The 287,486-nt window shown below is 44.2% G+C and overlaps 6 protein-coding genes, 1 long non-coding RNA gene and 1 pseudogene across 18 annotated transcripts; 2 read left to right on the forward strand and 6 right to left on the reverse strand.

Annotated features, from left to right (window-relative positions):
- Window positions 1-13,799: 13,799 nt before the first annotated feature.
- On the forward strand, window positions 13,800-31,491 carry Otub2 (OTU deubiquitinase, ubiquitin aldehyde binding 2). 2 transcript variants are annotated; one of them, XM_021649444.2, is made up of 6 exons: window positions 13,800-13,999; window positions 25,328-25,423; window positions 26,053-26,171; window positions 27,868-27,952; window positions 28,338-28,532; window positions 29,280-31,491. In XM_021649444.2, exons 1-6 carry the CDS (start codon window positions 13,997-13,999, stop codon window positions 29,484-29,486), a joined length of 705 nt encoding a protein of 234 aa, XP_021505119.1. In that variant the 5' UTR covers window positions 13,800-13,996; the 3' UTR covers window positions 29,487-31,491. The 2 variants fall into 2 exon arrangements, with proteins under 2 accessions (XP_021505119.1, XP_021505118.1); XM_021649443.2 differs by lacking the exon at window positions 13,800-13,999 and adding an exon at window positions 18,464-18,775.
- A 1,639-nt stretch (window positions 31,492-33,130) lies between these two features.
- Ddx24 (DEAD-box helicase 24) lies at window positions 33,131-50,047 on the reverse strand. 3 transcript variants are annotated; one of them, XM_021649438.2, is made up of 9 exons: window positions 49,925-50,047; window positions 47,855-48,583; window positions 44,760-45,275; window positions 43,861-44,014; window positions 43,059-43,574; window positions 41,933-42,008; window positions 36,307-36,495; window positions 35,075-35,204; window positions 33,131-33,654 (listed from the first exon to the last, which is right to left on the reverse strand). In XM_021649438.2, exons 1-9 carry the CDS (start codon window positions 49,959-49,961, stop codon window positions 33,389-33,391), a joined length of 2,613 nt encoding a protein of 870 aa, XP_021505113.1. In that variant the 5' UTR covers window positions 49,962-50,047; the 3' UTR covers window positions 33,131-33,388. The 3 variants fall into 3 exon arrangements, with proteins under 3 accessions (XP_021505113.1, XP_021505115.1, XP_021505114.1); XM_021649440.2 differs by having other exon boundaries at window positions 49,938-50,007; XM_021649439.2 differs by having other exon boundaries at window positions 49,852-49,986.
- A 12,192-nt stretch (window positions 50,048-62,239) lies between these two features.
- Window positions 62,240-63,824, reverse strand: LOC110555943 (interferon alpha-inducible protein 27-like protein 2). Of its 2 annotated transcripts, XM_021649442.2 has the most exons (4): window positions 63,686-63,824; window positions 63,557-63,574; window positions 62,903-63,064; window positions 62,240-62,461 (listed from the first exon to the last, which is right to left on the reverse strand). In XM_021649442.2, the coding sequence occupies exons 1-4, from the start codon at window positions 63,690-63,692 to the stop codon at window positions 62,388-62,390; spliced, it is 261 nt and encodes an 86-aa protein (XP_021505117.1). In that variant the 5' UTR covers window positions 63,693-63,824; the 3' UTR covers window positions 62,240-62,387. The 2 variants fall into 2 exon arrangements, with proteins under 2 accessions (XP_021505117.1, XP_060244078.1); XM_060388095.1 differs by lacking the exon at window positions 63,557-63,574 and having other exon boundaries at window positions 63,686-63,806.
- Window positions 63,825-64,361: 537 nt separating this feature from the next.
- LOC132655294 (uncharacterized) lies at window positions 64,362-113,000 on the reverse strand. Its single transcript, XR_009593069.1, has 3 exons — window positions 112,353-113,000; window positions 65,770-65,931; window positions 64,362-64,822 (listed from the first exon to the last, which is right to left on the reverse strand). It is a non-coding gene; the product is annotated as an uncharacterized LOC132655294 (long non-coding RNA).
- Window positions 112,057-211,160, forward strand: Ppp4r4 (protein phosphatase 4 regulatory subunit 4). Of its 7 annotated transcripts, none has more exons than XM_021649446.2 (25): window positions 112,078-112,386; window positions 113,735-113,808; window positions 144,762-144,864; window positions 163,683-163,830; window positions 164,258-164,331; window positions 166,415-166,521; window positions 169,249-169,356; window positions 172,966-173,087; window positions 174,553-174,675; window positions 175,865-176,034; window positions 176,354-176,473; window positions 179,533-179,610; window positions 180,319-180,402; window positions 181,701-181,883; window positions 191,923-192,028; window positions 193,380-193,527; window positions 196,107-196,251; window positions 197,093-197,134; window positions 197,221-197,298; window positions 200,035-200,104; window positions 201,076-201,162; window positions 202,042-202,135; window positions 203,733-203,803; window positions 206,875-207,022; window positions 209,492-211,160. In XM_021649446.2, exons 1-25 carry the CDS (start codon window positions 112,264-112,266, stop codon window positions 209,514-209,516), a joined length of 2,631 nt encoding a protein of 876 aa, XP_021505121.1. In that variant the 5' UTR covers window positions 112,078-112,263; the 3' UTR covers window positions 209,517-211,160. The 7 variants fall into 7 exon arrangements, with proteins under 7 accessions (XP_021505124.1, XP_060244080.1, XP_021505121.1 ...); XM_060388096.1 differs by having other exon boundaries at window positions 197,224-197,298; XM_060388097.1 differs by lacking the exon at window positions 201,076-201,162 and having other exon boundaries at window positions 112,076-112,386.
- A 2,069-nt stretch (window positions 211,161-213,229) lies between these two features.
- Serpina10 (serpin family A member 10) lies at window positions 213,230-222,548 on the reverse strand. 2 transcript variants are annotated; one of them, XM_060388101.1, is made up of 5 exons: window positions 222,437-222,548; window positions 219,504-220,245; window positions 217,866-218,139; window positions 214,674-214,824; window positions 213,230-213,583 (listed from the first exon to the last, which is right to left on the reverse strand). In XM_060388101.1, exons 2-5 carry the CDS (start codon window positions 220,204-220,206, stop codon window positions 213,392-213,394), a joined length of 1,320 nt encoding a protein of 439 aa, XP_060244084.1. In that variant the 5' UTR covers window positions 220,207-220,245; window positions 222,437-222,548; the 3' UTR covers window positions 213,230-213,391. The 2 variants fall into 2 exon arrangements, with proteins under 2 accessions (XP_060244084.1, XP_021505105.2); XM_021649430.2 differs by lacking the exon at window positions 222,437-222,548 and adding an exon at window positions 221,278-221,531.
- Window positions 222,549-236,908: 14,360 nt separating this feature from the next.
- Window positions 236,909-247,783, reverse strand: Serpina6 (serpin family A member 6). Its single transcript, XM_060388114.1, has 5 exons — window positions 247,631-247,783; window positions 243,148-243,776; window positions 241,297-241,567; window positions 238,825-238,969; window positions 236,909-237,293 (listed from the first exon to the last, which is right to left on the reverse strand). Exons 2-5 carry the CDS (start codon window positions 243,755-243,757, stop codon window positions 237,108-237,110), a joined length of 1,212 nt encoding a protein of 403 aa, XP_060244097.1. The 5' UTR covers window positions 243,758-243,776; window positions 247,631-247,783; the 3' UTR covers window positions 236,909-237,107.
- An 8,815-nt stretch (window positions 247,784-256,598) lies between these two features.
- On the reverse strand, window positions 256,599-265,447 carry LOC110541311 (plasma serine protease inhibitor-like; annotated as a pseudogene).
- Window positions 265,448-287,486: the final 22,039 nt, after the last annotated feature.

The raw sequence follows: 287,486 nt of genomic DNA on the forward strand, positions 1-287,486 counted from the left end.
TATATATTATTTTCTTAAGCCACAGGGTAGACCCATGGCACATTTTGTGATATCTCCCTTAGTTCCTCTGCCTGCTTCTTGGGGCCTGCCCTGGATCTCTGTGGTTTTTCAGCTGGCTTGTTAGCTTGATGGCTTCTCCCTTAGCACCTTTCATCCCATCTCTCTGTTTCTAGCAGTCCTGTCCCTTTCTGCTGCCGCTGATGCCCTCAGCTCCAGCCACCAGCTTCTCCAGTTCAAGCTGCCCACCCCTCACTGATCTTCCCTCCCAGATTCCGCGGAGGCTCCCATGAGCTGGGCCTTTGTCTTGCTCTTCCCGTTGCTGGAACGCCCTTCTTATGCCACTTCTTGCTCATTCCTGTCCTTTAGAGAGGACCTCAGACCCTGCAATGCTGAGGCCTCTACTGCCCCTCCACACAGCTCACCCACAGGCAAGCACTGAGCCATCTCAGGGCAACCCTAGCCCTTAAGGGGTCTGTCTTCCACTGACCAATTTCCTCTCTCATCCCAGCTATGGAACAGGGAGTGTGTCTGTCTGAGCACCCAGCTGCTCAGCTCTGAGTGGATACATAAATGCTGATGCTACCATGATAACTATAGAGGGAAAGGACCCAGGCGCCTGGGTTAGGCTGCCTGGTGGCAATATCTTGCAACCTCTGGCAGGGTCTTGGGCTCTTAATTTCTCTTTCTATGCAGCAAGGAGGTAAAAGATATATGGAAAGGGGAAGGGTAACCAAACACACACACACACACACACACACACCCTGCATACATACATACATACATAGCTATACAAATAAATGTACATAAAATACATATTTATATCATTATTTCTTTTTTAAGATTTATTTTTATTCTGTGTGTTTGGGTATTTTGCCTGCATATACAGATACATGCACCAGGTGCATGCCTGGTGCAATGGATCCCCCAGAGCTGGAGTTAGACAGTTCTGAGTTGCCATGTGGATGCTGGAAATTGAACCTCGGGTCCTTTAGAAGAGCAGCTAGTGCTCTTGATCACTGAGCTATCTCCCCAGATCCTATACCATTATTGCAACATCATCAAAAATAAGAATTGTTACTGTGATGGTTAGCTGTCACTGTCAACCTGACAGAACCCAGAATTCATTCTGTAAGAGAGCTTCAGTCGATGACCTGTCTAGATCAGGTTGACTTGTAGACATCTCTATGGGGGGATTGTCTTGATTGCTTTCATTGATTGAGAAGACCCAGCCCACTGTGGGGGGCATCATTCCCTAGGCAGGAAGTTCTGAACTATAAGAGTGGAGAAAGCTAGCTGAATTCAAGTGAGTAGGCAAAGAAGGAGCCATGCCTGTGTCTGATTCTCTGCTCTTGACTGATATGCTGTGACTGTTTTAAGTTCCTCTTGCCTCAACTTTGTCACATGATGGGCTGTAACCTGTTTCTGTTTTTGTTTTTGGCCATATTGTTTTATCACAACAACAGAGACAAAACTAGAACACGTATAACATTTACTCTATGCAAGTTAGGCTTTCTCAAATCTCCTCACAAGCTCTGAGGCACAGAGAAGATAAGGACCTTGCCAAAGGTCAGCCAATCAGGCTGGCAGTGGTGGGCTGGGGCTTGGACCCCCATCTGATTTCATACCACCATGTTTATGCTACACTGAAGGTTCTGAGGTGGGGAAAGGGACTCTGGAAGCCCAGCTCCTTCCTGGAGGTGATAAGGTATCACAGGTGATCTCAAGTACAGCTCAACAGCAGAATGGCACTGGCAGGCAGAGAGGGTCGGATGGAGTGCTACAGCCTTGTGTAAGAGTCTCATGGTGGCAAGCTGGCCTCGAGTGCTGAGCCAAGGTCACGTGTTTCCTTCTGTCTCCTTGCAGCAGAGACAGCACCTGCTGAACCTGCTCTCTCAAACAGGACATTCCCACATCCTTCTTTCTGCTGATTCTGCTCAGGCATCTTCTGCTCCCATGGCATCATGTTCCCAACGTGTCCTCAGCCATCAACTGGCATTTCCTGTGCCCAGACTTCTGTTGAGAATGCAGGAGGTGGACGGCACGGGGCAGAGAGCCATTGGCTCTGCCCCACTGTTTTGGAGTAGACATGATCTGACTGTCTAGCTCCACTCAGCTTCATAGGGATGCTTTGTCAGCATAGCCACTGAATGGGGCATCAACCCATCTGGTTTGGCTCCATCTCCACAGGTTGTCGAGGTGGGAAAGAATCCGAAGCAGCCCTGGTGGATCCCATGGTGGAGCACTATGGGCCATAGTGGAGCAACTGCTTCATAGCTACCCAGATGCCCAGCAGCACCAGGAGCTCTTCTCTCAGATGGAACAAGTCATTCTCCAGAGACTGGAGTCTCCAGCAGAGGGCCAAATCCCTGTTGTGCCTGTAATTGATATCCAAAACCTGGACCACTACCCTTGGGCTAGCGAATTGTAAACCCCTTTTCTCTGAAGCTGGGGAGACTCTGGGTAAGGGAGACACCTTGCAGGTTTCACTTCAAGCCCAGTCTCTGACTGTCTGTGTGGCTAATTTGTACCCTCTCTAAGCCTCAGTTTCTCCGTGTGTCAAATGGGGACAACAGACACTATAGGAACGAGGGATCTTGAGAAATGCCCCCAAAGAGCAACTGCCTATAAAGAGTTAAAAAAAAATACGGCTTCTCCAGTTTCTCCTTTATGGTTATCTCATAGTAAGGAGAATTACTGCCAGAGTGAGGAGGTGACAAGTGGGAGAAAGTGCCCCGTTACACTTCCACCAAGAAGAAAGGTTTGCTAATTGGTTGGTTCAAGACCAGGACAACAGTAGGATATTTGCAGAGCCTCTGCCCCCTAGTGGCAGTGATTTGGAACTGTGCCACCTGATAGCTTTTCTTTGGAGAGCCATCCTGTGTCCACACTTGGGCACTTCCCACAGTCAGGATTATATTTGTCTTTACCTAAAGTTTGGTTGTTTAGTCTCTGATAGCTTCTCCCCACTCTTGACGGGTGATTTAAGAACACTACGTGAAAGTATGACTTGTTAGCAAGTTGTAAGGAGCATCTCAGCCATGCTATTCTCATTTGCAAGTTCACATCAGGGAACTGAGTTGTCTGCTCTGTGTCCTAATTTATCTCCCAGTTACCCAAGCCCTGGGCAGTCCTGAGGCTGTAACTCTGATCCTGTCCTGCATCTCCCGGGCTCTTGAGTATCCACTCACTCAGACCATAGTGGTATGGAGCTCCTGGGGGCAGGATCAGGCTGGGCAGATGCCCTAGAGAGTCTTCTGAGCCAGGATGACACCACCCCTCCCACCCCAAGGCCTGAATATCTTATTGTGCCAGCTGCAGAAAAGATGCCATGGCGAGAGGTGGCAGAGACAGCTATTGAAGGCCAGTGTCCCTTTCCAGAAGGGATATTTGATATCCCTTTGATATCAAATCCAGCTTTGATATTTAATACATAACCATATGCTAGAAACTACAATGTGAGTCCAATCAGCTTGGCAATGAACATTACCCCAATAAACCATCAGACAAACAGACAGATACATACTCACAGAGAGAGGAGAGAGAGAGAGAGAGAGAGAGAGAGAGAGAGAGAGAGAGAGAGAGAGAGAGGCAGGCAGACAGAAAGAGACAGACCTAGAGAGAAACCTAAAGACATAGATATATACATACAGAGGCAAGCACACATATAAACATAAACACACAGACATAGACTTAATCAGACAGACAGACACACATACAGATGGGAGACACATTCATGCCTTCTTGTTGGCCATCTGCTTTCACAGGAATCCTCTGGGATGGGCAGATGTTGGTCTTCAGATGGGTAAACTGAGGCCAGCTCAGCTAATGCCTATAGCTGGGACCTGCCGGCCCCATTCTAAAGCCTGACACTTCATTAAGTCTTTACTCAAACCTGGGTAACATTTGTGGCAGGCGCAGTCTTTGTCACTGTGCCCTACATGACCTGGCTGTGCTAAGCACGGAGATAAAATCCAAGGCCTGGAATTTTGGCATTGCAAAGGCCCCTCCCGGCCTGAGGAGTGTACTCTGGCTGGCCCCTCTGGAGCTGGGGTTCCTCACACGTGATCCACAGACTCCCACCCCCACCCCCAATCTCTGCCTTCCAGCTCCAAGGCCAGTGAGGAGGGCTGGTGGAACCACAGCACAGGGTTCAGTCTACACCAAGGTGCAGCCCCCGAGCAAGGGAAGGCTCTTTCCATTCCAGGGCGGTCATGGCCCTTGGGGATCTAGGCTTAAAAGACACTAGGATGGAAGTCCAGTCCGGAGGCTGCTGATTTCCAAACAAGCGGCAGAGAGGGGAGCTGGATGCCTGATGAGAGAGCCTCTGCAGGTGAGAGGCAGAACCTCTCACCCTGTGTTTTAAGACAGGGGCTCAGCATGTAAACCAGAATGGCCTTGGATTCACAAACCTCCTGCCTTGCTGACTGAGTGCTGGGCTGACCGAAACAGACCACCACATCAGCTGTACGTCCTTTTCTCAAAGCTGAGAGGCAAAGCTGTGGCAGCTGGCCATGACCTGGGAGGGCTGAAGTTCCAGGCCCCAGAGTACCAGGATGAGGTCCGCTGAGTTCCTCAAACCCATCCAGGCCTGCACGCATTCTTACAGGGAAGATCTGCCCATCTGAGAGTCTTCGCCCAGGCCCTCTTCTCGCGGCATGGTTAGGTCATGTAGTGGGAAGAACCTCCCACAGGCTCTCAGAGTGGAAGACTGATTCGGAGGTAGCTCTAGGCCTAGGACACTCTGCCTAATGTGATATGGGTCATGGCAGGGGGTTTAGAGAGAAGGATTGGGCCTTGTCCTCCCACAGAACCTGCTGCTTAGCTCTGAGCAACTGCCCATCAACAATATGGCTCAGCAGTGTTGCTCCTCAGCTGACGGCTTGAGTGTGGGCAAGTGAGAGTGTGGGCCTCTTCTCCATGCTCTACCTGATCAGGCAAGGACTGACAGATGCCCACACAGCACAGCTTCCCATGCAGATGCTGAGGCAGCGGAATCTAAGGTCTCTTTGCTAGTTTTATGTCAACCCGACCAGGCTCAACTCATCTGAGAACAGGGGAGCATAATTGAGAAAATGCCTAGGACTGAGCTGTAGCCTAGCTTGTAGAACATTTTCTTATCTAGTGATTGAGGTGGCAGGGCCTAGCCCATTGTGGGTGGGGCCATCTCTGGGCTGATAGTCCTGGGTTCTATAAGCAAGCAGGCTGTGCAAGCCATGGGGAGCAAGTCAATAATCAGCAGCCTCCATGGCGTCTGCATCAGCTCCTGCCTCCAGGTTCTTGCTCTGCATGCGTTCCTGCCCACACTGCTTTTGATGATGAACTGTTCGATGGAACTGAGTGAAATAGACCCTCTCCTCCCAACTTGCTTCTGGTCATGGCACTTCATCACAGCAATAGTAACCCTGACTGAGACCGTCTCCGTCTGTCTCTTTAACAAACCCAAGCGCACGTGACTGTACTAGAGTTGGACGCTCTGCGACTGGAGGAAACTTGACTCCCTCTAGGGCTCAACCAAGTACCCTGGGTTGCCTAGTCTCACTGTCCCCCCCCAACACACACACACATACACAAACACTGAGATACTGTCGCTAGAGCAATGAACAAAGTTGTCGGGCTGGCTTCAACCAACGGCAGAGCTTGGATTCATTTTTAAAGCCTTTTGAGATATAATTCTTACACCTTAAAAATGTACCCCCCCCCCCTTAAGTATACCCTTAACACCTCTAGTGTAGTTGAAATTGCACTATTTAATTTGAGAACATTCCATCACCTCTGAAAGATGTGCATTGAATTAACCTTCTGTTATCCCAGTCTCTGGATGCTGGTTTTTGAGTTGTTTGACTTTTCTTGCACCAAAGCCACACCGACTTGATCGCTGTCACCCTGTAGTGAATTAGGTTGTGAAGCGCTTGGCTCCTCTAGCAGGACAAGTCTGGTGTCAAGAGTTGGTCATAGGTGCAGTGTGATCCAGCACTCAGCAGCACTCCGAAAGGACTCTTTTTGTCTTCCATCTTTAGCACAGGCTCACCTCAGTTAATGCAGGCTCAGTGGAAGCCTTCAAGCCTAGAACCCTGAACTCCTCTGTGCAGAGGGGACAGCCTATCTCCAGTGCCCAGTAGCAAAAGTAGCAGTGAATAAGACTTGCCTGCTGAATAAGGTCTTCTTAGAGGTTGCTCTATGGTTTGGCTCAGGGACAGCCATCCCTGCCGAAGCACATGTAATTGTCAGCCCCTGGGATTTCACAAACCCTGCACATTATAACCAGAATGGTGTAATTTCTGAGTAAGATGTAAGTGTCTAAATGGCTGCTGTGTGTCCATTTTATCGTCCTTCTGGCATAAGGGAAGAAAGAGCATGGTGGAGTCAGGAGTGTCAAGCATCTCCCATAATGCTCCACAGAGACTGCAGGTCTCTATCAGTCAAACAAACACTAATCCATCCAGTCACCCAAATGCACAAAACATTGTGCTAGGTGTAGCTTGGAGATGGGGCAAGAGATACGAATGCCCCTCAGACAGGGGAGCTCAGTGTGTTCAGGTTTGGCTTTTTGAAAGAAGCAATGGGAAGAGAGAAGCAATCACATTCAGACCACACAAGAGTCTAGATCCTGCTCATCTCCTTCTGCAGGCTGTGCAACTTCTGACAAGATACTTACTTAAACCTCCCCTCACCCAGCCTCTGTCTGCTCACTTGCCTGGGGGTACTGATGCCCTGTCCTTTGCAGATAGCCCCTTTGTTGCTGCTGTGGACCCCACTTCCCAGCATCCAGTCCTCAGATGTATACTGGCCTATGTCCCAGGCATCATGATGAGCCCCCTCATTCTGCCTCCTTTTCTCTCTATTGTTCCCCTGAGGAGGAGGAGAGGGGAGGAGGAGGAAGAGGGCAAGGATGACATCACATGAAGCTTTGGGGGAGTGGGGCAATGAGAGAGCAGGCAGGTAGGGTGGGAGATGCTGTTACACACATTGGTGGATTGTTGGGAATGCCTGGGGTAGGCTGGGAGAGAACTGGTGGTAGTTGGTGGCATCAGCAAGGGCAGGACCTTTCTATTTGCACGGCCTGTCTCCTCTGGGCCTCAGGACTACCTTTCTTACTGCAACTGTGGCCTCCCGACACAATGTGCTCCAGACAGTTTGTCCATTAGGGATAGCAGAGTCACAGGGAATATGAAGGAGTCTCCAGATTCGTGGGGGCTTGCATGATCCACAGCAGCCAGGGAGCTAACTGGGGACTCGTAGGTGCTCGACGTCCCCAGAAGCGGCCCACTCTGAATGTCTTCCCACGGCTTGGAACCTGCCAACCCTCAGAAGACCTGGCAGAACCAGGCCCCCGTCTGAGCTGGTTTTCCTGTCCTAAAGTTGGGCGGGAGGTGGGACAGGGAAGAGATGAATCAGCCACATACTCCTTCAGGGTAGGAGATGTCTCCAGGAAGCCCCGGGTGGCTGTGAGCACTCTGGCTGGGATGTGCACTCCACAGGCCTGTTGGTGGGTGGGGATGGTAAAGAGCAGCTGGTGAGCTAGCTGCCAGCCGTGGAGAGCTGCGCACGGTGGTGGGCGGTGAATGGCGGTGGGCTGTCACCAGTGGGTAGCAGGCTCCCACAGAGGGAGTTCTGTGGCAGGCGAGGCTGGGAAGGCTGGGTCAGGGGAGAGGGCGGCTGTGTGCATCAGTCAAGAAGGAAAGGGAACGGTGGAGGAGGCTGAGTGTCAAAGCAAGGAGGCGGCCATCGTCTTGGGGAGAGCTAAAGAAGAGGGGCCAAGACACCAGGGCAGATACAGGGGGAGGCTAAACGGCCAAGATCATCACGGCTGCCTGAGAAGAGGGTGAACTGCTATCAAGAACCCCAGTTCCAGGCTACAGGCAAGATTTAGACTTGGGGCCAAGGAATGCAGTGAGAAATGTTAAGTCACCTTCCTTGTTTCTTGACAAAATACTAACAAGAGCAGCTTATGGCAGGTTGGGTCTGTGTGGGCTTGCTGCTGGACTATAGGTCCTCATGGAAGTGTGGGACAGGAGGTCTCCATGTGTCCGGAAGCACAGAGGCAGATGCCGGTGCTTAGCTCACGCTCCTCTGCTTTCCATTTTTCATTCAGTCTAGGACCCCAAACTCACAAAAATAAATAAAATGAAATTGGCATGGATGGTTCATAGTCAAGCAAATCACAAAAAATAATTAAGTCTGGTCTACAAACGTGCCAAAGGTTTCAAGCATATAATTTTTGTCCATCAAAAAGGACAGACAAATTAAGCTACTGGGTGAAGGCTTCTGAGATAAGCTCTCTGACCAGTGCCTTCGTTTACATAAATTCTCTGGAATGCAATTTGATGGGGGGGGGGAGGGTTAGTGCTAGGTAGCTAGTCAGATATCAGCAGACTAGAAGGTTGTTGAGTGTGGACACCTCCCCATCCCTCATAGCACTTTGTAAAACCAGGAATAAAAGCTGTAGAGTCTCAAAGACCAGCAGGGTGGCTCAGCAGGTAGGGGTGCTGTGGTGGCTAATCTTGGTTGTCAACTTGACACAGCTGGAAAGGAGGAGCCCTGCAAATGAAGACTTGCCTCTATCAGATTGGTCCGTGGGCTTGTCTCTGGGGCATCTTCTGGATTGTTAATTGAGGTAGGAGGGCCCAGCCCACTGTGGGCGGTACAGTCAGGGCTGGGTAAGAAAGCCTGGGAGGAAACTGGTGAGCAGAGTTCCGTTGTTAGTCTCTGCTTCAGTGCCTGCCCTGACTTCTCTCAGTAATGGACTGTGACATGGAAGTGTAAGCCAAATAAACTATTCCTCCCCCAAGTTGCCTTTGGTCACGGTGTTAATCATTGCATCAGAACGCAAACTAGAACAGGTACTTGCTATCCTCACAGTGGCTGAAGACAACTGACTCTTGTATGTTGTCCCCTGACCTCACATGTGTGCCGTGATACACACACATGCTCCCACCTAAATAAAAGGTAATTAAAAAAAAAAAAAGTGGAACCTGAGTGGTGTCTAACTCTGGATGGAGACACAGCATTCTAAACAGCCTGTAAAAACCGTAAGATTACTGTCTACCCACAGGCTTTCTGATAAAAACAGACAGCTGTCCCCTCCACCTTTTAAAGTTAATCCAAATGGTCCTGTCAATCACCTGGACAGGAAACCCCTTCTCTCAGGAAACTGTGTGTCCCATAGAGTTTAGAAAACAGTTGTGGAACCTGCTTAAACATGCAATTTGGCACAATGGTCTCTGGCCATTGCCCTCTCTCATTCTTAAGGGTGCCCACTGAAGTTTGTAATAAACTCATCTCTCTTCTACCTATGATCTTGGGTTAAACATTTTCCAAAATGCATCTGCTATCTTTTCTCCTTCAGTTACGACCTCAAACAGAGCATGCGTAGGAATGAGCTCCTTAGGGGCTCACCCTCTCCTCAGGTTCTTCCGTTTGAGGATGGCATTGCTTCAGATGTAACTCCTGTGCTCTGTGAACCTGCTACAGGCAATGCATCTTTCTGTGTGTTGTTAGTTTTCGGCATGCTTTCCGCTTTGCCTGCACCAAGCCCCTGTGCTGGGTTACAATTAAACCCACCTCACACGATAGATTGAATTATTGGCTCCAGGTTGCGATCCTGCTGTGGCCATGTGAAAATCCATGCTTTGGCCAGAACTCCCTGGTTAGGTAGTCTGTATTTCCAACTCAGAATTTGGGTTGACAACGTGACTTCTAATGTGACGTCTTCCAATAAGATGCTAGTGGATTCTGATTCTAGCAGAGAAAGGTCAAGGGGTTCTAGATCTTTCCCAGCTTAGCAACAACCCCGGAATCTAGACCTCAACACATTTTCCGGCTCATGGTGGGAGAAAGTGTTGACACTGGGCCACAAGGCCTAAAGCTCACATGGGTCTTGTGCTTTATCATGGCGGTTCACCAGCAGATGGCAAGGAGGGGAGTTTTTGGTCAGCCAAGAAACACACAGGTGTGCTGTGATACACGCCTGTAATCCCAGCTTTCAGGGAGGCAGAGGCAGGCAGATCGCTGTGAGTTCAAAGCCAGCCTGGACTACAAATCAAGTTCAAGACAGCCAAGGCTACACAGAGAAACCCTGGGTCGGAAAACAAAAACAAAGACAAAAATAAAAACAAAGCACACAGAGAGCTGAGTGTGGTGGCACACATCTTTAATCCCAACGCTCAGGAGGCAGAGGCAGGCAGATCTCGGAGTTCGAGGACAGTCTGGTCTACAGAGTGAGATCCAGGACAGCAAGGGCTGTACAACACTGTGCAAACAAAACAAAACAAAGCAACAACAACAACAACAAAAAACCAAAAAAAAAAAAAAAAAAAAACACAAGAAGGGAAGGAAGAAAGGAGGAAGGAAGGAAAGAAAGAAGAAAAAAGAGGAAGGTGTGTCCTAGGTGCCCATATTTTTCTTGTTAGTTCTGACACACCAACAGCCCTCATTTGGGCACACCACGTAGCCCTCTTTGGGGTGTCACTGCTATGGGTCGATCCCCATGGCTGGTGGAGGCCAGCGTGTGTCAGGCCTCACTGTCTTTTGTGTTACGTTTACACACACTGGAATGAGTAAGATGTGGGCCTGAGGGCCATCACGCCAAGCCCACACTTCCCAAATGCTTTCACAACCCAGCCACTTACATACGAGAAACTGGGCTCAGAGAGGTCTGACCTGTTCGGGCAGCAATGCCTAGAGAAAAGCGTCATGAGAGTGCCTGATGCCACTGGCTACTTGGATAATCACCGTGTCCTCCTGTGCCCCCAGTCACAGCAGCAGGACGTGTCACCATAGAGAGGGTCGGGTCCTAGAAGTTCAGAGGACCTCATGGTCCCCAGTGTAATCCAGGAAGGCTTCATGGAGCAGCCAAGACTGTGAAGGATGGTAGCTTTGGATAGCAAAGCCTGTAGCAAGGTGCTTAGGTGAGCAAGTAAGGGGAAGGTTGAACCCTTAATTTTCTTCAGGGGAAGCTAGGTTTACAAGGAAAGAAAGACAGGCAGACAAGGTAGACAAGGGAAGAAAGAGAGGTAGACAGAGAGTGGAGGAGGATCCTGGAAAAACTGTCTGTCTTAACTAGCTTAAGAAAAACAGCTGAAGAGATCCAGTCACCTTGGCAGCACTGCTCGCCTCACAGGCTACACCCGAGGTCCAGGGTCTTCACTGGACACCTCACTCTTCTGTCACCCTGTGAGGCTGCAGATGCTCACAGCTCCTACAGCTGCAATCCTTGGCTTCCCCAGAGAGTCACCTGAATTCCAGATGAACGATGCAGGAAGGGAGGACCATTTGTCCACGCAGAAGGGCTGTCCTAGAAGGACCATCCAAACGGCTTTTGAGCTGATTGGAGGTTTCCACAGCTTTTTCTTCCCTAATCATCTTCCCAGAGTTCAGGAAGAAGCTGAAGAGTACAAAGGGAAGGCCTCCACCCCACCCCCACTACCCTGTGGGAAACAAGCTTCCCCTCCACCATCAGCCATTTCACTGGGAGGGACTGTTTATAGAACTCCATTATTAAGTATTTATATATTTTAAAACCGTTTTCTTTTGAGACAGGGTCTCATGTTTCCCAGGTTCCGATGATAACCTTCAACTTCTGGTCTACCTGCTTTTTCGTCTGCAGTTCTGGGTTTACAGCCCCTCTATGTGGTGCCAGGATCAAACCAGGACGTCAGGAGCTAGGCAAGTACCCCATTGACTCAGCTAAATCTCCAGCCCCTTAACTTCTCTTAACCGCTCAGGGTATCTGTCCCTCTAACTGGGTGAGAAATGAAAGAACCACAGAGAACCTAGGAGTTGCCTGAGGCCACACAAGTGGAGAATGACAGAGCCCAAGCCAAGGAGCCAGGGTTCCTTGTGGACTTCAGCCCATTACTCTTTCCTTAGACCAAGGCTGGCTTTGCGGTTGCCGAGATCTGGGGATGGGGTGCAGACCAGCTCAGGGGTTTCTAGAAGCCTCAGCTGGCTGAGAGTCCTCACCATGCCCCACACCACACCCATAGGGCCACACCTGGCTCCGTCATTCTTCCACCAAGGGGTGCAAAGCTCAGCCAGGAACAAGCACAGAACGAAGAGTTGGAAAGTTGGGTATCCTGGCTGGGCGCTGTGACGCACACTTGTAATCTCAGCAATCTGGTGGTAGAGCCAAGAGAGGTTGAGAGCACTCACTCACTGCTCTTCCTGGGAACCCACGCTCCATTCATTCCCCTTATGAGGCAAGCTTCTCAACTCTGTAACTCAAGCTCCAGGGCACCCAGCACACCCTCTGGCCTCCACAGGTGCCTACACTCACAAGGACATACCCAGATGCAGACACCCACACCCACACAAGTGTTGCTAAAATTCCTCTCCTGGGGTTTAGCCCTCCCCCCAAGGTCTCGATGACAAATCAAGGCACAATTCCACAAAAGTTTACTCTGGGTAACCAGTGAGTTTACTGGGCTTTCTTACAGAGCATAGATGAGGGATAATTACAGGGTATGGGTGCCCCTCCCCCAACTGGCACCCAGAAAGCCTTACCCAGAAGTAGTAAAGGGTCCCCTGGAGTCACATAGGTGGAAGGAGGACTTCCCACACACACTTCAGCATCTCCAGCCTATATACACTCTAGTCCCAGGCCACGCGCAGCATTTAGAGACAGCAGGAGCATCAAAAACATACGGTTTTGAGACAGGGTTTCTCTGTATAATCCTAGCTGTCCAGGAACTCTGTAGATCAGGCTGGACTCAAACTCAGAAGTCAGCCTGCCTCTGCCTCCCAAATGCTGGGATTAAAGGCATGTGCTACCACACCCAGATAATAAAAATAAACCTTAAAAAATAAGGTGGAAAGAAATAGAGGAAGAGTTCTAAGTTACACACACACACACACACACACACACACACACACACACGAAAAATGCACTATGCATGCAGCATGCACCACACCAAATGCACCAACCATCCTAGCTTTGCACGGCAGCACGTTGCGGTGTGTCCATTGTTTCCTTCTGTGGGACTGACCGGAGCTACCACTCAACTTGGCTATCCAGTATTCTGAGGGTGTGAGACCCACCTGACATTAACTCAGGAGAAGAGCAAAACAGTTTCTAACTTCACACCACAATGAAGTAGAACCATGTTAAGTATCAGGACCTGCTAAAATAGTCGTGTGCCCGCGTACAGGAGCACCCTTCTCCTGTACACAACACCCACAGTAGCTCTTCCAGGGGTCATGGGGTTGGCAAGCGAACCTTGAAATAATAAATATTTCTTGTTTGATGTCCATTAATAACGAGCTTGTACACAGGGTGACTCACCTACACCTCGTTCGGTATGATGTCGTCAACACAACCCTAGCTCCTCAGAGCCACACTCAACCATCCTAAACATTCACTCATTCAACAAATATTACCTGGACGCCTGTCAACCCACTGATTCATGAGTTAGAAAGAGGAGAAATATGATTTGGTAGCCAGACAGGAGCAGGCAGGTAACTTAGTATCACCAGACGCGCGTTTCCTAGACACCTGTCCTCTGATCTTGAGAGAACTATACTAATATGAACTCGTTGATTAATTAATGAGAGCCGTCTAATCTTCCAGAGGACTTCAATTTGCAGTTTTAGTTAGAAGTCCTTCTGACTTTGCAAACCAGGACCCGCTTTCCGGATTGGCGAACTCCTTTGCTAGTTAAAAGCACTCTGTGTCTTTAAAGGGGGGGCGGCCTCCTGTCAAACGGGCCCCAAAGTATAGGCTGAAGGCGCGTAGAGTCCCACCCACTTTCTGTGACGTCCCGCGTCCTGGCTTCTGATTGCCGGCTTCAGACGTCAATCGCGGGGCGTGCGTCTTGCTGGGACACAGTGGAGGTCTGAGCTCAGGTCTGAGGGGCGGTCGGGTGTATTCTGCGCTCGCCCCACACCCGCGAGGCCCGCGCCGCCCGCGCCGCCCGACCCAACGGTGGAGCCGCCCAGCGCCTCCCCTAGCACCCGCTCGCTCCTCGCTGGGGCGGGACGTGGCCCGACGGCTCCGGTCACTATGGTCAGTGGTAGCGGGACGGGGAGGGGGCGCCGTCAGGGCGCATGTGCATGCGCGCGGTCGGGCGCGAGGCTTAGTCCTTTCCACCCTCGGGATGTTGAGCTCTGGGGTCTGCCGCGCTGTCCCTTCGGGGACCTGCAGCCAGGAGATCTAGCCTGGTCTGAGCCCTGGTGCTTCGTGCCCACTCTAGGTGGCCCCCAGGCACCTCCTCGAAGTCTCCAGGCATGTTCCTAGCCGGGGCGGGTTGGGGCATCTCTGGCGTTGTGGTCTCCACTCTTTGTTAAGTAGCACTCCAATGGACAGCTAGCAGCCCACCCATCGCGGACTTAGCCACTACAGAACGACTCTGCCCAATAAACCATCCCCAGGGACAAGCGATCTGGCCGCCGGGCAAGCCTTAGGGCCACCTGGGCGTAAGCTCGATCTCCTGATGGCAACAGGTCTGTGGAGTCAGGACCCATGAAGGGGCGGCCCCGAGTCGTGAGGAATGAGGAGTACAGGCAAAAAGATCTAAAAGAACCTCCCATCTTTGACCCTAGGCTGGCCAAACTTGCTCAAACCCATGGCTTGGGCAGGTGGGGAAACTGAGGCCAGACAGAGCAGAAGCCCATGGGGATCCTGATGGTGCGACAGCTAGGGCTTGAACACAAGCCTCTGGCCCAGTGTCCTTTGTTGCATCAACCCACCCTCCAGGTTGCCATGGGGTCAGGCAAGAGGGAATTGATTATGGCAGCGCCCTATACTTTTCAACTTTCAGCAAAGGTCTCCAGGGAGCCTGACCATCCATCATTAGTGCTTTCTGGTTGGCTTCGGATCACTTAGCTCTGGATTCAACTGCTCTTTTGGTTTTGTTTGGGAATGCTGGGTTTTGAACCCTGGTTTTCATGCATGCTAGACAATGCTCAACTTATGAACTACACCCCACTCCCTCATTTCTAGTCAGAGCTGTCCCAGTGGCTGTTGTGAGGAGTGTGTGTGTGTGTGTGTGTGTGTGTGTGTGTGTGTGTGCATGCTGTTCAACTAGGGCCTTTGAAATCCCGAAACTGGGTAGTGCAGGCGCCTGGTTCTTTGTGCTTGGCCCTCCTCCCACATGTGGGATGCTAGGGTCTCAGTCAAGCCTGTGCTGAGTATGGATGGGCAGCCTGAGCATCTTACAAGCCATCCTCCTGCTGGGGTGTAACCAGAAATGGGGCGAGCGACCGGAAGCATCAGTTTCCTGCTTGTTCTCGGGACCCACGGGTTCACCTGCTCTGCTGCTCTTGGAAAGTGGCCCAGGTATTTCTGCCTCCCCTGCCAGGGAATAGAGCTATTGAAATGACGGTTTTAGCCATGTAGAAGTTGGAGGCCATGTGGCTTCTGGCTACAGCACACACCAGGGCAGTAGGGGCTGGGACCTCAGCTTCTCTTCCTTACTGGGTAGCTAGGTCTGCCCTGAACCCAGGAGACCAGCAGCTGGGACCCAAAGCAACTCCCCTCTGGGGAGTTTGGGTGCCTTGGAGAGAGAGATAATAGTTAAAACTCACCAAATAGGACATCTGTCTAGAGACTGTTTACATGGCACTTATTTATTATACACCTACTGTGTTTCAGGCACCGTGTTAACTCCTGGGGTCCATGGCTGATTTACTTTACTGCTTTTAAATGTTGGTTGAGGCTTCATGGTGTATGGGTATAGATGGTAGATAGAGGAGCCTGTTGTCTTGGGAATGACAGCAACTTTCTCTATTTCCATGTCACGGGTCCCAGGTAGAGGACATGAAGTCCTCAGAAGTCAGCTGCAAATAGCTCACCCTCACTATGAGCGCTTTTGCTCTTGGGGGTAAGAGAGAACATTGAGTACAGGCAGCCAAAGCACATGGTCCTGTCTGCCTTCTCTCATGCATTGAATGCATTAAGCAAGCCAACGCTGGCACCCTTAGCCTATACTGGGGCAGTGACAAGAAAGACACAACACCTGCCCTCTCCTGGAGTTCTTGCCTGTGAGCCAGGTCACGGCCACTGAATTACTGACATGGCCTGAGTGTCCGACAGGGGCCTTGGGAGCATGGCACATTCCACCAGTGGGAAAGAGCCAGGTGCTGGAGGTTGTATAGGAGTATTCAGGAAGGACTGGGGAAAGAGTGCATTCCAGGGAGCAGGGAGATTGTCTTGGGGCGTGGTCAAGAGCGGGCATCCTGGGAAGAGGAAGCAGCCAGTGTAGACACAGGGAAGCTGGAAGAGCCCAGGGTAGTGAATCTGGGAAACTGGATGGGATCTGGGTGTCCTGTGCAGGGCATTGTATGCTGGACTGTGGCGTTTGGGTTGCCTGCACCTGAGGGAGCTGCAACATTTTGATGAATGTGGAATGGTTGCTGACTCTCTTTGATGCTGGGTTGTGGGTGGCCAGCTGGAGTGAGAGGCAGGCTTGCTCATTCAGCATGTTTGCCAGGGATGCTGCATCAAAGCCCTTCTGTGGGAGAGATCCATAGGGACTCATTTTCTGATGAGTCTGGAGGCTGAAGTCCCCGGTGAAGGTGCAGGGAGGGCCACACTCCCTCTGAAGGTGTCTGGGGAATGTTCTAGCCCTAGCTTCCCCAAGCTTCCAGCAGGAGCTTGACTTGTGACATTGGAACTCATCTGCAGATAGCTCTCTCCCATGCGTCTAGACGGTTTTAATAAGAAAACCGGTCATGGGACTGGCGACCTACCCTGTTCTACTGTGACATCATCTTAACTAATTGTATCAGTGATGACCCTGTTCCAAAATAAAGCTGCATGCTGAGGCTTGGAGCTCCGGCTTCAGTGGTTCAGTTCCGAGCGCTCGGATGCATTTTTAGAGTATGTTCCAACATGTCTGAAAGTGGAGATTCAGCAGTGACAGAGTTGGCATTTGGGCGGAGGGAGACGGTACAAGCCAGCCAGTGAACCCACCTGACAGCTCTGTCCTGAACAAGCAAGATAAGGCGATAGGGTGGTGAGGGAAAGGCAGGGAGGTTTCTCTGCTGAGGCGGTATCTCCCAGGTCATGTAAAGAGGCAGAAGAGCATTGAGACAGAAAAAACAAAAGGTGCAAAGACCCTGAGCTAGAGGTTTCAGACTGCCACAACAGTGTCATAGACCGGGTGACTTATAACGAGCAGACATTTATTGGCTTCTGGTCCTGCAGGTGGCTGGCAAGTTCATCATCAAGGCGCTGGCCTCTGGTGGGGGCCCACATATCTTCTCCCTGTGTCATAGTATGGAAGGAGGGCAGAGTGGACTAAAGAAAACCCTTCTCCCTGATGGCTGCATGAATGGTTTCATGAGAGGGGACTTCTCAGACCTAGTGACCTCTGAAACACTCACACTGGCAGCTAAATTACAAGTTGGTTTGGAGAGGACATTTAACCTTTGGCTTTCTACTCACCCCCTACACACACACACACACACACACACACACACACACACACACCTGTTCTTTTCACACACAAGGTGCACCCATGATATCTCAGCAGCTCCTAGTCTGACCTTATTACTTATCCTCAACTCACATGTCCAGAGTCCAGGGCCGAGGCATAGGTGAGCCAGGCAGAGGTGAGGCCCAGGCCAGTCTCCTGCCGGCTCCCGCCAGCCGAGGGCCTGTGAGGTCTGCACATTACCTCTCACCCAAATGTGATTGTGGACAGGCTGAGACAGACCTTCCCGTCCCCAGAGTGGGAAGTCGGCCAGAAACAAAGAGTAAGTCGTCCTGTGTGAGTCCCGCACCCAGTTCAGCAAAGCTCATTTTTGACTCTGCGCTGCCTCCATGCCACCAGGGTGGAACTTCCCACCTGGAATTTGCTGGGCTCAGCTGAGGCAGCTGCTCACAACAGCCACGTTACATTCCCATGGCCTTCTCTGCCCATGGGCATTATCCTAGTGGGGACTCTGACTGGTTACTCTGGGACCCCTACACTGTGCATCCCATCCCACGGCTCTGTCATTCTGCAGGCCTCAGGGCCAGCCCATGTGGACACTTCCCTGGGGCCACAGCTTTGGCCACTAGAATAGCAGTGTTCCCTGTGCCCTGTCACAGCTTGTCATCCAGGTGGCATGCTGTCCTGAAATGTGGGGACACTTGAGAGGCTCCCTGGAAATGTGCCCTCTGCGCATAGCCAGCCTCTATCTTTGCCATGTTTTCGGGGGGGGATGTATCTTGCCCCCTGTCTCCCTGAGTGACACCTAGCTCCCTTCTGTACTATCATCTCCAGCGGGTGGCCAGGCGCTGGGCCACACCCTTGGTCTACAGATGCCATTTCGTTCTTTTACATAGTCAGGCTGTGAGTTTTCCAAGATCATCATCCTCTTTGCTTATAAATACCATCTTTCCATCATTTCTCTCCCCTCACGTGTTTTTGTAGATGAAGTTACAGGAAGCCACACCACAGCCTGAATGATGCCGCCTTCTGCCACCCTGTGTCCTTCGTAGTTCATTGTTCATAAGTTCTGTTTTCCCATTTAGCTCTGGGGCAAGGATACCCTGCAGCCAAGTCCTTTGCCACTTGAGGAGATGGCCCTTCCCTGCAACAGACTCCAGTATTTCATTCCTCACTTCCATCTGAGGCTACATCCTCACAGCCTTCGCTGTGCCAGCTCTTGCCAGCACGCTCACACAAAATCCTCTGGGAAGACTCCTACTTTACCTTCTGCTCTCCATCTTGTCTTACCCGCACCAAAATCGCCCTTCATGGTCTGTTCACAACTGCGAAGGATTCTCCAGCATTCACCTGGGAAGTGTCCCAGCCATACCCCCTCCCCAGCCCCGAAGCCTTCATGTCTTCAGGTATTTGTTATGGTAACTCCTGCCCCTGGCTCCTGGTTGTGTCTTAGCCTGGTCTTGTTGCTGTAATAGCTTATCACTGGGTAATTATACCAAACAGAGCTTTATCAGGCTCAGAGCTTGAGGTGCCAGCATTGGGCCAGGGACTTGTTGCTTTCTTACCATGAGGGAAGGCATTGCTTGGCAGAAGGGGGGTAGAGAAACTAAGTCAATACTGGATATGGTCCATGATTGTGATGCTGGTCCAGTCATGAAGACAGAATGCTGCCTTGAGACGCTGTTACATTGGCAGTTAGCCTCATGCAGCATGGAGGGGACACACATCTGAGCCCAGCAGATGGCACTGAGGAAAGGCCTGCCTGCCAGCCAAAGCAGCCTACACTGACTGCTCATTGAGAATCGGGGGCTGTCAGACCCAGGAACTTAGTGGGGCAGGGTGAGACAGTGGAAGAGGGCTCCTGGATTTGGGTGTACTCTGGCTGGTGGAAGGGTATCCTAGGAGCTAGACTGGGGACATATGAGGCAACAGAACAAGTAGGGGTAAATGAATTCGATGGTGCTACTTAGATGTTTGGAGTCCTAGGGAGAGGTGAGGCAGGACCTAAGAGCAGGTGGTCACTGAAAGATGTCACGTATGTTTACGCTATCTGAGGGAGGCAGAGCCCAGCTGCAGGAGCTCTGAAAATAGGCAGCAACTAAGATAAGAGGTCTGGGCCCCATAGAGAAGGGTCATGTAGGAAGCTGAGTAATTGTCAACAAAAATTAGAGTATCCTGTTCCCCAGCACCTATGAATACATTACCCACAGGGCAAGAGAGGTTCCAGATTGTGACTTCATGAAGGGGCTGAATTGAGAGCTTACCTGTAGTTATCATGGAAGGTGCAGTGAGGTCATGACGGTCCTTACAAGAGGGAGGAGGTGAAGGTAGGAGGACCATGGAAAGAAAGGTTCCAAGGTGAGAGAAAGGAGCATCCATCACGGGAGCCAGAGAGCCTTTAACATGTATTCGTTTGTGTATAGAGGGGTTTAGTGCAAACATGCCATAGAGTACGTGTGAAGGTCAGAGGACAACTTGCAGGAGTCAGTTCTCTCCTTCTATCACATAGATCCAAAGGATCCAGGCAGCGCCTCCGGGCAGCCATTAGGAATACAGGAAAGCTGCCTGCAGAGCGGCAGAGTCCAGAAGCCCCCAGAAAGCACAGCCTATCCATAGCTTGACTTTAGAGGAGACCAGCCAGACATCTGACTTCCAGTGGCAAAAAGGTCAAGTGGTGATGTTCTGTGACAACGCAGTCAGGTGTTGGAGTAGGAATGGGTCTCCCTGCACCTGTGGTTTCAGTGATCTTTGGCTTAATCCACCTCATCAATAATGGACTTTTGAACACTCCGCGTGTGTATTCATATATATCCATATATGAATATGTATTTGAATATATATGAATATTCACACATATGAACATATACATAATTTATATGTGAATATATATATATATATATAAAGAAAGACTTTTGGGCATATGTGTGCGGTGTTTCCCTATGTGTTCATGATGGAAGACTGGAGGATTTTACCAACCTGTGCTCATGTGTGGCAGCCTGAGATCATCAGGTGCTTTCCTCTCCTTTTTATTTTATTTCACTTTTGTTTTTTTGAGACAGGGTTTCTCTGTATAGTCTTGGCTGTCCTGGACTTGCTTTGTAGACCAGGCTGGCCTCAAACTCACAAAGATCTACCTGCTTCTGCCTCCCCAGAGGTTATAGGTAAATGCCACTGAGCCTGGCTTCTTTTTATTTTTTTTTAAGTGCATGTATGTATTGTGTGCGTATGAACATGCTTCATGCATGTGTGGGCACAGGTGTATGTGGACTGGCATGCACATATGTGCTCCTGCATTTGGATGTGGGAAGTTGGCTCAGGGTGTTTTCAGTTGCTGTTTCTTTAGGCAGTGTCTCATGCTAAGCCTAGAGTTGTCTAGCTAGCCAGCTTGCTCCAGGGATCCTGTCTCTGCCTCTTGAGTGCTGAGATTACGGGTAGCTGCCACACTGCCCAAATTTTAAGGGCGTTCTGGGTATCTGAACTACAGTCCTCACTCTTGGGTAGCAAGCCCTTTGTTGACTGAGCCATCTCCACAACCCCTCTAGATTTGAGGGCTTCACTGAACCTGAAGCCCCCTGACTGGCTAGATTGGCTAGTCATCAAGCTCTGGAGATCTGACTGCCTCTGCGTCCCCCTCTTGATGCTGAGGTCATAGGTGCATGGCTTTTTACATGGGTGCTGGCTTACAAAACTCCTTATGCTTAAGCAGTGAATTCATTACGCACTCAGCCAACTTACACTCCTTCTAGTGACTGTGGGTAAGTCAGCAGGTAGGGCCAAGGGTTCAAGCCTGGGTAGCACCTGGCAAGGACTTGAGCCTTCCTAGAGGGGAGGTTGAGGTTTTGAACCTGTGGCTGCTAAGTGAGGTTGGAGTTTCCAGCATTCCCGGGTGCCTTGAGGTCAGGCTGTGTGGTGAGTGGTGGCTTTGGGGTCTGCTTGGTGATTCAACCCTGCCCAAGCTGCCCAGAAGAAGATGACCTGCCTGCTGGACTTGCTGGCCCTGCTGGGTGATGCTGAGCTTGGGTTGTGGGCATGCTCAGATACACAGACAGAATGGCTGGCAAGGTGGTTTGTAGGTAGAGGTGTGAGCGGAGGCTTCCCCTCCAGTGCTAAAACTGTTGCCAAGCCCAGCTTAACTAATTAGCATCTGTTTGAAAACCAGTAATTAAAGAGCCCATGTCTTTCCTGTGGCCTGGTTAGGTCTGACAGGACAGTCGGGTGTGACCTGCATGTTTTCCTTTTCTCCATAACAACCTAGAAGTCTTCAGCCGGGGTTTTTTCAAAGCAAACACCAATTAACTTCAGCCAACATCAAAACCCTGAGTTTGAGGCTGGTCTCACCAGGAATGCTGGTGGGTTTGGGTAGGGACTTGGGTCATTCTGAAGGTGTTTTAGGGTCTTGAAGTGCCAAGGTGAAAACCTGATTATCACTAGGGGACATATACACTTTGGGGACACTAGATGCCAATCTAAGGCCCATCTACCTTCCTTCCTCCCTCCCTCTTCCCCACCCCGTTCCCTGGAGACAGTCTTGTAGTATAGCCTATGCTAGCCTCAGTTTCACCATCTCCCTGTCTCAGTCACCTGGATGCTAGGATTACAGGCATTTGTCACCATACCTAGCCAGGGCTGATTCTTAAATAGTATCCAGTAAAGGGAAAAAAAAAATGATACCATAATATCTGTATTATAATATCTGTGTAAATTTAAAACATATAACAACTCCATTTTTTGTATTGACAAATACATCTCATCTGTAGTCTGATTCATAAAGACAGCAGAAAGTAGAGGGGTGGTTCCCAAAGATTGGGGGGTACTTAAGGCAGCAGAGCTGTGTGCATAAAAATGGCTAAAATGTTTCATGTCGTGTACATTTTATTGCCATATTCTTTAAAAACACACACATTTCAAAAGACATACCAAACTGGCCTTAGGAGGTTGGGGAATGAGTGAGGGGCAGGGGGTTGGTGGAAACAATAGAGATTAGGAACAAATGAGATAAACTGGGGAAAATCTTTGAGACTGATCTCTGAGACTGTGCAGCTCAAGAGTGCACAGCTGCTGCTCAATTTCTTGTTATTAGGGTGACTGCTTCAAGAAGGCATCAGTGAGCTTGGGCAGATACAGGCCCCAGGAAGCCTTCCCTGGTGTAGGCTCCCTCTTTGTGAGGGTGAACGGAGTTTCCTCTTCCCCTCCTCACTGCTGCCTTCTCAGAAATTGCCAAGGAGATATGGCTGGCTTGGGCATCCTTCTGTGACCCTTATGCCCCTGACATACTCATTCCTGGGCTTTGTTTGGAGACGGAATTGAATGCAAATCCATTAAATACAGTTGGGGCATTGTGCTCTATAGGCCTGTGGTTCAGAAAGGCCCACACACCATTTAAAGTACGCCATCTGTAAAAATAATTCTGTAAATGGTCAGGAAGCAGGTAGCAAGACAGGAATGAGTTAACCATGGAACAAGGAGTGTGGTTGAGCACAACTTGTGGTGACTTGCCAAGCAAAGGGGCCCGTGGGTTACCCTGCCGTGCACATAAGGTGTGGAGAAGGCTGTTCAGAATGATACCTCTCCACGGGGATTTGTATCCTCCACACAGTGTAAGCAGAACTAACTGCACACTAGCAACTGTATGCCATGTAAATGATGTCATTCTTCTGTGATTTACAACTATATAGTTATATCTATCATTATTAATATATATTAAATATATTGTTATACATAGCTATGTATGTTTTTATATATTATATATTTAAATCTGCTACAAGTATATGTTATATTTATATGTGTGTTTGTGTATACATTATATACATACATACCCAGGAAGTCAAACAAAGCTGGCTTGGCCTAAGGTTCTTTAAATCGGCAAATGGAATGCAGCCATTTCATGCTGCAAGCCAGAGGTCTGTGGACCTTTGAAAGGGAGACTTGGAAGTGGGAAGGAAGAACATAAGGAAGAAGCTGGTATCTTCTGGCATGGGTGGAAGGCTCAAAGAAGGTGGAGGGACTGTCTTTCTCCTCTGGTGGCAGGCTTTCCTTTCCTTTCCTTTTTTTTTTTTTTTTTTTGTTTTTCTTCCTGTCTTTTGTTTGCTAGGGATGAACCCAGGGCTTTGCTCATGCCAGACAAGTGCTCCCACTTCTGAGCTGCACCCTTAACCTGCTGTTACCTTTCCATGTCTGTGCCTGGTGTTACCTAGGAACTGTCCCTTAATGCCCTGCAGTAAGCATCACACAGTGGCCAGGCTCTTGGACACACTGAACTCCCATCAGGAACTGGGGTTGTGGGACAGTGTCTCTGGGGGTGCTGCAGAAGTGAGGTTGGACCCAGCCCCTGGACAAGGAGCCCTGGACAGGACACTCCTCTGTGGTCTGGCAGATGAGTCCTCTGAGAGCTCTGGAGTCTGGGCTGTGCCTACCTAGCAGTTTGGTGTGTTTGAACTTCACACTGACCTGCATTAATTACTTCCTAGCTCAAACAACCTGACCTTGGCAGTACCACGGGTGTAATAATGGCTACCTCACAAGGGTGTTGTGATAATGAGGGATAGATGAGCCTCTCTTCCAGTAATGGCACCAGTCACTACTTCACACATCATCAAACCATCCTCCCTATGTCGGCTTTCAACCTGTGGTCACAGGACGGCTGTTGTAAAGTAGATATTGCATCAGTATCTCTGCTCTTTTTATCCCAGCCCAAAAGCTTTCCCAGAAGCCCCAGTGGACTTTTTTATGGGCCTAGACTATGCTGATTTGAATAGATGACCTTGTCAGCTTGTCCCAAGGATCCCCTGTACCAACTCCCTAAGAGCTGGGGTCGCAGGCAGGCTGCCCATCAGCTTGCATGTGGAGTCTGGGGATATGAACTCTGGTCCTCACACTTTCAAGGCAAGTGCTTTATCTACTGAGCCATGTTATCAGCCACAGGACCCTTATTTTAAGCTGGAAACTCTTCCTTGGATCACTTAAAGAATTCTAATGTACGTGTATGTGTGTGTGTGCTTGCACACATGCACAAATACACACACCACTGACACAAGTCAGAGGACAACTTGTGAGAACTGGCTCTCCCCTTCCACCATGCAGGATCCTGCAATCAGCCTCAGGTGGTCAGGCTTGCCGGCAATCTGAGCCACCATCTCACCAGCCCAGCAATTTTTCTTTTACTCTCTAGAGAGCACCATTCCTGGGTGGCTGGTGGCAGAGAGTGCATGGCCAGCGTCTGAGCCCCCAACCCTGTGCACTCTCACCCCAAGGCTAGTGAAAAAGCACAGGTGGGGAGGTGGCTGCTAATCCATGGTGTCCTCAGCTGCTTGCTGAGTGAGTCCTTCCAAGGCTGGGAGGCCTTGGCTCTGCAGAGGCATGTGCTCAGGCTTGGTTCTGGCCTTGACTCAGAGCTGGTAACACCAGTAGGCAGTATGGGAAGGTGTCCCCGGGGCCCCAGCACACATCCTCCAGTCCTGCACAGGGTCACCTCACAGTTAACCTGTACCCTGTGGTATTACTGGTTATTGTGTAGGGGTGGGAATACCCCTGAATTGCCAGCATGTGATGACACCAAGCTTGACATGAGATGCGAGTTCAGGAACCTGGGCAAAGCAGGGAGGGTAAACTAAAGAAAGGATGAGCGAGTGGGTGAATGAAACCAGTGAGGTGGGAGCATACTCCAGCAGGGAGATTAAGTTGGAGGTATTTAATATTATGAGTCTGTTAGCAAGTTATGAGGTCAGTTCTTTATAACCAGGATATTTCATGATGGTGCCAGTCCTGGTTGTCCCAGCCCTGGGGCCAGGACACTCTAGGGAGGGGAGGGGTCCCAAGGATGCTGGTCACATGCTCAGGCAGCCCTTCTGAGGGAAGAGAGTATGTTCCGGGTTGTGTAGCTGGTTGCTCAGAGACCATCAGCTCTGTGAGCCCCGTGGGCGTCTTTGAAGCCAGCTCAGTGTTCCTTCATTCTCTTTCAGAGTGAAACATCTTTCAACCTAATATCAGAAAAATGTGACATCCTATCCATTCTTCGGGATCATCCTGAAAACAGGATTTACCAGAGGAAAATCCAGGTGGGGCAGAGGTTAGAGAGAACAAAAGCCTAAACTAAGGGGGCTAAGGTAGGGAGTAAAGAAGGGGTCAGCTTTTAGCAAGTATGGAGTTTGGGCCAGGTTCCTGGGTAAACTGAAACACACTTAGACCACTGGGTATTTGCCTCAGAAAGAGATCCTTTCCATGTGGGAACACCATACATTTTAAAGCTAAGCACCATTCTAAGTGCTGACTTTATTGACTTGAGTCCTTATGATTCTGCGTGGCATGGCACTCCTCATACCACTGAGAAACGTTTCTAGGACTGCCGAGGCTCCTTAGCGTTCTACAGCTGCCACACACCCCCTCAACTGCCAGCTTCCTTCAGGAAGCCTTCCCTGACTGACTTTTCCCTACTGTGTGGAGGTCTCTGACCCAGGGTGCCAAAGCTCCTGTCCTCATACTGTCACCATCATCTAACTCTGTCACCTCCCCTGACTGAAGGCCGTCTAGTGCCAGGGGCTGACACCCTCTGATATCTCAGTAGATTTGTCTATCTGTGAGATGGATGAGGATGGGGACACTGAAGGAGCTATGGCCCAGGCCAGTGGCTGACCAACACCAATGCCATTGCTGCTGCTGAGATCCACATATCTGCCTTTCCCCTTAGGAACTCAGCAAAAGATTCACCTCGATCCGAAAGACCAAAGGAGATGGGAACTGCTTCTACAGGGCCTTGGGCTATGCCTACCTGGAGTCTTTGCTGGGCAAGAGCAGAGAGATCGTCAAGTGAGTGAGACCTGTGTAGACCCCTCTGCTGCTCTGTGCTGGGTCTGCCCTAGGCCAGGCTTGTACCAGGGGGCTGAGGGCTCCCTGGTACAAGCCTGGCATGCCTGGAAACTTGGCTGCCCACTCTGACAGTGTTGACAGCAGCCCAGAGCCTGAGGAAGGTGTGAGTAATCTGCCTAATGCTTTGTAACCTGAGGCTGAGGAAGGCATGGCTCACCAATATTGAGTGGGCACTTGGCACTGACCGCAAAAAGGAAAATAGATGTGGAGGCACACAGCGAGACCTTTTTCACACACCAACACAGGAAGAGGAGGAGGGGGAGGATGGTGAAGGAGCAGAGAGGAAAAAGAGAAAGGTGGATGAGGAGGAGGAGGAAGTTTGTCCCTGCTGGCCTTGGTCATGCATGTTCATGTGTGTATGTGTCAGTAAGGGGACACTGTGGCGTGGGCACAGAGGCCAGAAGTTAAGTTTTAGGAGTCTTCTCTTTCTTTCCACTATGTGGAGGAGCAGCCACTTTAACCAAGGCATCTTGCTGGCCCATGACCCGACAGTGGGTACAACCCAGTGCCAGGCTGGTCTTGTGGTTAATGAAGAGCTACTTTATACGATGGCCGGGACAGGCACCTTGCCATGCCCAGGAGGGCCCGTGGCTGGAGACAGGAAGGGGCTATGCATGGGAGTTGGAGCACAAACCAGAGGATATATATTAACAGCCATGGGGCTAGAGTTGGCAGGGAGGCTTGATCTGATAGGTGAGCAAGCTGGCATTAGGACTGGTTTCCAGCTACCCCACACAAACAACTAGAGCAGAGATCTGAGAGACAGAAACACACTGGGGTCCATGGCGCTCACATTTCACTTCTGTAATACTCCCTTGCCACCTAGAAGCATAATTTTGTACTAAATAGTAACTGAGCTCTAAGTATGTCTGTTTGTTTGCCTGCACGTATGTAATGTGCCCCACATGTCCTCAGTGCAGAACACGTCAGAAGAGGGCACTGGCATCAAACCTGGACCCTCTGCAAGAACAAGGGTTTCTTACAGTGAGCCCTCTCTCCAGCCCCATTCTTGGTTTTCAGTGTGCTCTATTTCCTTGCACCTTTACACCATTTGGGTTTTAGTAAGGGATGTTAATTCCCTGATGGTGAAATTTGCTTTGTTATTGTAAAGGTGGCCAGAAACTGGCCCAAGAGGGATACCCCAGGGGCCTCATGGGTACTGCCCAGGTAAAGTACAAATGGGCATTGCCTGACAGTGTAACCCTGGGCTAAGGATGAGGGAGACACATCCTTGTGAGGAACACAGTGTCAAGGGCAGAGGCCAGTAAATGTGTGACATGGGAGGACTGTTGTTGCTCGCTCTGGAGGCCCCTATGAGGGAGAGGGAGAAAGGGGAAAGAGCTGGACATGATCAGGGCACATGATGGATGACAAGTGAGACCAAAGGAATAGGAAGGAAGCCTTTGAAAGGAACCGTCATATCTGGGGAGTATGTTGTTGATGGCCTCAGTTTTTGCATCTGAGAAATGGAGCCATTTACATCAGGGAAGGCAGCAGAGCAGCGTGGTGTACATGTGGAAGTGCCTTAAAACATCACAAGATGCTTGTGTGAGGCTGCTGTGGACTGGACAGTTGCCTATCACAGTTGCCCGTGTTTCCCTGTGTCCATCAGGTAAACACTAGATCTCCTCCCCAGGTTCAAAGAGCGTGTGCTACAGACCCCAAATGACCTCCTGGCTGCCGGCTTTGAGGAACACAAGTTCAGAAACTTCTTTAACGCTGTAAGTTCACCTGAGCCTCACTGGCTGAGGACAGGCCTTCCACATGGGCAGAGCAGACAGGAGCAGACAGGCTAGAGGCCCACAGCCCACAGCCCACCCATAGCCCTGCAGTTGTATTCTCAGTCCTCCTGCCTGGGGCTGGGACAGGGCAGGGTCATTTTCTATTTGTGGTGATGTGTGGGCACAGGGGACCTCAGTTCGGAGGACTGTCAGCCTCCTGCCATTCTGACTGTATGGTAGGAGGAAACTCAGTGCCAGGCCTAGATGTGTCTCTGGACTTCAACACTAGAACTTGCAATCAGCGTGAACTCTGAGGGGGTCCCTTGCAGTGGGGGTAGGGGCAGGTGCTGGCTGGGTCCACCCTGATGGTGGTGTCGGTTTGAAGTTTTACAGTGTGGTAGAGCTTGTAGAGAAGGACAGCTCAGTATCCAGCCTGCTGAAGGTATTCAATGACCAGAGCTCCTCGGACCGAATCGTGCAGTTCTTGCGCCTGCTCACGTCAGCCTTCATCAGGAACCGAGCTGACTTCTTCCGACATTTCATTGATGAGGAGATGGACATCAAAGACTTCTGCACTCATGTAAGGTCCCTGGGGTCCTTCTTGGGGATGCAGCTCCCAGCCTGGGCTTTGCTTGTCTCTCTCTCACACACTCCAGGACCACCGTTTCTGCCCAGAGGAATACCCTTGCAATGCCGACTAGCAAGGTTAGCCTGCTGGAGACATCTTCCTTGAGTGGCCTGAGCTCTTGAGCAAGCCGCCTGTATTCCCAGGGACTGCTAGGCTGATACACTGCAGAGGGGCAGCACCCGTCACATCTGCCCTAAGATGGGCGCATTTCTGATATGTTTATCTGAAGGAGTGGCCCACGTGTAAAGAAAAGCACAATTTTCCTATGGCTCTTGGGACTTTTTGTTTTAGTCAGGATGTGCTGGGCCCTAACGTTAAGTGGCAGTTAAAAAAGGCACAAGGGCAGCTGCCCTCTGTGGAGTACATGCCTCTCAGTTGTCTCCGCAGCATCAGGACGCACCCCAGGCTCTGGCCTCTGCAAGCTTATAGATACTTGGAAGCCTTTGATGACAAGGTCTTTTTAGTTCTAAGTTTTTGATGGCAGACTGAAAGATTCCTCCCCTTCTGCACATTGCTTCAAGGGTCTGGAATAAAAATGGCTTAGGTTTATTTTCTACAACCCGGTAGTCTCTGGCTGTGTTGCTTCCATGACAGGTGGGTATCAATTCTGGCACACAGCACAGGTGACCACGATCCTAAGGAACAGGGGGCCTTCCTCTCCCTCGCCTCCCTCCTAAGTCTTTCATTTTGGCTTTTCAGGAAGTGGAGCCCATGGCCATGGAGTGTGACCACGTCCAGATCACAGCCCTGTCGCAGGCACTGAACATTGCTCTGCAGGTGGAGTACGTGGATGAGATGGACACTGCTCTGAACCACCACGTGTTCCCTGAGGCTGCCATCCCTTCCGTTTATCTGCTCTATAAAACATCCCACTACAACATCCTTTATGCAGCTGAAAAACACTGATTAATTTTAGGTCATGCCGGAGCCTGTCATCTAAATGGACTGCATTCTGAATGGAACATTCTGCCTTGGCAATTTTTTAAGTGATTTAGACAACTAGAAAACATATAGCCTTTTGGGTAAAGCCACTGAACTGAGACCCGTGCCCACTATGGACTGTGATGACTTAATAGGAATTTTAGTATTTATTTTGATAGATGATCTAATGCCTGCTAACTCTGGACCAGAAAGCCAGGAACTCTATCTCTGTACCTGTTTATTCAAGAACCTCGTTGGACCTATTTATTTATCTGGAAGAGGTTCCTGACAGTGTTGACATGCTGCTGTGTGAAAATGGGGATATCTGGTTTGTCCTCACCAAGGGCAGTGGCCCTCATAGGGAAGAAAAGCCCAGGCCAGCTGTCATATTCAGGTGACTTACCAGACTGATGAAGAGTCCAGCCCGGCTATGGGTGGATAATGGTAGATAACTGTCTGAGTGTGAGGAGCTGGTATGTAGTTTCATTCATGATGGCTATACTTTCCCACCCACTTAAGGATAAAACAAAAACAAAGACTTTTATACCAAAGTCCAGAAAAGGACTTTAGCCTTCAGCATGAAGCTCAGGTTGTGAGGTCCCTCTACCTCTCAGGACCAGAACTCCTGACTTTGGAGGACAAGGCCTTTCAGGGTTCTGCTGTTAACCCCATCTGGATACGGCTTGACAGATACTAGGGCCTGTACCTGAGTCAGTGTGTTCATGACTGGGACCAAGGAGCTGCAGCTGTCCATCATTCCCAGTGAATTTTGTAAGTGGGGTCTAGGTAGTCAGCTGGGTAGGGTGTGTGCAGCACGAAAGCCAGAAGAGCCGAGCACAGGTGTTGCAAGGCTCTTTGGTTTTTCCCAGCCCAGCTTCATAGGCAGTTAGGCAGGAAAGACAAGACAAGCCATAGAAGTTGGCAGCAGGGGCATTTCCAGTGCTGGCCACAGCCTCCTCGTCTGCATTCACCCCTTAATGGCCCCTTACCTTGCCGCCTCAAGCCCTTCAGGCATCCACCGAGGATACCAGTAGGAAAACCAGCCTCTGGCTGGGCTGAGGCACTTGCTAACCACGCCCTCCTCTGTAGGACAACCATGGAACTACCCACTGCCCTTCCTTGGTTGCAGGGCTCCCCTCATGTTTCACTCTGCAGGGATTAGACTGTTGGTGCTTCTGGGAGGGTCTGCTGACAGCCTGCACAAAGGACTGGGAGCAGGACCCTAAGTCTTACACAATTCAGATTTGTAGCTTTCTTTTGTTTAGTATAAGTCAAAAGCACTGAGATGTGTGGGCAGTGTGGGACCTGAGGCCTGAGTTTCCCACATTGCTCTGTGCCAACATTTATATCCAAGGGCTCCTGCTAAGTGAGTCTGTCACTGGCACAGGACTGTAAATCTGGACTTCATCTTTTGATGTGTTCAGCATCCCACCCTCACCTGGATAAGAGCTTTGGGGTCTATGACAAGTACCCCAGAAAGAGTGGACATCTATTTCCATGACTATCTTCAGCCAGACTATTCTCCATTACCAGATTTAATGGTATGAGCAAAGGATGCCTGACTGATGGATGGTCTGGGCTGCTTCAAGGAATTTAAATGGATCTAGGAATTTAAATGGCTCTTTCTAGACAACACACTGAAAGCACAGTGCTTGTGCATTCCTCACTTTCCCAGCGGGAACAACTAGTGAGGATAACAGCAGTGTACCTGCTCTGCCTGTCTTCCTACAACAGATGAAGCTGTGCTGGGGCCAGCCGCCCAAGTTTAGTAACTCTGAGCTTTGGAAGCAGAGAAGCATGCCACCTCAGAAGTGAATTGCTTCCCCAAAGTATGAGCCACAGGGGAACAATGGAACAGGTCTAAGAGCCAAGTATACAGCTAGCCTGGGAAAGGGGAGGATGCTGGGGGCTCAGTGAGTGTCCAAGGCCAAGCTATACAGCTTCTCTCATGTGAAAACATCTTCCTAGCATTAAAAGTTTCTAAAAACAACTTTCAGTCTGGCTTCTTAACATTGGGTACTGGTTACGTATCGAAGGCCATCTTCCCACAGGTCACGCATGAGTGAGCTACACTAGAAGGGATGCCCCCCTCACTTAAAAGCAGATGCAGGAAGCTGTGCACACTTGACCAAAGCCTTATCACACTAGGTGGGCACAGATGGGCTCTGAACACTGACCCCATCTTAGCACTTATCAACTCTTATCAACTCCACTGACATTTCACAGCATCATTTGGAAAGTGGAGGCCACCTGGGTGCTCTCTTGATGTTTGCTTTGTCCTCTCAGCCAGGTCAGTGTAGACACTGGGGTCATGGGAAAAACTCCAAAATAGAACTCACCTAGAAGGAAGATGCCCCAAATTACCCCCACATCTCATCTGGCTGTTGGGTGGCACTAGGTAAATCTTAACCACTAAATGTCTACTTCCTTTTTTATTATTTTTGTAGTCAAAAAGTGTTAAGATACACCATGACCTCATAGAAAACCAAATGAGACTTTACATCAATAAAAGTATCTACTAGCTAGGAGTGGTAGTACAGCCCTATAATCCTAGCTTGTGAGGATATTGAGGCAAGAGGATTCCCATTTCAAAGCCTGAGTAGACAATGCGACCATTCAAACTAAAAAGGGTCAGCAGAGGGCGCAATGGGTATAAGCACCTGCCACCCAAGATCCCCAGAACCATGAAAAACCAATTATCTCCATGTGTGAGCAGGCCCCACCCTCCACCACATATTTAAGTTAAAAGAGGGGGAGGGGAGGGAGCGGAGTTGGGTTGGGGATACAGGTAACCCAGTGGTAGAGTACCTGACTAGCACGTGAGCTACAGGGGGCTAAAAACTATCTTAATGCCAGGCATTCAGTCAACAGTGACACCAGAATCCAAGTCCCATGGCAACCTCTCAACCTTGCTGAGAGTTGAGGGAGGCCATGTTTCTTGGATACTAGGGTATTTGGGCATGCCTGTGTACTCTATTCAATCCCGAAGAGCTCAAATCAAACATCTGAAGCATGCCTGCAAGCATCTGTCTCAAGAGTCCAGGCTGAGCTGTACTCCTCCAGATTGAGTGCAAGTTAACAGACTGAACCTGAGCCAGGCACCAAGGGTCACTGTCCCTGCACTGTATTTACATTAGGCCCCAATGCAAGACTGGAGGCCTACACTCCCGAAGCTCTGCACTGGCCAGCACCGTGAGGCAGGTAGCTCAGAGCACTGAGATTTCCACACAAGAGTACCGTTCCTCAGAGAACACAGCAGTACCCCATGATGGACCCAGGGCAGTTCACACTGAGAAGTCTGCTTTACAAGAGCTAGGACAACTGATAGCGCAGGGAGCAGCGCTCTTGACCCTGCAGCTTTGTGAGCTGAGAGCAGTCCAAGGACAGCAAGCTCTTCCCTGTCCACCTTCCAGGGCGGCTTAGATAAGGCAGTAGATGGTAGTGTGACAGACCAAAGGTGTACTGTACTGCTGTGGAGAAGGACAAGAATGTGCTGAAGACCTGGCAGTACTGTGACACAGGGACTCGTGGCTAGAGGCCTATGACACCATTTCCCTTATCAAGGAAACAGCTCAGAGAACCAAAGGAATCTCAAAGTTAATGATAAAACACACTGCAACGCCCTCGGACTGAGTCTCCAGCTCCCACTTGTTTTTAATTTGGAAACCGAGGCGTACACAAGCAGCCTGCATACAGTGGATACAGACACAAAGCTGCTGGTTACCACATTTACTCCACAACACGTGTGTGCATGAGGTCTTTGCTGCTAAATGACAGAAGAGTGGGAGGTTTTCCCAAGTGGATGGTGGAGTGAAAGCAAGGACAGGGAGGCTTTCACAGACAACTGGAGGACAACACTGAACAGTCACCACACTGACCCAGGGCAGTTAGCTTGTGCTTGGACTTGCCTGTGGTGGTGCCCGAAGCTCTTTTGGCTTCTTCTTCTTCCTCCTCTTCTGTCTGGAGAGGCAGTTCAGCGCAGACTCATTCCTGGGGGCCACCACAGGCTGAGGTGGCCTGCCAGACTGTGTGGGGTACCTGGTCTTCTGGTTCTCTTGGAAGAGTGGCTGGGAGAGCAGATGGCGTAGCTCCTGCTTCAAAATCTTCATCTGCTTCTGTCGCCGACGTTCTTCTTGCTGGTCAGCTTTTCCTCCTTAGGACACACAAGTGTAAGATCATGTTTTTGCACAAGCATTTTCTTAGAGTAATACAAGGTGCGGGGGCTTGACAGTTCAGAATTTTGAAGAACTTATGTTTAGGAGGGACACAGTGGACCACTGTCCTTCATTTTTCAAGAAACCAGTAAACACAGAAACTCATTACACAGATAAGGCAACTCAGGCCTAGAGTCATGCAACTGACACAGAGCAAACTGTCAGACTAGAACTCACATCTGACTGAAGTCTGTTGTTCTACCTCTGTAGTCACATGCTGCCTCCTGGGGTGTGGCAACCACAAATTCCTCAGGAGAAAGTGAGAATTCTCTGCAGCCTGACTCTCCAGGACCTCCCCAAGCAATGCTGTGACCCATTGCAGAGGTGGGCACAACCCAAGTCTACACCTAGGCCTGACCTCAGTAAGGAAAGGTAGAAAGCTCACATCTCTGTTGGGGCCCCAGACCTGAGCTACAAGGAGGAACACACTGTTGGTAAACTCCTGGCTCCCACACTGAGCTGCAAGTCTGCCTCTGAACTTGCTTGCTGGGTACTGAGCAGCTGACACCTCAGCTGAACTGCACTGCTGTCACAGGCCCCAAAGGTAGTTCTCAGCTTCTCTGTGCAGGGCCATACAGCTTCATCCCTGGTCCCTTCCTTGGTTTCCAGCCCACAGACAAAAGAGGGCTTTAGGCAATGCCTGTTGGTAGAGCTATTCTGATGTACAAATTTCTTCTGTGAGCCTTTTTTTTTTTTCTTTCTTTTCGGTTTTTCGAGACAGGGTTTCTTTGTATAGCCCTGGCTGTTCTGGAACTTAACCTGTAGAACAGGCTGACCTCAATCTCACAGAGATCCACCTGCCTCTGCCTCCCAAGTGCTAGGATTAAAGGCGTGCGCCACCACTGCACAGCTCTCTGTGAGCCTTTATCCCTCACGTAAAAGAACAATAGTTCCCTCTCCATTTATGCTAAGAAACTGGAGAAGTGACATGAGACATGGAGGTGCCGTGCTGCCCTGGAAGGCAGGAGCAGCACTAACTACTATGATAAACACCAACTTAGTGGTTGTTCATATGCTCCCTGTTTTTCCAGCCTAGGTGTATCAGCTTAGCCTCCTTTACTCAACCTTAAGCTGGGAGATAGGGAGTTCGTTACCTGTCTTATAGATGAAGAGAACGGTATAGCAGAAAGGCTAATAATCACACAGTAAAAGAACAGGCTGCAGTAACAAGGACATCCTGCTTGTGATCTGTTCCCACTCATGGACTCCAAGGGCTGGCTCTATGAGGCAGTCAGACAAGAAAGGCCCAAGGTACCTAGCCCATACAGGATGAGCAGCCTGGAGACAAGAGGGCACCAACCAGATGGCTAAAGGGAAAGCGAACACCGAACGCAGGCTTCCCACCCTGCCCAGGCACACCTTTGTACATCTCTTCTTCTAGCTCAATCTCGAGGGCTGCCGCTGCCTGCTCCATCCAGGAGTTGTGCAGACAAGCCTGGAAGTTCCGGTACTCAGCTTTTTCAATCTGCCGGGCTAGACGGATCCGTTCCTGAGGGGACAGTAACACAAAGCGCTTACCTGATGGAGGGTCTGGGACTCTCAGCAAGCAAAGCTTCACTGAAGCTGTTCCTAAACTGCACTGAGATGAATGGCCAATGAAAGACACTGCAAATCCTATGGAAATCTTGGCCCCGGTTCCTGCTGAAAGCCCAGGTGACCCCCAAACACAATCACAGAAGCCTGCCCGTACCTCCTTAGAGGACTATCCCAGGCTGCCCTGAGTGAACTTGTTTCCCCAGCTGACACACCTGCCTTCCTCAATTCTCTTTCTCATGTGTCTTGAGGTAAGACTGCAGTGACATAATGCCCCTCATCCTGACATGCAGAGAGCATGTGCAGTGGAAATAAGGATGTGTGAAACTGGGGTGGCTCCCAGTGTCCTTACCAGGAATTCTCTGTGATCTCATCTTCCACCAGTGCCATCTAAATGCTCACACAGCTAACTTTCATGCACGAATGGCCATAGGCCCTCCAACTGCCCCTTGTTTTCACTCCCTCAATGCCTGCAACTCCATCTCCTCTTCACCCTTATCTCTGGAGTGGGATAAAGCCTTTGCTCTCCATTATCATAAGCACATGCCTGTTAAGCCTGTGCTCCATGGAAACCTCATTGTGCTGTGGACTTGGCCTATACACACACTGGTGAGTCTCTTGGGAAAACTGCCTCGTATTAGCCCCTGATGCACGGTGGCCCAGGGCACACAGCAATCAGAGTGAATGCTCCTGAGTTACTATAAGCTCAGAAAGCAAGTCTTACTGTCTCTGTTTCAGGAGTACACCACACCTTCAGCCTTTACCTTGCTGTTCACAGCTCTCTGACAAATGTCTATATGCCTGTGCTCACTGAACTGTCTGGCTGGAGCAGAAGAAGGTACAGTTCAGGACCAATAGCAAAGTGAATAAGGGACAAAATACACTTCTCTAGTCACTACCTTTTCTGCTTTTCTCCCAGGTCTGACACTTCCACCCTTTTTACAAAAGCCACCATCTAGCCATCAACAGAACCATTTCTCCATTCCCTAGGATAGGGCTTCTGGTCTCAGAGTAAGATGCTCTGTGAGAGGCAGTATACTGGAGCATAACTTTTTTACCTTGACTACATCCATGTACTTTGCCTGCACCGGGAACAGTGGGATGTCCTCGTCTTTCTTGAGAGTTTTGTAAATCTTCTTGAAGTTGATCACATCCTCAGGCCCAATCAGCATCAAGCTGAGGCCTTCACTGGTAGCACGAGCAGTCCGACCACTTCGGTGGATATAAATCTCTGAAGTGCGGGGCACCTGCCAAAGCAGCAACGAGGATCGACATACAGACACTGCCCAAAATTGTTCTTTCCTAAGGGCCACACTCCTAACTGGCTCTGTTCTTTGCAGGACAAAGACCTCTCTAGGTCTCCAGCTTAGGCTACGTCCTGACACAGACTGCCCTAAGTTGACATCCCATTCACTATGCAGGCTCTGCTCTCCCAGAGCCTCCACACTGGTCTAGCTCTTCACAATCAATCTGGTTTGTCTGGATTTTTCTCATCTTCTCCACTCCCACACTCCTTTGATCAACAGCATCTACTTGAGTCTCAGCTTGGAAACTCCAGATTCTTCAGCTCTGATAGGTAACTGATGATAGTACATTTATGACCAACAGTTACTAAGTGACTGCTTTAGGCCAAGCAACTGCAAAACACTTTGTACATGCAGGTTTGAATGAGATGGTCCCACTAAGTGTCAGGCATTTGAAGACTTGGTCCCCAATTGGCAGCTGTTTTTTGAGGCCCGAGAGGCATCACCTCACTGGAGGAAGTATGTCACTGGTGGCAGGCTTTGAGGTTTCAAAAGTTGGGCACCATTTCTAGCGCACACTCTGCTTCATATTTGCAGTTGAGCTCTAAGCTGTTGCGCCACCCACTTTCCACCTGTCAGCTCTATTCCTTCATCAAGGACTCTTAACCCTCTGGAACCATGGGCCAAATAAACCTTTTCTTCTGTAAGCTGCCTTGGTCATACTGTTTTATCACAGCAACAGAAATGTAAAGAAGACAATATTATTCAGTCATATGAAATACTTATTTGTTATGGACGTTTTTGGTTTATGATATGTAAACATGTTTTTGTTTTGATCCCAGGTGTAGGATATGGGACTGATTCAGACTGTCCACAGCAGCAACCTATTTGCCTGAGGCTCTGAGAGGGGCCCTTTGCCAGTTGCAGATAGTTTAAATTTGAGGACTCTGGAGAGGAAATAAAAGCCAGAGCCCAGCGTGTTGGGGGACTCTGAGAAAGAAGGCTGCTAGTATTCCCTGTCCCGTGCTGTCCCTGGTTGCTGTTGACACAGTTGGATGAAAAGAAGTTGGAGATCTCCTGAAACGAAGGTTGGACTTGCCCCAAGGAACCCAATGGCCCTTAGCAGAAGGAAGTATCTAAGAAAAACTACACCTCTTGGCCCCACTAACATTTCTTCTTTCCTACCTGGTGGTGGAGTGTTGGAAGGGATTGGGGTGGAGAAGGAAAGAAGAGGCATTAAGAAATCAAAATAAAATAGTATAAAAAGTAACAAAAACACTTCATCACTGTCCACATAATATAAACTAGGAAGCTAAAATACAGAGAGGTCCACCTACTCTTCCACTGGGTTATCTAAAAAAATGTGCAAGCCAGGATTCAAAGACCATGTTAACCCCAGCTACAATAGGTTTGTTGTCCACAAACAGCATGGCATGGATATTGGCACCCCTGCTTCCTGTAGCAGCCACCACTAATGAAGTGCTCTGGGCTCAGTATCACTATGAACCGTTGACCATGATTCTAGAAATGAGAGTTGCCATTCTTCATCTTATAGAATGAAGAGCCAGCTTCTCACTGTGATACTCTAGGCCTTCAGCCACCGGCTCCCAATTATCTGCTGGCCTCAGCAACTGCTCACCTACCAACAAAGTCCTCGTCTTCACTCCAGGCTAAGTGACCCTGTGTTAGCTTTTTTCTTAATTTGATACAAGTTAGAGTCATCTGGGAAGAAGGAGCCTCAACTACAAAAGTACTGCAATCAGATTAACTGGCCTATATGGCATTTTCTTGATTAATGATTGATGTGAGAGGGCCAGCCCACTGTGGTTAATGGCACCCTGGACAGGTAGTCCTGGGTTGTAGTAAGTAAGCAAACCAAGCAAGCCATGAGGAGCAAGCCAGTAAGCAGCATTTCTCCATGGCTGCAGCTCCTGTTCCTGCCTCTAGGTTCTTGCCCCGACTTCCCTTCATGTTAGGCTGTAAGGTGAAACAAACCCTTTCCTTCCCAAGTTGCTTTTTGGTCCTGGTGTTTACCACAGCAGCAAAACCCTGAGGCATACCCTGAGCACACCTCCTCCTACACATTCCTTATACCCCTCTGCATATCCCAACCTCTCCATCCTGGAACGCCAGCATCGTCTAGAAAGCGCTTGGCATCCTTTCAAACTGTATTACATGTGATAATTTTCTAATATTTCCTGCCTTGTGTTCTAGTGGTGGCCATATCTCATTTCTTCTCTATGGGATGTAGTACTTCTTAGGGGCTGGGACTATATTATGTGGTCATGGTAGCTTCTAAAACAGACCCAGTCCCTCTGTTCTCGAGAGGCACTAATCTGAAATCTGTACCCTCAAAGGTTTTTAAAAGCAAAAGAACTAAAAATGAAAAATCAAAAAGCATCCTAACAGATTCTAGGCTTTCCACACTTAGACTGTGTAGGTGCTTCAGTAGCTACTCAACTCAGTTCTCATAATAACCCTAAGGGGCAGGCGTGACTGTTGCTTCCTGCTTACAGACAATAGCACTGGTGTCAGAGTACTGTGAGTACTGTGGAGAGCCACAGATGGAGCCAGAAGCATCAGAAGCTCCTTCCCAGGAATGAGGTGACCTATACCCCTACCTGCTGCCTTAACTGGCTGTCAGAACATGTATTATCAGGATGTGGAGGGGCCTTTGTGTTTTAAACCACATCTGGCTTAAATAAGCTTCTGATAAGAGTCCCAGTATCCTTACGAATGCTTACGAGGATGCAAAGCAGATGTAAATTAAATATAAAACATACCTGACATGGCCTGAGTGGAGGAGGACTCTCAGCCGCCCAAAGCTATCAACCCTGAAGCATCAGAGTAGTGTTAAACTCCTGGCAGAAGGATCTGGAGCTCATGCTCTCTACTACAACCAACTACATGGTGCTGTTTGCTCTTCCCAATTGATCCGGAATATGCAGTCAGTGTTTCCGATTTGGCTGCCCACGCTCTTACATCTTACATATGTGTCTTACTAACCCAGAGACACCTATCCTGTCATTCACAAAATGAGAAAATTGAGGGACCGAGGCTGAACAACTTGTTGAAGGTCACACAGCTGGGATTTAGCCAAGGGAGGTCTTTTCTACAGCACTCTTGCACTGCACACCAGACTAACACTTAACACACTGCAGTGAGGGGGCCCCTTGAAATCACCAAACAACCCAGGGCTATTGCCAAGGTTAACCGTTGCTCTCCACAACTGATGGTAAAGCCACACTGCTGAAGACATGTACACAACTCACTGGACACGGGGAAGTTGAGCCTACCTAGAACCTACTAGAACTACTAGAACCCCCATGGACTAGTGTCTATGTGAACTAGTGTTCATAGTACTACAGAGTACCCAACACGTTACCAGAAGAGAAAGGTAAACAGCAACCCGGCTACAAACTCTCCAACCTACAATGACGACCTGCCTGTGTAATACGCTGGTGCAATAGTGACAAAGCAAGGAACTAATATTCGATTAGAATTAAGACCGATACCATGAGATGGAACCCACGCCTGACACTGCTTGAGTGGCCAAGAAACTGAAATAAGATATGCCACAGACCTAGGGAAAAACAAATACTACTGTTCTGTTAAAGAAACGCAGCAATTAAACAACTCCTAACAATGTTCTGCTATGCTCATAGATCACGGCTCAGCCATTAAAAAAAAGTGAGGGGCTGGAGAGATGGCTCAGCTCAGAGGTTAAGAGCACTGTCTGTTCTTCCAAAGGTCCTGGGTTCAATTCCCAGCAACCACAAGCTGGCTCACAACCATCTATAACAAGATATGGTGCCCTCTTCTGGTGTACATGCAGGCAGAATACCATATAAATAATCAATCAATCAATCTTTAAAAAAAAAAAAAAGCTTTCTCCTGAAGTAGATGGCAACAAATGCAGAGACCCACACCTGGACAATGTATAGTGAGAGGCCCTGGAACATTCATACTTAAGTGGATGTCTCCATCAAACTCCTCCTCTCAGAGCTCAGGGAACTTTGTGGAAGAAGAAAAGTAAAAGATTGTATAAGCCAGTAGGGATGGAAGACACTAAGGAATGAGGCCTAGACACAGGACTGACACACATATGAACTCACAACGACAGAAGCAGCATGGATAGGGCCTGCAAAGATCTAAGCCAGATGGGGTCCAGGGGAGAAGGAGGGTGAACACAAGGCCCCATCCTTAACCCAGAAGCTATCTCTAACTCACAGCCCCTGGCAAAGAAAAAATAAGTTTTCTCCAAGTCTCACTGGGTATTCAAACCACACTTCAGGGCAAACCCAAGGCCCAGCAGTAGATGGCCAAAACAAATGGACGCAATGGTAGTTTTGGCATGGTATTTTTATAATGCTTTGCACAAGCTTTTTATTTTCCCTTTTTACAGGTCTTTGTTTATGTACTGTGGTTGCTGATTTTGCACTTTTATGGGATTTTGTATGGGGGAATATGTGTGCCTCTGCATCTGTATGCATTCTTGTGTTTTATCTTTGACTCTTTTTTTCTGTTTGTTATAGTTCTATTCTGATTTGTTTTGTTGTAGTTGCTTATATTGTAATGAGAGAAATAGAAAGGGTATAGATGTAGGTGGGCTGGAAGATGGGGAGGATCTGGGATGACCTAGGGAAGGGGAACTGTGATCAGAATATACTGTACAAAAAAAAAAAATCTATTTTCAATAAAAATTTACAAAAATAAAGCTGGGAGCAGTGGTGCACGCCTGTAACCCTAGCACTTGGGGAGGCAGAGGCAGGCAGTTTGAGGCCAGCCTGGTCTACAAAGTGAGTCCAAGATAGCCAAGGCTACACAGAGAAATCCTGTCTCAAAGACAACAAACAAATCTAAAAACAAAAACCATGTTGCTGTGGTCTGTCCCCACCAAAACTCATGCTGAAGCTAAATTCTTCTATGTAACAAGTGCAGCAATGCTGAGAAGGACCTAGGAGAGGTGTGGATGAGCTAGAAACAGGAATGGGGCGAGTTCTCCTGTCCAGGGCGGGAGTACATGGAGTGTTGCACACCAGGGCTATCTCCCTCATGTGTGCTGCCTGCTTGCCCTTCCACATCAAGGATCCCACCCGAAGCTGGGCACATGTTGGTGCCATGCCCTGGGGACTTTTCAGGCCCCAGAATCAATAGGCACACCTTCTTACAAATTACCATATCTTAGGAATTTGGTTGTAGTAACAGAAAGCAGAGCAAGATTAAACTGTAATCCGTTGATATCAAGTAGCCTGAAAACACTCCCTAAGTGTTTCAAAGGCTGGAAGAGTGGGCACTAGATGCTAATGTCAACATGTTACAGGAGCCTGAGGAGCAATATCCTCTCTCTGCTTCAACCTTTGCTTTAACACATCCCCATACATTGCAGGGGGCAGTGCTGTGGGCAAGGACAGGGAAGCTTTAATGCTAAGAGCCATACCTGGTAGTGGATGACATGCTGAACTTTAGGAACATCCAGACCTCGAGCTGCTACATCTGTTGCCAAGAGAACACAGCTGTGATGGAAACAAAGCACATCCATAATTAAAAATAACAGCAATTACTAGTCAGCCCTACAAGGTAATGCTAGTAATGCCCTTTTATAACTAAGAACCTAAGGCTGAGAGATTCGTTTTCCACAGTGCGCACTTGTCTGTTCTGTTGTGGAATCAGGATCCCAAGCCTGGGTCTGTCTCAAGCACACATTGTATTCTGTCAGTGAATTAAGTGAAGCCACATATATTCTGGGTCGCTGTCCTTACCTCCTAGTACCATCTCACTTAACCTCCTCCATTCTGAGAGACTCCCTCACTCTTCCTTAGACAAGACAACCTGTATCCACTCCCTGCATCAGAGTTAGTTCATAGGCAGATGGACAAACATGAGGTGTGGCGTGGACTCTGGGGTCTCACAGACCCATCTGAGACCCAGCCCTGTCATTTCCACATTGTGAAAAATTGGGTAAGCTGATAAACTTTCCTAGATGTCACTCTTATCATCTACAAAGTGAGAAGAGCAATGATACTAAGCAGTAACAGGTGCACTGTGGTTATAAAGGGTCACACTGGGCAGCACTGCCGACACTTTCCCTATATTGTTCCCAACCACTTCATTCTTCTCGTAATCCCATCAGCACCTATTACGCTAAGTATGAGATAATGAAGCGTAGAGACACCGACTAACGTGATCAGCAAGGAAGCAAAGGGTTAGGATTTGCTCTCAGATACTTTGGTTCTAGAGTCTGTGATCTCAATCACAATTTACTCTGCTGCTTCTCAAGGATGTTTGAAGTAACTGGATGGCCAGGACTTCATTTGCTGTCCAATTACTGGAAGTCAAAATAGAACATTAATAGCAAACAAACACAATGAATAAGCAACCTTGCCAAATACAGAAATAAAATCAAGGTAAAGAAAAAAAAAAAAAAAGAAGGAAAGGAGAGCTACCCTGTCTTGTGCTAAAGCACCTATAACTGAGGATGGGGTCCCTAGTTCCCTGCCACCCTGGCCCCTGAGTACAGTGGCTCATGGTTCAAAGCCAGGCCTCTGGAGACAGACTTAACTTACTCCTCCAGACGAGCAAACTGCTCCAGGTTTCTGAGCCTTTGCTTCTGGTGCATGCAGGCATGGAGAGTCAGTGGCATGATATCCAGGACCTTGAGGAGTCCAGAGAGGCGTTTAATGCAGGAGATGCTGTTGGCAAACACCAGGCTACGACCTGGGTACTGCATGAGGAAGTAGTAGAGATACAAGTCTTTCTCATCGGTCTCACAGTGGATCTTGGTCTCCGTCAGTGTCTCCACTGTACCCTCATTCCTTGTGAGGTCAATGACTTTTGGCTTGCCCCGCATGCCAATCTTCTGCATGAGAAGGTCAAGTTTGGTGGTTTTATCCATTTTCTTCACATGCTTCTTATGAAGGAGTCGAGCTGGAACTTGGTGTACCAGCGTTAGCGTGGCAGAAAAAACAAGAGTTTGTCGATTGGGGTTATACTGGGAGTCATTTAGCAGCTCTAGCAGCTGGGAGAGTTCGGCAAAATGGCCTTTCTCGACCATCCGATCAGCCTCATCTATCACCAGGCACCTGCAGACCCAATTAGGCCCACATCAATGGTTAGTGCAACTTCAGGGAAGAGAAAGTTCTACAGAATATCCCACTCCCACCCCAGTCGCATACTCTCATCCACTTGTACATGCAGGCACCTTACCATCAGCACGAGGGTATCCATTCACTTTTCTCATGCACGCTTCATGTCTGAGGATATGGCCTAGATGGCCACTGTTCAGTGATAGTGAGAGAGCACCATCCAACTATCTCAGGCTCACTTCAGAGAGGGTTAAGAGTGAAAGGGGAAGGGACTGTCTTTCACCTGAGCTGCCGGAGGTTGCTCAAATGAGGATGTTTTTCTTTAACCAGCTCCCAAAGCCGACCAGGGGTGGCGATCACAATCTCGGGGTGGCGGTTCAGCATCCTTTGCTGTTTCTGTGTGGACATGCCACCAACTAAAATCGCTGTTTTAATCCCTACAGGGCAGAAAACCACAGTGTTAACAACAATGTTAGTCCATCTGGCTGCTCGTCCTATGGAGCAGCACATGGTCACTATCACGGCCTTCTATGCCAAAGGAGAACTAAAAAAGTTGGCCTGGCCTGACTCCTAGAGGGCTTACCAAGTATTCTGTATTTTGTCTACTTTGCCATTCCTTCTATTCTCCCCCTTCTAACCACAAGAAAGGCTGGATTTGAACCTGGTCAAATTCTCTCCCCTCTAACCACAAGGAAGGCTGGATTTGAACCCGGTCACCCTTACTTCCACAGCTCTGAACATAAGCAGTGATGCTCTACAGTGCTGGGAAGGATGGTGTTGTCTTCTCTTTCAGAGAGAGCTGCTCTGGGCCAAGGGATAGGAGTGAACACACAGGGTAAGGTAATACAGCCGAGGCACTCAGGAAGCGCCTTGCATGAGAGGACGAACTCAGAGGAGAAAGGTGACTTTTGTTAGGATAAACACCACACTGAAAACCCTTCCCAAAAGGAACAGAATTAAGCTCTTATCTCAAGGCAGAGTTCAGCATAGTTCTTAAAAAGTCAGGCTCCCCTTGATCTGGTCCCCTTGAGAGAATTGGAACAACTGTCAGTTGATTTCTAAAGGACTTGATTTTTCAGCAGATGAAAGTTCCACTAGAGGACAGGAGCCACAACTCTCACTGTAGTCTCCTGGCATTTAGAGCCCCATTTAGAAACATTTACTAAGTGGAACTAAGCTCACCTGTAAACTTGGCCACAGCATCAATGTGTTGTCTGACCTGGACAGCCAGCTCTCGAGTGGGAGTCAGGACCAGTCCCAGCAGAGGGCGCCTTGGGGGTACTTTATAGGCAGCAATTTGGTCACAGGATTCCAGTTTTAACTTCCCAGCCTGCTCTTCATCCAGCTTTTCTCTGTCCTCATTTTGCTTGGGGACAAGCTTTTCCTCAACCAAGGAAGAAGGTCCTTCACCAGCATCATCATCACGGAAGAGCTGAGCTGAGGTAGAGGCACCAGGCTGGGGTTTGGCCTGGGCTCCAGCTTCACTGGGCTGTGCTTCATTCTCAATTCCGGCCCCCTCAGGTAACACTGCAGACTCAGCGCCATCCTTGCAAGGTGATCCGAGATCGGCTGCAGCTCCTAACCTGGTCTCCCTTGTTGGCACGCCAGTGCTAATAGGGATGGGTGGAGCCTTCATCTTATGCCACTGCAGCACTGCATGAATCATCGGGATGGCAAAAGCAAGGGTTTTCCCGCTTCCTTAGAATAAAGCACAAACACCATGATTCTATGATCACATGTCATCGTTCACAGTTCCTGCCCTTGCATAGAAATAAGGAAACCTGAAAGAGCCATGTGCCATCCTGACCAGACTAAAGCACCAGCGTCCTACACAGGTTCCTCCAGCGCATGCACTGGGTACCTGAGATAAAACAAGGAAAGGTTCAGTATGCTGGCATTAGACCAGAAGTCACCAATGGCAAAGAACAAACACCCAACTGACAAGTAAGAATACCCCAGGCAAAATCAATAGGTGGTCTCTGGAAGAAAACAAAGTCCTGCGAAGAACTTTGATAGTCCAGTGAGATGGTTCAATTTTGGATAAAGGAACTTGCCACTAAGTTCACTAAGTTTAAGGAAGACCTGAGGTCAATACCAAGATCCACAAGGTGGGAGGAATGAACCTACCTATTCCCACTAGCTGTCCTCTGGCCTCTATACACAGGCCTTGGCTTGTACATACCTGTATATAAATGCACACACATACATAAATGTTTTTAAAAATTTGAAAAAAGGAAGAAAAACTTTTATGAATAGTTTTCAAAGCAAATGACCAATTCTAAGTAAAAAATAACCACACCAAAGAAGCAAAACATTAGAAGCAAAAGCTTAAAAAAATAAATAAATAAAACTCAAAAACTTAAGAAAAACAGACTTTTTATCAAAAACAATGAAAACCAAAAGACATCATAGAACCATCTATATTTGACAGTCTCAGCAAAATAAAACTGACAATTCAGGACTACCCAGAAAAAAAAAAAATCTTTTAAAACAAATACAAAACAAAGGCTGCTTTAGTCTTACAAAAGCTAAGCTGAATCCCTGCAGATCTGCTGTAAAGAATGCTAACCAAAGCCTTGCAGAAGAAAGTGTGGTAGCTTATGAAAATCTCCATCTACACAAAGAACAAAGTGCAGCAGAAATTACAGAAACAGAAAGAAATGGTTTTAAGCCTCTTTTAAAAAAATAACCACTTACAGCAAAACAGTAAAAGCATATTTCAGAGTTTCTAAAACAGAAATAAAACTACACACACACACACACACACAAAGTACAAAGGAGAGGGAGGTGGAGGTAAGCCCTTGAGAAGTTCTTATGCCACACATGAGGCACTGTATCACTTGAAGGCAAGCTATGATAAATATATGTGTACATCTTGTGACGTAGTCTGTGAACCCTAAAGCCAACACTAGAAGACACCACAAAAGCCTGTAGCTAGTAACAGGAGAGGAGACAGACAAAGCTGTGACTGTGTACTGAGTCTCAGTCCCTGAAATGGAACCCTTGCCACTTCTTGAAAGGAGCATCTTTTGTTACGGTATTTATTCTTCACCTCCATTCCTGGTCTAAGACATGAGGCTCAAAAACCTCAGGAGTAACAAGAGTCTTGTTACAAGATGACTGTGAGCTAAAGACTTCAGAATGGAAGCTGGTGGCAACAAGGCAGGAACTTCCTGACCCACCAGAGAGAGGAACTGAAGATTGAGTTCAGTCTCCAATAACCATTAGCCATGCCCATATCCTGAGGAGGGTACCAGGAGCTTCTTAATTTGAAGCCAAACAAATCAGGACTAGGGGCTGCTCAGTTAAAAAACAAAAAGTTATCAACTACTCACAGGAATGCACATAAAACAGAAGAGCAATGGCTGTCTTAAGGAAAAACTATGTGAAAGTATGGAAAAGAACAGACAATACCAAAATCAAAATAAAGCCAGAATGAATACCTGTAGTCATAATATATAAAATATTTATGTCTTATCCAACAGTCAGTCAGTTACATGAAACAAAAAACTAGATAGAATTTTGAGTGAAAAACTATCACTCAGGGAAAAGTGAACAAAAGAAAATAACACTAATATTTTAAAAATTGTATTTGTATTTAAAAGCCTTCCTAGAAAGAGCAAGCCCAGATGAATTTAAACAATTATTTAAGGGAAAAACACCGATATTTTAAACTACTTCAGATAATTGAAAAGAGAACACTTCAGAAGTTCTTGAACTTCTGAACACTGTTCACTGTTACTGTTAACTCCAATACCAGACATTACAAGAAACGACAGATGAATACTCTAATTTCATATTCACACTTGACCAAATCCAATAATATAAAAACACACTGTGATCAAGCTCACTATTTCTCAGAAAATGTTTGGTTTTCACTTCTGAAAAATCAATGTAATGTGCCTTTATCAATGGACTAAAACCAAAAACCTACATATCTATATACAAGAACATTTGTAAAAAAATCTAACATGTAGTTTTGACTTTCGAACTCCTCAGTGGAGCTTTAAGAGAACAGTTTCAACCCGACAAAGAGCAGCAATGCAGATGGTAAGTAGTGCTGTCACCTCCATTTCACATGGGACCTACAGACATAAAGCAAAGGTACCACAGTCATGTGGGTAGATTTCAGGACAGAGCAGATGGCTTCAGCACCTTCACTCAACATGGCTTTTGAATGAATGTGGTCACAATCTCAACAATCCCTCCTTCCACTCTTCCAGCCTATGTGCAACTAAAGACACTCTCCTGCCTGGGACAGAAAGAACAGCCCTTACCTGTCTCAGCGGCTCCAAGAATGTCCAGTTTGTCACGGATGGCAGGGGCCAGAGTGAGAGCTTGGATTGGGGTAGGTGCAGAGAAGCCTAGAAAGCTGAGTGCTCGGAGAACGGCCTTGGGCACAAACAGATCTCTCCAGGCTGACACATCTGCCTTCTGGTCCTGCACTTCAGGCATCCATGTCTTTGCTTTCTTGGGCAATTTAGGGGCAGTGCTCTGGGAAGTGTCTAGTTTTTTTTTCCCTTTGTTTTTCTTCTTTTTGGGAACAGCCTGGGCCAGGTTTTCCGATGCTGCTCCTGCTACCTTTTGATTAGAACAAACAGTGGCATCTTCCTGAGTCTCTGGCTCAGAATCTTTGACTTCAAATCCATCCTGTGCAGTATTTCCTTCGGCAACCAGTACTGCATCTTTGAGATTCTTCAACTTGATCTTTTTCTTTGGCAAACTGGACTCTCCTTCCTCCTCCTCTTCTTCTGAAACAGCTTGGGCCTTTCTCTTTTTGGGCTCCTCATTTGAGAAGAAACCAGAGGGATTCTTGGCAGGGGAAACTAAACGGTAATCTGTCAGTTCCTCAAAGCACACCAAGTCATCCATCTGTCCATCTGCAAACAGATTTGGGTCGATTGTCACCTGCTTCCATTTTCCTACAACTTTGATGCCCTTTGTATGAAATCTGGCACGGCTTGCTGGCTTTGGCCTTGATTTTGTCTCCTTCAACTTCATGGTTGCTGAAAAAAAAGGTCTTCTAGGTTAGTGACATAGGTTTTAAGGCAACACACTCTGTCCAACAAACCTAAAACATACAAGACCCCGCAAACAATTGAGGACATAAAGATAATTTAACACACAGAGAGATCTTCCCAGCCAGAAAATAAAATACACCCACAGAATCGGTAGTTTGGCTTGGAGCAGAGAGAACACAAGCAATGGAGTAAAGATACACGAGCTAATTCTGGTTAGAATCCCAGCTCCAACCCTTAATTTGTATGCAACCTTCAACAATACTGCCTACTCCTCTCAGAATTTAGTGTTTCCGATAATAGCTAATTGATAATATCTAATTTTATGCTGTACACAAATAATTAAATTTACCAAAAGATAGAATGATGCTTGACCTACATAAGTCAATTTGAAAATGGGAGTACAAATCAGAGTGTTTTTTTTCGTTTCTGTGTTTAGAGAATAGAGTGAGCTTTATTACAAGTGCACTGAGCTCTCTTCCCTATTAGAACAAGGCAAATGTCATTTCCATCATTCTGGCCTTGGCCAGAAAGGTTAAATCCCGTACAGCTCTCTACATTTCAAGTAACCTAGAACTACAGATGTAGCTCAGAGTGTTTCCCTAACATGAACGAATCGTAGGTTCCACCCCAGCCCTGTGTAAAACCATATGTAGTGAATATCCAGCCCACTACATATGGTTTTACATATGGATATAGGAAGATGGGGAGCTCAAAGTCATCCCTCGCTACGAGAAACCCAAGTCGGGAGGTGGGGAGCCTTATGCACGACTCATATGAGTGGGAGTGGCTCCGCACTGCTCTCTTTAAATGAGAAAAAACAGACCCTGTGGAAAGCATAAGGCAAGGCTCGATTCAAATCTGGATCCTGCACTTGCCAGCTCTGAGTCTTTGGTGAACATCTCTGTGCCTCAATCCGGCAATTTGAGGATAATAAGATTTATCTCACTGGGTCGTCATGTGAAGACGAAACGGTGACGCATGTCAAAAGCCGCTTAGCATGGCGCCTGTGTAGGGGCACGTTGTCTCGCAGGCAAGGCTCGCCCAGCGCGCCCAGGCATCGGCTGCCCGACGATGCCACCGCACCTCAGTCCCACCATGAAAAGGGGGAAGAGAACAAAAACAGCGCTAAAAATGGGACGCGGGGAGATGCCTGCAGCGGCTGCAAGTCCTTCGGGCAGTAGGGCCGCACGAGCCCTTCAAGGGAGGTTGCTGGGCTTTGATGCCCCAAGCAAGAGCTCTCGGGCGTGAGCTACCTGGGAACTTGGGCTGTCGGGACACCCGGAGCCCCTCCGCAGCCGGCGACGGCCCGCTGCGCTCGGCACTCACCAACAGAACTCACCGCCGCCGTCCCCTCAAACACCATACAGCCTGCGCCAGCCCAACCCGGAACTGCAGCAGCGTCTGAAACTGCAATTCCGGGGCGGGGCTTTCACGCACGCCTGCGTGCTGCAGAAGGAAGTTCCGCCTCCGTACGGAAGTGGCTGTCTGATTGGCACTGCCTCAGGACTTGGGCCCTGTCGGACTGCGGTAAGATAGGTTCCCGCGCCGTTTGTGCTTGTGAATATCTTGGGCGGTGTTTCGGAGCTTTCCCGCTGACCCTAGGGAGCGCAAGAGTCCGCCTAATCTTGATCTAGTTTGTGTGCAGTAGCTTGTCGCACGTTATTGGATAACTGAATAAGCTGCACCCTTGAAACACAGTCTTACCGAATTTACAAACCTGCTAAGCCTGAATTAAAGTGCTATGTTTGCTAGTGGCTCCCTAATGCGCAGGGCTGGTCAAATAAAGCTGTCTGTCTCAAGCGCAAGTTTTGGATCCGGACAAAATAGGCTTTAACATTAATCAGACAAGTTTCTTTAGGATACATAGAAATAAGAAAACAGAATAAGGGGACCTCCTCGCTTTTCCCCTGCGCGGGGCGGAGCTCCGGGCCCCTGGGCTCATACCCGCAGGTCTTTCGCACCTGGAGCACGCGTGGCTGTGGCACCAGTGGTCGCTTTGAAGGAGGGCGTGGTGCTGGCCCAGTACATATTCACCTTGAAGAGATAGATGGGCTGCAAGACCAAGATCTTTGGGATGATGGCAGGATTTCAGAAAAGCTCAGTTCTTATGATGAGCCTGAACCTAACAGACTCCGTTTTGTCACTGGCCTCCATCTTATGTGACCTAAAACTTAACACAGCTTCAGAAAAACGTGTTTATAATTGTAGAAACCCACAACATTTCTGAGAATGACCACAAAATGTGCCAACCCCGAAACCGGCCGATCAGAAAACATGTCAAAACGACCTTTGCCTTTGTGGTTACTAAAACAATTTATGTTGCCATTATGGCTACCAAAATAGTTATTCCAGATGTATACAGCTTGCCTTCAACCAATCACTATGTAATAAGCTTGCTCTTGCAAAATGTCACCCAGTCATGTAACTGCCAAGTCTAGAAGCCCCTTCCCCTTGCTAAAAACCCTATAAAAGCTAGCCTCTAACTGCTGTGACAGTTCAAGCTGGGAGCCCGAGCTTAAACCCAAATAAAGGTTCTTTGCTTTTGCATACAATTTCTGCATCGTGTGACCTTGGCAAAACACGTATCAAGAACCCCAGAAGAGTAGAAATTATCTGTGTTCTCATTAAAGGAGGAACTGCCAAACTTCAGATAATAACAGACCTTGATATGACATTAAGCACGTTTTCCTACAATGGGAAAAGATGCCCAACATGTCATAATATCATTGACAACTGTAAGCTTGTTACAGATGAATGAGAAAGAAAGTTGATGTAGTTAAAGGGGCAGTATTACCCTATTGAAGTTGATCCTGCTCTCACTGTAGAAGAGAAGTTCCCTTACATATTTGAGTGGTATACTAAATCATATGGTTTGCTTGTTGAACAAGGCATACTGAAAGCCAAGCTTAAAGAGCTTGTGGCAGACTCGGATGTCATGCACAAGGAAGGATATGGGAATTTCTTTGGTAAACTTCAACATCATAGTATTCCTGTGTTCCTATTTTTGGCTGGTATTGGTATTGTGCGTAAATTGGGCAGTGGTGGCACATGCCTTTAATCCCAGCACTTGGAAGGCAGAGGCAGGTAGATCTCTGTGAGTTCAGGCCAGCCTGGTCTACAAAGTGAGTCCAGGTCAGCCAAGGCTACACAGAGAAACCCTGTCTCAAAAAGCCAAAAACAAACAAACAAACAAAAAACAAGCAAAACAAATCACAAAACAAAACAAAAAACCCAATACATGCATTTTGGGCTGGAGAGGTTAAGAGCAGTGGTTTCTCTTCCAAAGATCCTGAGTTCAACTTCCAGCAACCATATGGTGGCTCATAACCATCTATAATGAGACCAGGTACCCTCTTCTGTATATATAATAAATAAATAAATATTTTTTAAAAGTTATCCATCAGTCTGGAGTCCATCATTCAAACACCAAAGCAGTGTCTAACTTCATGGATTTTGGTGAAAATGGAGTACTGAAAGGACTCAAAGGAGAACTGATTCATGTATTCAATGAACATGATGGTGCCTTGAAAAATACAAACTATTGCTGAAAGTCAACAGCAACACCGTTCTGCTGGGAGATTCCCAAGGAGACCTAAGGACTGTAGATGGCATAGCCAACATTGACCACATTCTGAAAACTGGTTATCTGAATGACGATGGAGTAGAAGAGCTTTTAGAGGAATCTGTGGACTCTTGTGATACTGTTTCAGTAAAAGAAGAATCATTGGCAGTTGTTGGCTACACTTTACAGAAGACATTATAAACATGCCTTTGTGAGAAAACTTCTCCCACAGGTGCAACTGCAAGAACCACTGTCCATCTTGAGGAAAGACTCTTATTTATAACACATCCTTGTTCTAGGCATTTTCTCCTTTCCCTAACTGATTGATCTTCAGAGGGATTGAACCTATTAACTGCAGCCCCCTTTTCCTGCTTCCATCATTATACTCACCAGATTTCTTTTAAGCAACTAAAAAAATGGTCTTAAGGCTAAAATTGGAAAAATGACTCCCTTTTCCAAAGAGAATTTTGTAGTTTGGTGTTCTGCAGTTTCTGGGGCATTTTCCCAGGTGTGTAGAATCTCAGAGGTTACTCTAGGTGAATAGTGTTTCGGATTTTAACCACTGCTAGCTTTGTTATTTGGGTGGAGTGCAATAATACCATCTCCTGAAATTGCGTTTTATTTCATTATTTTGTCTAGAAAAATATTTGCCAGAAATTGCGGCACTTTATAACTGAAAGGCTGTTGGTGTCCACATCACTAACATTGCAAGTATTCTGTGTGAAACACTGAAAATAAACCTGAAGTGGAAAGCTTTAAAAAAAGAAAAGAAAGAAAAAGAAGAAAAGAAGACAGAATAGGAGTTGGGCAGTAATGGCACATGCCTTTAGTCCCAGTATTGGGGAGACAGAGGCAGGAGGATCTCTGAGTTCGAGATCAGCTCTGGTCTACAGAGCGAGTTCCAGATCAGGTGGGGCTACACTGAGGAAAAAAAAAGAAAAGGGGAAACAGAACAGGATCTGAGACAGCAAAACTAGCCCTGAACTGCTGACTGCTTTGTAAAACTGCTTGGCCTTCCTATTTTTAAAAAGTTCATATCTTTTCCTTGGGAAGTGACCATCATCAATATCCACTTAGACAGTAATTTCTGTTTGTTAAAGATATGAATGTCCTGACAAGAAATCTTCAAATCTCAGCTTTTGTAAAATTTGCTTAAGTCCAGAAAAATCTCCTTTGGGGCAGGATGAAAAGAACAACCTAAGATGGTCACAAGATTAATGACAATGCCTAACCCTCTATAAACCATGAGTTAATTGTGATCTAGCCTGGGCATTTTAAAGCAATAGCTAAAGGCTACAGATGCATACTAGATAAAAAGTTTTTCTTTTATATCTCAGTGCTGAGAATTTCTCTCTGGGGAAGACTGAAGTCCCCAGTCTGAAACAATAAAGCAGAGAAACTAGTTCCCATAGTATATATTGTGACCCTTTGCATTATGGCCATCGAAATTGGAAAGGATAGTAGGCAAAAAATCTGTCTTTCAGCTCATCTTTATATAGATGTTAGGTTATATAGATGTTAGGTCTCAGATGAGGACAAGCAGCTGTGTTGCTCATTTAATGCATCAAAAGAAACCTGGCTGCCAGGTTTTCCCTGCATCCCTCAGTCAGTCCTTACTGATTACAGGGTTACAGGGTATAGCTAGCATACCCTGCCCTCTACCCTGACCTCTCCAGCTCAGGGGCTGGGCTGCCTTTTTCTGTATAATCCAGCCATTTTGGTTACCTGGTCTCTTTTGGCTACTCTCTTGTCTAGTCTTGGCCCAGGCTGTCCCTCTTGGTGGGTGACTCCTCTCCATTCTCCCTCCTCCAGCTCCTTCTCACATGGTCTAGGTCAGTCTGGTGATGTTCACTCTAGACAATCCCAGATATCCCTGCCTCTAGTTATGCTCTCCCTTTTATCAACAGTAAATCTTCTCCACCATACCTAGGAGCGGTCATGCCCCTTCCTTTCAATTTCTTTCTTTCTCTCTTTCTTTCTTTCTCTCTTTCTTTCTTTCTTTCTTTCTTTCTTTCTTTCTTTCTTTCTTTCTTTCTTTCTTCATTAATCTGGTTTGGAAACTAAGGACCAATTGTGTCCTTTCATTTTTATTTATTTCTTTTTTCTTTTTTCCTTCATTCAATAGGGAGAGGAAATAAAAGCAATCCGTCCTTCCAAAATTTAGGTCTGTCCCTCTGGCCAGGTAGCCAGCCTGGTCTCTGAAATTCTGCTTTTCCCTCACTGTCTAACCTCCATGTTGCAGGGGAGAACTCCCAAACACCAAGGCCATGAAGCTGACATTCCTGATAAGCCATAAGTTGGATTGCATCTAGATTGAAGGTTGACTCAGAACAAACAACCTGCCGGTGGTGTGTATACGCGAAGGTTCGGTTTCCAGGACCTACACAGCAACTCTTAGCCATCCATAACTCCAGTCCGGAAGATCTGATGTTCTCTTCTGGTCTCTGTGGGCATTGCAACAATGTGGTGCATACATACATGCAGCCAGAATAGCCATACAACATGAAAGAAAGAGAGAGAGAGAACGAAAGAAATACACATCTGAAAGGGATTAATAAATCAAGAAATAAAGAATTCAAAAGCTCAATAGCAAAAGGATAAGTTTACCAAATGGGCAATAAACCTAAATAAGCATTTCTCAAAAGGTACAAGAAAAAGAAATGATCAAAGCACCACTACTCGTTAAGATAATGCAAAATAAAGGCATAGGTAGACATGGCCTCCCTTCAGTAAGAAGGCTGGCCAGTGCTGACAGACACAAGTGTTAGCAAGGAGGCTGTTGGGAAAGGGAAGGAAGCCTGGCACAGTGTTGTGGGAATGTAAGTTAGTTCAGCCATTATGGAAGTTCCTGAAGAATTAGAACTAGAACAAACAAACATCTGCTCGAAAATTTCATGACATCCAAGGCAAGTGAAGTCTGTCAGAGACACCCACATTCCTACATGTATCAACACTGCACAACAGCCAAGAAATGGAAACAACCATCAGAAAGGCAGAAAAAAAAAAGGATTTGGAATGTTTTTCCGTAAAGAAATAACTGTTTGAGGTGATGGGCGTGTATAGCCAGTGTAAACATTACGCGGTCTACATAAGTATCACCACGCTGCTTGGTATAGTATAGATGTGTACAATTTGGGGCTTGGTGTGCCCACTAAAATAAATTCAATCTTTTGCGTTTTTATGTGTATTTTTGTGGGTATGTGGGTAGGTACACGTGTGTATGTGCATACGGAGGCCTGAGGTTGACAGGTCTCTCCGGTGATTATTTTATTTAATTCTTTGTGGCAGGGTTTCTCAATTAACACTGGGGCTGGCTGGTACAGGCTAGCATAGTTAGTTAGCTTTCTCTGAGATCTCCTGTCTCCCTCTCAGGGCTGGAGTTAGAGGTGGGCTACATACCCACACAGTACTTTCATAGGTTCTGTGGATCTGAACTCTAGGTCCATTATGCTTGTACAGAAAGCACTTTACCACTGATTTCTCTGCTCAGTCTCATAGATTTAAAGTTTCAGAAAGAAAGGCTATTTACAGAATTGGTGACAGGTGCATTGGCACACACCTGTAACCCTAGCACTGGGAAGGTAAAGGCAGAAGGAACAGGAATTCAAGGTCACATAGACTAAGTTCCAGGCCAGCCTGTGCTACCCTAGACCCTTTCTCACAAAGACAAAAACAAAACTAAAAATACCCCAACCCCAAAACAACAACCAAAGTGGGAAGTTTTGGTAAAGGACAACCAAATGGAAGCTGTTTAGAGTGACAGAAGCTAGCCATGGGAGGTTTACAGCAGAAGTCAAAGTGTGGTGGGAATTTTGGTTTCTTTTAAACCCTAGTTGTGTTATGTGAATGTATTTTTGCTTTAATCCCATGTGTGGGATATGGGGCTGCTTTAGATTGTCCACAACAGCTGATAGCTTTGATTTGCCTCGTGCTCTTGGAGTGGTGTGATTTTTATCAGCTACAGATAGTTTACAGATAGTTTTGAATTCTGGGGACTCTTGAGTGGGTATAAATTCAAGAGCCCTGAGAGGGTTTCTGGTGGCTGTTGCTCTCTATGCTGCTGCTGTTTGTCATGTAGTTGTGAGTAAAGACACAAGAAGAAGAAATTGGATATTGCCCATAGGGACTCAACGCCCCTAAACATCAGGAAATAGTCTAAAAAGGTGTAAGCCTCCTTTCCCCTCTAACCTTCTTTCTTTCCTACCTAGTGTTGGGGGTTGGAGGGGATTAGGGTGGAATAAGGTTGGAAAGGTGGTAGATGTAAGAACTCAGTAATATAGCCAAAATAATAATAATAATAATAATAATAATAAGTACACCTACAGCAGAGAATGATTTTTGCCAAAGTCTTCAACTTGTTTTGAAATGTCTTTAAATTGAACGTAGCAAAGCACTCTCTGTGCTCACAGCCCCTGGCAGATGGTGCTGTCTGTTCCCTACAGCTTGATTAGATATGGAAAACCCCAAATCTATCAGATAAAAAACTCAGCTTCAACCAGAAGGAGCACTTTTAAAAGAGTCTTTTAATTTTTTAATTTATTTTTATTTTATGTGTGCGTGCCCCACGTGTATGCCTTGTTTCCAAAGAAAGCCAGAAGATGGCATCTGTCGGTACTGGGAATTGAACCCGAGTCCTCTAGAAGAGTAGCCAGTGCTCCAAACTGCTGAGTCATCTCTGGGACCTTTTTAAAGACTCAATGAAAGCCTTTGAGACACTTAGCATCCTTCATGGTTCAAGTGTTCTGTGTTTCAGCATATTCTGGAAACAGCATCTGCAAGAAAACTATAGGGGTTAAGAAGGGTGGGCCCTGCCGCTTTAATATTTTGTATTAGAAAAACACATGTGAAGCCAGGCATGGTGGTACATAACTTTAATTCCAGCACTCAAGAGGCAGAGGCAGATAGATCTCTGAGTTTGAAGTCAGAGATCTGTAGGTCTGCAGAGAGAAGAGAGGGAGAGAGAGTTCCAGGGTAGCAAGGCCTACACAGAGAAACCTAGTCTCAAAAAACCAAAACAAAAAAGAAAAACACATTTGTGCTCAAAATTGTAAGAGACAAACTGTATGTATGTTACTATTAGTTTGACCTGTACACTCTGTTAATGTTTTCTTTGTCTTGTGTTAACCTCTCCCAGCCCTGATGGCCCCTGAGGAGTACAAAGCTGACACTACTAGACACTAATGAACTTAGCATTTTAAAGTCTGAGCCCAGACATCCATGGAATGGGGTAAGACTACAAGGGATAATGACAGAGACACAAACATTGGACATCACAAGTCTCAGACTATGGCTGGCCATCTGACCAAAGAGACCAAGACTGAACCCCAAAATAACTGACTGCCTTGTACTATCCCCTCCTGGACCACAAACACTCTTTCCCACCTCCCCATCCCTGTAAAACTACACTGGCTGCTTCTGGCTGGAGATAAGATGTAAGAGATGTAAGACAGAAAGGTGTGTGTGTGTGGACAAGTACACACACACACAAGCTCACGCATGTGTGCATGTGAGCAACGAGGGTAACGTCTTCCTTGTTGGGCAGGGTCTCACTTAACATAGAGCTCATTAGTCTGGCTAACCAGCTTACTCTGGGGACCCCTGATAGATGCCTCCAAAGTGTTGGGACTGCAGCAAGAGGCTGCCACACCTGCCTGATTTTATGTGAGTTCAGGGTTCCAACTCCAGTGCTTATACTTGCACTGCTAGCTCTTTAACCACTGGGGCAACTCCCCAGCCCCAGGTTTTTGCTGTTACATATTTGATTTTGTTAAAAAAAAAAATGTTAACCTGCTAGAGGCTGGAGAGATGGCTCAGCAGTTAAGAGTACTGGCTTGTTAAGGTTATTTTTACAAAGCTGTGTCTCTCAGTTTCTTTTTAACCCAGCTGTCACACAAATAGTTGGGACTATTATTTGTTTAATAATAAGCTTCAGAACACAACAACTGAGCAGTTATTACTCTATTCTTAACCCTCTAAGCCAATTTGGCTTCCTCTCAGCGTACATCCCAGACACATTTGCAGTTTGTAGCTCTCCTGATCCAGTTCCTTCTCCTAATGTCCCCAGATCCCTTCCTATGGCTGAATCCCCTACTTCCTCCTCTAATTCTTCCTCTCCTGTCTGGCAGAAAGTCCAGCCCTATTCTCTCTCTTGCTTAGCAATTGGCTGTAAACTGCTTTATTGGTATATCAGGGGACAATTGGAGAGCAGTGTTTACACAACATTGAGGCAGGAGATTCTCAGAATGAGGGCTGCAACCAGATAAGGGGGTACAGAAATCAGCATTTGAATTACACAATCATCTTATACCTACAGTGTGGTGTGTAATGTGTGATCTTTTTTTTGAGTGTGTGTGTGTATACCAGCAAAGGCCAGTAGAGGGCACTGGATCTACTGGAGCTGGAGTTACAGGAGGTTGTGACCTTCCCCCAACACACCTGACCCCCTCATATGGGTGCCGGGAACCAGACTGGTCCTCTGAAAGAAAGAGTGTGTGCTATTAACCACTGGGCCATGTCTTCAGCCCATGATTTTTTACAAGTCATTATTCCTTGGTTTTCTAGCAGCTCATAAGCCAATGTAATATGTCATAGTCAGAGTTCTGTTGCTGTGAAGAGACACCATGACCCCAACAACTCATGTAAAGAAAACCATTTCACTTACAGTTCAGAGGTTTAATCCATTATCGTCATTGCAGGAAACATGGCAGGATGCAGGCAGGCATGGTCCTGGAGAAGGAGCTGAGGGTTCTACAACCACATTGCAAGCAGGAGGAAGAGAGTGAACACTGGGTCTGGAGCAAAGAAAGCTACAAAGTGCAAGTGTGGCTGGGATGTAAGCTGGGAGGAAACCAGATTAGCGTAGAGGGTTAAGAATAGAGTAATAACTGCTCAGTTATTGTGTTCTGAAGCTTACTTTAAAACAGATATAAAAGAGTCCCAATTATTTGTGTGACAGCTGGGTTAAGAGAGAAACTGAGAGAGACACGACTTCGTAAAAATAACTTTAACAAGCCAGCACTTTTAACTGCTAAGCCATCTCTCCAGCCTCTAGCAGGTTAACTTTTTTTTTTTTTAAATCTAATCCACAACAAAAACTTGGGGCTGGGGAGTTCCTCAGTGGTTAAAGAGCTAACAGTGCAAGTGTAAGTACTGGAGTTGTTAGAACAATAATATGCCTTCTCTGTGAGAATTCACTACACACACTTGAGAGTAGAAAAGAAAAGGTGGGCTGGAGAGTTGGCTCAGTGGTTAAAAGCACTTCCTGTTGCATAGGACCCACTCCGATGCTCGACACTTCCTCTGGCACCGAGCACAAATGTGGAGCACAGATAGACATCCAGAGCAAACACTCTAAAAACAAACACTCTAAAAAAATAAAGTAACAATAGGGTCTGGCTAATGTACAAAGAGACACCGGGCACAAATAGAAGATGTTACTAACTTATTTACACTGAAGGCTTAGCATTCTGTCATCCTTCAGTCTCTCTCCATCCCAGCTCCAGGGTACACTTTGAACAATGTAAACAGAGACAAGAGACTGAACGTGGGGCAGCTTGAGCAGATGGGAGATTTATGCAGCAAATATAGTGCCAGAATTCCTTTTTAATTACATCAGTGTTGTTCTTTTTTGAATGTCTGCTACCCAGGTTATCTTGCCCACCTGTAGAATTAAGCCTTTCCTGCTCAGGGTTCAGGGGACCTCAGGGCAGATCAGGTTGTAACCTTTCCATGCCCCCTCCCCCAGCTGCTTACAAGCCTGTCCTTTGATTGATGTGTGGATGGAACTAATGACTCATGTGAGTCAGGGTTGTCTCCCGTTGTTATGGTAATGAGCCTAATTGGGAATCAGTCTTGGTGAACAATAGCAGAAACTTTCTCAGCAACCCTAAACTGCAATTATGGTACAGATTTTTTTTTTCTTTTCTTTTCTTTCTTTTTTTTTTTTTTTTTTTTGACAGTGTATAACACGCCTGGTTATACACTGCTTACCTTCCAGTCATATTGGAGGGCGTGCTCCTTTAGCACTTTGTGCAACTCAGTATTTCTTAAGCAAGGTTATTAGTAAATCTTAATAGCATCCATTTTATTACTTCAAATTTCTCTCACATCACTGTCATTGGTGGGGGAAAAAAAAACTCTGGCCAAGATACACTATTTTACAATACATTGCAAACCCAGCAACACTGGAGCCCTCAGTCATAGAATAATAAAGACATTGTTTCCAACTCAGAACTGACCAGGAGCGATCTGGGAAAACGAAACCTATCTCATTGGCTGCTTTTCCTGGAGAGAGGAGAGGAAAATGAAACCTACCCCATTGGTTCCCTTCCTTCACTGGGTGTGTCTTCAACCAGAGTGGATTTTTTGGGCCCGGAAGAGCAGGAAACCTCTCTTTCCAGCGTCTTCAGGAAATCTTAACTGAGCAAGGCCAGGAAAGAGACAGCTCCTTCTTGACGGCCTAGCCTTACTTAGGTGGTGAAGGTCCTCAGAGGCTGAGGGGAGGGCAGTATACAGTCCCTCTCTGGCTCTCCTTTACTTCTCATAAAGGCACCCATCATCAAAGCTGTGTGCCTAGAAGGGAGGGACCGAGGTCCCCACTTGTCTCCCTAGGCTAGAGGGTAGGTGAAGTGAGCTGTAAATGTTCGGAGAACCAGCCAGAATCTGCCATTATTGTAAGCAGCTGTGCCTGGCTGGCTTAGAGCCCAATAATATGAATGAGTCCCAGTGATTGGAGATGGCTCAAAGGGTTTACAAAACCGACTTGTAGGAGAAAAAAAAAATGCAGAACAAAAGATTGACCTGAGTGAGACAATAAAAGAGATCCCAGAAGGGGAAGTCTGAGACACTGGGAAAGGAAGAGGGTAGAAGGATGTCCTGTCCTATGTAAATGATTGCAAATTGGGGGAGGGTCCTAACCTAGGTGTTGGGACCCTAGAAGAGTCCAGTGGCCCTATCTGTCCAAAAGACTTGATCCTGTTTCTATCAGTTGGCCACTGCAGCTATGCTAATAAAAGATGACAAAGTGACTTTGGTTCAGGAGCTATTCCTAACCACCACATACTCTGTTGAAGCCCTTTTGAGGTGGGGTTGTGGAGGGTGCTAGGGAACTGGATGTCCAATGCCTGAATAATATATTATCAAGCATTTCTCCATATCGGGTTCTATGAAGCTTGAGCTAGCAATCCAGGCAACCTGCTGCCAGACAGTAACCCAACAGAACCTCTCCTTGATTGCCTGGAAGTGACTGATGCAGTCTAACCCAGAAGATCTGACCTAACAGATGCCCACACGCAACCTTATCCCACTCTGTGTGCTCCCCCAATAGACTTCTGCATGCCTTTCCATGTCCCATCCATTTGCCCCTCTTCCAGGAAGGCTTCCAGATCTTTCACATGAGATCAGCTCCCTACCCCTCTGTGTTCCATGAATATGCCTGCTACCTGTTACTGCAGTGAACACTGTCTTGTGTCCCAATTGTTTCATAAATGCCAGGATCCTCCTGCCTCGGAGACCTCTGGGTGTCAGTGTGGGCTCTGTCCAGCACTGCATTATGCACTACGTGGGCATTGCGTGAGGGTGTGTGGTCAGGGTCCCGGAACATAAGACAGGAATTTTAGCCTCCTTTTCAATGCTACAGATGTTATAAATGGTGGTGACCAGTTTTTTATTCCACCTCCTTCCTGAGGTACCAGCACTTTAGCTTACCCAGAGGCATTCCTGGTGGTTTCCTGTCTCAGCCTCTTAGCAGTACGGTGGGTAGCTATAGGTTGCTAGCCCTGGATATCCAGAACCATTGATGAGGAAGGACCCACAGCTCTGGGATCAGTGGTTTGGCTAGCTCTCACCTTTGCCTTGTGACAGAAACCTTTGTCAGTCCAACTTAAAGGTCCCCCAAAGCCTCCATGTCACACAGACTGTTGCCACTAAGGCACGGACTACCTCAAGTGTTCTGCCTACTGACTGTGTGCTGGCCAGCCTGTCACCTCCCTCTGATCTCCAGTCTGAGGCTGGCTGGGGAAACCTGAAGATCTGAAATGCTCAGTCCACAACTCCATTCAAAGAGCCACCACAATCGAAGATAGGCATGCCAGCAGATAACCTTTATTTTTTTTTTTTCTCTTTCTCTGACTCCAGTGAGGGTTCTTTTTTTTTGGGGGGGGTTCGTCTTGGTAGATTATCTCCTGGATAGACTTTGGGTTCCACTCGTAGAGGTGTCATCTCCCAAGTTCAAAACAAGGCTCCTAAGATTGCCCCAGCAGTGCCCAGGATGATGCTGGATGATGTAGAGAGTCCAGCGGCCCCTGGGAAGGAGACAGTGCAGTGACAGGGAATGGCCGGAGGCTTAGAGATGGCCCCTTCCCTTTTGTCTGAACCCAGGGCCCCTGCTTTAGACAGAGATATTCAAAGTGAACTAGAAGGAGAAGACAGATCTGGGCAAACTGAGATACGGGAAGGAGAGCTATCCAGAGAGGAATGTCCTCTCTACATAGCAGGACAGAGGGGGACATGCTGGAGGACACCCAGGGCCTGGATAGCATGCATCTTGGACCAGGGCTCCTCATACTTCTGCCATCCAGCACCCCCCACCCCTGCACTATACCCCAACCTTGCTGAGGATGAACCAGAAAGTAGGGGCAGAGCTAGAAGACACATGTCATAGTAGAAGGTGGGACTGTGAAGAGAGGAAGGGAGATACCTTCCTTGGCTTGGTCTTCAGTCCTCTTGCCTGGTCTGACACTTACCCACTGATTGGAGTGTAGCTACCAGGCTTCCTGCTGCAACACCACCTCCATTGGCGATTGCTGATGCAGACATCATCTTGGCTGCTATGGATGAGGCCGCAATTCCTGCCCCAGTGAAGCCCATGGCACTCAGGGTTACAGGTGCAGCTGTCAAGGCCAAAGCTGTGGGGAGAGGAACTGTGTGGGGGTGGGCTCAGGGAAAAGACCCACCCAGGAATCTCTTTAATGTTTCTGAGGTCCTTCTATTCTGGGTAGCATTGAAAGTGGTCCCAAGGCAAAGAAGGCTAGGGAAGGGAGCCAGGTGGAGGCAAAGAGGACAGTGAAGAGACAGAGCTATAGGCTTGCCAGGCTGTATGACACTCGAGACGTCATCACCCTTCACTGGGGTTTGGGTTTGTGAGGGGTAAAATTAACCACTGTGGTTTTTCAGCAACTGCCCCTCCCCCTTTCAACCAATTCTCTACTTGCTGCTCATCATGCCTCAAAAAGCAGCTGAGCAGGAAACTATAAGTTCATCCCTGGTGCAGTGAGCACAGCTTTGGTCCCTGTTCTTCACCCAGGCTGCTCCAGAATGCAGTGGAAGGCATGTGCCGGAGCAGCTCCCACCTCAGAGCACAAAGACCCTCTGCCTCACCGCAGGCACAAGAAACAAACCTCCTCCTATCACAGCGCCTAGGGAGAGATGGTTTGGTAGAGAAGGTTAGTTGTTGGATGGCAGCGAGTTCTTGGCGGGTTTGGGTCAGGGAGCCCAGTTTCCAACCCACCCCCAAGGGGGCTACTAACCCAACATGGTGGGGTGTCCTGGTAGCAGGAAAGCTTAAGCAGCGACTTGAATCCGAGGAGAGATTTGCTCAGGGACTGGTAGCTGGGTAGCTTAGGCAGCGACTTAAAGCTGAGGAGAGACTCTTGCTAGGGAACCAATAGGAGGTAATGGCCCTCCCCCTGCAGTGAGTCAGCCTCCTATTGGAGGTTGGAAAGCTAAGGGAAATTAGACACCCACTCTCCACCCATCTGCTTACTGTCTGGACTGTTGCCACACACACACACACACCACATGAGATGGGGGGAGGGAGGCGAGAGGAAAGAAGACACTGGGAGAGAGGAAGGAAGAGAAGGAAGAGGAGGAGGAGAAAGCCATTTTGCTGCTAAATCTCAACTGAAAGGAACAACACACACATACAAACACAAACTCAGCAAGAATGTGGACACAACAATCACTATTTTCACCTGAAAGAGGATGAGTAGAGCCATGGCTGGATGACCAGATAAGGTTATCCAAAATATCTTATTCCCACACAGTAACAGTTTTGATGAGGATTTTGTAGTAGTGGAATAATGAAAATCATAAATCAATGTACTATAAATATGTGTGTGTGTGTATATATATACACACATAAGTGTATGTACATATGTGTGTGTACACACATATGTATATATAAAACAGTAAGTAGGAGGGTTAAAGCCAAGGGGGGAGTTTCTGCCACAGGTCTGTGGTGCTAACTAATGGCATTCTTCTTTTGGTTGGTAGGAGCCAGGTGTTTGCATATTCCAAAGGATTTGCCTAATGGCAGCAAACATGTTATGTTGGGTATAGATAGGGACAATAAAATGGCTATTACAAGGGCTAAAGACATCCCAAGAGAATTTGGCTCTGGACTTGCAGCATTTGAAATCCTTCACAACCATGGAGGTTCTGAGTTAATCATCCTTACCAAGGGCTCAGTCAAAGGTACAGTTCCTTTCCTGGAACTCTGGTCCACGAAAATGCATCTAGTTTCATCACTGTCCTGCAGAGGGCACGCCTGGGAGCATTTCCTCCCATCTCTGGTCCTCCAAGAATGTGCAGCCTGCAGTGCGCATGCTGCTTTGCATGCAGCTCCTTTTACTGAACTGGCTGTTTGGATCTGTGGGGGTCATCTCCTGGGCACCACGTTTACAGAGGCAAAATTTAGATGAGGCGTCACTTCTAGTACAAGCTCCTATTACTTTGGATGAAATTTAGTTACTTAATCAAACACTGGCTCAGGTCTAGGAACCCCCATCACTTAACTTCTCTTCTCCCCTAAATTGTTTCATTTTCACTTCAGTCCCATCCTCCCACCCCCAACCCAATCCCCACCCCTACCACCAATTCCCATTCAGTCTCTACACATGTGCCCTTCCAGAATGCCCGTGCTTACCATCTTAAACTCTGCCCCGTGGACATGTTCTAGCTCACCATCCCCAGCCTCTCCTTTGAGGATGTGAATTTTTAAAAAAGAATTTATTTAAATTTTATTTTATGTGCATTAGTGTGAAGGTGTCAGATCCCTTGGAATTGAAATTACAGACAGTTGTGAACTGCCACGTGGGTGCTGGGATGAAGGAGTCTGGTAATTGGAATTCTGCCTCCTGGCCTTGGCAGATGCCGGTCTTATCTAAAGTTCCATTTCTCAGAGACTGTTCTTGGTGGTCTCTGCAAGCAAGATGTTCTGAGCCTGGGAACTAGAGAGCAAGCTCCATGCAACCCTGGGAACCAGATAGCAAACTTTGTGTAACCTTGAGTGAATTCTTGGATGCCTTGGCAGGTGGCCCAGATGTGTTGTTGCCATGAGAAAATTTGCTTGTTACCCTTTACTTTATAAGTGTTGTTTGCATGTTCAGTAAACTGAGACCTTGATCAGAAGCCTGTCTTGGTCTCCATTCTTCATGTCTCTGTCCCCCATTTCCACTCCCTCTTTCAGGTAGACTCTGTTTGACTAGCCCATGGGATGGGTCACTGGGAAGTGAACCCAGGTCCTTTGGAAGAGCAGACAGTGCTCTTAACCACTGAGCCATCTCTCCAGCACTCGAGGGTGTAAGTTCTAATGCTGGCTTTTATAAGTTACCTAGGCTGAAATGCTGGCATTATGGTGCACCAGTAGTTTCTGGCTATGCATTCCTATAGGCGAGTCTGCATCTAAGTGCCCTTGTTCTCCAGAAACAGTGGTAGATTTCTGTCATAGTCAGGGTTCTTGTTGCCAGGATGAAACAGGATGACGAAGAGCAACCTAGGGAGGAAAGGGTTTGTTTTGCTTATAGTTTCCACATCACAGTTTATCATCAAAGGAAGTCAGGACAGGAACTCAAGCTGGTCAGGAACCTCATGGGAGAAGCTGATGCAAAGGCCATGGATGCAAAGGATGCTTACTGGCTTGCTCTTCTTCATTGTAGACTGCCGGGAGCCAAGGCTATTTACTGAAGACAAAGTCAATTAGTGAGCCAAAGCTATCTAGTGGAGACAAAGCTATTTACTGAAGCCAACGCCAAGTAGTAAGCAAAGGTCATTTAGTGGTGACCTGAAGCTATTTAATGAAAGAATTACCTAGGACCCTAAACCATGGGTGATAGATTTGTGAGGACAGTTAGTTAGTTTCCGTCTGTTAGTTTTAGAGCATCCGAGAGATATCTTAAGAAAACATCCTTACGGTATCTTGCAGGTGCAATATTTAACCCATGAAAGCACTCTTCGTATCTCCTGCAGCAGTAAATTAGCCTTCCCCCTTTCCTGCCTTCTCCCTATATAAGTTGGGTAAAAATTTCTAATAAACGAGGCCTTGATCAGACAAACAGACTTGGCTCCATTCTTCGAGTCTCTTGTTCCCTTCCCCCTCATTCCTTCCACCCTCCTTTCTTTAGGAACCTGTTGAAGTCCCTTGGGCTGGGGCAGTCGACCCACAGTAGAGGGATGTGGGTGCTGGGAACTGAAGTCAGGTCTCGTGCAAGAAGGAGGACCCTGATATGTGCTTTTAACCACTGAGCCCTTTCTCCAGCCCATCAGTAGTCTGTTTTCTACTGAAATGGCTTTCCTTGTGGGCTGGAGCAGTGGTCAGTGCTCCAAAAACTTGCTCCGAACCTAGGGGCTCCCAGCTGGATTCCCAGCACCCGTGGCAGGCAGCGCACAACTGCCCGGGACTCTTACTTCAAGGGATCTTACAACCACATTTGTCTTCTTCGGACACTGGCACGTACGTGGCACATTTACATGTACCTGGAAGTAAAACTTTAAATAAAAACAAGTATTTTTCTATGTTAGCCATATATTAATGGGTATCAGACATGCACCTGGTACACAGATATGCATGCAGGTAAAATATCCATAAAAGAAAATTTAAAGTATAAAATTTTAATTTCTATTTAATTTCTAAAAGAAAGTTTAAATTAAAAAACTGAAAGTATGATTTAATCTAATTCATGTCATATGGCTTTCCTGGAACACATGAAATACTTATCTATCAACCCCAAATAGACTCTGATCTGACAGGCCAAAGGCAGAGTCCATTCACTTCAGCTTGGTGAAAAGTTCAGTTTACTGATGCATGGCAATTCACAAAAGGATGCACCGAGGAAAAGGCCCACTCCCAGGCGATGTTCTGTCTCATAGATCCTTTAGCACAGCTAGTATTATACACAGCTGGGGCAGGAGTGGGCACAGTTGGCTGCTGGAATCAAAGGTTTACTTACCGAGGCAAACCCTTCAGTCAGTGTCGGCCCTCCTGTCCAGCTCCTACAAACCCCATTCCCTGGTCACTGGCCCTCTCCCTCCAGGTTCTTCTACGGTTCCCTGCATCCCACACCAAAGCGGTCCAGAAGGATGGAGCCTCCTCTGAGTCCCACCTGAGCTGTGTTAGTCCCTTCCAGCTGAAGGCTCCCCATCCTACAGTCCTACCGGACTGGATCTCATTCCTCTCCTGATGCACATCAGTATGCTGAGAAAGGAGCAGGAGCAGCCTTCCTGACACAGGTAGCAATGTAGCCTCCAACCCTTTTCACCTCACATGCAGTTGCCTGAGTTTTTCTCCTTCCAGAGTGGGACAGTACAGCACGCTTTTGGCAGCGACTTCCTGCGAGAGATTCAGCTTCACTGTCCATAGGACCATAAAGGTCCCTGTGTGTAGATAATCTCCTTTTATCTGAGTTTTGCCTATTAGGCCCACATCTGTGGACTTGTGGGAGCTGGGCCCTGAATGGAGCTCCTCAGAGCCTGAGTGTTTCTGTAGCACTTTGATTAACAGAAGGTCAGGTTGGTGCTTTTCACAAGCCTCAGCTGCTGACCAGAGCATCCATCTGGTTGCTGGAGAACTCGGCTTTCTGAGTACTGTCCCCTTCCCTCCTCTCTGAGCTTCCAGCCCCACCTGGGGACATGCTTCAGGGTGCTTGCTGGCCCTCACCTGCTCTGGCTTCCAGGGGCTCTAAGCTTCCCTCCCTTGGGCTGCTCCTATCATTCCCTGGGTCAACTTGCTAGACAGGCCACATCCTTGGTTTCCTTTGTGGTCTGAAGCAGGTGAGGAATATGTAGCATGGACACCTGGCTGGAATCAGGCTGGGAGATCCCAACATCAGTCCCAGGGAAGGGAAAAATTCAGACAGCCTTGGCTGAGGCTGGGACCTGGCCAGTGGTAGGAGATGGGCAGCCAGGCTTTTGAGGAGCTAGGAATATTGCATTTCTAGCTCTCCACCCAAGAGTCACTGGCTCATTTGGTGTAGGCTAGACCCGGAAGGGCTATTTCTCTCTCCCCTCTTTTCTTCTCTCTCTGGCTTCTTTCCTCTACTTCCCATTTCCTCAGTTTCTGGATGGCTGTGACCTTGAGTAAAACAGCCTTCCTCCATTCTTCCCTCCTCCCTCTGCTCTCCTTTCTCCTTTCCTCCACTGGTCTTCCCTATCCTCCCCTCCCTCCCTTTTGTCCCTTCTCTCAGCCCCAGTTTCCCCATCTGAATGGAGAGGTGTAGACTAGATGAGTCTTTTGTTTCTTGGACTGGTTTCAGGAACCCCCTTAGATTCTCAGTGCTCTGGACTCTCTTTGCCCAGTTGCCATTTATGATTAACTTGTGCTTTACAGTGTTGGGGATGGATCAACCACAGTGATCATCTCCAGAGATGCCTTGGACAACCCTGGGCCCCTCATCTACTCAGGGCTCAGAGCCCGAAGGCAGACCACCAGTTCTGTTACAAGAATCCAGCATTTACCTCTGCAGAACGGTAGCTCATGGCAGCCTTGAATGTCCCATGCCCCTTTCCCATGACACAGATTGGCCTTCCCACCCCTGTATCCTGTAGAAGGTCCCCTCCCTTTTCAGAAGGACTCATCCCATTCCTCCTTTGCTCACTTAAGCGTTCTGAAACCAGGGCCAGCCTGGAGTGTTGGGCCAGTGGTTTTAGTTTGTGGCATTTGTGTACCATTTTCCTGCCCTGCCCATGGAACCACAAGGCTTTCTCACCCTTGTTTCCCAGAGAAGGCCCCCTGCCCTGCCCATCCTGTTAGGGTCCCATCCCATTCTTCTCACTGAGCACTAACCTGTTGACTCAAAGCCCTTTCTTGGGCTACTTCTACCTCAAGTGGCCAGGCTGTCCTTACTGGTAAGTCTGTGCTGAGAGAGGAGGAGGACAGGGGTGTGCGGGGGCTGATAAGGTCTCAGGTGTAAAGCTTACTCTCCTCCTACTCAGACTGTGGGTCAGCCCTCATCCTCAAAGCCTAGCACCTGACCCTTAACTCCTAGTATCACGTGTCTTGTAAGTGGAGGTAGAGTGTCATGCCAAGCCCGTAGCCCCTTTGGCTTGGAGACTTAGGGGTCCCCCAGATGAATTCTGGTGGAGAGAACATACTTCTGAGTACCTGTGTGCTCAGGCCTCAGCTTGATGGCAGGGATGGAGAGAGACAGCCCCTCTGAGGCATTCACAGGGTTCCTTGGTCCCACTACCAGGAACAGATGAAAAAAAGGGTGTCTTGAGCCTTAGATTAGAGCAGTGGTTCTCAACAGCAGTGGGCTGTGACCCCTTGGGTGGGGGTGGTGGGGTGTCAAAGGATCCTTTCATAGGGGTCGAATGTCAGATACTTCGTATCAGATATGAATCATTATGCTTTATAACAGTAACAAAAGTTCACTATGCAGTAACTATAAAGTTGTCACCACAACACGAGGAACCTGTATTAAAGGATTTTGCAGCATTAAGGAAGGTTGAGAACCACTGGGTCAAGAGGGATGAAGGGGTGAGTCCTAAGTCTTCCTTGACCCCACACTGAGGACAGGGTAAAGTTAGATTGATCTAGAGGCCTCAAGGCAGCCTCACTCCTATAGGGGATGGGAAACTGAGGCTCAGAGCCCAAGGTCTTACTCAAGGTCACATCATGGGGTCCTGTTGCCCCTTTCTTCTTCCCATCTTCTCCCCCAGCCCAGCCTCCCCTCTCTGCCCTTCTTTCCTCTTCCCTCCCTCCATTCTCCCTGCCCCTGCCATAGTTCTCACCCACTTCCTTCTCGGAATGCTCTGAAGGTCAGGGTGGCATGTGGCTGCTTTGTCAGATCCCAGCCTTTCCTCCTTGCACATCTGCATTCTAGGAGCAGGAAGCTATGATTGGGTGTGGCAGCAGTGGGCACTGGGGTTGAGTGGCTTCAGGACTGTGACCCTACTGCTCCTTTACCAGGAAGCCAAAGAGGCTATGTCAGGCCAAGTTTTAGCCTAAGCCTGGGGCAGTTAGAGAATGCCTGTTCAGAGGCCTGAGACATACTTCTGGAAGAAGAGGCTTCCGCCCTGAGCTAGGCTCAGGTCACCATCCCTATGAATGCTGGCTCCTTCCTTAGGACTCCATCTAGGTCCTCACCACTCTTGACACCCACTGTCCCTGCTGACCATGGCTTTTGGGGCAGAGTGGTAGTTCTGGAACCTTCCTATGCAAATTCCCTCTGAGCCTGGCCTCATGTAGCAGCGCATGGTGGGGGTGAGGGAAATGGAGCCATTTCTTCCAGGAAGGCTGCCTGTGGTGGGCCACTTTGAATCCAAATTCTCTGAGGCATCACATTAGACCCCCTCATCTCCCAGTCTTCTCCTGTCCCTCTCTGTCACCTGCTAGGTCTGTACAGACTCTTGGTGTCCAGGTATTCACCCTGGCATTCAGGTGTTTATCCTGCAGCTCTGTTTCTTTGCCCTTCTGTGTCCTTTGTGGAAAGAACCTTGACCCAGTAACTCTAAACACCATCTTAGAAAGTCTGGGCTAGTCCTTAACCAGCTTTAACTTAAGATAAGAACAATCCCTGGGTGCTTTGGAACACTTCCTTGCAAAAGTCTGCCTTATCAATCAATGAAGTATTAGTTGCCTCTTCCCATAGCAGTCAGGATGCTAAAGGACGTGCCGTGTATCAGCAATTGTTCATACTTACTAAGTGGGGAAACTATCAAAAACAAAAACAAGTGCTCAATAAATACACTACTTTCTTTTTTTTTTTTTTTTTTTTGGCTCCCTCAGTCCTGTCTATCTTTCAGTCTGGGCCTGAGTGAGAAAGCAGAAGCAGACAGGAAGCTGTGGAAGGAATGTCAATGCCTGCTTTGCCAGAGCCTGCTTCCACATCAGTACTTTTATTGGAGAGCCTAGGCCCACACTAGGATAGAGGGAGGTGGTTCATTGTGCTCCGGTCTTGATCACCTTCGGCAAGGATGCTTGAAAGGACCAGATGGAGTGTCATGAACCCATTGGCCCAAAGGGTGAAAACTGGATGTTTAAACATGACAAGCTTCTGAGTGTCATATGGCAAGGTATGTTACATTTGGTTAGGGACTAGAAAGTTTCATTGTGTTTTGAGTCTTTGTAATAATAAACCAGATACCAATTTTGAGAGAAGAAAAGCAATATTTTTCTTGTCGAGGGATAAATGAAACTTCTTGGCTGTAGACCCACAAAATTTGGGCTTCAGTTTCTTCCCATCACTGGCTTGGATTTGAAATGGTCAAAATTCCCAGCCAATGTCTCTTCACTTGGCTTGCTGGCTGCCTTCAGCTGTGTGAGTTTGAGGGAGGGGAGCACATGGGAACTTCCCTACTTACCATAATTGCAGGGAGAGGAACTTGGATTTGAGTAATGAAATGCTCTTGGGTGTTGACTTTTAGTGTTCTCTTCCTCATAATGGTAGCCCAGCTTGGCCTTGACCTGAGCCAGCCTGAGCCTCCCAAGTTTGAGATCACAACGGTTGAACTCCAGGTTCGTGCTGATTCACTGTTGACAAACTTCCCAAAGCCGTTTCTAGGTTTAAAATGCCACTCAACTGGTGACAGTTGTGTGTTGGAAAAACCCATAACTTGTGTATACACTTGGTGTTGGCCTCCAGGAGAGTCTCTGACCACTGACATGGTTACTGCTACACTACAAGGGAAACCTCTCCCTCTCTCCTGGTTGTAGCAGGCATGACTGTCATCTGTGACTATCGGCAGGTGGCAGTTTTTCACCACCTCATCTTCAAGACCTGTCCGTTAGGCTCCGCATGGGAAGGAACCATCTTTGGGCAGGAAATGAAGACCTTCCAAAGACTGCCTACTCCTGGAACAGCAGCCTGTATATGGATGGATTTGGGATACTGGCTGCACAGGGTCTTTGGCTGTCATTGCCACCTACCAGAAGAGATCATTCAAGGAGGGCTGAGATGAGATGCCCATTGTTAAAGAATTGGGTCTTTGTGCCACATGTAGAAACAAGGGCCCAGACATCCTTCTAAGAGCTGAGCTGGCTTGGGATACCAGCTGAATGAAGTAGCTTCTCAAGCACAAACACTCCAGGAGGGGAGATACCACCTCCAGTGGCTGAGAAGGGATCTAACCCAGGGCAGACAAAAGACGCTTTCTAGCTTCCCTTGTTTGAGTCGCGTTTAAAGAGTCGATAATGAGGGGCCTGGAGAGAGATAGCTCCGAAGTTAAGAGCGCTTGTTCTTGCAGTGGACCCAGGTTCAATTCTCAGCACCTGTATGTAGTGGCTCACCACCATCTGTAACTTCAGTTCCGGGGTCTCTGACTGTGCTGTTACCTTCCTGGCTTTGCCACAGATGCCACGTCTGAGAGTGTGGTTGCTGAGGTAACCTGAGTACAGTTTCCCTCGTGTACATATCAGGTAGGGGTTTCCGCCACAGTGGAAAGGTCAACCTCTGCCCTTACTGTGTTTTTTCATCCTCTTTGCTGCTCTTAGTCCCTTAGCTTGGAACACACATTATCTATTTTGAGGAATGTTTGCTCAGAATATAATAGGTTCTATTTCCCTGTGGCCATCTCTCCTGGCTCTGGTTCTTACATCTGTGGGTGTGTTCTAAAGGAAAAGCAGCTGCCAAGGTGTCAGGTCACAAAGCAGGCCCTTAAAAGGAAACAGTTTCCAGTACCCTGAGCAAAGCCAGCAGAGATGGCCACAGGGAAATAAAAACCTAAGGAATTTCTCAAAGCCTGTGACTTTGGGGTGTGGAGGTGAGGTGAGGGTGGGGAAGTCTTGTTTATCAGATAATTGCAGTATTACTCATTCCTCCTAAAGGCCATCCACCACAGGCAAAAGAACAATCTGCTTTGTGAACTGACCTGTGACAGGAACATCTCCCTCAAGGCAGACACGGGCCTGGAGAACCCCATTCTATCCAAGATAGGAAAACAAATCTGAGAGGACAGGATCTGTCCTTTAGCTTTCAGGATCCCTGGAAAAGGCTGCTTGTCTCTCTGGCTAGATTTCTGCTCTCTACTCTGGTGAGACAGCCTGAAAGTTTGTCCCAGTAATTTTTTTTCTGCCTTTGCCTATTTGATTTCTGCTGTGCTCATTTACACAGAGGACTTTTTACTAGCAACACAATTTCAGCTTCCTGGGTACTATAAAACAGTCCGCATATAAACTTCAATGGCATGAAGTTTAACGTAGATTTGGATTAAGAACAGCATCGTAGACTAAACCTCACACACCCATCCACATCAGCACAAGGTTGACTTTCCTATCTGTCCACTGGCCGGGGGACAGCGACCCCACTACTTGCTCCTGCACCTGCCCACCTCCCCCTCACATTAGGTTTCTAATTGTCTCTAGAGAAGCCACTCATTTGAGCTTGAGAAAACTCTAGAGTCTCTGCAGCTAAATTTTTCACCCCCCAGAAGGCAGCCAGGCGACCAGTAACTCCTGGCCGGGGTGGGTCAGAGGAGCCAGAATTCAAGTCCAGGGTTCTGTACTCTGGGTAGCCCCAGAGGATAACTGTCACACGTTACAGATAAAAGTGTGCACAGCGGACCGATAAGATGGATACATAAAGCCAGGCACGGTGGTGCATGCCTGTAATCCCAGCACTCGGGAGGCAGAGGCAGGTAGAGCTGAGTTTGAGGTCTAGAGGGAGTTCCAGCATAGCCAAGGCTACACAGACCGTGTCTCAAACACTCCCACCCCCGACCCCGGGAGCTCCTGGGTTAGGATGCACACTGGGTTAGGATGAGTTCTTTTTCTCTCAACAGGGTTGCTGGTAGTTTCTAGAAAACTGCAGCTCTACACCCAGGAAGAGAGAAAGGCTTTAAGCAAATGCTTTGGGAGTTGATTCTCAGCTGGTGATCCGGGGTCAGGTGTGGCCCTGTCCTGGCTCAGAGCACGATGCATTTCTTCAGGGCTGAAGAGATGTCAGGGGCATCCTGCTAGCTCTGGGTGGTTATGAAGAGAGACCTCTATCTCTCTCTCTCTCCCCACTGCAGTTACAGAATACCCAGGACTAGTTGACTTGTAAAGAGCGGCACATTCTCATTGTGCTGGAACAGAATGTTCAAAACCGAAGTCTGAAGGGGGTTGGGGGTGGGGGGGTCCTACGATCATGCTCCATCTGGGTAACCCTCACTGCTGTTCACAGACAGGATGGAGGACAAGCTGAGCCCTGAGTGGGTGGCATCCATTGCTGCATACTGCCTTTCACCATGTTTGCAGTCTGGGCCCTACACAAGCTGGTCCTAGGATCCAACCATAGCCTCCATGGACACGGGACTGGACAAGTGAATGCATTTCTTAGAAGACAGGAGCAAGAAACCCCTCAAGAGCCACACACTGGGGAAGACAGTTCCGTTAAGATGCTATCGGCAAGCAGTCAAGGAAGCTGAAGTGTGTTCCGACAAGAGAGCTAGTCAGAGGGGACAGACCACACTGCTACCAAACAACCTCCTGGAAGAACCTTATCTGCCTAATTTACCCCAACATGCTCTCTCTCTCTCTCTCTCTCTCTCTCTCTCTCTCTCTCTCACACACACACACACACACACACACACACACACACATACACTCACTCATGCTCGCTCTTGACAGTAAAGTTTGGCTGCCTGAAACGCTGACCCTGAAGAAGTGTAGAACAGAGGTCACTCTTGGGGAGAGGAAGAGACGGGGGAAGAATAGGGAGCAGCCTTCTGGGACACAGCCTATGGATGGGCCCGCTTTATGAAAATGCTTTATGGCATATGTTTCTGCATTCACAATTACGTCTCAATTAAAAAACTCAAGGGGGTTGGAGTCGATCCAGTAGTTAAGAGTTGAACATACTGTTTTGTTTTTTTTTTTTTGCCTAGGACCATGTTTGGTTCCCAGTAGTTACATTGGACATCTTACAAACTGCCTGTAACCACAGCTCCGAGAGGTCCAATCCCTCCTCCTGAACTTTGCTGGCACCTGTGCCCCACACACGTATACATAAGTACACATAAGGGATTTGAGTTTTTTTCCTTTCCTGTCTGTGTGTGTCCCTTAAAAAAACATGAATAGTTTTGGGGAACATTTTGCCTTTGATGCAAGGAACTGAAGGGCAGGCCTTCCAGCTGGTTCTGGGCTCTTGGCAGAAAATGAGAATTACTTGTCAGAAAACAGAACGGGGTTGGAGAGATGGCTCAGTGGTTAATATTTACTATTCTTGAAGATTGGGGTTCGGTTCCCAGCACCACATGGTGCCTCACAATCCTCCAGGGGCACTCGGTAAATGCACAAAAATGTGGGCAGGTGAAACACTCATGCACATAAAATTAAATCTTAAAAAAAATATAAAAAACCCCAAACAACCTTTTGTTCATCAAATGGCATCAAGAAAAATAAAAGCCCCAGGTGGAGGTGAAAACATGGCTTATAAGGCAGATACTCATCTAGAAACATAAAAAGTACTAAAAAGACAACCTGGCTTTTAGTGGGAAAGCTGGGTGCAATGGTGCAGGACTGTAATCCTAGCATGCAGGGGATGGTGCTAGGAAGAGCATGATCTTGAGGCCAGCTTATTCTACAGAATGAGACCCTCTCTTAAAATAGGATGAGAAAAGTGTGCTTGAGTTTGTGTGGTATGTGTGTGTGTGTGTGGGCACCATGCATAGCACACCACAGGTTCTCAGCATCGTGAGATATTTGGGACTCAGAAAAAGCACACCATACCAAGCGTTAGTTGAGTACCTGGAGCAATAACACTGGCGGGAATTTCAGTTGTTGCTAGGTCTCTGGGTGGCTGTCACCACATAGACATAGAAATTCCACCGGTAGCTATTTACTCAAGAACAATAAAATAGCATCCACTCAAGGATTTGCACACACTCTTCAGGATGGCTCCAATTATAATGGCACCCGACTGGCACAAACCCACATCTATATCAACAGGGAAGTTAGGTGATACGTGTTCCTTAGAACATTTAGAAGGTATAGCTGTGCAAAGTCAAGGGCAGAGTGAACCGGTTCTCCTGGGATACTTACTCCTCCTAGTGAGGTGGATATCGGACCAGGCATTGTCCACTCAGGTGACCGCCTAGCAGTCTCTGCCAGTCCTACAGATGACCTATCCCTGAGGGGTGGAGTCTTGCAACTAAGGGTGGGAGAATTTGCTTCTTGTATTCAAGTGCCCTCTTGTGTCCATATTTGGAACTGCATGCACAACAGCCCGTTGGATTGGATAGTAGCCTGGATTGGTTGAGAGGTAGGGGTGAGGCTGTTTTAAGGGGCTGACTGGGTTTGTCCTCAGACTGAAATGGTTGCAAGGGTAGCTGTGTTCTTTGGAATACTCATTTTACCAAGAAAGCAGAGATCTTTTTTTTTTTTTTTGAACTTGGCCTATTTTTTATTATTTTTTTTAATTTATTTTTTATTTTATGTGCATTGATGTGAGGATTTCAAATCCCTTAGCATTGGAGTTACAAACAGTTGTGAGCTGCCATGTGGGTGCTGGGAATTGAACCCGGGTCCTTTGGAAGAGCAGACAGTGCTCTTAACCACTGAGCCATCTCTCCAGCCCGAAAGCAGAGATCTTAGCATTGCAGAATTACGCATACTTCCTTGTAAGAAGTCTTTCTCAGCTCTCACAGCATCCCCCACCGTTTCTTCCCTGTTGCGCGCAGGCTCCTGGAAACCATGTCGTGAGCCTCACCTCACACTTCTCAGGCCACACAGACGAGAACTAGGAGAATCGGGTCCAACCAAGGTTCTTTTTTTCCTGGGAATTTGGAAGGAGAGAGCTATAGAGGCAGTCACCAGCCAGCTGAATCTACGGTGAGCCTCGGGGAGGGGAGGGGGTGGAGGAGCCATGGTCTTCACCGCGCGAGAGAAAGTGGAGCCTCTGAGGAGAAACATGACAAGCATACTCAGAGAAGCCACAGTGTGAGAGAGAGAGACCCCTTCTGCCCCCCCCCCCCCATTGCTAGTCAGCTCTGTGGTGTGGCTGCGAACAGTTCCTGGATCCTGAGAGGCTCCTGGTGGCTCACCTTCACTGTCAGCTTGACTGGATTTGAAGGCCCCTGGGAGACCCTAGCCAGGTGTGTCTGGGAGGGAGACACCCTGAGCTTGGTGACATCATCCTATGGCCTGGGGTCCCAGAGTGACTAAACAGGGAAAAGAGAGAACACAAGCTCAACACTGGTGTTTGTCTCTCTGATCCCTGGCTGTGGAAGCCAGGTGACCAGCTGCCTCATGCTCCTGCCACCTCCCCCTCCCCCGCCATGATGGACTGTGCCCTTAACTACGAACCAAAATAAACTCTTCCTTCCTTCTGCTCCCTTTGTCGGGCATTTTGTCATAGCAATGAGAAAAGTAATTAGCACAACCCCTCAGCCTTATTACCTATGCCACGTACATCCCAGGCGACCAGAGCCCTAACAAATCTCTTCTTGGTGGCTTCTTCCAGTGCCTCATTCACCCATCCATTCGTTCACTTGTTCAGTCAGCAAACTCTTACCGAGACTTTCTACATGGAGAGAAAAGGGCAGCGGGGAAGTGACATCTTTGCTATCGGTCAGGGAGATGGACAGTAAACGGGCAAATACACGGCTTGCCAGATGGCACCAGGCCTCTGAAGACGAGCCGAGGAAGCGAGGCTATGTCTGCTGCCATGTGGGCTGCTGTGTTAGTAGGGTCTGAGTCTGTGCTGCTGTAACACAATCCCCAAGGCTGGTTAACTCATAAAGAAGAGAAACTTAGTTCTCCACCTGTGGAAGTCTAAAGTGGAGCCCACCAACACTTAGTGCCTGAAGCCTGTACCTTAGAGGAGAGGAACACTGCCACCCTGTGTTGGAATGCAGAAGTGCAGGGGAGTCCAACTCCCGGGCCATAGAGGCGCCTAGCCCCGCTCACCTGGGGGTGGGGTGGGGAGTCTTCTTGTCCTGATCACCTATCAAAGTCCCATTTCTTGATGCTATCACAGTGTCAGCCGGCTGACTCTTGGGGGAGACACAGTCAAACAATGGAAGGTGATATGTCAAGAAGGCCGCTCTCCTGAGGTAAGGCTTGAGTCAGACCCTGAAGCAGCTGCAGAGGCTGAGGGAGCCTCCGAACCTCTTAAGTTAAGGCAGGGGAGAGTAGCAGGTGTAAAGGCTCCGAGGAAAATGGGGTGAAAGAGCATTAGCGAGTGTGGCCAGGGCATAGAGTAGGTGTTAGGTAAGACAGAGTGGCCAGGTAAGCATGGTGGGTCAGGCCGTATCCAAGGTACCGGCTCTCAAAAGGGTTAAGTCGATGCTATGATCTTACTTCCTTATTTTAACAAGGCTGGCCATCAGTAGCCAGCTCCTCTAGGGGAAGACCCATCTGGGACTCAGAGCACAAAAGCTCCTGAGGGCTGCTGGGTGTCTGCGCTGGAGGTTGCAGGCTCAGGGCCTCAGCTTGCTTTGACAGATGCTTTCTGGAACAATGGAACCTCAGCTGGAACAGGCTGGTTTGGGTCCCAGCCACTAGTCCTCTACAGGTCCTTGTCCACTCAAGTTGTTTTGTGAGTTTTGTCTTCTTTCCCTCAGAGACTGAGCCAGGCATTTGTGCTTAGAGGGAGGAACCCTGGGGGAAGCTGAGGCAGGGGGGAGGGGGCCTGCAGTTGCCTAGGCCTGAGGCTTATATCCAGTCAGAGATCAGTCAGGGGACCTGATGGTGTCTACAGGTTACACAGTGAGAGCTGTCCTCAAATTCACCATCCCAACCCCCTCCCCCCATTTTATTGGCACTCAGTGACAACACAATGTCACTGTCCCACATTGGGGGGGGACTGCATATTGAGAAGTTGTGGTTCCCAAGTCTGGATTTGGGCGGAGGGGGTGGGGAGGACCCTGGCAACCCAAAGAGCTGCCTGTATCTTGTGTAAAGGAAGGACAGAGGCACGTTCTGCCCTGCAGGGTGTGGGACCTGAAAGAGCCAGACTTTCTGAATGTTGACAAGGAGTGAAGTCTTTTGTAGAGAAGCCTTGTCAACCACAAAGGCCAGGGAGGTGGTTCTGACAGTAGCACTGTGAGCACGAAGATCAGAACCCACATAGAAAAACCAGGTGTGGTGAAACACACTTGTCATTTCATAGCTGGAGAGGCTGGGACAGGCAGGTAGATCCCTGCCAGCCTTGCTTCCTTGGTGAGTTTCAGGCTAATGAGAGACAAAGTGTAAAAACCAAAACAAAGCCAGGCGTGGTCCCAGCACTCAGGAGGTGGAAGCAAGTGGATCTCTGCATTCAAGGCCAGCCTGGCTCTCCACAGAGCTAGTTTCAGGATGGCCAGAGCTACACAGAGAAACCCTGTCTAAAAAGACCAGAAACCAAACAACAACAAACAAAACAAAACAAAAACAGGTGGATGGTACCTGAGAAACAACACCCAAAGAGTGTCCTCTACCCCCCCCCCCATACACATACACCCTAAGACAAACACATCGTGGCCAGCCCAACCTCAGTGAGCCCCAGCTTCTAGGTCACTAGACTGGGCCTTCCTGCCTTGGGAGGAAAGTGTTTCCTGCACACCCCGCTCGAAACCTTCTGCTCCTTGGTAGTAAGGAGCTTGTTTGAAAACTCTCTTTCCTGTTCCCTCGATTCTTGGGAATCATATGGTGCTTTCTTCAAGCATCTCAAGACCCCGCTGTTGGGTTATTAGGACCCACATTTGATCTGTGTTTATTTATTCATTCAGCTACTATTCCTGAGTAGTGAGTGCTCACACTCAGCATTTTGCATTAACCGTGGACGGCAGAGATCACTGATCCGGTTTCCTGAGCCTTCCCGTGAAGGGTGTGATACAGCCTTGGCCAGGTACCATGTGACCCGGAGTAGTCAGTGGTGGCCCATTTCCCCACTTTATTAATCTAGAAAAGACACTGTCATGGAAAATGAATCCCAAGCCACGAGCCCTCATTCGCACAATAGTGGGACAGTCCCTCACTGCACAGCCACCTACCCTGATGCTTCCACTCCTCTGCCAAGGCACTGTCACCTGCTGTCCAGCCCTTCTGAGAGGAAAGTCCCACTCACCTTCCAGAGTGAGGGGCCACCCTTAGCAACTCCACCAGCTTGGGCCCAAGGACAGCATCCAGGAAGGGAGGGGAGCTGTCCGAGGCACTTTCCTTGGCTCTTTCTGTCCCGGCCTCCTTTCCTCCCTCCGCATTTCTTCTTGTTTTGTCACACAGACCCATTCTGTGTCCCATTCTGCAGCAGCCATAATGATTGCCGCTTGATAAAGGGTCCTCCCGGCTGAGCTTGGCTAGGCCATGGTTCCTGTGATCAGGGTCTAGCTGTGGTGGCTTCAGAAGCTCCAATGCTCACAGACAGACGGTCTGTGGATCTGCTGAGGTGGCCCTGACTTCTGTGTTCTAGTGTCCAACCCGATTAGAGTCCTTACAGATGGAGGGGCGACAAGCACAGCCTCTTCACATTAGCCTCTAGGCAAGGTGAGCACCCACGCCCCTTCAAAGTGTCTGCTCCTTTATTCCGGGGAATGCTGTAGAAGGCAGGCTGAGCAGTCCCCAAAGTACTCACAGTCACCATTCTAACTTCTTATTTACATGTTTTAGCATGGTGTGTGTGTGTGTGTGTGTGTGTGTGTCTGTGTGTCTGTGTGTGTGTGTGTAAGGGGTGATGGAGGGAGAAAAGGAAAGTGTTACAATTATATTTTAATTAAAAAAAGAAAAGGATTAAACATCATGAAGCCCATTACTTTGTACGCTAGTATAAAAACTAATAAAAATTTACTTTAAAAAGGAAAAGTGCCTTAAGTAGCATATCAAACGATTGTCAGAGAGGGCATCTTTAACTTGACTTCCTTCAGCTATGGAAAGCACCGAGGGACAAGCTTCCCGTGGTACTTTGCAAAGAGCAGAAGGGCTTTTTCTGAGAAGCAGCTGCAGCCAGGAGTTATGCTTTCAGAGTCAGTTCCACCCTCACGGACTGAAAACATCCATTAACAAGGCCATTATGTGACAGCTGTGCTGGTAAGGGCAAGGCTGGGGAGGGGGCCTTCGGGTGAGAGTGAAGCTTTTGGTCCATCTGGAGCAGACTAATAAGCCTGTGCCAAGAGGGCTCCACACATTATCTCATGGAATGCTCACCGCAGAGCACTGTAAAGCTGGTATTTTCAAACCTTGAAATGGAGTGAAGGTTTCCATCCCTGCAATTTACAATGACATCCCCACACCCCTTGGTAATTACTTGAGTGGAGTCTAGTGGAGGACATTTCCCAGCACTGCTGGAGAATTTGGGAACACAGGTCAAGCAAGTACCCTTTTCTTCAGGCTACAGTGAGGAGGGTGCCTAGCAGAAGAGATAGCCAGCTTGCTTTGTGTCTAAGTCACTAAACGTGTCCACTCTGTCTTTGCAGCTCTGTACCCAGGAGGTCCTGCTGCTCCACGGCTCTCCTTTTTTTCTCACTGACTCTGGGCCTGGGTCTCCAGCTGCCATCGGGGAGACCCTCTGTGGCCTGGGACAGATGGAAAGCCCTCCAGCCCTTCTAGTGCCACTCTGGAGTCTGAGAGCCAGGCGCTTGCAACTTCAATGGAATCTGGCCAACAGCTGGCTCTGGAGTCTGTGCCAAGAAGCTCTGGTGACTGGAAGGGCCAACGTAGAGGCCAATAGGGTTGGCAGCAGGAAGCCCTGATCCATTTCTGATCATCTCCCCTGTCTCACCTCCTCTGTATCCATTTCCTGTCCCTCCTACCTCTCACTTGCCCTTCTCCACACTTGGAAAGGGCTGTGTTGTATAGGCTCCGCCTAAGGCAAGCTTTGTCTTCATGTGCTTGAAGAAACTAAGGCTCCAGTGATCAGCGATGGCCATGAAGGTCTTCCATGGCTGAGCTGCATTAAAATTAAGAGCATGAGGCTCACAAACCTCCTGTTCTTTTTTTTTTTAAAACTTTTATTAATTACACTTTATTCACTTTGTATCCCCCCATAAACTCCCTTCCTCCCCTCCTAATCCTACCTTCCCTCCCCCTTCTTCACTATGCCCCTCCCCAAGTTCACTGATAGGGGAGGTCTACCTCTCCTTCCTTCTGATCCTAGTTTATCAGGTCTCATCAGAAGTGGCTGCATTGTCATCTTTTGGTAAGGCTGCTCCCCCCCACCTCAGGGGGAGGTGATCAAAGAGCAGGCCAATCAGTTTATGTCAGAGGCAGTCCCTCTTCCCATTACTATGGAACCCACTTGGACAATGAACTGCCATGGGCTACATCTGTGCAGGGGTTCTAGGTTATCTCCATGCATGGTACTTGGTTGGAGTATGAGTCTCTGGAAAGACTCCTGTGTTCAAATTTTCTGGTTCTGTTGCTCTCCTTGTGGAGTTCCTGTTCTCTCCAGATCTTACTATTTCCCACTTCTTTCATAAGATTTCATGCCCTCTGCCCAACAGTTGGCCATAAGTCTCAGCATCTGTTTTGATAGTCTGCAGGGCAGAGACTTTTAGAGGCCCTCTGTGGCAGGTTCCTAACTTGTTTCCTGTTTTCTTCTTCTTCTGATGTCTATCCTCTCTGCCTTTTGGGATGGGGATTGAGCATTTTAGTCAGAGTCCTCCCTCTTCATTAGTTTCTTTAGCTGTGCAGAATTTTAGTAAAGCAAAGGACACTGTCATCAAAACAAAATGAATGCCTACAGATTGGGAAAGCATCTTCACCAACCCTTTATCTGACAGAGGGCTAATATCCAGTATATATAAAGAACTAAAGAAGCTGAAAAGCAAAAAACCAAGTAATCCAATTAAAAAATGGGGAACCGAGCTAAACAGAGAATTATCTGTAGAAGAATATCGAATGGCAGAGAAACACTTAAAGAAATGCTCAACCTCATTAGCCATCAGGGAAATGCAAATCAAAACAACCCTCAGATTTCGCCATCAGAATGGCCAAGATCAAAAACTCAAGTGACAACACATGCTGGAGAGGTTGTGGAGAAAGGGGAACCCTCCTCCACTGCTGGTGGGAATGTAAACTTGTACAACCACTTTGGAAATCAATCTGGTGCTTTCTCAGACAACTAGGAATAGAGCTTCCTCAAGATCCAGCCATACCACTTCTAGGCATATATCCAAAAGAGGCCCAAGTACACAATAAGGACATTTGCTCAACCATGTTTGTAGCAGCTTTATTTATAATAGCCAGAAGCTGGAAACAGCCCAGATGCCCCTCAGTTGAGGAATGGATAAAGAGATTGTGGTACATCTACACAATGGAATATTACTCAGCAATGAAAAACAAGGAAATCATGAAATTTGGAGGTAAATGGTGGGAACTGGAAAGGATCATTCTGAGTGAGCTGTCCCAGAAGCAGAAACACACACACAGTATATACTCACTCATATAGACATATAATATAGGATAAATCTCCCATTCTTGTCCATGGCTTATGCATGTTTGTAAACTATGGTGATCCAGATTCTGAACCGAGAGGTTTGGGAGGGCCCTGGGATTTTGCATCTCTTTTCTTTTCCTACTGTTTATTTTTAAAGGTTCATTTATTGTTACTTTAGGTGGGCGAGTATTTTGCATATATATATATATATATATATATATATGAGTACCATGTGTGTGCAGTGCCAGCAGAGGGCAGAAGGTGGCTTTGGATCCCCTGGAATGCCATGTGGATGGTAGGAACCAAACCTGTGTCCTCTGCAAGGACAGCATTTGCTCTTAACCATTGAGCCATTTTTCCAGCCCTGGATTCTGTATTTCTCACAATCTCTGAGAAGAAGTTTCTGAAGTAAACTTTGCCTAGCAGGGATGTGTTGCTTTATGTATTTATTTTTTAAAAGTACTTATTAAAGATAATTCCTCTTGGTTCTTGTAACCCAGTGAGAGGCTGGCAGGAAGGAGTGAATGTGTTTGTGTCTTTTTTTTTTTTTTGACAGGGTCTGTGATGATTTGAATGAGAATGGCCTCCACAGACTCATATATTTGAATTCTTAGTCCTCAGTTGGTGGAACTCTTTGGGAAAGATGATTAGGAGGTGTGGCCTTGTTGATGGAGGTATGTCATTGGGTATGTGTGAGGGGTGGACTTTGAGATTCAAAAGCCTACACCATTTCTATTTAGTGTGCTCTCTCTCTCCCTCCCGCTCCTCTCTCTCCCATGCCTGCCTGCCTGCCTCCATGCTCCCTGACATCAGAGTTATTGGCCCACCCTGTGTAAGCCCCAATAAACTCTTCATTGAGTTGCCTTGGCCATGCTGCCTTGTCACAGTAGTAGAAAAATAACTAAGACAGGGTCTGATGTATCTTGGGCTGGGTTTGAACTGGCTGTGTAGCTGAGGACGACCTTGAACTTCTCATTTTTCTGCCTCTTCCTCTAGAGTGCTAAGATTACAGGTGGAAGCCACCAAGTCCAGTTCACCCAAGCTTTTGTGCGCACTAGGCAAGCACTCTACCAACCAAGTCAGATCCCTAGGCCCCACATTAATATTTTATAGGCTGGGTGGCCGAAGTCCAGAGAGTTGGAATGCCAAGGTTGAAGACCCCCCCCCCCCCCCCGTGAGCATGTAGCACTCAGGAGAGAGCACAGGCTTGCGATTCAGTTTCTTGGGTTTGTCCCATCACACTGCCCCCCTCCCCCGGGCAAAGATGTATAAAGCGTGGGCCCCAGAGTGCCAGACATGATCCTGTAGCGTTATAAATCATTTCATGTGTTGAATGCCACTTGAAGCCTACCTCTGGGAAGCAGCCTTGAAATTGTGACAATTGTTCTTTTCTTCTGAGGTCCCACTGTTCCTGGCCTAGTGAGGCACCCCAGTTTCTCTTTCTCTCTCTCTTTCTTTCTTTCTTTCTTTCTTTCTTTCTTTCTTTCCTTCCTTCCTTCCTTCCTTCTTTTCTCTCTCTCTCTCTCTCTCTCCCTCTCTCTCTCTTTCTTTCTTTCTGAACCCTTGGAAAATTTACAAGTGGCTGGGGGTGAAGAACTCGTATCCTAGAGCACAAAGCTCACTGTTTCACTTTGCCGGATCAAGTGCACTCTGAGGGCTGTCCTTGGCAGTGAAAATGGGCCAGATAGATGATACATTGAAAGAACAGAGCCTGCTGAGATCTGCCAGGAGGTCTGTGATGGAAGAAATGACGGGTTCCTTGTAGGAGAACTGGTGGCTGCGCCAAGGCCACTGAGCGTAGTCAAAAGAGGGGGCAGGTTGAAGCCAGGTACTCGACTTCTGTATTTCTAATAAGGAAGGACATGAGGTTTTAGCTGCAGTGGCTGCTAGCCGTTGACAAAAGACCATGTACTCAGGGGTTTAGATCTCTGAAAAGAAAAGGTGAAAGAAAAATACCAAGTGACAACTAAGCCCCAGGCAGTTGAGACTGTCTAGTTTGGAAGGCTGGAAATACCGCAGACTACATGGGGAACAGAGGTCCAGGAATGGAGGTGCCAGCTCCAAGGCTGAAGATGCTGGCCCCATGCTTCCCTGCTCGCTGTAGCCATGACGTCGCAGTTTGGGCCTCGGAACTGTAGTCTTAAAAGTCACTCACCTCTGCACTTTCTCATGGATCAGATCTTGTCTGACTTTTTTCTTTAAATTTATTTATCTATTCACTTTACATCCCGAAGTCACCCCATACCTCCTCTCCTCCTGGTCCCACCCTCCCACTCTCTTCAGCTCTCCCCCTCCCCTTCTCTTCAGAAAAGGCACATCACGCCCACATAGGCATTTCCAGTCACATCAGGACTTAAATAGTTCAAAGGGGATCTGGATTTCAGAGACCTAGCAGAAACCTGTAAGATTTCCCCACAGGGGTGCTTATCTTCAATGGTTGCTCAAGGCCCCTGTATTACAGTTTGGTCCCCAGGTTGTGGCAATATTTCAGGCTGGCCGAAGCTTTAGAAGATAGTAGAAGATAGTGAATTTAGAGGGAATACACTCGAACGTGATGTTGGGCCCCAAGCTCCTCCACCCCTCTTTGCACCTGCCATACACCCAAAGCAACATGGCTTAAACTACTGAAACCATGAACCCAAAGAAACTTTTCTTCTTTTAACTTTGACTGTCTCAGATGCTTTGTCATAGTAACCTCTGACTAACACAAGTGGGCACCGTTTCAGTCCCCATGTGGGACAGACTCTTTCTCTGGCCTCTATTGAGCTGGCATTTCTATCTGCTTTGTGTTTGTCTGGCTTCGAGTAAATGTTTGTTGGTTGAACGAAGGGATGAACTGTGCATGGGAGGCATTTTTTCTTTCAGTCTTATTTTCTTTTCTGATAAAACTGATTTTTTCCTTCCTGGACTTGGCATTGGCTATTTTTAAAAACCAGGGTATTTGTTTTCTTACCTGCTGAGCTCACTTATTGGCTCGGAGAGTGTTTTCTTTTTTGATTAGTTTTGTGGGTAACAGCACCCTATGTTTCTTTTGTGAAAACTGCCTTCCCCCATGGCTTCCCCATCAGAGGGTTCAGCAGACGCCAGCAGTGCTGGCTTAGCCTCCCTTGGCTCTGTCCCACACAACCTCAGGAAACTCAGCACACTTAGTCCCTGGGTTTCTTTGTCTTTCTGTGGGGTCCTGGTTTCCCCTACATTCCACGGTGCTCAGGAAATTCTGCAAAGGATGCTGGGAAAAGTTCTTTCTACCATGCAGCTGTTGTCTCCAGTCTTTCCTGTAAGACAGGATAGGCAGTAAATGACCAGGATCTGCTACAACCATGAGGCTGAAGATGTAGCTCAGGTGCTAGAGTGCTGTAGAAAACCCAGGGTGACTTCACGTGACTGTCATTCATGTGACTGTCACGTGAAGGCAGGATGATCAGAAGTTCAAGGACATTCTTATCTATATAACAAGTTCAAGAGCAACCTGGGACAAAGAAATGCAGTGTTAAAAAAAAAAAAAGAATCAAGACGTGCCTCAGGACTGGGGAGATGGCTCTGAGGTTAAGAGCACTCACTGGCTGTTTTGGCAAAGGACCTGGGTTAAAGTTCTAGTACCAACATGGTGGATCATAGCTGTCTGTGATTCCAGTTCCAGGGGATCTAACACCCTCTTCTGGCCTTAGTAGCCACAGGCATCCATGTGGTGAACAAGCACACATGCAGGCAAAACGCTCAGACACATAAAATAAAATATTTTGATTTTAAAAGAAGGACTTCATCTCTTTATCTTCTTTCTTTTTCCCAAGACAGGGTTTCTCTGTGTGGCCTTGGCTATTTTGGATTCCCTTGTAGACCAGGCTGGTCACACTCACAGAGATCCTTCTGCCTCTGCCTCCCAGAAAGCTGGGATTACAAGTGTGTGCCACTAAGCTGGGCTTTCTTTTCTTTTTTTTTTTCTTTTCTTTTTTCTTTTCCCTTCCTTCCTTCCTTCCTTCCTTCCTTCCTTCCTTCCTTCCTTCCTTCCTTCCTTCTTTCCTTCCTTTCTTTCTTTCTTCTTCTTCTTTTTTGTTTTTTTAAATCAAATCAAAGGGGACTGAAGTTCCATGGTTCCATGGTTAAGAGGACCCGGATCCAATTGTCAGCACCCACATGCCTGTAGCTCCAATTCCAGAGGTTTTGACACCCCCACATAGACATACATACATGTAGGCAAAACACCAATGCATATACAATAAAAATAAATAATTAAAATCAAATCTAGGACTGGTGAGATGGCTTAGTGAGTAAAGGTGATAGCCCCCACAAACCTGATTTCAGTTTGATCCCTGGGATCCACATGGCAGAGGAAGAAAACCAACTTTTGTTTGTTGTTTGTTTTTTTTTTTTTTTTTTTTTTTTTTTTTTTTTTTTTTTGAGACAGGGTTTCTCAGTGCAGCCCTGGCTGTCCTAGAACTCACTCTGTAGACCAGGCTGGCCTTGAACTCAGAGATCCACCTGCCCCTGCCTCCCAAATGCTGGGATTAAAGGCATGTGCCCACTAGAGATAACCAATCAGACACAGTCTATAGCCAGCTGAAAGTCTTTATTCCAGCCGGCTGGGCCTATGCTCAGGCATTTGGGGCTGAAATGTAACTGTGAGCCATTGGACCAAGAGGCTTTTAAAGGCAAAGCCCCACCATCTCCTAGTATCTTGCTCAGCAGCTACAGGAGGAGGTTTACACAAGTAAATGTTTTCGCAGAACCTGAGAAAAGTTAGCTAGAACATCCTGACCTTTAGTTCCTAGAATAGAGTTGGGTAATTTTCCATGGGATCTTCCATCAAGGAGATCAAATTTTAGTAAAACCTGGAATGGCCTCAGGAAGAATACAACATGTAGGGAACTCTGCACTGTATTACCCTGTCACAATGTGTGTGCGCACACATGTACATGTGTGCACAATGAATAAATGTAATAAAAATGAAAATAAATCAAATTAAACCTAGCTTGGAGTTGCCACAGTCAAGGTCTGTCTGGCTGACTGTCAGCTGTGTGATAAGACTGCCTCCCACACACCCGTCTCTGCAGTTCAGAGAAACTAGACCTTGGGAGTCATACTTCTCTGCTCAGGGTCTTGAGGAGGGTACTGTGGCTCTGAAGAGGAGACAGAGGACAACAACTATGTAGGAATTAGTCACAAGGATGCGTGCCCCTGCTGTGACAGCCAAACCTTCCTCTCATGGTCCTTGCAATGTTCCCTCAGCCACTCCTTACCCAGGGCCCTGTTTATTTGCCTTTGCTTTCAGGCACTGTGTGGCCAGAGGTCCAGTGCATTCCTGGGACCCAGACACCCCAAAATATTCTCCTGCTACTTTGAGGATAAATATTAAATAATTTCAAATGTTTCGTAATTCATACAATTGGCACTGTCTAAAAGTGTCAGTATATATATTTAAAATGACATCAAACAAAACAAAAACATCCAGAAGGATCTCTAGGAGCTTGAGGGACCTGTGACCTTTGTCTACACAAAGCCTTGTTATGTAGATATCGGGAGAGTGGGTGTCAGTCAGGGACTGGTAAGGAAAGTTGACATTGTCATCTTGGAAAATTCCAGGTGAATTTGATGAGGTAAAATCAGGTATAGGGAAGCCAGCCTGAGGGGGATGAGAGAAGCTATTGGGAAGAGTTCTCTGAGGATGGAGTCTCCGACTGAGGAGTGCTTCGGCCACATTCTCTGACAGAGAAGGCCTAAAGGAAAGAGTGTCAGGACAAAACTGTCTCCTTCCTCCAGCCTCTTGTCAGTTTTTCAGCTGAACCATTTGCAGTCAGAGGTGGAGGAGCAGACCCTCACTCAGGGGTTTAGGGCCTGCTGAAGGAACAGTCTAGAGTGACAGATGGAGGAGGCTAATGACCAGTTTTCTTCTTTAGTGCTTGCCCCCCTGCCCCCACCCCAAGGATGAACTCTGGGGCTGCTCCCAGGTCACTAAACAAGTCTGAGAACAGTGTGTGCACAGAGTGAGAACTGAGGCCATGCAAGGCAGAGTTTGCTGAAAGGACCAGGGAGGGCTTACAGGGGGAGGGGTAGGGGTGGGTGCTGTGGAAGTGGTTAGCAGAGGATACAGGAACAAGAAATGTCCAGATGAGGCTCAAGGAAGGAGCAAACTGTACTCTGGAACATAAAGAGCAAAATCTCAGGACCCAACAGTAGCCAGTGGCATTGTGGGTATACTCAGAGGGAGGCTGGGATGGGAAGAGTTTGCATGTTCAAACAGGACTGAGCAGAAGAGGAAGAAGGAAATCATTGCAGCAGCAGCTGGCTGGCTTCACTGTCTTTGAGAAGGCCAATAAAGGACACTCAGAGCACCATGGCAGCCACCATCACCAAACTCCCTATGTGCCTTTCAGGAGCATCTGTACCCATTCCTTTCACTCATCACCACATACCTGCAAGGCGTGCATCATTGCCTCCTTCTTATTGATGAGGAAACTGAGGCCCAGAGGAACTAAAGAACTTTACCAAAGTCATACACTTAGGAGGTAGCAGGGTCAGGTTCCAAACTCAGTGAACTTCCTGTTGTACTGCTGTCTAAGTTGGAAACAAAGACCTAAAATAGGGGATTACAGAAGAAAGGGGAAGACCATCCAAGTGACTAGGAGAGGAGGGTGAGGGTGTGAGACCCTAAGGAAAACAGGTGCGCTGCACTTTGAGGGAGCAGCCCTAGTGGCCATCGGCAGACAAAAGGAGAAACTCATCCATGGAGAAGCTATACAAAGCAAATGACAGAAGCAGGAATAGTGTGGTTACCAGCGCCCAGCAGAGGACATACCCATTAGGGCCAGAGTCTAAGTCTGGCCATATAAGGCACGGGGAGTGTCTTTGGGTTAGCTTCCGTTAGACTTAGGCGTCAGCTCAAGTTCTTGAACAGAAAAATGACAACAGTAATTAAGGGAGATTAAAATCCAAGGTACCCAGTGTACCGTCCACACTGGACTTTGAGAGACATGAGCTCCTTATGAAAAGTGGCTTGTAAACTCTGGTGGTGTTAAGTTTTCCCTGTAGCATTGGATGTGGGTGAAAACAGAGGGCCAGCCTTAAACCACAGAAGCTGGGGATGTGTGTCTGCCTCCTCCGCCTCAGTCAGTTACTTACCTGGGAAATTAATGCTCACAACTAAAGTCCGCCTCCCCCATCTCTGTGTGTGTATGTCTCATGAGTGTTTCACCAAGTTTAGACCCAGAAGAGCAGGAGATCTCCTCCACTGAGACAAGGTGAGAGCCTGGAAGACAATTTTGGGGCGGTGCTTGTTTGCTTTCCCTCCAGCAAAATCATTGAATTAAATCTACGTGTTTCCTGGGGAGATGGAGAATTGACGAATGAGGAGCAGGAGGAAGGTGGAATGAATTGTTGAGCTGATCAACAGGTAGTGAAGACACCTGGACAGGAGATGGGAAAAAGCCAGGGATTATTACCAATACATGCCTGGCCCACAGGAGGTGCTGCATTCGCCGCAGAGAAGAAGCAAAGGCCACCGACACCAGCTCTGTGCTGCCAAGTGGAGAAATCACAGTGGCTGAACCTAGGACGTCACCTCATCAATGGTCCTTCTACCTTACTCAGGAATAGGCGTCTAATGCAAGGTGCCACCCACAGACCTGGGTGTGACACTGATCAGCATTGCTGAGATCGAGATCAAGGTATAGAAGGCATACTGCCTAGTAACAGGAGGTGTTAAGGTTTTTGAACGTAAATGTTTGCCACAGCCTCATGCGTTTGAACACTTGATTGCCAGATGGCGGTGCCATATTGGAAGGTGGGAGAACCTCCAGGAGGTGGAGGCTCATTGGAGGAAGTAGGCCCCTGGGGGCAGGCCTTGAAGTGTTACAGCTTGCCACCACATCCATGTCCACTTTCTGCATCTATGCTACCTTAAACTAGTTTTGTTATGTGTTTTGTAACAGCAACTAGAAGAGTGACTAACACACAGACAGGGCAAATGTCTTTAAGGTAGAAAAGGGACCTGAAAAACTCAAAGCCATGGAGCGGAGCAGAAGGACAGTTACTAAGAGTCAGAGGTGCAGTAAGTGGGGAGACCTTCATGCAAGGGTACAGGACACTGGAGTACTTGCAGTTCTGACATGACTGGGTTCTGGAGAACTAGTGTCCAGCAAGGTGACCATACTTATTACTAATGCATTGCATCATTGCTATGTGCTAAGAGAATAGGTGTGAGTTCTTATCATACACGCATAACGGTAATGGATGTGTTAAATAGATTGATCTGATAATCATTCTAGAATATATCACAAAACACGACGTATACCTGAAGTGCATGCAACTTTGTGGGGGCATGCATGTGTGTGTGCATGTGTGGGTTCAGTGTGCACATGAATGACACCTGTGTGGCGGTCAGGCAAATGACTGTAGGTCTTAGTTCTTGGACACTTTTCCACCTTTAGTTTGAGGCAGGGCCATTTATTGGTTTCGAATGTCACCAAGTAGGCCAGGATTTCTGGCCCACAAACTTCCAGGATCTTCCTTGTCTCTGCCTCCCACCTCACCATCACTGGAATTATAGGCATGCACCATCATGCTCAGCTTTTTGCATGGGCTCTGGGGACCTGAACTCTGACCCTTATGCAAGGGCTTTCCCAGCTGACCCATGCCCCCTGCCTGCACATGACCTTTGTTTCTCAGTCAGACCCCTAGAACACTGGCTGCTAGTGAATAACTTACAGTTAGCTAGGGACTGTTTGATTTCCTAAGAGAAGTGATAGGTTCCTGTAGGTTCCTATGAAGGTGGAATTCTGAGAAACCTCAGCCACCAACAGCCTCACAGACCGAGTATGTGATAGTGCTATGAAGAGAAAATTCCAGTTATTTTTGTCTTTTGTGCTCTTGAAAGACAAGGTGGCGACCATATCACCGGTGGCCTTTACACCCCTTGAGACTGGGGAAAGGACTGAGGTGACCATTGTCCCCTCACTCTTTTGGTCTATGTGCTTCATGGTTTCAAGTCCTAGGTGCCCATGCTTGACCTGTAGGTAAACGGTTTTGGAAGGGGAAAGGAGACAGAAGGTGGTTGCCTGCTGGCTGGCTCACGTGGTCACCAGCAGGGCTGCTGTGTAAAGATCATACTTCCTCTTTCCTCCTTGCATTCTCAGTTCTTCCTCAGCCCCTCCCTGCATTTACCTTTTCCTAGAAGAAAATGTTCTTCAGGCTCATGGACAATAGGCAACACAAGTGATGAAAAATGAAGCCCCTCCCCCCATTCCATTCTCCAGTGTTAAGGTCACTCAATTAAGTTGGCGCAATAAATTGAAGTAAGAAAACAGCGGTCACACACTCATACCAGGCAGGAGTGGTTACTTAGCGACAAACAAGAAAGCTGTGTGAAGCAAGTTGTGTTTGCATCCAGCCTGCATGTGAGGAGAACCAGAATCTCTGCCGGAGGTAGAAGACCACTTTGTTCTGCGCAGTGTTGTCTCTCCAGAACTCACTGCAGTCACATTGCCCAGCAGAGTTGGAGAGGCTGTATGTAGTATTCCTGAAACTGCTCCGTAGGTCGGAGCTAATTTTATGAGCAGCTAGTCTTATCTGTGCACGCTTAACAGTGTGCTCATAGCAATTCTTCTGGAGCAGCTCAGAAATGTTTAAGAGTGGCCTCAGCTTCTAAATCAGTCCCTCCTGTTTTCTGTTGCTTGAGAGGTATCTTATTTTCATTTTACCTCCTAAAGTAGAGGTATCGAAAGGAGATGGCAAGCGCCAAGGTCGTAACTGGGCAGCCTTGTATTTGATGGACAGCTACCTGGTTCAATTGTGGTCCCTGGAGCCCGCCAGATCACCCTGGTAAAAAGCATATTTAGGGATGGGAAGAGAGCAATTGTAAAAGTGTTTGCCTTGCAAGCACGAGGACCTGGTTTTGCCTTCTAGTGCCCACATTTAAAATAGGCAGGCATAGGGCTGGAGAGGTGGTTAAGAGTCTATGCTGTTCTTGCTGAGGACACAGCCTACACTGGGTGACACACGGCTGTCTGTAACTCTAGCTCCCAGAGCACCTGCTACATCTGCATGCACAGACCATATATCTATGCATATATATTTAAAGCCAGATGGGGTGACACAGGCTTATAATCCCAGCACTGAGGAGATGGAGACAAGTGAATCCCTGGGGCTTCTCAGCCAGCCAACCAGCTAGCTAAATTGGTGAGTTCCAGGCCAGTGAGAGACCATGTCTCAGAGGAGTTCTTTCTTTCTTTCTTTCTTTCTTTCTTTCTTTCTTTCTTTCTTTCTTTCTTTCTTTCTCTCTCTCTCTTTCTTTCTTTCTTTCTTTCTCTCTGTTCTTTGTTTTTATCCCCCCCCCCGTGAATGGAGTTCTTAAGGACAGTTGACCTCCGGCTTGCACCCAAACACTTATGCCCATGCACACACATATTGCCCCACAGCACATGCATTACAGAAAGCAGGTTTTTATCTCACTAACACTTTAAAGAAAGCACACTCCCCTTTCCATACTTCCTCAATTCTTCCTTGACCCCAGATCTGCCCACTGTGGCCATGCATGGGTCTGTATGAGGTTGCTGGTTTGAGGCTTGAACTGTGACACTTCAAAGATGCTGTCCCTGGACGGCCATGGCGTATGTCTGCACTATGTCAAAGCCCAGCGTGGAATGGTTCCTGTTCCAGCAGACCCTCCTTCTGGGTGAACATGTGGGAAGAAATGAAGCTAGGCTGTAGGCGGCAGCGTCCACACTGCCTGCCACGTTGCCGGGGGTTCTAAGTGTGTGCTGAAAGAATGAGTGAGTGAGTGAAAGGTTCCCGGTTCATGCACAGCTACTTCATGCACGTGCCGTACGGACCCGAAGCACAACATGACGGTTTCCGTTACCTGATACTCAAGGAGATTATTTTTCTGTAAATGACATTGCTTTTGCCTGTTGCTAGAGAATTGTAAGTTCTCATTGTTCAAATTATTGTTCTCTGTAATTATTGTGGTGACACAGGGAGAGGAGTGGCGCTGCCCCCTCTTAGGAAACAGTGAGTCGGTGTGAGTCAGGCATGAGCCTTAGTGAGTGTTGCTAGCGTAGGGAAACAGTTGGCGATGGACTGCCTCTGGTACCTGGTGCCAAGACAGACGCCATGATCGCCCCAGCCCTCAGGAACCTCTCAGAGGCATGTTGAGAAAATGTAGAGGCAGTCATATCCTGGGGGAGCCTGGCTCATGTGGGCTTGCTTTGAACCATGTCTTTAGAAGCTGGCTCTTCAGATACAAGTGAGCAGGGGCTGGGAAGATGCTCAATGCTGCTTTCACCTGCTGAGCCCTCTAGCTTGTATGATGGCTCTGCTGATAAAACGCTTGTTGCCTGATTGTGAGAACTGGGGTTTGAATCCCCAGAACGCATGTAAATGCTGAATGGGCATGGTGGCCTATAGTGTAAGCCTGTGGGGTGGTATGTGTGTGTGCAGGGGAGGAGATGGAGACAGGGAACCCTAGTGAACTGGCTAGCTAGACGAGGGGGACCAATGAGCTCTGGGCTCAAGTCAGAGAGCCTGCCTCAACATATAAAGGAGAGAGATCTAGGAGGATCCTGCACAGTAACCTCTGGCCTCTACATGAGCACACGGTTACATCTCTACACATGTGAACATGCATACATATACACACACATACACGGTTAGGGAAAACCCCAGCCTATTTTGGAGGGTGGATTTGTAACCCCCGGGGTGGTCTCATGGTATTTGTACTGACTCTCCCCGACCTCAGCTGGCTCTGAGCTGTCTGTGTGGAACACACACAGGGTCCCATCTCCTCTGCTTATGCTAATGGTCTGGTCTGTAGGTCCATTTACAATACACAGGCTCAAAGTTCGGATTATTAAGAACAGCGGGACCCTCACAGCAGAAAGTCAAATTCAAAACATTTCTTAGCTCAAATACGTCCATGCATTCTGGCTCTTCCTGATTAATGAACTAATGAGCAATTCTCCTCCTCCTCCCCTCCTCCATCTTCTCCTTCTCATCCTTTCCACCTTTTCCTTTTCCTCTGTTACTGCTGCTGTTATGGAGACAGGGTCTCTCTATAGTCTTGGTTGGCCTGGAACTTATCAGGTCCAAAGGAAACTCAAACTCCAAAAGGCTGTCCAGATGTTCAGAAATGAGCTCAGCCCGGACAGTAGGAAGATCCCTGGTGGTTAAATAAGAGCCAACATCCCTCAGGAACTTATCAACCTGGTTATTGTCTACCAAAGGGAATCATTTCCCTTACCTCTGGCAGAAAGGCTATATGGATCCCTGTGACACCTATTAGCATGTCAAAATACATGTTGCCCTCCAAGCTCCCTAAGAATCACACTGTTATACATTTCAAAGTACATGCTAGCATCCCAGCTCTTCTCATGTCCTCTACCCTAAATCCTCTCGAGCTCACAGGCTTCCCTCGCCCAGCGGCTCACAAGCCTTCATACACCCCAGGTGCTCTCTAGGCCTCTCTCTGTCAGTGTTCCTGCTTAGCTCACTATGCTTTCTCTAGTCTCTGTCCCCTGCAACTGTCCCTCCCTTGCAGACACCGCTGGCCATGTCAGTCTGCTGGCCATCTTCAGTTTACTTCTTTCTCTCTCTGCTCTGGACTCTTCCAGAGGCCTCTGGTTCTCTCTTTCACATCTACTGTTAAACAAAACAAAACAAAACAAAACAAAACAAAACAAAACAAAACAAAACACTTTACCCTTAACCATACCACAGAGCAGCCACGGCATCAGTTTATACAGAACTCACTGTGTAGACCAGGCTAGTATTGAACTCAAACTCATAGAGATACTTGCTTCTGTCTCCTGTTCCTGGGTGCTGAGATGAAAGGCGGGGTTCTGCATCTGTCCCAAATGCTGCTTCTCAAGCACAGGCCTTAAGAACTAATAGCTAAGAATAGACATACTAACTCTTCAAATAATTTTTTAAATGCTCTGTGCCAAGAGTCTTAATTATTTTTTTCTTATGTAAGGTTGGTTGATCAGTTGTAATGCTGAGAAGATTTGAGTTTTACCAATTCCATTATTTTCTAGGGTATGGGAAATGGCTAGGTAGTCCTTAAAGCAGAAGGGGATGGAGACTGAAGAAGTGTAATAAATTCATGGTTGAGGGTAGGAAGTCCTTGCAAGGGAACTATTAATCCTTTCATTATATTGAGTTTGATTAGTTAATAACTATTCTAGCCCACAGGGTTTTACCTAAACACATTTATGGAGGCAAAACTACCTTAAAAGTCTGGGGCCTGGCTGGTATGTTGTGTCTGCTTGGGCTTTCCTGGTGATGGTGGTGGTAGGGCAGATTAATGCCTAGAGGAGTAACTGCTATATAAAGGGGATACAATAGCATCTGTCCAAAGGAGATGGGTGGGGAAGAAAGCCAGGAAAAAATAATCCTAGAAGTGATGTGAGTTTTTCAGTGTTGAATTGCCTGAGAAAAACAGCAGAAGGAAGGAAGGAAGGAAGGAAGGAAGGAAGGAAGGAAGGAAGGACCTCAGCTTCAGAGACTTTTGAAACCATGGGTGGCTGGTTCTGCTAATTTAGTCCTGAGGTACTGAGGCTAATTGTCATGGCAACAAGGCTCATCAGAGCAAGGGTGCTCACCACATGGCAGCTAGGGAGCAGAGAGGGTGGAGGAGGAACTGGGAAGAGGGTAGTCCATTCAAGAGCATGCCACCAATGATCTACCTCCAAGTGGCTCCCTTCTTTGTCTCTATCACCTCTCAATAATGCTATCAGACCATAATGCATCCATGTCCTTGCAATAATGCTATCAGACCACAAACTCATCCATGTCTTCATGGTCTCAATCACTTCCTCAGAGCTGCATCTCTGATGGTTTCACTGGGGACCAAGCCTTCAATGTGGGATCCTTTGGGGGAGGAGCACTTCATATGCAAATCATAGCAGAGTCCTAGTCACATTTTATTTTCTTTCTCTTAAATGAAACTTATTCTTGATTAAGAGGTTCGGGAAAAGCAGCTCTGCATTTGATTGGTCCACTCAGCCAGCATTTATTGAGTGCCTGGTGTATGCCAGACACTGTGTCAGGCGAGGCTTTACAGAGATATTCAGCCAAGACCTCGTTCTTCTTCACTGTATATTCTGAATGATGGCTGGAATGGCAGGTGAAATGTGGGTGGGTAGAGAACTCTCAACCTCTTGTCTGTAAAAATGACTTTTTCTAGCTCTCTGATTGTGGAGGAAGATTCCCCTCAACCCCCACACAGAGGTTGTTGTGGCTATGCTCACCATGGTAACAGCTATAGAGAGCTGGAGCTCTGGTGTGGAGCCCAGCTGTTAGAGCTGCCTGCTGAGCTGTCTGCCGCCTGCCAGCCTGATGACTCTGCTCACGGCTAAGCGGCTAAGCACACATCATCTCCCCCGCATCTGAGATTTGGCTAGAGGACAGCAAGCAGATGGGACCAGGAGAGGGATAGTAGCACCCCTGTGGGTTCTGTGTCAGGCACCGCGCTAGGCTTGTGGCTTCCTCTTCTCTGATCCTTTGAGTGATTGGCTATCCTAGATGGTGGTAGCAGGCTCATGTGGACCACAGAACACCTGTCCTAACTGACCCTAAAGTCATTGCTGTCTGTGCTCCATGACTGTGGCTCAGAAATGCAGGTATGGTGTGCCTGCGGGTGCAGGCTCCTAGCTTCGGGCCTCTGACTGAATCACTGTCTGAAAGGAGTCTGGAGGCCACTTCATCCTGGTGTGGCTTAGAGAAGGGAAGTGGCCTGTCCGTTGTTGTAGGGCCAACTAGTTAGGCTAGCTCCGTGGACTCAGAGGGAGTAGAACTGAGTGGAGTTTTCACAGAGGTGCACAGGCCTTGGGGTGTGGGGACCCAATGCAGAGTCATTCTTGGTGTACATTGTACAACACCCAAATGATGTTCCAATCAATAAAAAGAAAAGAAAGAGGAGGGGGGATATACAAAGCAAAACAAAAGCTCTAGCTGAAGCTTACTATATTTTCTTCTCAGCATTTGTGCCTACAAAGCCAGCCCACTTCCGAGCCCAGTCACCAGGGCAACCATCACCCCCACCTTGACAGCTCAGCGTCACAGGCAGCTTCTGGCACCCACAGCCAGGGCCGAGGGACCCAGCCTCATAATCAGCCTCCTGCTGCCTCTGCAGGCAGCCAGCAGCAACAATCTCACCCCATCACAGCCAGTCTTGTAGACTTCTGCCCCTTCCCCACGCTCACCTGTACTGATCTGCTAGTACTGCCTGCCAGGACACACGGGGCAGCTGACTCTGCTGCTGTCACCTCTGGAGGGAGGGGTCTGCCCTGAAGGGGAAGCCTAACCCAAGGTGGCAGCCTGCACAGGAGAAAAACACGCCTTCCAGAAGGGGAGTGGTGGCAAGCAACGCCCTGCCCTAGCTGAGGAGACAGCTTTGGGGGTGGTGGGAGTTGAGGAAGAGTATGCAAAGTGATGAGCTGGTGGGAGGCTGGGCAGGACAGGGTGGGGTGGGGTGGGGTTTCAGGGAGGTTCTGGCTACTGCTTCATTGTTGTGGAATTGGCTCCCAGCAGGGCCTTCAGCCTGTCCACAGTGTCCACACGCAAGGACCATCAATCTGGGGCATCAAAGGTAAACTTTCTATCCAGCTCCCGTGGCTCTGATAACCCATCTATGTGCAGGTAGGTTTTCACTGGGCTACTTAAGCCTGCTCTTTCACTACTCTTTCAGGACTTCTGGCCAGCCCTACCCCCACCTCCCTTCTCCACCATCCAAAAGCTTCCCTCACTTATCCTTGGACACATTCTTGGCCAGCCTCCCTGGCAGGGGGTCCTACCCCTTCTTAGTTCTTTGCAGCCTAGGGCCAACCTCTGCAGGCTCCTCTGCCTGCCCCTGTCTAGACTGGGATAAAGCCTTCCTCCATAGGGCTGAGAGTCTACTTCCTTTCCAGTCTGCTTAAAGAAGCAGCTGAGACCATCAAGTTGCAAGGGCATGAACTCTCCTAGAGCCACTTCTAGCCAGTAGGAGACGAGGCAGGAGGGAGCCTTCAATGCCCTCTTGCCATAGGTAGCTCTCAGGCCTGTGCTTTCTGGATGGCCTTTCTGTGTGTCCTGGCTTTGATGGCGTGGGGCCAGTTGTTAGCACAGTGCCCTGGCTTCACCTTTCAGCCCTTCTTACCTCACTTCCTTCTTCCTCACTTTGCTGCTCTGAATTGTGTCTTTAGAAGCAGTTGAAAGGAAACTTTCCTCATACCATTTTTCTTGAGAACCTAGGAGAAGTTAGCACTCAAATGCTAATAGGCCAGAGTTCTTATTCTGTGTTTTCTTAGCCTGACTCTCTCATCTGAGGGAGGCAGATGAGGAATACGGAAGTAAAGTGCTTTTTCCCAAGGGTGCAGCTGGTGTGTGGAGGAGCAGTTCTTGCTCCTGTCTGTAGCAATTATAACAAGTGTTTGCCATGTGCCCACAGGCACTGTGAATGCAGCAGCAAACAAAATTGACAAAAATCCCTGGCTTTATGGAACATGGCATTCTGGTGGTGAAAGAGGGAAAAAAAACCCCATAATCCAGATGAAAACATAAAATATTCAGGATGTGGGCTTAGCCATTGCTGATCCTAGTGATGGTGGGCATCATGGGCCGAATATAACAGCCCTAAAATTCCCAAGTGCAAGCTTAACACCCCAAGATCTCAGAGAGCCCTTAAACTATATGTGAATGGGTTAAATAATTAGTGCCCTGGACAGAAGAGGGCAGACAATCAGGACAGACCATCTTGCCTGTTCACCAGCAAGGCGATAGGGCTGTCACTGATGAGAGCGCCTCAGGAGAAACCAGGCCTGTGGTGCCTTGACTTTGGACTTCCCTCCAGAATTGTGAGAAAGTCCATTCCCTGCTTTAACTCAGCTCCAACCCAGCCTGTGGTACTGCATTCTGTCTGTTCTAGCAAATGAATGCACTGGGATTTTAATGTCCTAAAAGGCGTCTTGAGTTGGCTTTGCCAAGAAGGTAACATTTAAGCAAAAGGTCAAAGTTGCTGATGGATGGAGTTCTTTGAAAATCTTAGGATGGTGCCTCTTGGGCAGCGAGAGTACCAAGGTCCTCCACTCAGACTGAGATCCCAAGCTCATGCACTGGAGCGATAGTCGGTAGGCCAGCCTGCAGGAAGGGAGCTGAGTGGGTGTGAGAGTCAAGGGGAGGAATCCGAGAGCATCGAGTACTCAGATGAACTGTCTGCAATGGGGGAGGCAGGTGTTGCAGGATGCTTGGAGTGGGGAGTACTGGGCTGACAGCTTCCCTCTCACAGCTGTGGAGGCAGTGAGAGGTCACAATGGCTGAGGCAGGAGAGGCCAGGGATGCTGTTAAATACCCAGGGCTGCATTTCTCTCCCCTCACCCAAGACGCAGTGAAGGTGGGTCCACGCGGTGAAGGTGGGTAGGTTCAGAAACCCTGAATCAAACTCAGTCTGTGCCTGGTTGCTGCATTAGCAGACTTGCTCTGGCTGAGTTGGAGAAGGGCAGATGCTGAGTTTCTCTTTGGTGATCCGGGTGAGAAATAACAGTGGTTCAGGCCAGGCCGGTACAAGGTCTGTGCATATGCCTTTTGGTAGCAATTTCTTTTTCTATTTCCCTGACTCCTTCTTTTTCCTCTCCTTTCTCCCAGTAAACATTAACAGGGTCCTTACCAGTGGGCCAACTTCTGGGCAGATTCAGGAGCTCTAGCTCACGGGAAACCCGTTCATTTCCCTTGATTTCTAAGCTGAAGAAGAAACGGGAGCAGCTCACTTGAGGGCTTCAGCTTGTGGCAGGGGATGGAGTATCAACAGGAACCACCGTTTAAATAAAACAACGAGTAGTAGGTGGGTGCCTAGCTGTACAAGCTGAAAACTTAACAGTCATCCTTAATGCTTTTGCCTCCCTGACCTCTACCCCATCATGGAGACTTATTTCCTGTCTGGCCACAAGTTTGTCTTCATAGCTCTACTCCAACCTGCTGTGTTTGCCTTTACATCCGAAACGTCCCTTGCAAGCTCATGTTTTGAACACTTCTTCACATGGTGGGAGGCTGTGGAGGTGGGGCCTAGTTGACAGGAAGTAGATCACTTACAGCAGTTCCTTGAGTGGGGGATGTGATTTCTGCCTACTTCCTGCCTTGATTTCTGCATGCTGATACACCCGTGAACAGCTTCTGCGGTAGGCTCCATGTCTTTGGAAGCCCAGGATGAAAAACCTCCGAAATCACGAGCCAAAATAAATGTTGTCTCTCTCCAATGGGGTGTGTTAGGAATGGTGATCATGGTGATGAAAAAGTAACTAATGCACAGTCCTTTATGACACTTTGATGCCCTGTAATTTTGGGATAAGTGACAAGGGAAACTTGTCATTAGTGATACAATAAATAAAGGGTTAGTTTTCACTTATGCAGCAGGAAGTGGGATCCACCCCTCCATCCCTTTGTCTTCCCATTGTAGATTCCTAGTTTGTAATTAAGCTCTCTATGGTGATTGACTGTGCCTTTCTTGTTCTCACTAGTATAGAGCGCTCCTTGATGGTATGCTCCATGCTTGTCTGTTGCTAGTCATTCCTAGTGCGGCAGTCACTTTCTGTTGCTGTGACAAGAATATCTTCAAGAAGAACAACTTATTGATTGGTGTTGGTCATAGGTGCTTCATGAGAGAAGATCACTCATGTCTTTATTTTCCAAAGGAGAGGAGGGGATCAGCCTTCTTGGAAAAGACCGACCTGAACTAGCTCACTCCAGTTATTTTATGCAATCATTACACAAAATTAATTGGGGACGGGAAAGGTTCCAACTACCAAAGTTATTTTACCTTTGCTCCCTGGGAGAGCATACAACCCACACAAATCTCAGTTTCTTTTGACCATGGCTAGCCACAGTCAAAAGTAAGAGCTCCAGGTTTGCCAGGAGTGTCTTAGGACAAGGTTTGTGCAGCTGCAAGCTCTCAGGTAGCACCAAGTACAGACTTCCCAGGGAGACAACATTACTTCAAGGTTCAAACAGTCTCAAAACAATTTCTCAGCCCCTACTGTTTGACCCAAACATAGCAAAGGCTTTGCTGAAACATTTCACTCAAAACCAGACACAAAGGCTTTTCTATAGATTTCACTTAAAGCCAGACATAAAGGCTTTATTATACATATCCCGGGGTCAGAGATTCTAGTCCGTGGTCTGGTGACTTAGCCACTGTGGATCTAGGTAAGGCTGAAGAACCATGGAGTGAAAGAGGTGTCAGAGCACAGCCACTCATCTCTTGGCAGCTGGGAAGCAGAGGGAGACAGGAAGGAGCTGGAGAGAAGATATACCTTCTAAAGACACATTTCCATTGACCTGGTTCTTCCAAGCCCGTTCTTCCACCACCTCCCTAAAACAACTGAGTTAGGAATCATCAGTGGATTAGGAATCGAGCTATAACCCACTGATTATGGTGGAATCTTCCTGACTCAATCACCCTTTAATGATGGGAACCATTAGCTGGGTGGGGGACCGAGTCTTCAACACAAGTGTTTTTGGTAGACAGGTCATATCCAAACCATGACACCTTGACCTAGAACAATTCTGGACATATTTTTGAGAAGAGTAGCCAAACTATAACTAAAAATCACATAATTTCCCTAATCTGAAGGATTCTGAAGTATGATCTGGATAGATAGGTCGGCAATTAAAGAGTGAGAACTGTCTTTGGAGAAGACCATGGTTTGCAGTATGCATTTTAGGCAGCTCACAGTGGCCTGTAACTCCACCTCCAGGAAATCTAACATCCTCCTCTGGACTTCACAGGCACTGTACTGGTATGCACGCGCGCACGCACACACACACACACACACACACACACACAGCTAAAAAAAAATTAAAACTGGGGCTGGAGAGATGACTCAGCTGTTAAGAGCACTGGCTGCTCTTCCAGTGTACCAGAGTTTGATTCCCATCACCGACGTGGTGGCTCACAACTGTCTGTAACTCCAGTTTCAGGGCATCTGATGCCCTCTTCTGGCATCAGAGGATACAGGTATACAATGGTACACAAACACATATGCAAGCAAATACTTAAACACATAAATTAAAAATAAGTTTTTAAAATTAAAAAAATCTAAAATATGAACTCATACATATATTACATGAAACAAGTACACAACTTTTTTTTTTTTTCAAGACAGGATTTCTCTGTATAGTCCTGACACTCACTCTGTAATCAGGCTGGCTTAGAACTCAAGAGATCCTTCTGCCTCCTAAATGCTAAGATTAAAGGTGTACACCACCACTGCCGTGCACTGTACACACATTTTAAACACAGATAAAATAAAAACTTAGGTTACTACTAAAAAAAAAAAAAAAAAAAAAAACACAGTACATTCCAATGTCCTCTGTAGGTCCCACTGTGATTACTATTTATTTCTAAAGCTAAGGAACAGATTGCATTTTGTGCTATCATCTCACCATTTTTTTTGGTGTGTGGGGATTTAGATAATATACATATTATCTAAATTGTTTTAGAATACTATGAACTAGTGTCATGGTATAGATAATCGTTGGCAATTTACTTCTGTGGTTCAACATGTTCATAAGATTCTTTTTCTTTTTTTGTCTTGTAAATAATAGAGCCATTCATTTTACTCCCAGTTTTCCATTTCTGGGCCTGAAATTGTTAATTTATCCATTAGTCTGTTGATTACTGTTGGGGTTATTTCCAGGTTTTGATACAATCTGTACTGCTATGAGCTTTCATGTGCATGTCTCTGAGCAAGAGTTTCTCGAAAGCATATGCTCTGAAGAATGTTTGAACCTTAAAGAAGTGATACATGCTATTTTACAAACAAGTGACAAATTCTTTTCCTAAGTGGTTGTGCCAGTTTGCATTTCAGAGTATGTGGCTGTTCCCAGAGCTTGTCGCCTGGATGATTTTTGCCTATTCGGTGGGCATATAAACATTTTGTTAATGAGTACTGAGCTTAATTATTAAGGTATCATTAATTTATTTTGTATGTGGTATATGCCTGTACATGTTCATGTGTGTGTGCACATATGTGCGTAGATTTACATGCTTTGATGTTTATAGGCTGGAGGTCAATGCTGTGTATTTTCCTCCACTTTGTATTTTGAGACAGATTCTGTCACTGAACTTGGAAGTCCTCAATTTGGCTCCTTTGGTGCTGGAATTACAGATGTATGCCATGGAACCTGGCTTTTGCATGGTGCTGGAGAGCCAAACTCAGGCCTTCAGGTTTGTGAAGGAAGCATTTTCCCAACAGAGCCATTTTCCAGCTCTTGTTATTGAGGAAGAATGGACATTGAGATTCTTTTCATGGGTTTACAGGCAATTCTTCTCTAAACATTTTTTTTTTTTTAAATCCCAGAGATGTGTGTAGAAAGGCCATCAGCCCAAATCATGGACAAATTAATTAAAGAAAACTTTTTTTAAAAAAATTCATGTATATGGTTGGTTTGTCTCTCCCTAAAGGCAGGATTCAAGAGATCAGTGTTGTATGTGGGGAAATAATCTTTTTAATTATAGTTCTAGAGTACAGTGTTTCCAAATGGGGGACTTGGCAGCCAAACAGGCAGGGTCACAGAAGCAGAACATAATCGTAATTGGTCATAACAACTTCCTGAAACCAAAACATGGTTGCAAGGTGGTCATAATAAGGTAGGAACCAGGTAGTCATAACAAGGTGCTCACAATGAGGGCATGGTTGCAGGATGGTCATAACGACCTCCTGAAACAGGCATGATTGACATTGCCTGGAACGGGCAGCATAGAGCCATTTGCAGTCAAGGTTACAGGTGGAGCATAGACCAATCCTCCAGGAACAGATTGAATCATAAACAGGAATGAACCCGGTTTGTCTTTACCATAAGATGGCTTCCAAGCCCAAGATGAAAGCAAGCTGGTTTTTCAGAGTTTGTACATATTTTGCTCACTTTTATGTTTACTTGATGTTTTAAGAGTTCCTGGTCTGGACAGGTTCTGGTTTCAGGATCAATTTGTTGTTGGTTTTCCCAGTCCATGACACCTTCTCACAGTCTTTGATAAATATAAATTCACATTTTTTGAAGTAGGTTATACTGTTTCTGTAAAAACAAAACAAAACAAAACAAAAAACAAACAAACAAACAAACAAACAAACAAAAAACCCTAGTTTTTTAGATGTTACAAAATAGTCTCATATTGTCTTTCAAAAGTGTAATAGATTTGTCTTCCTGTTTCAGGTTTTTTTTTTTTTTTTTTTTTTTATTCACCTGAAATTGTTTTCTAAGGTCTGGTTCAGGTAGAAATCAAATTCCAGTTTGTTTTTTCATTTTTGATGTAGATTAGTGAGTTCTTCCTATTGCTGCTGTAACAAGTTACCGCCAAACCTCATGCCAGAAATGGCAGTTTGGTTCTCCCACAGTTTGGAAGGCAGATGTCTGAAGTGGTTTCCACTGGGCTGAATCTGAGGTGTCCGTGAGGCCAGGCTGTTCCATGGAGATCTAGGGTTGGACCTTCACAGTTGGGGGGACTTGCCTCCCCTTTCAGACTTCTACAGGCCATCCTCTCTCAGTCCCTTTGTGTTTGAATGTGGCTAGCCTAGCCCTCCCTGTGTGGGCTCATTCTGCCAGGACTGCCAAAGTCTGCCCCTCTTTCATGCAAAAGGTCATCTATGACCTGACTGGGGCCTACTCTGATAAACTATTGACACTATTAAGTAGAAGATCACATTACACCATAAATCAGTCACCTTCACATCTGTTTTTCATGCCAGACATCGTTCACAGGCTCAGAGAGTCAGTCAGGTCAGGAGTGTCTTTGAGGAAGTATGCCTCCCACAAAAATCAACGGGCTCATTACAGTTTATTGACTCTTTTCTGAACCTGAATCCAGATGGTCACTAGGCAATAATAGTAATAGCAGCCACATATGCTGGGATTTTTTTTTTTTTTGGTTGGTTTTTGTTGTTGTTGTTGTTTGAGACAGGCTTTCTCTATGTAATCCTGGCTGTCCTGGAACTCGCTCTGTAGACCAGGCTAACCTTGAACTCACAGAGATGTATCTGTCTCTACCTCCTGAGTGCTGGGATTAAAGGTATACTCCACCACCTCCAGGCTTCAGGAAGTTTTAAAAACATTGAATGCATGCCATTTCATTTACTTCTTTCAACAACATTTGGTACTAAATATTATTATTATTTAAGATTCATTTTTAAGTGTGTGTGTGTGTGTGTGTATGCACATGTGCATGCAGATGCCTAGGAAGTCCAGAAGGGGGCATCAGATTCTCTGAGGCTAGAGTTACAGACTGTTGTGAACCTCCTGACACAGGTGGTTGGAACTGCACTTAGATCTTCTGCAAGAGCAGTATTGTGCTCTTGACTGCTGAGCCACATCTCTAGCTCCTATTATTATTATTATTATTGTATATGCATTTTGTGTATGCACATGTGTGTGGGTACTCTCACTCATGCAGTTATGGGTAAAGGTCAGTGGTGGGAAATCTTTCTCTACTGCTCTGAACCTTATTTTTGCAGGTAGTCTCTTGCTGAACCTGGGTTTGGTGCTGTGGTTAGACTGGGTGGTCATGGAGCTTCCTGTGATCCACCTATCTCCACCCTTTCCCAGCAGCAGGTTACAAGCATGTGCCACTGCACCCCGCTCTGACACTGATGTGGGATCCAAAGTCAGATCTTCATTGTGTGAATCAAGCTCTTTATTACCCACTGAGCCACCTCCCAAGTTCTGTAAATACTATTATTTGTCCTTGCTTAGTGATAGTAAAGGACAGAACAGCACTAAATAGGATTGTGGGAGGTGGCTGAGCCCTGGCTAAAGTCTAGGAATGAGTTTCAAAGTCCCTGTGCTCAGCCTCACATTACCATTAAGGGAGCAAATGAGGTGGAGATGTCTAGCTTTCCTTTGCTGTGTGTTCTTGCCTAAATTACACAACTTCTCTGAGCCTCAATTTAGCAACTGGTCAAATACTATCAGTGAAGCATCATTTCTGCACTTCACAGGCCTCCACACACCGAGTCATGTGTGAAGTCAGGGCAGGAAAGAAAGACAGCACTCAGAGAACTGTTCCTCCGTGTGTCACTGGAGCAGACAGGTGTGAGGTTCAGGTTTCCTGGCAGCTACACTGCTTTTATCTCAAGATGGTCATTAGAGCATTTACAGATTCCAGTTGCCAAACTGAGCATCTCTTGTCGCCAACCTCCTGCCTTCTAACAGCCAACGTCAAAGCTGTCTCTGCATTCAAAAATTATGCACTGAAGAATGTCACCAAATCTTAGATGACACCGTGATAGAATCCAGACATGCAATACTTCTCAGCTGGAGGAAGTATGGTTCACAAGTAACACTTAGATTCAGTAATGGAGTAGGAGTAAAGGGGAGAATTTCAGAAGTTCATAACCAAGGGAAGCCGCCGGACTGTGCTCCCCACAACTTTACCTTTTCTCCATCCTCTTCCATCCCATTTCTGCCCCCTTCCATTGCCCCTTGGCTCCTCTTTGTAGAGTAGGAAACACAAAACCAGGATTTTAGCTGTGGGCTCACCACTGATTATTTTTATTTTGAATTTCAAAAGAAACATTGAAAAAAAAACAATAGTAAAGAATAGGGAGATACATTCTATCAGATGTTAAGATGGACATTAGTCCCCACTTCTCTCCTTAGGAGATCCATTTCAAGATGCCTAGCAGATGCTTGAAACCTAAAATAAGCATCCAACTCTGTATATTCTGTTTTTTCTTTATAAATACATACCCAGGACAGTTTAATTTATACATTAGACACTGTAAGAGAGTCACAATAGGAACTAACACTAAAATGGAACTATATTAAGTAAAAATAAATGAAACCTAAAACAAGTACCGTGACGTTATGACAGTATACCTGAGAACCAACATGGCTTCCAAGTGACTAATAGGTGACTGGTGTATACCATATGGCTACTCTGAGCAAAGGGGTGATTCATGTTCTGTCTCCACTAGGATGGAACAGAATGGCATGAGATACTCTCTGCTCCAAATGAAGCATGATTTAAAGTTTTTAAATAGTTTATTTGGAGGATTTTTCAGACCATAGATGCTGGGCAGTAACTGAAACCATGAAAAATGACATCGTAGCTGGGGTGGGAAGGCTACTGGTTACCTCCAGCATAAGAATATAATCACAAGCTGGGAAAGTAACTAAGTTGGTGATGTACTTGCCTATGCATGAAGTCCTAGGTTTAATCCTCAGCACCAAGCCAGGAATGGTGGTATAGAAGCATAATCCCAGAACTCAAGATGTAGAAAAAAGAGCATCAGAAGCCAAAGTCATTGTTGGCTACATAATGAGTTTGAAGCCAGTCTTGGCTATATAAGACCATATCTTTTTTAAAAAGAATGTAAGCCAGTTTGCATAGCACTGGCCTAAAAAGATCTACATCAACAGAGCAACAAGGGCTAGACACAGACACGTGTGTCTACGGGCACTTGTCATAGCACAGAGATGCAAGCACACATTAGAAGAGGAAAGATGAACTGTTAGGTAGGTGCTTCTGGAAAGTGACTCACTAAATATAGATACTAATACCACATTCCTATTAATATTATACAGTGGGGTGACCTCCAGATGGGGTAAGACCTAATTGCGATAGGTGGAGATATGAAACCAGATAAAGCAACAGGTAGGTGAATAATACATTTGATTTTAGGTGAGAAATGATTCTTTTGTTTGTTTGCCTTTTTTTAGAGAAAGAGAAAGAAATAGAGAGAGAAAGACACACACACACACACACACACACACACACAGAGAGAGAGAGAGAGAGAGAGAGAGGAGAGGGAATCTTGCTGTGTAGCCATATCGCTGGCTGCCCTGGAACTAGCTGAATAGACCAGGCTGGTCTCAAACTCACAGCGATCTGCCTAATGAGTGCTGAGACTAAAGGCATATGCCACCACACCTAGCTACAATTCTTAAATATGTTCCCCCTAAATATATTCCCTGTACTAATCAGGGTTCTTTAGGGTAACAGAACTTGTAGAATGGATTTCTGTATATACATACAAAGGGAATTTATTAGAGTGATTTACCAGCTGTGGTTCAGCTAATCCAACAATAACTGCCCACGAACAAAAGGTCCAAAAATAAGTAGTTGTTCAGTCCCTGAGGATGGATGTCTCAACTGGTCTTCAGTAGACTCTGGAATCCTGAGCTTTCCTATCCATGTCCTTATATAGGCTTCTGGCAGAAATTGTGGACCAGATTAGAGGTGGGTTTTTCAAACTCAAGAGATCTGGATTAAAGGTGTGTCATTCTACCCCAAAGATCCAAAACAGAAGTGGACCTTCCCACCTCAAATTAAGCAAAAAACTCTTCTATTTTTTCAAATTAAGCAAAAATCCCTCTATTTTTGAATTTTAGTTAATTGCAGATGTAGCTAAGTTGACAACCAAGAATTGCCACCACACTCCCCATGTTTAAAATTTGGTATATTTGGCTATTCCAAAATGAAATAGTTCTCATTCACCATAGGATAGCAAAGACAAAGTTAATAGGGCACTGAAGGCTTAAGAGAGATATTTATGATATTAGTTCCAAACTAACTAATCATTACTTAGTATATAAAATAAATTCCTCTAGTTTTCTTAGAAAGATAATAAGAAAGCAGATAAACAGGCAAAAGATATAAATAGGCACATTTCAGAAGGGGAAAAATCTTAGTGGTTACATATGTGGAAAATGGTCAACATATCAAATCATAAAAAAAAAAAACAACAACCCACAAACCAATATTACAGTGACATGACTATCATTAACACAAACTGGCCATCAGGTGACAGTGTGTGTTAGCATTGGAGTTGGGAAATAGGAACCCTCCGTTAATTTATGCACCACTGGTTGGACTGTAAGCGCATAAAACCATTCTAGAAGGCAGCATGGCAGTGAAGCCAATCCCTGGAGGGTCCAGGACCCTGCAATTTCATATGTTATACAGGCACCTCAGCTGCTTGTCCTGGGCTTAATTTCATGAAGAAGCCAGAGAAAGCTATCCAGGGTCTTGCTCCACTTTTCTCCTTTGAGATAGGGTCTCTCATCAAGGCTTAAAGCAGACTGCAAGCTCCAGACATCCCTATCTATCTATTTATTTATTTATTTATGTGGGTGCTGGGATTTGAATTCATTTCTTTCTTTTTGATTTTTCAAGGCAAGTCTTCTCTGTGTAGCCTTGGCTGTCCTGGACTTGCTTTGTAGACCAGGCTGACCTCGAACGCACAGAGATCTGCTTGCCTCTGCCCCACTGAGTGCCAGGATTGCACCCAGCCTTAGTTAATTTCTTTAAGATTGCATAGCAAATGCTCTTACTCATTGAGCCATCTCGTCAGGTGCCTCCACCCCATGTGTGTGCATGGAGTGTGGAAGTCACAGCACAACTTGTAGGAGTCAGTTTTTTCCTTTCACTAAGTGTGTCCAATGGATGGAACTCATTGTCAGGTGTAGCAGCAACCTCCTTTACCTACTGATGCATCTTGATATCACACTCCCTTCATCTTTTAAAAAGATGTATATGGTGTCTTGCCTACACATTTAACTGTGCATGTGTGTGTATTGTCCAAGAGGTCAAAAGAGGGCATCAGATATTATGGAGTTTCAGAAGGTTATTAGCCACCATGTGGGTGCTGGAAAATGAACCTATGTCCTCTGGAAGAGAAGCCAGGGTTCTTAACAACTGAGCCATCTCTTCAGCCCTCCCCTGCCTTATTCTTACTAGAACCAAATGTAAGCGAGTCAACATGCTCTCCTAAAGCAAGCTCCCAGTTCCCTAAGAAGAACCGCACTCATCACAACCTGAATAGGTCTAAGTTTCATCTCAGGGATGCCTCTAGCCTCTGTTAGTAAAGCCTTATTGATTTTTCAAGATTTAGTTTAAGTCTCTCTTCTAGTAGCCCATTTGGGGCATTTCCCTTCCCCCAGCATCTGTGCTTCAGGATTGTATTTCCATACACCTGTGTCTTATCCCCAGGCACACAGTGTGCACTGATAGCCCCATTTAGCCACTCAGTGGTGCCCTAGACCGGGAGCCCAGCTAGCAGGGGCTTGTCTGCATCAGCAGACGGCTAGCAGGACAGAGCAGCCACCAAATAACCAGAAAGTTACTCTGACAGGAGTAGGAGAGCCCAGCCCACCTCCGTCTTCCCCCGCTTCCCTCTCATTGGCTCAGCGTGCCTGCGCCCATTCCCCGCCCCTAGCTCGCCTCCTGGCTGCCTGGGGACGCGGCCAGCTCTGCGCACGCGCCGAGGGGTGGGGCGAGGGCCCAGGGAGCCCGACGGGGGCGTGTCGTTGCGCGGCAGTTGCGTCCTACGGCGCGCGCAGCCCCCGGGCGGGGGCGGGGCTGAGGCGGCCCCCTGCCCTGGTCCCGCCCCCTCCGCGCGCCCCGCCCCCTCCACCCACCCCGCCCCCTCGGTTCGCTGTAGTCAGGCTCCAGCCGCGCTCGAGCTCTCGCCGCCTGCGGCCTCTCGCTCCGCTTCCCCGCGGCCGAGAGCGGGACCAGAGAGTCCTTCTGGTGGGCGGCGCGGGGCTGCGCGCGTCCGGCATCCCGGGGCCGCTCGGGCCGGCCGGCGAGGGAGCCCCCTCGGCGGTCCATGCATCCGCCGCCGCCCGCCGCCGGCGCCGCGATGGATTTCGGGCAGAACAGCCTTTTCGGCTACATGGAGGACCTGCAGGAACTCACCATCATCGAGAGGCCGGTCCGCCGGAGCCTCAAGGTGCGCAGGACCGAGAGACGCTCCCCTCAGGGCTGCCCGCCCGCCCCGGCGGCGTCCGACGGCCCCTAGGCGCTCCAGCGCCAGTCGCCGTGTCACCGCAGCTGCTTCAGAGCCTCAGTCCCCGCCGCAGCCGACGGTCGGCCTGTCCCTGTCCCCTGACTGAAGCCAGACCCTTACTCTGGGCTGGAGCTAGCCTTGGCTCCTCTGAGGCTAGTCCCTTCCTCTGGAGCCAGCTGGGTCCCTTGACTGCGGTCAGCCCTGCCTCCGAACTGAAATCAGCCCCATCTCCTGACTGGAATCAGCCCTGTCCCCCGACTTGGGGGACTGCGGCCAGCCCTGCTCCCCACCCGGCTCCGGCCTCCCCCGCGAACGGCCAAGCCACTGTCCTCGGGGCCAGCCTTGGTGTGTCCCTCAGCCGCAGGCGGCTTCTCAGTCCGTGGTGCTGTCCCACGTCCCGGTCACTGGCCCACCCTCGGTTCACACAGCCCTAGCTCCATCTCTCACCGGATATCCTAGGTCCCATCAGTTCAAGGTCCTCCCCAACCTCTGCATCTGACGAAGCTTGGGTCTCCCTGTGCAGCATAGTCTCCCTTCATCTACCACAGAGAGGCACCCTTCTCAGAGTCGTCCTAGTTCAGGCTTTCAAAGCCTCTTTCAACCCTTTGCTCCCATCCTGAGTCACCATGCATCCTTTCCCAGCCAGGCCCTCCAGGACTGTAGGGTCCCGGGGGTGGGACCCTGCTTCCCAGTCCCCTAGGGGGAGTCACCCTTCTGTTTGTCCCCCCACCTCCACTGGCTCCCCAACCCCGCAGAGTCATCTTCCCAGCCTTCCTAGACTCCAACCCTCACCCTCACAGATGGCAAACCTAGTTTAAGTACCCCTTTCCTACCCTTCTGGCCAGTCCCTCATTAGCTCTCTGGAACCTTTGGTTTCCTTTCGGTTTGACTTCATTCAGTTCCCAACTGGAGCTCCAAAGCTTGTCCTTTTCACTCCTGTTCAACTCCCCTTTAAAGCATTTCCTGGTGTGGAAAATGCTGTAGCATCTTGGGGTATTCTGTTGGAGATTAAAATATGTGACTATATGTATGTATATTCACATGTATGCAGATGAAGTTGATTCCATTGAGGGCCTGCAGTCTAATAAGTTAGTTGAGTAAAGACAGTTCCCCCTGCCAGCACCCAACAGGAGATCTTTGGGTTTGATATAATGTAGAAGAACCATCAGATTCTGGATTAGTTGTCATTGCTATGACTGTGAAACTTTTTCACCAATAGGGTCTGCGAGGGTCTTTGGGAGGCAAGAGTGACCAATGTTTGTATGCCTAATTTGCATTTTATACTTGGCAGACACCAGAAGAAATAGAAAGATTGACAGTTGATGAAGACCTCAGTGATATTGACAGGGCTGTTTATCTGCTCAGGTATGTCTCAGTCTTTCTATCAAATTGCTGCCCTTTGCAAACATGAGCTGTTTGTGAAATGTTGTGTTTCGATTGTTGGTGTGTTCACATTTCCTCTCCTGCTTGAACAGGGTACTTTTGATGCATCACAGTTATGTTAGGAATTACGTTAGGTTTGGACTTATGAATGTGAGAACTGAAATCAAAGAACAAACCTAATTTAAAGAACATTGCCCAGAGGAAGAAAAGCAAAACAACTAATGATTTGAGTTGAATTACATCCTTTTGAAATAACTTTCTAACTTTAGTCATGCACGAGTCAGTTAAGATAGATCAGATTTAAGGGTATCCAGTAATTAATTTTTTACTTTATTGTAGAGTATGACTATTGCATTTTATTTACTATATAGGAAACATTCACAACTGTGGATTTGTGCTCAGGATATAGCGATGTGAGCTTTATATTGCCTGAGAGATCCTTTTTTTTTTTTTTTAAATTAAATTGAGGCTACTATGTAAGTTTCACACCGTCTCAGAGGCTCTACAGAATAGCTTAAGATAAATGCTTATGTTGTTGCTATCCATGCAGCTGATGACTCCACATTAGAGCAAACACAAAGGTCTCCGTTGGGTGCTGGGGCCAGGCATGACTGGCTTTACTCTACTGCAGTACCTTCCCGGAGTCAACTCCATATGCATACATGAACATAATAATACAAATGTTTTGAATCATTTAAAAAGGTAAATATATTGATGAAAAATCATCAGAAAACTTCAAGGGCAAATTGTATATATTTAAACCTGTATATATACATATATACTTTTTCTTTTGATAAATTAGTCATTTTTGCTGTTTGGAATCAGATTTTGAAAACTGCTGTTATCTCCTATGATGTCTATTTTCTTTGCTTATGTCTACTTTACTAGCTTCAGGTGCTGTCCAGCTTCTTATTCTGTTGTTGATTATAGATCATATTTCTAGTCCTATGATATTCATTGAATGATTGTGTAAAAATTTCTTCTTTAAGACTCTTTCTCCTTTTTCTCAAATTCAAGGCCTTGCCCATGTTAAGAAAATTGTTTACCACTGAACTGTCTCTTTAGCCTCTCTCCAGGGAGTTTTCTTAGTTCTTATCTTCCTAGTGGCGCCTAGAGTTTCTGTTCTTCCTTTGTATCAATATACTTTCCATTTGGAGAGGGTTGATCATGGTCTTCAATAATTATTCCAAACAAAAACCAAACCAAACAGATAAACCAACCAAACAACAAACAAAAACAAGTAAGCAAGCAAAGCAAAGTGAAGGTGGGCTTGGTGGCCAGCCATGTAATCTGAAGGCTGATGCAGAAGAATTGCTGAGGGTTCAAAGACAGCCTGGACTACATAGAGAATGCCAGGGCAACCAGTGCTTCATAATGAACCCTTTCTTGCCAATTGACTTTCACCATAATTCTTCTGCAGGTGAACAGACAGAGAATATAGGATGAATTTCTTTTGATATGTAGCAGTTAATGACTGAAGATAAGTTTTGCCTATTCCTATGGCATACTTTGTTTTCTTTTAGTGCAAACCCCTACTTATAATCGGGAAACGGAGAGTCTTGCTCTACTTACTGCTGACAGCAGACACCTCATTCTAGATGTCATTTGATAACCCCACCCCCCTTTGGCTACAAGACTAAGTTGTCTTTCTTTTATTCAGATATAGAACATACGTTTCTTTTGGTTCTGGAACTTTACAAAGGTCTTAAGAGACAGATGTCCTCCCCACCTTCTTTTCAGAGAAGAGAGTTTAAAAAGAGATCACCTATCTCCTTTAGTTTCTTGTGGCTTGCCTACCTGTAAGAAGGCTTGCGAGGTCCCTGGGAAGGAGAACACTAGTTCGCTTGTGTGTGGGTTAACCCGCCAATTTCTTCTTTTGTATTGCTACCCTCTTACCACCTCCTGGGGCAGGTGGAGTTTCTTTTTCAGCCTCTGTAGAGGTTATGGCAGGATTGCCTGAAGGGTTCTTTCTTCTCTAGGATTCAGGGAAGGGGATTGGGTTGTCTCATAGATGTATTCAAACTGCCTCAGTTAAAGCTTTCCTTTAACTCTTGGAATGAGTTTTTTTATTTTAAATAATTTATTCCTTTAAAAATTGTTTTTCACAATAGTCTATAACCCAACAGAGCCTTCTGTCTTTTTTCTCTGTAGATTATTTTCAGGTGTAATTTTGAGTGCTTTACTTTTCCTAGTGTTAGATATGTGAATTTACTATTTTTTTTTGTGTTAGATTTCCTTCTTTAGTTCTCTTATTGTGTGTATCAAAACTTTAGGAATCCTTTAAAGATATTTATTTTATGTATATGGATGTTTTCCCTGTATGTATGTCTGTGTCCCACATGCAGTCAGTGCCTGAAGTGGAGCCCCAATCCTCTGGAAGAACAGCCAATAATCTTAACCAGTGAGCATCTCTTCATCCCCCAATTCTTAGAATATTAATAATACTAAATTAGAATTCATCCAAATGTGTAAACATCAGAAGGCAAAGCTTTACATTAATAGAGGTTCTCAGAGCACTTAAATTGAATCCCTCATCCAATGACAAATAAATGCATCATTTATTACTTTAGTCTGAAAGTATGGCAGGTCCGTTATCATTGCCATTTTAGCAGAAACTTTAGAACATTACGATGCTTGAAGATTTAACACAGATGATTTTGTGGTTTTGCATAAATATGATGCTGATAGACCCATCTGTGGCATTTAGCACCAAAGCAAAACAGCTTTCTCAATAGTCACAGCTTGTGTCTTAGTCAAACTCAGATTACAGCATCTTTTTCCTGGTCTCTGTCTTCTGTGTGGTTTTGGCATGTATTTTAGGAATGTACTTAAATATGTGAATAATTTTATTAGAGGAGAGTCTAAGTATATATATACTGTATTTTCACTCATAAATCTCTAATTGTTTCCTAGATAATCTTAGACCCTTAGGCATTTAAAATCCTTGGTAAGTGTGACTCTCTTAGCTGTGCATTGTGGCACTCTGTTTGGTCCTGACTTTTTAAAATGGCTTTACTGAACCACATTTCACATTCCATGTGGTTTTCTTTTGAAGTGAACAGTTAGCGTTTTTCATGTATTCACAAAACTGGGCAATTAACACCACTATCAATTTTAGAATATTTTCATCCTTCAGCTTTTGGGAGTTCCTTCCTAATTTGCTGTCTGTCTCCATGTACCTGTTCATTCTGGCATTCTTATAAATGGGATGGCATATAATGTGGCCTTGGTGTCTGACTTCTTTTGCTCAGCAAAATGTTGCCAAAGTTCACGGTAGATTATCGTCATTCCTTTTCATAGTGTAAATAGTGTTCTATTGCATGGGCATATTATAGTCCCCACTAGCTACAGGAGCTCTGTCTCAGGACCCCCTGCTGGGTGCTGAACTGAGGAGTCCTGGGCCCTGAGAGCTAACATGTTTCCTGTTGTTACCAAGCATACACCACACACTATGGCCATAACTCTTGCAGTTTGAGATTAGACAGAAAGTAAGCACATACATCTTTTTCTTTCTTCACCACTTTACAGAACCTTCTTTTCTACCATATGTTTTAGCAACTTTAGTATGCAGTTCTTTTTTTTTTTTTTCTTATCACAAAGTTCACCTCCTCACTTAAAGGAAGCACTTCATGGCTTCTCTCTGGCATATCCAAATTGCAAGAACTTACTAGCTCTGCATTTTGACCATTACTAAGAAGGAGTATACACATGTGTGCGCGCACACACACACACACACACACACACACACACACACACACACACACTTCTGTATTGGAGGGTGTTGCAAGAAGAAAAATCTTACCATTCTTGCAGAAATGGCATCTTGTTTACAATGTATAATTTATTTCTGGAATGTTCTATTTAATGTCTACTGATAGTAATTGAAGGTGAATATCAAACCACAGAAAGAAAAATCTTGGGTAAGGAGGGAATATTGTACTACATTGTTTGTTGATTTGTTCATCAGTGGATGGACATTTGAGCTGTTATTTAGATCTCTACCTTTGGGGCATAATGCTGATTTTTTACTGTCACTTAGATCCATGTGGTCACCATTCACTCTGCCTTTCCTCATCTCAGAGTATCCCTTTGATAGACTTGTCTAACATTTACCGTCCCAGGAACCAGCTGCAATCTTGCTTCTACTTTGAGGCCTTACCTAATGTCGAAGCTTCTCTCAGCTCCCTATTGTCTTAATGCCTGCATTCCCAAGAGACAAGTATTCTTCCATGCTCCATAACTTGTGTGCATTTCTTTGAACAGATTTTATATTTTTGAAGGACAAGTCATATTCTGTTTTTAATTCTTTCTTGTTCATGTTATGATATGAAAATATACCTCTTAACACAATGAAGTGGTTTAAGATGGCTAAAACCCTAGAAGAATTTTAAGAAATTTGTGAGTGTGTGTGTGAGTGTGAGTGAGTAAAGGGCAGTAGAATCAGGCTATATCCTATTCTATATTTATTACTTTTGTGATTATAGGAAAGTTACTAAGGTTTTGGAGCTCTGATTTTTTTTCATTTGCAAAGTGGGAATATGTCTGTTTCCCACCTAGCACACAGTGGGTGCCCAGTTATTTCTAGACTTTAGTCTCTTTTCTGCTTTCCCTGCTTTCCCACCACTCAGAGCTCAGCACACATTTCAAAGACTTAAAGAGGAAAATGCTATTGGTTTTTCCTTCTTATAATTTAATAAAGTATACATAAAGTTATCACCTGCTGTTTGTGATAAATACCTGTTAGCGTCTGTTGTTGGTAGCACGTAATCAGAAACCAGATTCTACAAAAGAATTTTCAAATGAGTGATGGTGAGATTGGCTTGCATATTTATGGATATGTTGCAATGATGCCTGGCTTTAGTAGTGCCATTGATAGTTTGCATTGTATGTGTTCATTGGATAGACCACCTAAACCTGTGTTTCTATGTTGCTTCCTCTTAAAGTCTCTTAAAAGTATTTTTCACTTTGTGCTATGAGTTTTAAAACATTTTGTACTCTGGCTTGAACCAAGGTGGTCTGAGGGCCATGAACATAGGACAGTAAATTGTGGTTCCCACTAAGAGTTCCGCCTTACTCTGTTCAAGATCCCAGTGAGGTGGTACCAATGATTAGCTTTCTGTCATCTAGTTTTTCACATTTATCTTACAGAATACCAATTCTTGCTATCTGAAAGTAAAAATGTGTATGGAAAACTCCACTGCATGCCTATGTTTTAGAGCGTTAATTTCCTCACACATCTTTGATTTTCACTAGTGTTGTGAGTTTGAGTTTTGAGACCTGCTTTTTCAGTGCTGTTTAGTGACTCCTGGCTCCATGCTGAAGTCCTACAGTGTAGTCTGTTCTTTCTACCCTTTAAATACTTAATGTAAAATTAATGAATTTGGGATCTCATTTAAAGATGGACTTGTGTGTGTATGTGTGTGTTGTCATCTAAAACATGCTTTGAATCTACACAGAAATGTTCACAGGGCATAAATATACAGCTTGTTGAATTTTCATAAATGAACACAGCTAAGGAGCTTGCATCCGTATTAAGAAACTGAACATTATCTATTATCTATTAGTTTAGCCAAGAAACCTCCCACAGACTTATTCTGCTCCCTTCAGCTTCGTGTAGAGGGTAGTTGCTCCCCTGACATTGTAGATAAGTTTGTCTGATTTTGAATTTTATGTAATTGGAACCACAGTCTGGTGTGTGTGTGTGTGTGTGTGTGTGTGTGCACGCACACACGCATGTGTATTTATATGTGTCTAATCTCCTTTGCTCAGCATTAAAGAGGATTTTATCCATATTGTTGCAAGAAGCAACAGATAGTTTGTTTTCATGGCTGTTGGTATTCTTGTAGGAATGTGTCACAACTTACGACACCAGTGGTGGATGCTTGGCTTCTAGCTTAGGGCTTTTATACAGATGCTGCTGTAAGTATTATATACAAGTCTGCTAGTAAATAGTTGATATTTCTTTTAGTTATCTTTTTAGAAGTAGATGCGTCCAGCTTGCACTATCCAGTGGTTTCTGAAGTGCTTCTCTCAGTTTCTATTTCTGGCAGCAGTGCATAAGTGGTCCTGGTTGATAAATTTTTAGGAAATAAAAGTGACAAAGTTCCTAGCACAGCAGCATTGACCTGTCTGGTTAACAGCTTTTGGATGTTTCCGTCCTTTGTCCTAACTTCCTCCTGTCGCTTAGCTTCTCTTCTTTCCCTATAAGAACAGTTCTAGAAGCTTTTCCAGCCGGTGTCTGTTCCGCCTAGGTTGTGCTCAGGAGACTTGCTTTGAGCACATGAGGAGTTCTTTTTTTTTTTTTTCCCCTAAAAGTGCCACTGTTCATCCCTGTACTTTTTTTTTTAATTTTTTTTTAAATTTTATTTTATGTGCATTAGTGTGAATGTGTCAGATCCCTTGGAATTGGCATTACAGACAGTTGAGCTGTTATGTAGGCGTTGGGAATTGAACCCAGGTCCTTTGAAAGAGCAGACGGTGCTCTTAACCACTGAGCCATCTCTCCAGCCTGTCCCTGTACTTTCAATGAGTCTAAGAGGTCTTTTTTTTTTTTTAATTGCTGAGGTGACATCTCTTGTGAAACTGATGTCCAACCCATTTACTCTTTTACATAGAAGTTTCAGGACTCCAATATTCACTGTTTGGCTAGGATCATTGTTTCTGTATTAAGAAGGAGTTGTAGATTTAGCTCAGCTGTTTGTCTTCTACCATTGCTATGGGAAATGACTTTAGTTATTGGCAAACTCTGAATTTTCTGTTTTGGAAAAGTTCTAGGTGTCTGACTATACCAGGCTTGAAGATGATTTTCTCTTTTCCCTTGTCTTGTGTCCTGAGGACAACCACAGGAGGCAACTGCTTTCTTTTCCCCTATATTCTGAAGCTTCAGGAAGCTCTCCCTGTGAATCAAAAAACAGAGCAGTCTCATGGGATCAGCAGGAAAAGCTTAAAAATAAAAAGTGAACTATTTTCATCATTGTAAAAGTGACCCATATAATGTCATTGGAAAAGCCTGGAGTTTAATTGCACACTGCTGCTGGGAGAGAGCTGGGCGAGCTTTCATCTTTCAGTGTAGCTGTTTTATAATCATGGAATTATTTAAAATAAACGATTATATACATTTGAATACATAGGCCAAGTCATGTAACTGTAATGCAGCTATAATAAACATATGTAAGTTTTACACACATGCATATATTTTCACAAATAGCCAATCCATACTTTTGGAACATAGGTAAGGATTGAATTTTATCCTGAATAATAACCAATGAATTCCCTGTAAACATTTGGAATTGTATTTCTTAGCTTGAAGCCCTAAGTTGAAATTAACAGTGGTTTCCTTGTGTTCACATCAAGAATTAATATTAGGGCTGGAACATGGCTCAGGGTTTCTCTGTGCAGCCTCTCAGTTAAGAGCACTGTCTGCTCTTCCAGAGGTCCTGAGTCTAATTCCCAGCAACCACATGGTGGCTCACAACCATGGATAATGGGTTCTGATGCCCTCTGTTGGCATGCAGGAGTGCATGCAGATAGAGCACTTATGTACAGAAATCAATAAATCTTTTATAGAAAGAATCAGTATTTACTATACAAGTGATAAAAATCAAGCAGTAAAAGCATTGAACAAGCTCTAGTAAGCATTTAAATCTGTATCTCCTTTGATAGGGACATTTAAGTTAGAATAGTATCTTTCATGGGCCATGTTGGCCATCAAGGTAGGAGGCAGGGAGAAATGCTGAGTCACATAGTCCCTCAGTTTCTGTTTCTGCTGTATCCTCTTAAGACTCTGGTATATGATAGTTACATCAGAATTGTTGAATGTCTTATGCCCATCTTGATCACATGCCTCATAATGTAATCTTCCTTCTAATCAGAGACTTTAATAAGGGGAGAAATTTGTAGTGCAGATAGCAGTTATTTTATAATGAATCTTACTAATTTAAACTGAATCATACCAAATATTTATCAAGCATTTCATGCCAGGCTTCTCCTCAGAAATGAATGGGGAGCCAGACGTGGTGGTTTACGCCTGTAATCCCAATCTGTAATCTGGAAGCAGAGGCAGGGGGATCTCTGTGCATTTTATGCCAGCCTGGTCTACAAAGTGAGTCCAAGACAGTCAAGGCTACACAGAGAAACCCTGTCTTGAAAAACCAAACAAGAAATTAAAGAAAGAAAGAACGAAAGAAAAAAAGAAAGAAAGGAAGGAAGGAAGGAAGGAAGGAAGAAAGAAATGGGGGTGTCTTAATAAATACCTGTCTTCAAGGAAGTTTAGGAAGCAAATGAATTTTACAGCTTTTTAATGGCATAGAAGTGATCCCTAATTCACAAGTATTTTTATCACTGAGAGTCGGTCATATGTGGAGATTGAGACTTACTCACTTTGATGGAACTTGGGCAAATTTTGTCCCTTCTCTTAGCCCAAGTCCAATCTAATTCTTAGATTAGAATATAACTAATTTAAGTAGGAATATTAATACCTATGTTGTGGGATAGGAGAAAGGATTAGAGGAAATGTATGGAGATGGTGCTGGATTCATAGACAGTTGTGTGTTCAGCCAAAAGTGATTTTTTTCATTTCTTTTTTTTTATTAATTATAGTTTATTCACTTTGTATCCCCCCCCATAAGCCCCTCCCTCCACCCCTCCCGGTCCCACCCTCCCTCCCCCTTCTTCGCACATGTCCCTCCCCAAGTCCATTAATAGGGGAGGTCCTCCTCTCCTTCCTTCTGATCTTAGTCTATCAGATCACATCAGGAATGGCTGCATTGTCATCTTCTGTGGCCTGGTAAGGCTGCTTTCCCCTCAGGGATTTTTTACTGTCCTTTCAAATCACCTGCTTTGAGGGCACAACACATTTCACTTTTGACATAGAGGGAAGTTTCCATGCAGAAACTTTATGTAGTAAGTGTTTTCGCTCCGGATTTCTAAGTAGAATATCAAAGTCCTCCAACAATTTTATGAAAATAACTTTATTGTGGTATACTTCAAATAAATTAAGCATATAGTTTGATAATTTGGAAAGTAGATCCCTTGTGTGACCAGCATTTCAGTCAACATATAGAATATTTACAGTGGTGTCCTTTTGCAGTTAATCCATCCCCTTCCCCTAGGCAACCACTGATGCTTTTTTTTTTCCTTCTGACTGTTGATCAGCTTTATTTGTTCTAGAATGTAGATGTGTTTTCATACCTCTTGGATAAGTACTTTAGAACAGAATGCAATGAGTCATCTGGCAAGATTACTTTTTCATTTTAATAGATTTATTGAGATATAATTGACATCCAGTAAGCTGTACACATTTAAACAGTGAAATCTGGTGAGTATTTACTTTTGTACTTACCTGTGAAACTATTATGATCAGGTAATAAGCATATTAGTCATCCACAAAAATTACTTTGTATCCCTTTGCCATCATTTTTACCTGTCTCTCAGCTCCTCCTCCACTCAGCACAATTGTTGATCTGTTCCCTAATACCAAGGGTTAGTTTTCAGTTTCAGGTACTGAATACTAAATTCAAGACATGAATACTGAAGTTACTTACTCTTCCATCCACCTTTCTTTATTCAGTATAATTATTCTGAAGTTCATAATTTTCATGTATGATTATCTCATTTTATGTATGTGAGACATTTGTTTTTGCATTCATCAGTTGATGAACATTTGGGTAATTTTGGGTAGTTTGGAAAATTTGTGTAGATTTTGAGTATTAAAAATAAGTGAGTATCAACATTAATTTATAAATATGTGAATTAAGCACAGCAGCACATGCTGTGATCCTCAATGTAGGAAATAAACTCAGGAGGATCAGGAGTTCAAGGACAGCCTCAGCTACATAGTGAGTTTCAGGTTATCTTGAGATACATGAGACCCTGTTTCAGATGTGTATGTGTGCATGTTGTATGCTTCCCTTGCTCACTGTTAAACATCTAGAAGTGCCTGGGTGTGGTGGCACATGCCTTTAATCTGAGCATTTGGGAGGTAGAGGCAGGTGGATCTCTGTGAATTAGAGGCCAGCCTGGTCTACCGAGCAAATCCTAGAAGTGGAGTGACTGGGTTTTATGTGGGGTCCATATTTACATTTTTATGAAATAGTAAACTACTCTGGACTGATGGACCATTTCATGTCAAATTGTATAAGCAGTCTCTTTCATTTTAAGCCATGCTAGTGTGTATGTAATGATTTTTCATAATAGTCATAATTTGGATTTCCCAAAGGCCAGTGGCAGACATCTGTGTTTATGAAGCAGCCATAGCAATCTTTTTGTTTTTTATTTTGGATGTGTTTGTTTGAACCTTTGCTCACCATTGGATATCCTTTCCAAGTGTTTTCTTCCAGCTGGTGACTTGCCTCTTGATTTTCTTAAGTGTATCTTTTGAAAAGTAAAGCCTTTTAATTTGGTTGAGGTATAGGCTAGTGATGTTTTTCTTTATAGTTAGTACTTTCTATGTCTTATTTAGGAGATATTTGCCTGACAGGTCACCAAGATCTTTTCCTTTTTTTTTCTTTTTTTAAGATAGGTTTTAAGAGTTTAGCTTTTACATTTTAGATCTATGTTCCATTTTCAGCTGAAGTTTGTAAATGTTACAAAGATTGGAGCTAATATTTTTTACAATACGGATTTAGCAAGGGCCAATTTGCTTTTATAAAATCAGGCATTTGACTTCTGTTTCTGTCATCAAAGCTCTTTAGTTGTTTCGTCTCCTGGTTCTCTTGCTGGTGTTCAAATAATAGGCTGAGGCCAGAAGGACCTATCCTTTTGATTCTAAGATAATGAGATTGGACAACAGTTTCACATTTCAACCACCAGGTGGTGCTAATAGAGATGCTTGTTGGGTGAAACTCCAAGATGGACAGCTTCAGTGCCAAAGTGGACAGGAAAAAGCCTACTAAGCTTCAGCCCTACACAGAGAATTTTAGGCAGCTGAGGAAAGCTGGGATCAGGGGAGGTGGTCTTCCCCAGGGAAGAGCACAACAATGCGTTGTCCAGTGCCAAACTGTCAGCTCTGAAACTACATGCAAATAACATTGTATGGACTTAACAGGTTATATTTAGGAATACATATACAACAAATGCAACAACAATTAGTGTAAAGAGAGGCCATGAATTTTAAGGAGAATGGGAAGGAGCATGTGGGAGGATTTGGAGGGAGAAAAAGGCAGAAGTGTTGTAATTATAATTTCAAAAATAAAGCCAGGCGTGGTGGTGCATGCCTTTGATCCCAGCATTCAGGGAGTCAAAGGCAGCTGTGGACCGATGAGAGTTCAAGGCCAGCCTGGTCTACAAAGTGAGTCAAGGACAACCAAAGATACACAGAGAAACCCTGTCTCAAAAAGGCCCCCTCCAAAACAAACAAACAAACAAACAAACACAACAACAACAACAAAAAACAAAAATAAAAGGGTCATGTTTAAGGCAGCCATTCATAATCCAGATAGTTGCTCTGTTTCATTATGTATTGGATTACATAATATAATCAAGCCATAAATATCTCATTTTACTAAGCTGGAAAATTTGATTTTGAATTTTTAAGTTTTAAATTCTTTTTAAAAGGTTTTGCAAATTTGGATATGTTTTAGCAATATTTGGGGCAGAATGAATTCTAGGTAGCATGTAGATGTTTATATATGTAAGTATAAAAATGAGACTGAAGAGTTAAAAACCTGATGAAGTGAAAACTATTACAGGAGTTCTTAACTTCTTTGAGATTTTTATTTTATGTGTATAGGTGTTTTGCCTGCATGAATGTCTGTGTACTGTGTGCATGCCTGGTGCCCTCAGAGGTCAGAAAGGGGCATTTGATGCTCTGGAAGTGAAATTACAGATGGTTGTGAGCTGCTATGTGAGTGCTAGGAATTGAACCTTTCTTCTGAAAGAACAGCCAATACTTGTAACCTGTGGGCCAGCTCTCCAGCCCATCACAGAAATTCTTGTGTAATAGGTTATAAACTGGATTTGTCTGAATATAAGATCATGAGATCTTTAATTAAGGTTTATAAACTATGTGTGCTTATTGCAGTTGTTTATTGGTGTGATCAAACACCATGACCAAGCAACTTGGGGGGGAAAGGGCTTATTTCACTCACAGTTCCATCCAACAGTTCATTATTAAAAACAGTGAGGGCAGGAACTCAAGCAGAGCAAAAGCCTGGAGGCAGGAGCTGACACAGAAGCTATGGAGTGGCTACTGCTTATTGGCTTGGTCCTCATGGCTTGCTCAGCTTGTTTTCTTGTAGCACCCGGGGATGACACCAACCCCAGTGGGCTGGGATCTCCCTCATCAATCACCAATTAAGAAAATATCCTTCAGCTGGATCTATGGAGGCCTTTTTCTCAACTGAGGTTCCCTCTTATTAGATAACTCTAGTTCAGTGGTTCCCAATCTCCCCAATGCTGCAATCCTTTAACACAACTCCTCATGTTGAGGTGACCCTCAGCCATAAAATTATTTTTGTTGCTACTTTATAATTGTAAATTTTCTACTGTTATGAATCATAACATAAATATCTGTGTTTTCTGATGGTCTTAGGCGACCCCTGTAAAAGGTTGTTTGACCCCTCCAAAGGGCCTGTAGCCCACAGGTTGAGAACCACTGCTCTAGCTAATGTCAAGTTGACATAAAATTAGCCAGTACAACAACTATGAACTATATTTGCTTGAAAATTGGATAGTCTCAAAGAGAGAAAGGATTCACCAAAAGGGAGGCTTAGACATGTTTTGGGGGAGGATTCCTCTTGTTACACTGTGATGATGGGTAGGATGATGGTTTTTGATATGGGTGCACAGCAGATTCTGCCTGTATCATGGTGGCTTGCATTCTTATATGCTTCTGGACTATATTTGCTAGTGTTGTTTTGAGAACCTTTCTCCACTTTCTATGTACATGTATGTGTATATGTGCATGTATGTACATGCATGTGGAGGCCAGAGGTTGATGGTATCAAGTCTTAATTGTTCTACATCTTAGTTTTGAGGTAGAGCCTATCACTAAACCTGGAGCTTGTAGATTTGGCTGGCCTGGCTGGCCAGAGAGAAGCCAGACTCCCCTGTATGCACCGCTCCAAACATGGGCTGCCAGGCAGCTTTTACTTGGGCTGGGGGTCAAACTCAAGTCCTCTTGCTTGCCATGCAAGCACTTTCCCACTGAGCCATCTCCCCAGCCCCTAGGACTGTCCATCCATGTTAATGAGAGGCCATGGTCTGTAGTTTCCCTTTCTTCTGATGTGTTTGCCAACTTGTGATATGCCGTCCTACTTCTTGTTTGGCTGTAATACTCAGAAAGTATATTGAGAAGGGGCTTCCTATTTCTGGATGCAGTTATATAGAAATGGTGCTCTAGCCTTAAGTGCTACATAGATTTTTTTTTTTTAAATTAAGCCACGTGGCATTGAAACTTTCTTTTCTTTTCTTCTTCTTTTTTTTTTAAGTTTTTGTTTTCTTAGTAAAACCTGCAGAGTTCTCTAGTAAGAAGGGCTATTTGCACTGTCTATTTCTTCTTGAATGAATTTTGTTTGTTTGTGAAGTGCTTGCTCTGCTTTATCTAAGTTATGAAGGCCGGGTTATGCTGTGCTGATGTTTCGTACTGTCCTCTCAGTGTTAGTGGCTGGTAGTGCAGTCTCTTTGATTTCTGAGATTGGTGCTTTGTGTCTTCATGCTTTTCCCTTGTCAGCATAGCTGGAGCTTTATCAACCAGCTTTTGACTTGACAACTTTGTCTACCACTTTGCTGTTCTCAGCTTTATTAACTTTTGCTCTACTTTCTACTGTTTCTTTCCTTCTTGTTTTGCATTTAGTTTTTCTTCTGTTCCTTGTACAAAATAAGGTGGCTGCAGTGGTAGGCCATGTGATTTTATGTGTGGTCCATTGGTGGCACACAGGTCCTCATGCTAAACTGCTGAATCCTTGCTACAGAACACATATGAGGCAATAGATATGTTAATTAGCTTTATTCTGGTAACCACTCCACAATGTGTACATTTCTCACGGCAGCCTGATGGCTCTCTCTCTTTTTCTCTCTCTCTCTGTGTGTGGGGTGTGTGTGTGTGTGTGCGTGTGTGTGTATGATTGTAAGCTGTCAATTTACTTTATAAGGTATATATATATACCTTTATACTATATACCTTGAATATGCATAAATTTTGTCAGTTATTCCTCAGTGAAGCTTAAAATCCCCCTTTTTATGGACTACCTTTAATATTAGTACTTCGTATATTATTAAAAGAAATGGTAGACTTGCCTAAAATAGTTACTTTCCTATGAGAAATATCAAGAAGAAAATTGACTTTCTCATAAGGAAAACATGCAGGTGTGAAATGATTTATTTAGGAAATCATGAAAGATATTAGAGGACCAACAAATAACTCTTTTAATCAGATTCTTGCTTTGTGGAAATTACACTTTCACCTGACAATTGGATGACTTTGAATGAGTTCCATAGTTGCATTCTTTACTGTCTCAAAGTGAGGGCCATGAGGGAGGTTATTTGTGTTTCTAAATCTCAATTTAACTCCTGCATTCTATTATGTCCTATTGTATCTTGTCCTTCATGCTACAGATGGTTGGCTGAAGGTCTCTTTGTTCTTTTTGGGTAGAAATCATGAGTGGGGGAGAGGAGCAGCTCTCATAGTGTTGATACCCCTGAGCTCTTGAGTGCCAGAGACTTACAAGCCAGCTTTCAAACCTAGAATCCATGGCTTTACAGCCTGGAGAACTAGGCACTCATGGCTCAAGCTTTCTAGGCAGAGACTTACTTGTAGCTTGGTGCTCAGGTCGGTGGTTTACTGCTTTGGGCTGTGAGTGTTGAGTGCCTGTGGCTCCTGGCACCCCACCCAGCAGCTATTTTTATAGTCCTTGAGCTTGCTTCCTTCCCATTGGCAGCCCTATGGACGCCCCTTTCAGCAACTCTGGCTGAATCTCCATTCTGTGGTCTCTCTCATTCTGTAGTCCTGTATTGTCACATTCCTCAGTCTGTGATCCCTGTCACTCTCTGGAACTCAAGCCACCTTCTAACTGCTGAATGAGTAGTGTGGTCTGGCATCTTTTAGAAGTCATTCTGTAGCAAGTTTTAATTGTTGCTTCAGGGTGCTTGAGGCTAAAAGCCTAAGGTTTCATCCATTTTTGGTATTACTAGCTCAGTTTACTCTACCTGTAAAAACCTCAAATAGGCAATACAAATTTATTTGGGAGAAACCTTTATTGAAGTCTACCATTGTAATGCAAGGACCAGTGCACCAGAGAGAAGCCAGTGGAATCAGTCTGCAAAGAGTAAAAAACAGCATGTTTATACAGCCATAGGGGCCTGGTGTGCCTGTGAACAGCCTTTCACCAAACACAGTCTTACTTCCCAGTGCCTGACTACTAGTCCTGATCTATTGATCGCATGCTTTATACATACACCAAGCACAAGTCTATAAGTGAGAACCACAGGCCTTCTGGTGAGTCAGTGAGGAGGTGCTCCGTCCCCATCCTAAGTGAGGTCAGCAGCAGGGAGGATTACCCAAGTAGGCTTACTGCCACTGCAGTCATCTGGAGTGGTTGTTCCTGAGCAAAGCCTCCTGAAACAGAAGCGAAGACTTTAGCAGCAGCTGAGGTGTTCCTTACAGCTGGAGTGGAGTTTCCTCAGAATAGTCACAGAGTGTTCAAAGCAGCCAGCTGCCACGAGGACAGTTCAGTTGATTTACATTTACCCTCATATGTGTGCATGTACACATGTACAGGTCATAGCACAAATGTGACAGAGGACAGCTTGTGAGAATGGGTCTCTCCTTCTCCTGTGTGGTTCCTGGGGCTTGAACTTAGGTTTTTAGGTTTGGCAGGAAGCACCTTAACCTGCAGAGCCATGTAACTGGCCCAGAAGGGACTTGATTGTCAAGCTTTAGGCAACCAGGTACAAGGTTTTGTAAGCTGTCAATCAAGTGGCTTTCTGACACATCCCTGATAGCTTTAAACCACTTAAAAAGCATCAAAGGGCTGGAGAGATGACTGAGTGGTTTAAGCACTTACTACTTTGGTAGAGGACCCTGGTTTGATTCTTAGCACCCTCATGGCGACTCACAGATGTCTGCTACTCCAGTTCCAGGGTATGTTATGTCTTCTTCTGGCACTGCACACATGTGTTACACATGCATACATGCAGAAAAAACTTCACATACATAAAATAAAAATATTTTAAAAACCATAGAAAGGGGCTTACAATAATGACTGAATCAAACTGAAATTCTTTAAAAAAGTTAGCCTAAATTGATTTTACCAGGCAAGGGGTTTTCTGTACATGGATAGAATGTAGTTTAATATTTCCCTATTACTTTTTCTTATCCCACCTCCTTTGTCAACAAATATCCCTAATAGTTTCATTTTTGCTTTCAGGTTTCCCACCTCCTAGGTTGCACATGTGAGAGAGAACATGCAGTACCTGTCTTTGTGGAATAGTTTTTATTTCACTAACATGACAATTTGTGATTCTTTCCATTTCCCTGCCAATAACATAATTTAATCTTTCTTTATGGCCTTATGTATATAATACATATATGTCATGTATTGCCACGGACCGGCCCAGTCGGGTGCCCCACGTCCACAGGAAAATCAGAGGTTCAGATATCAGGAAGGAACAGGTAGGTGAAATGACAGAGACCACACCAGGTAGTTGGTTTGGATCTACTGTGCTTTACTGAAGTCAAGCCAACACTTATGTAGTGATTACATAAAGAAGCACCTGAAGTTGACATATTTCCCGGAGCATACAGACTTTTTACCAACAATACAAAGTTTACATTTTAACTGAAAGAGTAACCTGGTAGAAGCAGTGTCTACAAAAATCTTGGCCTAACAGCGTCTTAAGCAGAGCAAACACAAAGCCTTAAACTAGTGGTGTTTACGAAGTTTACTACTACTAATTAGTGAGTGGAAGGCCAGGGGCTGTTATTGCCCTCCGAACCAAGTCAGCTAAAGATTTACAACCCCCCTAGAGTTAAGCATTGAGGGAATTCCTCCTGTTTGGCTTGCTAAGGATTTACAGTCTTTCCTTAGAGATAAGATGCTTGAGCAAGCCTGTCTGTAAAACTTATAGTATAATACAAAACTCTCTGACCTTCTATGTTTGCCTATCTTCTTTTGCTTCATCATAAACATCTGTGTTAGGTAATGGTTATGTAGCAGTTTTACTGCAGTGGGAATATTCAGAGCATTTATCCTAACAGATCCTGATTAAATATTTTCTTTAGAAAGCCCTAAAACTCTTGTCCTTTTATTACCTACAATGTTTTGTTTTTCCACAAACAATTCCTGATGCTGAATCTGATTTATTACCTCTCCTAAAATTATATTTTCCTTCTACTCTTATTTGCTAAAGCTTTTAGTGATCTATTAGAAATGTTTCCTTGAATAGTTAATTGTGCTGTTCCAAGAATCATAGAGAAACAGCAAAAAAGCTCATCAATCCAATCCTGTAACCAAGTAAGTTGTGGGACTCTTAGAATACGTCTTTTGGCTTAGATGGCCATGTTAGGGATTTTGCTAGGGACTTCCAGGAAGCTGATTCCTGTAGGAAACGTATCTTCTGTCTGGCAACATAATTTTATGCTTACATAGCACATTTTTATGTTTTTACAGACGACTCCTGGAGTTAGTGTAGCAATGTATATGTATATATATTTTAAACATATATACATGTTTAATTTTTTCATCCATCCATGCATTGATGGGCTCTAGGCTGAGTCTCTAACTTGGGTATTGTTAGCAGTTAGTCCTGAAGTATGGATTTGCTGTTCTCCACAGTAGCTGACTTCAGTTCTTTCAGGTATATGTACAGTAAAGGAAATTCACATTCCTCACAGTACCTAACAACCCACCAGCCCAAAGCCATGGGAGAGGGATTGGGTACCTCTGATGTGTCTCATTGGCATTAGGGAGAAAGAGTCCTTTTTGCACATAGCTTTTAGAGTCTGAGTCAAGGTCCCTTTAAGTGTTTAAACTGATTTGTTTGTCTTACATTTCTTCCAACTCAGTGCTTTTTTATCCAGTGTATCAGGCAGATAAGCAGGCAGGAACTATTACCTGTTATTGGACTCTCTGTGTGGGTCATATTAGGCACACTGGATTTTAATCATCATCTCCATGATATCATTTCCAAATCTGGACTGTAGATAGCTGTCTCTGACTTTTTTCTTTCTCTGAGCTTCTGTCAAGATACTTTACTGGCACTTTGGTGGTGTACTTCTACAAGACGTCCTTTAGAATGTCTCACTGGCCTTCCAAATGTGAAATTGAATTCAATACTTTTAAATCTAAATGTGTTCACTTGTTATTGAAGCCCAACTACCTGTTTAAATCATTTCAATTGTTTGCTCTTCCTTTCCCATCAGTACTCTGTGCCCAGCCACTAATTGCTGCCTAAAAAGTCTATGTTAGGCGTAAAGCATTACTAGATTGTGCTGGAAGATTGAGATCAGTGCCTGGTACCCAGTAGTTCCGAGTAAGTACTTCCTGCAAGATGGACCCCATCAGTCCACTTGTCTTCTGAAGGTTCAGTAACTGCATCTTTTCTTCTTCCTGCAGGAAGCTTTCTTATAGATGCCAGGCTTCAGGTCTCTGTCTTCCAAGTGTTGCTTGCCATTTTATTTATTTATTTTTCTGAGTTTCTCTCTTTAATCATCTTGTAGGGGCACAGGTCATTTCAACCCTGCACTTAATCAAATAGTAGTACTAAGCAGGGCTTTCAAATACAGTTGTGACTATGTCATCCTATCTTTTTGGAGTAGCATCTACTTCACTTGTCTCCTTACTGTTTAGGATTAAGTAAACTATGTAGATTGTTCAGGCCAGGAAAAGAGAGGACGTTCTTTATGCTATATAGTTAATATTCTTATCATGGGAATCTATCTTTTAATTGAATTTTGAGCTTTTTGATGGTTGCAGTTAGGTACTAGGCTAGTGACAATATTTTAAGAATATAGATTGATAGAATATAGATTCATTGTAATTGCTAGGAACCAAACCCAGGGTTCCTTATATGCAAGACAAACACTATGCCACTGAGCTACCTCCCTACCCCTAGCCTAACCTATTGTAACTTTGTGGCATTGGCCAGGGGTTTCATAAACTAGAGCATGTAGCCTCATTTTGAGACATTTAATATAATGTTTCTGCATTTTCCCTTCCTCCTTCTGTTCTTTGTTTGTTTGTTTCTATTTTTCTTTCTTTCTTGGTAGAGTCTCACTGTATAGTCCAGACTAGCCCTGAACTTATATCTTTCTTATTCTCCCTGATGCTTGAGGTTATAGGTACATGCTACCATGCTCTGCCCTCCCCCCTCAGACACATGCACACATACATCACCCTTCCTTCCTTGATTGTCTCAAATTGATTATCACTTTGTATATTCTTCCACAGTAGGGGAAAGCTTGCTGCATAGCTTAGCAAGAGTAGAATGAATAAAATGAAAGGATGGGTTTGATCTTGGCTATACATTTAGTCAATATTTGTTATTCTCTTGCAGCTGTGACAAAACACATAGTAGTGACTCAGTGAAAGAAGACTTTATTTTGACTTGTGGTTCAGGGGGATGGTGAGGGCAGAGTAGCGGATAGCTCCGTTTGTTGGTCAGGGAACTGTGGCATATGGTAGTACATGTGAGCAGAGGTAAGTGGGCTGTAACTCTCAAAGACTGGCCCCTAGTTTTCCACATCTGCCACCCAGGCTCCGTCTCCTAGATTTCCGAGGCCTCACCAAATAGCACCCCATCTGGGGACCAGGGGTCTCAACATGTACTTGTACACATCCACACATCCAGCCGTAGCAGAGGCTGTGTAGTGCAGTGATTGGCAGTGTGGTTTTGAGTTGTGCAGGATGGATAGCTTTAGTACCTTTATCTTCCTAAAGAGAAAATAGAGTGTAGCCTGCGATACTGTCTATCTACTTGCTAAGATTATTGATAAATTAGCCGCTGTGCAAGTAAGCATGTGTTTATTAGCACAGGCTTGGCATGTAGTACACCCCTATTTTATCTCAGTATTAGGGGGAGAAGCAAAGAAATAATGCTCTTGGTGAAAGTGTAAAGGACATAGTAGTGAGGGGTTAGCATAAAAGAAGGAAGGCTAGGGGGAATGCCAGTGTTAGAAACTGGAGATTCCAGAGCCGGGGGATTAGAATTGTATTGAGAGTGAAACCAGTCTTACCCATGGACAAATGCAATGTCAAAAGATCTGGCCAGGAAGTTTGTCCACAGAGTTTAAGATTCTGGACATGGTAATAAAATCCAGCCTTTGACAATAGGAGTGGAACGCTGATGTGAAATAGAGGCAAATAAATATTTGCCATGTGCTTCTGTGCCAGGCATGGGAGAGTGTAAGATCTGGGCAAAACACCCTTGTATAGAGAAGGTTGGGAACTGCCGGTTAGTCACCTCGTCACCTGAATGGTGTTTGCTATCATAGCAGAGGAGGTGGCAGCAGTGACAATCAACTTTATCATAGTAACAAATGCTCAGGATTTCATTGGCTTAATGTATCACCAAAGAGGCATTTTAAAATAGGTGCATCTCCCAAGGGAAAGCAAATAATTAGTAACACCAATTTAGAATTTGAAAAAGCTGTCCTACATCCATTTATTTAGTCTTATAATTTCTCCTCTTCCCTTTTAAATCTCTAGTGTACAAGTTAACCTAGTTCTTTTCAGTGTTTGAGAAATGATGTGCTGAGTGGTCTTAGAGTGAATTGTTCGCATTCTTTTTTCTTTTCCTTTGAGACAGTTTTGCAGTTTTATTTTGTATAAATGACTAATAACAGTTGCATGCTTATGTATGTTTTTTTCACTCAGGATTGTGTTTCTGAGATTAGACATGGAGGACGCTGGACTCATTTATTGACAAAGCAGCACTCCATTTTTTAATCTTTTTTTAATTAATTACACTTTATACATTTTGTATCCTCCCCTAAGCCCCTCCCTCCTCCCCTCCCGATCCCACCTTCCCTCCCCCTTCTTCATGCATGCCCCTCCCCAAGTTCACTGATAGGGGAGGTCCTCCTCTCCTTCCTTCTGATCTTCATCTATCAGTTCTCATCTGAAGTGGCTGCATTGTCATCATCTGTGGCCTGGTAAGGTTGGCCCCCCCTGAGGGGGAGGTGATCAAAGAGCAGGCCAATCAGTTTATGTCAGAGGCAGTCCCTCTTCCCATTACTATGGAACCCACTTGGACACTGAACTGCCATGGGCTACATCTGTGCAGGGGTTCTAGGTTATCTCCATGCATGGTACTTGGTTGAAGTATGAGTCTCACAGGAAAGACTCCTGTGTTCAAGTTTTCTGGTTCTGTTGCTCTCCTTGTGGAGTTCCTGTCCTCTCCAGATCTTACTATTTCCCACTTCTTTCATAAGATTTCATTCACTCTGCCCACAGTTGGCCATAAGTCTCAGCATCTGTTTTGATAGTCTGCAGGGCAGAGCCTTTCAGAGGCCCTCTGTGGCAGGTTCCTAACTTTTTTCCTGTTTTCTTCTTCTTCTGTTGTCCATTCTCTTTGCTTTTCAGGATGGGGATTGAGCGTTTTAGTCAGGGTCCTCTCTCTTGGTTAATTTCTTTAGATGTACAGGTTTTAGTAGGTTTATCCTATGTTGTATGTTTTAATCAATGTAAATTGCTTAAGCACAAACTGCAGAGCTCTATCCTGGAGATAAACAGAGCCAATGCATATATCCACTCTCTGGTTACTAGATGGAGACATGACATGGCATAAGCAGTGGGAAAAATCTGACAGAAAAGGTTTATAAAGGAAAAAAAGGCCATCACCTTTTATGAAAGGTGCTAATAGGCCTTGAAGAAGCAATTTAGCATGCAAATTTTCTGCTTCATACAGCCAATGTAGAACTAAACAATTACAGATGCTTGGAGTACAAATCTAGGGCCCTGGGATTTGAAATGAAGGTTGAACAGTAGTTTTCTTAGAGGCAAACAATGAGTATCAGAACCCAAAGAGAAACTGACTCCACTGTGAGGCAATACCAAATTACTATGGAAGGGAAAGTCCAGCAAGTTGCAAGGGTAATGTACCTTATGATAAGCAGGAGCTAAAGTGGGATCCCTTCCACATATCTGGCAATGTGACTAGCATAGAGTCCTGTAATTGTTTGGTCTTTCAACCCAGATAAGCATGCTTAATATCTGAGCATCATGATCTACTGAGACATATGCAAACTCTTTTTTTTTCTTTATTAGTTACACTTTACTCACTTTGTATCCCCCCCCATGGTTCCCTCTCTCCTCCCGTCCCAATCCCTCCCTTCCTCCACCCTCTGCCTGCATGCCCTTCCCCAAGTCCACTGATAGGGGAGGTCTTCTTTTCCTTCCTTCTGATCCTAGTCAATTAGGTCTCATCTGGAGTGGCTGTGTTGTCTTCTTCTGTGGCCTGGTAATGCTGTTTCCCCCTCAGGGGGAGGTAATTAAAGAGCAGGCCAATCAGTTCACGTCAGAGACAGTCCCTGTTCCTATTACAATGGAATCCACTTGGATACTGAACTGCCATGGGCTACATCTGTGCAGGGGTCTTAGGTTATCTCCAGCAGCACTCCATTCTATACACAGGACTTCTGTACATATCAGTTCTACTACTGGGCATTTGCAATGTTCAGACAACTTTTTCTTGGCACCAAAAGAGTGCTCCTGTTAGTGTGACTTTTCATGCAGCAACTACACGGTAAAAACTGTTAGATGATGACTACTTCCCTTCCCAAGAGTCTTGACACACAGGTTGAGAACCACTGTCCTAGAGGCATATTTTGGCCAAAAATAATTAATAACTTAAAACTAAAAATTTTTCTCATCTTATTAGGAAACCAGTTTCCTAACATCTTATTAGGAAACAGTTTCCATCTTAAACTGAGGTTGAAATGAAAGTGTTTGTATTCTTTTTGTTTCTGAATGAGTATCCTAAAAAGGAGCTTGCCCTAAAGACTAGGGCAGAAGGGAGCCATGGGGAAGCCCATGAATATTCTTCCTTCTTGGTTTTCAATAGAGAGTTGGAAACTTAATTTGTTTTAAAAATAAGAGTAAGATTAATCAGATAATTATTTAAAGATTGTATATGCTGCATTAAGTGAAACATTTTTTTTTTTTTTTACATAGAATATTGTTTTGGGTCCCTTCCACTCAGTGGTAGTAGTGAAGATATGTGTAGACCACACATGCTTGTTATCCTGACTGTGACCAAAGTCAGCAAAGGGTGATCACAGGCTCACAGCCCCAGCAGTCCACTTTAACAAGTCTACTGTTCTCCATCTCTCTTTTGTCTAGTTGGCAACCATTTTACAAATTGTTCCTCACACTTTCCTCCAATGTACATTTAAGCAGACTGTCTTAGTTGGGGTTATTATTGCTGTGATAAAACCCCATAAAGAAAGCAACCTGGAGAGGAAAGAGTTTATTCAGGTTACACCTCCACATCACAGTTCAACACCAAAGGAAGTCAGGACAGGAACTCAGGCAAGGCAGGAACCTGGAGGCAGGAGCTGATGCAGAAGCCATGAGGGGTGCTGCTTATTGGCTTGTTCCCATGGCTCGCTCAGCCTGCTTTCTTACAGATCCAAGGGCCACCAGCTTGGAAAAGACACCACCTGATGTGGGCTGACCCTCCTCCATCAATTACTGATTAAGAAAATACCCTACAGGCTTGCCTACAGCCAGATCATATGGAGGCATCTTCTCAACTGAAGCTCCCTTCTCCAGATGACTCTAGTTTGTGTGTCAAGTTGACAGAAGAGTAGCCAGCGCAGACTATGCTGCTGATGGTTGTGTTCCTTGTTTAACACTATTATTGTGAGGACCGATGAGGAGGAGAGCACATGTGTTGGATACTCTGTTGCCTTTGGGTGAACAGCTGCTGTGATTGTGGCTCCTTCCACTTAGTCTACAAGCAGTGGTGACTGCAGGACATCTCTTTGTACCTTCCTGTCTAGTTTGTTTTCTGTTGTTGTGATAAACACCAAAGCCAAAAAAGGAACTCGGGAGGAAAAGTGTATTTCATTTTACAGCTTATAGTCAAATTTGAAGGGAAGCCAGGGCAGGAAAATGGAGGCAGAAGCTTGAGCAGAGGCCATGGAGGAATGCTGCTTACTAGGTTGCTCCTCGTGGCTTCTTCAGTCTGCCCAGGGGTGGCACCTTTCCAGTGACTTGGTCCCTTTCATATCAACCACTAACTGAGAAAATACGCAGACTTGCCTACAGGCAGCCTGATGGAGGAGGCATTTTCTTTTTATTATTTTTATTTTTATTAATTACAGTTTATTCACTTTGTATCCCCCTATAACTCCCTCCCTGTCTCCAATCCTCCCAGTCCCACCCTACCTCTTCCCCACCCAAGTCCCTCTCCCAGTCCACTGATAAGGGAGGTCCTCCTCCCCTTCTCTCTGATCCTAGTCTATCAGGTCTCATCAGGAGTGGCTGCATTGTCTTCTTCTGTGGCCTGGTAAGGCTGCTCCCCCCCTCAGAGGGAAGAGATTAAAAGAGCAGGCCATTGAGTTCATATCAGAGACAGTCCCTGTTCCCATTACTATGGAGGCCACTTGGATACTGAAATGCCATAGGCTAACTCTGTGCAGGGGTTCCAGGCCATTTCCATGAGTGGTCCTTGGCTGGAGTATCAGTTTCAGAAAAGACCTCTGTGCCCAGACTTTTTGGATCTGTCGCTGTCCTTGTGGAGCTCCTGTCCTCTCCAGGACTTACTATCTCCCACTTCTTTCATAAGATTCCCTGCACTCTGCCCAAAGTTTGGCTATGAGTCTCAGCATCTGCCTCGATACCCTGCGGGGTAGAGCCTTTCAGAGGCCCTCTGTAGTAGGCTCCTATCCTGTTCCTTGTTTTATTCCTCCTCTGATGTCTGTCCTCTTTGCCTTTCTGAATGGGGATTGAGCATCTTAGCCAGAGTCCTCCTTCTTGATTAGCTTTCTTAGGTGTACAGATTTTAGTATGTTTATCCTATATTATATGTCTAATATCCACTTATGAGTGAGTATATAACCTGTGTGTCTTTCTGCTTCTGGGATACCTCACTCAGGATGATCTTTTCCAGTTCCCACCATTTACCTGCAAATTTCATGATTTCCTTGCTTTTTATCGCTGAATAATATTCCATTGTGTAGATGTACCACAATTTCAGTATCCATTCCTCAACTGAGGGACAACTGGTCTGTTTCTAGCTCCTGGCTATTACAAATACAGCTGCTACAACCATGGTTGAGCAGATGTCCTTGTTGTATACTTGAGCCTCTTTTGGATATATGCCTAGCAGTGGTATAGCTGGATCTTGAGGAAGCACTATTCCTAATTGTCTGAGATAGCACCATATTGATTTCCAAAGTGGTTGTACAAGTTTAAATTCCCACCAACAGTGGAGGAGGGTTCCCTCTTTTCCCCTTTCTCCATATCCTCTCCAGCATGTGTTGTCACTTGAGTTATTCATCTTTGCCATTCTGATGAATGAAAGGTGAAATCTCAGGGTCGTTTTGATTTGCATTTCCCTGATGACCAAGGATGTTGAACATTTCTTTAATTGTTTCTCTGCCATTCAATATTCCTCTATTGAGAATTCTCTGTTTATCTCTGTACCCCATTTTTTTAAAAACTGGGTTACTTGATTTGTTGCTGTTTAACTTCTTGGTTCTTTATATATACTGGATATTAGCCCTTTGTCAGATAAAGGGTTGGTGAAAATCCATTCCCAGTCTGTAGGCAGTTGTTTTGTTTTGACAACAGTGTCCTTTGCTTTACAGAAGCTTTTCAGTTTCATGAGGTCCCATTTATTAATTGTTGCTCTTAGTGCCTGTGCTGTTGCTGTTCTGTTCAGGAAGTTGTCTCCTGTACCAATGAGTTCAAGGCTCTTCCCCACTTTTTCTTCTAAAAGGCTTAGTGTGTCTGGTTTTATATTGAGGTCTTTGATCCACTTGGACTTTAGTTTTGTGCAGGGTGATAAGTATGGATCTATTTGCATTTTTCTACATGTAGACATCCAGTTAGACCAGCACCATTTGTTGAAGATGCTATCTTTTCTCCATTGTATGGTTTTGGCATCTTTGTCAAAAACCAGGTGTCCATAAGTGTGTGGGTTTATTTCTGGGTCTTCTGTTTGATTCCATTGATTCACCATTCTGTTTCTATGCCAATACCATGATCCTTTTTCTAGACAATGTTAGTTTGTGTCAAGTTGACAAAATCTAACTAATACACCTTATAAAATTATTATTTTTTATTAAAAAAAATCTACCATGGTGGCTCTCTATGCATGGTCTCTGCAGACCATAGCATCAGTATCACCATGTACCTGTGAACAATCAGGGCCAAAAGCCTCAGCAAGACCTATGAAACCAGAGATTCTGGAGGTTGGGCTCGGCTTTTCCAAGTGCTCCAAAGTGATTCTCAAACCTGCTGAATTTGAGAGCCAGTTCTCTAGCATGCTGGGCTTCCCATATATTTCTTGAAGTCAGGACCAGTGTATTTCTACTAAGCTGAGCACACAGCTTAAACTGTGAAATGACTGCTGTGGCTAAGCAGTTATCTAACACTGCTATTCACATTACTCAGCTAATAGTTGCTTTGTCTAAACCAGAATTTCCTGGGTAATTCTTGTTGCTGCTGAGAGTTGGATATTCTTCATTGTGGTAAGCTGTCTTACTCACTGTAGGATGTTTAGTGGCCTCCTGGGTGATACCTGCTGGGTAACAGTATATTGTGATGGTGAGAGATGTTGTTATACATTGTTGTCTAGACCCCACAGAGGGGCAGGTAGGAGGGGGGAGTTTGCTGACACCTGACCACTGGCTATCCTAGTTCCCTGTTAACTGTTGATGCACACCATGTTATCCGTGATGCATTTTGTCTTTTTGGTGAGAGAAGAGCCAGGTATTAATTGATTATAGATATTTAGTCTTGGTGTTGTTAGCAATTATGAGAATTATAGTTTAGGGTCACCTTCCTTTTTCCCATTTATTTTCTATGTATAGTAAGCAGTGTTAGCCTCTGAAACATTACTGCTTTGTTAATGTTGTATTCTTATCCAAATCAATGACAGCATGATTTTCCATTATGTAACTTGTTTGCTTCACTTGGATACTCAAATAATTTTAGTTCAATAGTTTATCTAAGTGGTGGCTGTACTATATTAATTTCTTAGCAATGTAGTATGCTCTTTAAATTGTTTTAGTATTTTAGAAAAATTACTTATTAACTTATGCATGGGTGTTTTACTTGTGTGTGTATCTGTGCACCACATATGTGCTTGGTGCCTGTGAAGATCAGAAGAGGGCATCAGGTTCCTTGGAAATGGAGTTGCAGATAGATATGAGCCACCATGTGGGTGCTGGGAATCTTAACTGTGTCCTCTGCAAGAGCAGCCAATGAGTGCTGTTTCTTTCTTTCTTTCTTTCTTTCTTTCTTTCTTTCTTTCTTTCTTTCTTTCTTTCTTTCTTTCTTTCTTTTTCTTTCTCTCTTTCTCACTTTCTCTCTTTCTTTCTCTCTCTTTCCTTTCTTTTCTTTTCTTCTTCCTGTTCCAGGAATTGAAGTGAGGTTCTCAGGCTTAGAGACAAGTGCCTTTACCATTGAGCCATTTGGCCAGCCTTTAAAACAAAAGGTTTCCTACACTAATCAGTGTACTCTGATTAGTCACCTTTTCTCCCTGCCACCCTCCCCTCTTCACACAGATCTCTTCCATGTTCATGACTTTTAAAAGTTCTGTTTGTGTCCCTCTGAGTTGAACCTGGAAGGTCTGTGTGACAATGGGTTTAAACGATCCACCAGAGTCTCCTGGACTCAAAACTGGGCACACAACTGGATGCTGTGCCTCCCTTCTCTCAGAATGTTAGTTGCCAGTAGTTCAGCAGTAAGTGCTGGATGGGCCCTGTGAGCCCCTTCTCACCCATAGCTCTCTGTGGGTAGGGCCGGTCTTATCTAGGCCCAGTCCTCTTCTCTTAGTCATTATTTCATTACTGTGAAGAAACATCCCGACCAAGGCACCTCTTATAAGAAAAAACATTTAACTGGGGGCTTGCCTACAGTTTCAGAGGCTTAAATCCTTTATCATCATGCCGGAGAGTGTGTGGTAGACAAGTGTGGTGCTACAAAGTGGCTAAGAGCTACATACTGATGGGGCAGGAGAGAGAGAAGGAGATAGATAGATAGATAGATAGATAGATAGATAGATAGATAGATAGGGACAGAGACAGAGACTGAGCCTCGTATGGCCCACCCCCAGTGACACACTTCCTCTAAGAAGGTCACACCTCCTCATCCAGTACCACTTCCTGGTGACTAAGCATTCAAATATATGAGCCTAGGGGAGCCATTCTTTTTCAAACTGCCACAGCCAGTTAAAAAAGTATTTTTAACTTAGAAATGAAATCCTCCCTTGCTTGGTTTTCATCTTTAGATTCCTCCAATCAGCATGTTGTACCTTTGCTGTCTATCTTCTGTTACTTTCTCTCATATCCTTTTTACTTTCAAATTTTTATTTTTCTATTTAAATGTCTCCATTTTTTTCTTCATCAGTGATGTTTCATTCCCCCTCTTTTCTAATTCAGTCATTTTTGAAATTTCTGCTGAGTTCTATCACCTCAGTTCTGTGTTTTCCTAACTAATGATGACTGTGATCTTTTTATTCCTTATGCATTTTCTTTTGTGGACATTAGTAGGTTAGAGTTATATGTTTTGTGGGCTCTTTCTCTTGTGGTGATAAGGACTATTAGTCTTTGCCTTACATTTCCTTTAAACCCCCCCCCCCCACACACACAAACACACACACACAGAACTGGATTATAATCTTTAAATCCTGATGGTGTGGTTTGGAATAGCTGCCTATTTTCAGGGTTCTAGAGCCTTTTAAAAAATTGCCTTCTGTAGTGTTGAATATGGCATGTTTTGCCTTTTGAGGTTCAAGTGCTTGAACACATGAGCCTATACCCACATTTATATCATAACAGTAGTGTATTTGTTAATGTGGCTGATGTGATGCATTACCATAAACAGGGTAACCTGAACAACAGATATATTATTTATATATATATTTTATATATATTATTCTGGTTCATAGTTCTATGGACCAGAAGCCCAAAATCATGAAATCAGTGGAATTCTAGGGATGCATCCATTTTGGCTTCTTAGTGCCTAGTGAGTGTCAGCATACTCTGGCTTAAGACTACATCACTCACATTTTCATTTCTGTGGTCAAATTGCCTCTCCTGTGTTTTCTTCTAGTTAATTCTTTTATATACTCATGTTTCTAGACATAGATAATCGTAGGAGCCGTCATCTCAGGACCCTTCTAAAATTAAGAATACCTTCCCTGCCATTTTAGGATAAGGATGTAGACATATTTTTAGGGGTTACCTTTCAGCCTATGACAAGTAATTTTTTTGGATTATAGTTTCCACTTTCTGGCCATCTTCCTAGATTAGTATAGTTTCCTATTTCATTTGCTGTTCTCTTTTCTTTCTTCATTTTGACTTTAAATTTTTACTTATAAAGTTAAAAACAGTGAAATGTTTATGATATCCTTTATATCACAGTATGCCATATTGTATCAGGCCAATATTTGCTATATGGCAGGACAGCCTCATTCAAAACTAGAACTAGCTTCTTAGGACTGAAACCTATACTACTCTGAAGAAACAAAAATATTACCCCAAAAAATCTATTTGACAACCTTATGTTTAATGCTCACATACATTTCATAAGCCATGAATTATTCTTGTTGTAGTTTTCTGTTGCTATGACAAAACACTGTAAAAGAGTTCATTTGGGGCTCACAGTTTGAGAGGATCAGAGTCCATGACCATCATGGTGAAGAGCATGGGAGCAGGCAGACAGACATGGTGCTGGAGCAGGAGCTGGGAGCCCACACCTTGAAACACAACCTTGAGGCAGAAAGAGGGAGACTCAGAATGACTCCTTTGAAACCTCAAAGCCCACCTCCTGTGACACACCTTCTCCAGCAAGGCCACAGTGTCCAGTCTTTCCCAAACAGCTTTACCAACTGGAGATCAAGTATTCAGATACATGAGCCCATGGGGGCCATTCTTCTTCAGATGACCACAGTTCTGTTTGAAGAGAAGTAGAAATAATTTTAAGTTATTCAAAATATGTAAATAAATAAATGTTATGCCATCAGTATTTGACTTCTTTTCAGAACAGGTGGGATTTCCCTCCAGTACTTGACGTGTTGCTCAGGCTATGTGTTAAAGAAGGGTTTGTAATTCATGGAAAAGTTTTTTTTCCCAGAAGAATTTGAATACTTTCCCATAGTATTTAGGCCTCTAGTATATCACAAAGATTATTTTGGGAACATAGCCTTAATGCATGTTAGACCAAAAAGGTATGTAAGAGACCAAAGTATTTAGGCCTCTAGTATATCACGAAGATTATTTTGGGAGCATAGCCTTAATGCATGTTAGACCAAAAAGGTATGTAGTGGTCTGTAAGAGATTTGAGTGTATCTTTCAGGGGTTTTGTGCTGTTTAGAGACAGTCTTTACAAGTAATTTCAGTGTACACAAAATTTGTGTTTTTACTTCTTATTTTAGTTGTTGCTATGATTATTATGTTACTATTTTACCATAATATATTTTATCATTTATGTATTTTTATAAAATGAAGCAAACTGTCAGATCATAGAGCAGAATGCAGTAGAATTTTAAAGTATTAATAAGGCTGTATTAATAAATTATTAATAATAACACTTAATGACATGTGTATAAATAGGAAATCCTATTTTAGCTAACTGTAATGTCTACATGTATTTGATATAAGATTTAATTACCAAAATTTTTATCTCTGGTTTTAATTTCTTATCTGAATGATGTGTTTAAAAACTTGTAGGAAGTCATTAAAAGCAGTCTTTTTCAAAATAACCCATTAAATTAAAAATTCAGCTCCTAATTTCAAATTTAAAAATTTGCGTTTTCCTTGTAAGTGCTGGTCAAGATATCCAGGGAGCAAGTGTGATTGCAAACCTTCCATTTTTGATGCGACAGAATCCTACTGAGACACTTCGGAGAGTCTTACCCAAAGTCAGAGTAAGTTGGTATGAAATAAGATTTCAATTTCTCGGGTTCCCCCCCCCCCAGTAGCGTTGTCAATATTGAGAGAAAATTTCAGAGTTTTGATGACTGATCTTTTACACCTACTAATGGAGTAGAAGAAGCGTTTCTGTGTTTATTTTGAATCATGATTTAGGAAAGTTAGTTGTAAAGAATTCCTTGGTGATTTTCAGTAAAGAGATTTCAGAGGTAGATCTTTAATAATTTAAAGTGTAACCATCTTTATGAAATTATAGGTATATCATTTGGTATTGTTTTTAAATTTAAAAAAATTAAAAAATTATCACAGTACTTTTATGTCTGTATTACTGATAATAATTTAACTTAGATCCTGCATGATCTGCCTGTGGTGACTTCTGAAGAATCATCAAATGACGTTTATTATGGTGATCACAATTTTAGTTTATATTCATTCTACTCCTATTTTCTTTCAGAATTAGTTTCTTGCTGTGAACATAAATATTTTCTCTGTTATCACATTTCCTTCTCTAAGTATGCCCATTGGTTATTAATCTATTATGGTAAATATTTAATAATCAGTATTTCTTATTTATTTGCACCTGTGTGCAAAGATCTTTTTTTACAAGTATTTTATGAGCTGACATCAGTCTTCGTGTTGTACTCTCTAGTATCTAAACCAGTAATGGGGTCAGGGGTTGCCTGCTGTTGGAGATAATATTTGCTAAAAATGAATTTTATTTGCTTTCCTTCAGTTTTCCATTTGGTTATAACTGCTTACAAATTAATTTATACATATTTAAAAACTAATTGTTAGCATATCTTTGAGTTTTGTTTTTTGGCATTACATATAGCATGGTTCCAACTACTATCATTTTTATAAGGAGCCTACATTTCTGTAAGATAACATGAATTCCTACGGCTACCATGGTGATTCATGAGTACATTAACCTTTGTTATGTGTCTTTTCCCAGAATCATGGCCGATTTTGAAGTGAGTAAGCTTGTATAGACCACGCCTACTTGTACATTCGATTTTGGTACAGTTAGCTGACCCAACATTGTTATCATGGCACCCAGAAGCACCAGTTAAATGGTAGAAAGGATAGGTCCTCTTGGCTAGGGAATTAATGTAAGTAAGAAAATTGGTTAAAGTAAAAAACATCAAACATTCTGCATATTTTGTTGAGTTGGCTAAGTCTGGTCCACAGAGAGCAGACTGAGTATCTAAAGTGAATGCCTGCTTCCCAAAAAGGCCAGAAGAGGGTATCATGAGGATGCCCTGAGACATGAATAACAGATTGATTTTAAGCTGCCATGTGGGTGCTGGTAATTGAATACAGGTCCTCTGGAAGAGCAGCCAGTACTTTTAGCTGCCGAACCATCACTCCAGCCCTTAGCATCTAGTTTTATAAAAGAAGAATAAAGGATGAAAGGTAGACAGCAGCAGTCTTTAGAAGTTCTGAAATAGTTCTGCCAAAATTTTGCTGATTTTATTATAGTAAAGGCAGTTGATTATCTCCTAAGAAAGTTGCATGTTTGAAGCTCTAGGTTCAAGTCAAACCCCTTTAAAAAAGGAGAATATGCATTCATGTATATACAGTGTATTTACACAATTTCAAGTGTATCTTCTGAAACTATAAGATGTGCTTGAGTTATGCACATATTGGTATTTTTATGTTTTGTTTAGCTCTGGCTGTCCTGGAACTCTCTCTGTAGCCCAGGCTGGCCACAAAGTCAGAGTTTTTCCTACCTCTGCCTCCCAGGTGCTGGGACTAAACACATGTGCCACCATGCCCAGGAGAAGATATGATTTTAATACAAAACATTAACTGATTAATTGGATTCAAAGCAAGTGCACATTAATGAATTATTTTTTACTATCTTTATTATCTTTTTACTGAATGATTTTCTTCTCTTGATTGTTTGTTTATTTGAGTCAAAATCTCATGTAGCCTAGGCTGGTGTGGAACTCAGTATGTAGCTGAGGATGACCCCGAGCTTCTGCTGATCCTCTTGCCTTCATCTCCCATGTGCTAGTATTAGAGTATTACATCACCATTCCCAGCTCATGTCGTACTGGGCCTCGAACCTGGGGCTCTGTGTAAGCTAGGCAAACACTTTGCAGCTGAGCTATAGCTCCAGTCCTTTATTTTTTCTTAAAGTTAACTAGTAAGTAACTATTTGTTAGGACCTTCATCTCTCTTGCCTGAACTATTTGAAGGAGTTATGAAAAAGGTAGAAGGATCTCAGCTGTGATCCCACATCAGGAAAGTTCACAAGTCATGTGGCTGGGTAAAGGGGCAATAGCATGGAGCTACTGTGGAGCACAGTGGAGCACTCTGTGGCTCTGATTTTGCAAAAAAACATTTGGGCAAAGCACAGGAGATAGACATATGGGCAGCAGCCACACCAGTGCTTTTGCAGACAGCTTAACACACAATCAAAGATGGCTAAACAGCTATCAGTGAGTTTTCACTGGTGAAACTATGCCTATTTACAGATGATTTTGAAATCATTGCGCTCAGAGAGTGGCATGGCTTACTGGCACTTCAGGTGGCACCTTTTCAGGTCTCCTGGAGTCTTCCAGTGGTTGCTTCCCTGTGATAAGCTGTGATCGTATGTTTCTTACAGTCACTCTGTTCACCTTGTTATCCTGCTGACTTCTTAGTTGATTTTGTGGTAAGTCCACATTGTATGTCACAGTGAGCATTTATTTAGTTTCAATGACATTTATGTTCAGTTACACTGATTTACTGAGCACCACTTGCCAGGCATGAGACCCTGTTGTAAACAATGGAGTAGAGATGAATAAAAGACAGGGAACTTGTTTTCCAGGAGGGTGTAATGCACAGGTGACCCAGTCTTTAACAAGTAATCAAACCAAAAGCTGACTGTCATTTGTGATAAGTGATAAGTGATGAGTGTTAAAAACAAATCAGCCATGCTGAGACAAAGTAGTAAAGTTAACAGGGACCTCCCATGCACTGGAGGGCAAGGAGAGCCCTTTAGCAACTCTCTGTGGCCAAGACAGCAGGAGGTGGCCGAGATGGGAGAGCCTGAGGGGACTGTGGCAAGTGTAGTTGGGGCCAGTGAGAACAGAGAACAGGCTCAATAAATGTCAGTGACATTGGCTTTGAGGACAGGGGAAAGTTACTGAAGACTTTGTGCATCAGAGTTACTTAATCTAGTCACACCTTGTGGTTGTTTTTATTAATGGAGAGCCTGATTCAAGTGGGACAGTTTTGGAGACAGTCCGTACTAGGCCTCTAAGAGTCAATGGCAGGCTGGACTAGAGTGATGGACTAAAGCAGCACAGTGGAGGGCATATGTGTCTCAGACACATTTATTAGAGTAAACAGACTTCCATAATGGATGAGAATGAATGAATTCCTGTTGGGTAGTGTGAGCATATTGTGGTTTTCAGTGTGTTAGTAGATGGTTGAGCACAGAGGCGATAATAATCTGAGTACTTTCAAATATTGGTCTTTCACGATTCAGTCTGAGAGAACTTAAAAATAATAAAATGGTCTCCATTATTATGCAGCACTGAGCAGTTCTTCCTGCTGAACTTTTGAAATCACTTCATTGTTCCAAAAATATGCCATAATATTGTACAACAGAAAATGTGCAGTGTTATACACAGAGGTTAATTTAATGAGTATTTACTCAGGTCCTATGGGTGTCAGCCACTGTACACTGCTGGATATCTTAGGTATTTTAATCTCTGAGCCCAGACAATGGTTCTATGGTAACCATCCCACAAAGGAAAGGCACTACTTATCCAACCTGCCTACAGCTGCTTGACAACCTCATGATTGGCTGACCTGATTGCAGATCTCTATTGTGTAATTCACTTCTCAGGCCTTAGCCACCTTGTCTGCTTACTAAACAGCCGCACATATGACCATTTGCTTCTACTTTGCCATCTAGAAGCCATTCACCCAGACAGGGCTTTAAAAAAGTATAAGCCAATCATGTTTTATACTCTTGTGTGTGAAAATTATTACTTCAGTGGTAAAGAGAAGAAGTGACAGAATCCTGTTCCCTTCACTTCCTTCTCTTCCCTTCCCCTCCACTTATCCCCATAAAGCAAGCCCTGATCCTGGGAAACAGTAAATGTTACCTTATTCTAGAACAAGGTAATTTCAGAACGTGCTTAAATTATGGATCTAGAGATAGGGAGACTGTCTTGGATTGTTTGGATGGGAACCAAATGCTATCATGTCCCAAGATGAAGGAGTGGAAAAGATGGCAGTGAAGACAGAGACAGATTCCTGAAAGCCAAGAAGTGTCAGCACAATAGCTAGACGCCTGTGGAGGAAATGTGGCACAAGAATGTCTTAGTCTGAGTGTCACTGCTTTAGCACATCTGGCTTCTGGAACTGTGAGAGAGCAAATTTTTGTTGCCTAACATACTCAACTTCTATTAATTTGTAATAGCAACTACAAGAAAACTAAACAGATAACTTTTCATTTTAGATAGAATAAAACTTCCTACCCTTTCTGACCTTGGTACCTAGCAGTCTTTCCCTCTTTTCCATAAAGGCATAATCTTTGTCACTTTGGTTTGTCATTTTATCCTCAGAGCCTGGAATGGTGCTTGGAAATAACAGGCAAGTTTTAGAAAGAATGTTGACTGAATTAATGTTATGAGAGAATCTGTGTCTACCTGAGAGACCCATGGTGTGTTTGACACTCTGGCCTGACGCACTGAAGCCTTCTTGAGTGAGTCAGCATTGATATCATGATGTACCACTGACTTTTGTTCTCAGAGAGATACTTTACATGAGTGAGATACTTTACAGGAGGAGAAGGTGAAGCACATAATAGAAGACAAAAGAGACATAGTCTATTAAACCAATACAAAATTTGCTTATTTAAAATTGGCAAATGTGATATAGCAATATTTTGATTAGAGCCACCACTTCTACTTTTAGTACCGTTTGTTACCTTATTTTCATGAGTTGGTACAGTAAGAAAATACCAGAAGTGTTTTCCAGTGTGAAAAAGACAACATTTTATACTGAATACAGACAGATTCTTAAATGATCTCATTTTGAAATTTGAATAGAAAGCATTTCTTTTACAAATAAAGAAATTTGTGAATGAAGAGCTGCATGCATTTAAAAAAATCTTATTGGAAGTAGTTCAGTTGAATGGACAAACAGTAATGTGGGACACCGAATGTGGAGCAAGCACCGTGTTTCATGTGTTAGATGCAGCCTTTAAACGGCTGTTAATGACATACAACACATCATACTCACTGAAAGCTGATGCTTGTACAGTTAAATCTCAGTGTTTGACTGTAATTTTTGTTAGGTTTCTAAGAAGTATGAAAAAATATAATTGGTTTTGATAGTTCTCTGGGAAAAAAGTTATAACTAAGGACTAAATGAGTACAAATAAGTGGTACAAACTGCTTCTTTGGTTTGGATCTCAGAAAATGTTCCCCTCTTCCTCACTGTAGTTGACATTTTCTGAGATAAAAGTTTAAATTCTGAGAAAAGCAAAACGGTTTTATGAAAGCAACACAATTGTACAGCTCTAGCAGAACATGCTGTTCCAGGACCCCTGCAGGTCCCAGCCAGCATAGCTTCTCACTGGCTGACACTTGGAGTGCAGGCAGGGAAAGAAAGGGGAAGGACTCTCACCGTGGTGTAAAGTTAATGGAGGTTCAGCATCAGGCTAAGAATCAACCTTGCAGGAAGCTTTCTGCTCTAGAGTTGTAGAACAGTCTCCCAGTTTACCAAGAAAGAAGTGGACACAACTGCATCTGGGAAATTGGAATAGGAACAGACAATAGGGACTGCTCTTTTTTTGCTTTTTAGTATAAAATAAAATTAGGTTGACCATAGTCTTTCAAGGACAATATCTGCATTATGTTTTTTCATTTTATTTTTATTTGTGTTTAGGGACAAAATAGATTGTCGTTGCTAAGTGCTTTATAATTAAAACACTTTATAATAATTATAATAATAATAAACTTTATAATAATAAAGTTCTATGGAAACACAAGAATGTAGATTGGGCATAAAAGAAGAATCATAAAAGTAAAACAATTTTTTCTTTTGAGACCAGGCCTGACAGAGTCCAGCTTGATCTCAGATTGTCTTTGGCTTGAAGGATGGCCTTGACCTCTGATCCTTGTACCTCAGCCTCCCAAGTATAAGGATTATAGGCATGTGTCACCATGCTCATCATTAATACTTTTAATAGATCTAAAGTTTGATTTGTGTTTCATAAAGTTCTAGTAAAGAGCAGTGTCCTTATATTTACTTCTTGGTCATTTAGTCATCCATCCTGCCTGTAATAAAAATGAGATGGATCTTCTGAAATTCTTTTAAATGTCTAGTTGAACTTAAAAGAATAAAAAATAATCCCTGGACTCAAAAAACTGTTAGCTCCATTCCCTCTTAGGTTGTAGAAAGCTGTAAGGAGTATTACCCTCATTCTAAAACTAGGTTAGCCACTAAATCCACAGGCTCATATCTTTTCAGGAGCTTCGCAGAGGTGAACACAATGAGTTCACCTCATTGTCTGAACTCATGCCACATGCGTTGAATTGTGAAGAGCAAGATGATGCTGAGTCTTTATGCTAGATGGGATACAGGGACACTGGCTCGTTTGTTTGTTTTACTATAGACTCTTTCTGTGTTGCTCTGACTAGGCTTGAGTTCACACTTCCCCATCCACCTTCTGAGCACCAGTTTCAGATGTGCCAACATGGCTGGTGACGACTAAGCTTTTAACAGGATTTTACAGGTCATACAACAGAGTCTGAATGACGGTGGGATAACTTGCAACTCTGAACTCACCAGCACACCCACAGGTCTGCTCTGTTTGGGTCAGAGCTGTAGACACGAGAGAGCCCTCCTTGGTGCTTCCAATAGGATGGTGGTTAAGTACTACTGAGGAAAGGGAGCAACTGTGCCTACTTCCCCAGAACCTTTTCTTTGGTAAAGCAAAAGCTTGATGAGGGAAGAGCAGAGACTGCTGTTTCCAGTCTCCTGTGAAGATCTACTGGGCGTGCCAGAAGAAACCAGCAGCCTCATCTGGAAGATACCATGTACTTTCAGGACAATGCGCTGGTAACTGCTTCTGGAATTTGGTGGAGACATCAGTCTCTTGACCTTGAGAGAAGGGCAGGAGATGTTAGACCCAAGACTGTGCACCCAAATGAAGCACAGTGGTCTGCCAGTGGGGGTGGCAACAAATTTGGCCCTGCCAAGAGCTACCCTGCTTCAATAAGTAGTTATGGGACCCTGAAAAAGAGCCATCCCTGCAGCCAAAGGTCCTGACTAAGATGACACAGAATCAAGGAATGAAGGTCTGTTTCATCTCCCACTAGCCTAAGATGCAGCCATAAGCAAAAGTGCTTTAGTAACAGGGAAGATAAAGTATGGAGAGAATCCCTTGCTTGAGAGTGCTGATGATTTACAGAGGAAAAACCTTTGGCAGTTCCAGCTGCATGCTAAACACAGAGTAACAGTAGCCCACTGTTGGAGGACTCTAAAACCAGTGGGACCATAGAGGTTGCCATAGCAACAATAAATTGTAAGCCTAGGTGAGACACTGAGTAGATTTATTTGCCCCTCCCCCCATAATCTTGCAGAGGAAGCATGTTCATTTTAGAGCTGTTACCTCTGTCTTCAGTGAATATCTAGCATTTAATAAAAAATTGCTGCCACCCCCGAATAAAGGGGGTGTGGAGGAACAAGTATCAGCAGTGACCCAAGAAGTATGAGTTGGGTAAATTAAGTAACTATGATTCACTTATTAGAAAATCTGGTGAAAAATGATATGCATGAATAGACAGGGATTTCAACAGAGAGATGGTAATATAAAATAATGATAAAAAATGCTAGAAGTAAAGAGTAATGCCAGACATGCAGCATGGGTTTATTGGAAATTTGGACACAACTGGAGAATCAGTGAACACAAAGATAGAAGTTATCCAAGCCAACTTCAAAGACAGTAAAGAGTGCAGAACTGGCAGAGAACCTCAGTGGTTCTGAGACTGCATAAATTGATCTAATATACAGATTGACACTCAGGAAGATAAAAGAGAAAACACAAAAATAATGGCTAAGACCTCTAAAATTAGTGAAAGACAAGAAGCCATAGATCCAAAAACGTAAGGACACCAAGCAAGAGAAACACACATAAATGCACATATTCATGTACACACACACACACACACACATACACACACACACACACTTTCTTTCTCTCTTTGTCTCTCTCCCAGGAATGTGATGATAAAACCGCTAAAGATAAGGGAAAATAGGACAGTCCTGAGAGCATCCAGAAAGAAAGGAGCAAGAAATATTATGTAGAGGAACACAGGCAAAAATTGAACTTCTGGTTAGAAACACAGGGCCTGTAGGAATGTGAAATGACAAAACCACATGGGAAGTAAGTTTCTCAAAAATTTAAACATACACTGTGTCACTCAACCACTTCCCAAGTGTGGACTAAGACTAACACATGTTTGCCTAGAGACTTGTCCATGAAGGCACTGAAGTTCACAGTTAGTTATTTGCAGCTAATGCTGAAAACAACTGAACTATCCACCATAGGAGATAGATAAAGGAACTGTAGTAGCATAGCCAGTGGAGTAATCCTTTTGCTTTTATGAAGGGTTTCAGTGTGTATTCTAGGTTGGCCTTGAACTTGTAATTCTGTCCTTCAGATTCCCTGGTGCTGGTACGATAGACGTGCACCACCAACCTGCCCTACAGGATCATTTAAAACATATTCCATTTCGTACAGGATTTTAGAGTGCTTGCTAGCAGTTATTTTTTTTTCCTTTTTGGCACACAAATGGCTTCTTTAATCTGTGGCTTATTTTTTGATGGCAGCTTTGAAAAATTCTGAGCTATCATCTTTTTAAAAAGTGCTTCTCCCTCACCCCATCGAGGTTTCCCATCTCTCATATAATTAGACATTTTCTTAGTATTTTTTGTCTGTTACTTTTTCTGTCCTTTTTCCTCTTTGTGATTTATGTTGAGTGTTTAGTCACGACCCATTGTCCAGTTCATTAGTATGTGTCTAAACCTAATTTTAATCTTGATTACTGTATTTCTACTTAGTTTTTGTAAATGTTTTACAATCCATTTAAATATATTAGAATTTTCTGTTGAAATTCTTTTTTCTTTATTCTTCTCTCGTACAATAAACCTCAATCACAATTTTTCCTCTCTGTACCACTCCCAGTCCCACCCACTACCTCCCCTCTCCCCCATAGCCACTCCTCCTCTGTTTCACTACAGAAAGGAGCTGGGCTCCCAGGCTTATCCGCGATATGCCCAATAGGGTATAACAGGATACAATACGACAAGGCCCTTAGTTTTGTGACAAAACTGTTCCTGGGTGAGATACAACCGAAACATCTGCTCATCCCAGACAGGGAGCCTATGACAGATCAAAGTAAGGGTTCTACCAAACTCCACCTTGATGAACCAGTGCGTTTTATTGGGATTACTTACAGGAGAAGTGAGTCAAAGACAGCTGTGCTACCAAAGCTGGGACACCTGGAGCTCACTGCACAGCTTGCGGGCAGTTCAGCAGGTTGGTGTGTCCTTTCCAAGTGACTCTGGTCTACAGCTCTTCAGGCAGATTGGCTGGTTTCTGTTCCTCTCAGGAAGCTGGTCTAGTCCCAGAATTTCTTTGTATTTTCACTTGCCTGAGAGTCTGGTAGTGCTATTGTTTACTCTGGGAGGGAGGGACCTAGTGAATCTGGTCAGTCCCAGGTACTTCCTGAAGCTATTTTGAGTTATTCACCTTCCTGCTTAAGGGGCATCTCTGCTGGATGGAATGTTTCAATCACTGAGGGAACTTAGACACTAGCCCCCTCCTCTCTCCTTTCTGTCACTTCTGAGAAAGCAGCACTGACTCCTTTTCCCAGCCACTTTATCCTCTCTGCCTTAATGTTCTGCGCTGTAACAGGCAAAGGAGCCAGCCTGGCATGGATGGAAGCTCTGAGCCAAAACTCTCCTCTGTTGAGTTGCTTCAGGTATTTCTGCCAAGTGCCAGAATACTGACTGCTGCTAGAGTGCTCTTCTCCAACTGCAAAAGCGTTCAGGGCCCCTAAAAGCCTGCCAGAGCAGCCTCAGGCGCCCCAGCTCCCAGCCACTTCTCAGGGCTCTCCTCTGGAATCAGCAGCTGTTGAAGAGAAGCACGTTCAAAATTGCATGCTTGCTTTTCTGTATTTGCATAGTTTCTTGGGGCCCAGTGGGTAACTTTTCACTAACTTGTTAATTTCTGTGTTTTTATGGAGACAGTTTTTATATTTTTGTCTAGATTTTTGAGCGATCCTTGTTGGGAATATTGGTGAGAATCACTCCATCTGCCATTACCAAAAGAGGAAGTTCGTTTTATTGTGTCTTAATTTCAGAATGTTAACACTGAGATATTTTATGTATGTATGTATGTATGAATGTGCCTGGGGAGACCAGAGGTGTGAGATTCCCTGGAAGTGGAATTACAGTTCATATCAGGAACATAGCTTAACTGGGCACGCTTAACTGGGGGTCATCTCCCTAGCCCTCAGGATTAGGAGGTTAACTTTAAATGTTTTATGTAACTGCATAGGTTTTAGGTGTGCACCTCTCCCTCTACTATTCCTCTATTTCCCCTTACCCTCACACAGGCCAATTAATTATTTTCTAATGATATGATAGGAACCCTCCCAAGCCTATAATTAATATTCTGACAAAGATTTGTGGTAGATCTCCTTATGTAAACATTTATTTGATTTTATTTTTTATGTGTATGGTTGTTGTGTCTGCATGTATGTATTTGTACAGGTGCATGTGTAGTACTCTCAGAGGTCAGAGGACGGTATTGGATTCTCTCTGGAAATGAAGTTACAGGTAGTTCTGAGCTACCATGTGGGTGCTGGGAATCGAACCTGGGTCCTCTGCAAGACCAGCCAATGCTTTTAATCACTGAGCCATCTCTCCAGCTCAATACTGTGTTCCTAAACTTCCATTTTGTTGTTGTTGTTGAGGTGAAATTGTGTTTGTAGCAGCAATTACCCACCTTTGTTTCTGTTTTCTCTTTAGAAAATCTTATCAATTTGTGCCTTTAAATTCATCCACAAGACTTCACTTACTGTCCTACTTTGGTTTTCTGTTGCTGTGATAAAACTCCATGCCCAAGAGCACCCTGGGAAGGAAAGGGTTATTTGGCTTTCATATCTTGTGTCACAGTCCACTGAGGGAAGCCTAGGCAAGAACCTAGAGGCAGGAACTAATGCAGAAGCCATGGAGGAACGCTGCTTACTAGCTTGCTTTCTATGGCTTGCTCAGCCTGCTTTGTTGTACCAGCCAGGGCTACCTTCCCAGAGGTGGTGTCACCTCCTGTGAGTGGAGCCCTGCCACATCAATCAAGATACCCTACAGTGCTGCAGGTAATTTGATGAAAGCATTTTGTCTACCCAAGTTTCTTTTCCCAGATAGCTCTAGCTTATACCAAACTGATAAACTAACTAGGGACTTAAAAAGATGATATCTGTATATAGAGTGTATTGATTGGCATATCTATTTATGTCTCAAAGGCATTTCAAAGTCAGCAGACCTAAAACGGAGTGCATGACATTTCTTTTTGTTGTTTTACATTTTTTATGTGTATGCCTTTAGGTGCATTTTATGGTTTGTGTGTGAAGGGGGTGGGGTCAGGAGGAGGGTGGCAAACTGGCAATAGTTGGCTCTCTCCTTCTGCCATGTGGGTATCAGGGACTCAAACACAGATCATCAGGCTTGGCTCCAAGCACCTTTACCCACTGAGCATCTTGCTGCCTGCTCATGGCATTTTCCCCAACACCCGGGTTTTCTTCACTGTCTTCTATCCTAAGGTGTTCGAGTGTTTTGGCTTAAGAATTATCCAGATACCTTTGGTTCTCACACTGCGTAATCTCGTGTGTAATCTTGTTTATTTGATTTCTTGTTGAATCTATCCACTTGGCCAGCCACACTGTGCCCAGTGGTTGTGATGGTTTGCTCTGGAAAGCACAGTAGTTTTTCAAGTTTGCCCTAGTCTGTGCTTCCCCCTTGTGGTGCTGCTGCTTCTCTACTTCCAGTTCCAGTTCAGCTCTCAGAGGCAGGACGTTTGTAAACATTTAGAACTGTGTGTCTATGTACGTAAAGCTCTGAGGCTTTGCCTGATTGAGCTGTCTGGTCACTGCCGAAGCAAACCCACCTATTTGCTGCAAGCATACAGATTGCTTTTTGAGACTTCCTGTTGAGCATGTTTCTCCACACTCCCCAATGTTGGATGCTGGGACTGCTCTTTTCCTATGCTTCTAGCTTTCCTGCCTCCTTTTCCTGCCTCTCCCTGTTCCACCTTTCTCTTCACAAAGGCTGTTATTCTCAGGGAAGCTTTCCCTGTCTCTTCAGATATTACCTCTAGGGCTCTCATGGTATCTTGAACTTCTCATCCTTTAGACCTTAGCACAATTTTAATGACAGAATTAGCAGTGTTACCATCATGTAAGGCACACCACTGGATTTGGTTGATTGCTAAGACTTGAATACTCAGCATAAACCTTGAATGTTATTAGCTGTTTCTGTGTGTTCAAATGTCTGTGAACAGCAGGAGTCATTTGAGGACCAAATCCTTGACTTTCCCCAACTACTCAGTGTCCTTAGCCTGATTCCGGTCCTCAATAAATGTGAGTAAAATTAAAATTCTGTCAGCTTAGGAACCTGATTCTTGAAAACAACCGATCTGAGAAGAAATGATCTAGAGTCAAGATGGAGGTGCCCTGGCCTTCTCCTCCCTCCTATACCAGGGCTCCTCAGTACCACAGGTCAGCAGGGAGCAGCACTTCAAGAAGTAGCCCTACCCTGACCCAGAGGCTTGTGAGGTCCTGGCCACCAGATTCAATCTGAAGGGTCAAGTGGAGACTTGGCTCCATTGGCACAGACACAGATAGGAACCAGAAGCACATCTGTGAACGTGTGACCTTGTCTACCTGACTCACCCTATGTTCTACTCTTCCAAGGCATTTGACTGCCACTGCCTGTGTTGTGGGTCTGGGGTCATTCACCAGCCTGATTCAAATCATGGCTTTAGTAAATCAGAGGCTTTTTATTAAAAAGAGACTGGCCAGGACCAAACCAGTGAGAGTTTTCTGGGCAAGGCCAGGCTACTGTTAGTCAAAGGATTATAAAGACAAAAGCCACAGTTACAGTCCTGGAGCCGTATTAACTCATCTCCTGTCTGGGCACAGGCAAGGCTTGATTTTTTAAAGATGCCCAGCAGGTACCTTTCCCTAGTGTTAGCTTTGTGTTTATTGATGCTTTTCAACTTGCTTGTTAGGGAACTGATGGGTTTCATTTCTGTCAGTGGCATATTGATAATAAAATTATTCATAGAAAAAATTGATTCTTAGTGGACCACTTTAGAGAAAGTTTAGGTTAGGAAAAAATATGACCATTAGGAAAATGCTATTTCCACTTGCTTATAGAAAGTACCAGGCTTTCCATTACTACTGTTTGCTAAAGAAAACAGCATTGTTTTCTCCCCACAAAATATTTAACCAACTATATACTTTATGGATCATTTTAAAATGGTTATTTTGGCTACCAAATTTATTAAGCAGGTATTTCTTTCATGAAAACATTCCTTGCACAGTGTTGTCCCTTTATATTTTAAATTGAAACTATAAAATTTATGATTCAAATTTATTATGTATAAAAACAACATATAAAATGTTGAAAGCGCAGTTTAAAAATCTTGCTTCTCCTTCTCTTACTCTTCCGCCTCCACTTCGTCATCTTTTTCTTTCTTTGTTACCCTGTATTTTTGCATGGCAGAACATTTTTTCACCTGTTTCCTATAGCATAATGGTGACCATTGCTATCCCTTCCCAGAAAGGTTCTTAGGATTTTGTTTATGTACATGGTCATCAGCCTCTGGCTTAGTGACTAAAGTGCAGATGCATCTCTTCCTTAGTCTGGCTTAGAGTCTGGTAGTGCATTTCCCCTGTGCCCCTCTGGGCTGCTCTTAGCCAGTCCCCGCTTCCTGCTTTCTTTTGGTATGGGCTGAGGAAGAGAGTGAGGTATGGGAGGAAACTGTTACAGGCATTCTAGAATCGGCATGCTCCAACTGTACCTGGAGCTCAAATTTTGTCTTGTAAATATTATAATTCTGTAGTGAAAGAGCTGCCACCTACTGTTAGTTACTGAAAATGTCTACGTTAATTTCCCCCAAATATTTAAGTTCCTATTATCTAAGTTAAAAACAATCAATGATATACATTTCAGTTTTACTTAGCAATTTTAGAACATGGGAATCTGGACGTTTGCTCATTAGGGATAAGCCAATAGTGACATGATGCTTTTCTCTGTTGCACACTGTGTAGAGACTTTGTGCTGGACGCAATGCAGGTTCACTGGAGACACTGTTTCGTGAAACACTAATTAGAGTGCGCTACAGATGTGCCTAGCATGCTTTCCCTCCCTCAATAGAATTAGTTTTAACCACTTTGGAGTGTCCTGTGATCTCGATGAAGTATGACATTTCATTTTTGAAGAGCTTAGGCTGGGCTGCCTGCCAAGCAGTAGTAAATAATAAGAATGGCAACTGGCCATCAAGCACACACTTAAGCAAGTGGAGGAATTTGCTTTTCAGTGTCTCCCAAGGCCCATGAGGATGCACACATATCTATCCCAAGAGTATGGATTTCATATGTGTTTGTCCAGAGGGTATGACTCTATGTAGGAAAATGCTTACTTGTAAGAATGAAATTTATTACATTTCTGAAAAATATGTTTAGAAATATTTGATTTATTTTTAAACAGTGATAAAATATCTTTGTCTGTGCTGGTTGCTTAGCAGTGGACAGTGCCAAGTGTTGAAGTCAGCACAAGAGAAAACCCTAAGTCCTGATAAGGCTTGAGGATTTTGTAAAGATGAAATGCAAAATAATCCGGGCAAATTGTTGCTGCAAGAGTCAAGACTAAATCATACAGGAAGGAGATGATGCTGGAAGTTCTTCCTGTTCTTCTTTGCATGCAGTTTGCTTCTGTGAAAACCCAGGACTTAATGGCTTTAGGGGTCAGGAAGCAGTCTTGGAATTCAAAACAGCAGACCCATGTGAACTGCAATGAACATTGTGACTCTCACAGTTTATCTGATATTTGTAAAGTCCTTTTTGTTTCTAAATAAAAGCTATGCTTGGAAACATGTAAGTCTGTATATTGGTCACATCAGTTTTATTTTGTTTTGGTTTTGGTTTTTTGAGAAAGGGTTTCTTTGTGTAGCCTTGGCTATCCTGGACTTGCTTTGTAAACCAGGCTGGTCTCGAACTCACATTGATCTGTCTGCCTCTGCCTCCCTGAGTATAGAATGGTGTTTGTTTTGAAAACAGCAAAAACAAGGGTGATAGCAAGGTTGCTTCAGAAACTAATTATATCTTCTGCCTTAACATGCCTTTTCTTTCTTAGCCAAAGACTTTTAAGCTACACAATTGATGATTAGTTAAAACACACACACACACACACACACACACACACACACACACACTATCACGTGTGTATGTGTGTGTTGCAAAAGCTTTTAACAACAACAAAACCCAAGACACAAGTAACTGGTGGTCTCTTTGGGAATTAACCATATTGTATAAACATCTGCCACATGAAAGGCCCCTGTGAGATTTTCTGCATTGAGGTTTAGAGTTGTTATGAACTATGTTCTCATGTTGAATGGACATACTAGATTTGTGAGGAAGAAGTCAGTTCTCAGAAGTGCTTTGGCTCCTGGCAGGTAATGGGTGGTAGGGCATTAGCTCAGTGGCTAGCAACAAAACCCTTCACTGCTCGGGAGTTCCTTCTGCTAGAGTGGGCACGTTACTTCAGCTGGTAGCCAGAAACTATTTGACTGCATCGGAGGAAGCAAAGAACATGAACCTAGGATATAGATTGTGATGAGAGCTGTTGGGTTACAACATAGCAGGAGCAGCTTTGCATGGACACACTTGAACGAAGATTGAAGATGTGCACTTACGTGTTTGGCCTTGTCTTATGTCTGATTCTGCCAATCCCTGATCTTTAGGACCTCCCTCAAAATTTCTTGGCACTACCTTTTAGGAGCTCTTGAAAGTACATGGGAAGAGAGAGAACACCAAGAGTAGAAAATTCCATCCTGAATGCATGCTGTGTGGTCAGAATTACAGTGGATGAACAGACAAACATTCTCAAAGTCATAAAAAACCTGCTCTCTTTGGGGGAGAGACAGACCAGATGCAAGGGCTGTGCTGCTCATTGGTTGATGGCCTCAGTCTCTCCAGGGACTGGTGAACTTGGTGTGTGTGTGTGTGTGTGTGTGTGTGTGTGTTTTAGAGAACAGTTCATTTGCATATTCATTTAAGAGTAGAAACTACTATCGAAGTCGTTTCAAATAGGACTGTCAGGGAAGCCTTATTTTAAAAATGATATTGGAGTCCAGGCTTAAGAGAGGCCAGGGAGCCACCATGTGGAAATCTGTGTAAAGGAGGATTTGTGAGCAGATCTTGTAAGTCACCCCAACAACTTGGACTTTTAGTGAGAAGGAAAGCCATAGAGCGCTCTGAGCAGAAAGGGGCACAATCCGGTAAGCTCCTGAGAGAATCTCTCTGGATACCCAGAGACGATAAGAGAGGGGCGGTAATGAAGCGGACTAGATGAGGCTATTTGAATAATTTAAGCTAAAGCTGGACTAGAGGAGTAATGAGGGAGGTGCCAAGGGATCAGATTACAGATCTGTTTCGAAGGTAGATCCTTTCGGTGGGTTGAATGAGGGAATAGTGGAGTTGAGGATGACCCTACCCTGAAGCTTGTAGACTAAGAAGCTGTAAAAACAGGGTTACCATTTACTAACAGAACTGAGGAAGATGACAGGAAGCAGAGGTTCTAGCATGGTGGGTCTCAACCTTCTTAGCACTGCGACCCTTAAACACAGCTCCTCATGTTGTGGTGACCCCCAACTGGAATTTTGTTACTGTTATGAACCTTAATGTAAATATCTGAATTTCCAGCAGCCTTAGGTGATCCCTGTGAAAAGTCATTGGACTCACAAAGGGGTCACGACCCACAGGTTGAGAACTGCTGTTGTAGGAAGAGCCTAGTGAAGATGGGCAAAGTGCTGTTCCTTCTACAAACTCAAGGGTAGTATAGAGAACGATACTGCATGTACAGTGGTCATTATTTAAATGGTCCATTTCACTGTAAGTTGGTAAATTGAATAAATAAAAGCTGTTTAAATGATTTAATTTTTATGATGATCATGTTACAATTGATTTTCATTATAAAAGGAAATAATGCCAGAAACGTTAGTTTCCCATGTTCTGATAACTTTGCTCTGTCAGTCACAAAATTGACATATTCACTATTTCCATAATTGAGGAAAAAAGTTGTGCTCAGCCTTCACATTGTACTTCTAGAGAAGTGCAGTTACCTTGGCATTTGAAGAAGCTAACTTAAGTTATTTTTTTTAGCTTTTGATGTATTTAAAATGTGTATTTTAATATAGGCTTTAAATATGAATATGCATGTTCAATTTTTTTAAATGACATGAGTGTAATTTATTGTTTAGAAATGTTCTTATATTTAAGAAACTCCTTTAAATTGTTTACTTCATGGTAATTTATTCTTTTTATCAGTTATATCAAGGGGAGAAAGAAACTACAGTTACACTTTTTATTTTATTTTATTATTTTTATTTTTATTAATTACCGTTTATTCACTTTGTATCCCCCCCCTGTACCTCCCTTCTCCCCTCCCAATCCCACCCTCTCTCTTTCCCACCCAAGTCCCTCTCCCAGTCCACTGATAGGGGAGGTCCTCCTCCACTTCCCTCTGATCCTAGTCTATCAGGTTTCATCAGGATTGGCTGCATTTTTCTGTGGCCGGGTAAGGCTTCTTCCCCCTCAGAGGGAGGTGATCAAAGAACAGGCCAATCAGTTCCTGTCAGAGACAGTCCCTGTCCCCATTACTATGGAACCCACTTGGATACTGATAGTTCTGGCTGGCCTGACCTCCCTATGTAGATCAGGTTGCCTGTAACTCACAGAGATCCTGCTGCCTCTGCTTCCCAAGTGCTGAGATTAAAGGTGTGTGCTAATACACCTTTTTATTTTTTTACACTCTTAAGTATTTTCCTTTTCATATTGGGATGTGTGATATTTACTTATTTAGTTTAGATGTTTTTCTATTTTAATTATGTGTATCTGTGTGTATCTTTGTAGGGGCATGTACATATGAGTGAGGTTAGCTGCAGAGGCAAGAAGGATTCATTTGATCCTTGGAGCTGGAGTCACAGGCTGTGGAAGGCTGACTGACCTGAGTGCTGGGAATTGAACTCAGGTCCTCTGCCAAAGCCATCTAAGCTTTTAACCACCGAGTCATCTCTCTAACCCTATGATGCTTAGTTATGAAGCAGAAACACGGGAAATGAAAATACATGTGATTGAGCTTTGACATTATTATGCTCAGTAGGATGACATCTGCATATTGCCATTAGCAATGTAAAAGTTCAAACCCATCAAAACCACCTACACTGTTCTTTAAAGGTTTGCACACGGCTTATCATTTTCATCCAGTAAAGCAAGAAAATGTTATTTATTGTGTAAGTTCTTAAAACATTTAAGATTTCTTAAGAAATTTATTACATGATGAGTTAAATATTAGGAACAGATTAACAGGGTTCCTTTAAAGTACTGAGATGCATATCTCCAAGGATGTATTTAGTGATTTGCAGAGTGACCGTTTACTTTCTGTAACCTTGGCTCTTTTAGACATAACAGTCCTGACTCTCATCTCTGTAAACAGCAAATTCTTTCTGATCACACAGGAAGTCCTGCATGTTGCAAGCGTGGAAATGCAGCTAACAGCTGCAGTGTCATTTCTGACCATTCTGCAGGAAGAATCCATGCCAGTCCACACCTTTGCACACAACTTCCTGCAAGTCATTCTCCTGCACGTGGAGCACAGGGATACAGGTCAGGGCCCTGCATGCTTAGACATTCTTGTCCATTGTATCTAGCAAGTAGTTGTGGTTCATTTGACATCTGTGGACCTGATGGAAATAGCTGAGGTTCCTCTAAGAAAGATCCTGGGAGAGAAAACCCAGTAGTGCATTCCCAGGCTTTTTCTCTCCTTAGATGTTTTCCTTTACATTTATGCTCATGGGATCAGCATACAGTGGGAATAGCACATCTTAGGTTAAAGTCATCTCCTTCCAATTATTTTTCAGTGTTTACATTTTCTAAAGTTAGTCAAGACAATAAGTGTAGAAAATGTCATAGAATACTAATAATAATGATCCTTGTTTGTGTAATAAAATGTGATTGCAGCTGTTGATGGATGATGTGGGAGTGCACTTGCATCTGAGATGTTTACCTAGCATGTTGCATCTATGCCCTTTAGGTGTCAGCAACGCATGGCTGGAAACACTTCTCTCTGCAATAGAATTATTGCCAAAAGAAACCCTGAGGCATGAGGTAATAGTGTTTTTTTTTTCTTTTTGCAGATACTAAGTTACTTTTTGATTTTCTTTAAAAAGAAATGATTGCTTTCCATTGTGAAAGTAACACATGCTCATTGCAGAAAATTTAACTAATTCATAAAATATAAGGAAGAAAAATAATTTCTCCTTCTTTAGATGTATGCTTTTAAGTTTCTGATATATGTCCTTCAGACTCTGTCCTCTGTGTGGTTGCTGCATGTCATATCAATAATCATATTGATTCTGTACGTGGTCATTTTTCACTCACCATTATTTTCCTGTATATACTTACAAATTATTTTACTTGTTAGTCGCTGGAAGCTATTTTCAGTCTTATATTTCACTATCAAAATAAAGCACCTCTGTAGAGCTTCTCCTGATCTTCAGGCAGTTATTTAACTGTAGCATCCATAAAAGTGGTGTCGCCTAGTGAGACGGCATGAATATTCTTAGCTCTTCGCTAAGTATGTGAGATACAGTCACCCTGAGTTCTCATTACAATAGTGTTTCACTGGGGCTGTGACTTAGTTGGTAGAGTGCTTGCCGGGCATGTACTAATCCCTGGATTCAATCTCCAGGATTTTGTTAACCAGGCACGGGTTCATATGCTTGTAATCCTTGCACTCAGAAGGTAAAGGTACCAAGATGAGGAGTTCAAGGTCCTCCTTGGCTACATTGTGAATTCCAGTTCATCCTGGATTCTGTAAGACCCTGCCTCAAAATCAAAACAAAAATGGTGTTCCAGTTATAATTTGATAGGGTAAAGGCATGATTGCATTTTAATTGGAAATTTCAAATTGTACTGTTGACTAGTTTTTCATATATTTTATCTAATTGATTGTATTTATTCTTTAGGAATTATCTGACCCTGTCCTTATGTACAATATACATATACAATCTTTCTGCCATCCTTGTTACATTTGTACGTATTTGTGTAAGAATTAATTCCAGTAGTCAGGTGTGGTGACACATCCCTGTGATACCTGTGAGTTCAAGGCCAGCCTGGTCTACAGAGTGAGTCCAGGACGGCCAAGGCTACACAGAGAAACTGTCTTGAAAAAAAAAATAAAAAAAGAATTGGTTGCAATTAGTTATCTGCCTTTTAATTTCCAATATGCTTCATTCTGTCCCTCCTGGAAGGCTTTATTATAAATTAAGAGACCAGACTAGAGGACTAGATAGCAAACCTATCCTTTAATGTACTAACTTTGCTTTCTTTGTACATATTTCTTTGCAAACGTGCCATGGTAAAAAGTTATTCATTGGAACATCCTCCCCGGATTTCATTGTGTCTTTGCTCTCACAGTAGATTGTCATTCTATCACAACAGAATATTCTCTTTAAAATGACAAGTTTTATCCAGTTAAAGTAATGTGTACCTGATGGCAACTATCTAGACCCCCCTTCCCCACTGAACTGCTGAGCACAAAGCAGAGATGTGAGCGTCATGTTTTTGAAGAGCTGTATATACATGAATGAGGCAATTACTACTAAGTGCTTGACATTTTTAGCATGTGATCTTTGATAGAATTCTTGGGATGATAAATAACAAGGTTAAAAATTAAAAAGTTGGTACTGGAATAACATACCACTATTCATAATTCTTTGCAGTGTGCCATGCTGTTGGGTTTTTGAGTGCCTAGTCTACACATAATACAGCACCAGACTTTGGTCATTATGTTCAAATAACAGAATTTCCTAAATAGATTTTATTTTGACATTTTGGAATAAATATAAAACTCGATATGAAATAAAGTTCAGAGTCTCTGGTAACTAATTTGCCTTTCTCTATTGAACATGTATATTTTAAAATTAATCTTCATAGGCATTCAAGTCAATACAGAGGCTAGCCATGAGCTTTATTTCTTTTTGTCCTAATTGATTCTACTTGTATAGTTTGTCATCTGTACCTTAGCCAAGAAGACAGTGATCTAAGTTAAGAGCAACCATGTACCTAGGTTGTAACTCATATTCTTTAAAAATGTTTGAAATATGAAAATATCCTTTGAAGAAGTTGATGTTAATGACAAGAATGTATACTACTTTGCACAATTATTCTCTGAATTGTTTCCTTTTAGATTCTGAATCCACTTGTTTCCAAGGCACAACTTTCCCAAACCGTCCAGTCGCGTTTAGTTAGTTGTAAAATTTTAGGAAAATTAACCAACAAATTTGATGCCCATAGGTGAGTATTTGCATGTGGTTTTGTTTCCTTTATCAAATGAAATTGATTTAAAATGTTTAATGCTGTATTAACAATGGTTACTTTTATAATTATTCCACACTGCTCACAAACTTAACCATTTTAGCTACCTAGACTTCTCAGACAAAAATCTACTTACTGGAAGCATTTCTTTGCAGTTTCAGGGATTTTCAAAGTCGAGGTAAATTATTTTGTACCTCCCATCTTAGTCTTCCCTATCCCATACCATGTTCTCTTGTGAGGATAAAATAGCATTATTTTGAGACTTCCAAAATTGGAAAACATGACATAAAGATAGGATTTCTGATTTCTCATTTTGAATAATCTTATAACAGAGCATGTCTATGGTGCCCATGCTGCTCTTTACCTAGATGACAAATGATGCCTGCTCATACTTGATGTGTTGCAAATTATAACATGAGAGAAATTATCAAAGCAGAAGTATACTTTGCCTGATAGTTGCCAGAATCAGATATTTCATATCTATAGCCTTCTGAATTAGCTTTTAACATTTAACTGCTGATACGAAGTTAACCAGTATTTTTAACAGACAACTGTCATACATATAAGTTACAAGTAACTGATAATAGCATCCAAATTTAGTAACACATGTAAAAAAGCAATATAAATTGTGAAATTTTCTGTTAAAGTACACTAGGTTAATAAGGCAGGTTATGGTTTTAAAGAATATTTTATTCTTTAACAATTTCATCTGTGTGCATGTACACATATAATACTAACCCAAATATCCCTTTACCCCCACTAAATACCTCCAGATATTTCCCTTTCTTGTTTTTATGTTTTTTTTCCTTCTTAAACAACAACAACAACAACAACAACAACCTATTGTCTCCAATTAGTGCTGCCTGCATGCGTGCGGATGTGGGGCAACCTGTCTCCCACCCTGAAGAAAAACAAGCCTCCACAGCCATTAGTTGCCAGTAGTTCCTCAGCTAGGGGTGGGCCTTCACGTGTCCCTCTCCCATCCATGCTGGAATATCGGTTGGCTTGCTCTTACACCAGTAACCACAGCTGCCGGAAGTCCATGAGAGCAACAGCCATGTGCTCCCCAGAAGACAGCCTTCACAGCGTGCCTCTCCATCTTCGGTTCCTTCCATTCCTTCCGTCCTCTTTTCCACAGGGTTTCCTGACACTCGGTAGGGGCTGTCCAATTTAGGCTTGTATTCTCAGTGGGCACTTACTCTCTGCACTTTGACCGGATGTGAATCTCTTGCACTGACCTTTCCCTCTGCCAGAAAAGCCCGTTTCTTAGTTTAGAGCAGCACTGCTGTATAGGTATAAACACAAATACTCAGAGGGCAGTCTGACAACTGTCCTTTTAGCAGAGTAACTGTAGTAAGTTTCTACGTAGGGCCATAGCCTCCCTGCTGTGGACTTGTGACTAGATTTACAGTAGCATACACAGATTCCCTCCTATGGAACAGAGCTAGAAGTCAATCAGAAAGCAGTCCGTTACCACCACGACAATCACGCTGTTAGTGCACAGTAGCTGCATCTTGCCCCACAAGCTGCTATTGTCGTATGCAAGATCAACCACTGGGTAATTCTGTTGATAACTTTTTTCCACTTGTCACCCTTATTGCACCTCTGGCACCATGAAAGTTAGCCAGCAGGGTAGAAGTTTTCATTCAGTTCTGGCTTGATTTCTCTATATATTGCAACTGAAGTATGTTATATCATAAGTAATGGGGTCTTGCTATCTAGTTATATGGCCAGCCAAGAACAATGTCATTAATGGGGAGAGCGCCTGTATCTGGCTCCAAGATTTTCTTTTAATATCCCATATCTTCTATGGAAAGAACTGTTGTGTGCCATGTAGGACACTGCCATTCAGAATCCTTTATAAAAATTATATCTTAAAAAGTTACCTGATGAGTAGTTCTTCTGAAAGCTTTTCTATATACCCTTAAGGTTTTGTTAACCAACTGTCTTAATAAGTGTTTTATTGCTGTGAAGAGATGCCATGACATCTTCATAACTCTTATAATTGGGGCTGGCTTACAGTTAGAGGTTTAGTCCATTATCATCATGGTGGGGAGCATGGCAGCGTGCAGGCAGACATGGTGCTGGAGAAGGAGCTGAGAGTTCTACATCTGGCTCTCCAGGCAGCAGGGAGAGAGGAAGAGGAAGAAAGGGAGAGAGTGAGAAAGAGAGAGGGAGGAGTGAGAGAGAGAGAGGGAGGGAGAGAGGGAGAGGGAGACAGAGAGACAGAGAACTGTTGGGATTTTGAAACCACAAAGCATAATCCCAGTGACACACTTCCTCCAACAAGGCCACACTTCCTAATCCTTCTCAAATAGTGCCACTCCCTGATGACTAAGCATTCAAATATGAGCCTGTGAGGGTCATTCTTATTCAAACCACCATTACCACCTTCCACCTCATCTATCCCTCAATTTCCCTCCAGTCTCGGCTTAAACATTTTCCCTTCAATATTCCCCTGTCCTATTTTCATATCTTGTGTACTGCCATCCCCTCCCTCAAGGTCTCTTCCTCCCCCATCTCAAGTGCTTTTCTAGCTTCCTAATTCCTGCAGATACTTCATATTAAACAGATAAATCTAAAAATTCAAAGATGTTTTCTCTCATATGTGGTAATTTAAATTTTGGGGAATTATTTGAAAATATTAGCCTAAAATATTTGTTCATTTACATCCCCTTTCTTAAAAAAAAAACCTGTCTTCCTCAGCATTAAAAGAGAAATACTTCCCCTGGTAAAATCCCTCTGTCAAGATGTGGAATATGAAGTTCGATCTTGCATGTGTCGGCAGTTAGAAAATATAGCTCAGGGAATTGGGTAAGTGCACTTCCGAGTCCTTATTTCACAGTCTTCTTTACAGGTTGTGGCACATCATATCCTTCTCACGTATTTCACGAAAGTGTACTATCTTTTTTTTTTTTTTTTAATGTGCTTTCTCCAAATGATCATAGCAGGCCTCTCCTAATATGTAAAACAGGTAACAGGGGCTATGTTTAGTATGGCAGTCGATACTCAATTAATGTTAGTTTCTTTTTTCCTCATCCTGGTTATACAATTATAGTTCTAAGCACTCAGATCCAAGAAGGGACGGTGTCCCAGCAGAGAACAGACCTGGAATATAGTTGGAGCATGTATTTGGAGACTGCATTCTGGCTACATTTAGGTGTTTTAAGAGGAGTTGCTGTCACTGAAGCTTTGCTGCGATGCTCTTCAATTGCAGGCTCTTTGTGCTCTTGGATTGGGGGCTCTTCTTGTACTTCTGCAGGCATACTGTTTAGGTAGTAGAAGCATAGGACAGTTAGTCTACCCTCTGCTTAAAAGCAGATCCCAGGTCTAGGTACAAGTATAATATTAAAGGAAATCTCTAAAGTCCATCTTGGGAAAGGATTTTTGGTTTAAGAACTCTAAAGTTGGTGGAAAAACATTATGTGTCTTAGTTTTAGTAGACACTGCATTGATTTCATCTGTCACTATTTTTTACGGATAAGGACAGTGAGCTTATGGTAGTGATGACTGTGAAAACCTTTAGGATGCCACTAACAGACTCAGGGTGTGGTCATGTACCTTGTTCTGTGTCTGCTAACCAGTTCTTTTGTCTTCTAAAGCTTTGTGGCTCTTCTTGGATCACTGTGGGCTATCACTAACTCAGTCTCAACTAAACCTATGCTTATGAGTCAGAATTGGAAATTGATTGGACAGTGTACTACTTATTTACTTTATAAAGATGTGGAATACATATTTATGTAATTTTTTTTAACCACCTGACATTTTTTTTCTCTGTTTAGAAAATGGGAAGGTCAGGTGTCTTCTTTACTGTTGCTGTGAAGTAGCACCATGACCAAGACAATTTATTAAAGAAGGTGTTTGATTGGGGGCTTGCTTACAGTTTCAGAGGGTCAGTTCATAGTCATTATGGTGGTAAGCAGATAAGCATGGCTCTGGAGCAGCAGTTGAGAGTTTTATATCTCAATCACCAGGAAGAGAGAGGTGGGGGGAAGAGGAAAGGAGAGAGACAGAGAGATAGACATAGAGACAGAAAGATTGGGCCTGGTATGGCCCTTTTAAACGTCAAAACCCACCCCTAGTGACACACTTTCTCAAATAAGGCCACACCCTATTCCAACAAGGCCACACCTCCTAATCCTTCCCAAGAAGTTCTACCTGGAGACCCAAGCATTCAGATATATTCAAACCACCACGCAGGTATGTTCAAATTTGTCTTCCCTAAATTAATTTAGGATTATTCCTTAAGGATAAAATTACAGAGAATATACTCAACTTCAGGGTCCATTTAAACCAATTTGCTTTACCATATATGCACATTAATTTAGTGTTGAGGTTTTTTTTTTGTCCTATTAGAAATATAATTATAGAACTTTTCATAGAATAGTAACTGAAAAGTAATAGTACCTTCTTGCTGGTTTTGTCAGTTTTTCATTATTATAACAGATGTTGTGCCAACTAATGGGGAGAAAAGCTTTATTTTGAAACGTTGTTTGGAGGTTTTAATTTGTAGTTAGGCTGTTCTCTTACTTTTGGGCCTCTAGGAGGCAGAGCATGTGGTGGAATGTGCGGTGGAGCTAAGTCAGTCCTTCGTGACCAGGAAACAAAAATGAGGACGAAGAGGCTGCCTGCCTCCAGGGCATGTCTCCAGTGTGTGGAAATCTCCCAGTATGCCCCAAGTTTCCATCACCCCCTTATAATAATAAATAAAAAAAAAACTGTTCTGGGCCTTAATGAAAAGAGAAAATTAATTATTTACTTAACATTTAAAATTATTTATATTCTCACTAGTACAGTGTGGTTGAGGATTTAATGAGGAGACATTCTTGAGACAAAAAAATCTGTGAGAATAAAAGTTTAAATAAAGTTAAAATTAAGAACTATTTTAAGGGGCTGGAGGATGGTTCAGAGGTTAAGAGCAGTACTTGCTCTTCCAGAGGTCCTGAGTTCAATTCCCAGCAACCACATGGTGGCTCACAACCATCTATAATGAGATCTGGTGCTCTCTTCTGGCGTTCAGGTGTACATGTAGGCAGAACGTTGTATACATAATAAAATAAATAAATCATTAAAAAAGAACTATTTTAAAAATTAAACAGGATAGAAAAATTCTAACACATAGTGAATAGTACACAATCACTCTCTGATTTCAGAAGAGAAAGATAAATGTATGAATTGCTTAGAGGTATGCTGCTAGATGTTTGGGGAAGAACTATCTGCTGCATGTCCAGCTGAGGTTCATGACGAAACCCATATCATACAACAAATGCAGCAATTACAGACAGCATAGAAGAAAACTTCATTCAAGAACCTTATTCAAATGAGGAAACTTAAGGAACAATCTGCTGAAGGCTTTTGGTTTGCTTTTTAAAATTTCTTTTTCTGACAGGGTCTCACTATGTAGACTTTGCTGGTCTGGAATTTGCTTTGTAAACCAGGCTGGCCTCAAACTCAGAGAGAGTCACCTGCCTCTCCTTCTCCAGTGTTGAGATTAAAGGTGTACACTACCCCTCCCAGCATTGTTTTGAGACTTATTCATTTGTTCATTTATTTATTTGTTTTGTTTTGAGGCAGGGTCTCACTGTGCAGCCCTGGATGACATGGAATTTTCTTTATTGACCAGGTTGAACTCACAGAGACCCATCTGCCTCTGCTTTTGAGTTTTTTTTTAAAATTCTGTCAATATAGTATGCTGGGTATAATTTATGCTGTCTTCTGTACAGTCTGTAAGAGAGCTGGCTCTATCTGAAGGCTCCCCTATGTCCTCAGTAAAGACGTGCTAGCTGTGAACTGCTTATGAGTATATTGCAAGTGTTGTTTAGTCTATAGAAGCATTTATTATACTTTATTTTTTATATTGAATATCCAGTGTTGTCTACCATTCCTCTGTGTGAAAAGTAATTATTGTTATATCATAGTTTAGATGATTAGAAAAATAACATGACCCCAAATCTAGATCAAATGATTTTGCTTAAATTTTTTTTCAAATACTGATAATTTTTTTCTTACTTAGCTGGACCCTTTTCTGAAATTTCTTTAAAATATAAAATGATATAATTTATAAAGTTTAATATAACATCCTAGTCATTAAAATTTCTGTAGTTAATATTCAGTTTACAGGAGAAATTAGAATTGACTTAATGGTTATGGAATTATTACTAGTATTTCTTTATTTAAATATTTTTAATTCTTTGAGAATTTCATACAATGTATTTTAATGATAGTCCCTCTCAACCCCCATATCTCCTGTATCTACCTGTATTTTATATATATATATATACCCATGTTTGCTTTTCTCTCCAAATGGCACACCTGGGGACTAGAGCAGGGCTCTGGGACCAGCTGGATGGATCAGCTGTTGTCATTAGATCCTTCTGTGAGTTTGTTGATCTGACTTATTTTCTTCTGCTGCTTCTTGTGCAGGACAGAACTGACCAAGAGTGTGGTGCTCCCCGAATTGATAGAGCTCTCTAGGGATGAGAGTGTCAGTGTGCGCCTTGCTGCCTTTGAAACCTTGGTTAACATGCTTGACATGTTTGATACAGGTAAATCTGCATGTGCAAGCATCTTTGGTTTTACATCACTAACAAGGAGCAAAGGCTTACTCAGAATTTGTGTCAAGTTTAAAGTTTTATGGTGTTTTCTCTTGGATGTCTTCCATGCTTCTGCTCTGACCCTCCTGGAATCTTGTGCTGCTTTGAGTTTCCTACTCTTCATTTCTCTCTTCAAAACTTAACTGACAGATGTAGAAGTTGAAGGATTTGGGTTGGGAAGTATCCCTTAACTTCCTCAGCTAACTGATGTTAATTCCTGACTGTAACATGTCTAAATGAGTTCTTAATAATATTTGAATGCAGGGATCTGGCATTAAAATGCCAGTGGAGGAGAAATTTGGAGTAGATAATTCAGTGGGGATGTGTAAGAAAGTTATTTCTTGTCCTATGCAAACCACGGCACGGAACAGTTAGCGGCTCTGCTAAGCATGTACCCCGACCTAGAACGGAGCCTGACTCAGAACAAGTAGTTCATCTGTGGATATTAGCCGATGACAGGATAGTGTGTGGAGGCCTAAATGCCAAGACTGAGGCACGAACGTCAGCTGTGTAACTGTAGGATTGAGCTCACCGGACCATCAATTTGGTCTGAAAAAGGAGGGCCTCTGAAAGATTATTGTGATATGGCAATAATTTTGGATAAAAGTTTCAGAATGATCACTGAGGTAATACGACAAACGCCAAGTTTATTTGTTCTTCAATTTCTAAGATCCTTTTTATTCTTCATATAGTGAACTCCATATAAAACTTGCTTTGTTAAGCAGACATTATTATATGGATTTCATTTACTAACAACTGAAGATAAGGCCCTGAATTGTGGTGCTAATAGTAGTCATAAAAGCAGTAACATTCATGTTCCTGTTGTAGCTTTTTACCCCTAAGTACTGATGCATGTCTGTCAGGTAGCTTAATTGAACTGTGGGAGTTTTCAAGAGTATCTGGAAGTAAGGCTTAACTGTTGCTAACATATCAGAAGCATATGACCTAAGTGGTTATACTTAAAGAATTGGTCAGCCTTTAAAGAGTCATCTAAGAAGTAAAAACAGTGAAATTAAGTAGATAGGTTATATTTCAAGTTGACTTTGATAAAAAAATGATAATAAAGTTACAGCATGGCATGGAAAGAGTATAAGAGAGAATTAGAAGTTTCCTAGGTCTGCCTTCCATCTATTTATATTGAAAATGTTAGAACTCTCCTGGTTATTCAGACTTAAGACCCCAGTCATCTCCTTGTCTTAATTGTGATGACCCTATAGTCAATCTTCTGCGGCTCCTGTATAAGTTCAAAGTTACAGTTTCTGGAGATCTTAACCCTCGTCCCTTCCATCACTGTTGTCAGGCATTTCTATCACTGTTAGTCTAACACAGACATTTTTTTTCTTTCTGTGTCTTAGTTTCCACGTGGTAATGTGAACAACTGGCTCTAAACTATATATTGTTTTGTTTTGTTTTCCAGATGACAGAAGTCAAACTATACTTCCCTTAGTGAAATCGTTCTGTGAAAAATCTTTCAAAGCAGATGAATCAATTCTTATTTCTTTATCTTTTCATTTAGGAAAGCTATGCCATGGACTCTATGGTATGTTACACAGGGGTGGCAAGTGTAGCTGCTTTTCTCTTTTGTCTTGCTCATTTCATTCATCTCTTTATGTGTTGCACAGTCTGTGCAGTCTTCTGACAATTTAGAACTTCGGTAGCATAACTTAGAGCACATTTAGAAATGATGTTTTCACAGATGGAACCTTATTTGAAAGAGTCAAACAAGCACAGCCTTGGAACTTTTGGATATTTTGTATATTTAGGCTGAAGTGTGCTGATAGAAGATCAGGCATGTATATATATATGTATATTTATGTGTATATGTATATTTATGTATATATAGAAAATATGAGTAGTTCAGCTTGATATGTAGACCAGTACCCAGGAGTCATAATATTTGAGCATGTTCTAAGCTTACTGTTATCATGGAAGAATTAAATGCTTACCTAGCATAGTAATATACTGTATGTGGCTTGCAGACAGCTGGTAACTGATAAACATTTTACAGTATCCACCAAATCCCTGGCTCTGAGAGAGTTGATGAATGTGGAACTGTTCTGTTGATGAATAGCATTTCTGATCACCCTGACAGCTTCCAGGCCATTTCTGACAACCTTAGCTCTTTCTCTATAGATACATGTGTATTTTTTTCCTGTGGAGACTTAAAACATGTACCATAAGTGAACAGCAGTATTAGAAGTGTGATCCTAATAATGATGGTTTCTTAGTGTTCCAGAAGCTGTGGAGCTAATGCAGACAGACATAATTCCTGTTGTCCATAGTTTGTATTTTTAAAACTAAAAGTAAAATGACATTTTAAAACTTTTATTCTTTTATACATCACATCCCAACCACAATTTCCCCTTCCTCCACTCCTCCTTTTCCTTTTCTCCCACCTCTCCTGTCTCCCACATCCGCTCTTCCCTTGTTCCCTTCAAAAAGTAAAAACAAAAAGAGCTGGACTCCCAAGGGTATTCACCAAATATGTCCTGACCTGATTCAGGAAGACTGGGCACAAACCCTCATATACGTTATTAAAGTAAGCACAAGGTGAAAATATGACCTGGTAGCTTTCTTCAGAGTAGTTCTTTTGCTCATTGCTGCAAGAATCATCTGTAACAATGCTGCTTAATATTTTGTTCTAGACGTGTTCTTATTGCACTTTGAGTTTCTCTTTAAATTTTTGGTTGCGATTGAAGTATTGGACACAGGCTTTATATTTGCTTTAGGAATTTTCACTCCAGATCAGCACTTGAGATTTTTGGAGTTTTATAGGAAACTTTGTACATTGGGTCTGCAACAAGAAAATGGCCACAATGAAAACCAGATTCCGTCCCAAATCGTAGAACACGAGAAGAAATATACTTCAGTACGAAAGAACTGTGCTTACAACTTCCCGGTAATAAAATACGTGTTTATACTTATTGATGGTTTTGATTATGACTTTAAAACATATGAGGAGAATGCATGAAGATATTGACATCTCTGAAACTTGCTGTTTAACAATGTATCTAAACGAATAGGAGATATTAAACAAATATTAGTGCAATTTATATTTCTGTTTATATATCAGAATTATATGCATGCATTTGGGTTTTGCAAACATACATTTTTATTAACTATGCTTAATAGACTATTTCAGTTTTAGTGAGATGATTATACTAGGTATTGATGCATGTTTTCTTTCCTTTCCATTCATCTCCTTCCACCTCCACTAGGCCATGATTGTTTTTGTTGATCCTAAAAACTTCCACATGGAACTCTATTCTACATTCTTCTGCCTTTGTCATGACCCCGAAGTACCAGTCAGATACACTATTGCTATTTGCTTTTATGAAGTAAGTCAAAGAATGGATTCCATGGTGCACATGTTGATTTCTGTCTGTGCATGTTAGATGCTGTTTTACTATCGATTCTGTATATTGTGTTTACTTGTTATAAGATAGAGATTCCATATCTCTTCCATGTTATAGTTTTAAGTCTTGTTTTTGAATTTCCATAATTCTCTTTTTAGTGTGTTTACAAAATCCATTTACGTAAATACATTATATTCATTTACTCATTAATCTATCTTTTTAGCATTTCTAAACTAAATACTTACTTTAAGCCAGATATTGTGATAGCTATAATTTTATGTGCTTTATCATATTTATACTTTGCCCCTACATTTAAGTAGTTTTAGGGTAAATGGAAGATTGAATAACAAATTATTTATATTTATTACTTTTACTGCAAGTGAAATTTTATGAGCACAGCTTTTAGCTTCAGCTGTAAAACTTTCCATAAATTGTATACAAAAGTAAAATTAAACTTTTATGATGACCATAATTAACTTTTCATCTTTGAAGTTGAAATTAGGGGCCTGTTTCTCAGAAGATGGAGGTAAAATACACATGTATATAACTGTTTGTTACTTGTGTCATTGCCGTGACAGAATACCTAACCAATGTAACTTAACAAGAAAGGTTTTACCTTAGCTTAAAGTTCTGGGGCACAGGCTATCATGGTGAGGAAGGCAGCTGGCCACTTTGAGTCCACACTCAGGAAGCAGAGAGCAGTGAATGCTGCTGCTCAACTTCGGTTTTTAGTTAGTCCAGGATCCAAGGCCATGGAACAGTCCTGCCCACAACCAGAGTGTGTCCCAGTTTGCTTCTCTGTTACTCTAACAAGTACTATGATGAGGAGCAGCTTGTGGGAGAGAAGGGTTTGATAAAAGCTTTCACTTCCAGATCATAGCCCATCATTGAGGGAAGTCAGGGCAGGAACTCAAGTAGTTGCTCGAAGCAGAAACTTCAATGGTGGAATGGTGCTTTGCATGCTTGCTTTATGGCTCTCTCAGCTGGCTGTCTTACGCAGTTCAGGCACACTGCCTAGTGTTGCCCACCCTGGGCTGAGACCTTTTATGCCAATTATCAATCAAGACAAGGCTCCACAAACATAGCTACAGGCCTATCTGATATAGACAATTCCTCAGCTGAGGTTTCTCTTCCCAGGTGACGTGGTATTGAGGAAGTCGACAACTGAAACTAAGACAGGGTGGGTCTTCCCATCTCAGTTCATCCAGTCTAAAAATTCCCTCACAGATTCTTGTATGCTTGTCCGCTGAAGTAAGGCTAGATCATGTCACATTGACAGTCACTACTGACCTTCACCATATATAAGCTAGAACTTGTCAATTCAATAGTGATGTGGCAGCCTCTTTATAACTGATATAAAATATTTTCTTTCCTTATAAATTATATAGTAAATTCTTATTGCCAGCCAGAATATCTCATCATCTTCCTTGCATTGTACCTCATGTCAAAGCACTATAGATTAACTGAGAGAATGCAGGATAGTGATAGTATCGTTGCAGATGTTATTAAGATTCTTTTGGCTATTGATTTGTATTCTTTGCTTCTTTAAAATAGCACCTTTCCATTGGTAAAGTGCTTGCCTGAGTGAGGATTAGAGTTCAGATCCCACGTAACTATTGCTGAGCATGGCAGCCTGCCTGCAATCCATGTTCCCAGGAGGCAGAGATAGGGCCTCTCCAGAGCTAGCAAGCTAAAGTACCTCAGTCTGGAGCCCTGGGTTTAAGTGAGAGACCTTTGATATATGAAGCAGAGTGATCAAGGAAGGTACCCAGATCAACGTCATGTGCATCCACACATGCACATTGCCACACACATGCACACATGAATAGCAATGAAATAAAAATGTAAAAATATTTTTTCTGACATAGATGAAATATATATATATATATGTACATATATATATATTCATAGTACAAAGTCTAGGAAATAGTCTACTTAAATGACACAGTTATTTAAAGTTATCCCAATGTTACACAGTTGTATCATCTCTTTATACTGACCTGCAAAAGCCTACTTTTAGAGGAGGAAAGGGCAGAAGGTATTTCCCAGCAGAGCCTGCAGGTTATTTGTTCCTTTAGCTTGATTCCCGTGCACTCTTCAGAGAAGACGGCACAGGAGTGGAGTCCAAGAGTGCACAGTTTCTCTTCTCTCCTTGGTTAAACCTCTGATTTAGTTATGTTTTATAGCAGATGAAACAACACACACACATACACACACACACTAGTATTTCTGTAATAGAAGTCACTTTGGAGATGGTTGTTCTGTGTGTTTTATGGATGTCTGATGATCATATTCTCACAGTCATACCTAATGTGTGTAGGCTAAGAGTAATGTTCAGTTCCCTAAAACAAAGGGCTTATTTTAATTTGTTCTTCCCTTTAAATAACAAAAGTTTGCCACTGCCTTTACAAGTTTTCTAATCTAGTATTGATACTAGATTTGATAATTACTATGTTGTAACTTTATGATGGTGAGTGCTCTCTGTCACGAACAACTCCACATTTGGCTAAGGCCGAGGATCTGGCTTGCTTCCATGTATGTGGACCTATCTGCATTGCCCCCGTGGCACGCCTGGGTTGGCTACCCAGAGGCTATTTAAGCTGTGGGCTGGCTTTCCCCGGGGTCCGAGGATTGTTCAATGTTCCTGAATAAACTGCATTGAAAAAAAAAAAAAAAGAAAAAAAAAAAGAAAATGCCTTTTTAAAAGTGTTTCTAACAACTTAAAACCAATCCAAACAAAAGATCTTAAAGCACTTTATTTAGGCATTTTCCCACCCCTAACCCCTGTAAACAAAACTTGACTCAAGCCCAGTATAGTATCTCTTCTTTTTGTACTTTCCCTCCACACTTAAGCACATCTCGTCCTGTGGCCACACATCCCAGCATATTAGGAAACTGATCTATGTGACTAAATTTGCTAGAAATTTAATTTCTGTTGTAACTTATTTTTATTTTAAGAGTATTTAATAAGAATGTAGTTAAAATTTGTATCTTAACATTATGTAGTCTCAAATCTGAGAGACTTTATTGTTGCATTTTAGGTATCTAAACTTCTGAATTCTGGAGTATATTTAATACACAAAGAACTGATTACGTTATTGCAAGATGAGTCGCTGGAGGTAAAACAAGTTCCCACTCTGACATTTACTTCCCTTATTAAGCCAAACTATGTCAGTACCTGTGTCACTGTGTCATCGGGAAGATCTTAGAAGTTAGGACTTCCAATGCATCTGGTTTTAAAATGGAAGTGTATGTTTATTAAGGAAAATTAGGAAGTGCCAACATGTGGACAAAAGAGAAGCTTCAGTTGAGAAATCACAGTTGACATTTTGTTACAGCTTTGGTTTTCTGATCAGTATTGCATTTTTCTATGAAAGGCTTTATTCACACTTGTAATTGTATCACATTTTTGACTTTTGTTCAGCATTGTTTTGAGAGTATATGTTACCTTGTAGATAGACTTGTGAAGATTTTGAAATTCTTCCATCTGATGCCATATTTGACACATTCTATTCAGCAAAATGATTACTTGCTTGGGAGATGCAGCTTATCACATGGTACCTGAGGGTGCCACCTGATGTAGCCTCCTTCCCAAAGTTTAAAGGCAATTTTGAGTATGTTAACTTTCTCCAATTTAGACCAGTGGAAGCCATACTGATCTTTTTCTTAAGAATAAAGAAAAGAAAATAAAGAAAGAAAGAAAAAGAAAGACCCAAGATGTTGTTTGGTTAAGAATACTTTTTCTATGTATAAATTGAATTGGGGAATTAAATAATTTATAAGACAGATAATAACTGTTATAAACACAGTCAATATCGCTTTAAAAGGTACTGGATGCTCTTATAAATCACCTCCCAGAAATCTTGGAACTTATGTCTACTGGTGGAGAAAGCAGTGTTCAAGAAAATAAGGTAAGTCCCATCTTTCAGGAAAGTTGGAGGTTTGTTGTTGTATTCTGCGGGGTAGTTGTGAGGAAACAGGGAAAGAATAGGTGAGAAACACTAAAATAGTGCTTGCCCTTGTACTGGTCAGTATCCAACCCTTTGGCCATTTGTCAGGACCCAGGGATGGCAGGTAGTTCATCCCCAGGTGGCTTTAGAATTTACATGAGAGGTCTAGAGAGATGGCTTACAGCAGCCAAGAGCTCTACTGATCTCATAAGGATCTGGGTTTCATACCAGCATCCTTATTAGGTACTGCACAATCACTGGTAACTTGTCTCCAAAAGAATCTAATGCCCTATTATGGTATTCTTCAGGACTGCATGCAAGTGTACCCTCACCCCATTACCACACACAGGCACAGAAGCAATAAAAACAAATTTGCAAAAGTTACGCTATAACAAGGAAGGATGGGTTGGACTCGTTACTTCCCAGCTCTGAGCCACATTTGGCAGCACTATTGTGAGATACTGACAATTAATTGGAAACATCTTAAGCTCTCAATTTCTGTCCTACTATCAAGGAATTTGAAGGCCAAAAAGTCATAGGTACCACACACTCATATTTTTCCTGGATAGCGAAGTGATGTAGGAACAAAATCTCTCAAGTTACCAACTCCTTTCCTCTCAGGCTGTTTCCTAAGCCTCTGCTGTATGGGTGACAAAATGAAGTGTGTAGATTATTTGAAGACCTCCAAAGGAAGGCCCATTTCAAATACAGTATTTCTAATCATTAAACTTACGGTTTTTACAATAAACATTCAAGCAAGTAAATAAAATAACACCTGCTGCATAGCCATGCCTGTGTCTGAAGGCTTCTGGCACGAGGTCCCCTCTGCGGTTACTTCATAATGGTTCCAACTACCATAGTTCTCATAATTGTCTTTGGAATTTGTATTCATATTTTCAATATTAAAGATTATTATAAGTTTAATAAATAAGACAAAGGGTAGGGATTTAGAAGGTCAAGCTTGCCCAGAGTGAAATGTAAGGAACTGTGTGCTAGTTAGAATAGTTGCCTTGAAAACCAACCTGATAATCAGCTTGACAGGAAGAATAACAAGTCCATGTTCTAGAGGTTCCATTTTCTGATGCCAGACGTTCTTCTCAAGAACTTTTTTAAATGATTGAGTCTGCCTGATAACTGCCTCCCAATGACAACAACAATGCCTTCTAAACTCCGAAGTCCTTCCCTGGGGTATGTTTACATGGGAGGCTGCAGTTGATGGGTTGAGTCACCATCAGCTCTTTCCTTGCGTTTCTTTCTAGTTGTCCTCACTGCCAGACTTGATTCCCGCACTCACAGCTGCTGAGCAGCGAGCTGCGGCCTCTCTGAAGTGGAGGACTCATGAAAAGCTGCTGCAGAAATATGCCTGTCTGCCTCACATCATATCGAGTGACCAAATTTATTACCGTTTCTTACAAAGAATGTTCACCATTATGATGACAAATGTAAGTCCTGAATTTCCTCTGATTGTTTTAAAATCAGGAATAATTTCCTCATTACCAAATTCTTCACCTTTTCAAGATACAAGAATGAGAGTTCTTTGAAGGGTAACATTTCCCTAGGTCCCCTAGGAGGGGTGTCAAGTTCCTATGCTCCTCTGATTTGCCCTTTAGTCTTATAACAGTAAGCTGTAGGGAGGTGTGAACAGGATTCATCTTACTCTTTGTCCACTGACAGGGGAGTGTGGATAACTCACCTCAGACTTCTGTGTTATTCTTAGAAGCAGTGTGTAGGTAGCCCAGTCTGTCCTGAAATTTTTACAGAGCAGACATTACAGAGATGACATTGAACTTCTGACCCTCTTGCCTCTATCTCCCCAATGCTGAGATTATAGGTGTGTGACACCATACTTAGTTCATGTGGTGCTGGGGATTGAACTCAGGGCTTCATGCATGCTAGGCAAGTCCTTAACTTATTGAGCTGCGTCTCCTGCCTTTACCTAGGACTTGATACAGTTCTTTTGGAGAGAAATGTTGATAGGACTCAGTAATGCCAACTATAAACAAACAAACAAACAAACTTCTGCTTTGCTGCTTATTTGGTATACCCATACATCAACATTTCTCCAGTGGTTCCTCTTAGTCTGGGTACTGTGTCTTTTATAGTGCCTTGGGACACTTACACTAAAAGCATGGAAGCCTTAGTGTAGATAGCCCTCTCTGATCTGAGGAGTGAGAGCTTGATCTCCATACAGCTATATGAGAACCTCACGAGGCTGTCTACCTTTTGTTAAAAACTTCCAGAGAGGAAGGACTGTTTAGACTACAGTCCACTGTATATACATGATGGCAACTCTTATAGGTGGGTTTTTTTAATCCTTGTTTTTAAAGCTGCACTGCTGGGGATGTACCTTAGCAATAAGGTACTAGAATAGCATACATATGGTCATAGGTTCAATCTCCCATAACAGGGGAAACAAGCAAGCAAAAAACTTACATATGTTTCTATTTTACAATCTGAACAGAAGTAATTTTCATAAAAGAGAAATGAAGATCCAAGAGTTGTTTCCAAAATTCAAAGTAAGTTTAGCTACAAAGATTTAGAAAGGAGAAAATATTATTGGTATTATTTTTAGCTTAAAAAAATAAGAAGCCCACTGTATTGTCCACCACCCATCAAGCTCAACACATGTGGCAATGGAACTTTGAGGAATAGAAGGTTATGCTTTGGATATAATAACCTTAAAAAGTAATTTGATGAGGAGGATCCAAGATGGAGGTGCCTGGAGGACACTGTGTCTGAGGAGCAGGGCAGCAGTGTTGGCACAGCAACTAGGAGACTTAACTCTGGGACCTAAAACACCAGCATTTGTGATTGCCAGGTGAGAGGAAATCCTATAGTGTGGAAATCAATTGGGACTGACCTCAGGTCACCCAGTCAATCCCTGGAAAAGGTCTTGGGGACAGTGGGTGCACAGCCTCCCACCCAGAGCAGTGCCCCCAGCTGCCATCCCAGACTGGGACACACAGCCTCTGACCCAGAGTGAGGCGCCCAGCCTCCAGATCAGAGCGTAACCCTCAGTTGCTGGCCCAGAAAGGAGAGCACAGCCTCTGGCCCAGAGCAGAGCATACAGCTGCCAGTCCAGATCAGGGCACACAGCCTCTGGCACAGAGAGAGGCACCCAACCTCCAACCCAGAGCGGAGCCCTTAGTTGCTGGCCCAGAGAGGAGTGCACAGCCTCTGGCACAGGAGGAGACGCACAGCTGTCAGCCCAGAGTGAGGCTCACAGCTATCAGCCCAGATCAGGGCGCACAACGTTTGGACCAGAGCAGCACCCCTAGTCGCTATCCCAACTGGGGTGCACCAGCTCTGGCTCAGGGTGGGGCCTTCAGCCTCTGGCCCTGGTTCAACTCACCTTCTTAGACAGATCTATGGGCTCCAGGGCACCAGAGACTGAGTTTCCCTGTTGAGAGAAAACCCCACAGCTAGGAAATCAGCAGGTTCTTCAAGAGGGCTGTGCTTGGAAAACAGTATAACAACAGCAGCAGCTCACTAAATTCAGAACAAGAAACCCAGCAACAGGGCAGCTGTCTCCAGGACTTCTACAGGTGAGAGGAGAGCCCCCTTAACTAACAAAGACCACAGCTACCACTCAAGTCTATATGCCTGAGGTGAGCAGTGGCAATTTCTGAGAAACACTGGCCATTCAGTGAACATACACAAAAAGCAGAGGAGGTCTCCTTCAGGAAAAATCATCCTCCTGCCAAGGGGATTCTCCCTACCCCAGGATTCCAGGAAGCACCAGAAACTAACAGCCAACACCTAAAATTGCCCAATGGGCAGAGGTCAGTGTAAAAGCTCAACAAACAAAAGAGAGAGCAATATGCATTTCCAGAACCCAGCCATCCAGGGGCAAGCAGCCCTGGACACCCCAGCATAATTGAAATTCAAGAAGATGACCTTACATCTATGCTGATGAAGAGGATAATAGAGGAAACAAATAAAATACGTAAAGAATTAGAAGAAGATAAAATCAAACAGATTATGGCCATCCGTGAAGAAATACGAGAAGCTGCAGCCAAATAGTTTGTGGCCTTCAGAAAGGAAATAATTAAATCACTGAAGGAAATAAAAGAAACAGAGAAATGTTCAAACAAACAGTTGAAAGAACTAAAAGAAAAACAGAAAATACAATCAGACAGGTGAAGGAAATGAACAAAACAACTCAAGACCTGAAGATAGAATTGGAAATATTAAAGAAAACACAAAAGGGGGAAATCATGGAGAGGAAGAATTTAGGGAAGAAAACAGGAACTACAGAGGTAATCATAACCAACAGAGTACAAGAGGTGGAAGAAAGAATCTCAGGTGTAGAAGATAGAATGGAAGAAATCGATGTATCCGTTAAAGAAAATGTTAAATCCAAAAAATTCCTTACACAGACCATCCAAGAAAGTCAAGACAATATGAAAAGACAAAACCTAAGAATAATAGGAATAGAGGAAAAAGATTCCCTCCTCCAAGGCCCAGAAAATATTTTCAACAAAATCATAGAAAATTTCCGCAACTTAAAGGAGAGGCCTATAAGAATACAAGAGGTCTACAGAACACCTAATAAATTAGACCTGAAAAGAAAATCCTCCCACCACATAATAATCAAAACAGTAAGTATACAGAACAAAGAAAAAAATACTAAAAGCTGCGAGGGAAAAAAGCCAAGTAACATTAATGGCAAACCCATCAGAATCACACCTGACTTCTCAACAGAGAGTATGAAAGCAAGAAGGGCCTGGACAGATATAATGCAAACCCTAAGAGAACACAGATGTCAGCCCAGACTATATACCCAGCAAAACTCTCAGTCATCATAGATGGAGAATTCAAGATATTCAATGACAAAAACAAATTCAAACAATACCTACCCACAAATCCAGCATTACAGAAGATACTAGATGAAAAAATAGAATCCAGGAAAACTAACTACATTCAGTAAAACACAGGAAACCAATAACCTCACTACAGCAAAACTAAAAGTAGCCAAGCACACAAACACACTACCATAGCCAACAGCAAAATCAAAGCATCTAACAACCACTGGTCATTAATCTCCCTTAACACCAATGGACTCAACTCTCCAATAAAAAGACAAAGACTAACAGAATGGATACATAAACAAGACCCAATAATCTGTTGCATACAAGAAACACACCTAAGTAGCAAAGATAGACATTACCTGAGAGTAAAGGGCTGGAAGGCAGTTTTCCAAGCAAATGGACCCAAGAAGCAAGCAGGAGTAGCCATTCTAATATCTAATAAAATAGATTTTCAACCAAAATTAATCAAAAGAGATGGGGAAGGTCTTTTCATACTCATCAAAGGAAAACTCCACCAAAAAGACAACACAATTCTGAACATCTATGCTCCAAATACAAGAGCAACCACATTTGTAAAAGAATAATAAAACTGAAACCACACATAGATCCCCACAAAATAATAGTGGGAGACTTCAATACCCCACTCTCAACAAAGGCCAGGTCAACAAAACAGAAATTAAACAGAGAAACAATGACTCTAACAAAGGTCATGAATCAAATGGACCTAACTGACATCTACAGAACATTTTACCCAAACACAAAAGAATTTACCTTCTTTTCAGCACCTCATGGAACCTTCTCCAAAATAGTTGATCACAAAACAAGTCTCAGCAAATACAAAAAGATTGAAATAATCCCATGTATCCTATCTGACCACCATGGACTAATGCTGCCTCTCAATGACAACAGTAATAACAAAAAGCCTACACACACATGGAAACTGAACAACTTGCTATTCAATGACAGCTGGGTCAGGGAAGAAATAAAGAAATTAAAGTTTTCCTAGAATTCAATGAAAATGAAAGCACAACATACTCAAACTTATGTTACATGATGAAAGCAGTGCTAACAGGAAAGTTCATAGCACTAAGTGCCTTCAGGAGGAAATTCGATACATCTCCTGCAAGCAACTTAATGGCTCACCTAAAAGCCCTCGGAAAAAAAGAAGCAGACACACCAAACAGGAGTAGATGGCTGGAAATAATCAAACTGAGGGTTGAAAGCAATAAATTAGAAACAAATAAAACTATTCAAAGAATCAGTGAAACCAAGAGCTGGTTCTTTGAGAAAATCAACAAGATAGATAAACCCTTAGCCAAACTAAAAGGCAAAGAGACACTATCCAAATCAACTAAATCAGAAATGAAAAGGGGGAACATAACAACAGACACTGAGGAAATCCAAACAATCATTAGGTCTTACTTCAAAAGCCTATATGCCACAAAATTTGAAAATCCAAATGAAATGGACATTTTTCTTCATCAACTCCACTTATCAAAGCTGAATCAAGACCAGGTAAATCAATTAAATAATCCTATATCCCCTAAGGAATAGAAGCAGTCATCAATAGTCTCCCTTCCAAAAAAAAAACAAAAAACCCAGGACCAGATAGTTTCAGCACAGAATTCTACCAGACCTTCAAAGAAGAGCTAATACCAATACTCTTCAAAGTATTCCACAAAATAGAAACAGAAGGAACACTACCAAACTCATTCTATGAAGCCACAGTCACCTTGATACCTAAACCTCACAAAGACCCAACAAAGAAAGAGAATTTCAGGCCAATCTCCCTTATGAACATTGATGCAAAAATACTCAACAAAATACTTGCAAACCGAATACAAGAACACATCAAAGATATCCTCCACTATGATCAAGTAGGCTTCATCCCAGGTATGCAGGGGTGGTTCAATATATGGAAATCTATTAATGTGATCTACCATATAAACAAACTGAAGGAGAAAAACCATGTGATAATCTCTTTAGATGCTGAAAAAGCATTTGACAAAACCCAACATCCATTTATGTTTAAAGTATTGGAGAGATCAGGGATACAAAGCACATACCTGAATATGGTAAAGGCAATATACAGCAAGCCTATAGCCAACATCAAACTAAATGGAGAGAAACTTAAATCAATCCCACTGAAATCAGAGACAAGGCAAGGCTGCCCACTCTTTCCATACCTCTTCAACATAGTTCTTGAAGTCCTAGCTAGAGCAATAAGACAAAGGAAATCAAGGGGATACAAAGGAAAGGAAGCAGTCAAAGTATCACTATTTGCAGATGATATGATAGTATACCTGAGTGACCCCAAAAATTCTAGCAGAGAGCTACTATAGCTGATAAACACCTTTAACAAAGTGGCTGGATACAAAATTAACTCAAAATAATCAGTAGCCCTCATGTATACAAAAGACAAAAGGGCTGAGAAAGAAATTAGGGAAACAACACCTTTCACAATAGCCACAAAAAACATAAAGTACCTTGGTGTGACCCTAACAAAGAAAGTCAAAGACTTGTATGAAAAAAATTTCCAGTCTCTGAAGAAAGAATTAGAAGAAGATAACAGAAGATGGAAAGATCTCCTATGCTCATGGCTTGGCAGGATTAACATAGTAAAAATGGCCATCTTACCAAAAGCAATCTACAGATTCAATGCAATTCCCATCAAAATACTGACACAATTCTTTATAGACCTTGAAAGAAAAATTCTCAACTTCATATGGAATAACAAGAAACCCAGAATTGCTAAAACAATTCTCTACAATAAAAGATCTTCTGGAGGTATCTCCATCCCTGATCTCAAGCTGTACTATAGAGCAACAATACTAAAAACTTCATGGTACTGGCATAGAAACAGAATGGTAGATCAATGGAATCGAATAGAAGACCTAGAAATAAACCCACACACTTATGGACACCTGATCTTTGACAAAGATGTCAAAACCATACAATGGAAAAAAAAGATAACATCTTCAACAAATGGTGCTGGTCTAACTGGATGTCCACATGTAGAAAAATGCAAATAGATCCATACTTATCACCCTGCACAAAACTAAAGTCCAGGTGGATCAAAGACCTCAATATAAAACCAGACACACTAAACCTGATAGAAGAAAAAGCGGGGAAGAGCCTTGAACTCATGGTACAGGAGACAACTTCCTGAACAGAACAGCAACAGCACAGGCACTAAGAGCAACAATCAATAAATGGGACCTCATGAAACTGAAAAGCTTCTGTAAAGCACATTGTTGTCAAAACAAAACGACTGCCTACAGAAAGGATTTTCCCAAACCCTATCTCTGACAGAGGGCTAATATCCAAAATATATAAAGAACTCAAGAAGTTAAACAGCAACAAATCAAGTAATCCAGTTAAAAAATGGAACCTGCCACAGAGGGCCTCTGAAAGCCTCTGCCCTGCAGATTATCAAAGCAGATGCTGAGCCTGATGGCCAACTGTCGGGCAGAGTGAGTGGAATTTTAGGTAAGAAGTGGGAAATAGCAAGAGCTGGAGAGGACAGGAACTCCACAAGGAGAGCAACAGAACAAGAAAATTTGAACACAGGGAACTTCCCAGAGACTCATACTTCAACCAAGGACTATTCATGGAGATAACCTAGAACTCCCACACAGATGTAGCCCATGGCAGTTCAGTGTCCAAGTGGGTTACATAATAATGGGAAGAGGGACTGCCTCTGACATAATCTGATTGGCCTGCTCTTTGATCACCTCCCCCTGAAGGAGGAGCAGCCTTACCAGGCCACAGAAAATGACAATGCAGCCAGTTCTGATGAGAACTGATAGACTAAGATCAGAAAGAAGGAGAGGAGGACCTTCCCTATCAGTGGACTTGGGGAATGGCATGCATGCAGAAAGGTGAGGGAGGGTGGGATCGGGAGGGGAGGAGGGAAGGGCTTATGGGGCATATTACAAAATGAATAAAGTGTAATTAATAAAAGTTAAATAAAAAATTTTAAAAAATGGGGTACAGAGCTAAACAGAGAATTCTCAATAGAGGAATATCGAATGGCAGAGAAACACTTAAAGAAATGTTCAACATCCTTAGTCATCAGGAAAATGCAAATCAAAACAACCCTGAGATTTCGCCTTATGCCCATCAGAATGGCTAAGATCAAAAATTCAAGTAACAACACATGCTGGGGAGGATGTGGAGAAAGGGGAACCCTCCTCCATTGCTGGTGGGAATGTAAACTTGTACAACCACTTTGGAAATCAATCTGGCACTTTCTCAGACAACTAGGAATAGCGCTTCCTCAAGATCCAGCTATACCACTCTTAGGCATATATCCAAAAGAGGCTCAAATACACAATAAAGACATTTACTCAACCATGGTTGTAGCAGCTTTATTTGTAATATCCAGAAGCTGGAAACAGACAAGATGCCCCTCAGTTGAGGAATGGATACCGAAATTGTGGTACATCTATATAATGGAATGTTACTCAGTGATAAAATCAAGGAAATCATGAAATTTGCAGATAAATGGTGGGAACTGGAAAGGATTATCCTGAGTGATGTATCCCAGAAGCAGAAAGACACACAGGTTATATACTTACTCATATAGACTTATAATATAGGATAAACCTACTAACATCTGTACACCTAAATAAACTAATCAAGAGGGTGGACTCTGGCTAAAATGCTCAATCTCCATCCAGAAAGGCAAAGAGGATGGATATCAGAAGAAGGAGAAACCAGGGAACAAGTCAGAAGCCTGCCACAGAGGACCTCTGAAAGGCTCTGCTCTATAGATGCTGAGACTTATAGCCAACCATTGAGCAGAGTGCAGGGAATCTTATGAAAGAAGTGGGAAATAGTAAGATCTGGAGAGGACAGGAACTCCACAAGGAGAGCAACAGAACCAAAAAATCTGAGCACAGGGGAATTTCCTGAGACTGACACTCCAACCAAGTACCATTCATGGAGATGACCTAGAAGCCCTGCACAGATGTAGCCCATGGCAGCTTGGTCTCCAAGTGTGTTTTGTAGTAATGGGAACAGGGACTGTCACTGATATGACCTGATTGGCCTGCTCTTTGATCACCTCCCCCCTGAGGGAGGAGCAGTCTTACCAGGCCACAGAAGAAGACAATGTAGTCACTCCTGATGAGACTTAATAGACAAGGATCGGAAGGAAGGAAAAGACCTCCCCATGCTTTGGGAGGGGCATGGGTAGAAAAGGGGGAGGAAGGGAGGAATGGGGAGGATAAAAAGGAGGAAGCTACAGGGGGGAAACAATGTGAATAAAGTGTATTTAATAAAAAAAATAAAAAGAAACTATATTAAAAAATAACAGAATTTAAAAAGTGATTCGACAATAATAACTCCTTGTCACTTTTATATTTATTTAGTGTGTGTGCATGTGTGTGTGTGGATGAGGGCTTACAGGTACAGTGACACATAAGTAATAGCCAGAGGAGAACTCATCTATGCTGCCCTGAGACCTTTATCATTAATTTCTGTCCCAAATGAATATTGCCTTGTTTTATAAGACATCACATGAGGCATACACTAAGCATATTGTCATACATCTTGTATATATGCATTTGAAACTGTCATACTGTATAAAAGTAAAGAAGAGAGGGGCATGCTTTTGTTCACTGTCTGAAATTCACATAAGGTCTATTGTATTTTTGCTTATACCCAGATCTGAAATTTTCAGTTCTAAACCATAGAAAATACCTTCCTTTTGTACCTAGCAGTTAACAATATCACATAGCAGAGTGCCCAGTAAAATCGACACTTGTGTAGATGGAAAAGGTGAAGTCAGCCAGTACCACTGTCTAAACACTAAATAGCTGTAGAGATTCTGACTATAGTACTCTGGATTTTAGGTGATGGGATATTATATTACTGATAGTAAGTCAGGAAGGTGAATATGAATTTACAATGGACGTAGTATACCTGGTTTAGAGCATGTTCATCAAGGGGCTGAAGCACAAAGGGTTTAGAGTATTGGTAATGCTATTGGGCTTTGCTCTGCCCAATGGTGCTCTCTAATACTAACACCCTTGTGTAGAGTTCTGGGACCTTTGTCTCCATATTGACAACTGTTATATAGCCTTTGCGTTTCTCAGCCCTGGACAGTGAATAGCACTGCACCTCCTGGGCTTAGATATTTACTCTCCATGCCTACATGTACCAGCCCCCAATTTTTCTTCAGTATATTTGAACACAGATCTTTAAATTTCTACTTTAGAAGTGGCACATTTTGCTGATGTAACTGACATGTGCTATACTCCTGGAAATATTTGTTGAGTATGTAAAAATGATTAATATTTTGCCATCTGAAAGGATGGGTAGCTGCGGAGCATGTCATTTAAGATGAGGCAGCAGGGAGATTGCAGTCAAACATAGATGATTTGAATGTGACTGTGACATTGAGCTAGCTTGTGATAGGATATCTTATTTACTTGAGCGACATTAACATTGGCTAATAGAGATCCCTGCAGAAGGGTGTGAGCTCAGGGTTTGAAAGATAGTGAACACTTCTCATTTAGCCAAAAGCTTTGTGTTGATTTGGTGGGGGCTCATCGCTGAGAACGTAACTTAGATGTGTAGTTCCATGGTGTAATGATGGGCATTCTGGATTCTGACAGTATAGCTTAGGGTAGTGTGATTGTCTCTTCTGTTTTGTTTCTTCAAGAATGTCTTACCTGTCCAAAGAGCAGCTGCACGGACTCTATGCATTTTTCTACGATACAATCGTAAACAAGAACAGAGGCATGAAGTCATTCAGAAATTAATTGAACGTAAGTAATAATTTTAGAAAAAATTTCTAAAGTAGCTGACCTTAATTACATCTTCAAAGCACTGTATGTCAGCTTTTGAAGATAAATTAGGCTGATGATGGTAAACATCTGGCTTTTATTTGAATTTTGTAAATTTCAAAGATGAAAATAGTATTTAACCGGAGCCTTATTTTGTGAATTCCAACACAAGAGAAATTAACATACATAACATATGTTGAAAGACTAATTTATGCTTTGATGAAATAGCATTTGGAACTAAAGAACGAATAGGGTATTTTAAAATCTAATAATTTATTATCGAATGCTGTTTTTCAGTATTAATCGAGTGAACCATAGTGGGCTTGTAATTTTTTCTTGTGGTATTGACAGCACATAGTAATGTGGATGTGAGCCATAATGATTTAGAAACCAGGTTAACACATACAAATTCATTGTGATTTGTTAGGGGATAAAATCATGGCAAAATCTTTAAGGCGTTAATTCTGGTAGCAAATATATACATTTGTTTAGAGAGTTTATCCCTCATTGAATACTTGGATTTGACTACAGCTATGCTTAAATGCTTTTTAATAAAGCTATTATTCAGCAAAGACAAAGAAGAGGACCTTCTATCTATTAGAACTTACCATTTTAATCATGAACCACCACTTTTCAAGAAAACAAGTACTTTTGTAAAATTTACTTAGAAAAATTATGCTCAGTATATTTTGGTTTTTCATTTCATGGCCTGTTTTGTTTTCATTTTTCATTAGTAGGGATTTACATTTAGAATAAGTTACATTTTTAAAGATTCTTTGGTTTTAAGTATGAAGAACTTTGCTTTTGCACATTTATGTAAAAATGAGAAAATTATTCTTCAAATATTGACTAAAAATACCATCAGTAATCCTGTTTACATATGACTTTATCCACATCAGACACTTTTAAGGAAAAAAGAAGAGAATAACGAGGTTAGATTTTAAAGACTTGGAGGGTTTGTAGACTGCATTTAAATTGGCTTAAGTGACTGAATCCCATCATATTGTTTTCCAGGTTTAAAAATGATTCTATCTACAGGGTCCTCAGCATATAGGTGATGGTCAGACATAGTGACTCTAGTCATTTGGCCATCACAGTCCACCCATCAGTGCTTACTGAAGTTTATGCAGTAACAATAAGCCCTTTCCTAGTTTTTGACATGTAATTATTATAGTCTGCAAATCTAAAGTATATAATGACTGTTTTTCTCTTGTCCTATTGTATTTGTTAAATAAATTGCAGATAGAATGGAAACTTTGTATGTTTTTCGCTGTTTAGCTTTGTAATCTATAATATAGGAAATATGAGGTTGTGGTGTTTTTGTTGTTTGTAGAATTGGGCCAAGGAAAAAGTTATTGGAATAGACTTCGGTTTTTGGATACCTGTGAATTTATCATAGAGATCTTTTCCAGATCATTTTTCTGCAAATATTTCTTTCTACCTGTTATTGAACTAACCCATGACCCAGTAGCAAATGTGAGGTATGTATCACTCTGCAAGGCTTGAAAACATTGCTTTCTTCCTTCATATGTCCATTATGCTAAATGTTTGTAAACCCTTCTTCTTAGTTAATCAAACCAATCAAGGAATCGATGCATGCTCTCAGAGTCTAAGTAGTTGGTTTTGAAAGTTGACGTGTTTATGGGATATAGCATGATGATTTTTATAATATGGATATTACATGTAACAATAAAATCAGGCTAGTTAGTATTTTCATTTCCTCAAATATTTGTTATTTCTCTGTGTTTAGAAACTTCAGCCCGCTAGTTATTTATAAAATATGATAAAATAATGAGCAGTCATCTACTGTATTGCAAAGATTACAAGATAGTTCTCCTACATCAACTGGATTTTGGTACCCTTTGCCTACCTCCTTCCAGCCACCCTTCTACTTGCTAATGACTACCATTTTACTATTCACTGTTTTAGCTTCCACTTCTAAGTAGGAACAGGCAATGCTTATGTCTTCGTGTCTGGCTTATTTAACTTTATGTAATACTTTCTTGTTCCATCTGTTTTGTGGTAGGGTTCCATTTTTTGTTAGAACTGAATAACATTCCAATGTGTTTATATACCATATTTTCTTTACCCAGTTGTCTGTTGATGGACATCTCTGTTGGTTTCATAATTAGTAATTATGGTTAGTAATTAGTCTTGGGATAAAATGTCACTTTCTTAATTGGTATTTCAGATCTTTGTTCTTACTGGGTTGAGCAAGCACAAGTCAAAGCCAGCCTACCAGGCTGACTGAGTAAATATTATTAATATGATAAAAGCCTTAACAAGTATTGCTTACTAAAAGCTCTAGTTCCTAAGTTCAAAAACTTTATAATTTTGTGGGCCCATGAATCATATTTTCTAGATGTTTTGGGTAATAAAGAGTGATTTATGCTTTTTGTGCTTCTCATGTGAATGTTTTAACATTTGATTTACTGAGTTTAGACACCATCAAGGCTGGGAAAATCTTATTGGTATTCAGAGGGGCCTTTTCTCCAGTGGCAGAAGTGAAGGCATTTCTCCAGAGGGGACTTGAGGGTTCTTAGTGTTCCCTGCATCTGTGCTGATCAGTGAGTGAGATGGAGGCAGTTAGTGCCCAGTGTTGAGAATCGCAGAGAAGAGCTTCTTCACCTCTTCAGATGCACAGAATCAAGGGTTGTTGTGTAGGAAAAGCTCTTGGCTGAAGGTATGCAGAAACAGCATCCCAGCAACCCTTGGGATGGGAATTAGCTGCCTCAAGATTTGTCAAGGAAATGCAGAGCACTAACCTGGAGAACACATGATGAATGGATGACTTCAGCAGCTGTGAGAGAGACAGCTGCCTATCACCCCTCCCCAGAACCAGCCTGAAGAGAGGGAGAGCTGGAGTCTAACAGAGCAGCTGTCCTTCTCCAGGGAGGCGCTCTTTACTCTTGGATCTCTGCTCACCTCCCTGGTATTCTGTAGCCTCCTTGTTTCTGCTTTACCCAGATGATCTACACAGTGGTGGTGCCTTAGCATGTTTCCCATTTCTCCTCTTCTCTCGCTGCCCTTATTATGCTAGTGATTTCTCCATTCCCATGCCTAAACCATCATCCTAATGCATTCCTAACTTAATCCTCACAAGGACATCCACCTGGACAGCAGGCTTACTGTGCCAGCTGCAGATTTACAATTCCCGTTGCATATGTCATAGGTGTTCCCAGACTTGATCTTTCTAGCAATCATGCTGGGTCTGCTTTGTCTGCATCTCATTAAGCAAATGGTTCATCTTCCCCTGCCCAGGCTAAAACCCAACCTTCTTCATTCTGTCATCCCATTGCAGTCCTTTTGTGAGTCTTTTGCCACTCACAAAAGACATGCAGAGTGTAGACTTCTCTGGGAACCTCTGCTGCTGCTTCTGGCCCAAAGTACCATCATCTCTTGCTTGGGGTTTTCTCTATAGTTTCTCTTCCCTCCTTAAGCACTTATGCTTTAATCTCAAAACAGCATAGAATAATTAGGAGAGTTAGGTTGGATCACTTTACTCCTCTACTCATACCCTCCAATGCTTTCATTGCATTTGAAATAGAAGTCAGGTTCCAAGCAGTGGCTCATAGGGCCCTGCATGAGCTTGTCCCTTGTCACCACTGAGGTCTACTAAGCTCATCTTTGCTATAGTCTGCCTCAAGGCTAGTTTGCTAATTCAGAAAATCACTAGGCAAGCTTTCCCTGTTGACCACAAATGCTTTTTCAGACACTTGAGTGGCTTGCTCCCTCATTTTCTAGGTCTTCCCTTAAATATCATCCTTTCAGTGAAAACATCACTGGCCTCTAACACCGCCTTCCAGACTGACTCAACACCAGACAGACATATCCATGCATTCTGCCTTCCTTGCTCCATATGAGAATGCAAACCCCTGAGGATTTTGTTGGCTTGATTCAGTTTTTGTGTCTTGGTATTCAGAACAATGGCTGCCTTATAAACAACAGGCACTCCACACATGCCTGTTGCATGGGCAGATGCCCTGTGAGGCTTCTAAAGGCTCTCCTTTCAGTTACACATTCCTATTACTCTCAGTAATTAAACTCGCTCTACCCACAGAATGAAGCTTTGCTACCTGCTCCCCAAAGTGAAATCAGCTCTGAAGATTCCTGCAGACATGCATCTCCTCCAGCAGTTGGAATTGTGTGTGAGGAAACTCTTGTGTCAAGAAAAAGATAAAGATGTCCTGGCTATTGTGAAAAAAGTAAGTGTCTCTCCTGCTGAGACAATGTGTCCCACAGTATGGCAGTGTTAAGCTCAGCTTCCCCACCTTAGCTGGATAGGGTAACAGTTTTTGCCAGTGCGGTAAGAGTGAATAAACAGCAGAGTGGGTGTTGGCCACTGCTGGCTACACCAGTTCCTTTGAAGAGCATTTCTAAAGGGTAATCAGCTTTTGTTACTAGCAGTAGAATTCCCTGCATGTGTATGGGGCTGAGAACCTATGAGGTGTTTGTGAACCTGGTCCAAATGATGACCTCATTCCCTGGGCTTTATAAGTTATCACAATTCAGTAAAATTAGAGAAGTCATGTTTTCTAGAAGAGTGGGGGAAGAGCCCCTCAGAGTGAATTCAGTCACCTGTTTGACTTTGCAAAGAAACACTGGCTGCTTGAGAACATGCTAGGTAGCGGAGTCTCCGCCATGGTGATCTGGCATTACCCCAAGCACATCTTTTTCCAAACACCCTAACCTTATGCCTTATGATTTTGCTCTAGCATGAGGGCTTGTTATATGGATTATTTGGAAATGTTGGAAAACTAAGATAATAAAAAAATTGGGTTAGTGAGATCAAACTTTAAAATGCTTCAGTTCTCAAAGCTACACTTAATATGCAACTGTTATAATATTAATAAAAGGATATGAATGGGTGTGGCTTTGGACACATTTTTGAATGTTTATTGGTGGTGAAATATTAGTTTATTAATATCATAGTATAAACTCTTCTCTTTGAATCCCATGGGGAAGGAAATTTTTTTGAGAAATAATTTGTTGATTGCATCCTATTACTGTTGATTCAGCTATAATTTCTAAAAACTTTCCTTGTAGACGGTGTTAGAGTTGGACAGAATGGAAATGTCTATGGATGTGGTAAGTACACTCTACCTTATGGTAAAGAAATATTTGCAGTTAGTAAAAAGTTGTCACCAATGACTAATGTCACTTTAAATTTTAAGCAGCTTCAGAAAAAAAATTATGAGAAAGATTTGTTGGATCAAGAGAAAGAAAGAGAAGAACTGCTGTTTTTGGAAATGGTATGTTGTCCCCCCCACCCCTCCTTTCTAGTTAGTCCTTTGTTAGTAAACCTAAAACTGATTTGTTTCAAGTTTACATCGTTGTTCCCTATTTCCTAAAAGACTGAAGAAAAGTCTTGATTTTCTGAAGTTTTACCTTTTATAAATTAGAAGAAAAATTAGTTGAGAATGTTTCAGCAAAATGAGTTTCTTAAGTGAAAATAGTGTATAAGTAACCACATGTATACAGTCCTAGTTGAGCCATTCCCACCTGTTCCTGGCAATCCATCCTGAGCATCCATCCTCAGCATTCACCCTCAGCATCCATCCTTAGCATCCATCCTCAGCATGCATCCTCAGCATCCATCTCAGCATCCATCCTCAGCATCCATCCTTAGCATCCATCTTCACTATCCATCCTCAACATGCATCCTCAGTATCCATCCTTAGCATTTATCTTCAGCATCTATACTTAGCATCTACTGAATTAATTTCTTGCATTAGAGCAACCATATTTTTTAGAATTCATGTGACTTTAAATTATACATCCCGGGTGCCAACAATACTAACAAGCTTTTCATTTGTTTGTTGGCCATACTAACTTATTTTTTTATAGAGGCCATTTTGAGAATTTAAAGTAGGTTGTTCACATTATTATTGAGTGCTCTTTTGTCACATTCTCATCTTGTGAACGTTTTCTAGAAATCTGACTTTCACTTGATTTTTAACAGTCTTTAGAAAAAGTTCTAATTTTGATGTTCATTTTATTTTTAATTTTGTGTATTTGTGTGTGTATGCACATAAGTGTGATTTGCCTTGGAGGCCAGAACCGGGCATCAGGTCTTCTGGAGCTAGAGTTGTAGGTGGTTGTGAACTATCCACTGTGGGTGCTGGTAACCAAACTCAGGACCTCTGTAAAAGCAACAAGTGCTTTAGCCACTGAGTCATTTCTCTAGCTCCACAGTCTAACTGATTAAGCCTTTGTTTGTTTTTGTTGTTGCTTTTTCAAGACAGGATTTCACTATGTAGCTTTAGCTGTCCTGGACTCATTTTGTAGACCAGGCTGGCCTCAAATTCACAGATAACCTCCTCCCTCTGCCTCCTCGAGTGCTGGTATTACAAGTGTGTGCCACTGTGCCTGGCTGGTTAAGCCTTTCTTTTATGATTGCTGTTTCCTTTAAGAATTCTTTATTTAACATCACATTTTTCCTATACTTCTAGAAATTTTAGTTTTGAATTCTTCACTTAGGTTTTTACCCAATTTTAATCTAATTTTCATGTATTTTTTACTTTTTCCACCTGAAAAATCTAGCTATTTTGGCCCCACTTATCAAAAATCCCTTTTTGCCACTAAATTGCCTTCCTACCTACACAAGTGTCATTCATCTGTGTGTTTCTGACTCACTCTTCTGCTTTACTGGTTTGTATGTTTATTTTTAGGCAGTACCAACTTGCTTTAGTTACTGTAATTGTAGGTATTTTTAAACAATAAAATAGGTTATGTTTTCAAACTTTTTTTTTAAAATGCTTTGGCAGTGTAGGACCTCTGCATTTTGACCAAAGGTTAAAACCCCAGTTTGTCAACTTTTATTTATCGAAAAGTTATTGGCTTTTAGTTGTGGTTGTGTGAGCTGGGTTCAATCTAGGGCCTGGGCACGTAGCTTAGTGTTAAGGCATATGCTTACCATTCAAAGCGCCAGCACAACAAAAGCAGACATACAAAAATGTCAAAGCAAAAGTTGTATTTGCATCAACATTTTTAGTTAACAAACAAGATAATGGTCCTCATACTGACATTTTTATACATATACAGCATTGTACTTTTCCCTACCAAATACCTTGGTGGGGACCTGTGGTAGGGAGGCCACAGCAAAGTAGGGAAAGCTCTGCTCTGAGTATCAGGTGCTATTTGATGACATTTATAACTTTTGGATTAGTGGAAGGCAGTGTCCGCTAAAAAAAATACATTTAAAAATTTTTAGTTATGTGTTATGTGAACAAAGAAGGCAGAGAAGGGAGTCAGATGCCCTGGAACTTGGTATAGGTGGTTGTGAGTCACCCACAGTGGGTCCTCTGGAAGAGCAGTACTTCTTCTCAGCCATGGAGCCCTCTGTTAAATACCCTAAAAATACATTTCAAAGGTTTGCCTGACAGCTAAAAGGCTATTAGAGCAAGTACAGAGGTGAGCAGTGGTGCCTGTTTAAAGGACTAAAGCTAGCCCAGGCGGATTGGGCTCTTCTCAGCAACATTCCACTCCCATAGCCAGAAGTGAGGTCAATCTGCCTTGCAGAATCTTTGGTGTGGAAATGCCATTTTCCTGAGGTCTTTAGTTTTGTCTATGCATCATACTTCAGTAAGATATTTTAAATATGTTTCGTAGACTTTTCTCTTCCCTCTCAATCTCTTTAAAGAAAAAATATTTTGTCATTTGCCAAATGGGATTGAAATAACCATGGTTAAATAACCATGGTTAAATAAATGTGCTGCTGCCAAGAACTGGTAAACACCTTGTGGGAAATAAATGCTCATTACGGAATGAGCAAAGTCACTGTTTATTTGGACAAACTGGCAATATTCTGTGACACTGCAAGGCCACAGAAACAAAACAAAATGAAACTCCAAATTCTTTAAACATGAGTACCAAAGAGGAAGCCCACTTTTTAAAAAGGCATTTTTGTGAGACATATTTGTTGAGAGTCTTTTTCCCCTGAACAAGCTCCCAAGCTGCACCTGTAACATGATGCTGTGTCCCAACAGGAACAGCTAGAGAAGGAGAAGCATCAGAATGACGGGAGGTTGCCCAGTGACAAAAGCTTTGAGAAGAAACGTGAGTGGTTCTGTGTCTTCCCAAGTGGTTACAGAGTCAATGTTAGAAAACTGGGAGTCGAGGGCCCTTCCTGGGAGTCCTAGTCTTTCTACTACATGCAAAAGAAAGGTCAAGAATAACCATTGATGTTTAAAAGAAAAATCTTGGCACAGGCAAGCTGTTAATCTAGGTAGCAGCCTGGAGGACAAAGATGGAGAAGAAAAAGAGAACAAGCCTCCTGTTTGAGTTAATCTGGAATGGAGATCAACCACAGGGCAGACAGGAGGCTGTACAGTGGGAGGGGAGCTTTAGAGGGAGAGTGAAGCCCAAAGCATCAGGGAAGCATTCTGAGAAAAGCAACAGGGAAAAGCAGGCCTTTAAAGCTGCGTGCCTGCAGCTCTTTTTAAGCAATTGCATAGAAGCCAAGAAGCTGGGAACGAAAAGTATATCATTAAAGTGATAATTATACCTCCCATCTCTTTATCAAGGCAAATCTGCCTTCCTGAAGTATGATGGCCCCTAGCCAGGTTCTTGACCAGCCCAATTGGATTAACTCTGAAGGAGCAGACCCAGGCTCCACCCAGAGGTAGATTCCATTCTTTTGACCTTTGGGCTACTGATACTGCAGTAATATTTATATTTTTGTATTCTGAAAGACTATGCTGAGTTTTAATTTGGTAGGGAAAATTACTTTACTTTCTAACATTTTTTAAAAAAAGTTTGTTTTTGAAAATTGCCGGGTTAATGTGGTATAGGTATCAGGAGTGCATAAAAAATAATAAAAGTCAATAGTATGAGCCTCGGAGCCTCTGGAAGGGAAGCTGAATGTTGGATGTCAGTTACAAGGTTGTAAAGTTGAACTACGATAGCGGAGACTGAAATGTGGACATATATATAAAGTAAGAATAGTTGGAGAATAGTGCTGATAAATAGATAGTGAACTCTACAGGAGTCAGATGATATTATGCAACTTAAAACAGAGTTTATTTTAGGCAGAGACTCCAGGACAACAATGCAGAACTTACCCAAGAACATCCCCATTTCTGTTCCTGGACCCTCTTCTAGCACCCCATCAACAAGTAAGAAATGATTCTTTTATGTTTCATAAAATGTTTTTCCCCACCCCCATGAGACAGGGTTTCTCTGTGTAGCACTGGCTGTTCTGGAACTCACTCTGTAGACCAAGCTAACCTCAACTCATCGAGATCTGCCTGCCTCTGCTTCCTGAGTGCCAGGATTAAAGGGGTGCGCTGTTATTGCCCAGCTCATAAAATGTTTTTTTAAAGACAAATTTTCTTAGCGTATCTATTTATTTACTTTTTTTAATTGCAAAAACAAAAATGGAGATTTATTCAATGTGGCTATATTGGGAAGAGGAGCAAAGATCCAGTGATATCCCCTTCCCTCACTGTTGAGTCCATTTTCAGGGTCCTGTTATGAGGTTATAGTTTAATTAGAGGGTCATAGTTATGCATCTCTGAGCAGTCAAGGTCAAGGTATAGTCCTGTGCATCACTGACTCATTGTCTCCTATGTCAGGTGATCTGACAGATGATATATCTCTTTCTAAGACAAAAATTTTCCCTCTGCTCCCTAGAATTTAGCCTCTCTTCTCCATTCAAGAAACTCCTGGGGCCATTCTAGTTTGTTTGGGCCCACTGTTTCAATATTATGTTGATCAAAAGGTAGGACAGGAATGTCTGTGTAGGGCATCTTTATTCCTGCCAGGCCAGTCACACTTTCCTGCTGTGAATGTGCCCTTAGCTTTTGCCAGCTGAGCTTTCAATTATTCTTAATGGTGGTTAGAATGAGAGCTACTCCAGTCAGCTCACACTGAGGAGTGGAAACTTGATTCGTCTGGGTTTTTCTGGAAATGGTAGGGTCTGAGGAGGATTGTGGGGTTGGAACAGCTAAGGGGAAACTGAAAATTGCATTTTCCTTCTTTCTGCTTTACTCTAGGCAAAGAAATCAAGAAATCCAAATTGATTCGAAGCCAATCTTTTAATAATCAAGCTTTTCATGCCAAATATGGCAACTTAGACAAGTGTGCTAGGTATGTGCTATCAGCTGTTTGTTATTAACTAGAGTTTTTATTTTGTGGTCATTATATATATTTACATGAAATATTTATATCACTATCATCAGAATTAATTTTGAATTTTTTATGGTCTGACAGTTGGTCACTTTATTAACACACTAAAATACGTGTTTACTGTTTATATAAAGATAAATATCTTTGCACTGAAAGAAGACTATTGTTGAGCCATCATATGAAAATATCATAGAATCTACTCATTTATGAGAAAAGTGGAATATACTGTATATAATTCTTAACTTCCAAATGGTTGTGAGCATGCTGTATTTGCCAACAGGCTGCAAATTCATGTGCATTGTATCATTTCTACAAATAAGAAACCACAAGCATACTTACCCAGTGAGGTGGTCACAACAGAGTTCTGATACTAGATACATATTTGATTTCCATTTATTGTCCAAGTCACAATTATAAGCAGTTAAGATTAGAAGAGGAGCAATATGATTAAACCACCGTTATTTGTTATATGCATATAGATTTTAAGAGCTGTAGGTTATTGGAAAAACAAAGTCATTCTAAGAAAATGTGAGGTTGTTGTCACAGACCTATATACAAGATCAAGCTAGTCAGTATTCTAGCATGGAAGGCTTAGGGACCCCTGACTCCTTACCTCTGACTGAGGAGCTCCTGAAAGCTGATGGTTTCTGAGGGACCAGAGTCTCTTTTTTTCAAGGTTGTGGCCCCTGTGCGTCAACTCTGTTCTGGTGGATGTTGCCACACCTATGATTTACGGGCAACACAAATTGTATTTGGTAGGTTATTTTAAAAAGAAAGGAAAACATGAAGTTGGAAAGGTAGGGAGATAGGTTGAAGTGGGTCTAGGAAGAACTAGAGGGAGGAATATAGGGGAGAAAAATGGTCAAAATATATTTTATAAACTGGGTGGTGGTAGCCTACACCTTTAATCCAGAATTTGGAGGCAAAGGCAGGTGGTTCTCTGAGTTCAAGGGCAGCCTGGTCTACAGAGTCCAGGACGGCCAGAGTGATACACAGAAACACTGTTTCAAAAAACAAAAAAACAAAACAAAGCCAAAACAGCAACAAAAACATTGTATGAAATTCTCAATTAATAAAAATATTATGTTAAAAAGAAAGCAAAAATGCCTTTAAAATATTGTTTAAGATAAAGAACATGTTGAAGAAAAATGTTTTTTTTTTCTTCTGTTACTAATTATACTAGTTCCAGACTTTCAGCTTTAGCTTTTGACATCATCAGTAGATGCATGCATTTTCCTAGCCAACAGTATTCTCAGGATGTAAAAATAGGATTTTAGCTGAAGATAAGCTAGTCCTGGAAGGCTTTACCCATCTTACCTAGCTTTGCTAAGTAAGTAAAGAAAATCTGTAGTTCTGATGAAACAAAGGAGATACTTTTAAGTTGTAGAAAAATTGTGAATTTTGAAGCATGAAATGTAAAAAAAAAAAAATAAACAAAATAGGCATATTTCATAAGAAGTAGAAGAAAGCATTTATAAAACAGATTAAAAGCCCCAAGTATTAGGTAACTAAGATTGAATAGTGGTTTTAGGTTCTAACTAAGTAACTTTTTTTCTAGTAAAACCTCCGCCTTAGCACACTCGCCTTCCGCCACAGGGCTGGTGAGGACTGCCATGCTGTCACTGACGGGTAAGCAGCTCCGTGAGGGTAATAAAATGGCTACTGTAATGAAGTATTGCTTTCTTTAAACAGTTTATCCTTCCAAGTCTAGAAATGATGTTCTTTTTTTCTAAATTAATTTATTTTTATTTCATGTGCATTGGTGTTTTGCTTGCATATATGTCTGTGTGAGGGTGTTAGATCCCCTGGAACAGGCATTACAGACAATTGTGGGCTACCATGTGGTGCTGGGAATTTAACCCAGGTTCTCTGGAAGAGCATCCAGTGTTCTTAACTACTGAACTATCTCTCCAGCCCCTGATATGATGTTTTTCGTAAACATGTGTCTTCATCAAGTCTGTAAGCAATTAAAGTTTTTCTGTCACTAGGGAAACTGAAGTTCCCTTTTCAGCTTCTAAGACCATTTAATAAAATAATTTATAGACAGACTTGAAGCTTGACAGCAAAAGGGACAGGACAGGCAAGTTTTAAATCTTATTAGCTTCCAGGAGAAGAGATGTAGGAGACAAGAAGAGAAAACCATGCAGTCTGAGTTAAGCCAGGCTGGCAGACAAGTGAGAAAGAGTAAGGAAGTCAACAGAACCAGAGAGAGCATATCTGGGCTCTGGCTAGTATCTGATAGAGACAAGAGAAGACAGAAAAGTTAGGCCTTTCTGAGTCAGGACTCAGGAAGTTGGGCAGATCCAACATAGCCTTATCCTCAAAGGAGCTTATAGGAACTGCCCTAAAGGGAGGGAATTCTGGGAAGAAAACCACATTATCTCATGTAATGCTAATTATTCTTCATAGCTCTTTAAGCCTGAGTTGTGGTCATGCAGAGAATGGCATGCTTTTATCTAGAAGTAGATTCTATTCTTTTGGCTAAAAGGTGATCATTTCTCTTGATGGGCCATTAGCAGCTGAGGAAATACTTGGCCATATACTATTTTTTTTTTAATTCTAGTAAGACTCACAGCATAACACTTGTAAAGAGAAGAGAAGGACTAATGGTAGGGCAGCTTGACCATAGTCTCAGGGCCTGCTGAAGCATAGACAGACATTTTCCAGTAATTTGTAGGGAAGTTGAGCAGATTCCATTTGCCATCTTATATAACTGGCTAGAAGACTCATTTAGTGGTGAGGCTGTAAATGTTCTAGCCACTGTGGCTAACTACAGTCATTCAGCTCTGTTTTAGTGTGACAGCAGCCATAGTCATTGCATGCCGAATAAACATGACTGTGTTCCATAGCATCTCAAGGACCTAGGCAGGCATTTGTTTCAAAGTCTACAGTTTGCTGACTTGTGGACTCTATAGAAGAAGACAGAATTATTCATAAAAGGAAAACAGAATATATTACTAAAAATTACTTGTGGCTATATGCATTGTTCTAATTTTTATATTGGAACTATTGGTTGAGAGTTATAATAATTATTGATAAATATCAAAAAAATAATAGTGACATTTAATTTCAGAGGTTCTGAAATCTTAAGAGTATAGTTATATTTTATTTTTAAGTCTTATTTTGAGTATTCTGCCTTTATTTTTACTATGTTCACTTTATTCTTATGAAAAAGGTTTATTTATACAAGATAGTTTGTACACAGTGTTTTTATGAATAGAAACTTTTTTATAATTAAAGCATTGATGTCCACACACAGAAATCAACATGGTAGACCATGATTATCACTAGAAATCAGAAGTGCTTTGATCATGAGAATTGTTTAATGATGTCATTATTATATCTGGTGGTATATTGAAAAATGGCACTAGACCAGTTGGGTACCTATATTAAGAAAACACAAACTTCAACTCATATCTCACCTTATATGGAAACAATTAACTCAAAATGTAAGCTTAAGCATGAAAGGTAAAATTAAAAAATTTTGAAGTAGATATGGAAGGAAGTCTGTATTTTAGAGCAGATAGATATTTATATTAACCAGCAGAAAAACAGTGACATACTATATTTTGTCAGAATATATAACCCTGGGCTTTGAGATAGTGTCATAGAAAAACACAAGTGTGTGATTTTCCTTATTTGAAAATTATTTATATCAAAAATATTCAGAGAAGTCTGAGCCAAGGCAGCTAAGCTTAAACAGGACAAAAGATTTGAGTGTGAAAGTTTGAAGAACATAGAGAGGGAAGTGTCTGAAAATATGTTTACATCACCAATCAGTAGGGAAATACACTTAAAAACCAAGAGAAAATGGGCCATAGCAGTGTATGCCTGCAATCCTAGCATTGGGAATGGGAGGCAGGTGGATCAGGAGTTCATCTAGGACTGTAACATCCTGATAGAGGCTAGGAGACACTGTATCAAAACAAAACAAAACAAAACAAAACAAAACAAAACAAAACAAAACAAAGCAGTAGCAATGAGAAAAATTCTGTACAGCTTGCTGCTCAGCAACATGCCCAAAATTCACATGTTTATAATATTAAGTTCAAGGATAAAGAGCACTCTTCAGACCTCCATATACAGAGAGGGAGAGGAAAAGAAAAGAGAAGGCTTTGGCAATTTCATCTGAAGTTAAACACACTCAAAAACTCAGCACATCTGTTCCAGCATTTACTAAGAAGTATTAAAACATATATATATATATATATATACACAAATGTTCATAGCGGTTTTATTTATCATAGTCAGTAACTGAAACTAGTAAAATGCCTATCAGTAAACTTTTAGGACAAATGTTAGTTAGCCCATGCATACAACACCAGTTATGAAGCACTAATATACCTATATAGATGGATGTCAATTATACTGATCAAGTGAAAAAGACAGTATATTCTGTATGAGTCCTTTTATGCAAAATCCTGAAAAATGCAAGCTAATCTTCAGTGAGGGGAGAATCAGTGGTGTGTAGAAAGAAAAAGTGGAGGAGAGGTGATTAAGATGGACCCAGGGGGACATTTGGTGATAGCATGTTTTCACATCTTGATTGTGGTAATGGCAGTGGCTTATACATATGCCAAATCTTTACTGTTTGCAAATTATGTATATAATTTATAACACTGATTTGAGAAGAGAAAAGCCCACTGTCTGGAGTGTTTCTGAGTGTATCAACACCCTCCGTCTTTCCATGTTACCTCCAGATGACTCATTCCGGACTCGCAATACCAGTACTGTTCCAGCTTCCTTTTCTTCTAACCCTGTCTTGCCCAGTACTTCCCGTGGGACAGGTAACACAGCCGATCCAAAGGGTAGTGGAAGTAAAGATGCACAGCCTCGGAAGGCTACCTTGTGAGTACCAAGTGATTCACTGCTAAGTGTGCTCTTTAGCTCTGGGCACCTTCCTTCCCACCTCCATACTTCAAAGAACTGAAAATGTCTCTAGTGGGTAATGTTGTAAGATGAACGGAGCTGTAATGAGAGCCTTCACTGTGCTAGTGTGTGTAAGATGTCTTATAGTAACATACGACAAAGACATTATCTGCCAGGTACATAAATACCTAATTGTAGTATCTAATTACCTGGTATTCAGAAAGGTGGATACTGCTGGTGCCACTTCGAAATACCACAACAGCACAGGGCCTGGAAGCATGGGCTCAGTAAGCTGAACACATCTGTAGACAAACTCGTGTTTTGAAGTCAAAGCTATAAAGGGCCTGTTTTCTTCCCCATGGTTCTTTTCTGTGTGCTATTTGCATCTTGTTTGAATTGTTTTTTTTTAAACATTTAAAAGACTGACACCCCAAATTCATCACAATAACACTCCAAGGATGACCAGACTATAGTTACAACTCTATAGTTCTGTGGTTTCATACAGAGCACCCATTCACATCCCAGTGAAGCTTAGCAAGTGTCAGGTTTCCTCTTGAGCACATCGTTAAATTCATGAGCATTTCCCTTCTCCTTTTTTCCTTTCTTCCTCCCTGTGTCACTCCCTCCTTCCCTCCCTCCCTTTCTTCTTTCCTTTCTGTTTTTGAGACTGACCATGTAGCTCACTCTGGTCTAGAACTTGAGATCCTCTTGCTACAGCCTCCCAAATGCTGAGATTACAAGTGTACCTCACTATGCCCAGCTCACATTTAAAAAAAATTATTTATTTATTATTAATTATAGTTTATTCACTTTGTATCCCAGTTGTAGCCCCCTCCCTCGTCCCCTCCAAATCCCACCCCTCTCCCTCTTTTCCACCCATGCCTGTCCCCCAGTCCACTGATAGGGGAGGTCCTCCTCTCCTTCCATCTCCTCTCTGCCTGGAGAGACCCTTTTAGGAGCTGGTTGTAGTATAATTTATTTTAAATTCTGATTGGCCATTGAATATGCACAAATAAAAACATATGTACCCCATTTCGTTCAGAATTCAAAAATAAAGATATCGAATGGTGCTCAGAAGACTGTGGGACTAAATACTCCAAAAATAATCATAGAAGCAGGTGATTCCGATACTGCAGAAAAAAATGGTGCCAACTTGAAGAGTATTCTTTCTACAGAAAGACTTAGTGCTGTTTAGGAGCCATGGAAGCAGAGGTGGCATGGTTTGGTGGTCTGCAGCACTTTCAGGTGGAGCCATGTAGCCAAATTCAGCATGAGCAAGGCCATGGTGTATTGGTGAGCCTGGCCCTTGGGACTGTGCTCATCTGTCACACAGCAGGTCTGATTTATAGCTCATCTAAGACATCTAAGACGCCTCTCAGTTCCATATCCTGAGATCTTTCTCTATCACCATAGACCCTCTTCTTTTGCTGCCCTGAACATGGGAGCATCATCAAAACTAGTTTTGTTTTTTTAAAGACCTCGGAACCAATATTTTTGTGGCAGTGTTCCTTTGTTTCTGTTACTTTATGAGTTCTTACATTGCTGCGCACATCTTTCCTTTTTGCAGACTGAATTTTTTAATTTCCTCTTTTCTTGTATAACTTATAATTACCAAATGAATCTAGAATAAAGATCAATGAGATCTCAGAGTTTGCACTTTTTCAAGTCACCTGAGGGAAGGCTTGCTAGCCGCATTCACAGGTGCTCCATCACCCGTGCCTGGTGCACAGCACCTGGCCGTTCCCACACTGGGCTCTCACATGCCCATTAGTTGGATGGGTGGTTGCTATCCACACTGCTCTTTTTTCAGAAGTATTATCCACAATTTAGAAACTGTCATATTCAAATTGGAAAGAAAAAAAGTCCTCTTTACTGAAAATAAGTCAATGGAGTGATTGCAGAAAGTGTTACCTCAGTTTTTACTTTTTTTTTTTTTAATTTGCATGTATGTCTGTATGAGTGCCACATCCCCTGAATCTGGAGATACAGAGAGTTGTAAGACGCCAGGTGGATGTTGGGAATTGAACCTGGGTCCTTTGGAAGAGCAGCCACTGTTCTTAACCACTAAGCCACCTTTCCAACCTGTGCAGTGCATTTCACCTGCCTTACAAACACCACCTCTGCTGTTAACCAGCATTGTGCCATGAAGGAAGTACAGGCGTGCAGTTTTGCTTTTGTCTTCTAGGGCTGTGTAATTTCCTTCATGGTTATACAAAATTTGAAAATGTAAGAAAAGTTGTGTAAGTTAAAGGGGATGCTGTTAGGTGTGCACAAGATGATCTTTGATAGTTACAAGTAATTCTGGGTAATCTGTAATGTGTAATTTTCTCTTTATCAGAATTCTCATATTGTATTCTCAGAGTAGCATGTTTTATGCTTTCTTTTTGGTCTCTTTTTCCTTTTCTTTCTTTGCTTCCCTCCTTCCTATTCATTTCCTTTTTGTATCAGAAAATCCCGAAAATCTAATCCTTAGGTCAAATGCTTGGTGATGAGGCAAGCAGTCAGTGGAGACTGCGATGGTGGAAAAAGCTACAGTGACGGCCAGGCTTGTGAGAGTATGGAAGGAAGAAAGGAACATCATGCAGCTGATGTGAAACTTACCGTATTTGGAGTTAGATTCCCTAGGAGGTATGACATGTGTTTTAATATGGGCTCTGAATGCCAGTGTTCAGTGCAGTGTGATCAGCTCCGACCTGAGGCATGTACTGAGACTGTGGACCTCAGAGACATGACAGAGACATGCTTGTCTCTGTGTGAGAGACTGGCTTTTGTTATGCTAAGTTGTAGCATTTAGAAAGTCCACAACCCCCCCCAAATGAGCCAACTGCTTGGGTAACAACTTGGGCCAGGACACAGGAGGTAAGGAAGACACTGTATTTCCTCAGAGCTCTCTAAGCCAAGCAGAAAAGTCAAACCAAGCAGCTGCCTGTGGTCCTATGGGTCCTGGGATTCTGTGACGGTATCAGCACCTGGACTGCCCCAGTCTAGATTCGGCAATGAAAATCTGCAAAGATTCATGAAAACTTCAGCGACAAATACCTTAAAAATGATAGATTGATGATTTCCTTAATTCCTAGAATTTCTTTTATAAATGCTTTGTTTACATTTTAGATTGTATCTCTCCTTAATTTCAAATGATGAATCTAGTTTGAATCAGCTGTTCTTCCAAGCTATCATGCTCACGCCATGTCAACAGCACCCATTTGTACTAATGCTAATACTTCCATCAAAATTTGCCTGTGGAGCATATATTGTCCTTATCTTTAAAATGTCAGTTCCTGAGATAGAATGTATGAAGCTATTGTCAGCTTCTCTATTTCAAATGCAATCAGCATATACCTATATTGATATCAGAAAATACTTGTTTTTTAAAGCTGTGTTGATGTATGATAAAGATGATCTAATTTGTGAATGCATACGTGTGCGTGGTCACTTTTTATAATGTGAAATGGATAATGAGCTTCCTTAAAATAAAGCAGAGGTTAACGAGATACCTGCACTTGTGAGAACATTGTGAAATACTTTCCTATAGTTCTTACTCTATAAAGAAGGAGCAGTTTATCTTTAAACAGTGAATAACCAGAACATACTGTATCAACTGTAAGTGACTCAGGGACAGTTGCTTATTGCTTCTTCATTCTTTGTCATCCCTTTCCTTCCCCATGGCCTCTTTGGGGCACTGTTCAGGGAATCAACACCCTTCATCAGGGACAGTCAGGTCAGAAGTGAAGGTCCAGGAGCCGTGAGAAATGTGACTGCCCTGCATAAGGAAATTCAGTTTGACTAGGTTCCATCTCCTACTAGCATTAGTAATGCGGAAGCGAATCTGTTGTGGTCTGGAGAATCCATTGTGCCATAAGGGAACATCAAGGCTGCATCAGTTTTTCCAGTACTATGGTTCAAAGCATCGGCATTGACTGTTTACGCTAGATAAATGGTGTTTCGATTTGATTGTTTGTTAAATAATACACTTAGTAGTTATAAGCTTTTCATATTCCTGTTATATATGTGGGATAAAAGAAAGTGATATGACAGAGACTAGTCACCACTGCTTATAAAATTGGAAGTCAATTGCTTAGGCATTAAATTTTCAATTAAAACAGTTATTCAAAATTACTTTTGGAAGTATTTTTTTCACAAGCATTAAAACCTTCAAAAATTTTTTGAATCTTTGTAAAAATTATACCCCAGAGACTGACATGCAGGAAGATTAAAAAGCAAATGAGTGTGAAGCAGGACCATGGGCCTACTCATCTGTTCATTTTATCAGAAGACTTGACCTTCTAACTAGGTGTGTCTCTGCTTCGTCTGCGCTGTGCTGGCCTGCCTTTCACTGCATTGGGCTGCGCTTGTTTCACTGTGATACAGCCACAGGCTTCCTTTTCTACATTCATCTCTCAAAAATAAGAAAGGTGACAGAACTCTCTTTTAAAATTTCTTTTCCTGGTCCTGAGTTTAACTCCCAGCATCCGTATGGTAGCTCACAGCCATCTATAACTGTAGTCTTGTAGGATCTGATACCCTCTTCTGGCATGCAAATAAACATGCGAAAAAAAAAAACAACAAAACAGCCATATACATAAAATAAAATAAATCTTCAAAAAATAAGAAATAAAATTTCTCTTTCTACTGTTTTCCCACAAACACATGTGAATAACTGAACACAAGCACCCAAGAAAGCCAGCTAGAGCCATCCTCTGTCTGTTTCTCTTCCTAGGCCCCAGACTAGTTTGGTCCTAAATGAGCATCTGTTAACCCTGGAGTGACCACAAGAGTGAATCAATGATAAGATAGAGGCGAGGATGTCTGGTTTAGACCACCTCTTGATACTACGTCCTACTCATGTTACTCTGGATTTGTCATCAAGTAACTAATTAATAAATTAATTTTAAATACATATACACATTAGTTAGCTAATACAAACGCAGCTCAGCGTTGAGTCAGCACAGCTGACATTTCGAGACTAGTTGGTCTCATCTAAGAATCTCTGATTTACTCCTAACATGCTGTCTTATTTTTATAAGATAGAAAATGACTACCCAAGAATGCTTTAGAGGTATCATCATTTTCCTTTTATATTGGGACAAAGTCCACACTTACTTTTGTTTAGCCACAGCAGGTGACTGAGGCAAAGGACAAATCAGCAGTCCCTGATAGATGCTTTAGAAAGAGAAGATAGAGTAACAGGGACTTGGGGCTAGAATAAGAAGGAAGGATTAGCCCACTGTGGGCCACTTGCCTTGGGCAAATGTTTTCCTCCTGCTAAGATAAAAGGTTTGACAAATTCACCATGTGCAGTGGACACTATAGTCAAGGCCCTTCATGCTATCATGGCACACAAAGATACTTCCTTAATCAGCAGTGAGCAGGCCTATATTTTTGTTGGCAAAAGATGAACATACCTGAGACTGTAGTCATCTCTATACCAAAGCAATTATATAATTATAAAAGGTCATTGTTAGTGTGTCCACATATAAACGCTTATGAAGAAAAGAGTGCACAGAGAAAAAAAAGTCCCTGTCACTCATGGAAGTCAGGATGTGGCCCTTGTTCTGGCCCCTGTTTGTCTTCCTTATAAAATGAAGCATTGAATGGAAAATCTGTGGCTCCTGTGATGGACCCATGTGACTGGAGGATCACAGGATTGACTGGGTGTCATTGAGCCAGGCATTGTGGTCAGGACTGACTATGGTGATTTCATGCCAATCTTAATAGACAAGAAAGAACCCTGTGATTAATTAAAAACATGCTACATCACACACAAAAAGCTGAGCATGGCATTGTACACCTTTAATTCTAACACTCAAAAGGCAGAGGCAGGTGGATTTCTGTGAGTTCAAGGCCAGCCAGGGCTGTATTGTGGCCCCTGCCAGTGTGGGGAGGAGGGAAGAAGAGAGGAAAGGGGAGCGGGGAGAGAGAGAGAGACAGAGAGGACAGAGAAATTCTGGGATAAACTAAAATTAAACCCTTTGTACTAGAGAAGTAAGGAGAAGCATGCCTATAGGAGAATGACCTTGTACTCTCCTCAGAGGCTCTGACCTACACCTGCTTCCCCCCTACTGCTCTCTGTGAGCAGCAGTGAGAGAGAGAGAGAGACCCTCTCCGGGTAGTCCTTAGACATTCTTCAGTCAGCAAAGGCTCTCAGAAGCAAGTTGAAAATGTTGGAGAGATTGCACAGACATCTCCTTAAGGTATGAGTCATTTTAATGTCTGTGTTAATCAGAGAACAGCCTTAACAAGCTGGCTGTGCACAGGGGACACATTCTTTACCATCCACCATCAGTGTCCTGTGGTCCAGACACCTCTGGCTGAGCACCTGTGGTGCTGGGGGCCTTACACACACCCGACTCATAGAACTGTTGGGTTTACCACCCTGCCCAGGAACAGGAGCATCCTAGACATCTCCTCATAGATCATGAAGTGAAAAGGCCGGTTCACTTTGATGACAGGAGGCATGGCGTAAGCGACAATTTCTGACAGTGTCCCCGCCACTGCTTCAGTTCCTCTTTCATCCACCTCAAGCACGGACTGTTGTAAAACCTAGAAGAAGAAAGGATGTGCAAGACCATTTGTATGGCAACGAGAAGAGGGAATTGACAGGAAATTTCCACATTAGTTCTGCCCACCCGGCCATGTTCCTGGGGCTCAGTGTTGCTACAGCCCATCTGTGCTAAGAAGTGCATGAGATTTGCGCCCCCCAGAAACTAACTCAGAAATCAAAACCATACCAGGAAGCTATGGGAAGTGGATTGGGCTGTGTGAGACGCAGCTTGGGCTTGGAACCAGGGAAGCTGGCTGCTAAATCTCTACATGCAGGCGTCTAATTAGTATTTATTGAACATGTACTTTGTGATGCTGATTCTTGAGCTGAACTCTTGGCCCTTGAAGGCACTTTGAGCCAAGGCATTACTCTGAAGCATTTCCTTGGGCAAGCCTGAGGGTCTGTGGTGTTTTTCTGAACCGGAGTTGCCTGTACACCGGTTTAGGTGACCCTGCTGGCTCCTACTTCCTGGGATACCATTTGAAATCCCTCAGAATTAACAATTGTATGGAAAAATGCAAATCAAACCTCTGGATTGTGATGGTAGAGCAGAGAGCCACAATGATTTCAGGCCAGGTATCCTAAACATTTCACTTTAGTGCACAGATCTGATGAGATCCTTGTCTGAAGAATTGGAAAGAGAGGGGGAAGGATGGGGAGAGGCGGAGCAAGAGGGTCCTCTGAGGCTAATTATGGAGGAGGTAGAGTGTCCATCACAAGGGAAGAGAGGTTGGGCTGGGTGATGACTGGGGATTTCCTGCACACTAAAGGCAGTGTAGTTTCATGAGCCTTTTTGATATTGAACAGGGGTACTGACATATTGTAAGCCAGTCTGCATGAAGGGAAGATGTTTCCCTGAGCCTTGGAAGAGAAAAGGGGTGGAACTCTTCCAATGAGAACATAATTAAAAAGGTGTTTGAGTAGCATGGCTTGAGGTCCTTGGGACTCCTGGCTTGGATGCTGTCTGAAGTTGCTAGAACTGGAGTCAAATTCTCTGTGTTTCATCACAGTGACATGGTTTGCAAAGTATTTGTTGGTTTCAGTGGCATCACATGCTGAGGACTGGCCTCAGCCTGGTCCCTGACTTGCCTTGGACACCTGAAGATTTCTTGCCACAGCTGAGAGTTGGCCGAGATCAGCCGAGGTGGAGAAGATTCTTCTGATTCCCATCTGCTTGAGTAGCTCATGCATCTCATACCTCTGGTTCAGCTTGAACTTGGGAAAGAAGACCTCCATTTTTCTGTGGCACAAGGGCAGTACAGATGGTGAAATTGCTGGGGGCTGCTTACAAGGACACGCCTTTTCTTCCTCCAAAATTATTTCCTTTGTTTGACTGTATTTAGCTCATGTGACCCTTTGGTAGTGTTCTATCTCAGAAAAAATACTTCTGGCTTATGAAACGCCACTTCATCAACCCCGTTTTCTTGCTAGTTTCTTAGCCCACTACCCAAAATCCTTCTTAGCAAACAATGCCAGACTCCATGTCTGTTTTCCTGTTTAAAAAACAACCCCAACCACTGTTGTCAAAACAAAATGACTGCCTACAGATTGGGAAAGGATCTTTACCAACCCTATATCTGACAGAGGGCTAATATACAGTATATATAAAGAACTAAAGAAGTTAAACAGCAACAAATCAAGCAATCCAATTAAAAAATGGGGTACAGAGCTAAATAGAGAATTCTCAATAGAGGAATATCGAATGGCAGAGAAACATTTAAAGAAATGTTCAATGTCCTTAGTCATCAGGGAAATGCAAATCAAAACCACCATGAGATTTCACCTTACACCCATCAGAATGGCAAAGATGATTAACTCAAGTGACAACACATGCTGGAGAGGATGTGGAGAAAGGGGAACCCTCCTCCATTGCTGGTGGGAATGTAAACTTGTACAACCACTTTGGAAATCAATCTGGCACTTTCTCAGACAATTAGGAATAGCACTTCCTCAGGATCCAGCTATACCACTCCTAGGTATATATCCAAAAGACACTCAAGTATACAACAAAGACATCTGCTCAACCATGGTTGTAGCAGCTTTATTTGTAATAGCCAGAAGCCCCAGATGTCCCTCAGTTAAGGAATGGATACAGAAATTGTGGTACATCTACACAATGGAATATTACTCAGCGATAAAAAACAAGGAAATCATGAAATTTGAAGGCAAATGGCAGGAACTAGAAAAGATAATCCTGAGTGTGGTACCCCGGAAGCAGAAAGACACACAGGGTATATACTCATAAGTGGATATTAGACATATAATATAGGATAAACATACTAAAATCTGTACACCTAAGGAAGCTAATCAGGAAGGAGGACTCTGGCTAAGATGCTCAATCCCCATTCAGAACGGCAAAGAGGACGGACATTGGAGGAGAGAGAAAACAAGGAACAGGACAGGAGCCTACCACAGAGGGCCTCTGAAAGGCTCTACCCCGCAGGGTATCGAGGCAGATGCTGAGACTCCTGGCCAAACTTTGGGCAGAGTGCAGGGAATCTTAGGAAAGAAGTGGGAGATAGTAAGTCCTGGAGAGGACAGGAGCTCCACAAGGACAGCGACAGATCCAAAAAGTCTGGGCACATGGGTCTTTTCTGAAACTGATACTCCAGCCAAGGACCACTCATGGAGATGGCCTGAAATCCCTGCACAGAGGTAGTCCATGGCAGTTCAGTGTCCAAGTGAGCTCCATAGTAATGGGGACAGGGACTGTCTCTGACAGGAACTGATTGGCCTGCTCTTTGATCACCTTCCCCTGAGCGGGGAGCAGCCTTGCCAAGCCGCAGAAGAAGACAATGCAGCCACTCCTGATGAGACCTGACAGACTAGGATCAGAGGGAAGGGGAGGAGGACCTCCCTTATCAGTGGACTGGGACAGGGACACAGGTGGGGAAAAGGGAGGGTAGGATTGGGAGGGGAGGAGAGAGGGAGGTACGGGGGGATACAAAGTGAATAAACTGTAATTAATAAAAATTAAAAAAAGTTAAAAAAAAAAAACCCAATCAACTCGGTATTCCAGAGAACTTGGAGAATGGGCAGACAAGGAAAGCAAAGAGGGTTTTCAACTAACCCTGCTGGTCCTAGCGGGAAAGCTTTGAGATTATTTATTTTTACTACTGTGAGTTATCAGAGAATATGAGAGTTGGAAAGATCAGTTTTGTGGTTCAGAACTTTAAAAACAAACATGAAAGTTACCAATGACATCAAATTAATCTTAATTTTCAGTTTTCTTGCTGTGTAAAGAGGAGTCAAAAATTCACATAGTGATGTCAGAGCTGTTGAAAAGAATGACTGACGTATGCATAGTGTCTAGAACAATGTCTGGTATGCAGCAGCTATTTCATAAATGTACCCTTTCCCCACTTCTCTCCCTATTGCATAGCTAGGATGGGCTACAGCCTGGAAAATCTGAGGATGTGACATGTCCTAAGTTTTGATTTATGAATGTAATCACTCAGCAAACATTTGTCAGGATTTATGTTTCAGTCCTTCACTAATGCTTAAAGACGTAAAAAAAAAATGACAGAAACACACAAGTGAAACCTGAGGCAAGGACCTTCGGTTGAGCTTATCTCTGCACTGGTTCTGGAGTGGCAGGACTGAGAAGGCACAGCCGTGTAATTCTTATGCAGTTGTCTGCCCTGTGCTCCAGTGGGTGGACTGACTTCCCACAAACACCGGAGTTTCTTCCCTGCCCTTCCATTTCTTCTCTCCACACAGTGTCCCTTCCATGTTCAGTCTTACCTGCTCTCACAGAACTAAACCCCGGCCATGTACTTACACTTCTAGAGTCAGACTCTGCCCTAGCCCTGGCCTGGCCTCCTTCATGTGGAGCTCAGGGAGACAGTTCTAGTCCAGATGTTAGGACTGAGCTCTGAATTCATTACTAGACCTGTTTCTTCCTTTCCTATCCTTAATGCATGGTATACCCATCTTTGAGATGCTGAGGCAAAAAACTACAGCTACTGTTGACTGAATGATAACCTCTCTGTATCTGTATTTCCATTTTCTCTTTTTATATGCACCACATTTTATATCTAGTCATCAAATTCATCAGGCCTTGCTTTCTGATGGACCCAGAGACTTGTTAAATGAACAATAAAGCAAGGCCTAAACTGGATTGATGCTGAGGATAAAGTGGAAAACAGGAAAGATTCTGCTTCTGCCCATAGAACATTGGCACTCACTGGGGATCATGGGTAGTAAGCCACGAGGGTAAAACTATTGGGAGTGTTCATGAGGATGGCAGACAAAGTCTGTGAGGCAGGGGAAGCATCATACCTGGTTTTCATATTCTGGAGCCATGTCTCCACGAGATCTATGGTCAGGTAGTCCTCCAGAGCCAAGTGGTCACCTGTTTTCTCCATGAGGACCACTAGCATGGTGGCATTTCCTTGGTAGGGCAGTTTGAGGATGTGACAACGAAACTTCTTATCAAAGGTGGAGGCAAAGTTACCTTCCACATACATCATGGGCACCTTGACTGCTTTGTAATTGTCCAGATGGAAAGTGTCAGCCTCAGTGAAGATGGGGTCAAATGGAGTCAGCCATGTCCCTGAACAAGTCAGAAGAGAGCCCCTGTAGAAACAAGCCTCCACACAACACATTGGTCTTGCTTGAGTGTAGAGGAGAGTGTGTCCTGTTCCCTTTATTCCCAACTGGGAGTGCCATTCTCTTTCAGCTTTGCATAGGTCACAGCTCAGGCATCAAATTCCTCAAAGACCAAAGTTCAACTCTACCCATGACCCACAATAGAATCAAAACTTAGTTCCTGGTGGATGGCTTCCAATGCTTGATGCGTGAGGGATTCCTAGCTACCACATGGCCCTAGCATGACCATATGCAAACATATACTTTACAGGTTTTGGGGGTTATTTCCAGCTCAACATTGCTTCATGTGGTCCTGGGAGCAGGAGAGACCACTACATGACTCTACATTGAGCACCTGTTTTCGAGTGTCTGCAAATGGTCTTTCTACCTGGGCCATTATGAGGCTTCTGGTGCAGCTTTAAACTCCAGACTTTTCCACACCATACCCTGTGCCCTGTTAGAGCTAGAAGAAACTGGGGGCTCTGAAGTCATGGGATCTGTCTTTGCCTTTGGTCTCTGCCATTCATTGTGTGATCCTGATCAACCTAGCTTGCCCAACCTTCACCTTCATCCCCTGAAGATAGGAAACAGTGGCCCTACTCTGCCTGCTGCATGGACTGCCAGGAAGAACAAATATGCAACCCATTCCTTCCTGTGGTAGATAGTGAGTGCCAAGCGTAGTGTGCAGCACCTTGCATATGTCAGCTCTTGTAGCTTTATAACTAGAGCAAGCAAGAGCTCCAATTTTTATATTAAAAAAATCCAAGACCAGGAGACTAGAGAGGTGGCTTAGCAGATAAGAGCCCAAGTTTGTTTCCTAGCACCCGTGTTGAGTGTCTCGAACTGCCTCTAACTCCAGCTCCAGGAGGATCCAATGCCTCTGACCTCTAGATGTACCTGCATTCACATGTACATACCTAGACATGCACACACACACACACACACACGCACTCATACCCACACAATATAATAATGATAACAGTAAATCCAAGGTCAGAGATTTTGCCCAAGATCACAAAATCAGAGAATGGGGAGCAGAGATGCTACCTGAGCCTCACTGATAGATAGTGAGCTGCCCATCCAATAGCCCTGTGCAACCTCTTCCAAACATTAGAAGAAAACGAGGCAGAGGAGCTGTGGAAACTGAGGACCACCAGCCTGCAGGTGGTAAGAGTGGGGCCCTCAGAGAAAGCATCAGTTGCTCCTCAATGTATACTGAACCTGCAAAGCATAAACCATGCTTTCAGAGCATCCTTTAACACCAACTGTACGCTGGAGAAATAGGGTCAATTCTCATGACCTAGGAGCAACAGAAGACTATCAAAATACCTTTGAACAAGATGTAGTCCACCAGAATCAACTTTGTTTCGGGATTAATCTCATCAAAGAGCTTGGGAATTTTCCCCCGAGTCTCTTTGTTAATGTAGTAGTTCATGAGCTCTCTGGCTTGAGAGGAATTTCGAAAATTTGTATGTACACACTCTGTATCAAAATACTTCTTGGATAGATTGAGGTAGGTCTCTTTAATATCAAAGTCCTTGTGAATAAAGGCAATGCTACCCTGGGTAAGGCCCAGCTCCTGCTTGCTGGAGAAGCTCTGTCTTAGCCTCTTGAAGAGGCAGGGGAGGATCAAGGGTCCTGCCTGACTCAGGGCTTGTAGGTTGAGTCCATTCTCCATCTGGACCTTGGTCTCTCCCTTGGCCCCCAGCATCAAGTTTACCATGACCACAGACAGGCCAAATGGTGAGAAGATCACATTGCTGTCATGCCTCAAGGAAATCTTTCGAAGCAGGCTGAACCCAAAGTTTGAAGTGTCATTGGAGAGCTGCTGCTGGCTGACCCTCAGCCAGTTTTCCTCCTCCTCCTCATCACTGGGGACAGTCCATGTGTCCTCCTCCCAAGTATGATTCTGATGATCCCGAGACCCCAACTCTGCTTGAGCCTCTGGGGAATGGGAGCTGATGTTAAAACTGGTCACCAGCCACACCTTTGCAAGAAGCACAGAAAGTAAGAGGCCAGATACCACCCTCATGTGGTCAGCTGTGGAGGCCAGGGGCCACTTCCCTTCATCCTAGACAGACAGAGAGAGAGAGAGAGAAGAGAATGAATGAATGAATATCTCAATACCTAATAAAACATCTTTGCCAGGCAAACATTTCTCTTGTGATCCTTCTTGCCAAGTTAAGTGTGGGCTCACTCCCCTGAGTTCTTGTAGGTTAGCTATACCTTAGACTGACCTAGAGCCAATAGGCGGCTTGTTTTTCTACATGGTTGGGGGAGGGGGCCATTTTACAAGACTTCCTCCAAGTCCCATCCTCTGCCAGGTCCTTGAGCCTTTTGTATGGAGTGGACCTCATAGCAGGGTCAGGCGGGAGTTGGGGCCATTTATTGATCCGCTGCAAGCTTTTCTTTTATCATTTGGTCATTAGGCATATCAAGCAGCCCTTCCATGCTGAGTCACAGGACCTTGATATGTGATGCCTTTGAGTGGGGATTTGGAGGGTCCAAGAGGAAATACAGCAAAGAAAAGGAGGCTTCCCCACACAGAAATTTCTAATTTAAGCACCTCCTTTCCTGAACTTCCTGTTCACAGTTCCTGGTAGGTTTCCTTTCTTTCCTCTACCCAAAGCTCTGAGATGGCTACAGGAAACACAGCTGATTTTTTTTTTTTTCACACAAGACCAGTTTCACAGCCTGCCGGAGCCTAACCCTACCCTGGCAGTGGCTTTCCATCCCCACACCCCTGGCTTTGGGGCTGTGCCATTACATTGTGCTCACAGCTATATTACCAGTGTCCTAGAGGCTGGCTGGGTATGCCTTTAAGATGTCCCCAGTACTTCACTCTCCACTGGACAACGGGAAGGTCTGGATGGCAAGATACCCAGGCCATAGGTAGGTAGCAATGGGGATGCTTGATAGTTCTCATCAGCACAGCCCTTACTCTGACTGTGGGACCCTGAGTCAAAATACAACAAGAAGCTCCTCAGCTGCCCGCAGTCCCTCTTCTGTACCTGTCACAAACCATATCCAGCCCCAGGACACAGGCCCTTGCCCTTGCTTTGCTAAATGGCCCCCAAAGAATCCAGGGTCCCCACCGTCTAACCTGCATGATTTCCCAAATGTCACCATTTGGGAACTGCTTCTGGGTCATAATGACAAGCTCTCTCAGCAGGTCACCACATTGCTGTAAGCGATGGGCCATTACCCCCTTCGAGGTACAAAACCGTATCATGACACCCAGTATCATGCCTTCATTTTTGAGATGGATGATCTTTGTTCCTTCACAACTCAAAACTGAGGTCCTACCCTTCAAGGTGAGGGTGTTGCAAGGTGGGGCCTTTGAGAAGTGATTCGATGCTGTCTGAATCCCAGGGAGAAGGTAAGGGATTTAGTATCCTTATAAGAAGAGGAAGAGACACCAGAGCCTTCCTCTCTCCACTTAGTACACACTGAGAAGACCCCCCCATCTGCAAACCAGGAAGTGAGCCCTCTCCACACCCCAACCATGCTGCCCTTCACCTTGGGCCTCTAGAACTGTGAAAACACTTTGGTTAAGCCTCTAGAATTTGGAATTTTGTCCCAACAGCCTGAGCTGCCCAGGAGAATTCCATCACTGTATTTATTTCTACTTTGTAAATTAAGTCCTCAGACTAGTCTTGATTTCATAGTTATTGCCCATTGCTTCAGCCATCATGAAAATTACCCAGCACACAAGCTCAGCGTCACCCTTTCCAAGGACTACATCTCATACTGTTCCTGACATCCAGCTGTCACTACACTTGCTTACTGAATGCTGTAACTTGTCCTTTTAGGCCTTTGTTCCTCACGGGAACCATCCATGATATAGGGCACTCCTGGGATTAGGGCACCATCAGCTGTGTTGAGGGCATACTTAGTCACACACAGCTTGAATGGTAGGAAACGGGCTGTCTACCTGACACTCAGTACTGACCACTGTGTATAGAGCAATGCCTCCTTTGCCTCTCCTCAGCCCTGGTGGGACCCAAGCTCTCTTGCCTGGGCAGTGAGTTGTGGCAGGCAGATACCAAGCCAGAGCCCTTCCCATGGCCACCTCCCATCTACAGCTGACATGCTGTTATGCCACCCAGAGCCCAGCTTCGATTCACGGTCCTTGGAAGTCTAAGCTGAAAGACAGCATGCCTTCCCTCTAGATCTCCCCCCGAAGCCCACTCAAGGAGAGTAAGAGTGGCTCTCCTCCCCACCGGCTCCTGGAGAGATCCGTGCCATCCACCACCTCTTACCAGTTCCAGACCTCAGGTGCTGAGAAGATCATTCAGAGCAGAGAGTCAAGCGTAAGCTTTGCAGCCCAAAGCCTTCAGCAAATATTTGTTATTCCAAAGTGTGGGTTGTTACTGATTAACATCCTGATGGGATGTGGTTGGGTTCCTGGAAAATCAAAGACGTAAAGGGAAGCTTCTGGTATTCCCTAGGACTGTCCTGAGACCCCAAGCTATGACCAGAACTCACAAGAGGCTCATCCTCCCCAGGGTGAGGATGAAAGCTCTAGAAAGAATGTTATGGTGGGCCTCATGGCTGCTTCTGGGAACCTAAAGGGGTTCAGGTGGAATTTAAGACTCATTCTCTTGTCCCCAGGGAACTGTCAGTCAGGTGGTAGAGGCCAGCTTCCCACTGGGTCACTTCCTAGAATAAAAAGCCTGTCTCAAGGTCAATGTACTACCTTCTGTGTCGAGAGGGACCCTCTCCAGCACTCAGTCAGAGCTGGAGACACCCTTTAAGGCACAACTTTTCACACCTACCAGGTTGTCATATGCAAGTTTTGTTATGTGTCCCTTCCTGTCTTTGTTAAGTTAATACAGCCCACCCACAGAATATAATAAAAAAAAAAAACAAAAAAAACACAAACAACACAACACAGTAATAGGGGCTGGGGATGTAGCTCAGTTGGGTTAGTGTTCCCAGGGTTTGGTTCCTACCATTGCATAAAACAAGGCACAGTGGAGTGGAGCACACCTGTAATCCCAGCACTGGGGAAGAGGGCACAGGAGGACCAGAAGTTCAAGGTCATCCTTGGCCACATAACAAGTTTGAGGCCATCCTGGCTACATGAGACCTTATCTGAAAACAAAAGAAAATAAAAGGATTTCTTAAAAAACAAAAACAAAAAACAATAAGAAACAATAACGCTTCAACTATAACATGAAGGCAAAAGAAAACAGCATGCATTTAAATATAATGGTATTCTAGAACATCTGCCTTGATAGATGTGGCCATCTGCTTTTTTCATGATGGAAGCCAGTTATTGGGCAGGAAGGTAACCATTGAGGAAGCACTCCATTTAACAATGGGCTGGCTGGCCTGGAAGTTGGTAGCCTGTCATCCTGAGAACCACCTTGCCAGAAAGCAGCCTGAGGAATGCTTTTTATACAGCAGGCCTGCGATTGCCAGCTGGCAGCCTTCTCCTCACAGAAGTGGCTAGCCTGACACATCTCATCTGAACCTAGAACTCCCAAGGCATTTTCAGTTCTTCAAATCTCAACAATGACATTGATTAGTGTATCTTAATAAAGATCATTGCTGCCTTGTTGTTTTTTAGTTTGTCTCGGTGTTGGGAGGTGGTTATCCAGGTAAGTGGGACATTGCAGTGCCAGCTTGAGAGCCCTGTCAGATGAATGGTCTCCATCTATTCTTGTCTGACTCATTTTGAAAGATCAAACAAGCTTCACCTACAGGATAGATAAGAGCCCATTTCTTCACACTCCATCTAAAGACATTTTTCTAAAGCAAATAGTTTGTTACCATGTCAAACTCAAGTGCTGGCCGTGGCTTGTGGGATAGCAATCTCCTAAGTCTTAGTTTTGGGGTATGAAAACATTTCCATTTATTCTCATTTTCACTCTTGCCTACACTATTCTTTGAAGAATTATTTATCACAGAAACTTGGAGAAACACAAAAATCAAACACTAATTTTCTGAGGTATTTGGGGCCTTTAGGAGGACCCCATGTTTTGACCAAAGAACTATAGTTCCTTGAAGAGAGATGAAAGTAACTAAAGAACAGTAAGGATAGGGATCTGAAAGTTTGTTACAGAACAACCTGGATCAGATGTAGAGAGGTGGGCAGATCCAAGATCACATTGACATAAAGTGTGGTTTTTCAGACTTACTGACAAAAGCATGGCTCTGATCTCAACTCCAAGCTCATCCCATCACTGGGACTAAATGAGGGCCTCCTTGATTGCCTAGGATGAGTGACTTTACTCTGCTGGAATGATGTCTTAAACTAAGATCTTAGTCAGGGCCATTTCTGGTACCAGGGTTCTGTTGCACACCTCTCCACATACCACACGAGTGGCTGGTATGCTGGGAAAATATATAGGGAAACCAATCAGATTCATGCTGGGACAATCGTGGTGGTTGCTGCTCAGGATGGATGTAGGCATGTCAAGCTGAGTTCACAGAAAGATTGTAGGTTGCCTCATCTTGGCAGGGTACACAGTCAGTCTTCATTCCCCTCTAACCTTTCCATGTTGTGATTGTCCCGTATAACTCTTTCCACCTATTTTTGATATATATATAAAATAAGTATATTTATTTATTAGAATGACTGAAAGAGATATGTGGATTCTCAAGTACCTTCAACGCTCAACTCACAGCATTTTAAAATTATGTCTACATGTATATGTCCTTCTAAGCCATGCATTTATGTCTCCAATTCATATGTAGTTCCCTTGGATCATTCCTTGTCTCCTTTTCCCTCTTTCTACGCTCTCTTCTCTCTCCTTCCCTATGTTTCCTTCCCTCCCTTCCATTCTCCCTTGTCACTCTGTCTCCCTTTGTCTCTTTGTTTGCCTCTCTCCTCTGTACCTGTCTCAGGGTCTTTGTCTCCTCTGTCTTTCTCTGTCCCCATCTCCTACATCTCTCTGTTTCTTTCTTCTGGGGATTGAATGTAGGTCCCCACACATCCTAGGCAAGCACTCTCTTACTGAGCTGCATTCCTAGAGCTTTTCCATGCTTTCCTGGTCCACATTTGCATTTCCCTTCTTTCCCACAAGACAGATAAATAATATCATAATGTCATATGCTTGCCCCTTGCCCCAGTACAAAAGGCAAATCTGCAAAGAAAACTTGGGCAATTTATTGGCAGGGTTTTCTCCTTTAAAGCAGGAGCATATGGTCCAAACAGCATGTTCAGAAGATCCTTGGCTAACTTCTTTCTCTCTCCTTCTGTATGGCTATCTGAGATGTGCTTGTCTTTCGTTTGCTTTTTTTTTTTTTTTCTATTTGGCTTTGGGACTTCTATCATCTTATTTGTATTGTTGAGTATGTAAGATGTCGCTATCATTCCCAAAGTCTAAGCCATATAAAAAGGCACAAGAAGAGACCCACCACCCCCATCCCCCCTTCTATTTCCATCTACCCCCTCCTCAAGTCTTGTCCATCATTTAACCACTTTCTTTCTAGTTCCTTTTTCTTCTATTTCTTCTTTTTTTTAAATAAGAACAAATGTGTGTGTGTACTTCCTTATATCTTCCTTATGAAATCATGATGCCTACAGGGATTTCCACTTCTTTATATGACATCACAGAACTCTAGTTTTTACTCAACCAATTTCCTATGTTTGGGCTTTTAAGTGATTTCTAATGTTTTGTAATTACAAAATACGTTAGGAAGATGATTATTTTTTAGATTGCCAGATGTATGTCATTAATTTAAGTTCCTCAAAGCAGGGCTCCTGGATCAAGAGCAAATGCTTAAACGCATATGGATTTTTGTTTGTTTTAGAATGAAGTTGGGGTTGGCTAAGAAGATGTTTTGATATAGATTTAAGCAGGAGCATGAAATGGGAGAGAAACACAAGAGAAAGACAGCATAGCCTTGGGGTTGGTGTGTGCGTGAACACGTGTACACTCACGCGTTCACACTCACACACTCATGCATACTAGAGAGCACTGGCTGCTCTTGCAGGGGGCCTAGCTTTAGCTCCCAGCACCCACACTGTGGCTCCCAGCTATCTGTTAACTCTAATTCCAGGAAATCTAACACGCTCTTCTGGACTCCATGGGCTGCAGGTACGAATGTGGTGCACACACATACCGTCAACACTCACACACATAAATAAGGATTAAAAAAATAACTTTGCATTAAATGAGATGATAAGGAGACCTGAGATAGGGATAGAGCTAAGTCTCAGAGCATGTAAATGTGACGGAATCTGATTAAGCAGTCTTTGTAGGTGTGCTTAAGGATGGGAGGAAGAGACTACTCGATTGATGAAGGCCCTGGCTTGAATGGCGAGTAGTGTCATAGGAGAAAGGCAGAGGGAGATGCGAGGCGGAGAAAGATTAGAGGCAAAGACCACTTGAAGACAGATGCTGAAATTGGAGTTCTGACCACGGTCAAGGAGTGCAGAGAGTTGTCTATGCTCACCAAGCTGGGAGGGAGACATGGCAAGGATAAATGGTGACCCTGGACTTAGCCCTCTGAAACTGCATGACTTCATTTCTGTCATTTGAAGCTACTCGGTCTACGGTAATTGGTTACATCAGTCTTAGAAAACAAACAAGGAGTCTATTGCTTAACTCTTTTCACAGGGAGAGTCTGGCACCTACTTAAGTGTGTGAGAAGGACCATTTCACACTCAGGCCACACCACCACGTGTTCACATTTCTGCCAAGGCAGTGGTTAAGCAAATGAGAGTTCAGTGTAGTTTTTAAGCGAAGTGGGGCACATATCCACGTGTTTAATCACTATCTCCATATTTGTTTTTGTTCATGTTTTTCTGCTCATTTTTATGTAAAATTTTAATTTTTATTAAATTATAAAATAATTCTTGTGTATATTAGTGTCTATATTAGTTTTCTCATCATTTTGACAAAATTCCCACCTGAAGCTATGTAAGGAAGGAAGGACTTATTTTTAGCTCACGGTTTCTATACATTACAGCAGGAAAGACACAGTAGAGTTCCTGGTGCAGGGAGCATGTGCTAGAGATTCCCCACATCTTGGTGGGTCAAGAAATCAGGAAACAAAACTAGAAATGCGGCTGTACTGCATCCGTGAACTAGGCGTCCTGTTCCTAAGGGACTGTAACCTCCCTCAACAGTTCCATCCACTGGGTACCATGGATTTAAACATGAGTCTATGGGGGAACATTTTACATCCAAACCATGCCCTTGCCGTGGCTTGTGGCCATCTGACAATGCAATGTTCATTCCAATAGTCCCCAAAGTCTTAACAGTTCCAACACTGCTCAAAGGTCCCAAATCCAAAGTCCCCTCTGAGACTCAAAGCAAACCCTTAGCAGTGAGCTCCGATACCGTCAAAGCACAAGTTATACAGTGTACAACGACACAGAGCAAACGTAAAACAGCCCCGCATGGACACCTCCCTTTCCGAACGAGGAGCAGGAGAGCAAGGAAAGATCATGCCACAGTGAGAACCCCAAACCAGCTGTGACAAGTGGTGACACTGTGCAAACTCACTCCAAAGGGCTTGGTCAGTCCCATTCCTGCATCTCTGCTGCCAGGGGCCCGCGTGGCCTCCCTCCGAGTGTCCGCTGCAGCTTAGTCTTTATCTGAGCACACCTCTCCATACACGGAATCCAGATCTGTCAGGTCACCTGGTCTTTGGTTTTCCTCTGGAACCTTGATGCAGATCTTCATGACATCATAACCCTTGAAATCTTTGGCACCATCACCTTGGGATCATGTTGAAGCAAATGAACATGGGGGTTATTTTTTTTCCACACTTGTAAAGATAGCTTCATTTTTTTTTTTACATTTAGATCTCTGATCCTTTTTATTCTTGTATATGATGTCTCATGCAGTGAATGGCTCAAATTCTATCCCCTCCCCCATTCAAATGGCTATCCAGTTATCCAAGCATCAGTTTTTAAAAAATCATTCATTATCAAGTATTATTGTCATTTGTACTTGGGTGGTTGGCAGAATTTCTTTTTTACCCTTTAATTATCAGTCACCTTTAATTGTGAATTATTGTAATCACAGTAAATCAAATTTTTAAAGTATTTTTTAAATTATGTTACAAAGTAGTAGGCTTCCTTTGTTTTTCCTACCCGTGCTTTCTTTTGGTTGACTGTCCCCCATCCCATTTCTAAAGTTCTTATCCTACAACATCAGTCTGCCCATGTGTTCATGCCCCATCATTTTAAGGAGTCTGTGCCCTCTATGCGCTGTTCATCGCAATAGTCTCTCCCCTTCTTCCTGAGTCGGTATCTTTTTTTGTGTTGTTATTGTCCTGTAATCCTTGGGCACTTTCTCTTTCTTTTTTCATTCTTTCTTTTCCTTCTTTTTCCAAGACAGGGTTTCTCTGTGCATTCTTGGCTGCCCTGGACTAGCTTTGTAGACCAGGCTGGCCTCAAACTCAAAGTGATTTGACTGCCTCCCTGTGTGCACCTCTGTGCCCAGCTTGGTGTTTTCTCAGTGGACTATGATGTCATATTTTCTATCTATGAGAAAAATTGTTGGTATCTTTACTGGAACCCCACTCAGAAATTAATATTTTCCGTTTGTTCACGTCTAATTTTGCATTTTAAAGGAACATTTTATTATACACAATGTAGGTTTTGGGCATTGTTGCATTTTTTTCCCCATGTGTTGTATCTTTTGGGCTGCTGTGGGTCTGCTCTTTTATTGCATATTTGGGTGGCAGTTTTTGTACTCGTGAGAAGTGTCATTTTAATGCTAGGTATAACCTGACATCTTGCTGAAGTCGTTTACTGAGTTTGTGTGATCATTGGTTTCATGTGTGTTTTTTATATAGACTTTGGTATCCTTTTTTTCTTTATTTTATTTTTTTATTAGTTACATTTTATGAACTCTGTATCCCAGCTGTATCCCACTCCCTCATTCCCTCTCAAACCCTCCCTCCCTCCCTCATCTCCTCCCTGCCCCTTTCCAAGTCCACTGATTGGGGAGGACCTCCTTCCCTTTCATCTGACCCTGTTTTATCAGGTATCTTCAGGACTGGATGCAAAGTTCTCCTCTGTGGTCTAGCAGAACTGCTCGTCCCTTGGTGAGTGGTCAAAGAGCCTGCCATTGAGTTCATGTCAGAAATAGTCCTTGTTCCCCTTATTATAGGAAACCAATTGGTTACTAAGCTACCACGGGCTTCATCTGAGCAGAGGTTCTAGGTTATATCCATACATGGTCCTTGGTGGAGTGTCAGTCTCAGAAAAGACCCCTGTGTCAGATATATTTGGTCCTTGTGGAGCTTCTATCCTTTCCAAGTCATACAAACTTCCCATTCTTTCATGCTTTCTACCTGATTTTGACTTAATTTTGTTAGATGGACTCTATCTAGAAAATTGTCCATTTCTTTTAGATTTTCAAAATTTGTGGCATATAGGCTTTTGTAGTAAGACCTAATGATTGTTTGGATTTCCTCACTGTCTGTAGTTATGTTCCCCTTTTCATTTCTGATCTTGCTGATTTGGATAGTTTCCCTCTGCCTTTTGGTTATTTTGACTAAAGGTTTGTCTCTCTTGTTGATTTTCTCAAAGAACCAGCTCTTGGTTTCATTGATTCTTTGAATAGTTTTATTTGTTTCTAATTGATCGATTTCAGCCCTGAGTTTTATCATTTCCAGTTGTCTGCTCCTCTTGGGCATATTTGCTTCTTTTTTTTTCCCCTAGGGCTTTCAGTTGGGCCATTGAGTTGCTTATATGAAATGTCACAAATTTCTTCTTGAAGGCACTTAGTGCTAAGAATTTTCTGAGCACTGCTTTCATCGTGTCCCATAAATTAGGGTATGTTGTACCTTCATTTTCATTGAATTCTAGGACGTCTTTAATTCCTTTCTTTATTTCTTCCTTAACCCAGCATTCCCTGAGCAGCAGGTTGTTCAGTTTCCACGTGTTTGCAAGCTTTTTCTAATTCCATTGTTGTTGAGGTGCACCTTTAGTCCATGGTGGTCAGATAGAATACAGGGGATTATTTCAATCCTCTTGTATCTGTTGAGGCTTGCTTTGTGGCCAATTATATGGTCTATTTTGGAGAAGATTCCATGAGGTGCTGAAAAGAAGGTATACTCTTTTGAGTTTGGGTGGAAAGTTCTGTAGACATCTATTAGGTCCATTTAATATAGGGCCCCTGTAAGTGCCTTTATTTCTTTTTTAGGCTTCTGTCTAGATGATCTGTCCCTTGGTGAAAGTGGGGTGTTGAAGTCTCCTACTATTAAGATGTTGGGATCAACGTGTGATTTGAGTTTTAATAATGTTTCTTTTATGAATGTAGGCACTCTTGTATTTGGGGCATAGATGTTCAGAATTGTGATGTCCTCTTGGTGGATTTTTCCTTTGATGAGAATGCAGTGCCCCTCCACATCTTTTTTGATTAATTTTGGTTGAAAGTCTATTTCATTAGATATTAGGATAGCTACCCTAGCTTGTTTTCTGGGTGTGTTTGCTTGAAAGACATTTTTTTCCAGCCCTTTACTCTGAGGTAGTGTTTGTCTTGCAGAGGTGCATTTCTTGGATGCAGCAGAATGTTGGATCCTGTTTCCACACCCATTCTGTTAGTCTGTGTCTTTTTGTTAGAGAGTTGAGTCCATTGATGTTGATAGATAATAGTGACCAATGAATGTTAGTTCCTTTTATATTGGAGTCGGTGGTCTTACTGTGTTCCATTGCTTGTTTTCTTTTAATTTTTTTGTTGGGATATTATCTGTATGCTATGTTTTCTTGGGTGAAGTTGTTTTTATTCGATTGGAGTTTTCCTTCTAGTATCTTCTGTAGGGCTGGTTTGCTGTGTAGATATTGCATAAATTTAGCTTTGTCATGGAATGTTTTGTTTTCTCCAACTATATTGATTGAAAGCTTTGCAGGGTATAGTAGTCTGGGTTGGCATCTGTGGTCTCTTAGAATCTGCATGATACCTGCCCAAGCCCTTCTGGCTTTCATAGTTTCTGATGAGAAGTCCAGTGTGATTCTGGTAGGTTTACCTTCATATGTTACTTGGCCTTTTTCCCTTGCTGCTTTTAATATCTTTTCTTTGTTCTGTAGATTTAGTGTTTTGACTATGATGTGACGTGATGTGTTTTTTTTCTGGTCTAGCCTATTTGGTGTTCTGTAAGCCTCTTGTATATTTATGGACATCTCTTTCTTTAAGTTGGGAAAATTTTCTTCTATGATTTTCTTGAAAATATTTTCTGGACCTTGGAGCTTGGAGTCTTCTTTTTCATCAATTCCTATTATTCTTAGATTTCGTCTTTTCATGGTGTCCTTGATTTCTTGGATATTTTGTGTTTGGGACTTTTCTGATTTTACTTTTTCTTTGAGAGAAGTACCAATTTCTGCGAGTGTATCTTCAGCTCCAGAGATTCTCTCTTCCATCTCTTGTATTCTGTTGGTGATGCTTACCTTTGTAGTTCCTGATCTTTTCTCCAAGTTCTCCAGCTCCAGGGTTTTCTCAGTTTGTGTTTTCTTTATTGATTCTAATTCTGTTTTCATGCCTTGCACCATTTCCTTCATCTGTTTGAGTGTGGATTCCTGACTCTCTACGATGGTCCAATTTTTTTGTTCATTTCCTCTTTATATGCCACTAATTGTATCTCTACTTGTGCCTCTGTTTGTTTGGCCATATTTGCCTGTGTTTCTTTAAGAATTTTGTCCATTTCCTCTTTCTTTGCCTCCAGTTGACTGGCCAAACCTTTGATAGATTTATTCATTTCATCTTTAACTATATGAATTTGCATGGCTATTGCTCTGAGAGAATTGTTTGTTTCCTCTTTATGAGCCTCAAATAATTGGGTAAGCATAGCTTTAAAGTCATTTTCCTGTGCTTCTCATGAATTGGTGTATCCATCAATTTTGGGGGTTGCTGGTGAAGTCATGATGTCCTGATATATGTTGGATGTGTTTTTTTGCACACCCCGGCCATTGGCTTATCTGAAACCTTCCCTGTTTGTTTCTGGATTCTGCAGTTCAGACTGGTACTGTCTCTCTCTGGCATCTGGAGAGTTCTTCAGGAAGCTGAGAGTGGTCTTGTGGCCTCAGTGTGTGCGTTGATGCACTATCTGTACTTGTGGGAGGAAAGTACGCGGGTGCAGAAGGGCAAATGCAGGCTCGTGTGTGTGTGTGTGTATGTGTGTGTGTGTGTGTGTGTGTGTGTGTGTGTATGTGGAAGTGTATGTGGAAGTATGTCTCAAGGGACAGAGTGATAGAGAATGTTGAACCCTTGAGTGTGTGGGAGGAGCTCTGCCTTGCAGGCTTCTAGGTGGTTATTTGTGCATGCGCTGTATGTTTAGCAGGTGCTGGTGATGGTCGCTGTGCAATTTCCGGCATTAACTGCCTTAAATCCTCAGTTGGACTCGCAGAGCAGGGGATTCAATGTCCCAAGTGATCCTCTGTTTCCCACAGTGCGTATATGGGTGAGAGGGGTCCAATGCCTGGCTTCTATTTTAGAAGGACCCTGGGTTTGGGGCTCTGCAGACACTCAAGGGTGCACTCACTCTTAAGCAGGTCACATCGGCAAGGATTGGGCTATCCGGGCTCTCTGCTCTCTGGTTTGGCCCTGCTTGGTCTTATGCAGGAGGACTGACGTGCTTCACCAGCTCAGCGCTGCTGCAGCCGCCAGGTTAGGAAGACCAGCTACAGCTGGAGACTGGGATGCCGGTTCAGATGCTTTCTGGGAGGTCCTGGGTGCCCTCCACTGTGCTCTTCAGGCCTGGGAGGCCCAGCGCCTGGTGTGTCTAGCTTGTATGGTAGATTTGCTGGGCTTTGGTGGGTATATAGCAAATTATCTGTCTCTGAGGGTTTGGACGGGCCGTTCAGTCAGTGGCTGGGTGACCCTGTAGAGCCAGTATGGTGGCTAGCAGACCTGGGACCCTGGGAGGATGGTGCTGCGGTTCAGGACCCGCAGAGCAGGGGCTTCAAGGTCCCAAGTGATTCTCTGTTTCCCACAGTGGATATGTGGGAGGGAGGGGTCTGATGCCTGGCTTCCATTTTAGAAGGACCCTGGATCTGGGGTTCTGTAGACACTCAAGGGCACACTCACTCTCAAGCAAGTCACATCGGCAGGGATTGGATTGGGGTATCCGGGCTCTCTGCTCTCAGGTTTGGCCCTGCTTAGTCTGCAAGAGGACTGATGTGGTCCGCCAGCTCAGTGCTGGTATCCTTTTTTTCTATTTAGCAATGCAGGCATATGAGCACATCATGAAAATGCAGATAGTTTTATTCTGTTTTATTTCTACTTCCACTTTTTTCTTTAATTAATCACATCATTTAATAAATAATCCTAGGTATAACAGTGAATATAATGAGTATTTTCTTAATTTTTGGTTTGATAAATATCAATTTAATGTTTTCTTATATAAGAAAGACTCTGGCTTTAAGAATCCGGTGTGTATGTATTTCTACATGGGCATTTGAGAGGTATAGTTATGAAAGTATTTTTCTTTCTTTTTTAAACTTTTATTTATTTATTTATTCATTTATTTATTTATTTTTACGATTTATTCCTTTCATACCCTGATTGTAGCCCCTTTCCTCATCTCCAGGTTTCACTCTCCCTCCCTCTTCAACCCTATCTCCTTCCCTTAGTCCACTGAAAGGGGGAGTCCTCCTCCCTTGCAAACTAACCCTCGCTTATCAAGTCTCATGAGGACTGCCTGGATCCTCTTCCTCTGTGGTGCATCGCCAGGGGGAAGTGATCAAAGAGCAGGCAACTGAGTTAAGAAAGCATTTTTCAACTATCATTTTTTAGGGTGTATATGTTCATCATCTGTGTGCTTCTATCTAGTCATGTATCCATCCTTCTGACTGTATTCTATGTCCCTATCTATTATCATCTATCCAAGCCTGTCTGTCTGTATCTAATTGCCATCCTGTCTCACTTGTTTGGCCTGAACCAGGGAAATGAAGCCTCTTCATTCCACAGTGTCTCTCTAGCGCTCTCTGCTGATAAAAGTCCAATATCGTGCTCAACGTGAGAAGTGGAAATATTAAAAAGATCCAGACTTGGATTTTCAGTGAAATGATGACAGAAGGACTTAGAGCTGATGAGCAATAAACTGATAATTTGCATGCCAAATTGTGTTGTTGTTATTTCAGTTACAATAACTTATAGTTTAAAAATATCTTTGAAATATCTTTCACCTTTGCCCACATATTTACCTTTCTGGTGCTTTTCATTCTTTCATATGGGTCCAAATTCCCACCTGAAATAATATTTATGCCTGGATAACTGCTTTAAGAACATATTAATAAACATAGTATGTTTTACCTTTTGTCTTCTAAAATTCTTGCTTCTATATATTTGCTTGTATTTTATGTGTATGGCTATTTTGCCTGCATGTCTATGCACCATGTACATGCAGTACCCACAGAGTCCAGTAGAGGGCGCTTTATCCCCTGGGACTGGCAGGTTGGTGCTCCTAACAGCGGATTTATCTCTCCAGGCCCTGTGTCTTCATTTTTGAAGGGTCTTTTTTTTTTTTTTTTTTTCTGAAAAATGTTATCACCTCTCTCCTTCACTCCCAGAACTTTAAAAATATGATACATTTTTTCACAACTTCTAGTTTTCAGCTTTCTATTCATAAGCATCCTTGAATTTGTCAAACTTTGCCAAAAAAATAATGTGTCTATTTATAACCTCATTCAACTACTTACTGTACATCACAACCTTATAATGGTCAAACCCAGATAGTTTATAGGGATATTACATTGTATTGATAATATCCACTCATTCAGATCTTTTCAGTTGCCCTCCTTTTCTGGTTTAGAGTCCATGCCCAGAAGTTCTTTGTGTTTCTCTTGTGGATTTGTTCAGCTTGTTGGGCTTGTCTGTCAGTTCTTTCACTGTGTGTCCAGAAGTTGCCAGCCCTCCTCCCCCTAACCTCTTAGAGAAAAACCACATAACCTTCAAGTTTTGACAAAAAGCAAGTGAGAGAAGACACTCAGCCACTTAGCCTTCCTCACTGCTGGAACCAGCTGCTTGCCAGGCGCGGCTTAAGGGAGAAAGGAAGGTTTATTCTATTCAGAACTCAGGCATTTCAAACCACGATCCTTGAAACCACCCAGCAGGGAGCTGTCGTGAGGTTGAACCTACGTTGGGAGGAACCTGGGAAGGAGGAGGCTGCTTACCTTCTGTGGGGAGGAAACAAAGAAACGGAAGAGAGGAAGTGGCCAGGGGACGGTGTAACGCCCATTCATGCACCTCCAGGTGACCTGTTTCCACCAACTTAGTTCCATCACCCACCTATTCCAACTTCCCAATAATACTAGGATGTTTTCCAAGTGTTTTTCTGTCTTTTACATCCACCCTTTTTTGGGGCTCATATTTCAGAGAATAATGTCGCATGGAAGCCTGGATCACAGAGAGTTTTACTTGTACAGTATTGGTTTTTATAGTAGCCTGGAAAGATACGTAAGAAAAGAATATTCAGTCAGCCACCACTGTCCCCAGCCTACCCAAACGTCTCCCAACTTTTAAATTAATAAGTGACTTGGTGGAAAAATTAACTTTCATGTTTTTATCCCTCTCTCATTTGTCTCTGAAATCCAGGTAACTTTGTTTATGTAGTTCAGTGAAACAGGCTTTTCTTTAGTGATTCTGGATCTTAATATACTTCCCCCTTTTGAGATTGTTTTAAAAATATATATTTCATGATTTGATGATTTCAATGTTTGTCTTAAGTCTTTGATTCATATGCAACTGGTTCAAGGATGCTAAGAATTACACCTTTCCTATAGTGCCTATAGTACCAATTACACCTTTCCTATAGTGCCTATAGTACCAATTACACCTTTCCTATAGTGCCTATAGTACCAATTACACCTTTCCTATCGACTCCCAAACAGCACAAGGCTTAGGAGAGTATTTACCCCCCAATTGATCTCAGGTTTTGCTTTTGATTCATGCTAAATTTCCATTAATAAAAGAATGCATATCCTGACACTATATTACACATGCAACACACACACACACACACACACACACACACACACACACACACACACACAGTATTTAAGGGAATTTATGAACTTGGTTTGATTGTTCTTTGAAAAATAAAAAAGAAAAAGAAAACCAAACCAAACCCACAGCCACAGTGGAAGAGAAACTGCCCTGCTCACGGCCGACATGGAGGCACTCTGGGTAGAAGGGGGGCAACTGCCTCAGCATAGCTGACTGACCAAGCCCCGAGGCTTCGCGTCAGTGTGTGTAAGAATGGAGAACCAACAAGTGGTAGGATGTCCTTCACTTCGGCTGCTTCCTGCTCTGATAACTCTGTGCCGCTCACCCTCACAGGCCTTCCACTATGTGTGCATGAGTCGGCAGCCCCTCTCCCCCACCCTCCTAGAGCATTCTAGTTTCCTCTTGGGACCGTTCAGTGATCCTGGCTGGGCTCCGTCTCAGGCCAGACTCCCTCTGAAGCCACATGCCTCCCTGTACAGACTGTGCTCTGGACCTGTGACTAACCCAAGAGGTCCCTGTGTTCCTGTTCTCATCAGAAAGGAGGCTGGTTTTGTTGGCTGCAGCCGCCCCACTTGTGGAAGGCCTACCTGTTATGGACTGAATGTCTCAGATTTATTTGAAACCTCGTGTTAGAGGTTTCTTGGGAGGTGATGATCTTGTAGGGGTGGAACCCCCATGAATAGGATTAGTGCCCTTAAGAAAGACCCTAGAGAGCTATCTCTGCCCTTTCCTCCATGTTGGGACAGTGGCAAGGCACTGCCTACGTATAAGTCAAGAGGGGAGTCCTCATCAGGATGCAACTACCCAGACACTCCAGAGTTTGCAAAAACATCCTTTAATAATGGCTACCTCTTTCTCCGTGCTCCTTCTTCAGTGACTTGCCTCCAGAGTAGCAACCACAGCTACACATTACACGATATCTAAAAGTAGGAACACCTGGGTGGACTGGGGAGAAGATTGGTGAAAGGTTTCTGTGCCCCCAAAGTCCAATGGCGCTATGGCTTCTCCGGACACACTCTTAGGCTGGCTTCATGATTTTGCCCATCAACAAGCTGCTCCACGTAATATCGTCATAGATCAGCACGATAAAGGGCCTGTTGAAACTGATGGTGAGTTCCTCCGACCTCGCGAAACGGGAAGCCCTTTTGGTGGCAACAGGCACTATACCATTCTCATCCAGTTGCAGCACGGCCTTGTGGATCACCTGTGAGAAACACGCCGAAGGGAGCAAAGCCCTGTCACGAGGAGGAACTGTCCGCATCTCCTCATCATGGACAGCTCACCCTCTGCTCCGTGGAGGGTGAAACGGCCAAGGTGCCCCAAATGTCACACATTTACTCCGTGTCTAAGCTCCAGACTCCAGACAGCACCTAACTTCCTCTCTCTTGGAGTGGCAGGCTGCACCTACCGTACAGAACTCTGAGAACCTGGATCTCGTGGTCCATCTCGGGCTCCGCTTACCAGACTCCAGGCTTCCAGAGATCTCACGCTGTCTACTCTGTTCTGGAAACAGCAGAGCTGAAGCTATAGAGAGTGCTTGGTTCTACTCAGCCTAGGAGAGCCCCGGCTGAGGCAGAAATGCTAGGCGGTGGCTGTTGGTATGCCTCCTTTAGTGATTAAATTTAGATGGGATTCTGGAAACAGCTAAGTGGTTGGCAGCTGGCTTAGAAAGCCTAAGTCGGATCCCACCATGGTAACGAAACAACAGGTGACAGTCAGTGTGGTCCCTGTACCCCTTGTGTGTGTGTCTCCAGCCCCATTTCACAGCAAGTCCGAAGGGCTCTGAGTGTCCTTCTGATAGCTCCTGCAGCCAGGCAGAGGCTGAGCTGGTTAGGCTCTCTGCAGGGGGTGGGTCTCGAGGATTTGAGATTTTTAGTTGTCAGAGCCAAGGTCAAATATTCAACTGTTTTTGCTGCTGTCATTGTTTTTGCTAACTCCATGCCCAGCGTGGGGCTCTTTGCCCTTCCTGAACTAAGGCTCCCTCTGAGCAGTTGGGAGAATGCCTACCTCCCCTATATGAACTTGCAGCTCCAGTCAGAGGTTGGTGTCCTTTAAGGCTGAGAAGGTCACTCCTTCAGCCCTTCTAGTCACCTGTACTGAAAAATTTCCTGTTTCTGATTTCTCAAAAATTAATTAGTTAATTAACGGTAAATGGAGGCCTTTGTGCAGCCAAGCCTCCTTAATGACTTTCTCTATCCACACAGCGCATTTATTGAACTCGTGTGTCACCACGTGAGGCTTTCGTGAACCTTTGTGTCTTATAGTGTCCACATCTGGGTAATGGAAACATTCATATCCCAGCACAGGCTTGAGCACATAGTAGGTCATCAATCACAACATTCCGAATGAAGTTATGAGTTGAGAACACCAAGTTGAAGGCTAAGGCATGAAACTGAGTAGAAACCTCTGTGTGGTGTTAAGAAGACCTTCCCTGCACCCTCCATTTCTTTTTGCCAGGGCTTTTCTAACTTTTGCCATGATGACCATGTTTTCCAGGGTCCCTTCTCTGTGAGGCTTCATGGGATGGCTAGCTGCCTGGGCTGTATCCCTTTTCATAAGCTTTCTGTGGGGTTATTTTCTTGCTGAGTCTTTGTTGACTGAACTGTGGTTGAAGGGGCTTAGACCCAGGGTTTTCAGCTTGGGACCTATGGGACCATCCACAAATGGGCTGCCTTGCTTACTGTTAAGAATTATTTTAGCGTAGATTTTGGAGACAGGGCTCCCAAGACACTTACCTTTACTGCCTTGGAGTCATCCTGGGTGTAGCCTGAGAAATTTGATTGGCCAGTGAACAAGTCTTCAATGCCCATTTCTGGGAGCACTTCTTTAAGGTCATGGGTGTCAAACATGGAGAATTTTGGGATGTGTGCGTTCACTTGCCTGCTCAGGGTGAAGCAGAAGAAGTTAGAGGGTCCAAGGCTCTGCCTGGCAGCAGATTTAGCAGCCCATCCTTTCCCAGACAGACACTCATTTCTTTGTGTGATCTCATCGGTAATTGTACCACCAGCTTGACTCACTCGCTAGGGAAGAAGGGCAGGGTAAAGGGCAGAAGCTATCTCTTTCTCATATGGAAAGCTTTTTCTCTGGGTCTTTGAATTACCTAAATTCATTTTTTTTCCTGGATGATTCCTTTAAACTGATTATATATGTGATATAGCTGGATCACTGATCAGTCCTTATGGTCTCTAAAGCAAAAAGTAGTGGAGACAATTCCTGGCCAGGAGCACTAGTCCTGGCCCAGCTATACAGATGATTCTGTGCCCCAGTAACCAAGTCCTGACCCTTTTGTTAATATCCCAAAGCTGTTGGAGCCTGAGTGTGGCCACCGAGAGGCTCAGATGCTAGACATGGATTTGCAGGATATTGTTTCTCTATGATTCTTTTCAATACGGCCAGTTTCCCATGATGTAAAGGCCATTTGGATTGTACTTTACAGAGACCCCAAGGATCTACAGTGAGGCCAGCTTAAAAAAAAATAGAAAAGTGGGGAGCTTTGGTGTTTGGTGAGCTTCCTGTAAGAAAGTGATATAAAATCATAATGTACAAGATGGCTACGGCTATGAAATACACAAGAAAGGGGAACTGGTCCTGCAAGAGGTCAATGCTCTGATTGAACACCATCAAGCTTCCTTTTAGTTGAGCATTAATTCCTTTATGTACAACTAAGGCATGAGCTACATTGGCTAAATGATTATTCAGGGTCTGAGCAGTCTGCCCAGTATGACTCATGGCTAATGCCCTGGTGGTAGCTCCAACAGCCGTCAATGAGATGGTAGTAACAATGGTGGCTGTAGTTCCAAGATCCCTTTTCTGTCTGAAGAGAGTCATAGCGTGAGGGGCATCAATGGGCACAGGCACTCAGTGAGGCATGCGAGTAACCAGGGCATACCTAAATTTACTAGCATTCCAGCGTTGGGCAAAAAAGCAAGTATCATTACCACAACTACTTGGCTCTATCTGGCTAATAATGAATAAAAATGGGGGATATAGACAAACAGGTGTGGGCTTATAGGAAATATTATGGCAAATCGCTCAACCTGGCTGTCAATGAAAGTATGCTGGACTTTGTGTCACTAGCATACAACATGAGAATTTTTCCTGTGCTGCAAATCTGTCTAAACAATTGTCGAGCTATATTTTAGGTAATTGGACTGGAGAATTCGATACTACGATGGAGCAGCTGAGAGTGGCCATTGTCACAGTAAATTCTACCAGAGTGGACGCAGGACTAGCCACAGGATTATCAACATGGATTGCTGCAGCCATGAATCATCTGAAGGAATGGGTGGGCATGGGAGTGTTAGCAGGCCTTCTGGTGTTGGTCTCCTTGGTTTGCCTGTGGTATATATGCAAGATTAGAGTCTCACAACAGTGTGATGCAGCCATGATCATTCAGGCCTTTACAGCCATTGAAGCAGGACATTCTCCCCAAGCATGGTTGGATACCATAAAAAGCTAAAATGATACGCTCAGGATGCGAGGCTAAGCACTGCACTCAGGGTCAGCCGCTTTGGACCCAGAGAAGAGCATGTCTGATTGCATGCGGGTTGATGCCCCAGGTCCCGCCTCTGAGAAAAAGGTATCGGACGGGTCTGATGCTCTTTGGGTGGATGACACCTAAATGAACATCTGTACAAAGTCCCAATTTATTTCTAATATCAGAGATCAGACCTCTACTCTTGCCTGATGCGTCTAAAACAAAAAGGGGGAACTGTAGAGAGCTGCGGAATGCTATGCCTTAAAGATGGAGCTGGTTTCCGCCTTCCACCTTCCCGATGGTGAGTGCTCTCTGTCACGAACAACTCCACATTTGGCTAAGGCCGAGGATCTGGCTTGCTTCCATGTATGTGGACCTATCTGCATTGCCCCCGTGGCACGCCTGGGTTGGCTACCCAGAGGCTATTTAAGCTGTGGGCTGGCTTTCCCCGGGGTCCGAGGATTGTTCAATGTTCCTGAATAAACTGCATTAAAAAAAAAAAAAAAAAAAAGAAAGGGGAACTGGGCTGTGGTATGTCCCAGGTTAGCTCTGTGATAGAGGCATAATAAGTCTAACTTCCAGGTTAAAGAACCTCACAGCCTATGGGGAAAAAATAAGGCCTTGGGGTGGGAGTAGGGGGAGGTGCTTTTTGGAGAGAAGGAAGTCTACCTGCCTTATTTTCCAGAAACATACGCCTTACAGAGAGCTACAGGCCAGCCAGAGGGCTTACCTTTTGGTCAGAAGAGTGTCCCACCTCTTAATTGTATCTCGACTAAGTGCGGCAGTGACAGTGTCCATCTGATTCTGGTCTGGAAGGATGAAGAAGATAGTTCCATTTCCTACAAAGTCCATCAGTACCAGCTGGCAGGGGATCACCGAGTCATGAAGGTAACCCATAAGGCCTGATTGGACCATCATGGGCACCTTCACAGTGGTGGTCTCGTTCACATAGAAGTCCTCCTCTCTGGTATTTTCTGGGCTGAAGGGAAATTCCCACGTGCCTGGAAAGATGTGGGAGACAGGAAGAGATGAGGTGGATATTGATCATTGGGTTTATAGATGGGGAATTAGAGTGAATCTTGGACACCCTCTTTTGAGGCAGCAGAGCATCAAATCATCCTGGTCTCTGGTGAGAAGAGGGAGGAAGCTGGCTTTGAGGAAATGAACCATCTCTTGACAGTCTGGCCAGTTCCTGGAGGAGGGCTCGTACCTCCCTGCTGCTTGAAGTGAGGGCATTCCAGACCACGAGCCTTTCTGTGTATAGGGTCAGGGTATAGGGCTTTCAGGCTCACAGTTCTCCTTCACCCTCAGCTGATGGGGGTCACCATCCAGCCTGTCTACTCGCTGTGGCACTACTCAGTTTTGACAGACGGAATGTTGCTCCTTAGACTGAGTCAAAGCTCCTCTGATTGCAGTAACTGTCCCCCTCAGCAGCTTCCTTCAGGAACTAGGCCCAAGCAGTGTGACCAATTGTTTTCAGACTTCCACAGCCATCAGACAACAAATGCAGACTGCCACCAATTCACAGTGACTTGTCACAACACTATTGGTTCACAGGAGGTTCACACAGCTCAAGGACAGGAGAGGAATTTGCTACAGTCAGCTGTTTGTATGTGTCTGTGTATTTGTATATTTGCATACGTGTGTGTGTTTGTGTGTATGTGTTTGTACATTTGTGTATGTTTTTGCGTTATGTTTTTTATATGTGTGTGTGCTGTGCGTGTTTGTGTGTGTGTGTGTGTGCTGTTTGTGGTTTTGTGTGTATGTGTGCAATGTGTGTGTTTGTGTATTTGTGCCTGCTGCGTATATGTGTGTATACATGCTGTATGCTGAGATCTTAGAGAAGAAAAAGTGCTGAGACATGAGGCTAGAGGAGACAGAAAAGTAGGGGGTTCTAGACCAAGGCTTTCAACCTTGACACTGTGAATGTTTAAGGATGATGGCACCAGGTGGCTTATGTGTGCTTGTTGTATATATGTTTGTGTGTTTGTGTGTGTTCTCTGTCTATGTATGTTTGTATGTGTGAGTATGTGTGTTGTGTGTATTTGTGTGAGTGTACATCATGAGTAGCAGCATTGTGAGTCTCATGTCCGGCAGCCTTCTTGGCCTCTACTTATTGGACACTGATAGCTCATCCACCTCACCCCTAGCTCTGATGTAAAAGTTGCCGGATGCCCCTGGGAAGGTGGGAGCATCCCCTCCACCCGAGAATCTGTGTTCTACAAGAAGCACAGATTTGATTCTCAGGGATGCGGTGTCTCCAAACCCCACTGATGATACAAGTGACATTATGTTGGTGGAGGAGCACACAATGACACATTCTGGGCTTTCCTTGAAGATGTTTTGTTTCAGGAGGTTTGCCATGAGTTCTAGAATCTATAATTTTAACAAATCTTTTAGGAAGTGTTCAAGAACACCATGGTGGTTATCCTAGCTCCAACCTGGTAGTGACTAGCATTTGTAAGGGTTCAGAGATGGCAGTGAGCTCTAGGCCATTACTTGTCGGATGGATTTGTAGGCTCTAGAGAGATCTGTGATAGGGCTGAGCTTCATTAGGATGGGAAGGAGAGGGGAGCAGTACCTTTGAAGAAGATGTAGTTGAACAGCATGAAGGGGGCCAGATCACTCGGGTCTGAGAACACTTCCGTAATTTTCCCCTGTGTCTTACTCTCGACATATGTGTTGATCTGCCGGCTGGCTTGAGTCCAGTCCTTGAAATCGATGGCGAAGGCCTCTGACCCATAATAGTGTTTGATGGCTTCTAAGAAGGAGTCTTCCAGCTTCAGGTTCTGGTCGAAAAATATGATGCTGCCCAAGCTCATACTCGAGCTCATGTCAGACTGACTGAGAAGGCGACTGAGGTGCTGGAAGTCCTGATGGATTTTAGCTTCAGATGCCTCTGTATAGTTGAAGCCCAGGCTCTGGAGAAGCCTGGTCCCTGTTTGGCCCCTAGGTCCAAGGGACAGCATGGCCAAGGCCGTGGAGATGCTCACGGGGGAGACTAAGATATTCTTGTTGGGATTCAAGTTCACTAGGCGATTATATAAGTTGAAAGCAAAGTCAGTATTGGTGGGAGCCAGGCCTCGGTGAGGGCTCCTTGAACTCTCATGAGTGAAGGAGTTGTGTTTTTCGGCAGTACTGAGGCCACTGATGGAGAGCCAGAGGAGACAGGTGTACAGGACGACCGGCATTGTTCTAGTTGACTGGGTCCTGCCAAATCAAGAGTGCTTGTTAGATTGCGGGGCAGTCACAGAGTCAGGGCACATGGTGCTGTGGGAGGCAGACCAAGACCCCACGTTGTGTCCATTCTTTCCTTCACATTGGCTGTTGACCCAGGCAATTACCCCAGAGCCCTGGACTTCAGGGTCTTCATCTGAAGATGTGTTTTGCCAGTGCAGTTGCTAAGTGCCTAGCACATCCCCAAGCATTTTGCCTATATTCTCGTGTAAGTTTCATCAAAAACTCCTTAAAATAGACTTTATTAACTCAAGACTGTCGGCGGCCAAAACCTTAGACAGATTAAGTACCCACACAGCTGTACACAGTATGCAAGAAAAAATAAAACAAAACAAAAATAAACAACCAAAGACGGTCAACTGAGGATCTATATCTGGCCAAGCTCTTTTTCAAAACTGAGGGCATGCTAAGCCACACACAGTTCTTGGTACTAAACTCTGTAAAATGGGCTTCCTTTGGATTCCAGACCAGCAGGAAAGTCAGCGGACATCAAGTAGGAGTTGATGGAGTGATAAAAATACCAGCTAAAGGGCAGAGTGTCAAGCTGAGTGTCACTGGAATTTTACTTTGCAAATCTACCTTTTTATATTCCGTGTGATTTTTAAAAGTTTTGATATTGTGTTGTTGACAGCCTCTGTGACAACCACTGTCTACTGCAAAAAAGAGCTTGAGAGTCTCACTAATCTATGGGCAAAACATAAGATTCTAGGAGGCAGTTTGTTATTATGTTTCTTTTTATGTATCTCAGCTGTAGCCCCATGCCCCTCCCCAAGTCCACTGATGGGAAAGTCCTCCTCCCCTTCTCTCTGACCCTAGCCTATCAGTCTCATCAGGACTGGCTGCATTGTCTTCCTCTGTGGCCTGGTAAGGCTGCCCCGACCCACGGGGAGGTGATCAAAGAGCCAACCACCGAGTTCATGTCAGAGAGAGTCTCTGTTCCCATTACTAGGGAACCCACTTGGAGACTGAGCTGCCATGGAGACTTCTGCAGGCTAGGTTATCTCATTGAATGGTCCTTGGTTGAGTATCAGTCTCAGAAAAGATACCTGTGCCCACATATTTTTGGTTCTGTTGCTCTCCTTGTGGAACTCCTGTCTACTCCAGGTCTTTCTACCTCCCCCTTCTTTCATAAGATTCCCTGCACTCTGTTCAAAGTTGACTATGAGTCTCAGCATCTGCTTTGATACCCTGCAGGATAGAGTCTTTCAGAGGCCCTCTGTGGTAGGCTTCTGTTTTATTCCCTGTTTTTTCCCCCTTCTGATATCCATTCCATTTGCCTTTCTGAATGAGGATTGATCATCTTACCCAGGGTCCTCCTTCTTGCTTAGCTTCTTTAGGTGTACAGATTGTAGTGTGTTTATCCTATATTATATGTCTACTATCCACTTATAAGTGAGTATATACTATGTGTGTCTTTCTGCTTCTGGGATACCTCAGGATGATTTTTTCTAGTTCCCACCATTTACCTGTAATTTTTGTGAGAATTCTCAACAGAGGAATATCGAATCGCAGAAAAACACTTAAAGAAATGCTCAACGTCCTTAGTCATCAGGAAAATGAAAATCAAAATGACCCTGAGATTTCACCTTACACCGATCAGGATGGCTAAAATAAAAAACTCAAGTGACAATACATGCTGGAGAGGATGTGGCGAAAGGGGAACCTTCCTCCATTGCTGATGGGAATGTGAACTTGTACAACCACTTTGGAAATCAATCTGGCGCTTTCTCAGACAATTAGGAATAGTGCTACCTCAAGATCCACTCCTAGGCATGCATATATATATAGCTCCACTGCTAGGCATATATCCAAAATATGCTCAAGTATACAACAAGGACATTTGTTCAACCACGTTTGTAGCAGCTTTAATCATCATAGCCAGAATCTGAAAACAGCCCAGATGTCCCTCAACTGAGGAATGAACAGAGAAATTGTGGTACATTTACATAATGGAATGCTACTCAGCAATTAAAAACAAGGAAATCATGAAAATGACTATGTTTCTTTAGCAGAACAACTGTAGTAGGTTTTTCATTGATAGCATCTAGGAGAGGGAGGATCAGATCTCTCCAGGAATGTCGCTCCTGAAAGAAGCTTTCAGGATTTTCCTACATCGTGCACACGCCAGCAGCACTATCTGGACTCAGTATTTAAAAAAAAAAAACAAACAAAAAAACAAACAAAAAAAAACCAAAAAAACAAAAAACACACACATGAAGTTGGGAAGTATATGGTAGAAAGTAGGGGAGAATTTGGAGGGGAGCCAGTGGGGAGTGGATCTGATCAGAACACATATCCATGTGTGAAGTTCTCAAACAACAACAAAAAACAAATCATGGATCCAAACTATAAGTCAGTATTTTGGGAGGTTACCCAATCCAGAAAGATAGCATCTGTGGCTGGGACGCATATAGGACACCACTGTGCAAAAGTTGAGTTTTCAGAGGATCCTCGGTGCCCTCAAGAGGTCACCCTCACTGATGTGAACTGGGGGTGCTCATGACCCAGTCCTTCAGTTTTAAGTTGGACTGCTTGCCATCTCTCTGCAGCTCTCTGGGAGTCACAGGTCCCTCCTTGCACACACCAGATTGCTACCTGTTGCAGGCCAGGTCAGGGGTTAGGGCAGGCCAGGGCATGGCAGGGAAGGCGGGGCAGGTCACTACAGTATGCCCCCTCCAATGTCCCCAGCGTTTGCTGAACTCTGTCCTGGTCCGAGACCTGGAGATAAAGATGGCCCTACCCTGACCTGCCCCTCCACTCTGTAAGCCCTTCCCTTACTTTTCTAGCCTGGCGCATTCCCTCTTGGCCTTTGAGATGCTGGTGTTTGGTCTCTGCCTCCAGGAAGCCTTTTTTTCCCCCTTTCTCCATCTCTGTCCTCATCTTCTACAGAGAGGTATCTTGGTTTCTGTCTATACCTGTCTATGAATCCCCTTTGGAGGAAGGAAGGATCCCAGTCAACAGCAGGACAGGCCTCCTTCTTCCTGCTGTTTTTGGGTGTGACAGTATGCCTCACTCTTTCTGTGTCAAATCTGCAGGGTGGAGATTCAGACCCCCTGCCTCACAAGCCTCACTTCAGGAGTTATCCTGCAACTCATTGCCGAGACAGGAAGACTGAGCTGGATGAGGCAGAGCTTCTAAGCGGGACTAGATGCATACCTTAAAAGCCACCCTGCCTATCTCTACTGAAACTCAAGGTGGCTCTTTAAGGCCAGCCTGCAAAAAAGACTAAGGGGCCATGTGTTTATTCTGGCTAATATCCTCCTTGCCACTCAGATCTAAAGTGATGTGGATCAGGAGGGGATTTAGGCATCATAGTTCTTGGTATAATGCAGACAATTATTGCAGGTCCTTCTCCTGGCTGCAGCATCCCCACTCTAGGTTACCAAGTGAGGAGCTGTGACAGAGGCGTGCAAGGCACCCTTTAGAGTGTCCCTGCATGTACCAGCTGTGCACCCTAACCCCACCCTGTGGTGTTGCCTGGCACTTACCCATCTCAGCTCTGAGATTCCCTCCCATTCTTGGAGGCTAATGCTGCTCCATCAGGCAACAGGTGGTAATAAACGATAGCCAGCCACAGCTCTCAGTAACAGGGTCCCCCAAGGCTGGGGCCCAGGGAAGATCAACCCCCAGGGGGTGACCCACAGAATCTGAGATCCAGGAAGTCTCCCACATGGTTGGCTCATGCCACAGCTGGAAGCCCCTATGTTCAGCTGTTTAAAAAAAAAAAAACCACTCTCAAATAACCAAGCTGCGGGCGTGGCTGTGTTCTGGAGAAGATGCAGAAGTGGGAAGCAGGAGGCACAGCGTGCTCCCACGGGATGACTCACCTCTGCAGGTGGGCTCAGGCTGGTCCTGCTGGTGCTGCTTTACTGTGCAGGATCCTTGCACATATACAGTAAGGCTTAGGGGAGACTGCCCATTAAATCTTGTTTGCCAGCGTCTCTGCTGGTTAATGGTTAGAGGAGAGGGGGTGGGTGGCAGTGGCCTTCACCATTTGGTGGTCCCCACGCCCCAAACATCCACCAATGGGAGGCTGTATAGGAAGAGAGGGTAAACACAATTCTGTAAAGTGACTTTCTGGTGCTTTCCTCTGAAATTTTATTTTTAATATCAAACTGTGGCTGGAGTTGCATCACTGTTTGTGGTTGCCCTCTGCCAGCTGGCGAGAGACTCACTGGTGCCATTACTAAGCACCATGGCATGGACTCTCTGAAGAGCCAGGTACTTGGCACCAGGAGGGAAAGAATTGGGCAAGGGGGAGGGGAGTGAGAAACCAACCTGCATGCATGAACGTGTGTCCAACCAAGGGCTTTCTGTGGGCTATCTCAGGCCTCCCAGTGGTTTGTTAAACAGACTGCTACCATCTCCCTTCTTCATGATCTAGTTTTGTTTTTGTTTTTCATTAACTTATTTATTTGCTTATTTTACATCCCAACCACAACCTACTTCCTCCTCTCCTCCAGGTCCCACCCTCCCACCTGCTTTCTTCATACCCCTTTCCTCCTACCCCAGGTTCCAACCCACCTTGGCACTGAGGCAAGACAAGGCAGCCCTGCTAGGGAAAAGGGATCCAGAGGGAGGCAACAGAGTCCGAATCTAACACAGGCCCCACTCCAATTGTTATGGGACCTGCTTGAGAACCAAGCAGCCCATCAGCTTCATATGTAGAGGGGGCCTAGGACCGGTCCATGCATGTTCTTTGGTTGGTAGTTCAGTGTCTATGAGCCCCCATGGGCCTAGATTAGTTGGTTATGTAGGTCTTCTTATGGTGACCTTGACCCCTCAAACTCCTTCAATCCCCCCACAAGAATCCCTGAGTTCTGTATAATGTTTGGCTGTGGGTCTCTGCATCTGTTTCCATCATCTGCTGGATAAAGCCTCTTCGATGACAGTTATGCTAGATTCCTGTCTGCAAGGACAGAAGAGTATCATTAATAGTGTCAGGGGTTTGGTCTCTCCTCTGGGATGGGTCTCAAGTTGGGCCAGTCATTGATTGACCATGCTGTTCTCTCAATCTCTGCTCCACCTTTTATCCCTGTACATCTTATAGGCAGGACAAATTTTAGGTTGAGGGTTTTGTGAGTGGCTGGTGTGCCCCTTCCACCACTGGAAATCCTGAATGGCTACAGGATGTGGCCACTTCAGTCTCAGTATCCCCAGCTGCTAGGAGTCTGAGCTAGGGGCACCCCCATATACTCTTAGTAGTCTCCCCCATCCCAGATATCCAGCTTGTTCCAGAGACGCCCCAATGCCAACTTCCCTTCTTTTTCCCAGCCCTCTCACCCCACCCCTACTCTCCCTACACCTGCCTCCACCCATTCCCCTTTTCACCCCCTCTCTCATTCAGCTCCCTCTCTCCCTCCACTTCCAATGTCTATTTTATTTCCCCTTCATAGCAGGATTCAAGTTTGATTTTTCTGTAGTTACCAGGTTATGCATGCTGGTCAAGGGCTCCACCACTGAGCTACATCCTTCAGTAGCATCTCTTTTTTTTTTTAATAAAGAAACTAAGAGGTGCTGGAGATGAAGTGAACTGCCCTGAGATCGTTTCCATCCTGAAGTCTAGGACTTTTCCTGCTACCCATGCATTTATTCCCCAGATATCTTTTTGTTGTTGTTGCAGGAGGCACACATCAAAGTATCACAAAGCAAAAAGGAAGACTATTTCTGTTTGTTTTGTTTTGTTTCATGAATCGAACTTCCAAAGGGTGGAAAAGCCTTCAGGGATCTCCAGTCAGTCGCTAGATCTTTCTTTTCCTCCCTGTCTCTTTCTGTAGTTCTTCCATTTTCATTCAGTTACAGTGGGAAGAAGGGGTCTTCTAAAACCCCAGGTGATGCAGCTCTCACTAACTAACAGCTAAGGGGGAAAATAATATATATATATATTGTTTTGCCTTGGTGTTTCTTTCACTCTTTCAGAGGACTGTGGACAGGACTCTTTGTCTCTCCCTGGACTGACCACAATGTCCAAGGGGATGTGCCTCTGTGAACATCCCCCCCGAACCTTGAGTCCCTTTACTTGGTTGACAGCAGCATTACTTTCATCCAATCTGCTCCTGTAGGCAAAAAAAGGAAGGTTAGAGGTCATCCCTGGAAGTTTTGGGTATTCAAATTTTATTAATAATTGTTGTTCCTTTAAAGGTTTTATTTCACTAGCCAATTTTGGACTTCATAGCCAAAGATTTATCTCATCTATATTTGGACTAAATGTTATACACAGTTATCTGGGTATAATGGTGTACTCTTCAATCCCAGCACTAGAAAATAGAGTTAGGTGGATCTCTATAAGTTTCACGCTAGCCTGGTCTACATAGTGAGTTCCAAGGTAGCTAGGACTACAGTTAAGTTGTTCACAAAGCCCTTCATTAGTGTTTTAAGATGTTTTTAAAAATATCAGTGTTCCATATTTATCTCTATATATTTCTCTCTCTTCCTCTCTGTAGTCACCCGTGACCACCAATAGTAACCACCTGCACAAGGGTCTGGTAATTAAAAGAGACAGAGAACACAAAGAAGTGACACCAAGACAGTGCTCTGATCAAGGTGCCATCTTTATTACAGAGTAAATCACTTAAATAGGGACTTTCCAAGTAAACAAGCAAAACAGGAAACGTGACCAAGCAAAACAGGAGGTGTCTGCTGAAAACAACAAGAATATCGAGACAGCATGACTTGCATGCATGTGATCATCTCAGGTCCAATGGAATGGTTTCCTCACCTCTCCTTGATAATTCCCCCCACCTCTGTTTGTGTGTATGTCTGTTTTGCACATACACAAGTCTGAATATGCATGTGGAGGCCAAATACAGCTTCAGGTAATGTTCCCCAGGCTTCATCCGTAAATTTTTGAGGAAGGATTTCTCACTGGCTTGCAATTCTCCAAGTAGACTGGCTGGTCAGCAGGCCCTAGAGATCAGCCTATTTCCACTTCCTCAGCCCTACAATTGCAAGAAAATGCCATCATGCCCAGACTTCTTCTTCTTCTTCTTCTTCTTCTTCTTCTTCTTCTTCTTCTTCTTCTTCTTCTTCTTCTTCTTCTTCTTCTTCTTCTTCTTCTTCTTTTAATGTGGGTTCTGGAGGATCAAATTCAGGTCCTCAAGCTTGCAAGGCAAATACTTAACTGACTGAACTATCTCCAAGCCCTTTGTTAAGTCATATTAGAGAGATATGTCCAACTATCTAAAAGAGTCAGATTTTAATTTTATTTTTTTAAGTGGAGTGGAGGGGCAGTAGAGAGGAGTAGAGTGACCAAATGCATTGTATTCGTGTGAAAAACTTAAAAAAAAAACCCTACAATTGACTTTCATAAGAAATCATCTTTAAAAGTCTCTGAGTTTTTCTCTATTTTCTTGAGATATAGCCTCAGCTTTCAGCATCACTGTGACCAAATGCATGACATAATTATCTTAAACAAGAAAGAATTAACCTGGGCTCCTGGTTTTAGATCATTCAGTCCACCGTAGCAGCAGAATCTGATAGAAGACCTCAGCTCACATGGCGGCTGCCAAGAGGCAGAGTAGGAGATTGGGGCTCTCCTGGGTTTGTTCTGTCTGACCCATGTGTCATTGTCACTCACATTCAAGGTGGGCCACCCTCCCTCAGTGAATACCCTCTTTTGAAAACATACACACAGACACACCAGGGTGATGCCTATATCTGCTAGTCAAGTTGACAATGAAGGTGAAACAGTGCAGGTCTACTCTTTGTCAGCTGGAAGCCATAACATGTCCATTGCATAACACAAAACACACTGGGTTTATGCTGAGGAGTTGGGATAGCCTTACTCCAGCATTGCTCAAAAGTCTATGTATAAGTTCTCCACCGAGACTTGGAGGATCTTGGCTGTGGCTCCAAAAAAAGCATAAAAGATGTTCAGTATTTCAAAAATTCAATGGTACATGACAGATGATCCCATTCCAAGCCACAAGGAAGGATGATTAAAGGGAAGACTGGAGCCTAGCATAGCTCATCTCTGAGAGGCTCTACCCATCAGTGATAGAAACAGATGCTGAGACTCTCAGTCAAACACTGTGTGAAGTGTAGGTAATCTTATGGAAAAAGTTAGGGGAAGGATAAAAGGACCTGGAGGGGACAGGAGCTCCATAAGAAGACCAACAGAGCCAACTAACTTGGGCCCAGGGGTGGAGGCTGCAGAGACTAATCAACCAAAGGCCTTGCATGGACTGGACTTAGGCCCCCTACACAGCTACCCAATGGGCAGCTCAGTCTTCATGTGGGTTTGCTAGTAAGGGGAGCAGGTGCTGTCTCTAACATGGACTCTGTTGCTTGCCTTTTGATCACTTCTCCCTGGATGGACTGCCTCACCAGTCCACAGGAGAAGAGGATGTGCTCAGTCCTGTTGCAACTTGATGTGCTGGGGTGGGTTGGGGGTGCTTTTTTGAGGAGTAGGGGAAAGGGGAAAGGTGGAAAGGGAGGAAGGGTGGAATTGGGAGGAGAGGAGGGAGGGGGCTATGATCGGGTTGTAAAGTGAATAACTAACTAACTAACTAACTAACTAAACAAAAACCAAAACACAGCATGGCAGGAGTTAAACCCCTGGCTCCATGTTTGGTGTCTAGGTTCCATGATACCATGATATGCCCTCTAACAAGCCTGAGCAATTCTGCTCCTGCAGCCTTGCAGTTTATAGTCCATATAACCTATCTCCTGGCTGGCTTCACTAGTTTCCTGTGGTTTCCCTTGGCAGATAGTCTCCATTCATGGCATCTTCAATGTCCCGGAGTATCTGCTGATGCCCAAGTATCACACCTGCAGTTTAAAACATTATGCCCATCTCAGAGGCTCTCTTGGGGGAATTTGATCCCCACAGCATGCAGTCTAACTTCTTGTCCTTCCTTAAAAATGTATGTGGATGCCTCAGTGAACCTGAAACCCTTGTATTCGCCTTACCTGTAAACACAGGACCTAAACCCAGGACCCTGTGGTTGATGTCAAGGCTAGCCACCTGGAGAGAATCACATTAAGACTCAAGTAAAAAGAGAACTCACAAGGCTCAGGAAACTCTGGTAAGTTACAGGTTCACAGGGTTATATAAGCAGTAACCATTGCTGGGGAGAGGAGGATTTTTCATAGGCTGAGTGGCCTACAAGCCATGCCAGGAGCTCTAGGGATTCTTTTTACCCGACTCACGGTAGGGTGGGCTCTTTGTTGATGTGGGTGCTTTTGAGTTATCCGTGCTCCTGTGAGTAAGCCCAGTAAGTCACTGGTTCACTAAGTGAGATTTACGTGGAATTTTTTTTGGGTTTGTCAAAGTGTCCTTCATGTCTTCACAGGAAAGTCAAACAACAGCAGTGCTCTTTGGAATCTTATGTTGCCTGGCATGGGAAAGATTGTATCAAGCCAAATATTACAGTGATAAGACTTCAGAAATCATTTGGCTGGCCTTCACCAACCTGGCTATTTACTCAAGGAGTCATGGGCTGTGCTGGCGAATATAGATGGCAACCAGTGTCCTTGGCCAGTGTGTGGGTGACATAGGTAGGCTGGGTAGTCTTCAGAGGGCTTCCAATGCTTCTCTTAAATCCTGAGCTGAGTATAGAGAAACTGACACTAGGATCTGCCTTTTTGGCCATGAGACCCACCTATCTCCTTTCATGTCGGCCATAGCCACAGGGGTCACCTATCCTTACCAATGGTCTCAGCCTTCTGGCAGATCCTGAACCAAGGATCCCTTAAGCTCCCATCAGCCCTCATTCTCATGGGTGAGCCATTTATTTTGCTATGTAGTTTCCACAGCTTTCCAAATGAGGGGTCTGTAGCCATTGAGTTACTTGCTTTGTCTTTCTTCTCCCTTCCTACCCCAAGTTCACTTTTACTCATCCAGCAACATGGAGCTTACTGAGTTGGGTGCAATGCTTGGACACTCTCAGAAGCTCATAGCTCTGCTGTCGGATGTGCGTTGACTGACTTATTCTTTCAAGAACCCTGTGGGGTAGATGTATTGTCATCCAGGGTAAAGTAATAAGAGTAAGAGCTTGGATTCAAATCCAGACCTCTCGCTTTGGTCCTAGGGTCACTCCAGTCTTCAGAGTTTCTCTGGAATGTCATGGAAGTTAGACTAGGTAACACATTGAGAGAGCATGGGGTAGTGTTGACCTACTGGAACTTTACTGACCATGGATTCCAGTGAGTGCTGCCTCCACTAAGCATTTGGGAAACTGGCAGAGATGTCAGATGAATTTCCCAGGTCACTCCAGCTCATGCCTCTCCCACTGAACTCTACCGTCCAGTCTTTGTTCAGCTGTCTCTTGCTATGTCTCACACTGAGGCAGAGGTCGTGGCATTTCATATTTGGACCAGTGGAACTTTATGTACCATATCTAGTTTCAGAGTCTAAAATGGGTTGCTGAGTTGGGGTAGAGTGGTCATGTGATTGCCTGCTGCTGGGCCAGATGTGTCTCATGGATTTACAAGTTAGCAGTAGCTTGAGAAAGTTCCAGAAACATAGGTAATGGAGGAAGATTCTGCAGGGGCCATCACCTTTCTTGAGAAAAACAGGAAAAAAACATTTGAGTTCTGCCCGGAGCTCTGTCGTGATCTAGCTTCATGATCTTGCACAATCTGCCTGAATTTGCTGTATTTGCTTTCCACTACTGTAATGAAATACAAACAGCTGGGAAACCTTAAAAATAAAAAAAGGGTCATTCACACGACAGTTGTGGAGGTTCTAGGCCACTGGTTCCCAGCCTTCCTAATGCTGCCACTCTTTAATACAGTTCCTCATGTTGTGGTGACTCCATCCATAAAATAATTTTATTGCTATCTCATAACTGTAATTTTGCTACTGTTATGAATTGTTATGTAAATATTTTTGGAGATAGAGGTTTGCCAAATGGGTCATGACTAACAGGTTGAGAAATACTGCTCTAGGGCATTTTGCTGTCATCATCTTGGCCCTGGTGAGAACTTCAGGGTGGATAGCATTGCAGTCAGAGCACTCATGGATGAAAAAGACCACAGGTAAGACAAGCACCCAGAAAGCATCTGGGGACAAAATGAGGCCCCACAAGACCTACGCTAACCTCTCTGAAAAAAAAAAAAAAAAACAAAATTAACTAAGAATTTCCCCTCAGACCTCATCTGTTTAGAAGTCCCATCACCTCAATACGAAAAGCTCAAACTGCAGTCACTAGCCCCATCAAAATCATAACTTTTAGCTTTTAAAACATGTGTGTGTGTGTGTGTGTGTTGTGTTGTGGTGTGTGTCTATGTTACACATGTGCACACACACATATGCTGGGCCATGTGTGGCCAGAAGTTGACATCAGGATACCCTCCTTAATTAATTCTCTGTTTTTCTTGTGATTAAAATGAAATTATAAGATCCAAGAATGGTGGCACATGTCCTTAAATCCCAGCATTCAAGACACAGAAGCAAGCAGATCTCTGTAACTTCAAGGCCAGCTAAGGCTACACAGTGAGAAAGAATCTCTTTTTCCTTCTTCCCTCCTTTCCCCCACTACACACACACACACACAAAGATATCTATCTATCTATCTATCTATCTATCTATCTATCTATCATCTCTCAATATATATGTAGAGAGAGACAGACAAAGAGAGAGAAAGAAACAGAGAAAAACAGAGAGAAACAGAGAAAGACCTTGGGAGATGCTCAATTAAGTCAATTTCTAGCAAAGACAAATAGACCCAGACAACCAACACCTGGGGAGGTATATTAGAAACCACTAGGTCAACTCAGTAAGCTGCCTCCATCTTGGCCACCATCTTGAGCCCTAAGTGGTGCATCCTGGAGGATTATTATTGTGGTTGGGATTCTGTAACTGTCTGAACAGAGAAGAAATAGAGCCGTGATGATTGGTAATGTCTGCCATGGGCATGAGAGCAGGAGGACTGGCACACAGACCAGTGCCTGCCATTCACAAAGGCTAGAGCTCTCACTGTGGAGATGAGGAAGTTTGGGTTGGAAGGACCTGGACCTCACCAAGGGCCACAATACACTGGAGGCAAAATGAGAGCTAGAATCTAGTTTTGTTTGTTTGTTTTCTTCACACCAGAAAGTACTCTTTCTGCTCTACCGTGACTTCTGGGCACTAATGGGAAGCTATAGCCAATTCTCAGCATGTCCAATGGGATAAACACCCGCTAGCAACTGAGTATTGCTTCTGTTCTCTACACGTGTTCACCCACACGCTGCTGATCACCGCCTACACTTGTTTACTGAACAAACAAGCCTTTGAGCCAGTTTACTTACCTCACCTGCTAATCTCAATGCTGTTTCAGGGTGGCTGCTCCATTGCTTGAGCACCTCCTGCATACCTGGAACTTTAGGGATGCGCCACATTTAACTGCCCCCCTACCCAAACCCTAGAAGGAACTGTGAGAACCCACACGTTTGTGAACAGCAATGAGGAATTCCAGTGTGTAACCCAACAAGACACAGGCCATGAATAGTTAGCTCTAGGAATGAACCCCAACCCAAAGCTTTTTTTCCTTGAATGTCTTTATTTGGGGAATGCCATTGGGTGCCCAAAGTCAGCAATGGTAAAAACTCCGTGCTTATCACCTCAGTTCTGGACATGAGTTTTCCTTCGGTTCCCAGGGAAGTACACTCCTCCATCCTTAATCCTCCCAAGGCGATATCAGTACATGCTCATTTCCCAGGTCCCCAACTTTGCAAGGGGGACCTCCTTCCCTCCAACTCTACGGAATGCCCTCCCTACACAAATGCTCAAGTTCAAGTTCAAAGATCTGAGGAGGACACTGTTAGCCCCAGGTTCTAGCCTTCTATGAAGACTAGACAAAAGCATCTACTTTACTCTGCCGTCATGGCCACAGTGGAACACTGTGGCGGCTCAATACCTTGCAGTTCGTTGCCTTCCCCAGCACTGCCGAGCTTAAAATGCACTTCTCTGCTTCCTGGCATCAGCAGGCACCTCTGCACAGTCATCTTGCGTTTTCCTGCCTCGCACCCAGAATCCATCATTTTTTCAAGAAGCTCCGGTTTCTGTACTGCAGATGACCTGAGAAACAAGGTGTCAGTGATGCTCATGTCCATTTCTGCCTGGCGCCCCTGCTTCCAGAGTCTCAGCCAACTGCGCAGGAGGTGTGTGTGCCAGCAAATCTATGCACATGCGCCTTCCAGCAGCCATGCATGTGCAGTCTGCAAATGTGTTAAACTAACCTCCCGTTTACACTTCCATCTCCAGCTCTAGGCCATAGGTTATTTAAATTTTGATTACATTGTGTGTGTGCGCATGTGCGTTTGACCTCTGGAGGTCAGAGAACAAGTTGCGGGAGTTCTCCTTTTCTACCATATGGGTCCCAGGGAACAAGCTCAAGTTTTCAGGCTTGTCACCAAGTACCTTTACCTGTTGAGGTACAAGTAGGTCTCCACAGCTCATTTTACATTCGCCTTGATTTCCAGTCCCCTCCCCTCCCACCCAACCTTTCACCAGCTCACTTCATTGACTTCACTCGGTGCATGTACGTACAGATGTGCCTACCTCGTCCACCTGCACCCCTGTGGGGAATGCCTCAGTAACTCGACCTTTGACCTTGTACCCCCAGCAGAGCAGTACTCCTCTTCCCTCATCCTGTCAGTGAAGTGAGGTCACACATTTGTAACACAGGTGCTCTTGTTCCATGTCGCTTTCTACCCTGAGATTCCACCGTGGCTAAATGATTTTTTTTCGGAGTCTCACACTTTTGAGGTTTGTATTTGGCTCCATAAATTAGTTTAGTGGGTTCTGATAAATGTGCACTGTCCTGTGTCTACTGTTACGCATCATATAAAATGTCTTATCACCCCTCGAGCTACATTTCTTTATCATTTCCTCTTGCCCCAAACACCTCTAACTACTGATCCTACTGCTACTCCAGGCTCCCGCTTTCCAGAATATCATTTGGTTGGAAGCCCACAGCTTGGAGATTCTCAGTTGAGTTTCTTTATCTTTGTATCTACATGTAAGGCCGCTGCATTCTCTTAGGATTTCACAAGTCAATTTCCTCTCCTTGCTTTATCTCGTTTTTGTTTAGTAATCTCTCTTCATTTGAATGCTTATCCACATTCCTGAGGGACATGGTGGCTGCTTCCAAGTTTTGGTGACTTTGAATGAAACCAATGGACCTTCCAGTGCCGCTTTTGTGTGTGTCTGTCTATGCAGAATATTTTTAGACTGATTTGGTAAACATCTATGATGATGGTTGCTGGGTAGAATAAGATTAAATATCAGTTGGTGAGAAGCCTATGGTTTGTCCTTTCAATTGCTTGGTAATATCCCCTGAGATCTAATTTTTGGTGAAGTTCTCTTTTTCATGGGTTCTCCTTTATTGTTCTTATTTTTGTGTTTTATAAGAATTTCTTGACCTAAGCTTAGGTCATTTAAGTTTTTCCTGTGGCTTATTTTTAAACTTTGATAACTTTAGTTTTTATGGTTGTATGGATTCGTTGTGAGTTATTTTTGAATAAGATGTGAGGTGAGATTTAAGCTCTTTTTTCTCTCTCTCCTTCCCTTCCTCCCCTCCCTTCTTATCTTCTTCACTCCCCTTCCTTTTTCATTCTCTTTCCTCCTTACTTCCTCTTTCTCTACCTCCTCATCTCCTAAACCTTCTTTTCCTTTTCATCTGTGTGTCAAACATTCTGAGGTTAACTTATTTAAAAAAGCATTCATTCTCAATGGAATTTCCTTGGCACAGTTTCTTTTTGGAAACCGATTTTTAATATATGAGTTTCTGCTTAAAATTTTATTTATTTTTAAGAGAGAGAACCAGAGAGATAGAGGAAATAGGAAGGGAGAGAGAACAGGCACTCTCAGAAGCCAGAGGTTTGGATTCCTTTGGAGTAGGAGTTACAGATGGTTGTGAGCCATCCTATGTGGGTTCTGGGAATTGAATTGCAAGAGCAGCACACACTCTTAACCACTGAACTATCTCTCCAGCCCTAGAGTTCATTTCTCGTAAGTGTAATGCTACGTACTTGTGTTATATTTTTCTCAACTTGACACACGCTAGAGTTGTCTGGGAAGAGGGAACCTCAGCTGAGAAACTGCTTCCACTGGGTTGGCCTGTAGGCCAGTTTGTGGGCGGCCTTTCTGATGGTGTTCATTGAACAGATGAAGGCTATTGCTATCCTACTAGAACCTTTCCAGCTGAAGAGCAACAGGAATGGAGAATTTGGGGAAACACAGCCACCTCCTGCTGCTTGGGGTGGGGGTGAGGAAGGAAGACGAAAACAGAGGTAAAATTGTGTTGTCTGATAATCCACCCCAGACTCCTGGCACAAACAAGCACAACTGTATTTGCTGTGTGTCGGACTGTGCCAGGGACTCCTCAAGGCAATTTCCTTCCATCCTCTTGGCAATGCTCAGAGGCGGTCAGAGGGCTTGCTTTGGGAATGAGATCTGGAAAATCAAGAGGCTATGTAGGAAGCTCACCTTAAAGAGAGCATTGGAGGAACCAGTCTTGGAAAACACATGGACCCATTTTCTTTAAGGGAAGGAAGTGACTGATGCCAGGTCATCTGGAAGGCTGTAGTGGCTATTCTATGGAGCCAGCCTTCCTGAATCCTCTCAAATCCTGGGCATTGTTTAGGCCTTAATCATGAGCTTTATCTCTCAGTCAATAGAACCCATACTTACGAAAGAGGTCCCGTGCACTTTTGATCTGTCCTTATGCTCACTACAAATCCCTCCTCCCTAGGTCCTTGTCCTGAGGGAGCCCTGTTTATCAGTCAACAGGAATCAGTCATATTGCACAGCTCACAGGTGCTTTGCTACCATGCTAGGGAGTTTCTACACTGCTGTGCCTAAAGCCTGTGATCATTGTCACGTGGAAACCTTTCCCCAAAAACGTTTTACTGCATTTGATTGTCTAAGAAAAATAAACCATAAGGCCACACTCTGGAAGTTTCTGCCCAGTGACTGCCAACCTGAGTTTCATTCTGCACCTGGTCGGTTAGGGGATGGGACACAAACCACATTGTTTCTGAAAGCTGAGGGTCCTTGAGCTACAGCAGTACTTCTCATAGAGAGGCTGCAACTGCTCTGGTCCAGCTAAGAGAGAGAGAGAGAGAGAGAGAGAGAGAGAGGAGATATTCTGTCTGTGCATGCTTCAACTTAGCCTAGCTTCCGTTTCCTCCTTCTGTCCGTCCAGTCTTGGACTTCAAAGGTCCTGGAACAGACTGAATGCCATGTTCATTCTTGGTAATAGAGGGTGCCTGCCAGGGGCTGGCTGGGAGGGAGAAGAAATGAGATGGCGTAAGCAGGGTAGATATTTCTGGATTGCCATCATGCAGCCCGGAGCTGGAGGTGTTTACACTGCATTGTGTGCTTGTAGTTGCTGAGTGCAGGTTTCAGAAGTGTTTCTGCCGCACGTGAAAAATGGGACCTGTGTGGGGCAATGGCTGGCTGGGCTCCCTGGCTGAATACGGTCAGCATTTCCCTAGGCCTATGCCCATCATGTTACTCACTTTAAATCCACACAGTTTTTTATTCTTGTTGCTTGTAATGGGGCAATCAAGTAAGAAACAAACATTAAAAACATCAAGCACTCAGAAGGACATTCCGTGCCCAGCAGCCAGGAGACTATGTGACAGACCCAGAGGAGACCACCTGCTAAAGCATAGCTTCCTGTCTTTAGTTTCTGCGATGCTTCACACTCAGAAGTGAGTCTAACTCTCTCCACGTTGATTCCCAGGCATTGTCCTAATGGAGGTGAAAAACAGCTCCAGATGCCTTCCTGGATGGTCAAAGCATCAGTGAGCTGGGAGAGAGAGAGAGAGAGAGAGAGAGAGAGAGAGAGAGAGAGAAGAGAAAGAGAGAGAGAGAACCTCCCAGCTGTTTCCACGGGAAGAGCATTGAGGGTAGGAGAAGTCCTACCAGGAAGAACGCAACCTTAAGCCCCACCAGCCCTTTCTCTGGCCTCTCAAACAGATGTTGTCTGCAATGATGGTTCAGGCCTACAGACAGTGCCTAGGAGCCACCATCCACAGCTCCACCAACTCTAACCCCCAGGGAACATATAGCGGCAACTGGGGACAATTTGGTTGTCACATCTAGGGAGAGAAATATTTCTGACTTCTGGTAGGTACAGTGGCTATAGACACTTCTAAGCATTCGCTGATGCTCAGAGTAGCCAGGCGAGACAGAGTCTGGCCTGGAGAAGACAGAGCTAGGACAGAACAGCTGTGCAAATGGGATGTGGCAGACAGGATGTAGGTGTTTTGCATGGTGGGGAGCCTGGGGATCTGTCTGGAAGCAATAAGATTTGCCCTGGTCAGGGCTTCTCAATCTTTGTAATATGTACTCAAATGCCCTGGAGCCTGCTGGGTTTGAGGTACTCGAGAGCTCATGTTTCCCACAAACACCCAGATGAAGCCCAAGATGATGGCCACAGGCTAGACTCTGGGTAGCAAAAGCATTAGGTACTCTAGAGAAGTGGTTCTCAACCTGTAGGTCACTACATCCCTGGAGATTGAACGGCCCTTTCACAGGGGCTGCCTAACACCATCAGAAAACACAGATATTGGGCTGGAGAGATGGCTCAGAGGCTCTGGAGAGACAGCTCAGAGGCTAAGAGTATTGGCTGCTCTTCCAGAGGGCCTGAGTTCAATTCCCAGCAACCACATGGTAGCTCACAACCCTCTATAATGAGATGTGGCGCCCTCTTCTGGTGTGCAGGTGACATGTAGGCAGAACATTGTGTACATAATAAATGAATCTTTAAAAAAAGAGAGAAAATACAGATATTTACATTATGATTTATAACGGTAGCAAAATTACAGTTATGAAGTAGCAATGAGATATTTTTATGGTTGGGGTCACCACAACATGAGAGACTGTATTAAAGGGTCATAGCATTAGGAAGGTTGAGAACCATGGCTCTAGAGACATGAGTAAACTGATGTTAGAACAGGGCAGAGAAGGACCAATAGCTAGAAAGTCAAGGCTTTCCTGTAATGCCTTCCTGACAAGGAAGCCAGTAAAGAGGCTAGCTTCTGGTTCCCAGTGGGGACAGTAACAGGTCACCCATTCATAAGTGGCAAGGCAAGTAAGTACCCAAACAAGGATTCCACAGGGTTGTGGTCTGTTCATAGCCTTCTTAGTGACACATTGTTCCTCCTACTCTGTGTGTAAGTGTGTGTTGATGCACATGTATGTGTTTATGTGTGGAGTTCAAAGAAGGACAACAGTAGTGATGTTCCTTGGGATCTTTCTACCTTCCTTTTTTTGGGGGGAGGGAGGTCAGCTTGAAACAGCTAAGGGTCATCTGGGAATAGGAACCTCAACTTCAACTGAGAAAATGACTCCATTGGATTAGCTTGGTGTTAGGACTGTAAGCTCTTTTGTATATGAGTTTGGGTCTCATACTTGCAAGGCCGGCCCTTCACCAACCAAAGCATCTTCCCACTTCTCCTCTTCATTTCTTTATGACTCTATGGTAAATCTCTCCTAGGAAGATGCAGTTGGCTGACACTGTTGTGGTGATGGTGATGGTGGTGATTTTGGGGTATTTCCCCCATCTTTGGAAGGTGTGGATGGCTGGATCCTGTCTAATAAGAAGTGTGTGACCGAGTCCCAGATCCCAAGTCATGCCCCCAAAGACTAGAAGGATCTCCACCTCAAGCCTCAGAGCCGAGGTGGCTGTGGAAAGGTCTGGTAGCCCTGGGGGAGGGTGGAAATCGCTGGATTCTCACCTCAGTGGAAAAGGCTGAATCCACGTGTCAAAATCCTCCTCCAACAGGGCTTTCTCGTAGTTCTCAAGTCACCCGGAAGAATAAAGATGCCTGAGATATTGCAGGTGAAGGGCAACTGGAGAACATGGCTCTTCAGGTGGGAGAAATACTGCAGCTGAAACCAGCCTACCCACTGGTTTCAACATGGGTACCAGGAGATTGACATCGTCAGCTATCCAGAAGTTTCTCATCACTGTGAGCTTCGAGTTGAAGTGATATTTCCATTTCCCTTATAAGAGAGTGGACAGGGACCACAGGTGCCAGCACTATCCAAGGCACATCATACTTTGTCCATCAGGGAGGCTCTCAGGCTGACATGTGCCAGGAATGTTCCTTGTGGCAAGTCACACAGGCACATGTGAAAGATCACGGCCCACACAGATCTTATGAAGTAAGAGCATATAAACAACATGATCGATAAGAAAGTCAAATGAGCTAGCAGGGAATATTGACTGGGGAGAGAAATAAAACAAAAGTGACAATTAGATATACATATAACACCCTAGAAATCAGTGCCAATTAAAGACTTTAACAGTGAGTTGGACAAGCCATAGAACAACCAGGGAGAAACATTCTCAAGAGAATAAAATGCACATGCAACATCCCAATGGTTGGAATGCCTTGTTTTGGGATAACAGGGAGGATGTGTAGCTAGAATGGGAAGGGAAGAGATGGTGAGAGGTAAGGCCAGGGAGGGCAGGAGTCTACCAGTTTCTGAGTCAACTGTGGGGGTAATAGGTCTCTTAGTGACACCTGTAAGCATCAGTGAGGTGCTCTAAGCAAAGCCTTTTTACACAGCAGCAATCTGTTTCAACATATAGGGCAACCCTACCAAGCCGGAGAATGCTCGTTCCCCGATATCTGCAGGAGCAGCTACAATGCAGTTGTGTATGTGCCAAGAAGTTACTCAGCTCAGCTTCCTGTGAGCTGGCTTTTTTGTTTGTTTGTTTTCGTTGTTGTTGTTGATTCTTTCCTGGCAGCTGACATCCTGGCCGGGGCTGTGGAGTTGATCTCTTCAGTGCCTCACTGAGCCCAACAGTGTTGTGGATACACTGAACTCAGAGCTCCAACTGGGGCCAGAGGCCTTGGGGGAAGGCCAGAAAGCTGGCTTTCTTGCCTTGTAATCCTGCCTGGATGTGGCAAAGGTGGGTGTTTTATAGAAGAACCTGCTTCTCTGCACCAAGCAGCTCACGGGCTTGCGGAGAATAATCAGAAAGCCACGAGAGAAAGGAGGAACGCTCAGAGAAAGGAGGAACGAACTCAGAAGCAAGTTGTTCTCTCCAGCAGCTCAGCACTGTCCACTTTTTGAGGTTCTAGACTGAACCTCTCAAAGTGCCAGGCCACCTACTTGCCAGCCACCTGGACACTGCCATCCAAACTCCCAAGAAGCCTCTCTGACTCCATGTACCAAACAAAAGCTTGTGTTTCTCTTCAGCTACCTCCTTTGCATAGTGATAGGAGGGGTGTCCAGATAAAAGATAGGATGGCCAGTTATTTCTGAATGTCAGAGGGACAATGATTGTTAGATGTAGGTGACATGTTGTCACTGGGTCCTAAGAATAATGTAGCTGGCCCTGGACTAATCTGCCTTGTCCTGAAACTTAGCTGTGGCAGGAAGGAGGGAGTGGGGGCTGCATCTAAAAAAGGAGCCTCCAGTTCCAGAAGGGAGAGATGAAGGATGGAAGAAAAGAGCAGGAGGGCAAGAAGTAAGTATAGAAGATGCCCAGACAAGTAGTCCTGGAAAAGGAGAGACAGTATTTGCCTGGGGCAAAAAATGGCTAACTTCCCAATAACTAGAATATAGATGGCTTTGACCTCCTTGGGTCCAGTGTTTTGCAAGATGGGTTGTAAGAAATAAATGAAATATTGCTCAAGCCCTTCCTAATGACTCAAAGGACTAGGTTAGTTGGTCTCAACTTTCCTAATGCTGTGGCCCTTTAATACAGTTCCTTGTGTTGTGATGACCCCCCCATCATAAAATTATTTTCGTTGCCCCTTTGTAACTGTAATTTTGCTACTGTAATAAATCATAATGTAATTTTCTGATAGTCTTGGGAGGCCTCAGTAAAAAGGGCATTCAACTCACCCCCCCAAGGGTCGTGACCTACAGATTGAGAACCACTGGACTAGACATTGCTAAGGAAATTTGAGAGAGAAGTGTAGAAAGGATTAGGGAGGGGAGTCAAGAAGGAGGTATCCAGCAAGAACAGGGAGCTGCCCCAAGCCGAAGGAGCAGAGGACACCCAGAAAGGGCTAGGGTCACAGAGGAAGTCTTTAGTCAGCAGGGGGCTGTCCTGGCTCACTGACCTTTAAATAAATCATAATTGGCCAGAAACAGGTTAATTGGAGGCTTCAGAGCTCTCAGCAGCCTCTTGACTTTTCCTTTGGTCCTGTCAGTTACCGCCATGTTTATCTGCTTTTTGGCCAGCACATAGCTCCCTAAGGAGATGGGAATGACATCACTGTTGGAGAAGCTCTGGGCTAGTCTGAGAAATTTATGTTCTGGATGTAGCTTTTTGTCCATAAAGAGCAGGCTTCCAATGTGGACCCCACACTGTTCAGCTTACAGCCTGGCCCCCAGCACTTTCCTGTAGTGCCTGGCTTCAGCATCTGCGTCCAGGTCTTTTGTTTCTCTGAACCTTGCATCCTGCAAGACCTGTTGGGTTTCTGGATTGTCTTGGAAGGGCCAGCAGCACGAGGGGGATGGTGATACTGAATGGTGAAAAGAATATGTTTTTGCCGTCTTCCGGCTTTGGCATCTGTTTGTACAGGCTCAAGGCAAATTTGAGGTTGCTGAAGAAGGGGGGTGGTTTCTTTGGGAACACTGGTATTGGTGACATCTGAGTCACTGATGTTGGTAACTCTTGTTCACAGGAATAGAGAACCAGCCCAGCCACCAGCATCCAGAGGGACAGAATAGAGAGTGCCATCCTTGATAAAGAAAGCAGCAGGATCACTTAGTTAGGGCCTGTGGCCCAACAAGACACAAAACTCCAAGTCTCCCTGATGCTCTGTCCTCCGCAAGGGCCTTAAGTTGGCTTTGGTTGTTAAGGGACCTGCAAGATCTTGGGCACAGTCAGGCTTGGGAGTCTGAGCAATCTGAGCCTGACTCAGTCAAATTCTGCCCGTCCCATTGGAGGCTCCAGGTACAAACAGAGGTCAGAACACCTGCCCACGGACTATGCCAGGCCTGTTACAGAGTAGGGGAATCTGACGGATAGTCAATCAAAACTGTACACTGTAGCAAATCTGCTCTGACTGCTCCCTATGGGAGCCTTTGGAATTTACCTATGACCTCCTATGGTGTGGGTATATGTTCTCAACATGTGTTCAACTCCAAGTAAAGTTCAGCCTTTCAGCTGAAATGTATGTTCTGGTTGTAGCTTCTTGTCCATAAAGAGCAGGCTTCCAGTGTGTCAAGCTCACTTGACACCTGTCTACCAAAGGCTGCCCAGGTGCTTGCCTTTGCCCTTCTCTTCCCTGCTTGCCCCTTGGAGTCTGAGGCCTGAGGACTGAGATCAACCTCTTCTGTGTCCACTGGCTCGTCCCTGACAGTGGACAAGAAGAGAGGAGGGGAGAGGCTGGCAGACCTTACGTCCCCTTGTTGGCGCGGCACCATCCCCCTGAGTTCTACTGCCAGCAGTGAAAGCCTTTCTCCCTGGGTCCATCTCTCTCTCCAGATGTTCTCTGCTCTTTCAACTTGGGGCATTTCCCTGCCCTTACCCACCTCTGTGGCCCACCTCAGAATGCCTCCTTCTTGAGTTTTCACTCCAACTTCTTTCCATCCCCACCCCAAAATCTCCTCAGCACAGTCTTGTCTTTTGGGTCATTGAGAGCGCTCTGGAAAATGCTCCATTTAATCCCTAGAGCCAAGCAAAAACTTTGGCCCAGGGAGGTGAAGTGAAGCGGCCCTACTCAAGGTCCAGAGCCAGCTAGTGGTGGAGCCACAGAGCATCTGTGTCTCAAAGTTAAAGCTTTTTTTTAATCTTTCACTGCCCCCCCCCATTCAGAATGAGGTATCTCTCTGTAATGAGACCCTCTAAACACTAGCCTTCCAGGCCCTGTGATATGCTGTCCAGCAAGGCTGGGCATTCTTGGAGCTGACCCCAACAGTGGTCTCTCATCCTGAAAATGGCCATATCTCCAGGGGCAAACTAGGAGCTCTGGGGTGCAGGCCTCAGGCCAGAGGAAAGTAAGCTTTACTTACAAGGTATATACTGTGAGTCTAATGTACCTGCAGCCCCCACTGGATAGAGGAATGAGGGGACAGCAAAAATTACTTACAGGTTCCGGGCAGTCATGGCCACAGGGCAAGGTCAGTATGTACCCTCCTCAGGCAACTCTTCCATCATGTATTCCATCCCAATTATGTATACGTATAAGATGGTAAATAGGGTAAAAAGTTCACCTGTAGGGCATTTCGACTTATTCCACACATACCAAAAACCAGTTCAAGCCAGATCAGCCTTTCTGTTCTTCCTACTTCAGCACAGTGGGAATGCATTTGATGGAACTATGGGATTAGGGACAGAGAAACATCTACTATTGTTGAGAGAGAGTGTCTAACTCATTACAGGTGGGTGCCTGAGGTTGTTGGATGCATCATTTGGAAGAGAGAGAGAGAGTAGTATGTGTGGGTAAAGGAGCTAGGCTGCTAAGTGGCATGAAAGAGAGAGATACAGAGACACACACAGAGACAGACAGAGACAGAGACTGAGACCCCAAAACCCAGTGGAGTCCCAGGTTCCTAACTCTTCCCTTTGCTGGCCTACCCCAGAACCCTGAGCTGTTTAAGTTCCCCCTTGAACTCTCAGAATTCAGCTAGTGTTCCTTAAGAGCCTCTACCAGGAGGCTCTAAGCTGGACATGAGGGATGGACAGGCGGTTAATAGGAAAAAGCAGGCATAGGAAACGCTGCCTGCGTGACCTCAAATAGCCCCCTCAAAGGCCTCCCAGCCCTGTGTTACCACAGCATCCCAGGGCTCATCACCTTTGCTTCCTTTTGCATGTCTCTGGGAATGAGCAACACTTCCTCTCTCTAAGTGGAAGGATGAGCAGCAACGCCTCAATATTTTGAGTAGGGAGAGCAGCTGCTCTGACTCAGCTATCTGCTAGGGCATCCCTCTGAGGACCCGCACAAGAGACAGCAGTTGTGTTTTACAGGTAAGGCCAGCAAAGTCTGAGTGTCGTGCTCAAAACAAACATCCCTGTAGAAACCAAGGCAAGCTGGCCAAGCTGGATGGAGTGGAACCTAGATCCATGTTCTTTCTGCTCTAGTGAGCAACTTTGTAGGAGCTGCAACATTGGAGACAACTGGGTTTTCTCAAAGGCTGGAACAGGAACAGAACACCAAGGCTTGGCGGGGCTCTTGGGTGCTGAACAGCTTCATGGTCACCAGCTGAGATCTGAGAGCCCTCCAAACGGACACGTGGGCATCTAGTTCTTTCCTTGGTTTAATAGTTTGCCCTGGGGTTTCTTTGGCCAATTTTTCTAAGGATGAAGTGGGCTGTTGTTTTCATCTGTTACACCACTGCCTGGCAGAGTGGGTCGAGGATGCATTTGGGATGCTGTTTCTCTGTGGGAGAGCACTGTGATCTGCTAACCATGACTGGGAGGTGGGCAGAGGGCATGTGAGATCATTTGTACAAATCACACTCTGAGATGTTCTATAAATCAGGTTTTCCTTATTATAATGAGATACTCAAGGCAGGTTAGCTTAATGAAAATAAAAAATAGGTTTACTTAGCTCATTTTTTGAGGGTTCAAGGGCAGATTGCTGGCATTGGCTCAGTTCTGCACATAGCCTTGCTTGTTGTCCATGTCCTGAGGCAGCTCCTGATATCAGACAGCAGGGAGTCTTCATCCATGTCTTCAGGTCTGGTCATCAGAATTCAGTCTTGGGAGCTCTGCCCTAATGACCTTATGTAGCCTTAATTGCTTTGCAAAGGGTTTATCTTTAGACCACATTGTTAGGTTTTGTTTGGATGATGTTTGTATCGTTAACAGACTCTGGAGACCCGACTCCTACGTGAGTATGGTGGGCAGGTAGGCCTATTCAAACAAGTTCAGATATCACAAAAGGGAGAGAGGATGGGGTAGGCTAGGATGTGGGACTCTGATCCTAGAGACGACAGGAGATTTAGGAGTTGGAAGAGAGGGATGGGACAATAGATCAAGTCTTGATGAAGGAGCCTAGCTAATAAAAATTTACCACATGAAAACCTTGGGAGAGAGTGAGTGTGAGGCTTCATCAGTAAAGCATTTGCTACACAAGCATGAGGGCCTGAGTTCAGACCCCCAGAGCTCATGTCAAAGCTGGCTGTTATAACATACACCTGTAACCTTGGTACTGGGTGAAGGCAGAGGCAGACGGAGTCCTGGAGCTCACTTGCTAGCCAGTCTACCTGAAATTTTGAGGTTCAGGTTCAGTCAGAGAATCTGACTGATGCAGAGTGGTTGAGAAAGACACCTGGCTTCAGCCTCTGGCCTATGCATTGCATGTAACGGCATAAACATCACAACTTGGGAGATGCACAATGAAGTAAATTTCTAGCAAAGACAAATAGACCCAGACAACCAACACCTGGGAGGTGCATTAGAAACCACTAGGTCAACTCAGTAAGCTGCCTCCATCTTGGCCACCATCTTGAGCCCTAAGTGGTGCATCCTGGAGGATTATTATTGTGGTTGGGATTCTGTAACTGTCTGAACAGAGAAGAAATAGAGCCGTGATGATTGGTAATGTCTGCCATGGGCATGAGAGCAGGAGGACTGGCACACAGACCAGTGCCTGCCATTCACAGAGGCCAGAGCTCTCACTGTGGAGATGAGGAAGTATAGGTTGGAGGGACCTGGACCTCACCAAGGGCCACAATACACTGGAGGCAAAACGAGAGCTAGAATCTTGTTGTTTTGTTTGTTTGTTTGTTTTTTTCACACCAGAAAGTACTCTTTCTGCTCTGCTGTGCCTTCTCTGGGCACTGATGGGAAGCCATAGCCAATTCTCAGCATGTCCAATGGGATAAACACCCGCTAGCAACTGAGTATTGCTTCTGTTCTCTACACGTGTTCACCCACACGCTGCTGATCACCGCCTACACTTGTTTACTGAACAAACAAGCCTTTGAGCCAGTTTACCAAACCTCACCTGCTAATCTCAATGCTGTTTCAGGGTGGCTGCTCCATTGCTTGAGCACCTCCTGCATACCTGGAACTTTAGGGATGCGCCACATTTAACTGCCCCCCCAAACCCTAGAAGGAACTGTGAGAACCCACATGTTTGTGAACAGCAATGAGGAGTTCAAGTGTGTAACCCAACATCTTTGAGTCCTCTCAGTAGTCTTAGACATCATCCCTTCTGTGTTCAAGTGGCTTCTGGGGATCCGTGTCTTCACATTCAAACATCCCCTTTCCTAAGAATACAGATTAGGTTAAAATGTACTCAATTCACCCATTTTCACTTGATTGCCCCTATGAAGACCCTGGAGACAGGTGCTGCCTGAGAATTAGAATTTCAACATACATAATATAATTCAACGCACAGCAGCATCTGTCTCCTCATGTGTCATATAATAAGGGATGTCTTATTATTATGGACTTTTGCAAATATCTAACAATGCTGAAATATTTTCATGGCACATCACCCCAAGTAGGCACCCATGGGCAGTGTGCAACCCATACCACTGTTCACAGTGACTTCCAGGACAATCCTCTGAACAAACAGCAGGACGGAAAAAAATCTATGCAACCCTAGCTCTAGTCTCTTATTACAAAGAAGTTTGTAATTCAGAGCCATTCACAGAACCTTTATGGGTCCCACACAGAGCACAGCATGTAACCTTGGTCTGGCTTGTGGGGACCCATGGGGCAAGATGAGTGAGTGGGCATATAACTTAGTTCAAAAGGCTTAATGGATAATTTCTTGGTTGACTGAATTGACTTCAAAGCCTAATTTCCTGGAACGCTGACTAGAAGTTTCCCTCAAAAGATGTCCCAGAATAGCAAATGCCTACTTAGAAGAAATGTCCTCTTGGAAGCAGTTTTAATGGCAGCGTTATTGAAGTGGCTCCAGATGATCCTGTGTGACAACCCTGGATCTTACAACTCATGGTGTTTGCACAGGACTTTTGCTCCCACTCAGTTTCCCAGTCTCTGCCTCTCCCCTATGTAGCCACAGAGATTAAAGCCATGTATTGGGGTAGGGATGTGGCATAGGGGTACAGAAGTAGCCTAGGATGCAGGAGACCCTGGTTCCATACCCAGAACTGTAAAATAAAAGTCTGTAAGTTTATGGAAGATTGAACAGGATGGCTGTGGAAAACCAAATAAGAAAGTGAAGCGATTTAGCCAACAAGATGAACAAAACAACCTTGTGAGGGTAGTGACTCTGGCCTGTTGCTGCCTCCCTAGTCTGGAGACTAGGTTAATATTAACAGGATCAAGGTTGTGTGGGATTGTGCAATCGGGGACCTGGTCACCAACTCCTATGGACGGTGCCATCATTTACCTCATGTCTTGTATGCAGCTACCCTTCATGTAGTGCCCAGGAGGGCACTAGAGAGTGTTAGCATCCATTGTGATGATGTCCCATCACATCAATGTCTTTCCATGCAGGCTGTGAGTTAAGAGCAGAGGGCCTTTTGAAGCCGCCAGTGCCACCATCTTTGAGCACAGGGAACACGCATGCAGGCAGAACAGATGTGTATGACATACACCCCCTCAACACACACCCACACTACTAAAAAATATTAAAAATTAAATCTTTTTTGAGACAGGATTTCTCTATATAATCCTAGCTGTTCTTGGTATCTCTCTTTTGAGCAGGCTGGCCTCGAACTCAGAGATCCACCTGCCTTTGCTTTCCAAGTGCAGCATTGTCGGAGTGCCTCTATTGCAATGGTGGAGGTGGTTTGAAGTAGTTGCCTCCTTGGTCAGGACAGTTGGGGAACACTGTATTCTCTTTTCCCACTTGGGTGGGAATATTTTAAAGGCACTGAGAAGTCCTTCAGTGAAGACTAATTCAGCGCTCTCCAAATCAACTAGACTAGGGACCCTCTCCTGGTAAACTAACAAAGTTCCTTACTGCAGGCCAGATCCCTATTCAGGTAAAAAGAGAGCTGCCTCCTGGAGCAACTTGGCTTCCTGGGACATCCTGCCCTTGAATCATCCTGCATCCTGGAGTATCCTGGCCCCTCTGCCCCTTTATTTAAATTAATGGTTGGGTTTTTTTTTTAATGTTAGAGAAGAAAGCAAAATGGTCTGTGCCCACCCTCACACAGTCTCCACTGCTCTGAGATCACTGCCTGTTCACTGACCTCAACCACGGCAACCTCAACCTCTGTCTTCTTCCTGCATGTTTGTCCTCCCAATGCCCACACACATCACTTTTTCGCCCACCTTGGGTCTCAGATGTCATCTCTGTGGGCAAAGGGACCACAGAGAGGTGTCTTTTCGACCACTGCATCTGAGCAGGCTCTTCCCCCTGGCATTCCCCATCTTCAGTTGAGCATGCTTCCCTGTGTGGCTCATCACCTTTCCACTCCATGTGCACCTGCTGTTCAAATCCCTCAGTGACATCCTTTCTGCGGACAAACATTTTTGTCTGTTTTGTTCCTGGTGGCACATCAGTGCTTGGCACATAATACATGTTTTAGTAAACAGTTGGCAGGTGAATTAACATGTATACTCACAGAAGAAGCATGTGGGCACACCTCCTTTCCACAAGATTTTCTTTAGCTTTTAGCAATCCCTCCATGTTAGCCTCCACAAAACCTTGAAAAAAAACTGTTGAGTGTGTATGTGGTACATATGTTTAGAGGTGGAAACGCATGAAGTCAGAGGACAACCCTAAGTGTATCTCTCCTTGCCTTCTACCTTCTTTGAAACACTGTCTCTTATTGGGAGTGGTAAGTTAAGGGTCTCCCTAGCTTTCTAGGGATCTCTTAAAGCCATGTATTGGGGTAGGGATGTGGCACAGGGGTAGAGAAGTAGCCTAGCATGCAGGAGACCCTGGTTCCATACCCAGAACTGTAAAATAAAAGTCTGTAAGTTTATGGAAGATTGAACAGGATGGCTGTGGAAAACCAAATAAGAAAGTGAAGCGATTTAGCCAACAAGATGAACAAAACAACCTTGTGAGGGCAGTGACTCTGGCCTCCTTTGTTCCCCACTTTCCATCTTGCAGTAGGAATGCTGGAATTATAGCCGTGCATTCCAGCACATCTGGCTTTCATGTTTCTGGAAACACAAACTACAATCTTCATGCTTGCACGGCAATCTCTTTACTCACTGCACCATCTCCCCAGCCTCACACAGAGCCTTGTAAAAATTCTGTGTCATGTTTCATTTCAGGAATGCACTAAGTTATTAAAAAAAAATTCCATGTGGATTTTTTTCCCTCTTTGAATGATGTTGCAATGAGAGAGAATATCATGTTTCACTTTCATATCTGAGTGTTAACAATGCTGTGTGGTAAATTCCCATGAGTGGGCTTCCTGAGTTGAAAGTGAGAGTGTCTTCCTTTTACTGTTAATAGAACTTACCAGGTGGACTTCCAGTGAGGTTGTACAGATTTCCCTTTCTTCACATGGCAGGACGCTGTCTGTTTTCTCATCTGCTCATGGCACTGAACAGCAGTAGCAGGTGTCTGTGCCAACAGGATAGATAGACAACGGCATGCTCCTTAATTGGATTTACATTTCTTTTAAATTGCAAAACATTAGAAAATCTTACAGATTTCCATTGGCTCTTTCTGTTTTTCTTTTCTTTTTCTCTTTTAAAAATTTGCTTGCTTACATTATTTGCTGAGCTTTCTACTCAGTGCTTACTGTTTTCCGATAAATAGATTTGAATCCTTAAAATTATGGTCTTTGAAAGACTCTAACTAGCAGTGTTTTCAAAGCAAAGACTCATGACCAAACCTTTGGCAGAGTACAGGGAATCATAAGAAAGAAGGGGAGTTAGTCTGATGGGGAAAGGATAGGAGCTCCACAAGGACCAAATATATCTGGGCACAGGGTCTTTTCTGAGACTGACATTCAACCAAGGACCATGTATGGATATAACCTAGAACCTCCACTCAGATGTAGCCTGTGGTAGCTCAGTAACCAATTGGTTTCCCAAAGTGAGGGGAACAGGACTATTTCTAACAGGAACTCAATGACTGGCTCTTTGGTCTCCCCACCCCCGAAGGGAGGAGCAGTCCTGTTAGGCCACAGAGGAGGGCTTTGCAGCCAGTCCTGAAGATACCTGATAAAACAGGATCAGATGAATGGGGAGGAGGTCCCCCCTATCAGTGGACTTGGAAAGGGGCACGGTGGAGATGAGGGAGGGAGGGACTGGGAGGGAATGAGGGATCGGGACATGGCTGGGATACAGAGTTAATAAAATGTAACTGATAAAAAAAAATTAAAAAAAAAGAAAAAAAAAAAGAAAAAAAATTATGGTCTTTGGGAGACAGAGGCAGGCAGATCTCTGTAAGTTTGAGGCCAGGCTGGTCTACCAAGTGAGTCCAGGGCAGCCAAGGCTACATAGATAAACCCTGACTCAAAAAACCAAACCAACCAACCAACCAAACAAACAAACAAAAAACAAAAGCAAAAACAAAAACCACCCCCACGAACAAAAAACCCAAACCAAACTAAAACCTGTGGTCTCTGTCACACTTAGCATAATTTTCTGTTTGTTCACGGGTTCTTTTGTGACACTTCGTTTTTGTTTGTTTATATTTATATTTCAAATATTTTACTGTGAAATGTAATATACTAATTTGCAATAGCCTGCAAAGTTGCAGGTTCCCTTAAGGCACCTTCCTAATTACTATGTCTTGGTTGACACTCTCTACTCCATTTTTCTTCTCCCTCTTCTACCCACTCTATACCTGTCTACCTCCAGTATTTCCCAGTTCACTTTCATACCACACATGTGCTGTAAGCCCCCCTTCTCTCCTTTAAAGCCTGTTTTTCCCCACATGGTCCCAATTCTAGTTTTCTGATGTCCACACTTCCTCGGTCCGACCTCACCTTCCCTGAGTACCAATCCTCAGGCATTGGGGAACAGTGTATTTGATGCTGTTGGTGGAATGTTCTTGATGGCTTTTGGGTCTCAGCTCCCTTATTGCTCAACTGTCTGACTGCTGGTTGATTATTGATTATTTTCCTACTATGAGGACAGATGGACTTGCTGTCGGCCTGTGTCCTCTGTTCAGCCTGTGTTGGGAGCTGTGATGTCTGGCATACATAGATGAACGATGGCTAGTCTTTCATAGTGAGTTGAGTGGCATGAACTCCCATATTCTGTTTACATTTTGTAAAGCCAAACACAGCAATTCTTTTGGTGATTCCTGGGGATGGTCTCATTCAGAAAGGTCAGGCCTACTTGTTTCCTCTCTACGTTTATATTTTCTGTGTTTCAGTGTCTGCCTTGAAGGCTATTCCTTATTGTCTGAACTGACAATAGCTCCTCTTGAGGTGCAGCACCTTCTTGTTTGCTTCTCTGCTCTTATCCTGGCCTAGCCAGTGCCTTCTTTGACTGCTTTCATCCTCCACTATGTCTCTAAAGACTCCATTACATGGCTCACCTCACCTCTAGCGGGGCCCTTCTGCCATGGCTGCCTTTCCTGTCTGTTGCACTGGAAACATTTGCTCTGATGTGAGCTACATGGCAGTGGACACACACCATGGAACCAGGGAGGCACCAAAGGTGAAAGATGGGGTCATGGACCCAGATAAGGAAGAGGAAGGGGGCAGGCAGGGGGCAGCCAGGTTATCGGAGGAGTTAATGAACACACCTGCCCCTGTTTTCTGGCATTTACAGCAGGAGGTCAAAGGGTCTCTGGGGCAGGATGATGACCCCAGAAAGCAAAGGAGTGAGGATTTTGGGTTGTTGCAAGGAACTCTGGGAACTATGTTTTGATCAGCCAGAACTAATGGTTGGGTTAGTGGTCATTCAGTCCCAGTCAAGGTGTGGGTATATGGCTGGGCTTAGACTCCAGAGGCATTGCTTAAGAAAGAGGTGAGGCAAACACAAGAGGAGCAGGTGGTCTCTATGGCCTCAGACCACTGGGTCAACATGCCCAGCACTTCTGTAGGCCCATTGTGTGCCTAGAGCTCAGAGGAAGGCTACTTTCCTTCTCCGGCTCTGTCAGGACGGCAGCTAGATGCTTTGGAGTCCCTCATGTGCAAAGTGCTGTGCTAAGCTAGGCAGGAGGCTGGCACCTCCCACCCTGTGGGCTCAGGAGGGGGCTGGTGAAAGACTCACTGACCAGGACTCACAAGGCCAGCAGGAGACATGTGTGCTGTATGCACAGCACCAACTTTCCCTCATGCTGTTGCTCTGGGGACTCCTGGGCTGAGTATAAAAGGGGGCATTCAGTCCCTCTGTGTACAGGGGACTGTTGGTGGAGGAACACCCAGGGCAGCTTATGAGCTTGGCCAGGTGCTGCTGTGACTGGAAGCCTGCCTGCTCTTCTCTAGGTTTTGTCCAGTGAGAGTGTCTGGTATCACTTTTCTGGAATCAAGGAAGGGAGAGAGTTCTGTGGTTACCTTAGCCTGCCTCAAGCAGCAGCTGAGAGAAGGGTAATAGGTTCCTGGCCATCAGGGGCCTATGGCTGTGCCTGGGCCATGGTGTCTTCAGTCAGTATGTGCTTCGACTGCCCTGTGAAGTTTCACCTGTGGACCTAGAATCTGTGCTGTGCCAGTCAGTTTGCTTAGGAGCAGAGGAGAGACAGACAGGTCAAGTACCTAATGCCCCAGAAGGGTTCCTTGGTTTGGCTAAGAAAAAACTGATGGTGTCCATTCCAGAGAATGGGAGCTTTGCCTTGAGGATGGGGAGAATAAAGTCCCTTCATTCTCTCATGTACATCTGTTCCATGCAATATTCCTCTCAGACAGATGTATGCACTCTGACCAGACATAGTTATGCACAAAGACTGACCATGACAGGGGCACACCACACCACACACACAAACACGCACTCTATTCATGCACACACTCTGTCTTGGAGCTCTCTCACATTGGAGGTCACACAAACAGAACAGGACATAAACTTAGCTATCTCTTCAGAGCCCTAGTTCTGGCATGGAAAGGAAAGCTGTTCAAATAATGCAGTCTGTCCGCCAGTGACCATACTCTGTACTCATGTCCAGGACAGTGATTTGTTCCTGGCTACCAGTGACAGCTGTGAGGCTCCTGGCACCAGTGCATGTTCCAAGCTTAAGGCTAGAGTGCTCCAGCAGGAGACGTTCTGAAACAAGGCCTGGTATGAGTGGACAAGTGCCAAGCTTTAGCCCACCACAAAACCCTACCAATCAGCTTCTCCTTGTGTCCAGGTGAGCCACCCCATCACCACTGGCCAGTGACAGGTCCACTGTGCTTCTCAGCTTCAAAGAGATGCCTGATTTTTCACCAGATCTGTGAAGCCTATGGTACTAAGGGAAAGAGTGTTTCCCAGCACTTTCGGGGGGGGGGGGGCGAGGCGGCAAGGTTGGCTCCCAGAGAACACCCTCAACAGAAGGACACCATCTCTCAAAATGGCACACGGGCAACTGAGATGGAAAAAAACATACATAAACAAAGTAGGCTTTATCATCCCCAAGAGAAATACCGAGGCCCATAGTTATGATGAAGTAACAAAGGTCAGACAACTGGTGTGTGTCAGTCTCTACTAGAACCCAGGTCCTGGCACTCTTCAGTCCAGTGTCAGTAGAGTCAGGAGGATGGAGTGACTTATCTTTGGTGGAGTCTGGGGAGGTTGGAGGCACAAGCAGAGAGCCATAAGAAGAAGTGTCTCTTGTAGAGAGATGTTTGGTGTGTGTTAGTTACCGAGGCCCATGAAATCACATAACCTTGATCTAAAATATAACAATCTTATGATTGTTATATTCAAGCCAATGCTTTCTGTCCACATTTATTCAGGGAATCAGGTTGGTGTGTGTGTGTGTGTGTGTGTGTGTGTGTGTGTGTGTGTGTGTATGAGGCTGGAATGGGTTATACTACCTTGGCATAGAAGTGTTCTGGGAAGTAGGTGGATTTTCTGCTAGGGGGTTTCTGGCTGCTGCAGGCAGTTGGCAAGGCTGAGGGCTGAGGAGAGTGGAGCAGAATTCCTGGCCCTGATGACAAGGGTGAATCCTGAGAGCTACTATGAGTCACTAGACTTATGCTTGTCCTTGGAATGGTATGTTGAGAGCCTGGAGACGGGGCACTGACAGGTACGTAGGACTTCAGGCAGATCTCAGGAGGACCACGGGAAAGCACAGGTATTCTCCTGTAGTGACATATCCTTGTTATGACCTTTTAGAGCCATCCAAGGCTTCATGGTCAGCAAGGACGAGGGGAACAAGGTATGTGGCCTTGATCCAGTGGCTTGACTGGCTTACGGAGACAGAGGACATTACCAGAGACCTTCCTGTTCATTGGCAGGGAAGGGATGACAGAGACAGAGGCTGGGGCCCTGCTCCAGCCTGAGGAAGAAGAGCTCTACCATCTCCTCCAGCCATTCTCAGGAAACTTCTGGTGAGATGAAATAATACACCCAGAAGGGGACATGATCCCCTCTCTCCCTTCAGTGCTGGAGATGTGACGTCATGGGGATCTCCTAAACACAGATGCAGGGGACCCTGAGATGCCCTTTGACCTGGAGTCCCCACATACCTCAGGGAGTAGAGGAAGACACAGACACCACAAGGAGAGGACTTTGCTGGTTGCACCCAGGCATGGGTGAAGCTAGCCCATGTTTAATGTCAACAGGGAAGGGACATGACTCTCAGGAGAGGGGCTGGCTCCCAAGGGCAGTTGGTTTCTGCGATTTACCATCCTGCCTAAAAAGAGGGGGAGGCTGTTTGTCCTAGTCTCAATGAAGATTAAGAAGGGTCTGTTTAACCGGAGAACAGGAAAACTAGCCCACTCTTCTTGATTGCAACAACTCAGAACAGGTTCTATCCCCTTGTCATCAAGAGTCAGCATGGCCTTATTTATCACCTGTAGGAAGAGAAACAGAGGGCTTTCAAAACGGGGAAACACCTACTCCGGACTAGGGTAAAATCTCATTTGGAACTCATGAAAGAAGAACCTCGGATGATTTGTTCTGCCCTCTGTGGTCCATGGTAGTGACCCAAAGCCCCTCTCCCTTTTTCTCCAGGCTTTGCCTTCTTTGGCCCATTCCCTACCATGCTCCCTTCCTGACTCCATCTCTCATGGCCATGGATACAACTCATACGTTCACGGTGGGAGGACCATTTGGATTTTATGTCCTTTGCACAAGGGTCCCTGTTCCAATGTGTAGCTGTGAGCTCTCTGGGGACAGGGTTTCTGAAGATGACCTTGAGTGTCCAGACTTCCAGAGTAAGCAGCCTGATCTGAACTGCCTTCAATTTCCCTTAATCATTGGCATCTTTGGAGAACTCTTTAGAACTTCTGACTTTGTAGTTGACCAATTGCTTGAAGTGTCACAGATGGAAAAATTCTAGGCTAAAGTCTCTGGTCACTGAGCCCAAGTCTCTCTGTATGAATATGGGCAAACTGAGACCCAGCAACTCAATCGTCCTAAGCAACAGTGAAACTGATGTTCAGGAAAGCCATTCAGGGGAGCTGCTTACATTATCAGCAGCTTTGACCTCTGACCCACCCTCCAGTTAAATCCCAAAGGTCCCCTAGAGAGGACCAACTTTGCCTTGATATACATCCTTTACCCTCCCCTTAGCCTTGTATCTGAGCTGCACCTCTACCTATTTGACTCAAAAAGACATTGGAAAGGCACTGTGAGGTAGGTGACTTCACCTTGAAGGACTTACAAGGTGTGTCATCTGTGACCACTGAACTGTTGGCTTCATTGCTGAAAACATAGGTGATTCCTAGTAGGTTCAACACTGACTCCAGGTTATGGGTCTCAGATATTGACAATTCCGGTATGTACACACTGACCATCCTGGCATACAAGAAAAGCAGGTTTTCTTTAGTGTGGAAGAACCAATGCCTTTGTTCCGGGAGCCCCTGGGATGGCACCTACTCTGAGAAGCCCTTCAGGCATACTCAGGGTGTCCACATGGAACCATGTTTCTCTATGCCCTACAGTATTTGGTCACCCCTCTTACTCGGCCAGGGATACTCCCAAGACATGACTCTGAAGAGAGTGGGAGTCAGTGTAGCTGAGGACAACTGCTCACTGGTGAGGCCAGGCAGCAGAGTGGCATCTTTGCCTGCAGTTTACCTCAGGCCTGCCTGAGCCTGGGTTTGCTTGGAGAGCACGGGCTCACAGATTAGTGTGACATGTCTCTGGGCACCTAGTAAACCCCAGGCAAGAGAGACAGAAGAAGAGCTTGCCTTGCAGTCATGCCCTGGCCTCTCTTTTCTTGTCTGAGGTTTTCTATACAGATTCCTCCCCTGTCCTCCAAACACTCCCAAGGAATGCCCACCTTGACCTCTACCCCTGAATGTGGCCAGGTCCTGAGAGCCATCTCTATCTGCTTGGCTCACCCATAATTTACGTGACAACTGTTGACCCTGCCCTAAGCTCTGTGTATTGAGGAGGGAGTGTGTCCATACTGGGGTGTGATTTCCCCGAGGATAAGGGTTTACCTCTTTATTTTGAGTGCTGTTTCTGTCAGTGAGCCTGGCCTGTGTTGTGGAAATGAGCACCAAGTCTGCCTGAGAGCTCGAAGTTGCTGTGGCCTCAACTTCTGGCCAGTCTTCTAGGGTCTTTGTCATTTACTGATCAGAGCTTGGGTGGCTCTGGGTAGTTCCTGGGACTGAGGATCATGTTAGGCTGAATTGTTGTGTCATCCGGTGGAAGTGTGGATAGGTCAGTCTCTCTTCTGCCATGTGCATCTTCCCTTTCTCAGGTAAGATGAAGTCGATTGTGGCTTCCATTAAGGAGTGTCCATATATAAACACTGTGCTAAACAGATCCTTGACTTGGAACAGATCATACACATCCACACTATGGATGGTTGGTACCTTGTTGGGCCTCTTATTTCCTGGCTGGAAGTACTCCATTTTGACAATCCGACAGTTAAAGTTGCTGAGAATTTTGGCTGGAGAGGATGAAGAGGGATGTCAGACAGGGGTAGGTCTAGGTCTGTGGGACAGTAACAGAAGAAAGGAGCCAGGAGACTCCTCTTGGGACCCCAGTTTCATGAGATAAAAACAGAATAAGAATTGACATAATATGGTACAAGGGCTTTGTGAGTGTCACTTTAATGTGGGGAGTGTGTGGAGACTTTGGGTATGTTTTAGCAGATTCCAAAAGTAAAGCGACTTAGGAAAAATGTTCACTATTAAGTTTGTTGGATGGTTCCCCGGGGATGCTAAATGGTAACAAATGCAAGTAATCCCAGGTCCCTAAGTCACAGCTGCACACCTTTCTTCTAGAGGCTCCTTGTTTTTGGTAGACAATGGTTTAGTCAATATTCAAGCAAACTTTTATGGTACCTTGAGCCCTTTCCTGAGCCTGAGATACAGTGCAAATGCTTGGAGGCAGATAGGAAGTAGCCTTCCTAATAATGTACAAGAACATGACCATCATGGCCATTTGAGTAGGTAGGGGCTTTGGGGACATATCCTCAAGGTCATCAGAATAAGTACAACCCTCAGAGCTCCTGACCCCATGTTGCCACTTGGGTACTGGGGCACAGAGCTCCAACCCCAGTCCTACAGAAGCCTGGGATCCACCGGTTCAGCCCCAGACACTGCACCAAGGTTTAACCTGTCTCCCTAGCTAAACTGACCATACCACAGGGCTTCCTGCCACTTCAAGAGGTCTGCACCCAGCAAACACAGTGTAGGAGCAGCAGCAGCAGCCCACCAAATTCAAAGCAAGTAACACAGCGGCAGGGTAGCCATCTCCAGGACTTCTCCTGGTGAGAGGAGAGCCTCAGTAACTACCAATGACCACAGTTACCACACAGGTCCATAAGCCTGAGGTGAGCTGTGGTAATTCCTGAGAAGCACTGGCCATTTGGTGACCATACCCAAAAAGCTGAGGAAGCTTCCTTTGGGAACAACTATGTTCCTGCCAAGGGGATTCTCCCCATCCCAGGATTCCAGGAGGTACCAGAAACTAACAGCCAACACCTAAGACAACCAGAAAGGTGGAGGCCAGCATAAAAGCACAACTAACAAAAGCCAAAGAAATATGGCATCTCCAGAGCCCAGTTATCCAGGGGAAAGCAGCCCTGGACACCCTATCATAAGTGAAATTCAGGAAGATGACCTTACATCTATGCTTATGAAGAGAATAATGGAGAAAATTAATAAAATGCATAAAGAATTAGAGGAAGATAGAGTCAAACAGATTACGGCCATGTGCATACAGGAAGATGCAGCCAAACAGTTTGTGGCCTTCAGGGAGGAAATAATTAAGTCAGTGAAAGAAATAAAAGAAACAGAGGAATTTGACAGGTGAAGGAATTGAAGGAAATCATGAAAATACAGTCAGACAGGTGAAGGAAATCAACAGAACAGTTCAAGATCTGAAGATAGAATTGGAAAAATTGAAGAAAACACAAACGGAGGAAATCATGGAAAGGAAGAACTTAGGGAAGAAAATAGGAACTACAGAGGTAAGCATAACCAACAGACTACAAGAGATGGAAGGAAGAATCTCAGGTTTGGAAGATACAATGGAAGAAATCGATGTATCCATCAAAGAAAATGCTAAATCCAAAAAATTCCTGACACAAACTGTCCAAAAATTCTAAGATAACACGAAAAGACAAAACCTAAGAATAATAGGACTAGAAGAAAAAAAAGACTCCCATCTCCAAGGCCCAGAAAATATTTTCAACAAAAATCATAGAAGAAAACTTCCCCAACTTAAAGGAGAGGCTTATAAACATACAAGAGGTCTACAGAGCACCTAATAAATTAGACCAGAAAAGAAAATCCTCCCGCCACATAATAATCAAGACGGTAAGTATACAGAACAAAGAAAAAACATTAAAAGCTGCAAGGAAAAAAGGCCAAGTAACATATAATGGCAAACCCACCAGAATCACGCCTGACTTCTCAACAGAGACTGTGAAAGCCAGAAGGGCCTGGACAGACATCTTGCAGACCCATGTTCTCATTAGAAAAGAGGGGGTGATGGGGATGGAAAGGCAATGAAGCTGTGGTGTGGAGGCTGTGCTCTGCAGTACTTTGCCCTGGGGAGAGGGAGCTCAGGTGAAGGGGAGCAGGCCTTAGCTTTGACTCCTTCCTCAGGCTGTATATTCCCTGGGGGAACAGCTGCTCCTTTCAGGGTCCTGACCTAACCAGTTCCAAGCAGGAGGTCATGCTTGGGGTCAGAGTTATTTGATGAAGTGCCTGTGCTCCACAAAGTTCCATGCACTCTGTAACCTCACTTCTTCCATTGTCTCACAGCAATGGGCTAGCTTTGTTGTAAAATGGTTATTCACAAACAGAAAAAGTGGCTTGCCCTGTGTAGACAGGTAAGGAATGACAGAGGCCACATTTGATGTCAATGTTTTCAGGCTCCAAAGTTAACTCCCTCTACAGCACTTACTGTGTCCAACTACAATCCATGGAAACTGCCTTTCTTATGTTCTCATGCTATAATTTGTTTTGGAAATCACACATATTCTCCTGTTTTACTCAAAAAGATTTCAGGAGAGCATCTGTATAGAGGATGGTCTGTCAAGCCTAGCTATGAGCTTATTTAATCCATCATCCTCCAATCACATGGACTGTTGGAAAATGTTACACTGCTTGCTGGTGGAAGACCAAAAACGACACATACATCCTGCCCTCCTCCATCTTGAGGTGCCAAGGAGACAGAGCATTGGAATGTGAGTATCTGTTTGGATAAATTCCCTTGGATCCAGCTGAGCCAAGTGATTTCACCCTTACTATTACAGTCAATGTAGTTCACCAGGGCAAGGGATGTGTCATTCTCCAGACTCTTGACTGCATCTACAATCTCCTTGTTAGTTTCCTTCATCATATAATTGTTAATTTGTGTCTTGGCCGCCCTGCTGTCTGTGAGGTTGATGGGGATGACGTCAGAGTGGTATAGGTCCTTGGCTCCTTTCACAAATTTGTCTACCTTGTTCAGGCCCTTGTCGATGAACATGCTGCTACCACCTTTTAGTTGGGCCTGTGCTGTACACAGCTTGACTGAATGGAGCAGATACCAGAAACACTTGTGGATCTCAGCTTCAGTCAAGCCTGTTTTGTTGAGCCTTAGGCCTTCCAGGATATGTTGGCTATTGTTACCTTTGGCTCCCAGGGCAAGCATTGAAATAGCAGCAACAACTCTAGTTGGGGAGGATAAAATATTTCCATCTTTTGACTATTGGGGCATCTCTTTGAACAAAGAAATGGAGACACTGCAGATGGTCAAAACTACCTTCCTGCACTGGAAGGGATCAATGCCTGGGTTATTGTCAAGTTCTTCCTGATAGTCAGTCTTGTTTCTGGGAAGGAGACAGCACAGGACAGCTAGCAAGAGGAATCCATGGGAGAAAAAGGGTTTCATTATCCTGTAAGGCAGAGAAAGGGTCACATCCCCGAGTCAGAGCCAAGGCAACTTTCACTAACCAATGATTGACACGTGTAAAAGCAACCACAGTTTCCTTCACCTGTGCTTTGTGCTCATCCTGGGCCAGACACTTCCTACAGCCTTAAATAGAAAGAGTCAGTGATAACTCTCAGGGCAGGTCATGTCTACCTGGTCTGCACTTTTCTGATATGTAAGAGTATTTCGCTTTCCTGTCTCAGTCCCATAGAGGAACTACACAGTCTTCATTCCTTGGTGAGGATATAATAGCCCAGAGTGGTGAATGAATCCATGCAGGGTCCATGAGCAGGGACTATGGCAGGACCCTGTCCTACATAAGGCTGTCTGGATCCTACTCCACTCCCATTTGCAATAATCTAATGGAAGAGAAACTTCTCTCTTTGACTAAGATCTGTGCCCCTAGAATCCATAGGAGCTTGTAATAAAGATCAATTTCTGAGCCCTGTTTTAAAAACAGAAGGTATTTGTAACATAAATACAGACATGGCTACTTATGCCTGGATATGCTGTAGAGAGCAGTTTGTAGGTTTGGCAAACTCTGTGCTTCAGAACCACCCTGAGAGCTGTGGGGTGAATGAGGACTGTGAACTCAAATAAAAAAGAGGGAAGAGCGGTTGGAAGGGTGGCACCACAGCTGAAGAGTTAATGAGCACGTCTTTCCCTGTAGATACGGAGTTCTTCCCAGGTGGTCAAGGGCAGACAGCCCCTGGGCAGAGAGAAGAGGCCCAGGCCCCTGGGCTGTCTTAGGGAGCCTTTAGAAACACGCTTTTAAGGGTAGCAGTTTTAAAAGGCCCATTTTCTCCTCTAAGAGAGTCTTGTGTGAGTCCTAGAATCCACAAGCAGAGGTCAAGGTTTGTGGCTTTGGGTAGAGGGTCTGGATCTGTGTGGCCCAAGATGAACATATTGGGTGTGGGAATAGGGGTGGTGGTGGATAGGATGGCCCGAGGTGTCTCCTCAGCCCTCTATGCCCAAGGTGGAGATTAGAGAAAAGTAAGAGATCCAAAGCCAGCCCAGGCCTACATGGCTTCCTCAGGGAGGGGTAGGCTGCTAGGTAAGCCCTCCCCAGTGTTCACCAGTGGGTATTCTGTGTGCTGGGAACGAAGAACAAGGTCTGTTTTCTCCTCTGGGTCTTCTCTCAGGACTTGCATTTGTGTCTCACCTTCCTCTGTATGGAGGGGGTATGGAGACACGTCATAAGGTCGGCAGTGTCCACCCCATGGGTTCAGGACTTACCGAGTAGAGTCTGCTAAGGCAGTGGGAAGCTGGTGGGCTGGGGGTACAGCACAGACGTTCCCATCCGCTCTCACCCTAGGGAGTTATAGGCACAGCAGAGTGTGGGAGACACTTCACTCCCTATGACATCTCATGCTTGAGAGAGCCTGGGCCAACTTGTAATCCAGACTGTGCCAGGTGCTGCTGTTGCCTAAGGGCCTGGCTGTCTTTCCTTGAACTGACTTAGTGAAGCGTAGCTGGCCGGTGCTACCTTTCTAGGAAGAAGACAAAGGGAGTCCTGTGGCGATTTCAGCCCAGTTCAGAAAGTTGCTGAGAGGAGTTCCATGGGTCTGCACTCATGCCTGGTCTCAGTGTCTTTAACAATCATCATCTGCCTGAAGTTAGTGTGTTTCCCCTCTTTGTCTGGGAAGACTCACTTGGCTACTAGAATCTGTGCTCTCTTGCATTCAAACCCAGTTGTCTTGGACAAAGCAGGGATATAGCCCAGTGCCTTGCAAGACATCTTTGATGTAGCTGAGAGGGAATTAATGGTGTCCACTCCAGGGAGGAGGAACTCTGCCTTGAGGACATGTAGAATAAAATTCCTTCATCCTCATGTGTGCACCCACTCCATGTAACCCATGCAACAGCCTCAACCCCAGATGTAAGCATAGGGAGCAGCATTTCCTGTCTCTCTAACCCTCAACAACCTGCCCCTAGAAGGCCTACAAGGGTCTTGAAGTTTCATCTGGTACGCCGAGCGAAGATAACGGGTTCTCTGCCTTTTTTTTTTTTCCTACTGATACATAGACTTTATTTTTATTTTTATTTTTTTGTTTTTTTTAATATAGGTAATTTTTATTTATTTATTTTTTTTTATTTTTTTTTATCAGTTACATTTTATTAACTCTGTATCCCAGCCATGTCCCGATCCCTCATTCCCTCCCAGTCCCTCCCTCCCTCCCTCATCTCCACCGTGCCCCTTTCCAAGTCCACTGATAGGGGGACCTCCTCCCCATTCATCTGATCCTGTTTTATCAGGTATCTTCAGGACTGGCTGCAAAGCCCTCCTCTGTGGCCTAACAGGACTGCTCCTCCCTTCGGGGGTGGGGAGACCAAAGAGCCAGTCATTGAGTTCCTGTTAGAAATAGTCCCTGTTCCCCTCACTTTGGGAAACCAATTGGTTACTGAGCTACCACAGGCTACATCTGAGTGGAGGTTCTAGGTTATATCCTTACATGGTCCTTGGTTGAATGTCAGTCTCAGAAAAGACCCTGTGCCCAGATATATTTGGTCCTTGTGGAGCTCCTATCCTTTCCCCATCAGACTAACTCCCCTTCTTTCTTATGATTCCCTGTACTCTGCCAAAGGTTTGGTCATGAGTCTTTGCTTTGAAAACACTGCTAGTTAGAGTCTTTCAGATGCACTCAGCATCTGGTACGCTGAGCGAAGATAACGGGTTCTCTGCCTTTTTAAATGAATGGAAAGTACTCTGACCATATTCTTTTGCTTGTCCATCCATTCTGAGATAGGCATGGGCTTAGGGGCATAGATCATGCTGTCTTGAAAACAAGTGTAAACATGTCTGTCAAGGTCCTTTCATTTCTTTTGCAATAGAGGAGAAGTGACATTGCTGGGGTGTGTGGCCTGTTGGTTGATTTTAATGACCAGATTAATTGGACTATAAAAGGCCTTGGGATATAATGACGCCTAGCTCTTGGTCTGTCTCTGAGTATTTTCTAGTGCTGATTAGACCATGGGGGAGTTGACTTTCTCTATGGCCTAATTTGTCGATGGATTCTTATGATGCCATTTTGGGGGAAGTGATGAAAGCAAAGAGGATTAGCTGGCTGGAGGCACACACCCAGCGACTCTCCCAAGAACTTCATGTCGATTATATACCTCTTTCTATCTCTCCTCTTGTGCTCATGTATGAAGAGCTGGTCCAGCCTCCTGGCTTCACATCTCAACCATCACCTTTCCCTGATCACATTCTCAACCCCTGGTTATGCTACCCACCACCATTTGCTTCATCCTGATCCCCTTTCCTTCTTAACATCGGGGGCTTGGCTTTCCTCTCTCCTCCTGGTCAGCCCCTCTCCTCTTTCTCCTAAATGGACAGGCCCTCACAATCATCCTTACTACCCCAAACTGCAGCTAAGCTTGATGGCTTTCCTCAGTAGGTCCACTTTTCTCATCCAGCCCTTTATACCATTCCCCCAAGGTAACCCTCCTTTTTACATCTATAGCC

The sequence above is a fragment of the Meriones unguiculatus genome, chromosome 7 (assembly GCF_030254825.1).
Source record: "Meriones unguiculatus strain TT.TT164.6M chromosome 7, Bangor_MerUng_6.1, whole genome shotgun sequence".
Taxonomy (NCBI): Eukaryota; Metazoa; Chordata; class Mammalia; order Rodentia; family Muridae; genus Meriones; species Meriones unguiculatus.

What these genes read in the sequence shown, in the direction of transcription:
- Serpina10 (XM_021649430.2), bottom strand. Translation starts at nt 221,421, where the DNA reads ATGATACTGGGTGTCATGATACGGTTTTGTACCTCGAAGGGGGTAATG. An exon ending in GGACTACATCTTGTTCAAAG is followed by an intron (nt 218,140 to 219,503) that starts GTATTTTGATAG and finishes TGACTTGTTCAG; the next exon opens with GGACATGGCTGACTCCATTT. An exon ending in CTCCAGAATATGAAAACCAG is followed by an intron (nt 214,825 to 217,865) that starts GTATGATGCTTC and finishes CTTGTGCCACAG; the next exon opens with AAAAATGGAGGTCTTCTTTC.
- Ddx24 (XM_021649438.2), bottom strand. Translation starts at nt 49,961, where the DNA reads ATGGTGTTTGAGGGGACGGCGGCGGTGAGTTCTGTTG. An exon ending in TCTTGGAGCCGCTGAGACAG is followed by an intron (nt 45,276 to 47,854) that starts GTAAGGGCTGTT and finishes CTTTATTCTAAG; the next exon opens with GAAGCGGGAAAACCCTTGCT. An exon ending in AGAAGAAGAGATGTACAAAG is followed by an intron (nt 33,655 to 35,074) that starts GTGTGCCTGGGC and finishes GTGTGTCCTAAG; the next exon opens with GAGGAAAAGCTGACCAGCAA.
- Serpina6 (XM_060388114.1), bottom strand. Translation starts at nt 243,757, where the DNA reads ATGCCGGTCGTCCTGTACACCTGTCTCCTCTGGCTCTCCATCAGTGGC. An exon ending in CAACTACATCTTCTTCAAAG is followed by an intron (nt 241,568 to 243,147) that starts GTACTGCTCCCC and finishes ACATCTTTCCAG; the next exon opens with GCACGTGGGAATTTCCCTTC. An exon ending in ATGACTCCAAGGCAGTAAAG is followed by an intron (nt 237,294 to 238,824) that starts GTAAGTGTCTTG and finishes TGTTTCTCACAG; the next exon opens with GTGATCCACAAGGCCGTGCT.
- Ppp4r4 (XM_021649446.2), top strand. Translation starts at nt 112,264, where the DNA reads ATGCATCCGCCGCCGCCCGCCGCCGGCGCCGCGATGGATTTCGGGCAG. An exon ending in CGGTCCGCCGGAGCCTCAAG is followed by an intron (nt 112,387 to 113,734) that starts GTGCGCAGGACC and finishes TATACTTGGCAG; the next exon opens with ACACCAGAAGAAATAGAAAG. An exon ending in CAAAAGCTTTGAGAAGAAAC is followed by an intron (nt 200,105 to 201,075) that starts GTGAGTGGTTCT and finishes AGTTTATTTTAG; the next exon opens with GCAGAGACTCCAGGACAACA.
- Otub2 (XM_021649443.2), top strand. Translation starts at nt 18,503, where the DNA reads ATGGCCCTTCCCTGCAACAGACTCCAGTATTTCATTCCTCACTTCCAT. An exon ending in TTTACCAGAGGAAAATCCAG is followed by an intron (nt 25,424 to 26,052) that starts GTGGGGCAGAGG and finishes CTTTCCCCTTAG; the next exon opens with GAACTCAGCAAAAGATTCAC. An exon ending in TCAGAAACTTCTTTAACGCT is followed by an intron (nt 27,953 to 28,337) that starts GTAAGTTCACCT and finishes GTCGGTTTGAAG; the next exon opens with TTTTACAGTGTGGTAGAGCT.
- LOC110555943 (XM_021649442.2), bottom strand. An exon ending in AGCTACACTCCAATCAGTGG is followed by an intron (nt 62,462 to 62,902) that starts GTAAGTGTCAGA and finishes TCTCCTTCCCAG; the next exon opens with GGGCCGCTGGACTCTCTACA.